At 42.1% G+C, this 243,793-nt stretch overlaps 4 protein-coding genes and 1 long non-coding RNA gene across 5 annotated transcripts; 4 read left to right on the top strand and 1 right to left on the bottom strand.

Moving 5' to 3' along the window:
- The first annotated feature begins 300 nt into the window (after positions 1-300).
- mtmr9 (myotubularin related protein 9) lies at positions 301-48,793 on the top strand. The gene is made up of 10 exons (XM_078399443.1): positions 301-526; positions 9,036-9,144; positions 24,851-24,976; positions 26,610-26,783; positions 34,988-35,205; positions 37,729-37,890; positions 39,049-39,190; positions 40,879-41,099; positions 45,013-45,164; positions 46,047-48,793. Exons 1-10 carry the CDS (start codon positions 345-347, stop codon positions 46,208-46,210), a joined length of 1,650 nt encoding a protein of 549 aa, XP_078255569.1. The 5' UTR covers positions 301-344; the 3' UTR covers positions 46,211-48,793.
- A 2,798-nt stretch (positions 48,794-51,591) lies between these two features.
- On the bottom strand, positions 51,592-96,265 carry LOC144593993 (uncharacterized). The gene is made up of 3 exons (XR_013547314.1): positions 96,242-96,265; positions 53,063-53,193; positions 51,592-52,210 (listed from the first exon to the last, which is right to left on the bottom strand). It is a non-coding gene; the product is annotated as an uncharacterized LOC144593993 (long non-coding RNA).
- On the top strand, positions 57,311-75,448 carry tdh (L-threonine dehydrogenase). The gene is made up of 9 exons (XM_078400136.1): positions 57,311-57,427; positions 60,538-60,730; positions 62,448-62,490; positions 62,852-62,922; positions 63,010-63,159; positions 65,636-65,808; positions 68,956-69,046; positions 73,145-73,414; positions 74,096-75,448. Exons 2-9 carry the CDS (start codon positions 60,547-60,549, stop codon positions 74,233-74,235), a joined length of 1,122 nt encoding a protein of 373 aa, XP_078256262.1. The 5' UTR covers positions 57,311-57,427; positions 60,538-60,546; the 3' UTR covers positions 74,236-75,448.
- Positions 96,266-96,331: 66 nt separating the features above from the next.
- On the top strand, positions 96,332-157,647 carry pinx1 (PIN2 (TERF1) interacting telomerase inhibitor 1). Its single transcript, XM_078399442.1, has 7 exons — positions 96,332-96,521; positions 107,722-107,831; positions 108,880-108,972; positions 115,139-115,211; positions 126,378-126,470; positions 131,761-131,861; positions 155,426-157,647. The coding sequence occupies exons 1-7, from the start codon at positions 96,503-96,505 to the stop codon at positions 155,711-155,713; spliced, it is 777 nt and encodes a 258-aa protein (XP_078255568.1). The 5' UTR covers positions 96,332-96,502; the 3' UTR covers positions 155,714-157,647.
- Positions 157,648-168,831: 11,184 nt separating this feature from the next.
- Positions 168,832-181,906, top strand: LOC144593991 (transcription factor Sox-7-like). The gene is made up of 2 exons (XM_078400134.1): positions 168,832-169,144; positions 180,798-181,906. Exons 1-2 carry the CDS (start codon positions 168,919-168,921, stop codon positions 181,649-181,651), a joined length of 1,080 nt encoding a protein of 359 aa, XP_078256260.1. The 5' UTR covers positions 168,832-168,918; the 3' UTR covers positions 181,652-181,906.
- Positions 181,907-243,793: the final 61,887 nt, after the last annotated feature.

Raw genomic sequence — 243,793 nt, 5'->3', positions numbered from 1 at the left:
TTCTGACATCGAAACGTAGACCATCATCAACCTCGAGGGATTGCCACGACAATTGCTGTGCTGAACTTTGGAGGCTGAATTATGGAGACAGGGGAGAGTGACCCGTTCTGCATCGTTGTGTCGTCCTGTGCTCTCTATATTGCTGGCAACGTCCCCGCCGTTCGTGATCGCCGTCAGTGGTTGTCAGCAGCGCTCTGTGACATCAGCGGGGACCGGGCGGAACGATTTATCGCGGACCTCGCCATCGGGGGAGCCACTGGGCGCGTTGCACAGGTCGCCATTTCTGCAGCCCGAGTGGTGCGCTACTTGTTTTGGTCCGGCCTGGTTACTGGCGACGGACGGAGATGGAGTTTGCGGAGCTGATTAAGACTCCGCGGGTCGATGGTGCCATCCTTCACCGACCCTTCCTGCCGAAGGTGGAGGGCACGTTGTGCCTGACCGGCCACCACCTGATCCTCTCGTCCCGCCAGGACAACAGCGAGGAGCTCTGGCTGCTGCACAGCAACATCGACGCCATCGAGAAGAGGTTTGTCCTTGGTCTCAGTCTCCGTGCCCGGCACGGCCCAGCCCGCCGCAGATTTGTAATGTACCGGCCGGGTTTCCCTGCACAATCCCTTGCCTTTCAAGAGGGAAGGTAGAAACACAACTCCACACGGAGGGTAGTAGAACTGCGAATTCTTCCTCAAGAAGGCTAGCTAGTGTTCAATGGAGACACAAGGAACCGCAGATGCTGAGATCTTGAGCGAAAGAAAGCGCTGGAGGATCTCAGTGGGCCAGGCAGCATCTGTGGAATGGATGGACACACGAGTCTGGTCGGGATCCTTCTTCGAGAAACAACCCGAAACGCCATCTATTCCTTTCTCTTCATGGATGCTGCCTGACAAGCTCCTCTTGTAGCTTTTTTTGCCTAGTTATTTTATATCGTCGGTAAAAAATAAATTAAAGGCGACCTGCAGTTGGGTTCCTCATCAACGTTGATCCTTTATGAATGGCCGAACAGGGTCAAGGGATTAATTTGTTCTTTCCTTTTTCCTTTGTTGCTGATACCAAATCTCTGTCAAAAGTAATTAATCCCTTGAGTAAAATAAATGATGCATTCCTGTTATAAATATTTTAATTTTTGTAAGTTTTAGGTCAAGTTTATTGCCATAAAAGTGCAAGCACAATGAAAATCCTGCTACTGCTATTGGGGAAAACAATATTTGCAGGTGACTCGCCTCCTGAAGTTGCCATAGTTATTTCCCTCTTCTTTAAGGAACAATTCAGAAATATAAAGAGTGCAATTTAAACAGTTCAGAACTTGCAATAAGACAGTTATTTGTGAATGGGCACACCTCTGCCACTGAACAACAATATGGTGTAGATCATCTATAAAATGCATTAGAGCAATTCACCACTGTCTTTGCCTGCAACTCATTAGCCCATGATGTTCACCACTTGGAATCTCAGGAGTGACGCACATGTGAAGAAAATCACTTGTGTCTCTTTCCAGCCATGCTGATTTGGAAGTGTTGGCTGTGTCTTTGTATCTATTTTATTGTCTTTGACTGTTTGAATACTTTCACTACATACAGTGAAATTAAAGGTTCAAAAAGGTGGCATTCCACTACTTGGAAGATGGCCAGTAAATGCTGGTATTGCTGGAAGCTTCTGTGTCCTGGCAGGCAAAGGGACATTGGTAGATTGTTTTAATGCATTTTATAGATGATGTACACCCTATAAGAAGTCCTCTGCTGTTTGCCTAATTTTATTTTGTTGCATGAACAACATTTTGATTGTTTCTGAGGCATCCTGTTAAGTTGCCTAAATATATAAGGAACAAAATTAAGTCTAGTATTTTCACCTGTCGGACAATGTTGGCAAATCTTTGTACCTTTGTCTCTCACCCACTGGCTTTGTTCAATATGCCCTATTTACTCTTGCACATATACCTAAACAATGGAGTGTGTCTTTTTAAGAATCCTTGAAAATGTTGTAATGGCAACTTTCTGACTTTTCCAAAAATTGCTTTTCCAATTGCCATTACCACACAGGGAGTAGGAGTGATCTTATGCAGACCCAACAGAACAGACCCTCCAGTCGTTATTTCCAGTTTAATTAGTTGTTTATTGAAGTAGTTGTACAAACAAGGAGATGAACATACCAGGCTACTTATTTCGCATACAAGTCATAGCCGGCTGCTCCGTCCCTGGTCTGGTCCCAGGTCTCGGGTCTGGCCAGTCGTTGGTCTGGCCAGGTCTGGTGAGAACTATATGCTCTCCCTCCCTGTGTCTGGCACTCCTTGTCCCTTATGCGCATGTATATAAACATAGCACAAAAAGTAAGGAAATTTGTGTTTGGTAGATTATTTCTTTGTTGTAACAATGCTTCTTGGCAATAAATCTTATACCGTTGGAAAGCCTGTTTATTTCCCTTTTAAATGGTGCCACATTTGTAAGGAACATGCATTTGTGGGATGAGCAGCAGAGCTGAGTATATGGGTTGCGCCCATGAAAAATCTGCCAAATCTTCGCTGCCAATGCCAAACAGCTTATTCTGCTGTTGCTATTGACTCTTGTTTTGAGCTTCTGGTACCCCCAGGTGCTGACGATCAGGTGCCTGATTGGCACCTGATTGGCAGCATCTGTGAGCATGGGCCCTGCTACAGTGGTCAGTAGGTGTCTGCTCCAAGAATCGGCATGCCATGTTTGACTGATCTGGATAGGGCCCGTGCGATAGGGCAACTTCAAGCTGGTGTTCCGCAAAACCAAGTTGCGGCATTATTTGGAGTGAGCCCTAGTACCATCTCCAAAGTGAAGGCCAAGTTCCATATAACGGGGATGTCAGAGACAGGCCGCGAAGTGGGTGTCCCAAGAAGACGACACCCGAAGAAGACCGTTTCCTCACCCTGTCAGCACTTAGGAACCGTAGGCTGTCTTCTACAGATTTGCAGTCAAGGTTTGCAGGACGATATGGCCGACGGCTCTCTGCCCAGACAATTCGGAACAGACTGCACGCAGCCGGTCTCATAGGGCTGCCAGGAGGCCTGCCATGACTGCCCTTCACCATCAGGCCCGTTTGCGCTGGTGTCGGCAACACGTGCACTGGAACCTGAACATGTGGAGCAACGTTATGTTCAGCGATAAGTCCAGATTCTGCCTACGGCAGTTGGATCATAGGGTCAAAGTGTGGAGAAGACGCGGAGAACGCTATGCTGATTGCTGCACCGATAGAGTAACATCTTTCGGTGGTGGCAGTGTGATGGTGTGGGGCGGCATCTCCCTCACTGGAAAAACGAGGCTTGTCATCATTGGAGGCAATCTCAATGCAGAGAGATATCGAGATGAGATTCTGCAACCAGTGGCAATCCCATATCTCCACAGTCTGGGACCGAACTCTATCCTCCAAGATGACAATGCTCGCCCCCACAGAGCAGGGTTTCTCAGAGACTACCTCCAGAATTTGGGAGTGGAGAGGATGGAATGGCCTGCCAGCAGTCCTGACCTCAACCCCATTGAACACTTGTGGGATCAGCTTGGGCGTGCTGTTCGTGCCAGAGTGACCAACACAACCACGTTGGCTGACTTGCGACAAATGCTGGTTGAAGAATGGGATGCCATCCCACAACAGTGTGTGACCAGGCTGGTGACCAGCATGAGGAGGAGGTGCCAGGCTGTTGTGGCTGTATATGGTTCTTCCACACGCTACTGAGGCTCCTGTTTATTAAATGAATAAATTGTTAAATTGCCAATATGTCTTGTTTCTTCAGACTTCAATCATCCAATCCACCAAACAACACCGAACAAGAGTCAATGGCAGAATAAGCTGTTTGGCATTGGCAGAGAAGATTTGGCAGATTTTTCATGGGCGCAACCCACATACTCAGCTCTGCTGCTCATCCCACAAATGCATGTTCCTTACAAATGTGGCACCATTTAAAAGGGAAATAAACAGGCTTTCCAACGGTATAAGATTTATTGCCAAGAAGCATTGTTACAACAAAGAAATAATCTACCATACACAGATTTCCTTACTTTTTGTGCTGTGTTTATATACCACCCTGCATCTAATGACTGCCCCTCAAGTGTCCAAAATAATACAGCAAGATATAATGGCCTCCTCCTGGACCTATCTTCTATGTTTCTATGTTAATTGCCGATAAACATAAAAAGGAGCTATAAAAACGTTACACGTAATCAAAAAAAATGTATGTACTATGTGTTGGCATTTAAACTACTTTAGTGATTTTTCAATCTTCAGGGCCACCAGTCTTTGCTGCACAGGTCTCAGCTTCTTGGAGCAGACATATCTTTGTTATCGGTCTTTTCAAGATGTTGCTCATAGTCTGAAGTCGAACTGTGCGCACAAGACCTTGTGCATCTGGTATGGTCTCCAATATTCTGCCCATTAGCCAGGAGCCTTTTCAAATCTACTCACAGTAGTCTGAATCTCCTTTCTCTTTCGAGGCAACTGCAAGAGTGTTGCCCTTACTTTAAGAAGCCAAGCTACAGCAGTCTTCAGATTCCTCTATGATGAGAAATAGGTGATCGCAGAGCTTCTGAACTTGAACACATATGGTTCAACGCACCAGCGCAATCCCAGTGCTCTTTCCCTTGGCAGATTATCTTTGTCCAAGTCCAACTCCTTAATCTCTTTGGTTCTGTTTTCTTATGGCATGGATGCCAATACAGCACGGCTGTTGCTGATCCATTTAGACAGCATGAATCCTCCATTTGCCAGATTGCAGTCAGGTCTCTTACCATTGGAACTGCTTCCTGTTCCGAAGGCATGGATTTTAAACAATTATCTACGTAGAAATTGTTCTTTACTGTATTTGTCACCTCTGCTGGAAAGTAAGCTTTGTTGTTCTCAGCAGTTTTCCTTACTGCAAAGTTTGCACAACTTGGTGACGACACGGCTCCAAAAAGATGTACCTTCATCCGGTATTCAGCAAGATCTTGCTGCACATCATCATCGGACCACCATAGAAATCGCAGATAGTCAATATGCTTTTCTGATACCTTGACCTGATGACACATTGTTTTGATGTCAGCCATCAAAGCATCCGGTTCTTGTCTGAATCTGCTTCTGCAGGTATTACAGTTGTTGCAAAACTGTTTCCTCTTAGTTGCTGCCTTAACAAAAGTAGAGCTTTTGACAGTTGCAACTGGCTTAGCATCCTGGATGTTTCCAAAAAGTAGATCTGATAGTATCTTCACTTGTTTCTCCGTGAAGTCTACCAGGTCAGACAATCTAGCTCGATATCCAGGCTGCCCCTGTAGCTCACATGCCTTATTCCCCCACTTGTCTCTGAGCTTGTAAGGCAGTTTTAGAATGATAGACTTCATATTGGAAGCAACATTCATTTCCTCCATATAGGTGAGATGTTCCATAGCATTGCAACGACCTCTAAGGAACAGTGAAAACGCCTGCAATGCCTTCACATCCTCTGATCTGATCACTGACCAGGCAAATGCGTTGACCATATATGCAGTGGCAATCTTATGTTCATTACCAAAATATTCTTTAAGCAGATCTTTTGCTCTTTGATAGCCCTGGGCTGGAGGCAAGTGTTGGCAGCTGTGGACTAAGTCTTTTGGATGCCCTCTTGTGTATTGCTCTGGAAAATGTAAGCAGTCACTGTCATCATTAGTCTTTCTTTCCACTCCTCTCTCAAATGCCGTGATGAAAACTTCACACTGCAAAGGATCACCATCATCAACAAGAATGTCTTGGTGGTAAAGTAGAAGAGAGATTTTATTGAGCCAGAAGAACAGTGATGTCATTTTGCTTCTTAGTTATGTTACAGATTTCAACTTGGTATCCACCATTCGGTACAGGGGGAGTAGTGCGAACATGCCCCTGCACACCCTTTCGATTATGAGTCTTTACATTTTGCCTTTGAAGAGAGTGTTGAGTTAGATGGGTCCTATCATGAACTCTAGCAGATGGTCCCTGAGTTGTTAGTTTTGTTCTAACAACCTGTTGCTGGGAGGAAGATTCAGTTCCCATCCACACATTCTGTCTTTGTTGCACTTGATAAGGCAAGTATTCAGCTGCATGTGGATCTAATTTAGCTGATGTTTTCTTTTGAGCAGTTTTTCCTCAAATAAGAGTTCATCCCATCAGATACTCTAGAGCTGCTTCTTGATCTCATGGCCTCAAGTACATTGATTCTTGCATTGAGTGCTGCCAGTTCAGCATCTAGTTCCAGGTGTTCTTTCTTCTTAGTTCTTCTTTCGTTTTCAATTGTCCTCTCAATTGTTCTTCCTTCAAGTTCAATTGTCCTCTCAATTGTTCTTCCTCTCTTTTCAGTTGTTCTTGTGCCTCAATCTCATGCTTGTCTTTCAGGGCGGCAACCCGTTCCATGAGAGCAGTCTTTTCTGCTTGAGCTTTCATGCGAGCAGAGAGCCTTGAAGTTGCACATGATGAAGAACTAGATTTGTGTCTTAATTTAGGTTTTAAGATATTTGAAACACTGTCATCAGGTCCAATGTCATCTGAGTTTACAACACTGTTGTATGGTACTTCCAGCAATGGAGTGTGTAGTTTGCTGACCAACATCAGGTAACCACACCTTTACATCTTGTATAAAACCGATAAAAGCTTCCATTGTTTGTTGAACCCACTGATTTTGCTTTTCGAGTTCATCTTCAGGCAGTGGTAGTTTCACCAATGACTCATAATTTTCTTTGACTTCATCACAGAGCTTCATTAATTTAACCAGGTTAGATTGTACTTCATTTACATTTTCATTTGATCTCATGAACTCTTTCAGCATTTTCATTAACTTGATAGCTTGTTTACATCTCGTGTTTTTTCTCTTCTGGTGTTATACAATGAGCTATTCCAAGCCCTTGGCAGTGTGTTAACCCTTTTTTCCTTTTCAGAATCCTTTCCAACATTGCCATCTTGTTACTGAGCATCAGATCTAACCACAGACATACTTGTAGACTATCCCTTTAAGACTCGTTGTCGTGAATGCCGTAGCAGCACAAATATTTTAAACAACTGATATCGTTGCGATTCTCAAGGTCACTTCTTTGTTCTCAATTTTCCATTGCAGTAGCCGTTTTCCAATACAGCCTATCACGTATAGCTTCTCCAATAAAGCTTAATGCTGTAAGTACTCACTTTCCCTGCGCATTGGCTTTCGGGGTTTCCAATCTCCGTTAGTCAGATTAGTGCAGACGGGGACATTGTCCAGTTGATTGGGAATAGCGGCATCAGGCTTGTGAAATAAAACAATCCTTGTTCCGTCCAGTTGATTCACAAGCTCCAGTCTCACTCATAGAGCTAGTTCCCACTTAAGATGTAATGGCAACTTTCCGACTTTTCCAAAAACTTATTTTCCAATTGCCATTACTACACAGGGAGTTGGAGTGATCTTACGCAGACCCAACAGAACAGATCTTCCAGTCGTTATTTCCAGTTTAAATTAGTTGTTTATTGAAGTACCTATACAAACAAGGAGATGAACATACCAGGCTTTACTTATTTCGCATACAAGTTGTAGCCGGCTGCTCTGTCCCTGGTCTGGTCTCAGGTCTGTCCAGTCATTGGTCTGTCCAGGTCTGGTGAGAACTGTATGCTCTCCCTCCCTGTGTCTGGCACTCCCTATCCCTTATGCGCATATATATACACCACCCTGTGCATCTCATGACTGTCCCCAAGTGTCCAAAATAATATCGCAAGATATATCTCAACAAAATAATATAATATGCTAACAGTAGCTAGTCTAAACATAAATGGCCCCTACAATTTATTTATGACATGTACAGTTTTTCTTCCATTGAATGTTACCTTTTCAAACAATTCGTCCAGTTTCACTTGCCTTCAAGGTTTAGGTGTTGTGTTGAATGGCGGTGCAGGCTCGAAGGGCCGAATGGCCTACTCCTGCACCTATTTTCTATTTTTCTATGTGTTTATAATTCACACTTATAAATGTTCTCTATTGAACATTAAATGATAGATTGAAGACAAGGGGCCAACTAAGAAATCAAGGAAATTAGAGGTGTGCAGTTTGCTTATTCTTTGAGTTAAAAGTTATCATTGTAGAAATTCACAATCTTCAAAAACTGATTACAATCATGGTCATAAATCATGAACATTTTCTCCAGCAGTGAATGGTGCGTCAAGTTGTCAATGACATTTGTCTTGCTACTTTTCACAACTATTTCCTTTGCACCATCGAATTTTATTTTGTGTCCTAGTTGCCCTGACCTGAAATCGCTATCATCTGCCACATTTTCCTGTTTTTTTTCCAAATTATGTGCAGTTCAAGTCACATTGAGGATAATTGAGCAAATAATGTTGCTACCTAGCGGTATTGACATTCTTCAATTCCGGAGGAGCAGAGACTTATTGCTTGTGCGACCTTTTAGTCAATAGTATATTAATTAAGAAGGCCACATTTTCCTGGGATCAGCCAATCTTCCCTGTCCCGCCTGCAACTGGTCCAAAACGCCGCAGCGAGACTCCTGACGGGTACCCGTAAAAGGGACCACATCACGCCGATTCTGGCCTCTCTCCACTGGCTCCCTGTACGGTACAGAATCAACTTCAAGCTCCTCCTATTCACATATAAAGCCCTAAATGGACATTCCCCCCCCCCACATCAAAAATCTTCTAACCCACCTCTCTAACTCCAGGTCCCTCAGGTCGGCCCGACTTGGGGCTACTCACTATCCCGCGGTCTAGGCTTAAGCTCAGGGGTGACCGCGCTTTTGCGGTTGCAGCTCCTAGACTGGAACAGCATCCCTCTCCCCATCAGAACTGCCCCCTCCATCGACTCCTTTAAGTCCAGGCTCAAAACCTATTTCTACTCCCTAGCGTTTGAGGCTCATTGAGGAGGCGCTGTGAACTGTTTTGTATGTGGTGTTATGTTTGCGTGCTACTGTATGTTTCATTTTATCCTTAGTACCTAATCAGATGTATAGCACTTTGGTCAACGTGGGTTGTTTTTAAATGTGCTATACAAATAAAATTGACTTGACTTGACTTGACTTTTAACAAAAATAATTTTTTTAATGTGAATGTGTTTGTTTAAACTTTAGGTTTGTTGGAACATTGGGTACAATCACAATTAAATGTAAAGATCTGCGTATTATCCAGCTGGACATTCCTGGCATGGAAGAATGTTTAAACATTGCCAGTTCTATTGAGGTGAGATTTATTTTTATTGCTACGTTCCAATTATTATGAAAACAGTACTTCTTTAATGAACCTTTGCACAAAGGATCACTTTAGTGGTTGATTGATTCTAGCATAGATTTGAAAGGCAAATACTTCTTTGTTCTGGTACAAAGTTTACCTTGAATTGGACTTCAGGCCACCCTTATTGCATTATGGTGAACCTTTCAAGTTTTTCTAATAGCATTGTCAAGTTTTTTTGAGAAATAGCTTCAAAACTATGTATAGATTGAGTTAAAGTTTGAATATACCATGGTGTATTAGAAAAGCTGAAAGATTTTCATTTAGGATGTATGGCCTAGATATGTTGATTTTTGTAGAGTTTAGATTTTAAGTTCCACACAATATTGTGTTTCATTGGAGTGATAACGTCAATAACAATTGAGATGAGAGTTCAGTATTTGAACGTGTTTGAAAATTATAATACCTAATAATTAGAGCCAGGATTTTGCCATAAGTGCCTTTTCATGCCTTTTTTGATGATTTCAGCAAGATAATGCCCTTTTCACAATCGAGTGCCTAAATCAACCTTTTTTTGCCCTGTTAACATAACTTACAAGAAAATTTCCACCACCAGGGCGAAACCGGGGGCGCCACCGTCAGTCGTTCATTCGTGGGTAGTGGACGAGGCCCCAGTCTTTTACAGTCAGGCTGTAAGTGGGTATTAAGTGGTGATTGGAGAGGGGTGGGTGGGGAAGGGTTCAGTTTTTGCAAACCAGTCGGGATGTGAGTAGGTGTGAAGTGTTGGTTGGGGAGGGGGGGGAGGGACTACCAGGGTTAAGTTTCTGTTTCTCGAACCTGCAATAGAACTCGTTCAGGTCGTTGGACAGCTGACGATTGTCCAAGGAGCTCTTGTGGCTTGTGATTTCTTTCAAGGCCTTCCAAACTGAAGAAGAGTCATTAGCTGAGAACTTGGTCCACACCTTCTCGGAGTACCTTTCATTGGCAGCTCTGATTCCCCTTCTCAGCTTGTACTTGGCCTACCTGTAGAGGTCTGCATCCCCACTCCTGTAGGATCTACCCCTGCAAGCGTCAAAATGTCTAAAGTTAATGTAAAAAACTGAAAGATTTGGTGAGAGTGTAAGGGAGTGATGTATTCTCTACAGACAACTGTGTGCTGTTTTGCAAAGCATGTGAGAAAGCAGTGAATCATGAGAAGAAATATTTCGTCTCCCAGCAGGTACAGACAGCTAAACACATTTTTAACCATATTTTGGTGGTGGAAATATATGCCTTTTTATGCCTTTTTTTGGTCAATAAATGCCTTTTTCGTGCCTTTTTACAACATTTATTATGCCTATTTGCCTGCTTATTTCAGAGATTTTTAGCGCCTAAACATTCTGGCTCTACTAATAATTGTTGAATTTTAAAATTCAGGATATTTTTATTTTATTTTATATTTTCTTTGAATAAATAAAAGATTTCAAATTAGATTTCAAATTCAATGTCAAATCATCCAAGTTTAGCTTACAACATGCATTGATGATTACAGTTGAGCAACTACTCTATTATGTTGCAATGATTGTCACAATATCGCTGTACTACATAATATAATCCAGACACATGGAAATGCAGATGCTGGAATCTTGAGCAAAACACAAAGTGTCGGAATAACTCAGCGGGTCAGGCAGTATTTCAGGCTAGGTGCATTTCAGGTGGCTGTTGGGGGGGAGAAAGCTGGAAAAGAATTTGAGGTTGGACAAAATCTCGCAAGTGATGGGTGGATACAGGTGAGGGAGGTTTTGATTGGCAGATGGGTGGAAATAGTGGAAAAGTGGAGACAAATGGATGTTCAATGAAGACAAGAGGAATGAGATGTCAACCCAGAGATATAAATGGAAGTGGACTGTGGAGGGGAGAATGGGGCGGGATCATTGGAAAAATGGGTGTGCACTGGAGGGGAGGTGGCATAGTAAAGGGAGGAGGGTAATTCTTAAAATTGGAGAATTCAGTATTCATGCCATTGGGTTGGTGTTGGGTTGTAAGCTAACCAAGTGGAGAGTATGTGGTGGTGTGTTTGCGTGTGGCCTCTCTCTAGCAATGGAGGAGGCCCAGGACGGAAATGTTAGTCTGGGAAAGGGACTTAAAAAGATTAGCAGTTCATATAGGGCGATAGCTCTTTTAAATACTGATCAGAAGATATTAGCGAAAATATTAGCTCGGAGATTAAGTCTAGTTATAGATAAATTGATACACCCCGATCAATCAGGCTTTATAGCCAAACGATATTTATTTTTCAACTTGAGACGCTTGTTCAATATAATTTATTCAAATAGATTATTAAATGAAGATTTAGCAATCATCTCGCTAGATGCTGAAAAAGCATTTGATCAAGTAGAATGGCCCTATCTTTTTTCAGTGATGGAAAAATTTCAACTAGGTGAAAATTTTTGTTCATGGGTGAAACTTTTATATACATCCCCAACAGCTAGAATACTAACTAATCAAATGCTGTCATCTAAATTTCAATTATCTAGGGGTTGTAGACAAGGATGCCCACTATCACCGCTTCTATTTGCCCTTATTATAGAACCACTTGCTGAGAGTATTAGATCAAATTCAGATATTCATGGCTATAACACTAAACATACAACCAATAAAATTTCTTTATATGCGGATGATGTATTAATATATATTACAAAGCCAGAAATTAGCATTCCGAATTTATTAAATCTCATAACTCAATTTGGTTCATTTTCAGGATATAGAATTAACTGGTATAAAAGTGAAATTATGCCAATAATGGAGCATAATCCGGCCATACTTCAACAATTTCCTTTTAAAATTGCCTATGAAAAGTTTAAATATCTTGGAATTTACGTGACTAGGAAATATACTTCTTTATTTAAATTAAATTTTCCTCCCTTACTCACTAAATTACACAGAAATATCCAATTTTGGAAAACACTCCCTATATCATTAGTTGGTCGTAGTAATGCTATAAAGATGATCTTTCTTCCACAACTACTATACTTATTTCAAGCAATTCCGATCTATCTTCCAAAAAAGTTTTTTTTTTAAATTGATTCAATTGTTACTAATTTTATTTGGGACTACAAGACTCATAGAATAAATAAAAGACACCTATGTAAGTCTAAAATTAATGGAGGAATTGCTTTACCTAACTTTTTATTTTATTATTGGGCGGTTAATATTAAAAATATAACCTGCTGGTTGGATGATTCTGATCAACAACCGGATTGGTTAAAGATGGAGAAAGAGGATTGTTTACCATTCGATATTGGTGCGATCCTCTTAGCTCCAATAAATTTAAATAAAAAAACATATGGAGGTAATCCCATTATACAGTGTTATCCGTACCTGGAAACAATTAAAGCTTACGTTAAAATTGAGTAAATTATCTGTTTTCCTTCCTATTGCGAATAATCCTTCTTTTAAACCGTCTGTCTTAGATAGAGGCTTTGCTCAATGGAAAAGTTATGGAATTAAAAGGGTGGGAGATCTTTATCATAAGGGAACTTTTCTTTCTTTTCAGGATTTACAGCAGAGGTACGGATTACATGTTAATAATTATTTTAGATATTTACAACTTAGAGATTATGTAAAATCACACATGCAAGAATATAAGTTTAGAGGTCCAGAAACACTTGATGTATGCTTGAATCGACATTATAATTCAAATAAATTAATATCCTTTATTTACAATACTCTCCTTGACACTGACATTCCGTCATCAGAATCTTATAGACGAGCATGGGAGGACGAATTGAATCAACTTATAATGCAAGATATATGGGATGAAAGTTTACAACATATACATCAATGTTCATTGAATACTAGACACTCCTTAGTACAATTTAAAATAATACATAGATTACATTATTCGAAGACGAAATTAAATAGGATTTTTCCTAGTATCTCTCCTATTTGTGATAAATGTCAATTTCAAGAAGCTAATTTAACTCATATTTTCGTAACTTGTATAAAAATGCAAAACTTCTGGTTGGAGATTTTTAAAATAGTATCTAAAGTTATTAATAAAAAGTTAGATATGGACCCAAAATTAATTATATTAGGATTATCAGAACATACTACAAATTTTACAGTAAGTCAGGTACATTTTCTTGATTACAGTCTAATAACTGCGAAAAAATTAATACTTAAATTTTGGAAAAAACCAATAACCCCCACAATTAAAATGTGGACTACGGAAATGACAGAGACCCTGCATTTGGAAAAAATAAGGTTTGCCTTAATCGACAAACCTGAGCTATTTTTAAAAATATGGTCTCCATTTATTGAATTTTTAGAAAAGTAAATGTGTTTGGCACAGGACTAAAATAAAAAATTTAAATTAAAAGTTGAAAATTGAGTTAGGGGTTGGATGTACAACTGTGGTTATTGTCTCCCGGATCTACTCCCTTTAATTTTTATTGTTAGATCCGTTTTTTTTAACCCTTTTACTCACTCTCCCCAAGTTTATAGTTTTTTTTATTTTATTTTTACTTTTTCTTCTCCAAAAATTTAAAAATTGAAGCTATGTAAGAACTTTGTAACAAATGTGTTTTTTTATTTCTATTTGTACATATGCTTTTCAAAAATAAAAAATATTAAAAAAAAAAAAAAAAAAAAAAAAAAAGGATGTATGGCCTAGATATGTTGATTTTTGTAGAGTTTAGATTTTAAGTTCCACACAATATTGTGTTTCATTGGAGTGATAACGTCAATAACAATTGAGATGAGAGTTCAGTATTTGAACGTGTTTGAAAATTATAATACCTAATAATTAGAGCCAGGATTTTGCCATAAGTGCCTTTCCATGCCTTTTTTGATGATTTCAGCAAGATAATGCCCTTTTCACAATCGAGTGCCTAAATCAACCTTTTTTTGCCCTGTTAACATAACTTACAAGAAAATTTCCACCACCAGGGCGAAACCGGGGGCGCCACCGTCAGTCGTTCATTCGTGGGTAGTGGACGAGGCCCCAGTCTTTTACAGTCAGGCTGTAAGTGGGTATTAAGTGGTGATTGGAGAGGGGTGGGTGGGGAAGGGTTCAGTTTTTGCAAACCAGTCGGGATGTGAGTAGGTGTGAAGTGTTGGTTGGGGAGGGGGGGAGGGACTACCAGGGTTAAGTTTCTGTTTCTCGAACCTGCAATAGAACTCGTTCAGGTCGTTGGACAGCTGACGATTGTCCAAGGAGCTCTTGTGGCTTGTGATTTCTTTCAAGGCCTTCCAAACTGAAGAAGAGTCATTAGCTGAGAACTTGGTCCACACCTTCTCGGAGTACCTTTCATTGGCAGCTCTGATTCCCCTTCTCAGCTTGTACTTGGCCTACCTGTAGAGGTCTGCATCCCCACTCCTGTAGGATCTACCCCTGCAAGCGTCAAAATGTCTAAAGTTAATGTAAAAAACTGAAAGATTTGGTGAGAGTGTAAGGGAGTGATGTATTCTCTACAGACAACTGTGTGCTGTTTTGCAAAGCATGTGAGAAAGCAGTGAATCATGAGAAGAAATATTTCGTCTCCCAGACAGCTAAACACATTTTTAACCATATTTTGGTGGTGGAAATATATGCCTTTTTATGCCTTTTTTTGGTCAATAAATGCCTTTTTCGTGCCTTTTTACAACATTTATTATGCCTATTTGCCTGCTTATTTCAGAGATTTTTAGCGCCTAAACATTCTGGCTCTACTAATAATTGTTGAATTTTAAAATTCAGGATATTTTTATTTTATTTTATATTTTCTTTGAATAAATAAAAGATTTCAAATTAGATTTCAAATTCAATGTCAAATCATCCAAGTTTAGCTTACAACATGCATTGATGATTACAGTTGAGCAACTACTCTATTATGTTGCAATGATTGTCACAATATCGCTGTACTACATAATATAATCCAGACACATGGAAATGCAGATGCTGGAATCTTGAGCAAAACACAAAGTGTCGGAATAACTCAGCGGGTCAGGCAGTATTTCAGGCTAGGTGCATTTCAGGTGGCTGTTGGGGGGGAGAAAGCTGGAAAAGAATTTGAGGTTGGACAAAATCTCGCAAGTGATGGGTGGATACAGGTGAGGGAGGTTTTGATTGGCAGATGGGTGGAAATAGTGGAAAAGTGGAGACAAATGGATGTTCAATGAAGACAAGAGGAATGAGATGTCAACCCAGAGATATAAATGGAAGTGGACTGTGGAGGGGAGAATGGGGCGGGATCATTGGAAAAATGGGTGTGCACTGGAGGGGAGGTGGCATAGTAAAGGGAGGAGGGTAATTCTTAAAATTGGAGAATTCAGTATTCATGCCATTGGGTTGGTGTTGGGTTGTAAGCTAACCAAGTGGAGAGTATGTGGTGGTGTGTTTGCGTGTGGCCTCTCTCTAGCAATGGAGGAGGCCCAGGACGGAAATGTTAGTCTGGGAAAGGGACTTAAAAAGATTAGCAGTTGGGAGATTCAGCAGACTTTGGCAGATAGAGCACGTGTTTGGCGAAACAGTCACCAAGTCTTCTCTTGGACTCGCCGATGTAAAGGAAGCCACATCAAGAGCACCAAATGCATTAGCTGAGGCTGCTGTGGTCTAAGAATGTAATCCAACTTTCCACATGGCGCCCCATGACGATCCGGCCAAGCATCGCTGGAGGTTGTTCCGTGTGGAGACTTTACAATAGACAATAGACAATAGGTGCAGGAGTAGGCCATTCAGCCCTTCGAGCCAGCACCGCCATTCAATGCGATCATGGCTGATCACTCTCAATCAGTACCCCGATCCTGCCTTCTCCCCGTACCCCCTCACTCCGCTATCCTTAAGAGCTCTATCCAGCTCTCTCTTGAAAGCATCCAACGAACTGGCCTCCACTGCCTTCTGAGGCAGAGAATTCCACACCTTCACCACTCTCTGACTGAAAAAGGTTCTTCCTCATCTCCGTTCTAAATGGCCTACCCCTTATTCTTAAACTGTGGCCCCTTGTTCTGGACTCCCCCAACATTGGGAACATGTTTCCTGCCTCTAATGTGTCCAATCCCCTAATTATCTTATATGTTTCAATAAGATCCCCCCTCATCCTTCTAAATTCCAGTGTATACAAGCCCAATCGCTCCAGCCTTTCAACATACGACAGTCCCGCCATTCCGGGAATTAACCTAGTGAACCTACGCTGCACGCCCTCCATAGCAAGAATATCCTTCCTCAAATTTGGAGACCAAAACTGCACACAGTACTCCAGGTGCGGTCACACCAGGGCCCGGTACAACTGTAGAAGGACCTCTTTGCTCCTATACTCAACTCCTCTTGTTACGAAGGCCAACATTCCATTGGCTTTCTTCACTGCCTGCTGTACCTGCATGCTTCCTTTCATTGACTGATGCACTAGGACACCCAGATCTCGTTGAACTCCCCCTCCTCCTAACTTGACACCATTCAGATAATAATCTGCCTTTCTATTCTTACTTCCAAAGTGAATAACCTCACACTTATCTACATTAAACTGCATCTGCCATGTATCCGCCCAGTCACACAACCTGTCCAAGTCACCCTGCAGCCTTATTGCATCTTCCTCACAATTCACACTACCCCCCAGCTTAGTATCATCTGCAAATTTGCTAATGGTACTTTTAATCCCTTCGTCTAAGTCATTAATGTATATCGTAAATAGCTGGGGTCCCAGCACCGAACCTTGCGGTACCCCACTGGTCACTGCCTGCCATTCTGAAAGGGACCCATTTATCCCCACTCTTTGCTTTCTGTCTGTCAACCAATTTTCTATCCATGTCAGTACCCTACCCCCAATACCATGTGCCCTAATTTTGCCCAATAATCTCCTATGTGGGACCTTGTCGGAGGCTTTCTGAAAGTCGAGGTACACCACATCTACTGACTCTCCCCTGTCAATTTTCCTAGTTACATCCTCAAAAAATTCCAGTAGATTTGTCAAGCATGATTTCCCCTTCGTAAATCACGGAGAGCTTCAAGGTGTTGCTTGTAGGTCAGCTGCCGATCTAGTTTCACCCCAAGGTATGTAGGAAATAGGTTGTAGGGTAGGGGTGACCCATTGAGGGTGACAGTTAACTGGCGTTGAGCTTCCTTGTTGTTCAGGTGAAAGGCCGTTGTGGTGGTTTTTGCCATACTCCGTTTTAGTCTCCAGGTCTTAAGGTAGCCCGCGACAAGTTCCATATCCGCTGAGAGCACATCCTCAACATTTAGATTTCGATTTAGAGATACAGCACGGAAACAGGCCCTTCGGCCCACCGGGTCCGCGCCGCCCAGCGATCCCCGCAACTTAACACTATCCTACACACACTAGGGACAATTTTTACATTTACCCAGTCAATTAACCTACATTAATTTGACCAGCTCTTGTCCGAGTGCAGTAGGGCCAAGTCATCTGCGTATCCATTTTGGCGCGAGGTCGTACGTGGCAGATCGCTGATATAGAGATTGAAGAGCATGGGGGCCACTACCGAGCCTTGGGGGACTCCGTTTCTTATGCGTCGCAGTCGGCTAGATTGTCCGTCGCTGGTCTTGAGTACAAAACTGCGCTTGGCAAGGAACCGCACTAAATGACGGTCAGGGATGGTTCGGAGGAGCTTCAAGATCAAACCCTGGTGCCACACAATAGACAATAGGTGCAGGAGGAGGCCATTCGGCCCTTTGAGCCAGCAGCGTCATTCAATGTGATCATGGCTGATCATTCTCAATCAGAACTCCATTCCTGCCTTCTCCCCATACCCCCTGACTCCGCTATCCTTAAGAGCTCTATCTAGCTCTCTCTTGAATGCACAGTATCATAAGCGGCGGTGAGGTCCACCAGTGTGATGCCTGCCTTGTGACCCTTTTCGAAACTGTCTTCGATGTCATTGGTCAACTTGACTATTTGGTGGGTGGTGCAGTATCCACGCCGAAATCCGGCTTGTTCAGTAGGTAGTTGAGGGGCAACGATTGGATCGAGCCGGGCCAGGAGAAGCCGTTCGAGTAGCTTGTACGGGACACAGAGGAGTGAGATGGGCCGATATTTCCTTGGGTCGTCCGCAGGCTTGTTTGGTTTTGGTAGCGCAATGACGGTGGCTTTCCGCCAGATCAGAAGCAGAAATCGGTACTGTAAGGAATAAGAAAACTCATGGTTTCTGGCTTTAATTGCAAAGCGGATGGAGTCCAAAATTGGAAACTTTTTGACGCAACAATTATTTACTAATATTGGAAAATACTATTGCCAAATGATGTACATTAATTTTGCATGGTTCTTTTTTTGTAGACATCCCTAGGGAATATGGCAAAAAGTAGGTTCATCTGTTCGGATGATCTTTAATTTAAGGCCAGCGTCAGATGATTAGCACTAAATATTTTCTAAAATGAGAGGTTACCTTGCATGTAGTAATTGAAATCCCAACTGGTCGACAGCAATCAATAGACAATAGACAATAGGTGCAGGAAAGGGCATTCGGCCCTTCAAGCCAGCACCACCATTCAATGTGATCATGGCTGATCATTCTCAATCAGTACCCTGTTCCTGCCTTCTCCCCATACCCCCTGACTCTGCTATCCTTAAGAGCTCTATCTAGCTCTCCCTTGAAAGCATCCAGAGAATTGGCCTCCACTGCCTTCTGAGGCAGAGAATTCCACAGATTTACAACTCTCTGACTGAAAGTTTTTCCTCATCTCCGTTCTCAATGGTCTACCCCTTATTCTTAAACTGTGGCCCCTGGTTCTGGACTCCCCCAACATTGGGAACATGTTTCCTGCCTCTAACGTGTCCAATCCCTTAATAATCTTATATGTTTCAATAAGATCCCCTTTCATCCTAAATTCCAGTGTATACAAGCCTAGTCGCTCCAGTCTTTCAACATACAACAGTCCCACCATTCCGGGAATTAACCTAGTGAACGTACGCTGCAGTGGAAGTGGACGTGCAGTGGGAGGCATACATTCTGTCTGGAGTTCTGTGACCATTGGAGTTCTACAGGGATCTGGGCTGGAGCCTCTGCTGTTTGGAATATACATAAATTATTTGGACGTAAATGTGGATTGTTGGTGAGTTAATTTGTTGACGAACCAAAATTGGAGGAGTTGCAGACAGTGACGAATGCTCTCAGCAGATACAGCAGGATAAAGATTAGCTGCAACAGTGGGTGGAGAAATGGCAGATAGAGTTTAACCTGAGCAGTGTGAGGTGTTGCATTTTGAGACGTTGAATGCAAATATACAGTTAATGGCAAGACACTTCAAAGCAATGATGTGAGGAGGGATCTTGGAGTCCAAGTTCATAGCTCACTAAATGTGGCAGCACAAATAGTTAGGGTGGTAAAGAAGGCATATGATGTGGTTGCTCAGGGCATTCAATACAGGAGTCATGAGGCAGCTATATGGTTAGGCTACATTTGGAGGATTGCATGCTGTTCTGGTCGCCCCATTACAGGGCAGATGTGAAGGCTTCGGAGAGTCATCTAATTGAATGACTAAGCCTTCAATTCTATTTTTTATATGCATAAAAATGTGCTGTTTTTCTGGGGCACAATCCAAATAAGATTGGTCCAAGCTAAAGGAGACAAACCTGTTTTGTCATAAGATATATTCAAGTCAAGTTGAGTTTATATGCACAGGTGTGGTGAAGTACAGGTACCATAAAATTCTTGCTTGCAGCAGCATTTCTGGGACAGACTCGGACAATACAGGTTGCAGTTCAAGAACCTGATTGTTACAGGTGGTGTAGGACTCCAGATTTCTATATCTCCTGCCTGGTGGTGGGAATGAGAAGGGGGCATTGCCCAGGTGGAGGGTATCGTTGATAGCATTTGCCGCTGACGTGATAATGTCATATATAAATCCTTTCGATGGTAGGCAGTGCTATGCTGCACTGTAAGGAGTTTGTACGTTCTCCCCGTGACCTGCGTGGGTTTTCTCCGAGATCTTCGGTTTCCTCCCACACTCCAAAGACGTACAGGTATGTAGGTTAATTGGCTGGGTAAATGTAAATGTAAAAATTGTCCATAGTGGGTGTAGGATAGTGTTAATGTACGGGGATCGCTGGGCGGCACGGACTTGGTGGGCCGAAAAGGCCTGTTTCCGGCTGTATATATATGATATGATATGATATGTCTGTGACCCTGGCTGAGTGAACCACTCTTTGCTGCTGCTTGCGTTTCTGTGAATTGGACCATGACGCGACCAGTCAGGATACATGATGATACCAGGGAGAATACTTTTTACAGTGCATCTGTAGAGATTTATTTGATTTGTATTTCGTGATGTGCAGAAAATCTTTAAACATTGGAGGTGCTGGCACACCACCTTCGTCATTGCCTCTATGTGCTAGGCTCAAGACAGGTCAGCTGAGATGCTAATAATAATAATAATAATAATGCATTACATTTATATAGCGCTTTTCAAACACTCAAAGACGCTTTACAGGGATTTCTAGAACATAGAGAAGTGAATAAATAGATAAATAAGTAAACGAACAGAGAAAGGAGACAGAAGGTGAGGTGACCTTCAGTGGTTGAAGCCAGTGCTGAAGAGGTGAGACTTCAGTGATGTTTTGAATGTGGTGAGTGAGGAGGAGTCTCTGACGGTTTGGGATAGTGAGTTCCATAGGGTGGGAGCAACGATGGAGAAAGCCCTGTCCCCCCAGGATCTGAGTTTGGTCCGGATGGGGGGGGACAGGAGATTGGCAGCAGCAGAGCGGAGGGTGCAGGTGGGAGTGTGCCTGTGGAGGAGGTCAGTCAGGTAGGATGGGGCCAGGTTATGGAGGGCTTTGTAGGTCATGAGGAGGATTTTGTATTGGATTCTCTGGGGGATGGGGAGCCAGTGGAGTTTGTAAAGGACGGGGGTGATATGGTCACGGATCGGGGAGTGGGTGAGTAGACGGGCAGCGGAGTTTTGAATGTATTGAAGTTTACTGATGATTTTTGAGGGTGAGCCATAGAGGAGGCTGTTGCAGTAGTCCAGACGGGAGGTGATGAAGGCGTGGATGAGGGTTTCTGCAGCTGTGAAGGAGAGGGATGGACGGAGACAGGCAATGTTTTTGAGGTGGAAGAAGGCTGTCTTTGTGATGTGTTTGATGTGTTTGTCGAAGGAGAGGGTTTGATCAAAGATGATTGCCCAAGAATATCTCTCCATTGCTGACCTACAGTGAAAACTGGCATGTGATTTCCCAACTCATTAGTTCCTTGGTTTGTTGATATTGAACGAAAGTTTTTTTTTGGCACCACTCAACTATGTGTTCTATCTCTTGTGGCATTGGGCAAATGTGTTCTATTTCTTGTGGTATTGGATCCAGGTCTGTTGACTCATCTCTTGATAGTCAATGACTATCCTCATTGATTCTGGTCTATTGGTCAGAATTTAAGACTTTAGATATACAGCATGGAGACAGGCCCTTGGGGCTCCTGTCTAAGCCGACCTGCGATCACCCCATACAACCAGCATTATCCTTGGCACTAGGAACAATTTACAGAAGCCAACCTACAAACCTGCATGTCTTTGGAATGTGGGAGGAAACCAGAGCACTTGGTGAAAATCTATGTGGTCGCGGAAAGAATGTATAGACAGCGCCTGTAGTCGGGATTGAACCCAGGTCTTTGATGTTGTAGGGCAGCAATACACCGTTGCGCCACTGTGTTGCCCTAAATGTGGCAATATATCACATGAGTTGATATCGGGGAAGAAGGTCAGAGGTAGGCTTAAGTAGTATTTTAAAAGTGGAAAGCTAAAAAGGCAGAGGTTTAGGGAAAGGCTTCCAAAACGAATTAATTAAAAGTATGACTGTTTTTACTGGAGTAATTGAATCGCAAGACTGAACATTCAACCAGAATTTAGAAGGGTGCATTTACTTTGAGTTCAAGGATTATTGGTTTGGAGTATATTAGATATGTGGAGGAAGAAGACAAGAGATTTTCAGTGGGAGCTTCGTTTCAGTATTGGCCAATGAAAGAGATTGCCCAAGAGTTCATTGGAAATCTCAAGGGCAGAAGTATGATGTGACATGAAATTGTACTGCACAGGAACTGGCCTTTTGGCACACAATGTTTGTGTTTGTGTTGATGCCTCGTCAAACTGATCTTATCTGTACGTGATTCATATCCATCTATCTCTGCACTACTTTAGTCAGAGAGAGGTGAATCTGTGGAATTCATTGCCACAGACAGCTGTGGAGGCCAACTGTATATTTGTAAATTCCCCCAGTGTGGGACGAATAAAGGAATATATTATTATTATTAAATTATTGGATATTTTTAAAGCAGAGATTGACAGATTCTTGAGTAGTGAGGGTGTGAAAGGTATAGGGAGAAGGCAGGAGAATTGGATTGAGGGGGAAAGTAAATCGGCCATGAATAAATAACGGAGTAGACTCAATGGGCTGAAAGGCCTAATTCTGCTCCTATGGCTTATGAACCTGTGCCTGTAAGCCTCTTGAAGGCTCCTATTGTATTTGCGTCCAACATCATCCCTGGCAACGTGTTCCAGGGCCTTGCCACCCTTTATTAACAATATCTTGCACATCTCCATTTAAACTTTCCACCCCCTCACCTTCACTGCTATGCCCTCTAGTTTTGAATATTTCCACTTTGGGATGGGGGGTAAAAGGTTCTGACTGCCTACCCTATCTATGCATCTCATAATTTTATAGTCTTCTGTCATGTCTCCCTTCAACATCCGATGTTCCAAGAAAACAATCCAAGTCTGTCCAACCTCTTTCGGGCTGAAACCCTCTAATTCGGGCAGCATTCTGGTAAACCTCCTCCACACCCTCTCCGAAGCCTTCACATCTGCCCTGTAATGGGGCGACCAGAACAGCACGCAATACTCCAAATGTAGCCTAACCATATAGCTGCCTCATGACTCCTGTATTCAATGCCCTGAGCAATGAAGGCAACCACATCATATGCCTCCTTTACCACCCTAACTATTTGTGCTGCCACCTTTAGTGAGCTATGAACTTGGACTCCAAGATCCCTCCTCACATCATTGCTTTGAAGTGTCTTGTTATTAACTGTATATTTGCATTCAACGTCTCAAAATGCAACACCTCTATCTGCCATTTCTCCACCCGCTGTTGCAGCTAATCTTTATCCTGCTGTATCTGCTGAGAGCATTCATCACTGTCTGCAACTCCTCCAATTTTGGTTCGTCAACAAATTAACTCGCCAACAATCTACATTTACGTCCAAATAATTTATGTATATCCCAAACAGCAGAGGTTCCAGCCCAGATCCCTGCAGAACTCCACTGGTCACAGAACTCGAGACAGAACATATGCACTTCCACTGCAGCGTAGGTTCACTAGGTTAATTCCCGGAATGGTGGGACTGTCGTATGTTAAAAGACTGGAGCGACTAGGCTTGTATACACTGGAATTTAGGATGAAAGGGGATCTTATTGAAACATAAGATTATTAAGGGATTGGACGCGTTAGAGGCAGGAAACATGTTCCCGATGTTGGGGGAGTCCAGAACCAGGGGCCACTGTTTAAGAATAAGGAGTAGGTCATTGAGATGAGGAAAAACTTTCAGCCAGAGAATTGTAAATCTGTGGAATTCTCTGCCTCAGAAGGCAGTGGAGGCCAATTCTCTGGATGCTTTCAAGAGAGAGTTAGATAGAGCTCTTAAGGATAGCGGAGTCAGGGGGTATGGGGAGAAGGCAGGAATGGGGTACTGATTACGAATGATCAGCCATGATCACATTGAATGGTGGTGCTGGCTTGAAGGGCCGAATGGCCTACTCCTGCACAGATCTATTGATCAGCTGGCCTTTAAATGACTTTCACATGGCATTTGTATGTGACGTGTAAGTCAGTGGACTTGCCCAATAACAACTACTCCCAATTTACCCTCCTTAACTCCTGCATAATGATGTAATGTGCCCTGCCTCAATTAAGTACCTTCTCCAGCATCTGGGCATATCCCTGTTCAATACAATCTTAAAACACAGAATTGTGATCACTATCTTCTTCCAAATTCCTCTTCCACTGCAACACCAGTCACCTGGTCAGACTCATTTCCCATACAAGGTCCAGTATGGTCCCTTCTCCAGTTGAATATCCACAAACTGTTTAAGGAAACCTTCTTGGATACACCTAATAAATTCTGCCCATCTAATTCTCTTGCCCTGATTAAGACCCAGTCCATATTGGGGAAGTTAAACTCGCCATATGGATTTGCATCCTTCCATTATCTGTCCACATATCTGATGTCATTATCCTATTAGAATAATTCCTCCTTTCTTATTTTTTAGTTCAACCCAAAATGCTCCAGTGTATCCACTCCCTTTACAACCATGGGAAGATGGTGGAAAGGGTTTCTGCAAGTGATAATTTGAGGCGTATGCACAGTCAGATATTGTTATACAATTGGAAATTAATGTAAATAAATATTCCAAAACTTAATCCTGTGAGACAACTCCAAGGGATATATGATTAATTCTTCAGTTCTTAGTTTGTGCTTGCTAACAAATGGAACTAAGTTATTTGGTGTTGGAATACTGCAATTGGCCTGGAAGGCTAGTCTGCTGGGCCTTTGTTCATGTTCATCTTTAGTGACATCTGCAGTAATATATATGGGGTTTTAGTGTACTGCAATTTGATTTAAACAAAAAAATACAGCCTGCACACAAAAGCATTAACAATTGTAGACTTATTTACACATCTGCTGAATGCAAGTGTTGCAAAAGCATGATGGTATTGTCTTGCAAATTGAATTTGTAAATTTTATTTCCTTGTTTTCCTTTATTAAGGCTTTGTCCACTTTGGATTCCACTACGTTAATGTATCCTTTCTTTTATCGACCTATGTTTGAAGTCTTAGAAGATGGATGGCACTCCTTCCTTCCAGAGCACGAGTACACTTTGCTGTCTGCTATGGTGAGTCCGCGCTTTCAAAAATAAAGTAGGTTACATATTCAATACATGCATTTATTATAGCATTTGATGTGTTTTGAGTTTTCTACCATTTTTGATTGCAAAATGCAAGATTGTTGAACTATTTGAAATGACTGGAATTGCTGTTAGATTCTTGGGAACAGAAATGGCCCATTCAATCACATGTGATGTTACCATATAAATTTCTGAAGGTGGCTATTGACAGATGTTCTTGATTATTCTTTGCTTGGGCCTTCATGTAACTATGTCAAGTAAAAATAAAATCTGTTTATGAAATATTTATTTATCACTAATGAAATATCCAGGAAGTTGTTGGGTGGAACCCATTTCCAGGCCTTAGTACTGGAACAAAGAAAATCAATTGTTTTCAATGTCACTTCAACATTTGGGCACCAGGACCTGCAGATGCTGGTTTACAAACAAACAACACAAATTGTAGGCTTGTCCCATCACTTCAACATTTCTCGGGGGAGTCGTGCGCATGGCAAGAGTTGCGGCCTGTAGATAGCGGATCCACGTGGAAGGTCCAGCACGCCTGCGGAGACCAGATGACTCGACCACTGCGAACAGAGGACCCACGCGCCTGGTAGGCTCGACCCACCCGCCGGGGACTGTCTGGTAGGCCCGACCTGCCCGCTGCAGATGGTGGACCCGCATCAAAGACCGAAACCTGCCCAATAGGCCCATTCTGACCGCCGTAGATCGAGGACCCACCTGGAGACCCGGCTGTGGACTGGGAACCCACCTGGAGACCCGGCTCGCCTGCTGTGGATCGAGGACCACTGCAAGAGGACAAACACGTGGACTGGACAGGGCCTACAGTGTGGAGCTGCGGCGGAGGACACCATAGCTACGCTTGGCCAGGCTGACGCCGCAACACATCCTTCATGGTCGGTGGAAGCCCCCTGCACTTCGCACAACTGGGACTTGAATATGGCACCAAACTGGCAACTCTTGTACAGTGCTTATGTATAGTGATACTTGTACTGCACTGTGTACAAAAGCAAATTTTCACATGTGACAAATATGTACCATACCATACATTTACCTAGTTTAAGCAAAGCGGTTGTTCCAAAAATGGCTGAATTGCACATGGTAATGGTGCTGTGATATAAAATGTTTGCTGTCAAATATGGGAAGAAAATATTTCTACCCAGCTGTTCTATTTGCCTTAAACAGATCAAGCTTTATTGTTAATTGAAAGCATGTAGCATTATAATACTGTTTTGCTTGCCACAAGCATGCTGTTATAAAGAGTTGGTCAAGATTTTTTTAAATAAATATTATTTTGTAACTTAAGCATAATCATGGGAATAGGACAGGAGTATCTTTTGGTTGGATGACCCAAGTTTGCTTTGACTCTTTATCCCCAGAAAGATTATTTCTGAGAAATTTGGGTTGAGGAAAAACCTTTTTACCATTTGAAGCTATAAAGAATGTTAATTTTTCGGCATATATGCACAGTTGTTTCTTTGCAGACATTACTTCTCCAAAAAATCGCTGGTGTAAAATGTAAAACCTTTCAGAAACCTGAAATAGTTTGTTAATGTTGCAATTCTTTAATTTGAAAGGGGGCATTTTAAATTTAAAATAACATTGTCATTCCTTCCATCAGACAGATGAATGGCGTCTCAGTTATGTTAACAAAGATTTCACTGTCTGCCTGTCCTATCCTCCCATTCTCATGGTGCCAAAATCAATTGATGATGAAATTCTGAAAAAAGTTGCTACATTTCGTCAAGGTGGTCGCTTCCCTGTCCTCAGCTACTATCATAAAAAGAATGGAATGGTGAGCATCAAAGATTTTTATACCTTTTGTATTGTAACGTGAACTTGAAAAGCACATTAATGACTGTCATTTCCAACCTTACCTGTACATTTCTTGTATCGATTCGCATACTTGGGCTATACAACATTTTGTAAATTAGGATGTTTTTAAAATCTGATTTTGTATTGCTTTCATTGTGACATTTTGAGACACTATGTCGAGATTAAAAATGGAGAAAATGAGTATACAAATTTTCTCGACCTGCAAGCTTTACTACTGTATTTATCGTAGTCCAACCTGAGTTGTTGGACCATTTAACAAATTAGCAAATTATTTAAATATATTCATCCAGTCTTCTATTTATGGAGTCTAGATCAAAAGTGGATGTTTAAACCAATTTTAACTAATTATTTGACTTTGCTAATGATATTTGCAGTTAGTAACTTCCTTAAATTAATTGAGTACTTTGCAAAATCTTGGCTATTAAATCAAAATTTCAATATCTGTTACTTTAAGTGAAGTGTAACTCTCCTCTTCAAATATGTTTTTCATGACCATACACCACTTTGAGATTGAATATCTTCTAAGGAAATCATCATTTATGTAAAATGGGATGTGTAATTTCAACCTTTATGTGCAGTGTTAAGCATGATGGTTACTCATAGTCCTAGGAATCAAAAACACCTTGATTTTCAGGATTTCAAACTTTATTTGGGAGCAGCTGATAAAGAAAACTCCTGACACAGGAATCATTTGCCTTATGGAAACTGGGTGTATCCAGCTTTTAAAAGATCTTCAACAGAAATTGTTGCAGTTATGAAGTTCCAGAAATGTTTCATCTGACCTGAGTTTAAGTATTTGACAGTTACTGACAATGTTTTGTAAAATTTAGATTAGGGTTTTTAGAATTTTATGAAATGCTTGTAATCCAGTAATCCAGTAATTCTAATTATTGCTAAAATTTGAAGTAAGCTCTGACTTTGTCGAACCATCTGCAGTTCCAAGATTTGGAATTGCCTCCCTGAACTTCCCTGTCTTTGTTCTCCTTTTAATCTTGTTGTAAGCCGACCAAACTGTTGGTCTGCATTCTTTTATTGCTTTTATTGTTGGACTGTGGGTGACTAAATTTCGTCCAAAAAACTTGTTTTTTGGATGACAAATAAAGATATCTTGAATCTTGAATCTTAAATATCTCGTACAATAAAAGAAAAATGCGGAAATACAAAGCAGGTCAGGCAATATTCCTAGAGCGAGAAACTGGGATTGTTTAAATTCAGCCTATCATCAAACCAGGAATAATTGGAAGTCAAATATTTTAGGCTACTGAGGATGGTGAAGGTTGGAGGAAACAAAGCTTGTGTATGAGGACTAATTGTTTAATAATTCAGCAATTTGCCATTATGTCATTGATTTTCAGATTTGGATTTTATTAAGAATTTTGAAATATATATTTAACCAAAATTGTTTACATTTCATGTGATTTAAAACATCTAACCAGATTCCTTTTGATTTCAGCAGATTAAAGAAATGAGATGATTATCATGCTGTCATTATCCTTAAAATGCATTTAAGAAAACAAAATACAGTTTGCATCGCAATGAAGAAAATAATGTTGCTTAAATGTCAGGATATAAAAAATACTGTTTAATGCTATACTGAATATTTTCATTTTAATTAAACACACTACATATCTACATAATTACATGTTAAGCTTTTTAGCTCAGGACCCAAATCCACTTTGGTATGCTGAAATTGGCAGGAATTGATAGATGGGTGTAAATGCAGGAAATTTGAAAATAGCATCGCATTCGCAGCAAAGCAATGTTGGACTGTAATTACTAGTGCAAGCATTACAGAATAATTAGCTACATTAAAATTATAGTTAGAATATAATATTTTAAAAGTCTATTTCTTGAAGGCACTTTTGTGAAATTTCTTTACCAGCATGACTGGTTTATTGTGACATGTTTGATTACAGTGAGGATTGCATCAGTTTGACAGTATGACAATTGTTGGAATGTGTAGGAAGGAACTGCAAATGCTGGTTTAAACCAAATAGCTGAGTCACTCAGCGGGCGGGACAGGCAGTATCTCTGGAGATGAAGGAATGGATGACGTTTCGGGTCGAGAAGAAGGGTCACGGCTTTTTGTCAAGTCAAGTCAAGTCAATTTTATTTGTATAGCACATTTAAAAACAACCCACGTTGACCAAAGTGCTGCACATCTGATTAGGAAAAAAAAAAAGAAACATACAGTGGCAGGCAGCCAAACACAACGGCGCGGCCATCTTGAACAAAATGTTTAACTAAAGCAGAATGGTGTCCCGCGGCCGCGCCGAACCGGGCGATGGAAGGCCCCGCGGCCGAGCCGCACCGGGCGCTGTTCAGTCCCGCGGCCGAGCCGCGCCGGGCGATGGAAGGCCCCGCGGAAGAGACCTAAATTTTTTTTTAAAAAAAGATTTCCCCCACCCCCCCCCCCCCCCCACATACCCACCCACCCTCACCACCCCCCCCCCCCCCCCCCCACATACACAACCAAAACAAAACACCCCACCACCAACACACAAACAATAAGGACAAAGGACAAACAGCGCTCTAGGGGCTAGTGGAATCAAGGGGTATGGGGAGAAGGCAGGCACGGGTTACCGATTGTGGACGGTCAGCCGCGATCACAGTGAATGGCGGTGCATGCAGGCTCGAAGGGCCGAATCGCCTCCTCCTGCACCTATTTTCTATCTATATAACCTCTCAGGTCCTGGCAACATCCTCAAAAATCTTGTGTGTGTGCTTTTTCCAGTTTAACAACATTCTTCACACAACACAAGACAACAAAAACTGAACACAAGACCACAATGCTGCCTGACCTGCTGAGTCACTCAGCATTTTGTGAAGAAATACCTTCGATTTGTACCTGCATCTGCATTTATTTTCCCTCAATGTCCCAGATGTGGCCTCACCAACGTCTTATACAACTGCAACATGACCTCCCGACATCTACACTCAATACATAGACACAGAGCGCTGGAGTAACTCAGCGGGTCGGGCAGCATCTTTGTGGTCGTATAGAGAGTCTGGGTCTGACCTGCTGAGTTACTCCAGCATTTTGTGAATAAAACGGCTTTTTGTGTCTCTTTGATAATTCATGGAAGTATCTGATAATGTTTATCTGCCTTTTGTCTCCTTGGAAGCTTAATTTTCAAGTGGATGTTTACATCTGCCAAATTTCCAATATTAAATTCTCGGCTAAAAATAAATAGTACATGGTGAAAGATGAAACAGCTAGACATATTTAAGCCGAGAACAGCCAAGATTCTGCATCGCAATCAAGCTGTACATGAGAGAAATCTTGAAATGTTGTCTTTACTATTCAGCTGTTTGGAACTTTTTCAGTTTGATGTTCAAATTTAGTTGTCTGTGAAATTTTAATTTCAATGGTTTTGTAATACATGTTTGAGTAATTGTACATTTTATGGGATTAAGGGTCAATCCTCCAGGGTTAGAAACAGGGATTTATGAGTCATCTAATTTTGAAAGTGAAATGATTTTTTAAAATTTGAGATTCTTATTGCTCCAGTAATGGAAAGCTACAACAGGAGTAACAATTACAGAAAATAGCAAATTCATTTTCAAAAGTCAAGAGTTTTATTGTCATATAAGTCCCAGATAGAACAATGATATTCTTACCTGCAGCAGCACAACAAAATATGTAAACACAGCACACTGTAAACAATATAATTAATGAGAAAGACACACATACCCCTCCCATTCCTCTGTTTGTGCCACTTCTGGGGGTTCCCCCCCTCCATCATAGATGAGGCCCTACGAGTATCCTTGGTACCCCGCAGATCCACCTTTGCTCTCCCTCCCCAGTCGCAACAGGGATAGAGTCCCCCTAGTCCTTGCCTTTCACCCCATCAGCCGTCGCATACAACACATCCTCCAACATTTTCGCCACATCCAACGGGATCCCACCACTAATTCTATCTTCCCATTTCCACCCCTTTCCGCCTTCCGCAGAGACCTTTCCCTCTGCAACTCCCTGATTAATTCATCCTTTCCCACCCCATCCCAAGTACCACCTTCTGCAACCGCAGGAGATGCAACACCTGTCCCTATACCTTCTCCCTCGACTCTATCCAGGGACCCCCACAGTCCTTTCAGTTAAGGCAGAGGTTTACTTGCACCTCCTCCAACCTCATCTACTGTATCTGATGTTCAAGATTTGTACTCTTGTACATAATCGAGACGAAACGTAGACTGGGCGATTGTTTCCCTGAACACCTTCGCTCAGTCCGCCTGGACCTACTAATCTCTCGGTTGCTAAACACTTTAATTCCCCTTCCCATTCCCACACTGACCTTTCTGTCCTCGGCCTCCTCCATTGTCGGAGTGAGGCCACATGCGAATTGGAGGAAGAGCATCTCGTATTTCGCTTGGGCAGCTTACAACCAGGGGTATGAATATTGATTTCTCTAACTTCAAGTATCCCCTGCATTCTTTCTCTCTCCATCCCTTCTCCCACCCAAGTCACACCAGCTTTTCATTCTCACCTAGCAAACAGCTAACAATGGCCTGTTTCCTTTATCATTGTTGCTTTTTTGCATATCTTCCATTTATTTGTTCTATATTTCTTTAGATCATCATCTACATCTCTTGCTTCCCTTTCCCATGATTTTCAGACTGAAGTAGGGTCTCGACCTTCTCTCCAGAGATGCTGCCTATCCCACTGAGTTGCTCCAGCATTTTGTCATATCATATCATATCATATATCTACAGCCGGAAACAGGCCTTTTCGGCCCTCCAAGTCCGTGCCGCCCAGTGATCCCCGTACATTAACACTATCCTACACCCACTAGGGACAATTTTTACATTTACCCAGCCAATTAACCTACATACCTGTACGTCTTTGGAGTGTGGGAGGAAACCGAAGATCTCGGAGAAAACCCACGCAGGTCACGGGGAGAACGTACAAACTCCTTACAGTGCAGCACCCGTAGTCAGGATCGAACCTGTGTCTCCGGCGCTGCATTCGCTGTAAAGCAGCAACTCTACCGCTGCGCTACCGTGCCGCTGCGCTACCGTGCCGCTGCGCTATCTTCGGCTGTTGGGAAAATGCTGTTCCTGAACCTGGATGTTACAGTTTCAGGCTCATGTTCCTTCTTCCTGATGGCAGGGGTGAAATGAATGTGTAGCCAGGGTAGTGTGGGTCTCTGATGATGCTGGCTGCTTCTTTGAAACAGCGACTCCTGTAAATCCCTTAGATGGTGGAGAGGTCAGAACCCGTGGTGGACTGGGCTGTTTTACTAGAAATGGGTGAAAACAAGTTATGGTGAATTGTGAGGTTACTTACCATGAGGTTACCATGATGGTGTTCATCTTGAAATAGTTATGTGGAAGAAGGAACTGCAGATGCTGGTTTAAACCGAAGGTAGACACAAAAAGCTGGAGTAACTCAGCGGGGCAGGCAGCATCTCTGGAGAGTAGGAATAGATGACATTTTGGGCCAAGGCCCTTCTTCAAGCAGAATCTCTGGAGAGAAGGAATGAGTGACTTTTCGGGTTGAGACGCTTCTTCAGTCTGAAGAAGGGTCTCGACCTGAAACGTCACCCACTCCTCTCGAGAGATGCTGCCTGTTCCGCTGAATTATTCCAGCTTTTTGTGTCTATCTTTGGAAATAGTTATGCAGCTTTCAGTGGAATGAGTATAAGAATAGCATTGCAGTTAATTGTGCAAGTCCTTACTTTGAGTGCTGAGCTAACTGGATATGGGTATGCAGATATAATTTACTCCCCATTTTAAAGTTACACACTGTCATTTTAATATTTCCCCACCATGGATGGGAGGTGTTTTGTGGGAGAGGAGATGGACTGAGAGCAATGGGAGCTGAGGGTAAAAATGTGAATGGGGAAAGGAGATGCAAAAATCGAAGGGCAGGGAAAAAGTAAACTGGTAGCTAAATCAGCGAAGATAGGAATGGACTATCTGGATATGGTGATGGTCGTCTCTGCCGCAATAGCTGATTATCTTTTGTGAATGAGGGAATAATGTGTTTATGTAGTTTTGAATGAATAATACTTTGTCACATGTACTTTGGTACAGTGAAATGCTTTGTTTTGCACACAACCTATGCTGTACCCAAGTGTTGCAAAGTGTTGGTGCTGACAAAGTTACAAAAGTACTGAACAGTTCTATCTACTGCCAGCTGCCACATGTGGCAGAAGGCCTCCCCCACCCTGCCAGTTTCCCCCACCCCCACTCCCCCATTGCTCTCGCCAGCCCACCTGTCTCTCGGTCCCTCCTCGTACTCAGTGCCGCTTTAGTTTTCTTACAAATGTGATTTAGAGTTTGGTGAAACTCGTGTTTGAGATCTAGTATTGAAAGTTGATTTGATTTTTCAGGTGGAAAGTGGTCGTTTGTGTTATGTGTAACAAAAAAAGACCAGTTTGAATTTTTCAGTTGATAGGCCTGAACAAATTGCATCCAAATGATATCTGTTGTATTCGCTTGAGTGGGAGATTGTCCTGGAGCTAAATCCATTGGGTATTTTGAGCAACAGTTGACATGGGCATTCCTGGGTCATGTGCAGCAATTTGTTCTGCTTCAACAGGATCGGGTCAGTTACACTCAAAGTACAGAGTTGATTAATATTCAGCTGTGTTTGAGGAATGTCAAACAAAGGAGGGTTGTTTACTAATCCAGATTTCCAAGCACAGCTAAATTGGATCTGTTATCCTAAAGACTTACCTTTGCAAGGGTATGAGTCAGAAGATTGCTTTATAGCCTCTTCAAACTGCTGATTCAAAAAAAATTGATTGGACATTCATTTATAATGAAATTTCTGGGAATATAATAGCTTTTAAGAAAATAAGTTTTAAGACTTGATTGCTTAGCTTTTAGCTGCATGTTTTTTGCTAAATATTCAAAATCCAACCACCAAGAAAAGATGCCTGAATATAGGGCTTATATTCAGTTCAGGCAAGGAGCAGCCTAGCACAAGCAGACTGATATGTTCTGAGCCCAGCCATGTGACAAGCTGCGACCTGAGCATCAGTGGTTGGCAAGGTGCTGGAGCAGTGGCCAACGGAAAGGACAATCATCACAGTGTGGATGACAGTTATTTAAACACTGAGTAACAGGGGGTCAAAATTTTGGGGTGGGGTGTCCATTAGTGGACAGAGAACTTTGCTAATTTCTGAGAGGTGATCTGATTTGGCCAAAGAGACCAATCTGCCGACGTTTTCTTCAGATATTTGTACAAACACAGAATAGAAGCAAGAGGGAAAATAACACATCTGTTCAGTTAATTTGCCAGATGATCTTGCAAGCACACTACTTGAAAATGTGTTGCCTTTGTTGATATTCCCTCTTGTTTACTATGGGTGCTTTTTCTGGATATCTAAACCTCTTATTTGGAAGCATATTCTGTGGGGAAAAAGAGCCATCATACTTAAATTGATTGCTGATAGGAAATTGGGCAGAAAGCCGCGGGGGGAGGTTGCTGAGCTGGTCCCGCACGGTCAAATTCAAGACCAGGGTGGACCTCAGCCTGCAGGGGGTAGTTGCCGAGCTGGTTTCCCATGGCTGAATGCAAAACCTGGTGGACTGCCAGCTTGCCTATTCATCGGACCCAGCGGACAGCGACCTGGAAGAGAAAGCATGCCAAGCCTGCCCTCTGCTCGTCCTCCGAAGACCAGAGAATGGAGCCGGTAGGAGAGGGACCGATATGAGGCCTACCACACCCTCTAGGTCTACAGTGGGAGGCGCCCCGGGGAACAAAGGTGGATGGGCGAGGAGACAACGCCGGTTCGCTGATCGATCTGGATGGGCCCCCGACAGCCTGAGTATTGCCTGGAACCATCACCGCTCTTAACAACTAGAGCGTGGACTGGACCTTAACTGGTGCCAAAACATGGCGACTCTTGCATCTGAGCGCAGTAGACTATTTTGGAACAATTTGCTAATTATGGAATTACTCCAGTGATTGGCAATGCAGTCAACACAGCAGATTCCACTCACTGGGCAGTTTTAATCGAGGTCAACAGCGAGCTTCAATGACATCGACTATAAAATCTTGTCATTATGTCATTTAATGCATAAGCAGGCAAAACTAAACGTCAGCAATTGAATCAAATTCACAACGTTACTTTTGATTAATGGTCTTAAAATATTATTTATGTAACCATAACCATTTTTTCAATTTACTATTTAATGATGAACCATTTTTAGGTAATGATGTATAGTGCACAACCACTGACTGGAACCAATGGAAGAAGGTGTAAGGAAGATGAAAGGTTGATTAATGCCACTCTACGGCCTGGGAAACGTGGTTATATCATTGACACCAGATCGATTACTGCTGCTCAGCAAGCCAGAGCCAAAGGAGGTGGCTTTGAGCAGGAAGCACACTATCCTCAGTGGAGACGAATTCACAGGTCCATTGAGAGGTCAGTAAAAAGCACAACTATTCAATTCATATTGATTTTTACAAGCATTTGTTCTTGCTCAATGATATGCAGAAGGATATTCTTTTTTTGGAGACCTTGTGGCTAACACACTTAAAATTGCAAGCTTGCAATCAAAATCAAATGTTTAATTATATCAATTCCTTTGGTTAGAGTTCTCTGTAAAGAATCACAAAATAAAACATTGCTTCCTGAGCTCCACAAACCAGGATCCACTTGTGAACTTTAATTAAAGAAAAAGTAGTAATCAAAAGAAAACAACAACCTGCTTCATTCCATGTAATATGTAGAGTAACATATAACATAGAGTAGCATAAACAGTACTTTGGGCCACTATGTGAGTTTTTTAATGTCCACACTATTTGTGAGAATAACAAGATGTCACACAGTAATTGGCCTCTAATAAAGTAGTTTTCTCCTTTCTCATCTACTTTCATATGTACTCTGGAAACAATAAGAAAGCTATTGAATATTGTACTCAAAGTGACACGTGACGGGTAGGAGATTGCCAGATCAAAGAAGGAGGTAATGGACAACCCTTGGGTGAATGGCAAGCTAAAAGAGGATTGCCTTCTCTTGTGGGAGGATTCATCTTTGAGAATGCGCTGGTGCAGTGCCTAGGTGATTTTGTTAAAAAAAAAATTTCCTCAAAGGGATGAGCAAATGTCTGATAACAGTTCTACTCACTATCATACAAATGAACCCAGTAACTAGTACTTATTGTACAACCCTTGGAGCTGCAGGTGAAGCCAGGAAGGAGATAAACCAATCCTTCTGGGTAACAAATGCCAGGGTCAGAAAGGGTGCAAACCTCTGCAATGATGAGATTGACAAGGAAGGTGTATGGCGAGCTAGCTCCAATGAAGACCTCTTATTGATTAAATACTTGGTACATAACCTTGTCATAACCATGACACTGTTTCATCTATACCTTGGAGCACAGGTGGATGAGAGATGATCTTAGAGGTGTTCAAAATCATGAGAGGAATAGATCGGGTAGATGCACAGAGTCTCTTGCCCAGTGTAGGGGAATCGAGAACCATAGGACATAGGTTCAAGGTGAAGGGGAAAATATTTAATAGGAATCTGAGGGGTAACCTTTTCTCGCAAAGGATGGTGGGTGTATGGAATAAGCTGCCAGAGGAGGCAGAGACTATTGCAACGTTTAAGAAACAATTAGACAGGTATATGGCTAGGACAGATTTAGAGGGCAGGCAGGTGGGACTAGTGTAGATGGGACAAGATTGGTCAGTGTGCGCAAGTTGGATCGAATGGCCTGTTTCCACACTGTATGAATCTATGACTCTATCTGTGACATGTACAAGATTCGTGGCAGTTTTGAAGAGATTAGGTAAGCTACAGCCGGGGGTGACATGAAGAACAGTGTAACTCGGATAATCTGGTACTTTTGGGTCTTTGGTGCTAGACGGACAAATTTTTCCAAATTATTTGATATTATTCCTATTAATACATCAATGCTCTCTGAATTCACACTTTTCCTGGTATGCAAAATGAGTTTAAAAGAAGTCCAAAATCACAGCATTTAAGAAACGTTTAGACAGGTACATGGATAGGATAGGTTTAGAGGGATATGGGCCAAATGCAGGCAAATTAAACTAGTGTAGATGGGGCATTTTGGTTGGCATGGGACATAGGTCGAGGGGCCTGTTTCCATGCTGAATGACTGTTGAGTATGGAATAACAAACCCTAATATTTAAAAGAAACAAGAAAACAAGGCCTTGGTATGTTTGGAATGTATGGGAAGAGAACCTCAATGAGGCAGATGCTGAACAATTGGGCATTCTGAATAATGTACTTGCATGTTATCAGAGTTATACTGTAGTACATGTAACCTTTCTATTGTCCACTGGGCATTTTTGGTCATTTTGACTTTATAACTACTTATCACTGTAATGCATTCTTCTGTTAAAGATGACAAAATTGTCAAAAATCATAAGAACTGGAAAGGTACAATTATCTCAATGGTGGAATTGTAACTTCCCAATATAATTTCTTAAAAGGGTATGTCTCTTCATACCCTTACGCTGGATGCATTTTTAAAGGCTCAAATTTACATGTGTAGCTAGTGTTATGGCTATTTGAGCCACTGGCAAAACTGTACTGCATATGTCTGTCAGAGGATGGTGATGGTTAGAAATAAAAAAATATATACAAAGATAAAAGGTAGATACAAAATGTTGGTGTATCTCAGCGGGACAGGCAGCATCTCTGGAGAGAAGGAATGGTAACGTTTCAGGTCGAGACCATTCAGTCTGAAAGGTGGAAATTTTAATGTCTACAAATTGATATTTTAACTGCTTAGTGGTAAATATTACATTATGGTCTTGCACAAAAAATGAGACTAGTGTAGTTAATTAATTTAGTGATGTTGATTGCTTTCAGATTGTTGTACAAAAATACTTTGTTACACAGATCCATCAGTATTGTTATATATCCTAAGTGTAAGAAATTTGCATGTTGTATGTTTTATTTATTTTAATCAGGTACCACATTCTTCAGGAAAGTTTAATCAAACTGGTTGAAGCTTCTAATGACCAATCTCACAATATGGATAGGTGGCTGAGCAAATTGGAGGCTTCCAGCTGGTTGAGCCACATAAAAGAAATATTAACCACTGCTTGCCTAGCTGCACAGTGTGTTGACAGGTAAGAACTTGTTTCACACTGCATATCATGCTGGGAACTACTCTTGGGCAAACCTATCAAGTTATTTGATTTTGTATTTACAGACATTAATTAATATCCTTGAATCCATTTCCATAACCTTTTCAAATAATGCATTTTTAATAGCAACTACTCAGTGGATATTTAGAAAAAAAGTTCCTTCAATTATTTTTGTTCATTTGGCTTTGTCATTTATTTCCTCTCCCCCTGTATTAATGGACCACTTGATAGACACAGAATGCTGTAGTAACTCAGCGGCTCAGGCAGCATCTCTGGAGAAAAGGAATTGGTGACATTTCAGACCCTTCTTCAGACTGCTAATTCATTTTTTTTCCTCTATATTCCTAATAAAACATACTGCCTCTGTGCTATTTTTTTTTGTTATGCATCTGCCTTTTCAGTAATGCTCTTGTCTATGATTTTTTTTGTAATTTTCAAAGTTTTTAGTTATGCACTCTGTATCTTCCTTTTACTAACTGTGTACTGTTTGTATATTAATAACAAGACCTCATATTCCATCTCAGTATGTTGCAGCTTTCCAGACTTAATATTACGTTCTCTACATATGATCCATTTCTGCCTGGCATCCTTTTCCTTTTTCCTCATTTACAATCTAGTCTGTCTCTTCAGCAACTAATTACACAGCCATAGTAATGACCTTATTCCACCTGCCTTCACTGTTTCTTGGTTTCACCCATTTTGCTGCTATCTAAATAAATGTATTTTTCTTTCTCAGGCCCGAGCATCCATCCCCACCTTCCCTCCTACTAAAATGAATGTGCATCTCTATTTTCTAGTTCTGTGAAAGTCAGAGATGCAAAATATTAAAATACATGTTAATACCAAATTTGTTGATCATTTCATAAACTCTGTAGGCCACACAATATTTAATGACATTATGATTTGAGTTTATAAAATACAACGTTGAAACTCAATTTTGTATGGGATTAGTACTATTAGTATTATAGTACTAGTATCATAGAATTTAACCACAGAAACTTACTTAATTTGTAACTGCAAGAAGCTTTATACCAACAATAGTTAATAATTCAGTGCTTTTTAGGATCAATAAATGTAGATCCATGGTATTCAACATTATGCTTTTCTTTCCAAATATTTATTAAGTTCCTCTCGTTTTAGGGAAGGTGCATCTGTATTGGTTCATGGCAGTGAAGGGATTGACTCCACTTTGCAAGTTACCTCTCTTGCTCGCATTATCCTAGATCCACAATCAAGAACAATTAATGGATTTGAGGCGTTAATTGAGCGTGAGTGGTTGCAGGTATAATGGATCTAATTTGGCTGCTTTTGCTAATGGAATTGTATCATTTTAAAAGATGTTTCTGCAAGATTAAATTTAATTAACATTTTTGTCATTGAGTGGGGTCACAGAAAAGAAGTAAGAAAAAATAATTGTCCACATTGAGGAAAAGATTTTCAAGTATGAAATATGTCTATAATCTGATTGGAGAAAACTTGATATGTGTTTGTAGATAACATTCATCCATGCATTTCTTTGAATTTGGAGACAATGGTGGCATATTCATTCAGGTCTGCTGATGAAACCTTGAACGTGGTCTGATTCAAAACAGTCCCGTAAATGCTCCTCTGCCAGTTCTTTGTGATCCTTTTCATCAGTGCCTCACATTTCAGTCTCTACACAGGAAACAGCAGCCCGGCCAGGTGGTCAGAAGTGAGGGCGGGGATGAAGCATTTGCCATTCAGGATGATAGCATTGCAGAGGTTGATTATGTTGGGTGCTGTTGATGGTAGTTAGACAGATACTTCAGCCTCGCTTGGTTGAAGACCTCAGCGATTATGTTTTGTGCTTGTTGATTGCGCAACATAACTCGTCACGTGTTAGCTTGATGTCTGCCTGAGGTGGGATGTAAACTGCAGTCATCGAAGAACTGTCAGTAGGAGGAACTGTTGGCACTTCACTGCCAGTTGTTTCAGGTCAGGAGGGCTGGCATGGGACAAGACCTTGCAACCTCCAAGTACCACAGAGTTCATCATGAACCAGGAACTTCCTTTTCCTTTTTCTGACGTTGGTGAGTGGATAAGTCCTCAGGCTGGAGCACTATATGTAGACAGGGAAGTGAGCCACCTCTGTGAAACAGAGTACACAGCAGTTCCTCATCCCCTCTGATCCACCTGTCTTGCTCTTGATCTACCTTGTTCACTGGTGGTTGTACATTGGCCTGAAGGATGCTAGGGAGATTAGGGATTGGGTTGTCACGTTCCCTAGCACTTTAGGCTTGCCCGAAGGCCTCCCTGTTGATCACATTTTCTAGCACAATGGAGCTCTTACCATTGCTTCAACTTGTCCCTAATGCAGAAGGGTTAGATCTGTCGGGTCACTAAAGTATTTAAACGGCTTAAAAGCTAATTTCCTACTGCTGTCGGTCTGGCTGCAGATAAAGCCTGCTTATGTACTGTCTACAAAGAGACTCATGGCATCATCCCCAGTAACATATCTCAGTTTATTCAATCCAATACCCAGAAATTTACAAGATAGTCCTCGGGTCACTTCATTTATACTAGAGTTAGAGCAAACAAAATAGCTACCTGCAGTCACTAGATCCATGGACTATCCTAGAGTGGAACATCCTTCCCGACACCAGCAGATGTGCACCAACCTTGTCACTCTTCAAGTCACAGTGCGAAACTAGGACATGGATTATCTCACCAAACTTGCCCACATAAATACCCAAATTAACATTTTTGTGCCCAGTACCCATGCGAGCGAAACCTGCACGAGATAGCCCAGCTGTTGGTGGTTGTGCAGTAGAAACAGAAACACATTTCAGGTTTGAAAGATCAAAATTCGAGTATAGAAGTGTTCTCCTGCATGCTGCCTGCAAAATGTCATCTTCCCTCTGACTGTCTTGTCATTATCACCTTTTGTATTGTATGGACCATTTCTTTAACTTTTGAAAAAATTGTGTTGAACTTGCTTATGTATTGTAGGCTGGCCATCCATTCCAGCAGCGCTGTGCTCAGTCAGCCTATTCTAATTCCAAGCAGAAAAATGAAGCACCTACATTTCTTCTCTTTTTGGATTGCTGCTGGCAGATCCAGCGCCAATTTCCATGTTCATTTGAGTTTAATGAACAGTTTCTAATCGTGTTGTTTGAACATGCTTATGCCTCTCAATTTGGGACCTTCTTGGGAAATAATGAAAATGAAAGGTGAGTGATATTTGAGAGAGAGATATTTTGTTGTATTTAGGTTTCCTCAAGTAATAGGATGAGTAGTTTTACTCTCAACCTTAAATCATCTCCTGTCTTCAATTTTCTCTGTCAACCTTCTCTGTTGTTTTTGAATGATGATCAATATATTTCAGTAGATTGAGTTTAGCTCTTGCAATTTTCATTTCCCCTTTGTGATTCTTTCTTTTTTTTGTCTGTGGGTTAAAATCACTTGAATATTGCATTTATTATCTATTCTTAACTTTACTTTGGTTGTGCTTGACATCCTCTGGACCTCTCCCAAGATGTATTGAAAGTGACGTCAGAATACCATTCCAGTTTAACATTCAGTCTTATAATGTAACTAGACCAAGTGGACCCATTGGGCCCATTCCTCGTAGAGGGGGGACAGGGAAGGGGAGAGGGTGCCACTCACCTCAGCCCCATGGCACCAGCGCTACAGCCAGAGCGAGCAGTGGACTCAAAGCCTCTCTATTGGTCTAGCACCCTCCTCCCCCCACTCCACCCCCCCCCCCCCACCCCACTCCCCTCCCACTCCCTCCCTCCATACCCCTTCCCCCACTCCCCCTCTCCTCACACTCTCCCATCCCTCTCAACCCCCCTCCACTCCCCCTATAGTGCCCACCCCACCGCAATCCCCCCACCCCATCCCAACCCTCCCTACTAGGCCAAGTGGACCCGTTGGGCCCAAACGTCTCCTGCATTGGCGCAGCAACCTCTCCTCCCTCCCGCTCCTCCTCCTTCACTCCCCCTCCAGTGCTCCCCAATCCCCCACCCCCCAATGGACCAAGTGGACCCATTGGGCCCAAACCTCTCCTGCATTGGTGGAGCATCCTCTGCCTCCCCCTCCCGGCTCAGCTGCGGGTGGCTGGGTCAGCCATCTTGTTGGACCCTATGCCGCCGCCTCGGCCACGCGCTGTATCGTGGTAGGAAGGTCAGGCACGGGGCATGCCGGGACGGGTGCCGGTCCTCCCGCTGGTCCTCCTGGGGGGTGAGCGCATTTATTAAAGTTTATGAGGCATTTATCATTGTTTTTAAAAAGTAACAAAAGTGGGTCTACACCATGCACGGGGGAATGGTGAATAAGGTGGGTGTAAAATTGTGGCGCTATCGTGTACCGTTTTGGCTGAAGTTCAATCACAAACAAGATAACAAACGAGAGTTTTAGCAATAGACTATACTTTTAGATATAGACAATAACTTAAGTTACTAAAGTATTACTAAAGTACAGCTGAAGGGTTAAAAATGTAGAATCTTTGGCAAATCGACAGATAGAATGTCATGGTTATGAGGAGTTATCAGATAGCATAATGTAAATTTTCTAAGTTATGCCGATGACACTCAGTTATACATCTCCGTCGAACCCACTGATGCAAATGCCTTAAGTTTTTTCACCTCCTGCCTATTTTCCATTAAAAAATGGATGAATGCTAATTTTCTTAAACTCAACGATGACAAGATAGAAATGTTATTACTTGGATCAAAACCCAAGAGAGAGATGTTACTTGGTAAACTGGGAAATTTGACTGCCTATGTCAAACAATAAGTCACAAGCCTGGGAGTAAAAATTGACAGTGATCTTAATTTTAAATCTCACATAAATAAGATAACAAAATATGCTTTCTATCACCACATAAATATTACTAAAGTACAGCCTTTCTTAACTCAACATGACTGTAAACAACTTTTATATATGCTGTCATATCAAGCAGACTTGATTACTGTAATGCCTTATTTACCGGTCTGCATTCAAAATCCACCAACAAGTTACAGCTCATTTGAAATGCCGCAGCCCGGCTTTTCACAAATACCAAGAAAAGGGAACATATCACCCCAGTATTATACTCCCTTCATCGGCTTCCTGTGAGATCCAGGATAGACTATAAAGTTCTCCTTGTCTATACAGCCCTAAATGGCTTAGGAGCAGCATATTTTAGAGTCCCTTCTTCCCTATGCCCCTATTCGAGCGCTCGGGTCTTCTGATGCCAGCCTGTTAGTCTCTCAATGCTGCAGCAATAAGAAAATTGGTGAAGCAGCCTTTTTCAATTACGCCCCCAAGCTGTGGAATACCATACCTAGGGCTATGAGAGACGCCCATTCAGTTAACATTTTTAAATAGCAGTTAAAAACATATTTTCAATCAAGCTTTAAAATGACTTTACTTCTTCTGATGACATTGTAAAAAATAACTTTATTCTCTTATATTTATCTTGTTTCACTGTTACCATCAGGAAGAAGCTACCATGTTCAAGAATAGCCTCCTCCCAACAACCATCAGTCTCTTGAACCACCTTAACCACAACTTTGCCTCAGCATTCCAGCAACCTGCCAAAAGAAACATTAGTTAGCTTTCATGTTAGTATCATTGGGCAAAGCTCTGAATTTTATGGTGCAAATGTGCTGGATTTTGTGATCAGCAGTGAAGCAACAGCACCAGTTTCTGATCTCAAACAGAAACCCACTGTAATCTTACACTGTGTGGTATGGACATCCCTATCTCTCGTGTTATTAGTTTTCAAGCCTCAACTGGAAGAAGTCCCTGACCTGCAACAATGGCTATGTCATCAAATTAGCTTATCATGTAATCACATTGAAGAATTCTCTTGCGTAACTAGCAGAGGAGAGAGAAGGGATATCAATATGATAAAATAAATTTAAGGTAGAAGCTTTTTAATTTTCATTTTAAATGTCTCAATCAACAGTTCCCTGGTCTGATATCTTATCATTTCTAGGTAGGTTTGGTGCCGATCTTTGGTGCCAATCTTTCAGCACTCTCCAATGAACCAGGGTTGATCTCCTGCCTTGCTAAATATTGTAGAGTGAAGGATATGATGGGCCTTGAGTAAACAGGTTATGATGGTATACATTCCTGTAATGGTTATGATGGTATACATTGATAGTTGACAATGTCTCTTGGATACCCAGTTTTCAGCCACCAAGTTTCTCTTGGTACATTTGAGTGGAACACAATGGAAGATGTTTTCAGTTTGAGGCAGAGACTTTGTGTCATAGAGCCAGGCACTTTGGCCCACTTGTCCATGTTGACCAAGTTGGCATTTTGGGCTAGATCCATTTGCCTGCACTTGGCCCATATCCCTCTAAACCCTCCCTATCCATGTGTCTGTCCAAATGACTTTTAAAATTATAATTGTATCCGCTTCTGCAGCTTCTTCTGGCAGCTTATTCCAGATATGGATAACCCTCTGAGTGAAAAAGTTGTCCCCAAGGCTTCTATATTTCTCCCCTCTCGCCTGAAACCTATGACCAATGAAGGCAAGTGTGCCAAACGCCACCTTCACCATTCTCTGCACATGACTCGCCACTGTTAGATCACCATGTACCTATACTTCCAGGTCTCTCTGTTCTGCAAAACTGTCCAGGACTGATCAATGGTGATGATGACAAGTCATTCTTGATGGAAGACATTGAGTGTCTCCTACATTTGCTATTTTCAATGCCTCTTTTATATGTTGTTCAACATGGAGCACTGACTCATTAGTTGAGGAGGACAGAATTCGCAATCAGAAGGTAACTTTGCTCATATTTGATCTGATGCCGTGAGACAACATGAGGTCTCAAATCAAATTGGAAGTCTACTCCTTTTCACCTGTGTGCCAGAGGGGTGTTGCCTCTGGTGTGTCTGTATGGTTCATTTGTTCAAGCCGCTGAATTACGTGTAACTTAAATGCTGCATCACCAGCAAAAGAGGTTCAGGAGAGAGCAGTTTCAAATGTATGATATGAAGTGTGATGTACAAGAGTGGGAATTTCTTGGAGCACCTACATTTGTTGTGTGTGGCCTGATTAAAGCGAAACTCTGGTAAAATGAATTTGTATAATTTGAATACCGACAAAGAAAGAGTAATTAAACATTATTTTCTTTGTTGTTCCAGACGAAAACTAAAGCTTCAGCAGAAGACTGTCTCACTGTGGTCTTGGGTGAATAGACCAAAAGAGTTAGAAAAGTACTTTAACCCTCTCTATGAAGCGAATAGCCTAGTCATCTGGCCTTCAGTGGCACCACAAAGTTTACAGCTTTGGGAAGGTGATTTTGTTCAACTTGAAATTGAGACTTTTTTGTCAATTTTTATTTTCCAAGGATTGCCTGGAAACATTCAGTGGATGTTCTTTTGATTCATTTATTCATATAATGCAATTATTTTATTTTTTGAGATGGGGTTGTGTAGGTAAAACATGGTAATTTACTACATCTTGAAGCCAGTGCTTTCACTTGTTTTGAAGTTAGTATTATGACATTGTGTTTATTTTGGATATATGGGGGTATGAGATTCACTCACTTTCAATTTCCTGCCAGGTTCAATGCTCATTAGGGATTGGTGGTGGTAGTGCTTAATTGCTGATCGAGTAAACCAGAATATCAATCCAGTGACACAATTTCAATTCCCACATGGACTTTACATTTTGGTTTTTAAACTGATGGGCAATTAATGAAATAAAGATGGAGATGCTTGCAATAGAAATTTACAAACCCCCCCAGAAAATAGCAGAAACATGCAGCAGGTCCAACAGTGTCTGTGGGAAGTGGAAGAGAGTTAACTTGCAGGCGCGGTCTGATCTAAGAGGTTCCACAATTTTCTATATAACTTTTTTCCTGTTTAAATACCCAACTGGTTTATTAATGCTCTTCCAGGAATGAAATCTACCACTCTTATCGGATCTAAATGTAACTTTAGCCCCCCCCCCTTCTTGAATGTGCATATCTTGAATGTGCATTAAACAGAAAAGCAGGATAGATATTCAATTTCTTCAAGGGCAGGAGATTGTGTATCCTGGTTAAATTAATTTTGCACTTTTAAGTCAATTATAGTGGGCACTTTCCTGATTTATAGTTGCTGTGGGCAATTAAGCCAAAGGTTGTAAAGATTGGAGATATTCTGATGGTAATTTATTCCATTTTTAATTTTAGGTGTATTTCTCCGATGGAATCGTTCTTCAAAATACCTGGATGAGGCCTGGGATGAAATTATTCATATTATTGAATACAATAAGGATTTACAAGCAAAAGTAAACGCTCTTCGACGCCAGCTAGCTGAACTACAAACAGAAGATGGAGAACTTGAAAGTCCTTAAACTACTGCAAATTTATTAATTATTGCATTTACTCTATTGAAAACTAACACTTTGTATATGATGCTGTGCATGGGTTAATTCTTAAACACATTTGAACATCAGATTATCTGCAGTTAGATTAAATTTAGCTTTTAGTTACATGGTAATAATTCAGGTGCCCTAAAACAGTTTTTGAGGAGGAATATTTTTCAGTATGGTTTTAACGTGAAACCTGCAGATTGAGCTGCGAACCATTCAATTTCAGGACAGATGAATCAATCAAATACTGTACAAATATTGAACGGCAATTCCTTATCTTGCCTGTGCTTCTCATTATTTTATTGTACGGTCACTTCTTCTGGCCTCATCCTTGTATAAAGTGTGAACAAATTACTGAATGTGGGAATAGTTAAATAATCAAATTATTGAATCTGAAGGATCACTTGAGTTATTGAAGTATTTATTGAATTGCTTAATACTTTGGGAATTTGTCCGTCTAATTCTAGTTTAATTTGCCTTCAATTATTGCACCTCAGTGTATCTGTACTTTGGAACAAAATGGGTTTCCTTGGAAATTATGGTTCAACCAGTAGCTACTGAAATTTGCTCATGTAGAAACATTGCACCTATTACATATCACAAATAATGATTTCTGCTAACACTGCCAATTTGCTATTAACAGATGTGCAGACCTATTTGTTATCATTTGAAACCTTAGAAACACATCCTAATGCTTATACTAAAATGTGGAAGAAATCGGAGGCATTGAAGAGCATGATTCTACTGAATGGAAAGTAATATTTTTAGGTTTAAGTGAATTGTGTAAATGATTATCATTCCTTGATTACTATTATCATCAATAATGAAAACATGAATTGATCATCATATTTTAGTTTGATATGGAAGAGGACCAAACTAGCCGCTAGTGGAAAGTTGTTGAATGCTCAACAAAGACGACAATAATATTATAAAAGGCACCTCTTGATAATATCAAGAACTTCAGATGGGCAGAAACATCTACATCGATGTAATTAATTTCTGAATTGAGATACCGTTGTTTGCACTTTATGAAGAATATACTTTAGTTATATCATTGTCTGGTGGTAACTCTGCTCTTTGGTAGAAATCTGTTTAGACCCCCTGACTTGCACAATTCAACAATGTCATTTTGATGAAGGGACTGCAGTTAACTGAATTTGAAAATACATTATATGCCCACTTCTGACAAACAATCATTTCCAGTCTTTATTTGTATTAGCACTTTAACCTTTTAACAGAGGGATATAAATTGAAGATTTAACTTGCATATGCAGCTTCTATTCTGTTGGCATTGTTCCTATATAAATATTTGAAAGGATTTTGAAGTAGTAGTTGATGATGAAGCAGTGAAATTAGTATAGGACATTAATCAGACAACACATCCATATCTGTGCATGTGCTTATACATAGCACAATATTTATGCCTTAATTACACTACATTATTACAATTGGGTATTTTGGAAGGTAATGCTATGTATTTAGAATTGTCTGGAGGTTTTTTTAATTGTTTCCCAGTATACCAACGATACACTAATTTTTATAAAGTATGAATTGGATAATTGAATATATGTTTGAGCAGTTCAAGAAAAATTGAATCAATGCTTTAAAAGTGTGGTCTCATCAATAGAATTGAGATATTAATGATATTCTTCAACCTCTCATTTGTAAAGTTTTTTTCATTCACCCCCCCCCCCCCCACTCGACTGATCGTACCACATCACCCAAGGGGATAAACGGAGACCTCTTCCTTTCAGGAGTGAGTTCAATTAAATCTTGGGGGTTACAAATTGTCTACAACCGGGTAACTTGAAGTTAGTGTGACTGTTGCTGATACAATTTTGGGAAGAGACTTGTTAATACTTTTACGAAATAATATACAGTTCCCCATTTATATTTGATTAAAGATGAGTGTGTTCAAGTACTGATGAGTGTAGATTTTGCTCATGACAACATGCTTTTCAAACATGATGTGAATTGTTCTTTTTAGATTGTTTTGGAAGCTACCACTTGCTTTTCTGATAGTTGTCCCTCTTGCTTTCTTTTGTTATTGGAGCTTGCTTATCAGTGTTAATGGGGAATTTTAAAAAGGATGCAATTTATTCTCAATAATTAATCTCTAATGAACTGGAATAGTTAACATTAAAAGGCTGTGTCAATATTTGTAAAACATTCTATGTTAAGTTCTGAAATCCTATCAAATCATTCTGTCGTACTGTATGGCCAATGTAGTGCATATGTTTGAAAACTATTGACTTCAATCTGTCTGATTATGTGAACCAGATGATTGGAGGCGATGCAATATTTAAAGATAATTTTAGTTGTCTTTGTGCAAATTCAACCAATTGTTTACTTCACTTATGTGTTTTTTAAAAATCAGGTGTTGAAATATGTTCAAAAACAAGCTATGCTCTGTGAACTGTTATTGATGGTTGTGCTGACTAAATTATGCAATGCATGCATTGGCTGGAAATGGTCATTTTTGACATTAAATATTTTACGTACGTGACCCCCCATCAGCTTTGTTCATTCACATTTATGTTGCACAAAATCATCTTTGCATTATTTTAATTTGTCCTTTTAAAATAAAAGTTAAAAATGCTGTTCATAAGTTGCATTTTTTTAATTGAAATCTTATTTAGAATTAGTTGAAAATATTATGAATGATTCCTCAGTGTAATTAAATCAGCTCAATGCATACCATGTTATCCACAGAGTATGTTCTGGACCTCATGATTCCCCAGCGCTAGCAGTATCTATATACTAAAACTCTTGTTTGTTTGTTCCTGAACTACAGCCAAACAGTACACGATAGCGCAACAATTTTAGGCCCACCTTACTCGTCCCTTTGGTGCTAATGGAAGAAGTTTCATTGAAATCGGTGTTATATTTTTCAAGTTAATCACATTTTACAGTTTAAATCTATCTCCTAGGGGGAAGGGAGGATAAGGGGGGTTGAGGCGGATGGAGTGGGGGGAGGGGAGGGGGAGGGGACGAGGGGAGAGGAGAGGGGGAGGAGGGAGAGGGGGAGGAGGGAGAGGGGGGGTGGGGAGACGGTGCTGCACCAATGCAGGAGAGGTTTGGGTCCACATGGTCTAGTAGATCTTAAAGCCATGTTTTCAGAAATATTTTAATTATGCTCGTGTTCTGGCTATTATCTATATATTGCAGGTAATTGCATCCATTGTCAGATTACTGCATTTAGAAGATCTGTACAGATTTGTAAATCTGATTATGTAATTTCATCTTTGTGCTGCTAAGGTTTTATGATGACCTACAAAAGCAAAGTTTAGACATCTGATTCAGTTTGTTCTTCTTTAAGTCAATGAACCAAAATTGCACCTTTTATTAAGCATTATTTGTTTAGAAGAACTCTTTTCCTTTAGGAGAAGCTAAATGTGATGGAAATGTTTGTACTGTAAAGCATTTTCCGAGATTGTAATGGGATTTTTTGGAGCGTATACAAGTTGTTTTCCAACTGAAGTGAAGTTTTTTTTTTGAGGTTGATGACTGAATAATATGGTAGGTCATTTTACAAAATAATTTAAATGAGATTTTTATTTGAATATATAAAATTTGTGCCATTCAATCAGTCTTGTTATACTGAAGCCACTTTATACACGATTTGAAGAAATGGAACAACAAAATAAGCTATCTTCCTCTTTAGTTGTCCTGCAGATTCAAGGAGGAATTATTCCACTGTGGTTTGGGTGTTTCCGAGAAGCCTGGTGAGCCTAATGTGTGAGCCATAGACTCTTCCACTGATGGGGCAGGTGGTTAATTTGAGAGGGGGGGGGGGGTCTGCTGCTGCTTCTACGATATACAAGGGGTCGCTGTGTCCTTATGATACATGGTTTAAAAAAATAATAATCTTGTCCCCAATGCTGCTCAACTTTGATTCATTGGCCATAGATTCCCAGGAGTCAGTGTGGATGTGGCTTTTTTTGAGGGAGTTTTGAGCATATCCTTGAATCTTTTCATTTGTGTGCTTAGTAATACCTGCCAATGATAGGGCTCAGCTTAGGCACTATAATGCTTGTTATTAACCCACTTTGCCCAATACAACCAAAACAACAATAGGAACATTTTGATGTACCTGCAGGCCCTATTGTAAAACCAAATACCTCAAGATTTGGGCAATGCAGGAACTTAACTGAAAGCTTTGTAACTTTTATACATTGAATTAACATTTTTCCAATAAATCACTTTTTTGGGGGTATTAGTACTTTTGGTATTCTGCTTACGTTAGTTATATTTATTCAATAAGGCCCCTCCTAAATTGCATTTCGTAAAGTGAACCATATCATATCATATCATATATATACAGCCGGAAACAGGCCTTTTCGGCCCACCAAGTCCGTGCCGCCCAGCGATCCCCGTACATTAACACTATCCTACACCCACTAAGGACAATTTTTACATTTTACCCAGCCAATTAACCTACATACCTGTACGTCTTTGGAGTGTGGGAGGAAACCGAAGATTTCGGAGAAAACCCACGCAGGTCACGGGGAGAACGTACAAACTCCTTACAGTGCAGCACCCGTAGTCAGGATCAAACCTGAGTCTTCGGCGCTGCATTCGCTGTAAAGCAGCAACTCTACCGCTGCGCTACCAACTGAACTCTGTTCCAACCTCTGTGTCATGAAAGAAGAGAGAAATGGCATTGAGACAGCATTGGAGGCACAAAGGAAATGTGCATATTTCAATGTGTGAATCTGGTTACAGGTAGACAATTGTCATCGTATGAGGAAAGTGATGGACTTTGTATGGATATATCTGGGTTAGCCTATCCATCTACTGAGGCGCAGTCAGCATTTGGGTGGAACCTGCTCCCAGGAGCACATTAGGTTAAGTGTTGGGGTTAGAGGGAGGTCACCTTCCCAGCCGAGTTGTGTGATGGAGTGAATCAGTGCCTGACCTTGTCGAAGACAGAGGGCTGACGTCAGAGGAAGGACTGCAGCTGGTACCTAACGGAAACCACAAGATGTGTATAACTTTCCACTGAAACAACTGCAGACTTATTTTGCAAAATTAGTTATTTTGATATTCACCATTTTTTACTTGTTATCTGTCACATCCACAATGAAATCACTTGATGGAATCAATTTACAGCATTCTCTAGATGAATTTGAATAAAAGTACACGGTGTACCATTTTTATAACTTGTACTTAACTTGGTATTTTTATGAAACTATTAAAATGAAGCACTATATAATAACTATCTGTAATAAATTGTGTTCAGTATTGTACCTATTAAGTGAATGTTAAAAAGCACTTTGTAATCCATGATTTCTTTCCTCCAAACAATTTATTTGGATGATTCATCTTAATTTCCTGAAAAAATCCTGGAGTGTTGGCAACATAATAACAATGTAAGATACAGGCTTGGATTTCCATGCATCTGTAGGACCGGCAGTAATAACTCATTTAAAAACAAATGATCACTAGTTCTCAATCTATTGTTAATATCAACTTTCAGATGATCAACTTGTGAAGATAATAACTTTACAAGTAATTTTGTAGAGGCAGTAATAAACTAATTTTAGTCCTTGTTGAGATTCAATAGACAACATGAAACTGCATTAAGTGAAACACTGAGCGCATTAATAAAAATCAAACCTTCAAACTTTTTTACTGCTGGTGACTATGTTGATTGGAAATGTTACCTCTGTAGTTGCTGTCAGACTTGTGTTTCCAATCTTTTTTTTTTTAAATCTGCAATATTTGTTGTTTGGGAATGACTGGTTTGTTTTTTTAAAACGTGGTTATAAGCTAGTAATCAGTTTTGATAGCTTCCACAATCACAATTATGCACAAAAGTTATCTATCAGCGCAGGAGATAACAGCCGGTGTGGATGTGGTGGATGCAGGTTGGGGTATTGCCATCTGCTGAAGGTCCTACAGCAGCCAGGTGAGTGAGCAGATACGGAACACCCTGTCCGAACTTGACTCCATCGATCCGGTGCCACATGCATACCAGACCTTAAAGTGAGAAAATAAGAAATTATATCTTGGGTCGAGATCAGACTTTTTAGAGTCATAGAGAGATACAGCATGCAAACAGGCCCTTCGGCCCAACTTGCCCAGACCGGCCAACATGTCCCAGCTGCACGAGTCCCACCTGCCTGCATTTGGTCCTTATCTGTCCTATCCATGTACCTGAATAATTGTTTCTTAAATGTTGGGATAGTCCTAGCCTCCACTATCTCCTCTGGCAGCTTGTTCCATAAACCCACCACCCTTTGTGTGAAAAGAGATTTGGGACCTGGAAGTTGCAAGATGGGAACTCAGCGTGCTATTCCAGAAGAAGATCTACTTACAATTGTTTCACTCTTTTAATTGTACATGATTCTACTTAAACTTGTCGTATGATTTTAATGGATGTCACTGTATCATGTATACGTGACAATAATAAACTTTAACTCAATTTAGAGATGACCACATTGGGCATGACATTATATTCGGAACCCTTCTTCAGCTGCTGTAAGTGAAAGATACAAAACTGTTGATACACATTTTTCTTTCCAGATTTGTTGGGTTCTTGAAGTGATTTATGTGACTTTTTTATTTTGGATGCCCTGTGCCAAAGCCCTTTTCTCCTTTATTCATGTGTCATTGTCATGTAGTATTTTGAGTTTTCTTTCCCAATCCTACCACACCTAAATACTCCCCTTCATCGTGTTAACTCTGCTACCATTTGAATTTCCCGTAGATTATCTCTCAGCTCTACTGATCTAGCTTTTTCTGGATTTCATTGGGTCTGGGTTATGTCTAGTTTAAAGTAATTAATTGCAATGTTCAAATGATGACGTTCAAATTATTTAAAGTTCTGACCTCGTCTTGTGTAATGTCACTTTTCTTGCCACTTGACATTCAACCAACATCTCGTTTGTGCTTTAGAGTGCAAACCAGAATTTTGTCCCTTGTGCATATCTCTTGCTGGAGGAACAGCATTCAGGCACCATCTGTGGAGGGAAATAGGCAGATCACGTTTCGGCTTGGGACCCTAGCATTTTTTTTCCTCAAGATTCCAGCAGCTGCAGTCTCTTGTGTCTAACCTGCTGCCCACACTCACTCCCCACTCTAAGCTTATGTGGTTATTCGTTATTGGATCTATCGTCGTATTGATATTACTCTTGCTGGTGATAGACACAAAGTGCTGGATAAAACCCAGTGGGTCAGGCAGCATTTCTGGAAAAAAAAGGATAGGCCTTAAGAACCTCACTTTCTTCCTCAAAGGCCCAATCAATTTCCCTCAACTAACACTTTCCTCTGCCTCGTGGACAAATGACAACACAAACATAGTTAACAATTAAGAATAAAGCATAAACACATCAAAACAATAAGGATAAAACATCACGGTCTAAACATGTGGGTGAAAATGAACCAGAGCAAAAAAGAGACTACAGTCTTTGGTTATTGAGTAGAACTATTACTCATGGAAAAAAAAGCTGTTTTTATGTCTGGCTGTGGCTGCTTTGACAGTCCGGAGTCGACTTTCAGAGGGAAGTGCTTCAAAGAATTTGTGGCCAGGGTGAGTGGGGTCAGAGATGATCTTCCTGCTCCCTTCCTGGCCCTTGCAGTGTACAGTTTGTCAACGGGGGGAAGGTTGCAGCCAACAACCTTCTCAGCTGATCGAACGATCCGTTGCAGCCTCCGCATGTCGTGCTTGGTGGCTGAGCCAAACCAGACCATGATGGAGAAGGTGAGGACGGACTCAATATAGCAGTATAGAATTGGACCATCATTGCCGCAGGAAGTACATCCTCTGTTGGGCCTTTTTGACTGATGCTGCCTCCACCCCCCTCCCCCACCCCCATTTAAGGTTAATAGACAATATGTGCTGGAGTAGGCCATTTGGCACTTCGAGCCAGCACCACCATTCAATGTGATCATGGCTGATCATTCTCAATCAGTACCCCGTTCCTGCCTGCTCCCCATGCCCCCTGAATCTGCTATCCTTAAGAGCTCCATCTAGCTCTCTCTTGAATGCATTCAGAGAACTGGCCTCCACTGCCTTCTGAGACAGAGAATTCCACAGATTTACAACTCTCTGACTGAAAACGTTTTTCCTCATCTCCGTTTTAAATGGCCTACTCCTTATTCTTAACTGTGGTCCCTGGTTCTGGACTCCCCCAACATTGGGAACATGTTTCCTGCCTCTAACATGTCCAACCCCTCAATCTTCAGGGAACTTGGGTTCCCTCACATATGTCTGACAAGTTCTGATCTCGCTCCCCCTCCCCCCAAATTGTTTGTTTCCACACTTTACTTTTCCTGATGCCTGGCTGAAAGATGAGCCTTTCGAACTTTTCAAGCTTCTGTTGAGTTTTATTGGTACAGCGCAGAAGGGAGAATTGAGATATTGACTACGTGAAGATCGAGATCACCATTGTCGAATGGTTTGAGGTCGTTTGCAAGGACGCAGTTCCACCAGTTTCTTGGGTGTTGAGGAAGCCATGTTGGTGAAATTCCTTACATTTTTATTAGGTATGAATTTGTTTAACTTGCTTTATCAGTGAGTTAGCAATGCTCATTTGCACAATTTGACAGAAAAACTAAACACACACTGTAATTATCGAAAGAAAATGTGAGTCAGGAGTTCACTAAGGAAGACACAATCTACCAGAAATACTAGGGGACCAAGGATCTAGTGGGAGAGAGGAACTGAATGGAATCCACATTAGTCAGGAAATGGTGTTAGGTAAACTGTTGGGTCTCAAGGCAGATAAATCCCCACGGCCTGATGGTCTGCATCCTTGAGAGTACTCAAGCAGGTGGCCCTAGAAATCGTGGATGCATTGGTGATCATTTTCTAATGTTCGCTCGACTGTGGCTACCCTCCAGTCCACAGGAACTGATCCAATGTAACTCCACTTTTTAAGGGAGGAGGGAGAGAGAAAACGGGGAATTACAGACCAGTTAGCCTTACATCGGTAGTGGGGAAGATGCTTGAGTCAATTATTAAAGATGTTATAGCAGCGCATTTGGAAAGCAGTAACAGGATTGGTCAAAGTCAGCATAGATTTATGATGGGGAAATCATGCTTGACTAATCTTCTGGAATTTTTTGAGGATCTAACAAGTAGAATGGATAAGGGAGAGCCAGTGGATATGGTGTATTGACTTTCAAAACGCCTTTGACAAAGTCCCACACAACAAATTAGTGTGCAAAATTAGAGCACATGGTATTAGGGGTAGGATATTGACATGGACAGAGAACTGGTTGGCAGACAGGAAGCAAAGAGTAGGAATTAATGGGTCCTTTTCAGAACGGCAGGCAATGACTAATGGGGTGCCACAAGGCTCAGTGCTGGGACCCCAGTTATTTACAATATATATTAATGATTTAGACAAGGGAATTAAATGTGACATCTCCAAGTTTGCGGATGACAAAACTGGGTGGCAGTGTGAGCTGCGATGAGGATACTATGAGGCTGTAGGGTGACTTGGATAGGTTGGGTGAGTGGGCAGATGCATGGCAGATGCAGTATAATATGGATAAATGTGAGGTTATCCACTGTGGTGGCAAGAACAACAAGGCAAATTATTATCTGATGTCAGATTAGGAAAAGGGGAGATGCAACGGGACCTGGGTGTGCTTGTACATCAGTCACTGAAAGTAAGCATACAGGTTCAGCAGGCATTGAAGAAAGCTAATGGCATGTTGGCCTTCATTGCAAGAGGATTCGAGTTTAGGAGCAAGGAGGTCCTACTGCAATTGTACAGGGGCTTGGTGAGACCGCACCTAGAGTATTGGGTGCAATTTTGGTCTCCTAATTTGAGGAAGGACATTATTGCTATTGAGGGAGTGCAGCGTAGGTTCACCAGGTTAATTCCCGGGGTGGCGGGACTGACATATGATGGAAGAATGGGTCGACTGAGCTTGTATTCGCTGGAATTTAGGATGAGAGGGGATCTGATAGAAACAAAATTCTTAAAGGATTGGACAGTCTAGATGCAGGGAAAATGTTCCCGATGTTGGGGAAGTCCAGAACCAGGGGTCACAGTTTAAGAATAAGGGGTAGGCCATTTAGGACTGAGATGAGGAAACATTTTTTTACCCAGAGTTATGAATCTGTGGAATTCTCTGCCTCAGTAGACAGTGGAGGCCAATACACTGGATGTTTTCAAGAGGGAGTTAGATTTAGCTCTTTGGGGCTAAAGGGATTAAGGGATATGGGGGAAAAGCAGGAGCGTAGAACTAACTATAGATGATCAGCCATGATCATTGTGAATGGCGGTGCTGGCTCGAAGGGATGAATGGTCTACTCCTGCACCTATCTTTCTATGCTCCCTCATGTTGCGCAAAAGCGAAATAACTCACTAATAAAAGAGGAAGCTCGGACGCCTCGCGCCATCTATATATTAAGACTCTTGTTTGTTTGTTTGTTCGTTCCTGAACTACAGCCAAAACGGTACACAGAGTGTGACAATTTTAGGCCCACCTTACTCCCTTTGGTGCTAATGGAAGAAGTTTCATTGAAATCAGTTATATTTTTAACGTTTTTCACGTTTAAATCTATCTGCGAGGGAGGGAGAGGGGAAGGGGGGAGGGGATGGGAAGGGGAGGGGAAGAGGAAGGGGGGAAGAGGAAGGGGGAAGAGGAAGTGGGGAAGAGGAAGGGGGAAGAGGGGAGGGGAAGGGGAGGAGAGGAGGGGAAGGGGAGAGGGGGAAGGGGCAGGGGGTCATGGAAGAGGGCAGGGGAAAGGGGGGAGGGGGAAGTGGGAAGGCGAGGGGAATGGGAAATGGGGAAGGGATGAGGGGAAGGGGAGTGAAAGGCGGGTTGGGGGGCAGGGAGGATTGGGAGGGGAAGGAGCGGGAGGGGTAGGAGGGAGGGGAAGGGTAGGAGGGAGGGGAGGGGGGTGCTGCACGAATGCAGGAGAGGTTTGTGTCCAACGGGTCCACTAGGTCTAGTTACCATTAATTGTATCCGCACGAAATCTAGTGCCATCTGACACCGGCAAACTGCGCCACGTGGGGACCTGCCCCCGGTTGCTAGGAGACCGCGGGCAGAGTGAAGTCGCTGGGAGACGGCCAAGGGATCGAACCAATGAGCGTCGAGGCGTTGCCAACGGTTGCCAATCACAGTGCGGGCAGACGCTGGGTGCGGCGGGATAAAAGCCTCGCGAGGGCAGCTGATGCAATCTGAATCGCAGCTCGTGCAAGGCGGTTGAGCGGCGGCTGGGCGGCGGCACAGGTAAGTGGCGGCCCGGCACACCCGGGAACACAACACCACTCGACTCCGAACGGGATCAGGGTGAAATGTGTAGGAACAAACTGCTGATGCAGTTTAAACCGAAGATAGACACAAAATGCCGGAGTAACTCAGCGGGACAAGCAGCTCAGCTTCTGAATAGAAGGAATGTGTGACGTTCAGACTGGTCTGAAGAAGAGTCTTGACCCGAATCTTCACCCATTCCTTCTCTCCAGAGAATGCTGCCTGTCCCGCTGAGTTCCTCCAGCATTTTGTGTCTATCTCCGGGATTACGGTGACATCCATTGCGGATAACGAAGTCCTTCCCCCTTGGATCTGGTCGTCCGCTGAGGATGGAAAAGCAATAAGTAAACGCAGAGATAGACACAAAACGCTGGAGTAACTCAGCGGGACAGGCAGCAATCTAATGCCTTCTCTCTAGAGATGCTGCCTGTCCGGTGTAAACCACCATTTGCAGTTCCTTCCTGCACAAGTAAACGCAGAGGCTGAAAGTCTGACAGAAAGGAGGAGAAAGCTGGAGGTGGCCAGTAGATCGTAGAGCATCTGCGGAAAGTGGAAGAGATTTAACATCTCGGGTCGATGAGCTTTCTTCATAACATGCGCTGTCTGTTGGGCGACTTGGTGTTCTTACCCTTCCATATCTCTAGCCTCCCTCTCCCCTGACTCTCAGTCTGAAAGGTTTCGACCCAAAACATCACCCATTACTTTTCTCCAGAGGTGCTGCCTGTCTCGCTGAGTTGTGTTTATCTTCGGTGTGTGCCGAGTCCCGCAAGGGATGACAAGGACACATCGCTTCGTGGCAGGTTCGGGGAGAGTGGGTCCCGGGGCGGCTAAAAACTACTTTCCCGATGGCGCCGTAAGGAGTGGGCTCCCTGCTGATATCTATTGGTCACCGTGCTCTCTGCTGGCCCTCTAGGTATACGTTATTTCGTTCCGATTTGAGTGACCGGCTATTTTGATAGTTTATTATTGGGAAATTGAACTTGACGTGCACAGTTAAAGTCAAGCTGGGGTAGGGAATCTCCACAGTAACTTCATACCTTGTATTAAACGAGTTCCATCATAACTAAACTTAGAAAACAGAATGAAGATCACGAGAAGGGTACAAATGTGTGACGCAGCCGTGCAATTTGATACTAGATAGCAGTCGCCCTTTCCCCGCCCCCATGCTATCGCCTTTTGGAATAAAACCAAGAAATACCCGACAGGGCAGCAGCGTCCGCGAAGAGAAGCACAACTAAACGTTTCCGATGAAAACTCATGGCCTTGAAACTCAGTTTATCTAATCGCCGTTGGTGTCAAACCTATACTTTCCAGCATTTTCGGTTTACATTCGGGTTTACAGTTCCGCATTTTTGCGATTTCCATTTCCGTTTGTATAAGTTTGCTCAATTAACTGAAAGTAATAGGTATTTGGAGAAGAGGCTTCATTCCGCGGAATTGCCTCGAGTTGATACCTATCCTGCCAGGTGCATTCTTGCTGATACTTTACAAAAGATTTTCGGGTCGCAAAAGATTTTGTGGTGTTTCATTTGCAGATCTTTAAGTCTGAGTACATTGTGCCGCTGTAAGTAGAAGATTAAAATGGACATATTGACTTGAATTATGCATTTCCAATGGTTTTAGTTTAGAGATACAGCATGGAAACAGGCCCTTCACTGAGTCCACGCCACCCAGCGATCCCCGCACATTAACACTACCCTCCACGCATACAATGGATAATTTACATTTATACCAAGCCATTTAACCTTGTACGTCTTTGGAGTGTCTCGGAGAAAACACCCGCGTTCACGGGGAGAACGTACAAATTCCTTACAGACAGCACCCGTAGTCTCTGGCGTTGCAAGTGCTGTAAGGCAGCAACTCTACCGCTGCGCCATCGCGCCGCCCTTTGTATTGTCCCATTTACTATGGTTATGTCAGAAATAGGTGTCAACAAATTGTTCCCCATCATTTCCAATTTTATCCAACTTTTTATATTTTGGCTCAGAAAAACTTTGGGAAAAATCAGTCGATCACATTGCATATGGTTGTGTTGGCTGTTTTAAGTATAAAGGGCTGCAGTTTTTTTAACTTGTGCTTATCATGGTTTGGTTTAGTTTATCCTTATCCTTGTCCGACCGGGGTGCAGTGAAAAGCTTTTCTTTGCGTGCTATCCAGTCAAAATGGCTCTACATGCTTACAATCATGCCGTCCACAATGCACTGATAAAGGATCAAGAAGGGTACAACATTTAGTGCAAAATAGTCCGGTTAAAGATAACTTAAAGGTCCCACGAAGTAGCTGGGAGGTCAGCACCGCACTCTAGCTGATGAGAGGACCGTTGAGTTGTCTGATAACTGCTGGGAAGAAACTGGGAAGTTGACCATACAAAAATTTCAAGTGAGTGTCAACTGTGTTATCAGTTGGAAGTGAAGTTTGATCGAAACTGTTTTATCATAAGTCATTCATTGACTTGTTCTCACTTTGAATTCCTATTTGTACGTACATTACGCACTGTGATTTTTATCGTTCATATTTTTCAGACCATTAAATGTTTTTTTGTCATCCTGATTAACAATGTGCTTGTATACCATTTTACATCTTGATGAAACCTGTGCTTTTGTGATCATCTCAAAAATTGGGTAAAATGGAGGGTTATGCGTACAGCTGAGATGAGCAAGCGAAGGAATAATTGTTTTTTAAAGTGAAGCAAAATGTCTTGGATAATATTAATGTCAACTACGAGTAAAATTTGGATTTAAAAGCATAGTCCAAAGGGAAAACATTTTTAGTTAGTACTTGGAATATAGAACATACTTGGAAGATAGAACATACGAGGAGTATTTTAGGTGAGTAGTAATAGATGTTTCTGAGCAGGAACCAGATAAATATTTGTTGGGGAGTATATGATAAGGGATGAAGGGGAGTGGGAGAAGGTTTCTGTGGAGTAGAAACACTTGACATAAACCCATGGGCTTGAAAAACGTGTTTATCTGCTTATGGACTCAAATATAATTGTGCAAATGAAGATTGTTGCAGAATCGAATAAGTATATTTGGAATATAGTACCTAATTAGCCATAACAAATTTTTCCATGATTTCTTGCTTAGGTGTGGATTATGCCATTTTTTAGGAATTTGACCAAGATTGCCAAACAGGCTCTGTTGAGCAATGGTTGTAGTTGCCAGATTCCTGCCGTGACTTTCAGGCTTATGAGCTGGAGCCCCAGACAACTAAATGCAGATGCTAGCTTTCACTCAACATCTTTTGCTGAATCTGATCACCCCTGTGTTCTTATAACAGGTATGTATCTTCAATCTTTTTGATAATCTTATTGGATGTTTTTGTAAAATGTCTCCATGTAAATTAGGCACTAGTTCATTGGAATGATGACCAACATAACTTTGTAGGGAAATAAATTCCCAAAACGTCCATTTTAAATAACGTGAATGTAAGAACATGGGACTAATTGTGCCCAAGGTTTTAATTATGGTTCATTTTGTTCATTTCTGTCCATTTTTACTTTCTTCTACAGAAGATATTTACTCATATTCCCTACATACTTTTGGTTTTACACTATCATGGATTGGTTTAGTTAGCGTAATTGATAATTTATTGTATATTTATTTTTGTTCCATTTAATGTGCTTGCAAAGCCACAGCAAGTAAGAATTTCATTGTTTTGGTTCATATTCAATACATATGACAAGTAAGGACTTAAATATCTTAAAATGATAGCCAGCACCCTCTGAACATGTGATCAAATATTAATTGTAGCTATGAATGCTACGAGAATATTTGATTAATGTGCCATATCTCTGTGGGCATTTCTGGCATGAGGCACTGAATAAGTGAGGACAAAGCTCCTCTAATACTTTAAGCCATTCCCAATGATGCTTTAGGCCAATTAGATAAAATCTCCTGTCAACCCACACAAAAGGTGGCTAAAATAGTATGGACTTAATTCTAATTGTTCTTGTATATTTGTGCTGACAGTAATATTTGTAACTTTATTTACAATACTGACCCGTAGAATACTGCTACCAACATATCAAAAAATAGTTATTTTTGAAAATATATTTAAATATCAACTATAATCATATTGAATAGCAGGACAGGCTTGAGAGAGCTTGTCTTATTTTGTGTTCTTGTGCAATGCATATTTTAAATTAAAATGCAACAGTTCATGAAGTGTAGCACAAATCATTGTGTACAATAACAATTGTAGTTCACTTGCTTTGGATTACATTACAATGATATGTTCAGTGTGTATTTTTTGGTCTAAACAATCCAGATTTCCATTTGACTAAATTAAAACAAATTGAATAAAACTTTGTCGTTACCTCCTGAGCAAAGAGGTTGTATTGAGTGGAAAACAAAATGCTGGAGCATTCGGCTGGTCAGGCAGCTTCTCTGAAGGACATGGTTTGCGATGTTTTGGGTCAGGATCCTTCTGCAGACACATATCAGACGTCTGACGAAGGGTCCCGACCTGAAATACCGCCTCTCCAAGTACCCAGTGTTGCAGCCTGACTGCTGAGTTACTCCAGCATTTTGTATTCTATGCAAGATTCCAGCATCTGCAGTTCCTTGTTTCTCAAAGACATTGGATTTGTTTACAATAGTCCAGTGTTTGTCATTGTGTAATAATGCTCACAGCATGACTCGGTTATTATTTGCTTCTGATGTTCAAATAGTTGTGTACTTGACTGGGTGCTCTGTTGTACAACAGCCCGTAAAATGTTTGGCAAAATTCTGATATTGCGTGCTGGCTTTGTTGCATTATCTGCATGCTTGGGTGAAAAGGTGTTTTAATATCTTTCATATTTTGCTTACTGGTCTATAAGTCATTTGACTTATACATGTACTCATTCGTATCACCTGGTGCTGTCTTGCTCGGAAGTATTTCGCTATTTAAACTTCACTTAATCTTGACCAGGCTGGATTTGTGGTAGTTGTCTTCCACCACTGGCATCAGTGCAACATTTCAGTATGATGCTCATAATATGTCTGTTTTGCAGGTGGATTAGGCCAGCTTGGCGTAGGGCTTGCTAAATTGTTAAGGTATGTAACTGTCATTACATTTGAATGATCAGAAGCCAAATGATGAATGTGTCAAAACCACAGTGGGTTCACTTCATTATGTTTCAAGTTACAAATAAAGTGACTAAAGTTTTGAAAGGGCCATACAGGTTTCTTGTGTAAACAAAGTGTTTTCGTGATGTGTACTGTACAACTACTTGTTTCACAAAGTACAGCTAGAGCTTATAAACATTTTTTTTGTAATTCAAACAAGTATAATCTTGTAGATGATAAACTGTTTTTAGTCAAGATTATTTTAGTGTAGGTAGAGGGAAGTATTTTTTTAATTTATTAAGTTGAAGTTTGTTTCTGCCGCATTTATCAGAATGTTTTTTTCTTCCAGGAAACATTTTGGTAAGAACAATGTAATACTCTCTGACATCAGAAAACCCACAGATGATGTGTTTCACAGTGGTAAGCACTAAACAATTGATACATTGCTTGCCTCTCAGCATAGAAAAGATAATGTAGACTGACAAATTTTCTGTCTTCCTCATTCAGGGCCATTTATATATTCTGATATTTTGGACTACAAAAATCTACGTGAAATTGTTGTCAATAATCGGATTACATGGCTGATTCACTACAGTGCCTTGCTGAGTGCTGTAGGAGAAGCAAATGTACCTTTGGCACGCAGTGTCAATATAACAGGTGAGAATAACCTGATAATTGTGGTTTCTGCAAAGCATCTGCATCTATAGTTGAAATAATTGAATTTAAGTATTAGCATTCCTTCTCTCCTGAGATGCTGCCTCACCTGCTGAGTTACTCCAGCATTTTGTGTTAACCTTCAGCATTAAACAAGTGCTTTTATTCAACTGAAAAGTGTCACTAAAATCAAAAGTAATGTGTTTGTATACATGCTTATCTTTGCAATTCTGGGCTTCACATAGACAATAGACAATAGGTGCAGGAGTAGGCCATTCAGCCCTTCGAGCCAGCACCGCCATTCAATGCGATCATGGCTGATCACTCTCAATCAGTACCCCGTTCCTGCCTTCTCCCCATACCCCCTCACTCCGCTATCCTTAAGAGCTCTATCCAGCTCTCTCTTGAAAGCATCCAACGAACTGGCCTCCACTGCCTTCTGAGGCAGAGAATTCCACACCTTCACCACCCTCTGACTGAAAAAGTTCTTCCTCATCTCCGTTCTAAATGGCCTACCCCTTATTCTTAAACTGTGGCCCCTTGTTCTGGACTCCCCCAACACTGGGAACATGTTATCTGCCTCTAATGTGTCCAATCCCCTAATTATCTTATATGTTTCAATAAGATCCCCCCTCATCCTTCTAAATTCCAGTGTATACAAGCCCAATCGCTCCAGCCTTTCAACATACGACAGTCCCGCCATTCCGGGAATTAACCTAGTGAACCTACGCTGCACGCCCTCCATAGCAAGAATATCCTTCCTCAAATTTGGAGACCAAAACTGCACACAGTACTCCAGGTGCGGTCTCACCAGGGCCCGGTACAACTGTAGAAGGACCTCTTTGCTCCTATACTCAACTCCTCTTGTTACGAAGGCCAACATTCCATTGGCTTTCTTCACTGCCTGCTGTACCTGCATGCTTCCTTTATTGACTGATGCACTAGGACACCCAGATCTCGTTGAACTCCCCCTCCTCCTAACTTGACACCATTCAGATAATAATCTGCCTTTCTATTCTTACTTCCAAAGTGAATAACCTCACACTTATCTACATTAAACTGCATCTGCCATGTATCCGCCCACTCACACAACCTGTCCAAGTCACCCTGCAGCCTTATTGCATCTTCCTCACAATTCACACTACCCCCCAACTTAGTATCATCTGCAAACTTGCTAATGGTTCTTTTAATCCCTTCGTCTAAGTCATTAATGTATATCGTAAATAGCTGGGGTCCCAGCACCGAACCTTGCGGTACCCCACTGGTCACTGCCTGCCATTCCGAAAGGGACCCATTTATCCCCACTCTTTGCTTTCTGTCTGTCAACCAATTTTCTATCCATGTCAGTACCCTACCCCCAATACCATGTGCCCTAATTTTGCCCACTAATCTCGTATGTGGGACCTTGTCGAAGGCTTTCTGAAAGTCAAGGTACACCACATCCACTGACTCTCCCTTGTCAATTTTCCTAGTTACATCCTCAAAAAATTCCAGTAGATTTGTCAAGCATGATTTCCCCTTCGTAAATCCATGCTGACTCGGAATGATCCCGTTACTGCTATCCAAATGCTCAGCAATTTTGTCTTTTATAATTGACTCCAGCATCTTCCCCACCACTGATGTCAGACTAACTGGTCTATAATTACCCGTTTTCTCTCTCCCTCCTTTCTTAAAAAGTGGGATAACATTTGCTATCCTCCAATCCACAGGAACTGATCCTGAATCTATAGAACATTGAAAAATGATCTCCAATGCTTCCACTATTTCTAGAGCCACCTCCTTAAGTACTCTGGGATGCAGACCATCAGGCCCTGGGGATTTATCAGCCTTCAGTCCCATCAGTCTACCCAAAACCATTTCCTGCCTAATGTGGATTTCCTTCAGTTCCTCCATCACCCTAGGTTCTCCGGCCCCTAGAACATTTGGGAGATTGTGTGTATCTTCCTCAGTGAAGACAGATCCAAAGTAACGGTTTAACTCGTCTGCCATTTCTTTGTTCCCCATAATAAATTCCCCTGCTTCTGTCTTCAAGGGACCCACATTTGCCTTGACTATTTTTTTCCTCTTCACGTACCTAAAAAAACTTTTGCTATCCTCCTTTATATTATTGGCTAGTTTACCCTCGTACCTCATCTTTTCTCCCCGTATTGCCTTTTTAGTTAACTTTTGTTGCTCTTTAAAAGAGTCCCAATCCTCTGTCTTCCCACTCTTCTTTGCTATGTTATACTTCCTCTCCTTAATTTTTATGCTGTCCCTGACTTCCCTTGTCAGCCACAGGTGTCTCTTACTCCCCTTAGAGTCTTTCCACCTCTTTGGAATAAATTGATCCTGCAACCTCTGCATTATTCCCAGGAATACCTGCCATTGCTGTTCTACCGTCTTCCCTGCTAGGGCCTCCTTCCAGTCAATTTAGACCTAACAAAAATACTTGTATCAATGGTGCTTTTCAGACTTTAAATACTAATACCTTCGTTTGCAGGTCTGCACAATATCTTGGATATTGCAGCTGAACATAACCTTCGCTTGTTTGTTCCAAGCACAATTGGTGCATTTGGACCAACTTCTCCCAGAAATCCAACTCCTGATCTCTGTGTACAGCGACCAAGGACTATCTATGGGGTCTCTAAGGTTCATGCAGAGTTAATGGGTGAGGTATGTGGAATTGCAAAAAAAAATCTATTAATGGAATGAAACAGGTTATTCACACCTGTTATATTGACACTGCATGCCAAAGGTACATTCGTTTAGTTTTAAAATTTGTTTAGTTTTAAAAAAGAATAATTTTATACTTTTTTAACTTTCTGCTAATTAGGACTAACAAAGTCTAAATTGACTCGGTCTTTTAATGTATCTCCCATTATTATCTGAGAAAGGGTCTCGACCCAATAGACAATAGGTGCTGGAGTAGGCCCTTCGAGCCAGCACCACCATTCAATGTGATCATGGTTGATCATTCTCAATCAGGACCCCGTTCCTGCCTTCTCCCCATACCCCCTGACTCCGCTATCCTTAAGAGCTCTATCTAGCTCTCTCTTGAATGCATTCAGAGAATTGGCCTCCACTGCCGTCTGAGGTAGTGAATTCCACAGATTTACAACTCTCTGACTGAAAAAGTTTTTCCCCATCTCCGTTCTAAATGGCCTACCCCTTATTCTTAAACTGTGGCCCCTGGTTCTGGACTCCCACAACATTGGGAACATGTTTCCTGCCTCTAACGTGTCCAACCCCTTAATAATCTTATATGTTTCGATAAGATCCCCTCTCATCCTTCTAAATTCCAGTGTATACAAACCTAGAGGCTCCAGTCTTTCAACATATGGCAGTCCCGCCATTCCGGGAATTAACCTAGTAAACCTACGCTGCACGCCATCAATAGCAAGAATATCCTTCCTCAAATTTGGAGATCGAAACTGCACATAGTACTCCAGGTGCGGTCTCACTAGGACCCTGTACAACTGCAGAATGACCTCTTTGCCCCTATACTCAACTCCTCCTGTTATGAAGGCCAACATTCCATTGGCTTTTTTCACTGCCTGCTGTACCTGCATGCTTCCTTTCAGTGACTGATGCACTAGGACACCTAGATCTCGTTGTACGTCCCCTTTTCCTAACTTGATACCATTCAGATAATAATCTGCCTTCTTCTTACCACCAAAGTGGATAACCTCACACATATCCACATTAAACTGCATCTGCCATGCATCCGCCCACTCACACAACCTGTCCAAGTCACCCTGCAACCTCGTAGCATCTTCCTCACAGCTCACACTACCACCCAGCTTTGTATCATCTGCAAATTTGCTAATGGTACTTTTAATCCCTTCATCTAAGTCATTAATGTATATTGTAAATAGCTGCGCTCCCAGCACCGAGCCTTGCGGTACCCCACTAGTCACTGCCTGCCATTCTGAAAGGGACCCATTTATCCCCACTCTTTGCTTTCTGTCTGTCAACCAATTTTCTATCCATGTCAATACCCTACCCCCAATACCATGTGCTCTAATTTTGCCCACTAATCTCCTATGTGGGACCTTGTCGAAGGCTTTCTGAAAGTCGAGGTACACCACATCCACCGGCTCTCCCCTGTCAATTCTCCTAGTTACATCCTCAAAAAATTCCAGAAGATTAGTCAAGCATAATTTCCCCTTCGTAAATCCATGCTGACTCGGAACGATCCTGTCACTGCTATCCAAATACTCCGCAATTTTGTCTTTTATAATTGACTCCAGCAGCTTCCCCACCACTGATGTCAGACTAACTGGTCTATAATTTCCCATTTTTTCTCCCCCTCCTTTCTTAAAAAGTGGGATAACATTAGCTACCCTCCAATCCACAGGAACTGATCCTGAATCTATAGAACATTGGAAAATGATCACCAATGCGTCCATAATTTCTAGAGCCACCTCCTTAAGTACCCTGGGATGCAGACCATCAGACCTGACACTTTTCCCATTCCTTCTCTCCAGAGATACTGCCTGTCCCGCTGAGTTACTCCAGCATTTAGTGTCTACCTTCGATTTAAACCAGTATCTGCAGTTCTTTCCTACCATTATTATCCTCTTTTCTTTAAATGCATGAGCTTTCTGTCAGGATATTGTTCACAGCTATACACACACCTTTTTCTGTTATGTTATAATATATTAAATTTTATTCCATTTGATTCGAAAAGGCTTATTTTTGAAGCAGAGAGTATCCAATGGTGTTACTTAATATCAAGAAGGATGTTGATAGTAGATTGAAAGAAATGGTTTCTAGTGGTGGAAAGATCAAGACAAGTGGACAAACAATGAAGGAGATTGACAAAAGTAGCATTTTTTTATGCAGAACAGTGTGCATCTGGAAAGAACTGGAGGAGTTAGAGTAGTGGAGGCAAATTAATTTGTTATTTTCAAAAACGATAACTATGCAAGGAACTGGATACATATGCAGGGCTTTGGGGAGAGGGCAGAGCAATATACCTGGCTAGTTGGTTCTTGTTTGGAGTTGACATGGAAATAATGGGGTGGGTGGCCTCCCTCCGTGCTCTGGTATTGTTGATATGTGGTTGTTAGTTCCGACGGTTGTGCCAAATTATAGTTATATGTGACGTGGATATTTTTTCTTCTATTTTCTGTACTGTTGCTTATCTGAAATTTGTAAGTGATTTTTGGAAGTGCAGAATAGATACTTGAAAATCAGTATGTTTTGGAATTCCTTGCCGCTATTTAGCGATCTCTGCTAATTCACAATTTGCGAGTAATTAACAATGCAAATTGTAGGGAAGGAATGTGGAGGGTTTACAAGAATCTGTATTACATGTAGACTAGTTGATTTGTTTTGATAAAAAAACTATGCAAAAGGAATTGTATGCTTTATCGAACATGTGATCTAATGTTACAAAAATGGCATTTTTAGTGGTAGTTAAATAGAAATTCTGAAAGTTTGCTTGTTTTTGTACAGGAGAAGGGACTTGGTAGGATTGTACAAAATCCAATTGAAATCTGTACAATCTTGAGGTAACAGCCCAATGGTCATATTTTTCCCCATTCCAAACTCCATGTTCAATCCCTTGATTCTCCCAATTATCCTTTTCATCTAATATATTTACCTTTCTTATATTTACTAATGGCTAAAATCACTTACATATTGTCTGAAAATACAGACATTTTACTATGTTTTAAGAAGGTTTGGTCAAATGGAACAAAATTCTGGACACTTAACCAATTACGCTTTAAGTGAAATAGTTTTGATGTTAGTTTAACAATTTTCCTTTGTACTTGAGTATAAACTGATTGTATGTGTTGTATATTTGGTCATTAGTACTACCACCACAAGTATGGCATGGACTTCAGATGTCTGAGGTACCCTGGCATAATTTCGGCAGACACCCAGCCTGGTGGGGGTACAACAGGTTTGTTAATTTTGTTATTTACAGTGTACTAAAATGTAAAGTGTAATGCCGAAGCCATGCACCAGAAGTTAAAATTGGCTTAAGTGAGGTGAAATTTTAGAACAAAATGCTGGATATACTTGAACTGCTTCTCTCGTCACAACTACTACTGACTTGCTAAGTATTTCCATAATTTTCTGTTTTATTGTGGATTTGTATAATCAACAGTGTTTTAGACACAAAAAGCTGGAGTAACTGGAGAAAAGGTGACGTTCGGGTCGAGACCCTTCTTCAGAATAAAAGTCAGGGGAAAAGGGAAACGAGAGATATAGGCGGTGATATAGAACAAATTAATGAAAGATATGCAAAAAAATAACGATGATAAAGGAAATGGGCATTATTAGCTGTGGGCTAGGTGAAAATGAGTTATAGACAAAGACTCAAGACGACTGAACATCATACTGCGAGAGGTGAGGAATGGATGGAGAGAGAGGGGATACTTGAAGTTAGAGAAATCAATATACATACCGCTGGGTTGTAAGCTGCCCAAGTGAAATATGAGGTGCTGTTCCTCCAATTTGCATTTGACCTTACTCTGACAATGGAGGAGGCCCAGAACAGAAAGGTCAGTGTGGGAATGGGAAGGGGAATTAGTGTTTGGCCACCGGGAGATCAGGTAAACACAGGTGGACTGAGTAAAGGTTCTGCGAACCAATCATCCAGTCATCTACAGTGTTTTGTTGCTTGATTAATGGAAATTGGGCAACATCATTACAGTAAGAAGAACTGACTCACGAGTTTGGGTTCACTCATATTTCAGAGCATCAGTAGGTTTAGTTAAATCAGTTACTGGAAATTTGGAACTGAGTGATCTGGGAAAAGCCAAATTGAGACTTGATGTGCAGGTTATGGTCAGTCAGTGCCATTTGATATCACTGTTAGTAACCCTTTTATTGCTTTGTTACTGCTTTGAAAATAGAATAGCAGTTATTAATCAGATTGGATTAGTACTAATTTTTGTAGACAGGGTATATCCTGGCAATTTTCCATGTTGTTTGGATGCCAGTTGCTTTCGGAGTGCGAGTCATCAGCACCACAGCCACCATGTTGCTGTTTCTGTATCCAATGTTCTCGTATGTTTAGAAGAACAAATTTAATTTGCTTACTAGTTAGAAGTGAGGACCTTGGGACGAAGCTGGGCTAGATTGCCCATTTGACATTTTTGGCAAATTGTTACAAATATCCCGGTCTTGTCTTTGGTAGCCACTTGGTGGGTTGTACTTTTGAGGATGGACATGTTAATCCTCCCATCTAGCTATTACAGTTATATCATCACCATTTATAACTGATTACAAAGCATGGATATGATCTGTTGATTGCTTGGCGGTGTCCAGCAACTGCTGCTTTTGTTGTATGATACATATTCACTCCGTTGCAAATTTTAGGCATCCCTAATGTGTTCCCGTTTGAGTTCTATATTAACCAGTATTGGGAGAGTTACTGGATATAACTACCATTTTCTTCTTTATAAAGGTATCCTGATACCATTACTATGCTTGTTCGTATACTTTGATGGTGTCGAGATGCAACAGTACTTTAAAGTGTACATCAGTGAATTGCTTCAAACATTGCACAGAATTTCTACCAATGGCCAGTGAACTAACAGCAATAGCAATGGTTTCTGTTTCAGGATTCCAAGAATCTCTCCTGGGTCAGATTTTGTTATGTACAATTTTTTTCCCCACAATTATCCACAGCACAGTAATCAACAAACACAAACCAAGGACAAGTATTACCTTTGCTAATGTATTCCTGAATAGAAAGCTTTATGTTCATCTTTAGATACAAAAGATTTATTTTCAGCCACCTCTCTGTACAGACTGAAGCAGACTTGAAGCATCTTTGACAATATTGTTAAAAGCTGTTTACTTCGTCATCCAATCCCATTGCCTCTATTAGCTTGCCTATTGTTAAGAGCCATGCTATTGTCATCTCCAGTTTGGTTCTTTTTAACATGAGGATATTCTGTTCTATGACTCTATCCTTAACTCCTGGCTGACTGGAATATTAACTTTAAGATATATACTGTCTTCTCACTCATCTTCGTTTGTATTTCCAGATCTAGTTCTGTTTCCTTTCTCTAAAATTCCTTTTACTACAGGTTGCTGTGCAAACTGTGCCACTTAGTGATAAACCTCAGACTAGCTTATTTTGCTTTCTGTGACTTCCACTGTCTTTGCCTCCAAACTCTTCATTGTTTCTTGTTGTTCTGTGCCTTTGCCATTGGGCATCTGCTGTTGGTAAATTAACGGAGTAAGTTCTTGGTCTAAAGGAAAGGAAGTCCATGATTGGAGACCAGGCTTTGCTGCGTAGTCTTTGCCCACATATATGTGGGTACACCCTTTGCATTCTGATCATGCACAAATGTGGTTCTTGCCTACACCCTCATCTCACAATCCCATTCAATTCTAATTGATATCAGCAGCTTCTGATAGGAAAACATTCCTCTCCACTTCTGCAGCATTTTCGTATAAAATCATGATCACATTCAAGGAGGAGAGGAGCTTCACTGATGCAGGCATCTTCTTGTTTTTATTTTCCCCTTTTAGTTTCCTCTTAATCAATTTTTAAAAGAGGTACATTAAAATCATTTTTTCAACAACACTGCTTCGATTCTCTTAACTAATTTCTTGACTTATTTATTTGCCCCGATCTATAAAGTTCCAAGGTACTGACAAACTATAAATATTTCTATTTCAATAAATATTGGGCAACTTTATTTAGTAAAATGCTGCAAAACAGACTAGATTTAGAATTCGGTCTTGGGATTTTAGAAGTAGGGATCTTATGGAGTTCAATATTAAAATAATTGCATACATTTAAGGTAAAAATAACTAGTTGCTTTGTAAACAAACGAGATGATATTAAATGGATGGCAGTAAGCTATTTTTGAATATTGAACACGCAGCACATCTAAAATTACCACGTAATTTTTAGTTCACTAAAGTTCCCAAGAAGACAGTATGGATTGGTTATTTTGGAAACCTGTTGCAAAACATTATTTTTGTAAAAACGTCATCTGTTGTGCCTCGTGATTCTTTGTGTAGTTTGACAGCAGTGAAGTTTGGTCGTGTTCTGGGATTCCCCAAAAGATTATACAATATGTGAAATTATTTTGAGTTTTAAATCATTTTAATAAAACCACTTGCTTTCAGCTTAATTTTTACTTTTAATTCTATTTTACACCAATTATAGAATCCAATTATACTATTGGGTTTTGTTTTGCGGCAGTATCCAGGACTCTTCCGAGTTGCATTTCTGAGGAAAAATTTAATAAATTTGGTGCATTAAGTACTTGCGATTCAAAAAGAAATTGTCAAGTGGACATCACTGTGTAAATGAGTACTGATGAGAACGGAAACAAAATAATTGTTTTTGGAAGCCTTTGAGGAAAAAAGCGTGTCACAGCTATTTCCCTGGAGGCAGGTATCTGGAAATTGTCATAATTTGGGGGGAAAAAATTCAGTTTAAAATCAACTCTATTCTAAGGATCCTAGAATGTAGTAACAAAGGTGGATAATGTGATCACATTTAAAAAAAATAGGAAAGATACTTGCCTTCATTTTCCAGGGCTTCAAATATAAAGGAAGGTAGTTGTAATACCATTTTATAAAACATTGGTGAAGGAGTGAGAGTTTGAGGGTATATATATGAGGAAGTTTACTTTTAAAGCAGAGAGTGGTCAGAATTTGGGTCAGGTAGGTACTCCCACAATTCTTTAGTATCTAAAGAAGCATTTGATTGAATCACCAAGGCATTAGAAAGCTACTGAAAACTGGGATTTGTATAGATGGATACTTGATATCAGTATGGACATGATGCACCAAAGGCCCTATACCTGAGCTGTAAAACTCTAGTTCAACCGTAGAGCTATTTTGAAAGTAGGATTTATCTTCATCAAAAAGTTGTTGAAAATTTTAGCCTGAGCATTTGTAATCACCAATTTGCGAAGATCAAATCCGATAATAATAGGATACAAGTGTAAATGTTTTGCAGATTAACTGGTATGAAAGCTTGCTGGCTTTGTTCAACTATTAGATGTTTGTTTGTTTGTTTCAGACTATGCAGTTCAAATTTTCCACGATGCTGTAAAAACAGGGAAATTTGAGTGTTATCTGAAGCCTGACACAAAGCTCCCCATGATGTACATTGATGACTGTCTGCGTGCAACGCTGGAAATCTTGGAAGCACCAGCAGAGCAGCTTAAAATGAGAACCTATAATATAAGTGCTATGAGTTTTACTCCTGAAGAGCTGGTGACTGAAGTCCAAAAGCACCTGTCTGACCTTAAGGTTACTTACAAAGTTGATAAAGTACGTCAGGAAATTGGTAAGTCTATCGGCAGGACCATTATAGCATAGGTAAGACAATGCAGGACAGGCAGCATCTCTGGAGAGAAGGAATGGGTGATCTTTCGGGTCGAGACCCTTCTTCAGACTGATTAGAGCATAGACTGGTGTTGCAAGATAGCCTTACATTCAACTATGCTTTTACCCATGATGGAAGTTGCACTTAATTTACCCCATAGTAAATGTTTTTGGCAACATTTTTAATTTAAAATCTGGGTCAATATTTACTTTTACCATTTGTTATGGTTCAATAACCTGCACCAAATTGTTTGTCTTTTTATGTTTGCACCAACTCAGTTCTGTATAGATTACTCCTAGTCTTCTTTCATGTCCATCATCTATGTTTCAAATGTTACATCACTGTCATCGTCCACCCTGAAAAGGGCGCAAGCTTCTGGCCGCAATCAGTGGGAGCCATCACCTGTACAATAAATAGATGATGGTGGTAGCAGAATTGCTTCTGCTATGGGGCCTACTACTAGTTATAAGTAGTGTGCGATTATACAAGTTCAGGCAAATTTCTTGTCCTTTAGGGATTTAGTATCTTTAATGGTAGCTAAAAATATTTTAATTATTTGCATTTGCCTAAAAGACAAATGACATTTTAATTGGTTTTACAATAAAGAGTATTAGAAATATTAAAATGTGTTTCTCCTCTTAGCTGATAGCTGGCCAATGGAATTTGATGACCATAATGCTCGGCAAGATTGGGGATGGAAGCATGAATATGATCTTCCTGAGCTGGTGTTCACAATGTTAAATTTCTGCACAACTAGCAGACAGCTGATGCAAGCAAATTAGTAAAGGAGGAGAGAAAATTTTGAAGGGCCAGAATCTTCAAGGGGATCCAATGTACATACAACTTACTGCAATCGTTAATTTGCAAAACCTTTTGTGTAAATAGTCCTTTACCTGTACTTGAACTGACCTGACAGCTAAATTTGATATGTATTTTGTGGAAAGAAGATTCATGTAATAATTAGTGTTAATAAACTGGATTAAGACTTCTTTAAAATTCATGAATGCTGTTGATTACACTGTGGAAAGTGTCTGATCTGCAGAAATGCTGTTACTAAAACTCTTGTTAACATTTCGGACAAAATCTTTTATTTCAAGCTTTGTGTCTAGGCTTTCAGATTTATGTTTTACTCTGGGTAAAGAATGTATTGAAGGATGTGGTACTAAGGGAAAGTGAAGTGTTGCTCAATCTTCAAAAGGTATAATTAGGATGTTTAGTTTTACTGTCACAAAGAAGAATCTATACTTCATGAATTGATCTTGAGCCTCAATCTTTTAAAGCATGTAGGAAAGAACTGCAGATGCTGGTTTAAATTGAAGATTGCCCAAAATTGGCACAGCAGTTTGAATCTTTTAAAGCAGTTGAGTCTCATGGTTACATTGGGTGCAGTTTATTTATTTCATTCTGCTGAAGATATTATGAATTGCAGTTTCCAAGAAATGTATAACATTTTAATATCCAAAATGAATATTGATATGCAGATTAGTATCTCATTAAAATGTAACATTTTGTAGAATACTTAGTCTTGATTGTTGCTTAATTATAGTATTATGCACTTCTGTGATGAATGATCATCAATGTAGAAATATAACAGAAACTGCACACATTTCTAATATATTTTGTCTTAGTTGTGATTTTTAGTGTGCCATTGCATTTCATATCCTACTGACCAGTGGCTTTTGAGATGTCTTGGCATGAAATGTGCTTGAGTTTTGCTTCATTCCAAAATAGGTATAGATAAACCATGATAAAAATGAACATCTGATACTCTACTGTGGATTCCATTTCCTAACTTTGAAGGCCATGCACAAGTTACAGAATCTTTGACAGCTTCATTGTAACATAAAACCCAGGCTTCATTTATTCATTTTTACAAAATGGCATTTGCATTAAATTTCCAATATGGCATTTCAGTTTAAGAATATATTTGTTTTGCTATTTTGTGAACAATTCTATTTCTGCATAATAATCATCCAGAAAATAAAATTGATTTAAATCTACATGTAAAATTTGTCTGCAAAATACTGGCGACTTGAACAAATGGGCTAGAGAACAGTAAGAGAAAACAATTAGGATAACATGATTGCATTGTCAAGGATCGAATCAAGGGCAATTCATTATTTCATGTTATGAGAAAGTAGAGTTAAGGGAAAACCGTTGAACATGGTTATTGGAGGAGGAAGGTATAGAAGAACACTTTATGAACTTTGGATAACCAAAGGAAGAGCTGATCTGTGGACAGATGAGAATAGTTGCAAAGGATAACCTTTGTCAAAAACAGCACTATGTTCTCTGCTGTGTGCGATTTATTAATAACTTGAATGTCAATGTAGGAGGTATGATGTAAGTTTGCAGCTGACACAAAAGTGGGTTCTGGTGTGGACATGGAGGAAGACGCTCTAATAGGTTAGAGCGGGATAAGAATCAGATGATGAAGCGGGGGGAATTTAATCCTGCCAAATGTGAGGTGATGCACTTTAGGAAGTTAACAATAGTAGAGCATAACAGTAGGGCACTAAAGAATGATGAGCAGAGAGTTTTAGGAGTCGATGGTTTCCCAAATCTGGCAACACGGATATGATGGTGTAGACATATCGCATGCTTTCCTTCAGAGGTCTCGGCATAAAATATAAGAGGTGAGACATTGTCTCAAAACGAGTTCAATCGCACTTGGAATATGTGTGTTCTGGTTGCTGTACTTGTAGGAAGGATATGATTGTGCTGAAAAGAATAGAGAAGATTTGTCAGGTTGTGGGGAGAGAGTGATAGGCTGAGCTTGTCTTCCTTCGAGTGAAGGAGTTGAGTGTACAAAGGTGGGGAAAACGATGCCTAGTGTGGTGGTGGAAAAATGAGTGAGAATGGGGTGGTGACAGGAGAGAGGTGCTGTTATTTGAAATTGGTGAATTCAATGTAGAGCATACCATTGGATTGTAAGGTACCCAAGTGAAATGAGGTATAGTTTTTTCCAGTTTGCATTTGACCTCTGGCAAATGAAGCCAAAGACAGAAAGTTTAGTATGGGAAGAGAAGTGAAAATAGTTAGCAGTTGGGCGATCCAGCAGTTGTCAAACAGAATGGGAGCCCCTGTCTCACTTGGAAAGACTGCTTGGGTCCCTGGATGGAAGTGAGAGAGGATGTGTAACTGCAGATGTTACATCTCCTGTGGTTGGAAGGGAAAATGCCATGTGCAGGGATTGGGTGGAAAGGAATGAATGAGGCAAGGAGTTGTGAAGGGCGTGGTCTCTATGGGAAGGGGGAGGGACAGGATAATGTGATTAGTGGCGGGCTTTTAACATGATCCCAAACCCACCTCTTTTCCAGCTTTCCCTCTACCAGTCAGATTGAAGAAGGGTCTCGATCCAAATGTCCTTCATGCATATTCCTCCACGGATACTGCCTGGCCCGCTGAGTTTCTCCAGCACTTTAATTTTTGCTGAAGATTCCAAGATCTGTAGTTCTTTGTCTCCTCTTAAATAGGCATGGCATAAGAAAATTGACTTAATGCAGGCAAATAGTATTAATATAAATGGACAAGAAGGTAGGCCAAAAGGGCTTGTTCTATGGTGTACAAATCTATACCACTCAGAATTCAATACAATTAGACAGGCAGGGGTACAAAGCCCCTTTTTCAATAAAGCAATAGGCCTGCAGAAATCATACTAAAGCATGTTTCAACTAGTGGGAGAGTCTAGGACTAGAGGTCATAGCCTCAGAATTAAAGGATGTTCTTTTAGGAAGGAGATGAGAAATATCTTTTGTCAGAGGGTGGTGAATCTGTGGAATTCTTTGCCATAGAAGGCATAGAGGCCAAGTCAGTGGATATGTTAAAGGCAGAGATAGATTCTTGATTACTACTCGTGTCAGAAGGCAGAATAGGGTTAGGAGGGAGAGATAGATCAGCCATGATTGAATGACAGAGTAGACTTGATGTGCCGAATGCCCTAATTCTACTCCTTTTCCTTATGACCTAAGCCTATCCTGCTCTCTGTCCTCTATTCATATTCCCAGTTTTCTGAGATTTTTGTGTACCAGTCTGAATTGTGTTAAAGCTTCAACTGCAGCAATATTTCAGTCCCATCCCTGTAGACCTCTGCAATTAGAAACGACTACAGAAATTACCAAACTTGTGGGATCGCAGCAATAGCCAAAATAAATCTTAGAACAGCTGATCTGCACGTGTATCCTTACAGTGGAGCTGGTGGGAACAACTGTCCAGCATGTTTAACAAAGAGCACTCGTTTTAGGATTGAGACTTGGAAATCAGAATTCAGATCCTTAAAGCTTTAAAGAGAAATTTGAATTAAATCTCTACAATTACTTGTTACAATTTATGAGGAATAATGATTCATGTTCTCAGAGCGGTATAATGTTGGATATTTTTGCTTCATTCACTCAGTGTGCACTATCGCTGGTTGACTCGGTTTATATTACTTACACTACATGTGAGCTAATATGAAAGAGGGCAGGTCTGTATTCTCAACTTGCCATTGCACAGCCGTAGGGGTGGGGCAGTTTTGCTATTGCAGGGTGGCCAAAACATTCTGCTTATTTTAGAATGATCATGTTTCATACTATAAATATTATTTGTTCAGATAAAGGATTAATATTTACAAACACATTTTATTTGTCTATTTTGATAGATAAGTTACTTTTATCTAGTAAAGATCAATAAAAAAGAGCTATTGCTATTTTGTTTTGAGCCTTATGAAAGATTTCCATAATAGATTTGTGTGCTCTCATGTCACATTGAAAACAGATTCAATAGCAAAAGGTCAGAGGCAGCGTGCATATAACTCAGTACAGTACTGCAGTTCAGCAACATCAGTGAACCATCCCATCTTTCCTGACAAATCCAGAACATTGTTTACCTCAACAAAATAGCCTGCTGTGGCTACATAATTGCCAAGTAGTTCACTGAAGTCATAATCTATCTATCTATAATCTATCTATCTATATATTATATTATATTGTCGCGGGTGCGTGAGAAAGCCCAGAATGAAGGCGAGCAGCCAGGCAAATTCTGTAGAGGCTTTAATGAGCACAGCACACTACTCTCCGCTTCAGTGAGAGACTGAAGACTGGACGCGCGCCAAAATCTTGCTACTTATCTGTGTAGCTGGGAGCCAGCCGCCCCTGGATTATCTCTGCAGCTGGGAGCCGCCCCCGGACCTGTCCAACCAGTCCGAGTCGGTGAGCCGCACCTTCAGTGCGGCCTTGAGTTGCTGGTGGAACCTCTCCACCAGGCCATTTGCCTGCGGGTGATAGGCCGTGGTGTGGTGAAGCTGCACGCCCAACAGGTGAGCCATGGCTGACCACAGCTTGGAGGTAAACTGGGGCCCCGCGGTCTGATGAGATGTCCACCGGCACCCCGAAGTGGGCAATCCAGTGTGCAGACAGGGCACGAGCACATGTCACTGCAGAAATGTCAGCCAGCGGAATGGCCTCCGGCCACCGCGTGAACCGGTCCACCACCATGAGGAGGTGGGTGACGCCGCGGGACGGGGGAAGTGGGCCCACGATGTACATGTGGATGTGGTCAAACCGCCGGCGCAGTACCCCGAACTCCTGGAGGGGCGCTCGGACGTGGCGTTGGATCTTGGCTGTCTTGCATGGTATGCAGGACCGGGCCCAGTGACCAAACTGCTTGCGCAGGCCGTGCCACATGAAACGGGCGGCCACCAAAGCTGTCGTGACCCGGATGGAAGGGTGCGCTAGCCCGTGGATGACGCTGAAAACTCTTCGGCGCCAGGCGGCAGGGACGATGGGCCGTGGCTGACCAGATGAGACGTCGCACAGTAACGTTGCCCCCACTGGACCAAACGGCACATCCTCGAGCCGCAGGCCAGAGATGGCAGTCCGGTAGGCGGACATCTCGCTGTCTTCCAGCTGAGCCACTGCCAGGGTGGAGTAATCGATGCCCGGGGCCACTTCCAGGACGGCATTGATGGTGGGGCGGGACAGAGCATCGGCGACCCGGTTCTCCTTCCCCTCAATGTAGGATGGAGGTGGTGAACGCCGACACAAATGCCAATTGGCACTGCTGCCGAGCGGACGACGGGTCGGACACCTTGGCAAAGGCAAATGTGAGGGGCTTGTGGTCGGTGTACGCGGTAAATGGTCGACCCTCCAGGAAGTAACGGAAGTGTTGTACCGCCAGGTATAAGGCAAGGAGTTCCCGGTCGAACGCGCTGTAATTTCTTTGGGTGTTGTTGAGATGCTTGCTGAAAAAAGCCAGGGGCCGCCAACACCCGTCCATGAACTCAGTGCGGTCGGGGCCTCCTGCGGGTGGACCAGCATCGTCGCCCGTGCGAGGGCCCCCTTCGCACCATCGAAAGCGGCCATGGCCTCATCGTGCCACTGTACGGCCATCCACCTACCCGCCAGGAGTTGAAACAATGGCCACATTATTCGGGCCGCATCGGGCACAAACCGTTGGTAGAATGCGACCATCCCCACAAACTCCTGCAGACCACGCACAGTAGGCCGTGGGAACTGGCGGATGGCATCGACCTTTTCCGGGAGTGGGACTGCACCATGTGGGGTCACACGATGTCCGAGGAAGTCGATGGACGCGAGGCCAAACCGGCACTTCTCCAGGTTGATGGCCAGGCTGTGGTCGTTGAGCCGCTGATAGAGCTGCCGGAGATGTGCAACGTGCTCCTGTCGAGAGCGGCTAGCCACAAGGATGTCATCCAGGTACACAAACACGAACCCGAGGCCGCGGCACACCCAGTCCATGAGGCACTGAAAGGCATCCGAAGAAATTCGAAAAGGCCAAATGGAGTGATTATTGCCGTCTTGGGCACGTCATCCGGGTGGACCGGGATCTGATGGTATCCCCGCACCAGGTCCACCTTAGAGAAGAATTTGGCCCCTGCTAGGTGCGTGCTAAAGTCCTTTTGTGGGGGATGGGATACCGGTCCGCGGTCGTCGTGTCGTTGACCCGCCGATAATCCTCACAAGGCCACCAGCCTCCGCTCGCCTTAGGGACCATGTGGAGCGACGGACACTTCCCATGGCTTCTATGGTGCAAAACTCTTCCCGGGCGATGCAGAGTTTGTCTGGTGGAAGTCGGCACGCACGGCATGGAGCGGCGGGCCGGAAGTCTGGATGCTGTGCCTCACACCGTGCCTGAGGCTCGTGGAGTGGAACTGGGGAGTCAGAATATCGGGGAAGTCAGCCAGTACCTGCGCATATATGTTGTCCACTGACGACACCGGGTCATGAGGCCGTGCTGCAGGTGCGACAAAACGCAAGAACATCGGTTCAAGCGTCGCAGAGTGGACCAGGCGTCGCTGTTTGACATCCACCAGGAGGGAGTGAGCCTGGAGGACGTCTGCGCCTAACAACGGTTGGGAGACGTCGGCAACCGTGAAGGGCCAGGTGAAGTGGCAGGCCCCGAAGATAAGCGAGACCGTGCGAACCCCATAGGTTGTGCTAGGGCTGCCATTCACCGCAGTGAATGTGGGTCCCCACTTGCTGGAGCGGATGTCCATTGTTGAAGGGGGCAGGACACTCAACTCTGCCCCGTTGTCGACCAGGAAGCGACTCCTGGAACGCCGATCCCAGGAGAAGAGGCGGTGAATCTGGCCGGCCGCCACAGCAACTACTGGTGACCAGCCTCGGCGTTTCCCGGGTACGTGCAGGGCTGGCGGCACTGACGGGCTGCAGCGCCCTAGCGCTGGTGGAAAAAGCACCAGCTGCCAGGGTCGCCCAGAGCTTGCTGGGGCAGGACTGCAGAGGACGAATGCGCGGTAGCCGCTAAGGGCGGTCGCACAAGCCTTCGGGACGAGGTCACAACTGCATCCACGGCTCCACCGCCCTGTTGAAGGAACTTGGACACTGCAGGGCTACCGGCCAGCACATTCACGTCCCTCTGTCACGCCATCCACAGCGTCGGCGCGCCTGCCGAGTGCTTGGGGGTCGGCGAAGGAGGCCTCGGCGAGCTGCAGGCGGATGTCGTCCGGCAGCTGCTGCAGGTAAGCATATTCAAATAGAATGCACGGGGCAGGGTGTAGGGGAGGGGTGGAGGGGAGGGAGGAATGGGGGGGAGAGGGGAGTGGGGAACGGGAGGGGGAGTGGGGAACGGGAGGGGGGAGTGGGTGTGGTGTAGGGGGGGATGGAGTGGGGGAAGGAGGTGGGAATAGGGGATTGAGTGGGTGAGTGGGGGGGTGGGGTGAGGGTGCGAGACCAATACAGTAGAGGCTTTGGGTCCACGGTTTGCTCTGGCTGCAGCGCTGGTACCACGGGGCCTAGGTGATTGCCACCCTCTCCCCTTCCCTGTCCCTCTTCTACGAGGAATAGGCCCAACGGGTCCACTTGGTCTAGTCTTTACTATAAATGAATGAAAATAGAATAGAATTGTACAGTATATGTGCCTATTACAGCATTATGGATTAACTCACAGAGATAACATAAATATTATTGTTCGTTACTTTGGCACCCAAGCTCCAAATAATAACATCAGTACTAATTCAGGAATTAATTGCTTGAATAGAAATTGAGGAGGTGGAAAGGCTATTCAGGAGGCAGAAAAGCTGGAAATCGCCAGGACCAGACAATGTTTCCCCCTCTACCCTCTAGCTCTGTGCCGAACAACTGGCACCAGTCTACACAAATATTGTCAACCAGTCCCTGCAAACCTGCACTGTCCCTGCCTGCTTCAAAGTCTCCACTATTGTCCTTGTACCCCAAAAGACAAGGATCACTGGTCTTAATGACTACAGGCCTGTCGCACTGACCTCTGTAAGCATGAAGACCATTGAAAGACGTGCTGGCCCAGCTGAAAAATATCACAAACCCCCTGCTGGACCCTCTGCAGTTTGCATACCGGGCCAATAGATCGGTGGATGATGCAGTCAACCTAGGCCTGCACTTCATCCTCCAGCACCTAGACCGCCAGGGGACCTATGCAAGGATCTTGTTTGTGGAAAAACACAAAAGTTTGTGGACTTTAGCTCTGCATTTAACACCATTGTGCCAGAGCTACTACACTCCAAACTCTCCCAGTTGACTGTGCCTGAACCCCTCTGTCAGTGGATCATCAACTTCCTGACAGGAAGCAGCATGTGAGGCTGGAAAAGCACATCTCGGACCTGCAGACCCTCAGCATAGGAGCACCGCAAGGCTGCGTACTTTTCCCTCTACTTTACTCTCTCTACACCAACCTCCATAGACTCCTCTGTCAAGCTTCTCAAGTTTGTGGATGACACAACCCTGATTGGACTGATCAAGGATGGGGAGGAATCTGCCTACAGACAGGAAGTGACACAGCTGGCATCCTGGTGCCTGTGTATCAAACCTGGATCTCAATGCTCTTAAGCTGATTGTAGACTTTAGGAGAGCTCCCCCTCCCCTCCCCCCACTCACCATCAATCACACCAGTCACATCTGTGGAGTCATTTAAGTTCCTTAGAACCATCATCTCCAGGGCCCTTAAATGGGGGGCCACTATCAATTCCAGTCAAAAAGGCCCAACAGAGGATGTACTTCCTGTAGCAGCTGAGTAAACACAATCTGTCACAGGCAACGATGGTCCAATTCTATACATCGTAGAGTCTGTCCTCACCTTCTCCATCATGGTCTGGTTTGGCTCAGCCAACATCACGACATCCGGAGGCTGCAACAAATCATTTGATCAGCTGTGAAGGTAGTTGGCTGCAACCTTCCCTCCATTGACGAATTGTACACTGCAAGGGCCAGGAAGCAAGCGGGCAAGATCATCTCTGACCTCTCACCCTGGCCACAAACTCTTTGAAGCACTTCCCTCTGGTAGGCGACTCCGGACTATCAAAGCCGTCACAACCAGCCATAAAAACAGCTTTTTTCCGCGAGTAGTAGCTGCACTCAATAACCAAAAGTCTGTAGTCTATTTTTGTTCTGGTTTATTTCACTCACATGTTTAAACTGTAATGTTGTATTCTTAATGTTTTAATGTTTTATGCTTTATTCTTAATTGTTTACTGTATGTTCGTGTTTTCACTTGCGAGCGGAGCACCAAGGCACATTCCTTGTATGTGTACATACTTGGCCAATAAACTTAAACTCAATTTAACTTGATATTTGACACCTTGATAATTTACATTTTCTGTTGCTCTTGCCTGGGAGCTGTTGTTTACCTACACACCATATTGTACAACAAAATGGACAGTCCTTCAGCACTCAGGACTGCTGTAAATAAAATATTGGCACGATAAAACAATCAGTTCTGCTGCAGTTTGACATATTGGATTTTCTCTTGAATGGGAATTTGTTTTCAACATGCATTAAGCAACCACTTATCAATTAATTGATTTCATCTTTTATTTCATATTGTTAGGATTCATTACTGCAGCCTTTTGAATTGCTTTTCAGTGCATCAGAAAAGCAGATGGAACAACAGCAGTCTCAATCCAGAGTAAATTAAGCACATTATACAAGAATGAAATGAATTCTCCCCATTTCATTGGTAAATATGAGAACTTCACCCTGGAGTTGCAAGCAGCTGACTAGTATCCAGATGTCAGAAAGAATAGCACCTGCTTGGAATAAAACAAGTTAGGTTTTTCCCCCAAGTTTGAATGTGCAAGGTTCCAACATTTGTCCATGCGCTCCAGAAGTAGTCCCAGCTTTGCATCAAGGGTGATGGCCCAGTTGGGAAAGTGTGAGTGCATGAGTGTGTTTGCATTTTGGTGGAGCTTGGAAAATGAAACATACAACCAGAGGGAGAGATGATGGGTGGAAGGGATTGTGGGAGGAAGAATGATGGGTGACCTGGTGTAGGGATGGAGGAGGTAGAGGGGAAAGGAACTGGGTGGAAGGGGCAAGGGAAGTGGTAAGAAAGTTGTGCGTGAATGGGGAGGGGGTGGGGAAAGCTAGGTAGATAAGGAGATGGGGGGGGGAGGTGTATGGACATTACATTTTCCAATTTCCCCCTGCTTCCATCATTTGCACCCTTATCACCTCCATCCTTGGTTACTATCTCAATTTCTCTCTCCCTACCTGACTCATCTGCCAATCTGCCCCTCCTTACTTGGATCTATCTATCAGCTGCCTGCATTTGCCCCACCCTTTCCTCTCACTAGGTTAATTCCCGGAATATGATAATATGTTGAAAGACTGGAGCGACTAGGCTTGTATACACTGGAATTTAGAAGGATGAGACGAGATCTTATCGAAACGTATAAGATTATTAAGGGGTTGTACACGTTAGAGGCAGGAAACATGTTCCCAATGTTGGGGGAGTCCAGAACAAGGGGCCACAGTTTAAGAATAAGGGGTAGGCCATTTAGAACAGATGAGGAAAAACTTTTTCAGTCAGAGAGTTGTGAATCTGTGGAATTCTCTGCCTCAGAAGGCAGTGGAGGCCAATTCTCTGAATGCATTTAAGAGAGAGCTGGATAGAGCTCTTAAGGATAGCGGAGTCAGGGGGTATGGGGAGAAGGGAGGAACGGGGTACTGATTGAGAATGATCAGCCATGATCACATTGAATGGCGGTGCTGGCTCAAAGGGCCGAATGGCCTCCTCCTGCACCTATTGTCTATTGTCACCTCTCTCTACCAATTATCTGCCCTCTACTTCAGTGTGAAGAAGGGTCCCAACTCAAAATATCATTAGTCTGAGGGGGGCCATGCTCAAAATGTCATCAGTCCATTTCCCTCCACAGATCCTGCCTTATCCATCGAGTTCTTCCAGCCTTTTGTTTTTTGGTCAATGGAAAGCAGAAAGTAACAAGGTACAAAGAATTTCAAATCTTTCCCATACAGTGTGTTCTATCTGAAGTTTTGTGTTTCATTACTGAGGTGACAGGAGTAGACTGCATTAAAATAGGTTTATAAAGATCAAGTGAGTGTGAGAAGTGCACACACAAGAAAACTGGAGAAAGGAAGCAGTTACAAAAGCGATTAGTCAATAGATGTAGATAAAGCAAAATAGGCACGACAAGAAGTAGAAATTGGTAACAACCAATGCACAAAGGATAACACAAAACAGAAAAACAACCGCCAGCTGAATATGCATCTTCTAACTTGCCATATTCAAAAACAAAATCTTGCAGATACTGGAAATACGAAATGATAAGGACATGTAGCAAGTTAGTCAACATCTGCAGAGAGAAGGAAACAGCTAAAGTTTCAGGATGAAAATCTTTCATCAGAAAATCTCTCTCCACAGATTTTGCCAGGCCTGGTGTGTATCTCCAGCATTTCCATTATTAATTCTGATTTATTGTGTTTTGATATACAAGGTCAACTAACAAAGATATATCTTAATTTTGGTCTGTATTTAATAACTAGCAGTTAGCATGGTTTCAGGAAGGGAGAATTCTATCAAACCAGCCATCAAGTAAGTGGTAGTCTGATTGGATTGCAGAAAACTCCATTAGTGCAGCTCAATTTACAAAAGGCATACGAGAAATAATTTCCATGATGGAAAATATCCATTGTGGCTGTTGACACAATACTTCTGCATTCACTGACCTGCAAATTAAGCAACAAATCAATTTTAAAATCTTTAAATAAAACAAAGTGCTGAAAATAAGATTCTTATCCTTATTTTCATATCACTCTGGCCTTGCTTGTTTATTGATATTGGTAATGGTTTATTTTTATCACGTGCCAAGATACAGTGAAAAACTTAGTTTGCATGATGTCAAGTCAAATCACTTTATACATGCGTTTACAATCAAGCCATACATAAGTACAGTCTGAAGAAGGGTCTTGACCCGAAACGTCACCCATTCCTTCTCTCTAAAGATGCTGCCTGTCCCGCTGAGTTACTCCAGCATTTTGTGCCTAACTTCGATTTAAACCAGCATTTGCAGTTCTTTCCTACACATAAGTACAAACAACATGTGCAAATAAAAAAATACTAGAATGCAGAATATAGTGTTATGGAGTTACAGTTACACAGAAACTGCAGATTTAAAAAAAAGAGCAAGGGCAGTAATAAGGTAGGTTGGGAGATCGTGACTGCACCCTTACACATGAGAGGTCCACTCAGTCGTCTGATGACAACAGGGAAGATGCTGTTCCTGAATCTGGTGGTATGTTTTAAGCTTTTGTTCTTTCTGCCCAACAAGAGAGGGAGGGGGGGGGGGGGGGGGGAAAGGTGTAAAGGTACCTTAATTATGTTGGTTAATTTTCCAAGACAACGAGAAGTGTAGATAGAGTTGATGGGAGGGAGTGGGGGTGGGGAGTTTGGTTTGTGTGATTCAGCTATGTCCACAACTCTGCAATTTCTTATGGTCTTGGGAACATATGTTGCCAATCCAAGCTGTGATGCATGCCAAAAGGACGCCTTCCACCTTGCACTGTAGTGGCTGATACGAGTTGATGGAGACATGTCGAACCTCCTTAGTCTTCTGTGGAACTAGAGGCATTGGTGTGCTTTCTTAGCGGTAGCTTCAATGATGTTAGTCCAGGGCAAATTGTTCTTGATATTTACACCTGAGAAACTGAAGCCATCAACTATCTCCACTTTGGCACAATTGATGCCGACTGAGCACGTACACCACCTCATTTCTTTAAGTCGATATCTATTTTCTTCATCTTGCTGATATTGAGCAATAGGTTGTTGTCCTGGCACCGTGTTACTAAGCTCTCTATCTCCTTCCTATACTGCATCTTGTCACTATTTGAGATCTGGTCCTCTATGGTGGTGTCATCTGCAAAGTTGTAAGATGGAGCGAGAGCGTAATTTGGCTACGCTGTCATGAATTTATAGGCAGTGCAGTAAGGGGTTGAGAATGCATCCTTGCAGGGCATGTTGAGAGTTACCCTGAAGAATGCTTTGTTGCCTATCCTCCCTGATTGTAGTCCATGGGTCAGATGTCAAGGATCCAATTGCAGGGGGTTCTAATAACTTATCAGATTATAAGATATAGAAACATAGAAACATAGAAAATAGGTTCAGGAGGAGGCCATTCGGAGCTTCGAGCCAGCACCGCCATTCATTGTGATCATGGCTGATCGTCCCCAATCAATAACCCGTGCCTGCCTTCTCCCCATATCCTTTGATTTCACTAGCCCCTAGAGCTCTATCTAACTCTCTCTTAAATCCATCCAGTGATTTGGCTTCCACTGCCCTCTGTGGCAAAGAATTCCACAAATTCACAACTCTCTGGCCTCCCCTTTATTTTAAGACTGTGGCCCTTGGTTCTGGACTCACCCAACATTGGGAACATTTTTCCTGCATCTAGCTTGTCCAGTCCTTTTATAATTTTATATGTTTCTATAAGATTCCCTCTCATCCTTCTAAACTCCAGTGAATACAAGCCTAGTCTTTTCAATCTTTTCTCATATGACAGTCCCGCCATCCCAGGGATCAATCCCGTGAACCTAACTGCCTCAATTAGAAGGATGTCCTTCCTCAAATTAGGAGACCAAAACTGTACACAATTCTCCAGATGTGGTCTTACCAGGGCCCTATACAACTGCAGAAGAACCTCTTTACTCCTATACTGAAATCCTCTTGTTATGAAGGCCAACATTCCATTAGCTTTCTTCACTGCCTGCTGTACCTGCACGCCAACTTTCAGTGACTGGTGTACAAGGACACCCAGGTCTCGCTGCACCTCCCCCTTACCGAACCTAACACCATTGAGATAATAATCTGCCTCCTTGTTTTTGCCACCAAAGTGGATAACCTCACATTTATCTATATTATACTGCATCTGCCATGCATCTGCCTACTCACTCAACTTGTCCAGGTTACCCAGCAACCTCCTAACATCCACTTCACAGTTTACACTGCCACCCAGCTTTGTGTCATCTGCAAATTTGCCAGTGTTGCTTCTAATTCCCTCTTCCAAATCATTAATATATATGGTAAACAGTTGCGGTCCCTTTAGAGTTATAGATTTACCTGCAAATAGATGCTACAGCTCTAACTGTGGCATGCCAGGTCCCATTTTATATTAATATTGGCCTTCCTTTTCAGGGCCTTAATTTCCATGCCACTCTTACCCCTTTACAATAACTACCTGGAAACTTGCACTGAGTTGCATCTCATTACCCTGAAGGCCACCTTAGGGTTATCATCACTAAAATGCTCACTCAGAAACACTTTTGTTTTCTTTTACCATTGTGTTTTGCCCTAATGTTTGGTGTTTTGTTTTGCATAGTTTTCATTCTAAAATAAATTGAGTAATTTATGTATAGTTCATGTCTAATTTTCTTTTGTGTGTTTGTCTGTGTAGCTCTGATGCTGTTGCAAGCAAGATTATTTTCATTGTGCCTATACCTCACCCTAGTTGTGCACATGACAATGAACTCAATTTAATGTTTCAGATCACCTCTCTCCCTTTTCTGAATCTCTCTGTCCCATCTCAGGAGAAAAGCTATCTACTGTCATTTAGTATAGATGACTTGACTACATCTACTATAAACCCACTGACCCGCACAGCTATCTGGGCTACACTTCTTCCCACCCTGTCTCCTGCAAAAAGTCTATCCCCTATTCCCAATTCCTCCGTCTACGCCGCATCTGTGCCCGGGATGAGTTGTTTCACACTAGGGCATCAGAGATGTCCTCATTCTTCAGGAATCGGGGCTTCCCCTCTTCCATTATGGATGAGGCTCTCACTAGGGTCTCTTCTACATCCCGCAGCTCCGCTCTTGCTTCCCCCTCCCCCCATTTGTAACAAGGACAGAATCCCCCTCGTTCTCACCTTCCACCCCACCAGCCAGCGTATCCAACAATTCATCCGCTAACATTTCCGTCACCTACAACCGGACCCCACCACTGGCCACATCTTCCCATACCCTCCCCTTTCTGCGTTCCGCAGAATCCGCTCCCTCCATAACTCCCTGGTCCACTCATCCCTTCCTACCCAAACCACCCCATCCCCGGGCACTTTCCCCTGCAACCGCAGGAGATGCAACACCTGTCCCTTTACCTCCCCCCTCAATTCCATCCAAGGACCTAAACAGTCTTTCCAGGTGAGACAGAGGTTCACCTGCACCTCCTCCAACCTCATCCGCTGCTCTAGATGTCAACTTCTTTACATCGGCGAAACCAAACGCAGGCTCGGCGATCGTTTCGCTCAACACCTTCGCTCAGTCCGCCTTAACCAACCTGATCTCCCGGTGGCTGAGCACTTCAACTCCCCCTCCCAGTCTGACCTTTCTGTCATGGGCCTCTTCCAGTGCCATAGTGAGGCCCACCGGAAATTGGAGGAACAGTACCTATTTTGCTTGGGCAGCTTGCAGCCCAGCAGTATGAACATTGACTTCTCCAACTTTAGATAGTTCCTCTGCCCCTCTCTTCCCCATCCCCTTCCCAGTTCTCCCTCTATCTTTCTGCCCCACCTATACCCTTCCTTTGTCCCGCCCCCCTGACATCGGTCTGAAGAAGGGTCTCGACCTGAAACGTCACCCGTTCCTTCTCTCCTGAGATGCTGCCTGACCTGCTGAGTTACTCCAGCATTTTGTGAATAAATCTCCTCACCCTGTCTCTTGTAAGGACACCATCCTTTTCTCTCAGTTTCTCTGTCTCCTCCGCATTTATTTGAGATGAGACTTTCTATTCCAGATTCTGAAATGTCTACCTTTTTCAGGAAGTGTGGCTTCCTCTGCTCTGCTTAGACGGAGCACTCTCTTGCATTTCCTCCATCTCCTCGACTTCTGTCTTATCCCTCCTCCTCCCCCCAGACAGAAGCGCAATGGTGTTCCATGGTCCTTATCTCTCACCCCACCAGCCTTCGCATTCAGCATACCATTCTTCAGCATGTCCACCAGCTGCAACAGGATCCCACCACCAGTCATATCTTTCCCTCGTCAACCCCTTCCACTTTGAGCAGGGACCACTCTCCCCATGACTTCCTGGTTTGCTCAACACTTCTCATCCACCCCTCTGTCCCTTGGTACTTACTCCTGCATCCTTAAGAGGTTAAACATTTGTCCCTAAACCTTCTACAACCACCATCAAGGAATCTAAATAGGTCAAGTGAAGATTCACAAGCTCGTCTATTACAATTGGTGTTTTTGATGCAACCTCCTTTACATCCACAAGACTGGTTATAAACTAGGCAACTTTTTGTTCAACTGTGCATTGTCCACAGTTGCCACCCTGAGCTTATGGTTGCATGTTATTTCATCTCCCCTTACCATTTGCACATGGTAATACCCTTGGCATTCTCCACTCCCAGGGTGAGGCCCAACATAAACTGGAAGAACAGCACCTCATATTCTGCCTGTATAGTTTACAGCTAGTAGAAAACAGAAGATGGTATGAACATCTACATTTGCAATTTCAGGTAACCCGCACTCACTTCTATTTACATCTTAGCAACTCATTTTCTCCCCTCACCCAGCAGATTCCATATGTCTTTCACCCATGCACAATACCTACTGGGTCTCCTATATTCCACCCCACCCCAACCCCCCAAAGGGTTTAATGCATCCATCATCCTTTCCTTATCTGGATCCACATATCATTATCAGATTCCAGGATCTCCAGCCTTTTGTGTCTTCACTTACCACCTTCCAGTTTCTGCCTTCATCTCCACCATCCTCTTCCTCCACCTGTTCCTTCCGCCAGCTTACCTTTTCCTACCTATTGACCAATTCTCACTGTGCCCCAATACTACCCCTCTCCCTCCACCTCCTCCACCTGACTACATTTGCCCCACACCTGTCTATTCCATCAATTGCCTGCCAGCCTCCGCTTCACCCCATTATCTCATCTCTTTATTTGGCTATGTTCTTTCTACTCTCCCAGTCTTGAAGCAGGGTCTCTGTCTGAATGGTAGACTATTCCTTTGCTTCTACAAATATTGCTTGACCAGTGAATTCCACCAGCAATTAAACATTTGCTCCAGATTTCAACATCTGCAGTCTATTATGTCTCCAACTAAAAGCAGTGTCTGATGGAACTCAAAGTCACACCACACAGAACACCCAATTCTTAATACCACACTTTAAAACATTTGAAGATCTTGAAGGTCAAATATGCATCCATTGGTGTAAAACTGTTCTGAACATAGCTGTCCAGGGCAACTCTCAGAACAGGTTTTTGAATAGCACAGCTGAGGAATTTACAAGGGGTTTTCAAAGACAGGTTACAGCCTAGCACTAGGAAACTAACTTAGAAAGGTCCACTTGAATTATTACTTACCTGTTTTCCTTGCAACCTCCACCCCCCCCCCCCCCCCCCCCCCGGGTCCATCCATTGACCTTCATTCCTCCTTCCAAGCTCTCGACCCTGAGTGACTCCCACAGGTGCCAGTTACATCAGAGTGAGATAGAATATCTGGTTGAGTGGTGCTGCAACTACTTGCACAATGTTAACAAAACCAACAAACTAATCATTGGCTTCAAAAAGGGGAAGTCCAGAGACAACTTGCCAGTTTTCATTAATGGGTCGGCAGTGTAGAGTTAGTGCCTTCGAATTCCTGGTTGTCAACATCTTGGATGATTTATACTGGGTCCAGCACATAGATGTCATCACAAAGAAGGTGCATCAACACCTCTACTTTCTCAGCAGTTTCAAGAGATTTGTCATGTCGCCAAATACTCTAACTTCCTTAGAAAGTATCCTGACTAGATGCATTATGGTCTGGTACAGCAATTCCAACACAGGTGAACCTGACTAAAGGGATCCCACTGCTCGCCACATCTTCCCATCTCCACCCCTTTCTGCTTTCCGCAGAGACCGTTCCCTCCGAAACTCCCTGGTCAACTCGTCCCGTCCCACCCAAACCACCCCCTCCCCAGGTACTTTCCCCTGCAACCGCAGGAGATGCAACACCTGTCCCTTTGCCTCCCTCCTCGATTCCATCCAAGGACCCAAACAGTCTTTCCAGGTGAGGCAGAGGTTCACCTGCACTCCTCCAACCTCTTCTACTGTCTCCGCTGTTCCAGGTGTCAACTTCTTTACATCGGCGAAACCAAGTGCAGGCTCGGTGATGGTTTTGCTGAACAGCTCCGCTCAGTCCGTCTTAACCAACCTGATCTCCCGGTGGCTCAGCACTTCAACTCCCCCCCCCCCATTCCCAATCTGACCTTTCTGTCCTGGGCTTCCATTGTCAGAGTGAGGCCCAGCGCAAATTGGAGGAACAGCACCTCATATTTCGCTTGGGTAGTTTACACCCCATTGACCTCTAACTTCAGATAGTCCCTGCTTTCCCTCTTTATCCCCTCCCCTTCCCAGTTCTTCCACTAGTCTTCCTATCTCCGACTACATTCTACTTTGTCCTGCCCCCTCTCCTGACATCAGTCTGAGGAAGGGTCTCAAACCGAAATGTCACCCATTCCTTCTCTCCCAAGATGCTGCCTGACCCACTGAGTTACTCCAGCATTTTGTGTCTACTTTCACCTATGATTTGGCAGGTTTTGTCCTGGCCTCCTCTCTTCTAACTTTGTTCTCCCCCCCCCCCCCTTCTTCCCTCTCCGTTAGCCTGAAGAAAGATCCCAACCTGAAATGTCACCTATCCATGTTCTCCAGAGATGCTGCCTGACCTGATGAGTTGCTGGTTGATAGGTTGCTCTGCAGCAACATCTACTGGCCAGAGATGGACCTGCATAAATGCTCATTGGTGCTTTCAACCTTATGATCTCAGTCAGTACAGAAAGTCCCTGGGTTACAACTGGGTTCCGATCCTGAGAACTGCTCGTAACCTAAACTGTTTGTAGGTCATAAATAAACAGAAATAGCTACGAGAGAAGAACAAGAGGCGCGAGAAGAGCAGCAGTCATACTAACTCAGAGAGTAAACAAATGACAACTATCTCTGCTTTGCTTGACTCAGTCCTGATTGTTGGGGCTCAAGGCAGTGAGGAGAGAGGAGGAGTATCACGGAGGTCTTGGACGACAGCAAGCAGGAGAGTCTGGACCAACCACTGACCCTGGAGGAGCTAAATGGCTCCATCCGTTCCTTTGATTCGAATAAAACTCCCGGAAGCGATGGCTTACCGGCAAGGTTGTATTCGGCTCTGTGGGACTGGGTGGGGCCGGACCTGCTAGAAGTGTACAATGTCATGCTTCTAGCCAGCAGCATGTCAGACTATGAGGAAAAGCAGCATCACCCGAATCTATAAGCAAAAGGGGGAGATGAATGATATAAGGAATTGGAGACCTATCACATTGTTGAATGTAGATCACAAGATCCTGTCTAAGGCCATCGCCAACCGGGTCAAGTCTGCTCTGGGACAGCTGTTCCACCCGGACCAAACCTGTGCTGTACCTGGCAGGAAAATCTCAGACAGCCTGACGCTGCTAAGAGATACCATTGCCTATGTGCAGGACAGACGGGTGGATGCCTGCCTGGTCAGCTTGGATCAGGAGAAGGCCTTTGACAGGATATCGCACACGTACATGAGGGACGTGCTCTCCAAAATGGGCTTTGGGGAGGGAATCAGGAATTGGATCCAACTGCTCTACACTGACATCTGCAGTGCAGTCCAAATCAATGGGTGTGAATCAGACAGCTTCCCCGTCAGGTCTGGAGTCAGGCAGGGTTGCCCTCTCTCCCCTGTCTTGTTTGTCTGTTGAATTGAACCCTTTGCCGAGTCCATCAGGAAGGATGCGACCATAAGAGGAGTGACATTGCCAGGCAGTGGAGGCACTCAGGTCAAAACCTCCCTGTACATCAAGCCTGACTTCTTGAAGGTGTTGGGGATCTGGTTCCGGGGGGGGGGGGGGGGGGGGGGGGGGGGGGGGGGGGCGCTGAGGCGTGTGGCGTGTGACAAGAATTGGCTGGAGTGGATAGCCAAGGTGGGGAAGAAGCTGGAGCTGTGGAAGCAGCGCTCCCTCTCTATCACAGGAAAAAATCTGCTCATCAGGTGTGAGGTGCTCTCGGGACTGCTGTACTTGGCGCAAGTGTGACCTGTCACTCCCTCCTACGCCACGGGGATCACCCGGGCCGTCTTCCGCTTCATCTGGGGGTCGAGGATGGACTGGGTAAGACGGGCCACAATGCACGTCGGCAGACAACGGGGGTAAAAGCGTGCCCAACGCAGCCCTCATCCTGATGGCCACCTTCGTGTGTGGCTGCATCAGGCGGAGCATAGAGCCAAGGCACGAGGGCATCAAGTGTCACTACCTGCTGAGGTTCTACCTGTTCCCGGTGTTGCGAAGGATGGGCCTGGCCCAGATGCCACACAATGTGCCAGTCAGCTGAACATTGCCGCACCATCTGTCGTTCGTGGAAAGGTTCTTCCGGACCAACACCTTTGACCACAAGTCCATCGGGCAGTGGTCAGCAAGGAACGTCCTGCAGGCAAATGACTACATGGATCCTGTGGCGTGGTTCCCAGAGCAGACTGCCCAGCTTGTCTGGCGAAATACCTCATCATCAGAACTCACCAACAAGCACCAAGGCCTGGCTTGGCTGGCGGTGAGGGAAGTCCTCCCAGTCAGATTCTTCCTGCACCGCCGGAACCTCACCACCAGTGCACACTGCCCTCGGGATGGCTGCTATGGAGAGGGGATGGTTGCCCACCTCTTCACAGAGTGTGGATTTGCCAAGAGAGTCTGGAGAGGTTTGCAAGGGTCCCTGTCACGATTTATTCTGAGCAGCTCCATCACAGAGGACTCTGTGATCTACGGACTGTTCCCAGGGACGCATTCGGAGACTGACATCGAGTGCTGCTGGGTCATTAACTCGGTGAAAGACGCTCTTTGGTCTGCCCAGGCTTTGTTGACCTCCCAGCGGAGCGAGCTGTTCGTTGGGGAATGTTGCCGACTGGCCCGCTGCAGACTGCAGGAGTACGTGCTGAAGGACGCACTGAAGCTCGGGTGCAGCCAAAGCTAAGGCTCTGTGGGGGAGGACCACAGTCTAGGGTCCTTCCACTGCTGGACATGGGGGGCAGGGTGTGGTGGAGGCGCCCCTCAAAATAAGGGAAGGGATTCTGTATAATTTTGTATAAATTTGGCAATGAATATCTGTATTGAATGTATAACCTCTGGGAATGTTGGATAGAGTTTTTAAAGGAACATGTTTTTTATATATTTATTTCTTGAATAAAGTATTTTTTTATATTAAAAAAAAAGGCACGAGTAACTGCCCAGTTCCCAAACAGCAGAAGATACATGCAGCCATAGGCAAATATATCCCCATCCAGTCTCCCACACGCTTGTTCATATGTATGGACGGACTGTCCATAGGATGGTTGATCGTAACCTGTGAAGAGTCTGCAATTTGCATTGTTTAGTTGTTATTTATCTTTGGATATTTCTTGTCAAATTGATATCTAGAGACATGAGAGGTGTCACATGTAAAGATTGCCAACTAGACGATCCCCAAAGACTTGTTGCAATAAAATTAATAAAATTAAAGTGACCAACGTCACATAAAAGGAAATCATATTCAAGTTGCGTACAAATCATTTTAAAGGGGTAATTTTAAACCCTTAATTAATAACTCTCTGTAGCAACAAATAATAGAAAAAGCAGGTATTTACACAATAGAGGAACCAGCATCTGTGGAGACCACTTTCTGATAAAAGAACATTGACCCGATACAAAACTCTGCTTCCCGCTATATTGACACTACCTAATCTGCTCAGCATTTCCAGCATTTTCTGCTTGTATCTCGGCACATTATATTCTCAGACCTTTCCTGCTCTGCGGCCGTAATAAAACCTGGCTTCTAAATATTCAGCTTCTCATGGAGAGGCTGCACATTCTGTCCACACGGTGAGCAAAAAAGAAGTGGCCCTGGACACAGGACCCAAGTAGTTCTTGAGTCATCAGATGGCATTGTTTTAAAAAAAATTATGAATTGGAGCATAATTACACTCCAACATAGCATCTCCCCAAGTGAGATGCCGATGGCTTGCCGCCGAATTTGCATCGAGTCACCTTTTCTTACCTACTCAACCTTCAGAAACCACTTCTCTGCCCAGCAAACCTCACGCATGCGCGCTCAGTGCCTCACCCGTCCCGCGCGTGCGCAGTTGGTTGTTCCTGCCGGTTGGAAGCCAGACCTGGGATTTGGAGGCCCGGGAATTGTGGATCAAACTTTAATTTAACAACAACCGGCGGACCCCCACGTCGTTCCTCGACTTCAGTTCTGAAGGTTGAAAAGCAGATACTCCTTTAGAGGGACTCGAGGAGCGCGGGCGCTTTCGGGATGGCGATGTTGGCGGAGCGTGAGTACGGGGAGGCACGTGCGTGAGCGCGGAAGATGCCGGGCGGAGGGATCGCGGGGAGGGAGGGAGCAACGGTCTGGGCGCTGGACCAACGGTCGGAGAGAGGGAGCAACGGTCGGGGCGCGGGACCAACGGTCGGAGAGAGGGAGTAACGGTCGGGGCGCGGGACCAACGGCCGGAGGGAGGGAGCAACGGTCGGGGCGCGGGTGCCTGTCGGCCCTCCGTGCCTGTCGGCCCCCTCGCAGCATTTCTGCCTGTATTTCGGCTGCCGGTATCTGCAGTTGTGTGTGTTTCCGTCACGGAATGAAGCCAAGGTGCCACTGTGAATCACGGTCCAGTGTGTGGAGCAGTCCTTTAAGGCCTTTAATGATTCTGACATCCCGGTATACAAACAACGCCAAAGTCACCCCGGTCCCCGCCATGTGTTACAGTGTTGGTCGTGTTGGCAGGACTTGAACTAATGACACAACACAGCGTTCTCCCTTGGCTACTGTTTTGAGACAACATTTCAGTGATAGGGGAGTTTTGTACTTGCAATTTATCCATTCGCATTATTTCCATTTTATTCCATCTCTGTAAACAAAATAAATCTTCCACTGTTTTAGACGAGCAATATCAAACACAGCTTGGTAAGGAGTATAAGAAAATAACTGCAGATGCTGGTACAAATCGATTTATTGATTTTTATTACAAATCGATTTATTGATTTTTATTACAAATCGACAAATCTGACCTTCAGTCTGAAGAAGGGTCTCGACCCGAAACGTCACCCATTCCTTCTCTCCCGAGATGCTGCCTGACCCGCTGAGTTACTCCAGCATTTTGTGAATAAAACAGCTTGGTAAGGAGTTACGTGCAGCAAATGGCTAAATATGAGTGATCATTGTTATATTCCGGACGGCAGAATGAAGAACTAAACTCGCACATTAGTTGCCGGTATCACGCACGTTTTAATACCCAGCATTTCTTGCTTATACTAAACACCAACTCATTAACATAAACATGAATATGTATGAATACGTTGCACTACTCTTTTTTAAAGTATTAAATCTAAGTACTCGGCTACAATTTTGTTGTTGTGATACTTGATTTTAACCAGTATTGTTTATCTTGTATTTATGAAATTTTAAATGATAAACATAATATATTTACTTTGCATATCTACACATTTTCGTTTTACTTGTGCAGTGAGTTATCTAACTTACAAATCTAACTTCACTAATGGTTTACGGATCCTACCTGATCGTCTAATAGTAATAGGTTTAGGTGTTGACTCAACTGTAGGCTTGTTTGGCTCTGTTTTAGTACACTGACTTTGACCAGAGGAATCGGTTCCTTTGTCTGTATGAAATGAATTTTGTGTTTCAACCACAGTGGTCTTTTCCAACTCACTTTTGGATAAATACTCAGGGATTAGGAAATCATGTTCAGTTTTTGGTTCAACTTTGGCTGGAATCATTTGATCAACATGAACACTTTTGATCTTATCTCCAATTTCAACTAAATATCTTTTTGTTCCACACACTTCCACTATTTTCCCAACATCCCATTTGGCTCGACTGGACTTGTTGGGAGGACTAAGAACACAAACTTGCTCATCTGACTTGAAGTTCCTCTCCTTTTGGTGGGAGTCAAAGTGGCATTTTTGACTTAACCTTTTTTGCTCAACTCTCAAGGCCAAATTGGGTTGAACTAGACTTGGGCGTATTCTTAGCCTTCTCTTCATCAACAGTTCTGCAGGTGTGTAACCTGTTGGTGGTCCTGTACGTCAGCAAGAAACTAGCCAAACGATGTTTCATGCTGAGCTTTGAACTACCCTGCAAAACCTGTTTCTTGAGAGCATCTTTGACAACGCTAACAGACCTTTCCGCCGCCCCATTGGAGGCTGGATGGTATGGGGGAACAAGTGTGCGTTTTACACCGTTCCGCTGCATGAACTATTTGAACTGTTCTAAACGAAACTGAGGCCTGTTATTTGAAACAAGTTTTTCCGGTAAACCATGGCATGCAAAAATTGATCTCAACTCATTTATGGTACACTCAGCAGTAGTGCTTGACCCCATATGCTTAACCTCAATCCATTTGGAATTACTATCTACTAGTACCAGAAAGTGATCATTACCCTTTTCACAAAAATCTACATGAACTCTCTGAAAAGGTCTACTTGGCCATGACCAGGGTTGCAGTGGTGCTTTTGGCAGTTTACTCTGACAGTTTTGGCACACTCTACATTTGCTCACCAGTGACTCAATGTCACTGTCAATACCAGGCCAATACACAAAACTTCTGGCAATTGACTTCATGCTTACTATGCCAGGATGTTCGGCATGAAGTTCATCTATAATCTTGTTTCTCAAAGACTGGTACAGCCACTCAGTAACCCCACTCAATGCATCCCTGCTCACATGATAATTCATGGCATCGATTATGGAAAGGCTTCAGTTCTGAGTTCAGAACTGAGTTCAATCCCTTATCAATTTCAGTCCAACTGTTCAATGTCTGTTCATAGACACTCTGCAGCACAGAGTCTTTCTCTGTTTCTGCTGCAATTTCTGTTGCAGTCACTGGAAAGTCTTCATCTACAACTTGCAGTGTGTAGATTGAGTTCTCACTTCCCACGTCAGAGTTCTCATGGGGCAACCAGGACAACGCATCTGCAATTGTGTTGCACTTGGAGCTTCTGTACTCAACCTTGTAGTCCTACTGGGACAGCAGAATTGCCTAGCACTGCATCCTTGATGCTGCCGTGGAAGGTATAGCTGACTTGGGACCAAGTATCACTAGTAGTGGCTTGTGATCAGTCAGTAGGGTGAATGGTCTGCCGAGAAGAAACTGGTGTAATTTCTTGATTCCGAACACGAGTGCTTCCTTTTCTATCTGTGCATAATTGCGCTCATTCGGTGATAGGGTGCGGGATGCAAAAACAATAGGCTTTTCCTGTTCGTCATCCATTACGTGGCAGATCACTGCACCTTCACCATAACTTGAAGCATCACAAGCAAGTTTCAACTCGCGTGTCGTGTCATGGTGAACAAGAAGTTTGTCACGTCAAGTTTTTCTTGCAGATGTCATATGCACATTGCTGTTCCTTTCCCCACATCCATTTCCCATCTTTTTGTAGCAGATGTTGTAGTGGCTTTAGCACGGTTGCTAAATTTGGAAGGAATCGTGCATAGAACTGCACCATCCAAAGGAATGATTGTAGCTCTGACACATTGTTGGGCTTTGGAGCATTCACTAATGCTTCAACCTTCGCCTTCACAGTGCGAAGCCCATTGGCGCCTACTTTGAGTCCAAGGTAGACCACCTCTGATTGCGCAAATGCACATTTACTTTGTTGCAGTTTGACGTTGCGGCAGTTCAGTCGTGTGAGAACTTGCTCGAGGATTTCCAGATGTACTTCCATGCCCTCTGTGATTATCAGTAGGACATCCTGGCTGCACACGCAGTGCGGAATGCCTTGCAACATTTTGTCCATGACAGACAGGAAGATTTTCGGGGAGGATTTCACGCCATAGGACAGCTTTGTATATGAATACAAGCCCTTATGTGTGTTGATAGTCAAGTACCGCTGACTTTCCTTGTCGACATTAAGTTGGGCGTCAGCGTGAGACAAATCAGTTTCGTGAAGACTCTTGCTCCGCTAAGTTTTGCGTACAGATCTTGAGAGGTTGGCAACGGATATTGTTCGTCGTCAACGGCTTAGTTGATTATGACTTTGTAGTTACCGCATAGTTGAACAGTTTTGTTGACCTTGGGTACAGCCACAATTGGCGTTGCCCAGTTGCTCTGGTCTGTCTTCACGAGTATTCCATTCCGCTCCAACCTGTCGAGTTCCGGTTGCTTTAACGCATATGGTACAGGTCTTGGTCCTCAATACACAGGTCTCACATTTTGCTTAAGTCAATAGACGATAGACAATAGGTGCAGGAGTAGGCCATTTGGCCCTTCGAGCCACCACCACCATTCAATGTGATCATGGCTGATCATTCTCAATCAGGACCCCGTTCCTGCCTTCTCCCCATACCCCCTGACTCTGCTATCCTTAAGAGCTCTATCTAGCTCTCTCTTGAATACATTTGGAGAATTGGCCTCCACTGCCTTTTGAGGCAGAGAATTCCACAGATTTACAACTCTCTGACTGAAAAGGTTTTTCCTCATCTCCGTTCTAAATGGCCTACCTGTGGGCCCTGGTTCTGGACTCCCCCAACATTAGAAACATGTTTCCTGCCTCTAACGTGTCCTACCCCTTAATAATCTTGTATGTTTCAATAATAATTACCCTTAATAATCTTATATGCTTCAGCCATGATCACATTGAATTGAAGGGACAAATGGCCTCCTCCTGCACCTATTGTCCATAAGATCCCCTCTCATCTAAATTCCAGTGTATACAAGTCTAGTCGCTCCAGTCTTTCAACATATGACAGTCCCGCCATTCCGGGAATTAACCTAGTAAACCAATGCTGCACGCCCTCAATAGGAATAATATCCTTCCTCAAATTTGGAGACCACAACTGCGCACAGTACCTCGGGTGCTGTCTCACTAGGGCCCTGTACAACTGCAGAAGGACCTCTTTGCTCCTATATTCAACTCCTCTTGTTATGAAGGCCAACATTCCATTGGCTTTCTTCACTGCCTGCTGTACCTGCATGCTTCCTTTCAGTGACTGATGCACTAGGACACCCAGATCTTGTTGTATGTCCCCTTTTCCTAACTTGACACCATAAAGATAATAATCTGCCTTCCTATTCTTACCACCAAAGTGGATAACCTCACACTTATCCACATTAAACTGCATCTGCCATGCATCCGCCCACTCACACAACCTGTTCATGTCACCCTGCAACCTCATAGCATCTTCCTCATAGTTCACAATGCCACCCAGCTTTGTATCATCTGAAAATTTAATGTTAATGTTACTTTTAATCCCTTCATCCAAGTCATTAATGTATATTGTAAATAGCTGCTGTCCCAGCACCGAGCCTTGCGGTACCCCACTAGTCACTGCCTGCCATTCTGAAAGGGACCCATTTATCCCCACTCTTTGCTTTCTGTCTGCCAACCAATTTTCTATCCATGTCAGTACCCTACCCCCAATACCATGTGCTCTAATTTTGCACACTAATCTCCTATGTGTGACCTTGTCGATGGCTTTCTGAAAGTCAAGGTACACTACATCCACCGGCTCTCCCCTGTCAATTTTCCTAATTACATCCTCAAAAAATTCCAGAAGATTAGTCAAGTATGATTTCCTCTCCGTAAATCCATGCTGACTCGGAACGATCCTGTGTGCAGAGTACCCCGTTATTCCCGTGTAACTGCCGGCAAATATTTCTGCATGTTTGCTTATGACGTTTTCAAGACGTGATTTGGACAAATCGACGCTGAAAATGTTCTTCCAGTCTAACTTTATTCTACTCAGCCAATCCTTTCCAAGGAGGGTTGGCTTATTTCTGTAGCTGGCTACTATGATGGGCAGTGTTACTGACTGACCATTATGCTTAGTTTTACAGTTCATTTGTCCACATGTCTCCAAAACTTCGCCAGAGTAGGTTCTCAGCTTGACCTTACTCGCAGACAATAGTGTCTGTGGGAACTTTGTTTCGTACAGGAATTTGCTCATGACCGAACAACCTGCTGCCATGTCAATACACATATCGATTAACTGTTCATTAATCATTAGTTTAGTTCAAAAGTCCTTGCCTTGGCTGGTTGTAGGCTTATCGATGTCGATTGCATAAATGGTGTACAACCCAAGTTCATTTCCATCTGGGTTCATCTCCAAGTTTCTCCTTTCTGGTGTCGCTTGTTTCCCGCAGGTTGTTTGTTTCTTGCTTTAAGCTTGGCCTGACATGCTGAGGCGACATGGCCTTTCTTTTGGCAGTTATAGCACTTGGCATTTGCGTCCTGGCTCTCTGTTCTGGGCGGCCCCTCTGTTGTCACTGGCGCAAGTGTGGGTGTCTCAAGCCAATGGTATTTGGCACTGAGTATGCCTGCTGCGATGGGAAAGGTGTTGCGTGCCGATAAAATGGCATCAGTGGGGGGTCTCATCTGTGACTGTGACTGCAACACAGAAACATATCGAGAATAAGTGAAAGGCAAATAAATAATAATAAAGAATGTCAAGTCCAATTCACAAAAAGCATTATAAAATTAAATACCTGGCGAGCCTGCTGCTGTGGTGGTCCCATCGTAGCCTGTCTGAGCTGTTGCTGTCCCACTTTTCCCATCTGCAGCAGATTGTGCAAAACACATGAAATAATTGCAAATATTTCATACATCAATATAAAAATTAAGGGCAAATATTGAAGTCAAATATCCTCAAAACCACACAAGATTCACTGAAGATATTTACCTGGAAGGAGAAGTCATGGGCCATCGTCAAGGCAGCCATGGTGTATGAAAACCACACCTGTGGAATTTTGAGAATCTGGGTTCTTAGAAATCCAAAGGAAAAGTGTCCACAGCCATCTCCTGTGTTTGCGGCTGTACCATGGCCTGCATGACATTTCGGAATTCTTCCACCTGTTGCATGAGCTGAAACATAAATGAGTAAGATACAGGCAATTATTTTTTTGTCAAAAAGAAAGATGGATGGATGAGAAGAGAATTCTTCGTTCGTGCTTACATCCTTGATCTGCTCCTGCAGACCTGCCTCTCTTTCCTCCGCTGTGGTGGAGCATGCACTGGAGCTGCCAGTGGTCTTGCTCCGTTTACTGTGCGGATGACTGGTGGATCCAGAGGGTCCCTCGAGGATCACATTCGTCCTCACTCGAGGTCCTGGAATGTGGTACACCCCTGTCAAACTGGAAGGAGATAAATGTGAATTTACAGACTTTCAAGACCATCAGGACATGGCAAGCAAGATGAAAATCTAATAATAAGTTTCACAATGACTATGTTATGATAATTACTGTATTCTGGCTTTGTCGGGCCTCCACACGCACAATGTGTGACCTCAGAAAGGAACACTTCTGCAGGATCCACTCCTGCCTCTGCGTGAGGCTCTTGCCACCAGACCCGGACTTATTCACCCTCTGGGACAGCTTCCCAAATCTTGTCCTCTGACTTAAAAAAAATAGTTGTTCATCTGTATAAATAAAAAGATAAATGTCAGTGTGGATCGCCTGCTTGCAAAAGAATGGAGACCACAGCTACCACACAATATGAAGTTGGTACTTACAGGTGCAATCAGGGAACTCCTTGGCCTTGGCTTCAAGGAGAGCTGTCTTCCCGGCCTTGTTGCGGTACTGTCGGTGGTTTTTATCGTACATCTGAAGGTGCGATTGGTACCACTCAACTAGCTCACTTTCTTGTTCGTCACTGAATATATATATATACCCTCTTGGAGTCCTCATCAGGGCTGGAGTGGTGGTGGGGACAAGGGCCATCTCCCAGTTCTCCTGGACCTCCTCCACCTGGGCCTCCTCCTCCTGGGTCACCTCAGTCTCCAACTGCCTGGTGGGTGAGTGTGGAGGTTGGACTGTGCCCTTGGGCTGTCCCTTCTCCTCGGTGCCATGTTTTAAAGCTGAAGTTGAAGTTTTTAAAGTTGAAGTAAAAGATGAGATGTGATCAGATCAGTCGCCAAATGCAGAATGACCAGTCCTCAAGGAGACGCCCAAAGTCCCGTGACCATGGGCATTCGCCAGGGAGGCGCCAGTGACGTAGTAGTAGGTATGGCCGTACCTTGCTGTCGGTATGGTCAGATTGCCACCCTCATCGTGGCTGGCTGTTGCAGCTGGACTTCTGTGGATGGGTTTTCCCGGTGCCTGTCGCAACTTGACTTCTCCTGATGCCGGTACCTGTCACCGGTTGATGTAGGTAGTCGCCAATGGAATTCATCCGTCGTCAGCTCCGGCGACAACCTACGTCACCTGGTGACAACCTGGCGACAACCTATGACAGCGCCCACGTCAGACGACAAGCTACGATCATTGGCGTCAAGCCAGCAGTCGCCGAATATTTTCATGCCTTGACAAACTTCTGCGATGACAAGAAAAACGCTACGACTTTTTGGAGACTACTCACAACCATGCCTGCGATACACCGGCGACCATGTGGCGACAGCCTAGTCGCCTGTAGTCGTCTTAAAAATCGCCGAACTGGGACAGGCCCTTTACTGCAAGTTAAAGTTCACCAGAACTGCAGTAAGAAAAACATGGTATCTGAAACCCATGTAAACAGGGAAGTCATTGTAAAATTAGCCAAAAATGAGGAGAAAATGCACTTTAGAGTGGGGCATTCAATTGTAACACAGATTATAAGAAATAAAGACTGCCCCACTATATTTGATTGCACAAAAATGTTACTTGCAATCATTAACTAGTTGGGTACAACAGGCATCAATGCTGAGGTCACACCTATTAATAATATATATTGATGACTGGATTGAAAGTTCCAAATATACTGTAGCCATATTTTCTCATGATACAAATATTGTATTCTGGTGGCAACCCCAGGGCACAGCGAACTATCAGCTCTAGGGGGCGGTGTCTTGGTGTGGGAGGCGCCAGCCACGGGGGCGGTACCGGTGTTGGTATTTAAGGCCGGGCAACGCCCGAGACTGGGGGAGTAGTAGGGAGCTGTACTGGAGAGAATAAACACATCTAGTGCACGCAACTCGTGTCCGATTAGTTTTTGGCTGGACTCCATCGCGTTCCTGCTACATTGGTGACCCCGACGCCCAGGAAGGATAATCCTGGAGGGGAGTTTTGAAAATAAAATGCATTCTGCCGCTGCTGCCCACAGGGCCGACGAGGCCGAACTCAACGCGGTATCGCTGAAGCTCCCTACATTTTGGAACTTGCAGCCGGGGGTTTGGTTTCGACAGGCTGAATCCCAATTTTACATCCGCGGCGTTACAACCGAGGAGACCCGCTATCACTATGTGGTAAGCGCCCTGGACCAGCAGACGGCCGGTCGGGTCGCTCCTTACCTGGATAATCCGCCTGCGGCGAATAAATACACAGGCCTCAAGACGCTGCTGCTCCAGATCTACGGGCCGAGCCGGATGCAGCGCGCCTGTCAGGTCCTTAACATGGGTGGGCTCGGCGACCGGATGCCCTCGGCCCTCATGAGTGAGATGCTCACGCTCATGGGCGACCACCAGCCCTGCCCGCTCTTTGAATTTACCTACCTGCAGCAGTTGCCGCGAGACATCCGCCAGCAACCCCGTAGCGACGGTGGATAATGTCTACGCCCAGGTACTGGCTGAGTTTCCGGACATTGTCACCCCCAAGTTCGGCTCGGCCAGCCTGAGGCACGGTGTCATGCACCATATATTGACATCGGGCCCACCGCTCCACGCCCGCGCCCGCAGGCTCGCTCCTGACAAGCTCCTCATAGCAAAGACGGAGTTTCAGAGTATGGAGGCCATGGGCATCATTCGACGCTCCAACAGCCCAAGGGCCTCCCCGCTGCACATGGTGCCGAAGGTGTCCGGCGGCTGGAGGCCTTAAGGGGACTACCGCCGCCTTAACGAGGCCACGACTGCCGACCGTTACCCTATCCCCCACATACAGGACTTTTCAGCCCATCTCGCTGGGGCTAGGTTCTTCTCCAAGATCGACCTAGTCCGGGGATATCACCAGATCCCCGTGCGACCGGAGGATGTCCCCAAGATGGCAATCGTCACCCCATTTGGGTTGTTCGAGTTTCTTCGGATGCCCTTCGGCCTCAAGATCGCCGCGCAGGCCTTTCAGCGCCTGATGGACACCGTGGTGCGTGGGCTCGACTTCCTGTTTGTCTACTTGGACGGCATCCTGGTGGCAAGTTGCTCGCGAGAGGAACACTGCGCCCACCTGCTTCTGCTATTCCAGCGCCTCAGTGACCATGGCCTCGTAATTAACCCTGGCAAGTGCCAATTCGGCCTTCGGGCCATCAACTTCCTGGGGCATCGGGTGGCACGGCTGGACTCCATCGCGTTCCTGCTACAGTATTGTAATTGATGAATGAAACTGTAAAGAGGATAGAAAGAGCCCACAAAGGGATTTCGATAGGTGTAAAGACTGGGCAAGAAGTTGGTAGATGGAGTGCAATGTGGGGGAAAAGAGGTTATCCACCTTGGATTGAAGAATAGAAAAGCAAGTTATTATTTGCAAGAAACTAGACTACAAAATATGGTAATACCGAGGGAAATAGATGTCCTGTAGGAAAATAACTGCAGATGCTGGTACAAATCGAAGGTATCACAAACTGCTGGAGTAACTCAGCAGGTCAGGCAGCATCTTGGAGGGAGGAAATGGGTGACGTTTCGGGTCGAGACCCTTCTTCAGACTGAAGTTAGAGCATGCAGATGGATAATGGATAATTGAGTGCAGGGGTATGGAGAAAATAAGTAGGGGAATTTTGATGCATACAGTTTTAGTCTCGGTATATACGGATGTGCTTGCATTGAAGGCACACAGAAATATTGATTCCTGGGACGAAGGGGTTGATGTGTGTAGAATGTTTTACAATTGGGGCAGTACTTGTTAGAGTTGAGAAGAAGGAAATGTATTAGTCAATCATATAATGCCGAGGGATGTTTCCCCTTTACTTCGGGGTGTCTAGAATAGAGGGGGTTGTTTCAGAGTTGGGGAGAAATTCGTGTGAGATAGAAATTAGGAGGAATTTCTCCTTTCAGAAGGTTGTGAATTTTTGGAATTCTACAACCCAGAGGGCTGTTGGGGCAGAGTCATTGAATATATTTGAGGCAGAGAACAACGGACATTTAAGTAATGAAATACGAGTCCAGGGCTTTGCAGGTAACATATTAGTAAATGGGGTATAATTCTTTTCTGGAAATTGCTGTTTCGGTACCCATCTAGTGGGAATTAAGGCATTAAAGGGCTTGGTGTTGCACATCCTGCAGTTGGATGGGAATGTGCCATGGGTAGAGCAGGTATTTGTGAAGATTCATTCCTTTCACCGCTATTGCACTGGGGCTGCAGTGTGCACTCATAAGTGACTTCCCTGTGAGCCCGTTTAAACTCGCAGCCCCTGTTGCCTGGGATGACATTATCTCAATTCACACACCATCCTAACTTGGAAATGTGTAACTTATTTTATCATCATTGGTCAAAATCTTTAAACTCCATCCCCACCTTTAGGACTGTCGGCTCACATGAACTCGGGTACACTTCAAGGGCTTTGCTTGTGACTGAATAAACAAATGTACACATTTTCTTATTAATTTTGCTAATTGTTTTATTTTAGCCCGTAGAAAGCAGAAGTTGTCTGTGGATCCAAGGAACAACAACTGGAAGAATGATGAATCCAGATTTGGGTTGAAGCTGATGGAAAAAATGGGGTGGTCTAAAGGAAAGGTGATTATTATATATTAAAAGAAGGGTGACATGTGTAAATTATATGTGAGCAATTGTCTACATATAATTAGCACAGGTTTAAAAGTCATATTTTTCTCATAGTGGCCAGGAATACATCTCCATCTAAACTCCACTGTTATTGCCATTATATCTTAATCTAATTTTACTATTTACCTTGGAGCTCATTAACCTTACTTAAAGCACTTTGTTAATTTACACCACTCAATCCTGGGCCATCCTACAATGGTACAGAGCAAGATTCAGCGTGCAGTTGTCTCCTGATTGTGTACAGTTGCCGGACAATGTAGATTCTGCTTTTTTTGGGGGGGGAGAGTGATGAGGGGACGAAATGTGGGCAGGATTTATGGAAAGAAAACAACAATGTTTCAAGTTGATGCTTTGGGAAGATGTTTACTTAACTAAACTATGTATCCTATGCAGGGTACGCAGCACACTGCCAAGTATTGCACCCATTTATAACCCCATTTATCTACATTAGATCTATGGCCTTCCATGCCATGACAATGCAAAAGCTTGTCTAGATGCTGCTTAATTGTTGCCAGATTTTGATTTCCTATGTTCTATCTGCCTCCACCACCGCTTCAAGAACTGCATTACAGATTCGAACGACACAGTGTGAAAAAATACCCCCTTGAATTCCCTTTAAACTTCCAACCTCTCACCTTAAACTTAGACCCTCTTGTCGTAGACACCCTCACATGGCAAATAAAATCCTTGATATTAACTGTAGCTATCCTCATAATTTTGGTGCCTCGATTTGATCATAGCGAGAGGAATTGAGTATTGTAGCAAGGAGGTCCTACTGCAGTTGAAGAGTGCCCTGGTGAGACCGCACCTGGAGTATCGTGTGCAGTTTTGGAGTGCCAGAGACCGCGTTTGATCCTGTCCTAAATATTATTCATACTTGTATAACAATTAATATCACAAATATTGCTTGTGTTTCTAAGGTAACCAATGCAGACAATTAAAGTTAGATGTGGGCTATTGATAAATTTGTTCAAAAATGGATTTTGTTTTTCTTTTCTAGGGACTTGGAGCTAATGAACAGGGGGCAACTGAAAACATTAAAGTCAAAGTCAAGAACAACACAGTGGGTCTAGGAGCAACCAAGAATCATGAAGTGAGCTTTGTGATATTACACGTATTGAGTCCAACCTTTGAATACATAATGTTCTGGTTGTCATTAATGTAGGATTAGGTGATATTTAAGTGTATACATTCATGGATTTGTTCATTTGTGTGCAATTTTGCTTCTAAACTGAAATGTAATAGATAAATTACTACCCTTGTTTTATCAACTGATTCTGTTAACAGATACTGTAACACCACATTTCACTTTTGATTACTAACCTAGAGTGCAACTAGTTTCAAGTGTTTCACTTAAGAACTTAGATTTTAATGTGATTGCTGTCACTTGCATCAATCTTTACGTGATCGGTTATTTTGACTAGTGTCATATTAATGATAACAAGGTTTACACACAGCATTAAGAAAGCAAATTGAAAACTCATGGAATTTTGAATTGATATTAACATATAAATCGAACTAAAATATTGTCATCAAGAGGAGATGCATTTGATCAACGAGCATTGACCATTGTTATGCATCTAAATTAATATCGTTGACGCAATAATATTTTATTTTATTAATATCTTCCAGAGAGAAAAACTAAAAATAAATCTTAACATTATGTTTAGATTTAGGTTTGTTATTGTCACACATATCCAGGTAAAGTGAAAAGCTTTGTTTTGCATGCTTCAGTTTCAGATTAGTTTATTGTCACGTGTACCAAGGTACAGTGATAAGCTTTTGTTGCGTGCAAACCAGTCATCAGAAAGACAAAACATGATTACAATCGAGACATTTACAGTATATAGATACATGATAAGGAAATAATGTTTAGTGCAAGGTAAAGCCAGCAAAGTCCGATCAAGGGTAGTCCATGGATCACCAATGAGGTAGTTAGTAGTTCAGCACTGCTCTCTGGTTGTGGTAGGATGATTCCGTTGCCTGATAACAGCTGGGAAGAAACTGTCCCTGAATCTGGAAGTGTGCATTTTCACACTTCAATAACTTTTGCCAGAGGGGAGAAGAGGGAATGGCCAGGGTGCAACTCGTCCTTGATTATGCTGCTGGCCTTGCCGAGGCATCGTGAGGTATAAATGGAGTAAATAGAAGGGAGGTTGGTTTCTTTGATGGTCCACAATTTGCTGCAATTTCGAGCGGTCTTTGATGGAGCTATTCCCAAACATCCAGATAAAATGCTTTCCATGGTACATCTGCAGAAGTTGGTGAGAGTTGTAGGGGACATGCCAAACTCCCTAAGCCTTCTAAGAAAGTAGTGCTTTCAAATCAGATAATTTTATACATATAGTCGAGCCAAACTCGAGTACAATAGGTGGAGCAAAGGGAAAGATACAGAGTGCTAAATATAGTTATTCGCATTGTAGCGTAACAGTTTCAGAGACAAAGTCCAATGCCCACGATGAGTAGGTTGGAAATTCGGACTGCACCCTAGCTTCTGGAAGGACCATTTAGAAGACTGATAACAAAATGGAAGAAGCTGCTTCTGAGTCTACCAGCGTGTACTTTCAAGCCTCTGTATTTTCTACCTGACGAGAGCGGGGAGAAGAAAGAATGACCAGTGTCAGAAAGGTCCTTGATTATGTTTTCACTTTTTCGAGGCATTGTGAAGTATAGATGGAGTCAATGATGGGGAGTCTGGGCTGTATGATGGACAAGGCTACATCTACCACTCTGCAATTTCTTGCGGTCTTAGGAAGAATTGTGAGAATGAGACTGACCCCCCCCCCCCCCCCTCCACCACCTTAATCTTTGCACATCCCCAAAGCCTTACCACTTGTCACTTTGTTTTCATGTTTCATGTATTTTGTGTTTTTTATGACTGTTGGCAAATTAAATTAATTTCCCTCCTGGGATAAATAAAGTTCTATCATATTGTATCGTAAATGTTCTGAGGTGCAGTGAGAATATTATGAACACCAAATAGTTATGATCTGGAATACAGCAATGCATTGTAAGTGCAGAATCATTTGAGGCTTTTGTATGAAGTTGTGTAAATAACGACAAGTGGTTAAACTTCATTATGTGCTTTATTGACCACGAGGCTGTGGAACCAAGACCAAGCCTGTGCATTCCATTTGAACACTCCCCAGAGTTTGGCTGAGCCTCCCTAGCACGCATGCGCTAGATAAGACATTCCAGTAATAGTCCGAGGGAACACCCGATATGGATCAGGAATATAGTGACTGATCATCATCCCTCTTCTTAAGCTAGTGCCCCATGAAATAAAAACAAGCAGCATATACTAAACTATGGCAAAGCTTATACAAAATAAATAAAATGGCAAAATGAATAAAATGGCAAACTATACAATAACCGCAGCAAAGTAAAGCAAAACAACAACAATCAATGACTGCCATGAAGAAAACAATCAGTCTTTGTATTTAGGATTGGGTTTACAGACACATCCTGCGCATGTCCCGTAAAATCCTTCCGCGGCATCCTTCACAGGTGATTTCCTGGATAGCCTCCCCGCTGTATCCTTCACTGGTGACTTGACCACAGGCACCTGAACCCGAGGCTGCTCGGAATCCATTGTTAGTTGTCCATCACCCATGAGAACATCCTCGTCCTCTGACTGCATTCTGGGACAATGTAAGATCTGGGCTCTTGGCATGCCTCCTTTATTATGGCCATACGATTGTAGCCGTACGGGATCTGTAACCGGACAACCTGTCCTACCAACGGCTAGAGTGGTCGACTGTATTGATCATAGCACGCCTTCTGTGCCAACCATTTATTAAGAAGTTGAGCCTGCACCTCTTGAGGCTTACACGTGTGTGGTTCCAGCAGTTTCTTTGATACTGGAAGGGTAGTGCGCGTTTGTCTCGACATCAGTCTCTGCGCTGGAGATCCAAATGTTGCGTCACTTGGCACATTTCAGAGATTAAGAAGATCAAGAAAGACATCCGACCCGTCCCTGTAAGATTTCTCCATGACTGTCCCACTGTTGAGTGAAGTCTTTGAATCGCTGGCTAGTAAACTGCCTAGCATTGTCTGACAAGAATATGTGGTGCTCCATGGACCGAAAAGTGTCTCTTTAGCTTTGTGATAACTGCTGTTGAAGTAGTGGTACTGTTGACTGTGCCACTCAAAGATATTAGTTGCCACCATGGACCAGGGCAACTCCGGAACTGGATGCAGCAGAAGCGGTTTCTTCTGTTGGTGTGGTTTAGTACTATTACACACCGCACATGACTGTACCTCCTGAATGACAAATTCCATCATTGCAGGCCAGAAGATCACGTCCCTTGTTCGTCTTACAGTGGCTTCTGTCCCGGGATGCCCCCTGTGCATAATGCCGACATACTCTTTCCGTAGTGAGATCGGGATAATCGCCTTGTGGCCCTTCATTACGACCCCATCTTCAATGGTCAATTCATCCCTGAAAGGGTAATAAAGCTGAATAGCATGCAGGAGCATGCGTTGTTTGCTGGGCCATCCATGTTTAATGATGATGATAAGCGTGTAAAGTCACGTCCTCTGCCATATGCATCCTCAATTCCTCCAGGTGAGACGAAGAAATGTGATTGACCACCATAACATCGAAGTTGTCCTTCTCTTCTGCAAGCTGGGCTGTACATTTGCTGGGAGCCCGAGACAAAGTGTCTGCCAAATACATGAATTTTCCGCATTTGTAAGCCAGCGTGATGCTGTACTTCTGAAGTCGCAGCATCATCGGTTGAAGTCTTGCCAGAGCCGCATGAATGGGCTTGTTCAGAATGATGACCAATGGCTGGTGGTCCGTTTCTATGGTCACCGGCTTGCCATAGATGTAGTCGTTGAACTTGGCACCCGCAAAATCCACTGCCAATAAATCTTTCTCAATTTGAGCATACCCAGTCTCAGTGTCCGTCATAGTCCGTGAAGCATACGCAACAGGCCTTCCGTCCTGCAGACATGATGCACCAAGGCCATGCTGTGAGGCATCACAGGTGAGTGTGACTGCCTTATTGACATCATAGTAAGATAAGATAGGACAGGTGGGCAAGACATATGCTGTTTCAGTGTGTCAAAGACACGTTGCTCATGCCACGTCCAGGCAGTATCTTTATGGATGAGCTGTCGTAGGGGAACCGATAGCTGGCTGAAATTGGGAATAAATTTACCAAGGTAGTTGACCATTCCCAGAGACATTTGCAAAGCAAGGACATCTGCCGACGCCGTCATTTTACCGATAGCCGCCGTTTTGGAAGGGTCAGCATTAAGGCCCTCGCTCGTAAAGATGTGCCCGACATAACTAACCTGATTCACTCGGAACTTGCATTCGAGAGGATTAAGCTTCAAATGCACCTCTGGCACGTTCAAGTACCAGCCTCAAATTTGCATTGTGTTCCGCGGTGTTTCTACCCGCAATAATGATATCGTCAACAATGACCACACGGGGGTACCCATTGAAAATCTGTTCGATGGTACGTTGGAACACCTCACTGGCAGAGTTGAGCCCGAACGGCATCCGTAAAAATCTAGCGGCCAAAAGGAGTGCTGAAAGTGGTTAGCGAAATCTGCCAGAAAGAGCTCTTGGCATCCAACACAGAAAATATTGTTGCGTTTGCCATGTGTGTAACCACGTCTTCCAACGTGCGCAAGGGGTGGTGTGGCCTTTTCAGCGCAGCATTCAGGTCCCTTGGATTGATGCATATATGGATTTCTTGGTTATTCTTTTTGTTGGCCGCAACCACAGAGGACACCCAATCGGTCGTCTCCGTCACCGACGTGATGACACTCAATGCCTGCATTCTACCCAGTTCGGCTTTGACCCGGTCCCACATGGTCACAGGAATTGAATAGGTCACTGGCAGCTTTCCAAGCTCGTCGGTAAAGAGATTGCTAAACTCTGTTAGAATTTGGTGTGGAGTCTCATCTTGAACCGGGGTCAGCTGGTGTGCATCCTTGATGAACAAGACCAGCCCCATTTCCTGGCATACACCAAGTCCTAACAGCGGCACAGCACCTTCCTGAACAACATAAAATGGAAGTGTGTATAACTGTCCCTCCAGGTGGCACTGCAACTGCACCATTCCAACCGGTTTGATTTTGGTGCCGCCACACGCAACTAGGGTGGTGGCTTTACTGCATGATTTTAATTATTCACCATCCCGCAGACGCATAAAGGACTTATTCGACATCACATTGCATTTAGCACCAGTGTTTACCTTTACTTCTATCGAAACACCATTAACTTGCATGGTGACCATAGCTTTGTTGTTTCTTGCCCTCTGTCCCCTGCACCAGTTCCTCAGCCACACATTCAGGTCGTGTATCTCCCTGTTCCTGCTCTCGCCAGCAAGAGGAACTGGAAGCAAACCGGAGATAACCACCCTGGAGGTCCTACTTTTCAGCATTTTTCCGAGCTCTCTAAAGTCACGCTGCAGAATATTCATCCCCTTCTTTCTGACATTGTTTGTGCCGACATGCACTACCACTTCCGGCTATTCACCTTCGCCCTTGAGGATTTTCTGCACTCTGTCTGACATCCTGGATCCTGGCACCAGTGAGGCAGCACACCATCCTTGAATCCCGCCTGTTGCCGCAGAAACCCCTGTCCGTACCTCTCACGATGGAGTCCCCGACTACCATTGCGTTGCCTGACGTCGGCCTCTTTGGTTTTGTCTCATCAGCCAAACAGTTGTAGGTTTGACAGAAAAAATATTGTAGGATTGCAGAATTATTGAAATTTCCAGCACATAAAAGGGCCCATTCAGCTTATTGTGCTCTTGTTACCCAGAAGTAAACTTTAATTAATTCAGATTCTCAGCCCATGGCCCATGGCCTTGTTTGTTATGGCTCAATGCACTTGTTAATGTGGTGAAAATGTTTGCCTCCATCACCCTTTCAGGCAGTGGGTTCTAGACTCCTACTACTCAATGTTCATCGATTATTGTCCTGTCTGCTAGTGTCAATAGGTCAAACAGACTCACAGTTCTAAAAAAAACAGTGGAGTAGCACTGATTAGTTTGTTCTATAACAGATCAGCACAGATTCTGTAGGCCAAATTATCTTTTTTTTGTGCTGTAATGATTCTTTGATACTATGAATGGTGAGGATTTTGTTTTTAGGTTCAGGTATTGATAAAATTGATGAAATGATATTTATCATCGCTTCCCGTTTTGTATATTGATTAAACTGCTTTCTGCTGTTTATGTGCATTTAACTAATATATTAAACTTTTTTTTAACTGGTGACCTTTTACATTTGGTTAGGACAACTGGATTGCGCACCAAGATGAGTTTAATCAGCTCTTATCTAAACTGAATGACTGCCACGGACAGAATGGTAAGTGCAGAGTGATAGTGCAATGTTTACTTTCTGTTTAATCCCTTAAATCATTGGGTAATATCATTGGAATGGAATGGAATACTTTATTGTCACATGTGACTACACACAGTGAAATTCTTTGCTTGCATACCCAATGTATACAAATAGCAGCCACCTACGGTGTTCACAAAGTTACAAAGCACGCCGGCTCCTCCTTTTTGTTCTCTCCCCCCCCTCCCCCAAAACGGATCCCCCACACCGGGTCCCCATTGTTCTTTGTTCTCCTACCCTCCCCAATTGTCCATTGTTCTTTGGGAAGCCTTTGGGCCGCGTGGCCTGTCGGGAAGCCATCTGGCCACGTGGCGCTGAAGTGAAGTACTATTCTTTATTCATGAGTAATACTTGCTAATATTTGCATATTTGGTTATACTCAGAAACATTTGATTGGAACTATTGATGAAATTGCATAGGTTGTATTCTGCCTTTGTTACTGTTGAAAGTGAAAAGATTTTTGTATGCTACATTGGACTTTGAAAATCCAACATGTACTCAATAAATGTGTGCATATTCTCAAATTCTCTTGCATAGATAGACACAAAATGCTGGAGTAACTCAGCGGATCAGGCAGCATCTCTCCAGGAAAAGGATAGGATAAGGATATCTTTTTCTCCAGAGATACTGCCTGACCCGCTGAGTTATTCCAGGACTTTGTGTCTATCTTTGGTATAAACCAGCATCCGCAGTTCTTTGTGTCTACAATTCTCTCACATATCTGTCTGTGACTCGTGCCATTTCAATAGTCAATAGTCAATAGTCGTTTATTTGTTACATACACATAAATGTGTAGTAAAATGAAACATTACCCGCAGTTGAACAATAAGACCAATAAGATTAATCAATAAAAATGCAATAACACATACAATCACAACTAACACCAAACAAAAAGAAACATCCATCACAGTGAGTCTCCTCCAGTCCCTTCTCACTGTGATGGAAGGCCAGAATGTCTTTTTCTCTTCCCTGCCATCTTGTCCCGCGGTCAGGCTGTTGGAGTTGCCACGTCGGGGCAGTCGAGGCTCCCGATATTGAAGCCCCCGCTGGGCGGTGAAAGGTCCGTGGCGGGCCGACCCAAGCCCCGCGATTTGGGGCGGGCGAACACGTTGCCTCTGCCGCTGCCGGAGCTCCCGATGTCGGCCCCCAACCAGGGGCCTGTGGGCTTCCGACGTCCACACGGCCCGCGCCGGAGCCTCCGGAGACGAGTCGCAGCCGTTCCCGCAGCATTCACAGGCAGCCAGCGCCGCAGGTGGTGAGTCCGGGCCGTGGGCTCTGCGAACCAGAGCCCCAGGTGGTCCCAGGTGAATGGCCGGTGGTAGGCCGCAGCAGGAACGGAGACACGACACAGAACAAAGGTCGCGTCTCCGTTCTGGAGAGAGAATTTTACAGTTCCCGTTCCCTCCCACCCCCCCCCCCCCCCCCAAAACATAACATACAACACTACTTCATATTAAAACTACAATTCAGACAAAAACAACAAAAAACACAAAAGACAGACGGACTGCAGGCAAGCCGCAGCTGCGACGGCAGCGCTGGCTCCTCCTCAGTGCTAATCCTAATTATTCTGGCTCCTTTGATCTTCCCTTTCCAAAGCTACGTTGTACAATGTACTTCAGTTTCTATTCGCCTGCAAAAATGAATAATTTCATTGACTTCCTACTCTTTATGGTTGTTTTGTTTGATGCTGTGTGAGACTCTGATTTCACGCCAAATGAACGTTATATTTGAAACAAAGTGGTTTGTCCAATTTAATTCATCTGCCATAAAGAATAATTCATGATGGTTGACGATTAGGGCCACCACTACCTTTGATGCGCTGGATACAAGAAATTGTAGTAAATGCTGGTCTTGCCAATCAAGCCATATTCCTGTGAATGAATAGAAAAAGAATTAACAACATAGTTTGTTGATCAGTTAATAATAACACCTGCAAGTGTGTGTAGTTAATTACAGAATTTGTGCTAATGAATTCCGATAACTCACCTACAATATTCTGATAAAATTATAATTCAGTTTACTTTATAAATGATATTGCTACTTTGTTATATTGTATTTAAATGTTTACTTCCATGGAATATATATTTAGTCAGGTATCTTGTCTTTTCTGCTTCAACTGTTCTGCAATTGTGTACAATTTCACCTTGAATTATATCTGTAATGGTACATCAGATAGTTAATGAATACAGTTTTACAGAAAAGCAGTTGATTTGTAATCTTGCAGAGAAATCATCTTTTATGATGAAATTGTTGGAATTTGTTGTGATATATGTTATAATTCTCGTGTCCTTGTATTCAGCATTGATACAGTCCTTCTACCTTCCATTCGTATTCTTTTATTGGAGGACAAATACTCTGGACACTATTTTTCAACCAGGATATCTTTTCTGCTTCAGCATAGTACAATTTCGGAAGGCCATTTCATGGTGATGTGAAATAATTTAATGTTCACACAATGGGCGGCACTGTGGCACACTTACAATGCCAGAGACCCGGGTTCAATCCTGACTGCTGGTGCTCTCTGTATGGAGTTTGTACATTCTCCAGTGACTGTGTGGGTATTCTCCGGATTCCTCCCACATTTCAAAGACATGCATGTTTGTAGGTTAATTGGCTTCTGTAAATTGTTCCTAGTTTGTAGAATAGAGTTAGCATGTGGGGTGATTGTTGGTTGGTACGGATAGGCTGGGCCAAAGGGCCTGTTACCACGTGGTATCTCTAAAACTAAAATTGGTGAAAAGAAAGCACAAAGCTTTGATTACTTTTTCTTCAGATAAATGTATGTGGTTGTGACAACCATGTTGGAATATGGTATTTGTCACTAGAGGGTACTGTTGTCTAAATTTTAATGCTTTCAACGATTAAAAGTTTGAGTAAGGAGAATGCAGGATTGTGAGAGAAACGTTGGTGCATACAGTCCTTGTATTGAAACTTTACTTCTGGGTGCAATTGGATGCCATTTGTACACTCTTTGTTGCTGTATTTCATCCTGCTGTGCAAACTTGAATTAGATATATTTTTAGCGTGTTTTAATTTGGATTTCTTTGCCTTCATTAAGGTACTTTGCCTTCATTAAGGTACTTACCAAAAATATTATTCTCCAAAAATGAGTTTTGTTTCCTCACTGCCTGCTCTCCTAAAGGTTAATATATCGCAATGCTACCGTGGTAATTTTAATACATCTTGCTTCTGGAGAAAAAATTGTATATGATGAAAGTTGAACAAATTGTACACATTCTTCAAATAAAATGATGCAAAAAACTATTATTCCACATTAAGGAGAACTTTAATTCCTCTAAATGGTCCAAATTTTAGAGTTTAGTGTTTCATATACTAAACAAAATTATTCCAACATTTTTCCTCTTCCATCTATCTGTTCGATGAAGAAAATTTCATGCTCAACTCTTTATACCATTATTTAGTATGTATTATCAGATCAGTAGCAATTGCTCAATCTTGTTGCAGCAACAACAATTGAACAAATACAGATGTGGTCAATATGAATTTCATACGAGGTTATAGAGATTCAATTTGTTAGATGGTGTGTGCACTGGTACCGCACTTAGCTCTGATCTGTAGAGCATTGATTTGTTATGGCACTCTTGATCCTGGAGTCTGAGCAATCCCGGGTATGTATTCTCAACCCCATCTTTAATTTCAAAAAAAGACATCTGTCAGGACTGCACGTTGCCTTAGTGGGAATCTTGTGAACCTCTGCTCTCTGTTGGTGGTCGCACAACACTGAAATAATCTCATCATAGCATGATCTGGCATGCAGCAAACCATCGAGGCTACATGTAGAGCCTGTCTGAGAGGGCTGCTGTCGACAGGCAGGAATGATTTGTGCTCAGTGTTGAGGTGTGAGGCTCACCTGACCAGCATGGTGAGCGTGAGCCTCTACTAGGGACTGGTAGCAGCTGCTCCATCTTTTGACAGACTGCCCAGGTTCGACAGTCTTACTCATCACCATCTTGTTGTGAAGGGAGCTGTTGGTTCCTGCTGTCCTGAGCCAAACACCTGTGGGTTAATCCAGTTTGAGAATAGTAACTTGTAATTTCTATAAATAAATGGTAATTTGTAATTTCTATAATTTCTCTTACAGAAAGATGATCGAGGAAAACTAGGCACTGTTGAATTATTGTTGTTTGTTTTTGAAAAAAATGGAAAATCATTAAAGACTAAGTAATGATGAATCTTTAACATTTCAACTAATTGAGGAAAGCCAACATAGATTGGAAATGTTAGCCCATGTCAGACGAATCTGGTTGAATTTCGGAAAGATTTCACTCGAGTGATATCAAATTGTTACTAATGTGGATTTCCCGAAAGCTTTTAGTTATATACCCTTCAGAAACTTCATTGAAACAGTTGAAATTCATGGAATTGAAGGCAATTTTTTGGCTAGTCGGAAAGGTGGTAGAGCAACTAGAAATAGAGAGTGGAAGAATGGTCTCGACCCGAAACGTCACCCATTCCTTCTCTCCAGAGATGCTGTCTGTCCCGCTGAATTACTCCAGCTTTTTGTGTCTATCTTTGAGTGGAAGATTGGTTAGCCACCCAGATTTGCAGGACTTGATTAGATATGTCCCATAAGGATTAATGTTGGGCTGAATATGGATGATAGGAAAGTAGGTCACTTATACAAGTTTTCCAGTGACACAAACATTGCAAGCAGTCTTTTGTCAGATAGAGTCATAGAGTGATACCGTGTGGAAACAGGCCCTTCGGCCCAACTTGCACACACTAGGCAATATGTCCCAGCTACACTAGTCCCACCTGCCTGGGCTTGGCCCATATTCCTCCAAACCTGTCCTATCCATAAACCTGTCTAACTGTTTCTTAAATGTTGGGATAGTCTCAGCCTCAACTACCTCCTCTGGCAGCTTGTTCCATACACCCATCACCCTTTGTGTGGAAAAGATTACCCCTCAGATTCCTATTAAATCTTTTCCCCTTCACCTTGAACCTATGTCCTCTGATCCTCGATTCCCTTACTCTGGGCAAGAGATTCTGTGCATATACCCGATCTATTCCTCTCATGATTTTATACACCTCTATAAGATCACCCCTCATCCACCTGCGCTCCAAGGAATAGAAAGCTAGCCTAATCAACCTCTCTCTATTAGCTCAGACTCTCTAGTCATGGCAACATCTTCGTAAAGATGGCGTATGTATCCTCAGAAGGCTCTTCAAACTGAAATAATCAGGGATAGTAGAAGTTGTAGTAGAAATAAAGAACTGCAGTTGCTAATTTACAAAATAGACAAAGTGCTGGAGTAACTCAGTGGGTCAGGCAGCATATCTGGAGAGCATGGAGAGGTGATGTTTTGGCTTGGGACCCTTCCTCAGACTGATTGTGGTGGGGTGGGATGAAGAGAGCTGGGAGATAGGAGGGGCAGGACAAAGCCTGGCCAGTGACCGCTAGATACAGGTGTGGGGGAAGTTGCTGGTTGGATAAAGGCTAGCGATGAAAAGACAGTGTGAAATAAGGATAGTTGCTAATTGTGAAGCCAGAAGAAGGAATGTAGGTGGAGGAGGAGGGGTGAAATGGGTGTGAGTCCATATGAGTCACAGGGAAGAATGGGGAGGGGTGGGGTAGTTGATGTTAACAAAGAAATAGCAGAAAATATGGAGTTAATCATGGGTCAGCAGTTGAAAAGAGTGAAAGGGCTAAATAGACTGCTGTTGCTCCCCCTGTTGAAGGTTCATTAGTCACACTGAAACCATATTATTTGTTATATAAACTAACACTGAAAACAGAGTGCAAAGAATTAAATATTGTTAGTTTCTAGCATGATGTGAAAAGAATGTTAGACCTTTATATACAGGACTTTCTGATGAATAAAAGAGATTATTGAAGATTTTAGGTGGTTTTAAAAACAGGCTTTCGTACCTCATTTTGGAGTTGAATTAGCTGAGGTTTGGGGGATAAAGTAGATTGCGACATCTCCAAAGATTTGCAAACTAAAGAAAAGCAGATGATCCGAGTAAATATTGGAAATACAGTAAACCTTCGTTATAACAGACCATAGGCGAGGGGAAATGAAGTCCATTATTGCCATTGTCTGCTATAACCAAGTAAAGTATTATCATTGTATGTAATTGAAATAAAGAACAGCAGATGATGGTTAATACACAAAAGGACACAAAGTTCTAGAGTAACTGAGTGCGTCAGCACCATTGCTGGAGAACATGAATAGGTGATGTCAGGACCCTTCTTCGACTGATTCAGTCTTCTGTGTTACTCCAGCACTTTGTGCCGTTTCACCTTCAAACTAGGCACTGATGCCGCCTTTGTGCACCAGCAAACCCTTCTTCACCAGTTGAAGCATCTGTTGCGGCTTACGTTGTAACCTCTGGGCACAGCTCTTTCTTCAGGCCGCCGCCATCGTCAGGATAGACTCGGTCACTGTGGAGCTTCCTCTCTTGCCCGTCGCTTTGTCAACTTCCCAGCCGCCTTCTCCTTTGCAGTCGCCAATATCTTTCAAGGAGGAGTATGTTGGCAACTCCAGGAAGGAAGGAGGAGGCGGTGGTGGAGGGGGAGAGGCTGGGTGGACAGAGCGACAGGAGGAGGAAAAGACGGAGGTGAGGAACCAGTGAAGTAGACAAAGCAAACGAAGAAGCGGCAGCTGGTGAATGGGGTGCGAGCCCCAAGGTGACAGATCATGTCTTGTTGGTGGCCGAGTCCTGAATAAAGCGCTGTCCCCAGGGGCTACAACGTGAGCTGCACCAATGGCCACGTTCAACCAGATCGTACGATGGGTGAAGAGCTCGCTGGTGCATTTTGAAAGGCAGGAATGTAAGCGGATAAGACGTGATGCGAGCCAGGGGGGGCATTGGCAGGTCCATCCATTATAACCGAAATCTGTTATAAAGGGGTCTGTTAAAATGAGGGTTTATTGTACTCTGTCATTAATCCAGATATCATCACAGCCTGGCCCAAAACATGGACCAAAAAGCTGGATTCCACAGGAAAGATGAAACCAACTGTGCTCGACCTTATGATTGCGTTTGACATCAAGGTGTCCTGGTATACCAAAGTGATCATCTCCATCAAAAAAGTGTCTTATGACCTGCCCTTGACATTCAATGGAATTATCGTTACCAAGTTCCTCAGCATCAATATCCAAGAGTAACCATTAACCAGAAATCAACAGGACCAGTCACATAAATAATGAGGCTGGAAGAGCAAGACAGGATCTAGGTATCCTCTACACCTTAAATCCATTTTAACATTTATAATGTATAAGTCAATGGTGTGGTGGAATATTCTCCACTTGCTTTGACAATTCCAGCTCTGACATTGCCAAAGAAGTTCTATATCAGCCATGCAAAGCTGTCCAATTAGTGCCTCGTTGACCACCCTAAATCCCTCATCTGATACATTGTGGCTGCTGTGTGTGCCATCTACAAATTGCAGGAAAAAAATACGTATCAAGGTTATTCCAATGGCAACTTCGAAACCTGTAGCCTTTACTGCCATGTGGATAAGGCTTCGAGCACAGTTCCAAAGTAACTGAAATGCAATGTTCTGAGGAAATCTATGATATTCGCATGGGAAAGTGAAAATTGAGAAAACTGAATTGCTTCCTGCTGATTTCATGTTCTGGACAACACAATAATTTCTTTTGAATGGAATAGATTTGAGGAAATAATTGTTTATTTGATATTGTGCACTTTTTGTGAGATGCTGGTCAGTGAAGTTGGTAGTACATGGCATAATTTGTGAAATGATAGGGTGGCGGCGCCTAACGGCAGCGGCTGACTAGCAGTCTGTCCGGTTTTTTTTTTCCCTTTTTTTGTTGTGTGTCGGTGTTGGGATGGTTTTTATATATATTTTTTTGGTTGTGTATGTGTGGGAGGGGGTGGTGGTGTGGGTGGTGGTGTGGGTGGGTGGGTGTGGGGTGGGGGGGGGGAACTTTTCTCTTCCTCACGGCGCGGGGTGCGGCTCGGCTGCGGGGCCTAACATCGCCCGCTGCGGCTCGGCCGCTGGACTTTACATCCCGGTGCGGCTTGGCCGCTGGACTTTACATCCCGGTGCGGCTTGGCCGCTGGACTTTACATCCCGGTGCGGCTTGGCCGCTGGACTTAACAGTGCCCGGTGCAGCTCGGCTGCGGGGCTTAACATCGCCCGGTGCAGCTCGGCTGCAGGACTTTTCACCGCTGGTGCAGCTCGGCTGCGGGGCTTAACATCGCCCGGTGCGGCTCGGCCGCGGGGCTTAACATCGCTGGTGCGGCTCGGCTGCGGGGCTTTTCATCGCTGGTGCGGCTCGACCACGGGACTTTACATCGCCCGGTGCGGCTCGACCACGGGACTTAGCTGCGCAAGGCTTGGTCGCGGGCCTTTCATCGCCCGGTTCGGCCGCGAGACGTTTCAGCGCCCGGTGCGGGGACTGTGCGGGTCGGTCGAGGACGAGCTGTCTGTCCGTGGGCGTGGGGAAGAGAGTGGAAGTTTTGTTGCCTCCATCACAGTGAGGGGGTGTTTGGAGTCACTGTGATGGACGTTTGTGTTGGGGTTATGTGTCTTGTGTTCTTTTTTTTTTTCTTTTTTTTTTTTTTTTTCTATGACTGCTATGTAGTTTCGTTCGGTACTTCGGTACCGAACGACAAATAAAGCTCTGTTATACCTGTTATACCTGTTATATTGTCAATGGAGTTTATAATGTATTGAATAGCCAGTATGTGATCATATCTATCATCTGATGTTTGAATTGCAACCTCCCCTTTGCATATGGCTTTTACTCCCCCTTTCAGTCTAGGCTAATTCATGATGCATTTTGGGTCAATGTGACATTATTTCTCTGGACTGAACTTAGCTACATCATGTTCTGACAAGTGGTGTGACATCAACTAAAGTGGATACTCCCATAATACTTGGGCATTACACCAATTACTTTTCTAACCACAGCCAGTGGAAAACATTTGCAAACTGTTGAAAGGTGGCTTTCACATTATCTTTACTGATTATCTGGCATGTGGGCAGTTTATTAAAATTGGTACTGTGTAGAAAATCAATACTTCATTATTCACTATTGTGGGAGGACTTCAAAATACATTTCTAAATCACTGGGGATTTTCTAAAGTTACGAAATAGATTGGTACTGGTGCTATAAATATTTTGCATAGTGGACAAATAGACTGATTTTTCAATAATTAATGTAGGCATGATGTGCTTCCTTGTTTATGGGATCAAATGTAATCTGCTTGAAGTAAGCCACTAATTTCATCATAAAATCATAATTATGCTAATCGCTACTGTGCTGGCAAGAGCAATGCCTTAAATTTTACTGGCAAGGGTAATGCCTTTAATTCTACAAAGATTTTGTTGCTATGAAAGACAACAGATTCATACCATTTATGGTGTTTCTCATCAAAGGTCGGTCAGGGTGACAAAGTGGCATAGTTAGTCGAGCCAGTCTCACATGTCCAAGTTCTGTCCAAATGAAGTTTGAACATTCTCCCCATAACCATGTAGGCTTCTTCCCACTTCCTAAAGATATGCAGGTTGGCAGTTCCCTGCCTCGTCCTCGCTGCCCTTCTGAAATAATGAATGAATGAATAAGTTTATTGGCCAAGTATGTGCATATAATGGTACAATATGAGGCACTTTCCAGTCTTCTAGAACATTATTTGTGATTACAAAATGATGTACTTGCAGCTAAAGATTGATTACAGAGTGGAAGCAAAATTAATATTAATTACATCTTCTGAACTTTTCAGAAAGTGGTATATTGTTACAAAATTGATTTATTTAGTGATTGATCAAGAACTTGATTAAGAAATAGAAACAGGGAACTGCAGTTGCTGATTTACAAAAGTACCTGAGTAACTCAGTGGGTCAGGCAGCATCTCTGGAGAACAAGGAAGAAGGCTCCCAAACCGAAATGCACCTATTCTTATTCTCCAGAAACGTTGCCTGAACCACTGAGTTACTTCAGCATATTGTGTCTTAAGGACGATTAAAATATTGGGTCACCAGTACCCATCCCAATCACTGAGTCAATCCAATAACAAGGCTGGATAGAGTCGGAGTCATATAGCAGGAACACACCCTTCAGCCCAACTTGACTCCTGTCCCCTGGGAAAAAGACAACATACATTCCCCATATCTAGTTTAGTTTATGTACCTCTCTGTACCCCTCAGCTTCATGCACTCCCAAGGAATAAAGTCCTAGGCTGCTCAATATACCCTATAGTTCTGGCCCTTGAGTCCTGGGAACATCCTCGTAAATCTTCTCTGCACTCTTTCCAGCTTGGTGACATCCTTCTTTTGTAAGGTAACCAAAAGTGAATGCAATACTTCAAATACATCAATGTCTTGTACACTGTAATGTAATAGACCAACTTCAATACTCAGTACCCTGACTGATGAAGGCCAATCTACCAAAAGCCACCTTTACCACCCTTTCTACCTGCGGTGCCAGTTTCAGGGAATGATGTTCTAGTAGTTCCCAATCACTCTGCTCTACACCATTCTCCAGGTCCTTGCCATTCACAGCAAGGATCTTGTCCTGGTTTGACTTCTCAAAATGCAACACATCGCACTTGCATGAATTAAATTCCATTAGCAATTCCATGGCCCACTTGTCCAACTGACCAAGATCCTGCTGTAATTCTTGATAACCATCTTCACTGTCTCATCTCCAGTCCAAAAAAAACCCGTCCATGATACCTTCTGCTTCTTGCCATGAAGCCAATTCTGTATTTGGTTAGCTGTCTCTCCCTGAATCCCCATGCAAACTATCCTTCCAGAGCAGCTTACCATGTGGACCTTTTTCAAAGGCCTAGCTGAAGTCTATATAGACTACATCAACTGCCCTGTCCTCATCAACCTTCTTAGTTAAAAAAAACTCAATTAATTTGTGAGACTATCTTCTACACACAAAACTACATGGTGTTCCTAATCAACCTCTGTCTTTCCAAATGCATCTGTATATTTTATCCCTCAGAATCCTCCCCAGTAATTTTCCTACCACAAATAATGGTATAAATTTTCAAAATCTATTCACAATTTATAAATTTCAAAATTAGAAATCTATGAGCTTTCGCTTTATATTACAACAGTTTTTGTTTCAATTAAATCCAGCGATGGTCTAATTCCAAACTAAACGTTATGCGCTTCTGTTTTCACAGAATCAACAATAACTGGGGATAAGGCATTATTCAGCCTTGAAGAGAAATCAAAGTCATCCAAGAAACGAGTCCACTATCAGAAATACACCAAAGGTGAGAGTGTAGCACTTTGTATGCGGTATCCTGTTATTCCTATTAATTATCCTATTAATACTTAATTTTCAACATTTGCTATTTAAACTTTGAAATCTAATTAAATAATTTTCTAGCCGATGGGTATTTTACATGTATCTTGGAGCATCACCTGTGATTTCAAAGAAGTAACAAGTTCAAATTTATTGTCATGTGCACGATTGTAGTGAGGTACAGGTACTATAAAATACCTTGCTTGCAGCAGCAGAACTTTTCATCTCCAACTGCCAGTGTGACATTAATCACCTCAAATTCTCCACTCCCCTGACTAACTCTAACCTCTCCCCTCCTGAACGTGCAGCCCTCCACTCACTCTGCAACAACCCTGACTTAGTCATCAAACCCGCTGACAAGGGAGGTGCTGTGGTAGTCTGGCGAGCTGACCTCTACCGGACCGAGGCCAGACGACAACTGTCAGACACCTCTTCCTACTTATCCTTGGACCATGACCCCACCGATAAACACCAGACCTTAATCATCAGCACCATCACGGACCTCACCATTTCCGGTGATCTACCCTCTAATGCCTCCAAACTTATCGTTCCCCAGCCCCGCACAGCCTGATTTTACCTCCTACCTAAAATCCATAAACAGAACTGTCCCGGCAGACCCATTGTTTCTGTCTGCTCATGTCCCACCGAACTTATTTCCACCTACCTCGACTCCATCCTATCCCCCCTGGTCAAATCCCTCCCCACCTACGTTAAAGACACCTCACATGCTCTCCATTTCCTCGATAACTTCCGGTTTCAAGGCCCCCACTCCCTCATCTTCACCATGGATGTCCAGTCACTCCACACTTCCATCCCCCACAAGGATGGTCTTGAAGCCCTCCGTTTCTTCCTCGACCGTAGAACCAGCCAATCCCCATCTACTAACACTCTCCTCCGCCTAGCAGAGCTAGTTCTTACCCTTAACAACTTCTCCTTTGACTCCTCCCACTTCCTCCAAACCAGAGGCGTAGCTATGGGCCCTAGCTATGCCTGCCTCTTTGTCGGGTAGGTCGAACAATCCCTGTTCCGGACGTACACTGGCCCCATCCTCGAACTCTACCTCCGCAACATCGACGACTGCATTGGTGCTACGTCTTGTACCCATGCAGAACTCACTGACTTCATACACTTCACTTCCAATTTCCATCCTGCCCTTAAATATACTTGGACTATCTCCGAAATCTCCCTCCCGTTTCTGGACCTCACCATCTCCATCACAGGAGACAGACTAGTGATTGACATCTACTATAAACCCACTGACTCGCACAGCTATCTGGACTACACTTCTTCCCACCCTGTCTCCTGCAAAAAGTCTATCCCCTACTCCCAATTCCTCCGTCTACGCCGCATCTGCGCCCGGGATGAGGTGTTTCACACTAGGGCATCAGAGATGTCCTCATTCTTCAGGAAACGGGGCTTCTCCTCTTCCATTATAGATGAGGCTCTCACTAGGGTCTCTTCTACATCACGCAGCTCTGCTCTTGCTCCCCCTCCCCCCATTCATAACAAGGACAGAATCCCCCTCGTTCTCACCTTCCACCCCATCAGCCAGCGTATCCAACAAATAATCCTCCAACATTTCCGTCACCTACAAAGGGACCCCACTACTGGCCACATCTTCCCATCCCCTCCCCTTTCTGCGTTCTGCCTCTAATTTCCTCTCTCTCTAACTTCCTGTCTCCACCCATATCCTTCCTTTATCCCGCCCCCCCTGACATCAGTCTGAAGAAGGGTCTCGACCCGAAACGTCACCCATTCCTTCTCTCCTGAGATGCTGCCTGGCCTGCTGAGTTACTCCAGCATTTTGTGAATAAATACCTTCGATTTGTACCAGCATCTGCAGTTATTTTCTTACACTTTCTTAAACACACAAATTGTACGTAAATTGCCCTATTAAGATGAGTTGTAGTCTTGTGGAGTTTTCCCTGGAAATATAGAGCACTGCAAGCACTTCTGCTAAAGATATGTTTTCTCAAACAATTAATTTTTCTTGATCGTTTTTAGTTTGTTTAATTTGCAGAAAGAAGATAGACATGTGTATCCACACAGTGTATTTCATAAATACATAGTTTGACATGAGAACAGTGATATATTCTCAAAAGAAACTGCTACTCCACTTTTGAGAGAGATAAATCATTTGACACTATCTGTGGTCTGGGTTGCTATTTTGTGCTTAGCTGTAATCTCAACGAGGAAAATCAAATAATTCATTCAATCCAACTAATAAGTCAAAGCTCCATAGCACTGATGTGCCGATGGGGATCCATATTTCCAATTTCCCCTCAAGGGAATCTCCTCAACAATGTTAAGAAATATTAACTTTAAGCTAGAGGTTGTCTATGGTTTGTTAGGAAATTATAGGTAGATTGATGTGTCATTAGTTTCCCTCAGTTTTACACCAGTTGGATTAAGACGAAAACATTGCTGCAGCCTGTTCAATCTCATTGTTCTGCAAGTTACTCTTGATCGTGTTATTAGAGTGTGTAGGCATTTCTTTAATGGGTCCAATGCTAGCTCTAATTAAAGCTTATGGTGCCCATTGTGCATTTTTACAATTGGTCTGAATGAAGACCACAATTCATTTTTAGTTTCAAGTCTTTTGAATTGTGGTCATGGGTGAAATCAGTTTAGTTTACCAGCCCCCATTGTTCTATAATTTGAAAGGGCTGTCTCATTTGACCAGTGGTGTCCAAACTTTTTTCAAAGAGGGCCAGATTTGATAATGTGAAAATACCCAAGGGCCAATGGAAATGCATTAGGTAACTTATCATGGGAAATTAGATGTTGTCTGTTAACCCCCCCGGACCTTTAACTAATGCGCTCCCCCCACCCCCCCCCCCCCTCCACCTCGAGTCTGACATTCCTCAGGCCGGGCAGCGCTGACCGCCGGGAGGTGTAGTCGCCGTCGCCTCTCCCGTTTGGGGGGGATGCGGCACCCGCCCGACTGACGGGAGCGCCTGCCAATGTGCGTGCGGGGTGGCGAGAGCTCTGCTGCTGCTCTCCCGTCCCCCCCACCCCGCATGCCCTCAACCCCGCCGCCGGGAAATGTAGTCGTCGTCGCCTCTCCCGCTCGGGGCGGGGGGGGGGGGGGGGGGTCGGGCAGCGCTGACCGCCGGGAGGTGTAGTTGCCCTCTCCCCTCCCCTCTCCCTACCTTCATTCTGTTAGACAGTGCTGGCAGGCCATAAATAATGAATTTTAAGACGGAAGCTGCGGGCCGTATAAAATCTGACTTCGGGCTACGATTGGCCCCCGGGCCGGACTTTGGACATGTCTGCATTAGACTGTTCAAATTGGCTATGCTTTTTATCTCTCTGTTTTGTCAAAAGATGATTTTGGAAGTGCATCCTGATTGGAAGGAAGCAATTGCTTAGTTTTATTGTCATGTTTATTTTAGAGATACAGCGCGGAAACAGGCCATTCAGAACCAGCGATCCCTGCGCACTATCCTACACATACCAGAGACATTTAGAATTATACCAAACCGTTTAGCCTACAAACCTGTACGTCTTTGGAGTGTAGGAGGAAACCGGAGATCCTGGAGAAAACCCACGCAGGTCAAGGGGAGAATGTACAAACTCTGTACAGACAAGCACTCGTATTCAGGATTGAACCCGAGTCTCTGGCGCTGTAAGACAGCAACTCTACCGCTGCGTCAACCTTCAGTCTTAGCTATCTTTGTTTCTTTCCTTATCATTGAGGAAATCACTAGAGTGGCATATATCCTTTTTTAATTAGTTTTTTTTAATTGATTCATAATGGTTTTAAAATATTTTTCAATTCAATCCTTCTTGACAGTCCTACATGATAAGAATTATGGATAAATTACTAACAGCGACTCCTAGTTCTGTTTGATACATATTACATATGAAGAGTTCAGGATAGTTCTTATGTTGAACTAAAACCCTGAAGGCGTGTAAGAAGGAACTGTAGATGTTGGTTTAAACTGAAGATAGACACAAAAAGCTGTAGTAACTCAGCGGGACAGGCAGCATCTCTGGAGAGAAGGAATGGGTGACATTTCAGGTAAATACCCTTCTTCAGTCATGAGTTCATGTTTCACTCTACCAAGTTATGACTTGTATATTAAGAAATCTATTTGTGAATTGGCAGCAAGGAAAAAGAGATTAGAACATGCATTTTTGTTTTTAACTAAAATAGCTGGTTCACTAATCTGTTGGGAAGGAAATTTGTATTTTCTATGATAATTATTTGACTCTTAATGCCTTTGAATTATATTAACTGAAAGAGAAGGTTAGCATCACCTCCTCAAAACAAGAATTGACATTAAATGTGGCGTAATCCATGTTGCTCATGTCCTAAGCAAATAATGCAAATATATTTTTCAGAGGGCAAAATTCAGCCAATGATGTTGTTGCCTCTTTGCAAAATGTTACAGCTTTTAATCCTCGCCACCACATAGGCTGTATGTAATTGCAGTGTATTAGTGGCAAGGATCGATCTATGGTGAAACAATGCTATTTCAAAAACACTGAGCTGCTTACTCCCATGTGACAGTGTTTCCTATAAAGATAATACTTCCAGTGGACGATTAAATCTTAGGAAGTGTGAATTCCAAACCCATTTTGAACCTTTGTAGAAAATGCTCAAAGGATTCAATTTATTCCTTTGTGTTCAAGTCCCTACGTTTTGTACATTGTTTGAGGTTAAAGCAGCTTCCCAGCTTTGGTCTGGGAACAAAAGGGAATGTTAGGTTTTGTTAAATTTCCCAAGACACCATTGGGCTTCTTTTGTTTCACATAGGTTGAGAAAAACATTTTAGGTGACCATCATGTGTAATAGTATTGGAAGGTCAACAATACAATTGTAACTTTTTTTTTGCGTTGTTGCTTATTTCATCCTTTTTTGATGTCTCGATGAGCTCCTTAAGTTGTAAATCTTTGGATTTGTAGTACACCTTTGCCACGATACAAATATCTCTTGACCATTAACAAACAAACAAACTGCAGGAAGAATTTGAAGGGTTAGGCAACATCTGTGCATGCAAAAGGATAGATGATGTTTTGCATAGAGAACCTGGATCAGGACACTTCCAAATGTTTAATTTGTAGAAATGATTATTTTTGCAGCTCGAAATGTTGCTGCCAGGTGCAACCCACATATTATATTAATCTATGATTGTGGTCAAATAAGGTGATTTTGGCCTTTTTGATTTGGTGGATGTCTAGTTAATTCAATTGAGTTTGAACAATTTTTGTATAATTTCTAATTACCACTTTTGTTTGCAATGGAATGATAGCAAAGGACCTCTCTTCTCGAAGTGCGACTGATCTTGCCTGTGTGTTTGGAAAACGTATCAAACAAGTTAAAGTATCCAATGATGATGAAAAAGAGATAGAGGTAAGGAATTTATGTATATTTATTGATTCTACCATTTTACTAAAATATAAAATGGTAGAATTGTTTATTTCCATTTTCCATCACTTTTTTTTGAAAAATAAGTTGCAGTCACATGAGATACCAAGAGTTCATTCCTGGCTTAAAATGCATATTGTGGGGTAAAATCAGTTATGGTATGCAATTGGTTGTAAGAGAGGGAGTGAAGATTATAATGAGTAAAAAGAATAGTTAAAAAGAAACTTGGAAGATAAATTATTTATCATTGAACATAGTTAAGATGCAGAATTCTGTTACAAATATATTAAAGCATTTTCTCTGAATTCTATTAGAGAACATGATTGTTTGAGCGCATAATATTAAAATGTATGGGAAGCAAAAAAGTGTGTGACCAGATGCTTTATATAAAGGAAAAATACTTGTGCAGATTGGCTTGGCTAAATGACCAGTATCTCTGCACTGCAGTTTGATTCAATGGGTTACTTCCCCCTTGAAGAATAGCTGATCATATAGAAGTCATTTTGGTGTGTTATGATATTGAATGTATCTCTTCTAGAGTCCTAAGCACGTTTTAAATGAAGCACGTTTAATTCTGAGAAGTAATTTCTCCAGAGGTTATAATTTACAAAAGATTTCCAAAACACAGGTACAATAAGAGAAAAAACTTACCAATGAGTTGCAGACGAATAAGTCGTCTGCCGATTACAGAAGCTGAGGAATGCATTCTGCGACTTTTCTCCACAAATCTTAATCCATCCTCACTGCCTTCTAACATTTATAATGTTTTTCTACGAGTGGATAACACCTGAATGTAATGATTACATTGAGCAAGCCAAGTGCCTTGATTATGTCAATGTGAACCTTATTTTTCTTATACTAACACCACAATCCTTTTAGGGTTAATGTAGAGGTGGATTTTTTTTAAATCAGTCCATGGAGTCTTGCTCTTAAGGACATTGGGAAACCCGTTGTTTCCCAATGTTCCTCTTGATAATGTTATGATGATGATGGAAAAAGTGTACTTGCCAGAGGCTTATCTGAAATAATGATAAGAATCTTGAACCTAGGTCAGCTTCTGCTGCTGTGTTAGAAAACTAAGGTCAGCATTAAGCCTTTTGGGCCTGGATAGTCAATATTCATGACAGGTGCTCATCTAAGCAACCTTATTTTCATTTGTGTTAAAGACAAATGGGACCTTTGACTTTTAAATATGTTTTGTAAACTAACACAGATTCTGGAAACCTACAATTTTCTGAAAGTTGATAATGTTTGAAAATACTGAAGTGAAATTACAGTTGCACCTCCTGAGATGCATAACGCCTGGATCTGTGTATATTTCCATGTTTTTTTTAACTTTCTTGTGGCTCGCATGTTTGTGTAAAACGAGAAAATACCAAGTACAGCTTCCATTGCTTTCTATCAAACTGAACATCCTGAAGACCATAGGTTTTTTCCCGTTTACTTCAGACGCCATTTCCTTCCTGTTACAGCTGTGTTTCCTGATGTAGCCTTATTGCTGGAGATAATAATATAGGATAGACAGGAGCTTGGCAAAGACCAGTCATAAGCTTTACAGCTGAACAATATGTTCCTGAAACAGGATCAAGTCTGGGAATGGCTTCACTTCTCAGATTTAGGTGCACTGAGTTCATTTAATTCAAACTGTTCGCCTGTGATGTCCAGTGCATCTTATCGCTCTGAACCATATGACATTTTGGAAGAATACAATTGACGTTGAACTATCAGCTGAGACAGGTTGTTTTTAGAAATAAAAACAAGTAAACTACTGCAATAATTCCTTCATTGTCTGCTCCACTTAATTTTGCTGGCATGGCAAGTTTGTTGTTGAAATGAAACACTGTCAGGAGTGCAATCTAACAATCTCAAGCACTTAAATCCAGCTGTATAGTGTATACAGTATGTTAGCTCTGATCAGCTGAATGAATTAAAAAAATATATATACGAGGATTGCATTGAAATCTGTTGATGCTTTTCCTGACACTAACCAAGTAAAATCACGTTATTGCAGAGGAGCTCCTACAGCAGTAAAGAACATTGAAACTGGTTTTATGTTTTTGTTCATCTATTATGTAATTCTATTTAATTTTGTTCTCCACAGTATTTATTTATGTTCATTGTCATAGGTGCAGAATTAGGCCATACAGCCCATTGGGTCAACTCCGCCATTCAATCATGGCTGATCATCTTTCTCGCTCAACCCCATTTTCCTCCCTTCTCCCCATAACCTTTGACACCCTTACTAATCAAGAACCTTTATAAATCTGTAATAATGAAAAGGAGATTTAACACGCATTCAAATTTTGTTTACATAAGATATAAATAAAACATGAGTTTAGTTTGGAGATACAGCGTGGAAACTGGCCCTACGGCCCACCAAGTCCGCACTGACCAGCGATCCCACCCACTAACACTATCCTACACGCACTAGGACAATTTACATTTATACCAAATCAATTAACCTATATGTCTTTGGGTAGAAACCGAAGATCTGCAAGAAAACCCACAAGATGGTGGGGAAAACATACAACCTCTGTACAGACAAACACCTGTAGTCAAGATCAAACCCATGTCTCTGGCACTGTAAGGCAGAGGCTCTATCACTACACCATTGGGTCTCCCTTAATGTGTGTTAACACTTTTGATTTGGGTGTTTCTTCCTTTAATGTGACATTGTGGAAGTACAGTTTGATAGGTAGTAATGAAAATATTATAGGTGCTCAAGCTTTGACCCATGAGCATCTCATCTTTCATGAGTCTGGAAAAAGGCACGCTGTTCATTTGCGAAGGCAATATAGCTTAGTGCAAATGTGTCCATGTTCTGCTGGTGTCCTGTTGCCATTGCAACAACCTGGAGCTCAATGCTCAGATAGTGGAAGTGCAAAACTTGTACTTCCAATGTAGGTTTATTTTAAAACTAGAGTATGGTGGACCCGTTGGGTCCAAATCTCTCCTGCGGGCCTCTCCTGGGGCAACCCTCCCCGAACTGATGATCCTGCAGGCCTTGCAACCCTCTCCAACTGACGGGTGCCACCTCGGCCCCGTGCCGCCAGCGCTGCAGCCAGAGCGAGGCGTGGACCCAAAGAGTCTCCTGTATTGGTCTAGCACCCTCCCCTCCCTCACTCCCCCCCCACTCACCCACTCCATCCCCCCTCAACCCCCCATATCCCCCCCACAAACTTTAAAATGTGAATACCTTTAAAAATATAACACCGATTTCAATGAGACTTCTTCCATTAGCACGAAAGGGATGGCGGTGAGTAAGGTGGGCCTAAAATTGTTGCGCTATCGTGTACCATTTTGCCTGTAATTCAGGAACAAACAAACAAGAGATTTAGTATATAGATATAGATGTTTGGATACAAAATTAATGGCATATTATTCTCTTAGTCGACAAATATTGCCAATATACGAATTTTATGACAATCTCCTCAATGGGATAAATTAAGTTTCTGTGAGCAGAGTATAGATTCATAACCTGATGGCTGAGACAAAAAAAAAGTTTAAAAATCTAGCATGTGGGAAAATAACGTCATTGTGTAACAGAAGGTGAAATTCACCTAAGTTTTCCAGATACCCAGTTTTATTTTGTAGAAGCATCAATAGCAGATGCTTTGCTCTTCCAAGATTTCAAATAATCTAATTGATATAGAATAAATGATAATAACATTCATTTGTTGAATATAAACAACTATAAATAAAATATAAATACATTAGATAATTGCAGTTTAAAAAATAGTAGCTTAGGTTTTGGATGTCTGTTACTGGAGAAATCAAAAGAAAAACTGATGTACTATGATTTTCTGTTTTATTTACAAGACTTCTCATTAAGAGCAGCATCCAGACACATTTATGCCACTTGGTCAAGATTTACAAATGGTAAAATTAAATGAGACGTTGCCTTGAAACATCTCAGATTTCCCACGATTAAAACAAATGAACCCTGCAACATAGAAGGTCAATCAACCAGTTGTGTGCGCACCTCTTTGAAAGAGCTATCCAAATTAGTCATCCTAGTCTTACAATATTCAATTCCCTTGAATGCTTGTGAAAACAGATTATGCCACCCTTTGAAAAAGTATCATTTTAATTTTATGGTCTCCATATACACTTTTACATGATAAGTGTTTTTTTCCATCTTACTCCATCAATAACGAACTGAATTTGAATATCTATTATCTCTCTCCTTAGTCTTTTTTATTCTAAGACCAGATCATCTCAACTTCACCAATCTTGCCCCATAACTGAAAAACTTCCATGGTAGTATTTGAATACATGGTAGTATTAAACTATTCCAAGGCTTTTTGATGAAGACTGATACCCAGAAATTGTACACGGTTCTCTATCTGCTTAATTAGTGATTTGCAAAGGTTCAGCCTGGTTCCCGTTTTTGGCATTTGCTACTCTTACTTACAAGGCATTCCACATGCTTTCTGAACTACCAATGTTACCTTCAAGGATTTATGGATGTGTGTTTGAGATTTCCCTTCTGTTGTATCCCCATCTTAAAATTAGTACTATTTATCTTTTACTGCCGCTTCATGTTGTTTCCCTTTTGAAGTCCATTAGTTTAGTTTAGAGATACAGTGTGGAACAGGCCCACTGAGTTAACGCCGACCAGCGATCACCCATACACTACTTTTATCCTACACACTAGGGACAATTTACAGAAGCCAATTAACCTGCAAACCTAATAGATTCACAAAAAGCTGAATAAGGGTCTCGACCTGAAACGTCACACATTCCTTCTCTCCAGAGATGCTGCCTATCCTGCTGAGTTACTCCGGCTTTTTGTCCCTATCTTTGGTTTAAACCAGCATCTGCAGTTCTTTCTTACACATCCTATAAACCTACACGTCTTTGGAATGTGAGAGGAAACCGGAGCACCTGGAGAAAACCCTCCGTGGTCACAGGGAGGATGTACAAATTTCACACAGAAGCACCTGTGGTCAAGATCGAATCGAGGTTTGTGGCGCTGTAAAGCAGTAACTCTACCACTGCGCCACTGTGCTGCCATGAGTTCTTCATATTAGTTCTAATTGAGTTGCATTCTTCATGCATCTGCTCATTTTACAAAACTGCTATTATCCTTTCGCTATTTCGTATCATCCACAAAGTTCAGAATCATACGATTTATACTCAAATCAAGGGTAGTTTTAAAAAGAAAGAATTGTCCTAATACTAATCCTTGGGAGATCCATTTGCTTGCTTCTCTCCCATAACAAAAACACATGCATCTTTATTGTCTTGCCCCTCAGACAGTTCAAGGCACGATAACTCTTTAATACTTATTTTCCAAATCTTTGCTTTGTGGGACTATATCAAATGACTTTTCAAACATTATGTAGACTGTCTAATACTGTACTTCTGTCAACACTTAAATTCTATAAAATAACCCATTGGTTACTTGGATACACTTTGCTGTCAGCAAATCTGCATTGGCTGTACCATATTAAGCACAGGAAAATAAACATTGATTTCTTGTGGTCAGAAATGTACAATTGTTTAATCTTTCAGTTTTCGTATCCATATACTACAATGTGGTGCTGACCACTACTGCTAATTGACAAAGTTTGCATCTGAGTCAGTTAGCCTTCAGCCTAATGGGCTTAGCTTGACAAGTATTCTTGTTTAAATGGAGTTTTTTCTCTCTTCTCTAATCAGGAGCATGTAGGGTATTTTGACCCTTATACTTTTGCCTGTATAGCTGAAAGTCAAGCAATTGAATAAAAAGTATCTTCTATTGCTCAATTAAGCAAAAAAATAATAATTTTGGTTTATGTGACTCTTTTCATTTTGATTGTGCAGTCAATGTGAAATGATGTTGAAAATTTACAGTAAGGTGTTTAAGCATGGGACTGCAGGAAATATCCACTTTGGCCATTATTGTTATTAAAGCAAATTGCAAATATTTGTTGAATAAATCTACCCATTTTAAAAATAGACATCCCCTTTAAATTGTATGTGAAATCCTTGGAGGGATTTGCAAATTCAATAATACATCTAACTGAAACAAAAGGAAAGAAGGAAGCATTAAGTTGTGATTATGAAGTGTTATGTTTTTATTTATAATTTCTATACAAGACCAAATGTGTGGAATTCAGCTGTGCATTCTTATTAGTCATGCTAGCTTCCTATTTATTGTATGAGAAATTATTATCCTGGACAGTGATTTATAGTCTCTTTGGGGAAATGGAAAATCAATGGAATACAATAAGTAAAATATCAGAACATTCTGCGTAATAAAAAGCCATCTGAATTTGACTTCTCTAATGCACAAATACAACAGCCTTGATAATTGCCTTTTTTAATCTTTTTTCCCATTAATTTGACATCTATTGTAACTGACTGATTATTAACTGCCTTAATTTTTAAGAAATGAAGATTTATCGTCCTCTGCTAATCACTCTCCCTGCTCTGCCCTCAACTTTATGGAGCAATAGCCATTTTTCGTCTAGTTGTCTACAGGAGCTGCACTCCAGAAATATAAAAAGAGTGCTATTTAATGTTTCCAGGCCTTTACCATTCTGTAAAAACAAAATTTACACCACACATCTCCAGTAAACCTTCCCCCTCTCACCTTATAGCAGTGCTCTCTAATGTTCATCATTTTCACTCTGGGAAAAAATATTCTGACTATCTACCCTATCCATGCCTCTCATAATTTTACATACCTCAATCGTCTCCCCTCAACCTCCGATGTTCCAAAAAATAAAATCCAAGTCTATCCAACCTCTCCCTGTTGCTGAAACCCTCTAATCCAGGCAGCATTCTGGTCAACCTCTGCACCCTCTCAAAAGTCTCCACATCTTTCCTGTAATGGGACTACCAGAACTGCATGCAATACTTCAGATGTGGCCTAACCAAAGTCCTGTAGAGTTGCATTATAACTTCTTGACTCTTATGTTCATTGATTGATTTGGAGCAACCCATGTATAAGGCAACCACAGTGCTAAAATCTTTTTATCTTCATAATGAGAAATAGCAGATGTAATCACATTGGTAATCACATTTATTACAACAGTACCCACATTTTTTAATTGCAAAGTTAATCAGATTTATTAGAAGTAGAATTAGAATTAGAACTATTAAAAACAGATGTGATGCAATAGAAATCAGCATGTGTGTTTCCTAGATTACAATCTGCATAGATAGAGTCATCGAGTCATGGAGTGATACAGTGTGGAAACAGGCCTTTCGGCCCAACTTGCCCACACCAGCCAACATGTCCCAGCTACACTAGTCCCACCTGCCTGCGCTTGGTCCATATCCCTCCAAACCTGTCCTATCCATGTACCTGTTTAACTGTTTCTTAAACATTGGGATAGTCCCAGCCTCAACTACCTCCTGTGGCAGCTTGTTCCACACTCCCACCACCCTCTGTGTGAAAAAGGTACCCCTCAGATTCCTATTAAATCTTTTCCCCTTCACCTTGAACTTACGTCCTCAGGTCCTCGATTTCCCCTACTCTGGGCAAGAGTCTCTGTGCATCTACCCGATCTATTCCTCTTGTGATTTTATGCACCTCGATAAGATCAGCCCTCATACTCCTGCACTCCAAGGAATAGAGACCCAACCTACTCAACCTCTCCCTATAGCTCACGCCCTCTAGTCCTGGCAACATCCTCGTAAATCTTCTCTGAACCCTTTCAAGCTTGACAATATCTTTCCTATAACATGGTACCCAGAACTGAACACAATATTCTAAGTGCAGTCTCACCAACGCAACAGCGTTTCTAATACAGTTCTAATACAACTGCAACATGACCTCCTAACATCTATACTCAATACTATGACTGAAGAAGGCCAATGTGCCAAAAGCCTTTTGACCACCTTATCTACCTGCAACTCGACTTTCAAGGAACCATGCACCTGCACTCCTCGATCCCTCTGCTCGATAACACTTCCCAGAGGCCTACCATTCACTGTGTAGGTCCCGTCCTTGTTAGACCTCGCAAAATGCAACACCTCACACTTCTCTGTATTAAACTCCATTATTATTCCACTATAGATGCATTATTAATTTTAGATTAATGCTTCTTAATGGAATTGAATACACCCGAGAATGTGTTCCTTCATTATGGAACTGCCATACAGAGCAAAAATAATAAATTACATTCATTGAGTATTTTGGAAGCCCCTTGAGTGTGACATTTGATTCCAGCATTGTTCTAGCTTAATCAACAAAAAAAAGTAACTATCAGGTGATAACTCCAAAAGGATTGTTTGGCTATGTCGGTAGCTAGTTTTATTTGATGAATTAATAGGTTTGAGTCATAGGCATATCAGCCCTTCTATTTGCTAAACATTAGTTGAGGAAAATATAAGAATGGATTGCGACTGAATTTAGTATTTTAGTCTTTTTGTACATAGAAGGGCATGGGTTTAAAGTAAGAGGGGAAAGATTTAATCGGAACTTGAGGGGCAAATATTTCCACATAGATTGTGGTGTGTATATGGAACAAACAGCCAGAAAAACTAGTTGAGGCAGACATAAAGAAATGCAGACGCTGGTTTACAAAAAAAAAGTCGCAAAGTGGTGGAGTAACTGAGTGGGTCACGCAGCATCTACTAAGAACATGAATGGGTGACGTTGCAGGTTGGATCCTCCCCTTATGGTGGGGGGGGGGGGTGGGAGAAAGCTGGAAGAGAGGTGGGGGCGGTGTTAAGTCTGGCAAGTGATAGATGAATACAGGATACAATAACAACATTTTAAAGTCATTTGGATTGATGGATACATGGTACATGGATAGGAACAGTTGAGGGATATGGCCCAAGTATGGGCAAATGAGACTAGCTTAGATAGGGCAACTTGGTTGGCATGAACATGTTGGGCCAAAGGGTCTCTCGGGGCTGTATGATTCTCTGGCTCTGCAAAGATGATTTGGTGGATTGGTTTTGTAGCTAGTTTTGCATATTGACTTGTGAGCAGTAGAGGGAGCCATTTACTCAATCCTGGAGTTTTACAAACAGATTAAAGATGATTGTGGTGTTTGTTAATTTAAAAGTACCAAATTTATTTGTTCTTTTATAGCATTTCTTTATTAATCTGTCAGGAATGTAGGTTGGCCTTCTTAATTGCATCCGTTCTATATTAGTTAAACCAATAGTGCTTCAAGGTGTTGACAGTAACAATAGACAATAGACAATAGACAATAGGTGCAGGAGTAGGCCATTCAGCCCTTCGAGCCGGCACTGCCATTCAATGCGATCATGGCTGATCACTCTCAATCAGTACCCCGTTCCTGCCTTCTCCCCATACCCCCTCACTCCGCTATCCTTAAGAGCTCTATCCAGCTCTCTCTTGAAAGCATCCAACGAACTGGCCTCCACTGCCTTCTGAGGCAGAGAATTCCACACCTTCACCACTCTCTGACTGAAAAAGTTCTTCCTCATCTCCGTTCTAAATGGCCTACCCCTTATTCTTAAACTGTGGCCCCTTGTTCTGGACTCCCCCAACATTGGGAACATGTTTCCTGCCTCTAATGTGTCCAATCCCCTAATTATCTTATATGTTTCAATAAGATCCCCCCTCATCCTTCTAAATTCCAGTGTATACAAGCCTAATTGCTCCAGCCTTTCAACATACGACAGTCCCGCCATTCCGGGAATCAACCTAGTGAACCTACGCTGCACGCCCTCAATAGCAAGAATATCCTTCCTCAAATTTGGAGACCAAAACTGCACACAGTACTCCAGGTGCGGTCTCACCAGGGCCCGGTACAACTGTAGAAGGACCTCTCTGCTCCTATACTCAACTCCTCTTGTTACGAAGGCCAACATTCCATTGGCTTTCTTCACTGCCTGCTGTACCTGCATGCTTCCTTTCAGTGACTGATGCACTAGGACACCCAGATCTCGTTGAACATCCCCTCTTCCTAACTTGACACCATTCAGATAATAATCTGCCTTTCTATTCTTACTTCCAAAGTGAATAACCTCACACTTATCTACATTAAACTGCATCTGCCATGTATCCGCCCACAGCAACAAATTAAGGCTACATGCCATGCCTCTACTTGTAAAAAAATAAAGCATACTTGCATATAACTGAGTTTTGATTTGGAATATTTCATTTATTAAACAATTTATTCAATAATTACAGCATTAAAAAATCACTTATCTGATAGCCTGACAAATGGAGGATATCTTTCATTAAAAGAGAATATGCTGAGCATGTACAATAGCCTTGCCATTTGCGACAAGTAGAGTGTATGGGGCGGCACATTGGCGCAGCTGTAGAGTTACAGTCCCAGAATTCGATCCTGACTATGGATACTCTCTGCACAGAGTTTTAGGCTCTTCCTGTGACCGCATAGGTTTTCATCTGGATGCTCTGATTTCCTCCCACATTTCAAACATTGCAGGTTTGCAGGTTAATTGGCTTCTGTAAACTGTCCCCTGTGTCTAGGATGGAAATAGTGCAAGGGTGAGTTGGTCGGTGCTGATTTGATAGGTCGACGGGCCTGTATCTAAACTAAACTAAAACAAACAAAAAAGTTTAATCACATTTTAAGTGCCCCCTAACGGTCACATTAATTCATCCAGTCTCACCCTATCAGGCTATTCCTTTTGTTCCTGTGAAGTTAGCTGTGCAGAAGTGAATAAACTGATATTGATCAGAGAGTTTATGAAAAGCATTATCGAGGGATAATTAAAAATGTTATAGCAAAGTAAGTTGTAGTGGTGTGATTAAATGTCATTTGTAATTTGTTTTTGTAATATATCTGGTTTACATTTGCAATAAACACAGGTAGATGAGACTAGCATCGATGGGGCATCTTGGTCTGCCTGCTTCCACGCTGTACAACTGACTCTAAACAGAAACAAAAAAGAGCGGCAGGTGCAACAGCGATAGAGTTGCTGCCTTGCAGCGCCAGAGACCCAGGTTCGATCCTGACTACGGATGCTTGTCTGTACAGAGTTTCTACGTTCTCCCCGTGACCTACGCGGGTTTTCTCCGCGATCTCTGCTTGCCTCCCACACTCCGAAAGCGTACAAGTTTGTAGGCTAATTGACTTGGTACAATTGTAAATTGTCCCTAGTGTGTAGGATAGTGTTAGTGTGGGGGGGTCGCTGGTCGGCGAGGATTTTAAACAAAAATCTAAAATAAACAATGAAGCAGCCTGGTCATATAATTTGCGTAAATAATTACCTACTGGAGTCCTCTTACATTGTGATTCTTCCTACACGAGCGGTTTCGAGTTTAAGAAATTCTGAATGTATTTTAATTATTCTTTCAGTCAACGTTTAATAATTTACATTTCAGTTGATGTTAAATTTGCATTAAATTTTTCTGACTATGGTGAAGAGCTGAATTATTTCGCTATATATTTCTGGAGTCTCGAGATGAGCTTAAAAATCAAAGATTAAGCTGGATGTAGTGTGGGCATCCTATAAAAACCTCAGGAGCAGTAATCGGTAACAAGCTTTCTAGTGAGACAGCAACGTGGCAAATGCTCGAAGCTCCCAAAGATATCTACTGACATTCTTCACTTAAACAACAAAAACATAGTTCCCCTTGTTTTCCCATCAGGTAAACAATGTTTCTGGGTGTATCTTTTCTGAACCTTTCACTTTTATTGGGCTTTGCTTATGCACAGGGAATATTTCCTTCCATAACTGCCTCATTGAGGCAGTGATATTAACCACCCTCACATTTTGCTGCAATGGTCAGCAGCATTTTTCTCAACAATGCGACATTGGCAAAAATTGAAATGCTTTACCCCCTTTCTGTTCATTGCGAGAGGAGCCATATCTGGATTTTTTCTTGGTTTCTACTCTTTATAGTAACAATTATTCACAGTAGATGACTGATCTACATCTGAAAGCCGAGGAAAAACCACTTTTAATCGGACAGTTGTGGCAGTTTCTTGGCGGAGACTTGCCCCAGCTACCTGTTCCTTGGGGCTTTGTTAAGCTCCACTGCAGAGCCGAAGGGAGAGGCTTTGATTTATCGGCAGCCCTTTGTTCCTTCAGTTTATCCGACCAGAAAGCAGAGTTAGCTGTAACGTGTCACCATTAGAGACTGAACATTAGCTGAAATAAACCATCCTGCTCCCTGTGAAAAATGTCCTGTGATTGGTTAATTAATCAGTCAAAGGGGAATGACATGGCGCTTGGCTTGAGGGACCAGGCTGAAGAGGTAAACCAGCCTATTGATAAATGGATTGTTCCCGAATTCATATATCACAAATACTTAATAATTTTTTTACTTGAGTTTACGTGAAGGCAGATTGCAGATGATGCTTTCTCCTTTCTGCTGCAGGTATTAAATCGTTGCTACATTGAACTTTTTCAGGTACAGGAAGAAAACTGATGCCACAATACTTCTACTGAACTTGTGCTCCAACTTTATATAACTTGTAGTTAACTGGCAAAAACATTTATCGATAACATGTTGGTATCTTAACTGAGATAGCTTTAAATTATTAATAGTTACAATTTTCGAGGGCTGTTCTATTCTATCTAGGATATTCAAAAGTTCTCTGCAAGTTTTAGATGTGTTATCTTCTGCGCCAGTCAAATAAATGTGACATCTGTAAATTTTAAAGCATCGGTTTAATGCAAATCCTATTAAGCAGCTTGAGAGATTTGTCAGTCATTTTCCCATTGCACATCAATTTTATCTGTTCATTTTGTTGTTTTCAGCTGTACCTGGTAGAAAATAATTGAGGCATTTCATAATTTTTCACCCTAAAATGGATATTTAAAAAAATATTGTGATATATCTTGACATTGGTTTTTATCCTACAAACAGTGCCAAATTTTTCAAATTAGACATTTAGTTGAATAATTATTTTTAATGGAACAACTTGCATTTTAAGTAGCTATACTGCAGAATAATGCCTGTCAAATACACAAAATGTTGTTTGGAGGGGAATGTTGCGAGAAGATGGATTTATCTTTTAGTCTTGCAGTAAAAATGTTATATTATAGGTTATGAATCCAAAATAGCTAAAATTGATCATATGTCTAAATATGGGAATTTGAAATGGGTTGATGAATATGTTGAAGGATTGGACTGAATTTGTGATCCTAAACTAACTTAAAATATGTTTCTAGCCAAGACAATAATGATGCCCTTGATACATTTCTATCTTGGAAACTTATTATATTTTTGATTTAGAACATTGGCACAATGTTTTTCAGCTGATTTTTTTTGTGCGGCCTCGATAAACAGTTTCTTTGTATGACAGTGTGGAGAGTGAAATAAACAAAAACTGAAGAGCTGGTTTTCAAAATGATTTAAAGAAAATTAGTTGCCAGTGGATTGCTGTTTTAATTGCACTGTTAACAATGATAAATAATCAATTACTGATGTTTATCATTAAACGAATCAGCCAATGGAGGTGTTTTACCTATATAATTTCTGGATTTTCTCTTCCTGGTTCTGTAACCTCTTCTGGTTGTACATCCTGGAGATAAAATCAAAGTGCTAAAGATACTTGGCAAGTCAGGCAATATTTAAGGAGAAAAGGGTTCATGGACCTTTTTGCAGAAAAATAATTATTTGGTAATATTGATGAAAGGTTAAGTCCTGAAATGTTAAGTCTACAACTCTTTCCAAAAATACTGAGTATTTCATGTTTCTGAAATCTGTGGTGTTTTGCTTTTCTACAATCCAGGCTGGAGAATGGGGTTGAAAGGGAAAAATAAATCAGCCATGATTGAATGGTGGAGTAGACTCGATGGGTCGAACGGCCCAATTCTGCTCCTGTGACTTATGAACATGAGCCCTTGTATATTTATTTAATTCTGCCCTCTGCCGCATCCTTGATTTCCTTTGGCCTATCATGTTGACCATTATGAAATAGATTAGTTATACCAACAGCAAATCTAATTTAATAAAATAGTTTATTGTGATTAGATGGAGAAAAACGAGATAGGAGCAAGAAGCCTTGCTGCTTGTGACTTGCTCTAATTCAGTTTGGTAACACATCTATCCCTACTCCCTCAGCAAGTACGCAGTATCTAATCCAGTATAATATTAATTCATCCCTTAACACCTTGTTGAGAGAGTGATACGTGGTCTGGATCGGTTTGATATGACCCTTATCTCCATTCCCTCATTTGTTGCAAATGTTGGTGAATGAACAAGTCTCAAATGAATTAAATCAGTTTTAGGACAACTTGAACAGTGAGTCAATACTGATGAGATTTAGATCCAGGAAGATCTCTCTGCGGACTCCGAGAGAGAGCAGCTCCCAACAGTTTGGGATGCTGGGGAACCAGTGCAGCTCTGTGGTCAAAGGTTGAGGAGCAGCTGGCAAATCAAATCCATCACCAGCATTCAGCAAAGGAGCCGAATCCAGGTGCCAGAGGACAAATGTAAGTTTAGCAGTGGTCAGGCCATTGCCATGTCCTCTTTCCCCTGAATCTCGCACACGTTTTCTGCCTCTGCCCCACAACCTTTCTCCCCACCTCCCTTGCTTTCCCATTTGCTCCAGCCCCTTCCTCCTGCTTATTCTCCCATGAATCTGTACTGGGTTAACACTGCAGCAGGCAAAAGTTAAACATTTTAAAATTTATATTTTCTAGGATTAACGTGGGACTACAATGTTTAATTTTTTTGTTTGTGTTAAATATGTGCATTAAAGGAGATTAATAATGGCCTCCATTACAAAATGGTTTAAACATTCTGGAACAGACATTTCCAACATGTTAACTGAACATTAAAGACATTTTCGGTAATTCTGTATACTATAACGCAAAACAATAATTGTACCAGTAACATTGAATATATTGTAGCTAGGACATACTGACATTACTCTAATGATTTTTAGCTTTGCTTTCATAAGTGAAATAGTGAAACTTAGTGATGCAAAATTGTGCTGTAGCATATCTCACCTTATGTTAAATGGTACTTAGGAATTCCCCTGCCATGTACTTAACAGTTATTTTAAACTAGACAGGTTAACTAATCATTGCAGAGTATTTTTGCATTATTCAGAAATATATGTTATCGTAAGTGTCCATCTTGTTGGCGATATCTGGGACACACCGAATAGTATTCCAGTTTACTGACCCTAATCGTTTCATTTTTACTCCGGATGTTCCTTCCCTCTCCAAATTCATCACTGACGAGAACAGCCCAAGGCCTTCTGCCTTTTAGAACAGAGATTAAATTAATCCTCATCTGACACTCTCTTCTGTTTGTCCTATTGTTTTTGCATAAACAAATTCTCTTTTAACTCTATTCACTTCCTCCAAATGAAACCTATTACTACGGGAATCTATATGGACCCTCACTATAATTGCTTCTTCATATGAAATGTGAAATATTTCTTATTTCCGCCCCAGGCCCCAGACTTATGTCCACATTTTTCACAATCCCACCCTCCACATTCATTAGTTCCTTCTCCCAGTTTGGTAACAATTTTAAACTGATTTTACCCCGTTTCAGTATTCCCAAAATATGTTTCCTCCCCAAAACCTGGTTCGCTATTCAATTGTTATCAATCTGTCACAAACATCTCTTCAAGTACAGTGATGGAGAACAACTTTGCCATATCCCTTCATACTGTCTTGGTTTCAGTTATCTGGAACATGTTTGAATTGGAAAAAAAAAAAAGCGGCGGAGGATCTTTACTTGTCAGGCAGCATTTGTGGAGGGAAATGGACAGACAACATTTGAAGGTGGGAACCTTCTTTAGACTGATGGAATAGGGAGGAGAATGCTGGAAAAGAGAGGTACAGGGACATCACCTGGCAAGTGACAGGTGGATAGAGGTGATGGGGTAGATTGGCAGATGGGTGGAGATCTTGTGCCGCTATTCTACATGTTGTAGGCGAAGCAGACTGGTGTCTGTGGTAAATTAAATGTGGAATATGGGAATGCTTTCTAAAGCATCTTTGTTCAGCACATAGGCATGATCCTGGGGATCGAATCACAATTCATGTTCACTCTGAACTCTGGTGAATCTCAGTGTGAGTTCAAGGGACTGCTCTTCATTTTTGGGATAGTCACACTTCAGACTCCATTTGAATTCAGTAATTTCATTCAATAATATCCTATTACCATTTAAATGCCCTTCAGATGCATCATTTATGTTTTTTTGCCTGATCTGCTATCTTTCATCCTATTTCTTTTGTGGAGAACCTTTTTCTCCACCACCATTTTTTTTCTTCAAAACTTCTATAGTTTTCCAATTTTGATATGACCAGAAAGATGAACTGCATGTGGTATCCCTTTTACTTTTCTTCGTAATGGGATCTGTTTTGCCTTTAAGAATCAGGTAACCGAGGTCACAACGACTAACCCTGCAGCAACAATGAATATTCTTTGGCTCAGTCCGATATAGAACCAATGTGCTCTTCTTATCAGTGGACATAGCTTTAACTCCAACCTTGAAACAATCCTGCTTCATGTCAAGAGAGTCAAGAGTGTTTTATTGTCATATGTCCTATGAACAATGAAATCCTTACTTGCAGCAGCATAACAGAATATGTAAACATAGTACACTGTAAACAATATAATAACGAGAGAGAGAAAAAGTTCAGCGGGTGTATATATACACATACTCACAAATACACATCTGTATACATCATATATATACATACACACACACAAACGTACACGCAAAAAAACCAATAATAGTGCAATAATAACAATAATAGTCTATGTAATTCAGAGTTTATTTGAGGTTGCAGTGTTTAATAGCCGAATGGCTTTTGGGAAGAAGCTGTTCCTGAACCTGGATGTTACAATTCTCAGGCTCCTGTACCTTCTTCCCGATGGCAGGGGTGAAATGAGTGTGTGGCCAGGGTGGTGTGGGTCTCTGATTATGCTCGCTGGCTTTTTGAGGCAGCGACTCCGGTAAATCCTTTCGATGGTGGGGATGTCAGAGCCGGTGATGGACTTTTTGCAGTCTTCTTCACTCCTGGGCATTCAAGTTGCCGAACCAGGCCTTGATGCAACCAGTCAATATGCTCTCTACTGCACACCTGTAGAAGTTCAAGCGAATGCTCTCTGACATACCAAATCTCCGTAATTTTCTTAGAAAGTAGAGGCATTGATGTGCTTTCTTTATAATTGCATCAGAGGGCTGGGTCCAGGAAAGATCTTCGGAAATATGCACGCCTAAGAATTTGACGTTTTTGACTCCACCATCGTCCCATTGATATAAACAGGATTGTGGGTCTTCATCCTTCCTCTTCCAAAGTCCACTATCAGTTCATTGGTCTTACTGATATTGAGGGCCAGGTTATTGTGCTGACACCATTTGGTCAATCGGACGATCTCACTTCTATACTCTGACTCATCACCATCTGTATTTCGTCCAACAATGGTGGTGTCATTGGATAGACTGGGACTTTTTTCTTTGGAGTGTAGGATGCTGAGTGATGACCTTATTGAGGGATCATGAGGGAAATGGATAAACGGTCAGTCTTTTTCCCAGGGTAGAGGGTTCGAAAGCTAGAGACCATAGGCTTAGATAAGAGAGAAAAAATTTAAGGGGGACCTCGGGGGCAACTTTTTCACTTAAATGGTAGTCCGATTGGAAAGGTTCATAGGGCTATGAGCCGAATGTAGGCAAATGGGACTACATTTTTGGCAGCAATTCTGATTGGAAGTCTTGACTGTTTCAGTTCATTGCATCAGTTGAGTCCAAGATAAAGCCTGTTCTTGTGGAGTTGGTGGAGAATCATATCTCTGATCTCTGCACAGACACAACAAAAATGATTAGTCAAGTTCAATTTTTAAGGAAGGCATGTTGTAAATCCTGATACCTTGAACATACCCGTAAGTTAATAATCTTCACGATTACTAAAAAGATCCTAAAACAACAATTATGCAAATGTTCCATTTGCACATTTACAATTATGCTTTTGGTTCGTAGATATCTATATACTAAAACTCTTGTTTGTTTATTTCTGAACTACAGCCAAAATGGTACACGATAGCGTGACAATTTTAGGCCCACCTTACTCACCCTCCCTTTGGTGCTAATGGAAGAAGTTTAATTGAAATCAGTTATATTTTTATAGTTGTTCACATTTTAAAATTTAAATCTATCTCTCAGGGAGGGAGGGAGGAGGGGAGGTGGGATAAGGGGGGTTGAGGGGGATGGAGTGGGGGGGGGGGGGGAGAAGAGGGGGGGGGGGGGGCTGGAGGGAGGGGAGGAGACGGTGCTGCCACAATGCAGGAGAGGTTTGGGTCCAAAGGGTCCACTTGGTCTAGTATCTTTCAAATCTTCTAGTTTCCCAGCTGGTCACTGATCGCTTTAAATATCCCACATTCATCAGTCAGAAATTTGTTCAACAGGAGGGAAGCATGGAGCTACCTGTCTCCATGCCCCAGTGGTTGTGTGTCCAGTAGAGCATGAGTTCCAATATTCCCATAAATTTAGGTAAATACTACTGGAGTTACTGTATCAGAGATCAAAACGACTACTGTTGTGTAACTAATGCCAAAGAGCTTTTTTGGCTTTCATTCTATTTCTGTTTCTCTGCTAACTTTTTGGACTGTTGTATACAAATCACTGGTAATGGATTGTTTGAATTTCTTGCTGTTATGCCTGAACTTAACTTTTTAATTCAAATTTATATGTCGCAAAGTTTTTCTAATTTAAGGTCGTAAAAATTATTCAAGTTTATAGCATCTCTATACTCGTGGTTTGGTGTATTATGAGCACATTAAAACAAATTGGTCATTTATTTATAAACTTCAAGTACTAACTTAATAATCATATTCATGATAGAATTCTGTTGTTTAGTCAGAAAAATATCTGATTTGTAGTGAAGCATTCACAATGAAGCTCTTAAATTTAGTTGCAAAGTTGTTGAATTCTGTATTCAACACAACTTCCAAATGATCTAATTTTAAAGTAAAAAAAGATTCTAAATGCTATTGTTGGATTTCTAAAACCAGCTTGCTGGAAAAGTAATGATATGTATATAATTTGATTTACATGCATGGATGATTAGATTTGTATAGGTTGAACAATTTGCTTTTAGGCACGACAGGATGAAGGATATGCTTTTACAGGTGAAACTCGAGAATCTGGTCAATGATTTATGGATTCTTTGACCATTTCTGATATTTAGGTCCAAACGCAGGTGTTTGAATTAATATTCACTAATACAAAAATAGAAATAATTCCTTGAATCAAAACGTTGTGGAAACAATCATTTAACGATATACATGAACTGCTTGGATTGGATTTCAACAACTGCAGGCGCTTTTTGTCCCTCTAAGTCAGGCCAGTGCAATGCACCTGTCATCAACTGACTTCAGTTTTACCAGGGCCCCCTGCTGTCAAAAGAAGTCACCCTCTCCTCACCAATGGAGACCAGCTTTTTTGTTGATGTTCAGGCCAAAGTTGTAACAAGCTCAGGAAATGGATGATGTTGCTGATGATTGGGAGAGGGGCATTGAATAAAAGATGAGTGACAGTAGGAATATATAAATCCAAAATAATTGCAGAAAATCTCCCTCTCTGGTGGAAAATAGGAGAGAGAGGGGAAGTTTTTTGTATCTTTGTGTCCTGGAAAATAATAAGTCAAAGTTATGTTGAGATTTTTCCTCCACTATTCTCTTTTAACTCCTCTTATCGAGTAAAGCTGAGAATTATTGTTGCCCACTAACAGGAGAAAGAACTTGGACTATATCTTCCCTGGATAACATGTGGCCTGACATTTGCAGGAGTGAGAACAAAAACCGATCAAACCTGACCATCTGATATTTAACAGCCTTGTCTCTACCTCCTGCTGCTGGGCAGGGGAGAAAAATTGGTCTGGGGGTGAATTCTGAGTCTGGGCTCCTTTGATCTATAGCCAGGACTGTTTGAATTACAAGTTCAACCACTGCCTTTGCAGCAGAAAGACCCCTCCTCTCTCTCTTCCCTCATTTTTTTCTCCATCATACTTAGACCTTACCCAAGCCCATGAGCCCCATCAATCTTTCATGTCATCATAAAAATGTATTTTGAAAATCTAACTATTACTACATCTACTGATGCTTGATATATACTCAAAAATCTTAAGCATCATTTCCCTGAATGAAATTATACATTCACTCATTGATTCCTAATCATTCTAATATTTTCTATGTTAGCATGTCAATACAGTAGGAATGGAGGCCAGAATTATTTGGACAATTCTCACAAGAAAACTGGTTTGCTGTTCTCCTGTTTTTTTCCTCTAATTGTGTTGGTGTACATAGAACTTAACCAGAATTTATGAATTATTGTAACACCACCACTAAATGCATCCACTTTATTTTGTAGCGATCCAAGATTCCAGCATGTGAGGCGTCAGGTACTCTTGTCAGCTCTTAATCCCATTAATTTTTTGCCATCATTTTTAGTTTCTCACTCTTACTACACATTTGGTTCATATAATTTCAAGTATTATTGCCTTCTGCTGTGAAAATCAACCCAAAATGTTTAACATCTTAGGCATTTTCCTATTTCCTAATATAGCTTCTCCTGCTAAACAGACATACACATTTTTCACATGACTAAGAAGTTCTTAGTCTTTTAAAAATATTAGTTAGTAGTATTTTCTCTGAGTTCTTCCTGATATGAAGACCATGCAATTTGTGAATAACACATGCTTCAGCTCCCCCTCGCTCCTGTTTGATACCTTTTTATCTTTGTTCTTTTGTTATGTATGCTGACTTTGGCACAGTTACAGTAAATGGTGAAAACCGAATGAATGAAAAGTAGAGGTTTGGCTCATAATTTAAACCTTCTACTAATCCCATCCAAAACCTTGTTTACTCAGGATATCTCTGTCTTATTAAGGTAGATCAGTCTTTGAAACTACTGAGTCCTGCAGTAGGTCAACAACAGCAAAAATCTCCCATCAGATTTACCCATTTATTGTTTTCAACCTGATGTGGGCAATTAGCATTTTAAACATGCATCATGCAGTGCCCTATGCCCTTCTGAGATACTCATCTTTGAAAAACATTGGTAATTGGCATTATGTGCTAGTACATCTAAAGAAGGTAAATGCGAGCATGTTTTTTCATTATGTTATCTGCTGTTTTCAATGTTATATTTTAGTATAATTCTTTGTTTATGTTTGCATTTGTGACTTTGTTTTCAAACTTGATTTGCATGTTTTATTTATTCCTAAAGAATCAAACGGGTGCAAGGATAAAATCAAAAACTTATATACAATATTGCAATATTTAATGTCAGCCACTTGGCAACTTTAGCAACATCCTGGGACTGAACAGGAAAGAATTAGCATTGAAATTTTCATTCATTGTAGAGTTAGTGTAATAACCCAGCTCGAGAAAATGGATCAATACTTATCTTATAAGCAATTTGTTTTTAGTTACTAAACTAAGTTGCACGAACCTCACCAGAAAAAGGTTAGTCTAAATATCCTTGTAACAACAAGTTTAATCTTAAATACTTACGAGTGGTAAAAACTCTTTACAAGAATGATCCTAGAGATGATTGGGTTAACCTGTGATGAGCATTTTCCAGCTAACAGGTTTATGATGCCTTTTTTTAATCTCTCCTTCCTTCCTGTATTGTGCAATTATCTTTTCTACTTTCCAATTCACTGGATTATTCCAGAGTCTTGGGAACTTTGGAAGATCTTCAATAATCTCCACCTTCTGTGGTTCATACTTTTGTAAATGTGCGAATTTTCCCTTTTCCATTCTTGCTCTCTGAGTACAAGTAAAGTGAATCTGCCACTTTTTCACTTAAAGAGTTATAACTATCCCAAAGTGGCATTGTTTCCTATGTCAGTTGGATTGTGAACAATGTTTGTCTAGAAATTTATATCAAACAATGCATTCATGGAGGACCCAATGGACATTCTATTCAAGGATTGGCATCTGCAGGTTAGTCATTGGTCCCTGTTTGTCAGTCCTAGGATTAACCTGGTAGATGCTAGTTTAGGAGCAGAGGAAAGCTGTTAACCGACATTAAATAATACCTATATGAATTGAATTCCCAATACTAACACGTGATATTTGTAGTTCACACTGAAGCAAATTTCAGAAAAATTGTGAAACTTATACATGGTGGAAGGGCTCCTGTAAAGTGTAGCCATGCACACACAAAATGAAAATTATGAACACTAGATGTCCCTGCTCATGTCTGCAGTCGTATACATGTGTAGTGAAATTAGATAACCTACAACAGGAAGTGCAGAATTCACAAATCTTGCCCACAATCCCCAATGTAATCACATTTGACCTTTTCATTGTAATTGGACTGTGTGGGGAGGAAAACCTGCACCATGCAATCTAGCATCAGTGCCATTTATAGCTCATCGCGCTAGAGATACACTGGGGAAGCCAGCACAAATAGTTTGCTGAACACAACCATCCTGTCTGATGATCACCTTTTGACAAGCTCTAGCTTCCCTGTTGCTCTTCCACCCACTCCGCCCAAAACTTTTAACTTGTACTTGTATATGTGCTTAAAAGCTCTTCCATGATTCTTCCAGTGCAGATGAAAAGCCTATTAATTTTAAATGTTTTTTTCTCTCCCACAATATTAGCTAACCTGATGAATGCTTCCACTATTCAAAATCTATTATTTTTCCAATAATAATTTATTGCTCATACACAAGTAAATCAATAATGCAATTTAAGCATAAATAATAGGGCAGGACCTACACAGTGAATGGTAGGCCTCTGGAGAGTGTTGCAGAGCAGGGGGATCTAGGAGTGCAGGTGCATGGTTCCTTGAAGGTTGAGTTGCAGGTAGATAAGGTGGCCAAAAAGGCTTTTGGCACATTGGCCTTCATCAGAGTATTGAGTATATAAGTTGGGAGGTCATGTTGCAGTTGTATAAGACGTTGATGAGACCGCATTTAGAGTATTGTGTTCAGTTCTGGGCACCATGTTATAGGAAAGATATTGTCGAGCTTGAAAGGGTTCAGAGAAGATTTACGAGGATGTTGCCAGGACTAGAGGGTCTGAGCTATAGGGTGAGGTTGAGTAGGCTGGGTCTCTCTCTATTCCTTAGAGCGCAAGAGAATCAGGGGTGATCTTATTTAGGTGTATAAAATCATGAGAGGAATAGATCGGGTAGATGCACAGAATCTCTTGCCCAGAGTGGGGAAATCGAGGACCAGAGGACATAGGTTCAAGGTAAAGGGGAAAAGATTTAATAGGAATCTGAGGGGTAACTTTTTCACACAAAGGGTGATGGATGTATGGAACGAACTGCCATAGGAGGTAGTTGAGGCTGGGACTATCCCAACGTTTAAGAAACAGTCAGACAGGTACATGGATAGGACAAGTTTGGAGGGATATGGACTAAACACCGGCAGGTGGGGCTCGTGTAGCTGGGACTCGTGTACCTGGGACATGTTGGCCAGTGTGGACAAGTTGGGCAGAAGGGCCTGTTTCCACACTTTATCACTCTATGACTATGATAAATGAGCATTGGAACCAATTATTTTTTACATGTTCCACTCATGCAACTGTCAATAACCTAGATGTTCCTATAAATGCATTCAATGGTGTAGGTGTCAAACTACATTCATAGTAATCTATTTGTGGATATTTTGATAAGATAAGAAATGCAGCATGTATGTATTTTATGATGTATGGTTATATTTTTCAGGACAATGACAACTTACCTACTATTGAGAACCCAAAAGCCTCGGAACCTAACGTTGAAATTAATACTGTGACCAGTCCCCTGACAGTGCAGGAATATTTTGCCAGTAGGATGGCACAGCTCACAAACCGTAAAGCAGTGCAAGAGATTCAGCAAGCCACTGCTGCCCAGGAATTTATAGGAAATGAAATGCAGTCCTCTGAAGTGAAAATTAAAACCAAAAAGAAAAAGCAGAACAGAATCATTGAGGAGAGTTGTGACTTTATTGAACCACCCATATTCAGAAAATGAGTAAAAAATGAAAGAGACAAAAATAATGTATTGGCAGAGGACAATCAAATTAAGGAAAATTATCAGTGTAAAAAGTCAAGAAAGAAAGCAAAATGAAACATCCAATGTTGCCACATGTATTGCAGCTGAATTGTAGGAGGTTCGGGTTGTTTAGCACACATCAGTAAATACGTTAGGGAAACAAAATGAGCAGAAGTTGCAAATTGACGATGATTAATATAATGGCAAATTGATGAGTGAATGAGAGGTTTCACAGACCCTGCAATTAGAAATAAACAAAATTTGAAATCTGCAGGAACACATTTTACAGTAAAAGCCATCTGTGTTTTTTTATAATTGCAAAGAAAATTAATAAATGCTGAGAAACTATTTAAGAGTTTAGTCATGTTAATAAACATGTTTCTCTGAATTGAGTATTTACGATGTTTAATATATTTTGTTTTTATTTAAATGCCTTGTATTGACCAGCAAATGCATCACTGTACATCACTGCTAAACATACACTAAATAAATATTGACATGCTTTGGTAATGCAGAACTACATAATCTTTCCCCCTAGTTTATTGTGTTTAGAATCAAATTATTTTTGCAATGGAAGAAAATTTGGTTCAAATACCACTCCCTTTTCACCACCCAAATCGCTGCAGCCTCATTTACATAAAAAATAAATCCCGCTTAATTCTCAGCTGGGTCCTCCAAGTACTAAATATTTAATGTTACTGTTTGGCCTGCTATAACACAATAGCTGTGTTTCTAAGAAACCACGTGTCCTAAAAATTGTTAGAAAACAATTGCCAATGGGGGAAAAGAGAAGGCTCAAGAATTTTTTGAATCACAATAACTAAGTTTTCGGTCCTTTTAATAACTACAGGTTTATTTATTTAAAAAATTTACAAAGTGCTGGTGTAACTCAGCAGGTCAGGCAGATCATTGGAGAACATAGATAGGTGACGTTTCAGGTCAGAACCCTTCTTCATACTCCTGCAGAAGTTTTTTTTTGATATTGCGAGCAAAAATCTGTACATTACATTCTTTAATAGGGTATCATTGCACAAGTATCAATAGAAGTGATTCTTGCCAATTTCAATGGCCAAGTGCAGTGAAACTGACAGACAGTGTTCATAAAAGACAATGTGTCTGATTACTGTTGGAGGTTGTGGAATACTCTGGACTGTTTTCCAAGATAGCTATTTTGTTACTTGTCAATTTCCAAAGATACTTTAAAGTGGCCTTCTGGTTCCTGATAGAAATCACATTATAACCAATTTGGCCTGCATAATAATAGGGCAATCATGTTACAGCAGAACACCATGCACTTGCCGTTGACTTTCAGGCAGAGATTATTGGTTAGTTAAAAGATAATTAATATGTTCTGATGCACTGCATTCACAAATTTATTGATTACTTCTAAAGGAAATTTAAATTTCATGTATCTATTCCTGACAGTTATGAGTACAAAAGGTGAGTCTGTTCTCACCTTCTTCATCATGGTTTGGTTTGGCTCAGCCACCAAGCATAACATCCGGAGGCTGCAGCACCTGATTCGATCAGCCGAGAAGGATGTTGGCTGCAACCTGCCCCCCATTGACAAACTGTACACTGCAAGGGCCAGGAAGAGAGTGGGTAAGATCCTCTCTGACCTCTCTCACCCTGGTCACAAACTCTTTGAAGCACTTCCCTCTGGAAAGCGATTCTGGACTGTTAAGCCACCACAGCCAGACATAAAAACAGCTTTTTTTCCCACGAGCAATAGCTCTACTCAACAGACAAAAAAGTCTGTAGACTCCTTGTGCTCTGGTATTTTGTTTCATTCTTCACGTGTTTAAATTATAATGTTTTATTTCTAATTGTTTACTGTATATCGTGTTGTTACTTGCGGGCAAAGCACCAAGGCAAATTTGTTGTATATATACATACTAGGCTAATAAAATATTCAATTTAATTCAATTCAAAATTGGAAGATGATACTCTATTCATTGTAGTGATCTCAATCAAGTAGACTACTGCATTGGAGAAAGCATTGGTGATTGTAGGTGCTCTGCAGAGCAATTAGTCTGCAGAAGTGACCCTAAGATTCCAGTTGTTGGCCACTTTAATTCTTCATCCTCTCCAACTCATGTCAGTAGCCTACACTGCTACAATTAGGCCTTATGTAAGCTTTGGGCACCTGACATCATTTTCCATCTGGGCATTCTGCACAGCCTTCTGGACTCTTAACAAATTCCAATTTAACAACTTTATGAAACTCACTTTCTTTATGTAGTTGTGTTATAACCCAAGAGTGTACTTTGAAGAAACGTTGTTTTCGAAAATTGCTTTATAAAAATAATTATGTGCAAGGGGGAAAAGGGTTCTAAGGCTAGAGTGTTTCAGACTTGTCGTAACAAAGTTATTTTTTCCTATAGGATTTTCAAAATAAAGCCAAAATAAAAGCGATAAGTTTATTTATAGAACTAAACATACTAAAGGCTCTGTTACATTGTTTAATAATCTATTAAGTGTCAATTTCAATAACCGACCCCAATTGAAATAGCAGCTGCTTTGCTAAAAGAGACAATGGTGGCTGGTTACTGCAGGAAGTCACGTGGAAACACCACTTAACTTTTTTTACCCCAAAGAAGTTTTCCCCGCTTGTCAATTTCCAAAGTAACTTTAAAGCGGTTCTCAAGTTCCCAATAAAAATTATGTTATAACCAATTAGGCGTACAATATGCAAATAGTGTTCCCTAATTCATCAATCATGTTATATCCAATCGATGAAAACATGCTTTGTAGCAGAACCACTTGTATGTTAATATCGGACATTTCTGCAAGTCATCCATCTATAATTTAAGCTAATTTTTCCTCCCATTTTCTTCTAGTACATTCTAGCCTGCTGGGCATATTCCACAACTTTGCAACGAGCAGCACAGAGAAAAATGTAAAATATGAGTTTAAGCCACATTAACACGTTTGGTCACAGCCAATCAGAGATGCTCTTTTTTCTATCCAACCCTCCACCACTTCTGTTACCGCAAGCTAGTTTGTTTTCTATCCCAGTTCTGATCTGTTTGATCTGAAATATCCACTGCTTTTTTTTCCCCAATGTAACTTGCTGAGTATTTACAGCATTTTATGTTATTTCAGATCTCCAACATCTGCCGTTTTATTGGACTCCCATTCATGGAAATTTAAAATAAGCAAAGAATGCTAAATAATACCCAGCAGGTCTGGCCACCTCTATAGGAGGAAAAACTGTTAACGTCCCAGGTTAAAGTTCCTTTGCAGAACTGGATATTAAAGCCTACAGAATTCAATGTTGCAACAAACGAAAGTAACTGTAAAGCATGGATGAGGCCATCCCCAAGCTCTGATGGACAATTATGCATGTTGATAGACCAGGTTACGAAACAAAGCCAACTGCTATTCACAATGCAAAGGGCAGTGCATTGGTGGAGCTGCCAGATAGCTTGGGCACAATGCCAATGGTCATATCCTGCATTAACCTGGCAACAGACTGTATGTATTACTTTGAACCCATCCTTTCCAGCACGGAACGTTCAAATGCAGTGTGTTAAACTGCAGAAAGGGGGTATGTCTCTGATAGTGGAAATCAGGGTGATTGTGGAGTCCCATTCATTACCTTATTTCCAACTTAAATAATGGCTTAAATAATGCGTCAGTATTTTCTTTAAATCCAGCATTCCAACAGGTCTGGAGATACTAAATGCATTGCTTTTTTTGCTGGAGGCATTTGATCCAAGTCATTTGTGAAATGCTCTTGCCTTTATGTTTCTATGTTAAATCTCTCCAAATCTTCTTCCAATGCAAAATTTTGAATGTAACACATAGGTGAAATTTATAACTCTCATCTCTAGTACAATCATTTTAGGATTATAATCTGCCTTAAGAAAACAAATGATCAAGGAACAAGCAACAGCCTTGAAAAGCTGTGCCACATGATATGAGATATTCCTTTTTGCCAATTGGGAATTAAATGCCACAGACTATTAAAAAAATCTTGGAGACACAAGAGACTGCTTATTGCACAAGATTCTAGCGTCTACACTGCTGGAGGAACGCAGCAGGTCAGGCAGCATCTGTAGAAGGAAATGGACAGATGACATTTAGGCTTGGGGCTCTTCTTCGGTCTGTAGAAGCGTCCTGACGTAAAAGTAATCTATTCATTTCTCCCCATCAGATACTGCCTGATGCACTGCGTTCCTCCAGTTGTTTTGTTTTTGCTCAAAAATACACAATGGATGCTGAACAAATGTGAGAATATTGGACATTAAAACCTACAGTGTTCCATGTTGGCAAGGGTGTTTTCAACAAAAGTATGGAGAAAAAGGAACTGCAGATTTATATGAAAGATGTATAGCAAGGAACGGCTGGTTTAAACTGAAGATAGACACAAAAAGCTGGAGTAACTCAGCGGGACAGGCAGCATCTCTGGAGAGAAATGGGTGACATTTCAGGTTGAGACCCTTCTTCAGACCAGTCTGAAGAAGGGTCTCGACCCGAAACGTCACCCATTCCTTCTGTCCCACTGAGTTTCAACAAAAGGAACCGTTTATGAGGCATGGAAGTGTCCCTATCCAAGCTCCGTTGCAGAGGACTACTGTGCATATCGATGGGACAGGTTATGAAACAAAGGCAACTGCTGTGTAAAATGCAAAGAGCAGTGCATTTGGTAGAGCTGCCAGATAGCCTGAGCACAATGCCAAGGGTCATAGAGGAATCCTACACCAACTTGGCATCAAACTATACATATTGCTTTCCAGCACATACAGTACCCTCCATAATGTTTCGAACAAAGACCCATCATTTATTTATTTGTCTCTGTACTCCACAATTTGAGATTTGTAATAGAAAAAAAATCACATGTGGTTAAAGTGCAAATTGTCAGATTTTATTAAAGGGTATTTTTATACATTTTGGTTTCACCATGTAGAAATTACAGCTGTGTTTATACATAGTCCCCCCCATTTCAGGGCACCATACTGTTTGGGACACATGGCTTCAGGTGTTTGTAATTGCTCAGGTGTGTCTAATTGCCTCCTTAATGCAGGTATAAGAGAGCTCTCAGCACCTAGTCTTTCCTCCAGTCTTCCCATCACCTTTTACAAACTTTTATTGCTGTTTATCAACATGAGGACCAAAGTTGTGCCAATGAAAGTCAAAGAAGCCATTATGAGACTGAGAAACAAGAATAAAACTGCTAGAGACATCAGCCAAACCTTAGGCTTACCAAAGTCAACTGTTTGGAACATCATTAAGAAGAAAGAGAGCACTGGTGAGCTTACTAATCACAAAGAGACTGGCAGGCCAAGGAAGACCTCCACACCTGATGACAAGAATTCTCTCCATAATAAAGAAAAATCCCTAAACACCTGTCCGACCGATCAGAAACACTCTTGACGAATCAGGTGTGGATTTGTCAAAGACCACTGTCCGCAGAAGACTTCATGAACAGAAATACAGAGGCTACACTGCAAGATGCAAACCACTGGTTAGCCGCAAAAATAGGATGGCCAGGTTACAGTTTGCCAAGAAGTACTTAAAAGAGCAACCACAATTCTGGAAAAAGGTCTTGTGGACAGATGATACGAAGATTAACTTATATCAGAGTGATGGCAAGAGCAAATTATGGAGGAGAGAAGGAACTGCTCAAGATCCAAAGCATACCACCTCATCTGTGAAACAATGGTGGGGGTGTTATGGCCTGGGCATATATGGCTGCTGAAGGTACTGGCTCCATTGATGATACAACTGCCGATGGTAGTAGCATAATGAATTCTGAAGTGTATAGACACATCCTATCTGCTCAAGCTCAAACAAATGCCTCAAAACTCATTGGCCGGCGGTTCATTCTACAGCAAGACAATGAGCCCAAACATACTGCTAAAGCAACAAAGGAGTTTTTCAAAGCTACAAAATGGTCAATTCTTGAGTGGCTGTTAATCACCCGATCTGAACCCAATTGAGCATGCCTTTTATATGCTGGAGAAAATTGAAGGGGACTAGCCCCCAAAACGAGCATAAGCTAAAGATGGCTGAAATACAGGCCTGGCAGAGCATTACCAGAGAAGACACCCAGCAACTGGTGATGTCCATGAATCGCAGACTTCAAGCAGTCATTGCATGCAAAGGATATGCAACAAAATACTAAACATAACTACTTTCATTTACATGACATTGCTGTGTCCCAAACATTATGATCCCCTGAAATGGGGGCACTGTATAAACACTGCTGTAATTTCTACATGGTGAAACCAAAATGTATAAAATTGGCCTTTATTAAAATCTGACAATGTGCACTTTAACCACATGTGATTTCTTTCTATTACAAATCTCAAATTGTGGAGTACAGAGGCAAATAAATAAATATTGAGTCTGTCCCAAACATTATGGAGGGCATTGTAACTTCCATCAGCTTACCATATAGGCTGACACCTCAGCTTTTTTTCCAACACAGGCAGCACCAAAATTCTGATAAATGTTGTGCAAGCTTGGATTATCGCCACACAAGGTAAGATTGTTTACTAAGATTGTTGAAGTGTTGCAATGGAGACTGGCAGTAGCGCTGGATCGTAAAACCTCGGCTTTTAGAAGAACAGCATTTATCCTCTGCCAATGTGCCAGATGGAACGTTACTCCCTGTACAAAGGTAGATTTGCCTGCCTTCTAGACTCAGTGCTGCTCAAGGTCACTCCCAAGATTGTACAAAGTCCACTACTGACCGAGCTGAGCCTTTAGCCAAAATGTTCCAGTACAATTGTAACGCTGGTATCTGCTGACAGTGTTAAAATTGACAAAAACCAAGCTCAAGATTTCTCAACAGCCTTGGTCCAAACTTGGAACCACAAACTAAATTCTAGGGATAAAATTAGGTGACTTTATATAAAGACAGCATTTGACCAAAGCAGCCATGGTAAAACCACAGTCAATGGGTATCGAGAAGAGCTTTTTAAGGATTGGAATTACACCCATAAAAAGGAAGATGGTTGTGGTTGTTGAAAGTCAATTAGCGCAGGCTCAAGGCATGAGTCCCTTAAGATAATTTATGAAACTTGCTAACCTTCAGCTGCTTCATCAATAAGCTTCTTCATTAGCTCAGAATGAAGCTTCTTCATTAGCTAGTTCTTGACTATAGTTCAATTCCATTTAAAACTCCTCGGAAAATGAAGCAGCCCATAAGTGCATGCAGCAAAATCCTGACATCATTGAGGCTTGGATTGAAAATTAACCAGCAATATGCACATCCCACAAGTCCCAGGCAATGATCATCTCACCCACCATTTAATATCTGGAGTTGCCATTAACTCACAATTCAACTGGATCAGCTATTTTAACACAATGGTTGTAAGAGCAGAGGCTATGTAACTCACCATCTGAAATTTTAAAATCTTTCTGCATAACACGTTATGGGGATAGAATACTCTCTATTTGACTACAACTAGATTAGATTACTCAGCTTCTTGGTGATTCAGTTACCTGACTTAACTCTCATTTAAATGTCTCAATACTTCAATTAGACCTCATCCCAGTACTCAGCAGGTCAGGCAGCATCTCTGGACAACATGGATAAGTGACGTCTTGTGTCAGGATCTTTTTTCAGGAGAATCTGAAGAAGGGACCCGGCTCAAAATGTCACCTATTGATGCCCTCCAGAGATGCTGCCTGGCCCTTATTCAAGCACTTAGTGTCTTTTTTTGTAAACCAGCATCTGCAGTTCTTTTTGTCTATACATTACAATCTTCTTTATGTTTAAGACCAGTATTTGTGCTTTGTCCTCTAAATTTAACTTGTTTAACTCCAGTAATATTTTGAATTGGTGCTGTGCACTGCAACCCTACCCTCCTGCCCAACAACTTGCCGGTCAGAAAAGCACAATAATCCAAGTGTAAATAGGATCAAATCAAATTTTAATTTCATCATAAACCCTACAATTACTCCCTGGTTCTCTGCACCTTGCCACCTCCTTTATCTTGCTTTAACTACACTACTGGTTGCTAACCTTAATACTGAACAACTTTACTTTTCCCTCATTATGGTCATTCAATATTTTGGCAAGATGGTTTATCTCAAATGTCAAGTGCAGGTGACAAATACGTAATATGGCTTTTCCGAAAAAAATATTGGACTCGATAAGATTGTTAATTTTTCCAGTTTATTTGTTTATTAATGCCTTTAATGGGGGAAGTTCTGAGTCTTAGCCCTAGACCTTCCTCATTAGGATGCCCTTCTCAGGAGCTCCGCATTTTTACTTGCCCCACTCTGTCCATTTTAATCTCAATGTAGTCTCCTAACGTGTTTTTTCCATTAAGAGAGCAAGGGGATGAAAAGTTACCAAGGATAGGCAGGAATACAGAGTTTAGGTTACAGTCAGATCAGTTATGATCTCATTGAATTGCAGAGCAGGCTTGAGCAGATGAGTGGCCTACTTCAATTTGTATGTGTCTACGTGGGAGCAGCATGCCATATTATTGTTACCCTATTGATGATGTATTATTATCACAGCATCCCGCTCATTACTGGAGAAAAACAGTAAGAAAATCTGGAGAGTTAAACAACACAACAACCTGCAAAGTTTGAAACTGGAGTCCTGGCAACACCTCGTAAATCTTCTCTACACTCTCTCTAGTTTAATGACATCCTTCCTATGGCAGGATGACCAAAACTGAACATAAAACTCCAATTGCCGGCTCACCAACCTCTTGTACAATTGTAACAAACATTCCAACTTCTATACTCAATACATTGACTGATGAAGGCCAGTGTACCAAAAGCCTTCTTGACCTCCCTGTCACTTTCTGGGAACTATATACCTGCACTCCTAAATCACTGCTCTACAACAACCCCCAGGACCTATGGGTCCTGCCCTTGGTTCTGCCCTTGTTTGACTTCCCAAAATGCAACACCTCACACTTACAGAATAAGCAACTTCATGGCTAATGGAGTTTAAGTAGCCATTATCCTAATGGCTAATTAGTTTAATGGCTAATTAAACTCCGTTAGCGATTCCTCAGCCCACATGCCCAACTGATCAAGATCCATCTGTAATTTTTCATAACCAATGTCATCTGCAAACTTACATTTTCATCCAAATCATTGATTTTAACCACAAATAGCAATAGGCACAGCACGGACAACTGAAGCACACTAACCCAAAAAACTTCCTTCTGTTATCACTCCGTACTTTCTTCCATGAAGTAAATTCCCTATCCAGTCAGCTTGATCTCTCTGGAGCCCGTATGATCTCACCTTCCAGAGCAGCCTACCATGCAGAATCGGCCTTGTTCAAGTCAAATAGAAAACAGCTACGGCTTTGCCCGTATCAAACTTTTTGGTTACTACAAAAAACTCAATCATCTTCGTAAGACACGATCTCGCACATACAAAACAATACTGACCAACCTTAATCAGTCTATCTAAATGCATCTATATCATATCCCTAAAAAAAATCCCCCTATTCTCTCTCATTTAGTGTCTTCCCTTAATATACATAAAATCTCTCTGGATTCTTCTTAAATTTTATCTGTCAGAGCTGACACCGTCCCCACCCCCCCACTTTTTGCCATCCTGATTTCCTTCTTGTATCCTCCCCAGTCCCCTAAACTCCAGGGACATATTTCATCCTAGCTACCTATTCCTGGTCTCATTTTTCAGGATCAATGCTTCAATTTCTCATCATTCAGGTTTCCTTAGACCCATCTTCCTTCACTCTTAACAGGAACATACAATGCATAGAACTCTCACCATCACTCTTTTACAAGCATCCCACTTTCCAGACTTCGCTTTGCCCTACTCCAATCAATTTTGGCAAGTTCCTGTCTAATACCATCAAAGTTGGCTTTGCCCCATTTCAGCACTTTAACATATGGGCGTGCCCTGTCCTTATCCATAACTATTTTAAAGCTAACAAAACTATGGTCACTGGTCCCAAAAGGCTCTCCCAATGACAGTTAGATAGAGCTGTTAATGATAGCGGAGTCAAGGGATATGGGGGGAAGGCAGGAACGGGGTATTGATTGTGCATGATCAGCCATGGTCACGGTGAATCAGTCATGATCACGCTGGCTTGAAGGGCCGAATGGCCTACTCCTGCACCTCTTGTCTATTATCAGTCACTTGCCCTTCCAGTTTCCCAAGCATGAGTAGATCAAGCTTTACCCTGAACACATTTGACAAATTCCACCCTGTCTAAGCCCTTGGCACTATGGTAGTCTGAATCTATATTGGGAAACTTAAAATCCCCTACTATGACAATCCTATTAATCTTGCAGCTGCCTGCAATCTCGCCACATATTTGTTTTTCTAATTCCGGTTGACTTTCTGGGGGTCTAGTACACTCCCATCAAGGTGATCATCTTTTTATTTCTCAGCTCAAAGGATGATCCATTAGTAATGTTATCTCGGACTACAGCCATGGCGTTCTCCTTAATCAATAAAGCAACTCCTTATCCTTTTTTACCCTCAGCTATCTCGCTTGTAGCACCTGTACTCTGGAACATTAAGCTGCCAGTCCTGTCCCTCCCTTAGCCAGGTTTCCATATTGGCTACAATGTCTACAATTTGGGCACAGTGGAACAACGATAGAGTTGCTGTCTTACAGCGCCAGAGACCCAGGTTGGATCCTGACTATGGGTGTTGACTGTACGTAGTTTGTACGTTCTCCCTGCGGCCTCATGGGTTTTCTCTGAGTGCTTCGGGTTCCTTCCACACTCCAAAGATGTACAGGTTTGTAGGTTAATTAGCTTCGGTAAGTTGTAAAATTGTCCCAAGTGGTGTGTAGGTTAGTGTACAGGATGATCGCTGGTCGGCGCGAACTCGAAGGACCTGTTTCTGCGCTGTATGTCTAAAGTTTAAAGTCCAGTCGCATGTGCCAATCCAGATTTTGAGTTCATCTGCATTACCCGTTAGGCCTCTGGCATTAAAATAAATGCAATTCAATCCACAGTGCTGGTTCACTTCCTGCCTATCCAGTCCATTGAACTTGCTTTCATCGCCTACTGTACCAACATCCAGCCTGTCATCTACCTCGCTTCTGCACTGGATCTCATCCCGTTGCCAATCTAGTTTAAACCGTCCTGAGTAGCACTGACAAACCTGTCCACCAGGATATTAATTCCTCTGCAGTTCAGGTGCAACCCATCCCTCTTCTCCAAGGACTGCTGGCTAACCTGCTGGCAAACCATTTTAATCTCTTCCCATTCCTGCCCTGGGTCTCCTCCATTGCCAGAGTAAGACCACACACTAACTGGAGGAACAACACCTCATATTCTGCTTGGGTAGCTTACAACCCAATGGTATGAACACTGAATTCTCCAATTTGAGATAACTACATAACCTTTCGCCTCTCCTGCCATATAACCCCACCCCTCCTTCTCTCCCCCCACCCCCCCCCCCCCCCCGCCTCCCATCACCTGGACGCACCTACTTTTCCCCTCCTCCTCCCCTTCCACCTACATTCCTTCCTCCAGATTCACGATTTGCAACTCTTCAATCCTTGTATCTCACATCATCTGTCTTTTCATCTCTGGCCTTTGTCCGACCACCTGCCAATAAAAAACCCTCCTCACTTATATCAACCTATAACCTGCCAGGCTTTTTGCCTGTCCCTCTTCTCTTCCAGCTTTCTTCCCCCCCCCCCTTCAATCAGTCTGAACAAGGGTGCCGACACAAAACATTACCTATCCGTGATCTCCAGAGATGCTGTCTAACCCACTGAGTTATTCCAGCAGTTTACTCTTCTTTTGTAAATGCATTTCCTTGTTTCTGTCATGCTGATAAACCTCCTCTGCGCCCCTTCCAAAACCTCCATATCACTCACGTAATGGGGGTGACCAAACTGCACACAATACTCCAAATGTGCTGACTCAAAGTTCTTTAAAGCTGCATCATAATTTCCTGACTCTTATACCGCAACCAGAGAATATACACCGATCAGCCAAAACATTATGACCTGATGAGCCAAAACATTATGACCACCTGCCTAATATGCTGTTGGTCCTCCGTGTACAGCCCCATACGCAGCCGGGTGCGATGCACTGTGTATTATGACACATTCCTCCCGTGACCACCATTAAATTTTTCTGTGACTTGTGCCACAGTAGACCTTCTGTCGGTTCGGATCAGACGGGACAGCCTTCGTTGCCCTTGCGCATCGATGAACCTTGGGCGCCCAACACCCTGTCACCGGTTTTTGGGTAGTCCTTCCTTGGACCACTGTCGGTAGGTGCTCACCACTGCTGACCTGGAGCACCCCACAAGCCTTGCCGTTTCAGAGATGCTATGACCCAGTCGTCTGGCCATAACAATTTGGCCCTTGTCAAAGTCGCTCAGGTCTTTACTCCTGCCCATTTCTCCTGCATCCAACACATCAACTTCAAGAACTGACTGTTCACTTGCTGCCTAATATATCCCACCCCTTGACTGGTGCCATTGTAACAAGATAATCAATGTTATTCACTTCGCCTGTCAGTGGTCATAATGTTTTGGCTGATTGGTGCATGTATAAATAATGGGTGGATGATTTAGAGGGGATTTGACTCAGAAGGTGATTGAATTCTGGCACACTCTGCCTGAGGATTAGTGGAGGCATTTACTCACACAACATTTAACATATGGATTGACAACCACCTGAAATAGCATGTTTGGAAGGCCGTGGGCTGAGTTCTAATGAATGGGATTAGTATAGATATGCCCTTCACCCACCATGTTTGTACTGGGCATCACGCATTGGTTTCCATACTATATGATATGAAAACGTGTTTAGTTTGACAGTATTTCTTAATAAATACTATAACACAAGTAAATGTGAAATATAATTATTGTAAAATAAATCGACAATATCCTACATGTAATCCATTGCATAGTTCAATGAGCTTCTTGGAGTCTAAATTAATTTGTACAAGTGCCAAGAGGTTCAGAAAGTACACTCCCTTTACAGGTTTGTAGTTATAGGTTTGTTGCTACAAGTCTGAACTGCAGAACCAGTTAAAAGGAGGAGCTACTGTTAAAAACAGGCTTGTGGCCATTGGTTAAAGTTGCCTTCAACTGACACAGGGATAAATGAATCCGGGACTCTCTCTTCCTGATATGGGACTTGATCTCACCAGCTTTAGGCATCAGCACAACTGTGATTTAAACCCACTTGCTTTTACACAAGTTTCAAAAAGTTGTACAGATCTTTTTTAATCAAAGTGACCTAATCCATAGTGATGGCTACAATAATCCCATACTCATGGACAGAGGGATTGGAATCTCCTGCTGGGGAAGGAAAGCCCAGGGCTGGACTCACAGCTCACGAATCTCCAGCCAGAAGCAAAACTGAGCCACGAATCCGGAGACCCATGAATGCTTTCATGGTCTGGGCAAAGGACGAGAGGAAAAAACTAGCCATCCAAAATCCCGATCTGCACAATGCAGAGCTAAGCAAAATGCTAGGTAAGTGTGCAAAACAATTTTTTATTTTTTTTAGCAAACCTTGATTTTAACTGAGCCTATGCAGAATTTACACAACTGCATACCAGCGCAATTGAAAAAAACTCGTAATTTCTTTTTCAAATATTTAAAGTTATTTAAAAGATATAATATTATCTTATTTTCACATTTCTGGACAGATACAGGTAAACATCTTTTGAAAGTGGATTATACAAATTATCATTATAAGATTTCTGGAATAAAAATTATATGTAATGGAAATTAATTTAATAGTCATAACATGTGAAACATGGTTTATCTCAGAAAACGTTACTCATGTTTGGACACTGAATAATTTGACACTGAAACTTGCAATAATTTGATTATCACATTTTACCTTTTGTTATTGAAATATGTAGAGCAAGATGAATAAAAAAGTGAGCAACATAAAAAAGCTCCTTTATTCTTTCCACCACCAAAATGCGGCCCATTAAGCAAGTGTGTATCTAAATTACTGGACTGTATATTTGCTCATTTATAGACTGCATGATTATTAGAAAAACTTGACAAAAAGTGACTTTAAAAACTGCATTTGTGGCCAATGATAAGAACTAAATTAGGATCATTATTATGAATTCCTAAAATGTTGGTGTTATGTTTTCTGCCACTTTGGTATAGCAATGTTGAAGCTTATATCTATAAATATTTTTGAAAATGAGTGGACAAAAAATAGCTGTATTCAATTTTTGTGTCAAACAAATGAAGAGCTTACTCAAGAAAACTTGACATTTTTAATCTGAGAGAGTTGAACTTTACTATTGCCTTATTCCTAAATCCTTCTGCAGTATAGATGCTATTCAAATTCTGTTGTACAGAATTCAATTTGATACTTCAAATTGGCCTTCCTATTTGAGTGAAAATGTAAAGTTATTTCTTGTAGGTTGTCCTCAACAAACATTGCTTAGTAGTTGAGAGATATGCCATTGCTTTTTATTAGGCTACATTATTTTTCTGTTGGCTTGTCATAGCTCTCAGTTTATGCTTTCCTTCAATATTAAAATCATATTATTAAATAGTCTACCCTCTAAAATTAATTTCAAAAACGGGATAGCAATGAAGGTGATAATGTCTTAAAACTATAAGGTTTAGGTTTGCATTAAAAATAATTCCAATTCCAAATTTATTTCTAAATCACTCATATTGTACTACTTCCTGCTTTTGAGCCCGGGTTGTATTTGAAATGGATCTAAACATTTGGTTATGTCGGCATTTAAATGTGGCATGCTATATCTCAAAGGAATAGGACATTACAATTCAAAATAATAACATTTGAAATAATTTGCACCAAAATGTTCCAGAGTAAACAACTTTCTAGTTTATCAAATATTTTTGAATTCATTGTTTAGGTTGTCAAAAGTTTTAATTTCAAATCCGGCATTAGCCCTTTATATTTCCAATCAAAGTGAACAAAAATGCCCACTAGATGGCACCTAAATACCATCTTCTATAATAGAAGGAAATATAAGGGAGCAGGATTTGGTGGGAAGTTTGATAATTAGCTGAGGAATTACAGAGTTAGAGAGACACACACCATGGAAGCAGACCCACCATGCCAATAATCAAGCAAAATTTTCTCCCCACATTACCATCAATTCTACCAGATTATACTACTCATCCACACACAAAGGGCAATTTTACAGAGACTGCTTAACCGACCAAACCGTGCATTTTTGAGATGTGGGCGGAAACCAGACAAATGAGATAAAACCCATAATCAAAGGAAGAACTTGCAGACTCCACTTAGGCGATCTTTTTGGCGACTGCCGGCGACTTTAAAAGTCGTAGCAGATCGCCAAACTTTTCTTTTACCCGACAACAATGACCACGACAATGCCGAGTCAGGTCGCGATTTCAGCGTCTTCTGAAACATCGCAAAAATTCCCAGGCTGTCAATGCTTCTCCGGCATCCTGGTTTTCGCTGAAATCACTGACAAGTCAGTAAGTACTTGAAAGATTTGAACTATAACACCTTGTATGGGTTACTTAAAAACCAAGCTTCACTGTAACAAGGAATAAACTGGATTTACTTCCAGTTTACTAATAGCTGTATTAAAAAAATAATTTAAAAAGTGGTTAAGTGGATTTTTGTGAAAAGTGTGTGGACATTCTTTGAAGATGTAAGGGAGATGCATATCTGGTTTCTGGGTTGCATATCTAGGTTTGGAGCTCACTTTAAATGTAATGGCTGATGGCCATAAACATGGCGAAAATCCCCACGTTTACCTGAGCGTCAAACTATCGCCTCCAATCTACCTGTCAAATGCCCTGACGGTAAATAAATTGGTTAAACACAAGGTATTTATTTATGGTATTTTGAAATGACTTTACTTATTTTAATATTATGTGCTTCTAAATGCATCTTAAGAGAACCTATCAAACCTGGGGACAGCATGCGACAGCGACCGCAATAAGCTACGATGACAAGCCAGCTGTCGCCGAGAGATTTCAAACCGTTTGATTTCTCGGCGACGCGCCAAGATCCGCTACGATCCACTACGATTCTTTGGAAGACTCCTCACGATCATGCCAGCGACACCCCGGCGAACTGTCGGCGACAGCCTAGTCGTCAGCAATCGCCTTAAAATCGCCTAATTGGGACATGCCCTTAAGAGAGCCCCCTTCAGATATGAGTTACTCCAGGATAGTCCAAAGGAAAAAATACAACGAAACCTAAGTGACATAATTATTTTTTCTATAATTAATGGGGTTGTCCAAGATAATTGACCACTTACAATTCATATCTTATAGATTATACTAAATTTGGATAAGACAATAAAATTAAGTAACCAGCATCTAGACATTCATGAACCTGTGGCAGTTTAAATTCTGTGCAGATAGTTTGTAAGATACGTTGAGGAAAAAAAGCATTGTGTCAAATATTCCATCAATGAACAGTGAAGAAATCTAGGTCTTGACATTTAACTGCCCAGATTTTTCCCATTGGTGTTGCTATTTTAACCGCTTGACCCACTTATTTTAAACAGGTTATCGCCAGTGTAAAAATAAGTGTGATCAGAAAATCTAGGCTAACAATCGCAGCCCTTATGAATCAGCAGACAACGAAGCACATGGAAAACTGAACTGCACTGAAGTATTTGAGGATGTTGTGAAGCATATCCATCTTCACCCCCAAAACTGTTTTGGCTATTCCTTACTAAAAGAGATGAAACATCCAAGGAATAAAAGGAATAAAAAGCCATTTGAAAGATTAATTCCTTGAGTCAAGGACTTCATCTACTGTGGAAAGAGCAGAGAAAATTAGGTCTAGCAAAGAAACATAGAAGAAATTAAATAGAACAGGATAGAAAGGGAAGAATTTAAAGCATTGGTTCAAGCACAATTGTGACAAGGAAGCATGAGTTTAAAGAGCAGCAGAAGGCAGTAGAGGCCAATTCTCTGAATGCATTCAAGAGAGAGCTAGAAAGAGCTCTTAAGGATAGCAGAGTCAGGGGGTATGGGGAGAAGGCAGGAACGGGGTACTGATTGAGAATGATCAGCCATGATCACATAGAATGGCGGTGCTGGCTCGAAGGGCCGAATGGCCTCCTCCTGCACCTATTGTCTATTGTCTATAACATCAACAACAGTAATGAATTTCAATCCACATTGGGCATTAAAACTTGGAGTCAGTTGAGAAACTATTGCTTCTTTTTTGAACTGCAGGTTGTCCTCAAATGTACTTGGCCTTACTCAAATACACTTGACCTCAAATGTAATTGTCTTGTTACTGTCTTCTAATATTAAAATAATAATGGATGATATATCAGAGAAAAGATTCAAAAATCACAATGAACAACAAATTCAAACAATTAACACCTGCCTTAGTGGTTTGATAAAACCCAGCTGCAGTGAATAGATTTGTTTCTTTCCTTAACATTTTTCTAATATGAATCAACATAATCCTTCAGAATATATGAATTGTTCATTCTTCTCTGAGATTCTCTCTTGGCAGGGACATTAAGTGTCCTGGTCTTACCACCAAAGCCATACTCCCGTAAACAAATACAAAAAACACACGAGGTAGCAAATCTACCATTTGTCTTGAAATATTTCCAAATAAAATAAATATCAAGGCCAATATAGCCTAAATGACTTCATACACTTGTAGAAAGAAGTAGACAACTGTACAAAATGGATGGAATAAAATATGAAGAATCAGAATTACATTATGAATGTATCCACTGCCTTTCTTAATATAAATTACAAAAGTTGATTCAAGCGTTAACCAGTTGACCTATAAGCCACATTCTAATTATGTTACAAATACAACTTTCAATCCCTCTCAAATGCATTGCATCTCTTCCAGTAATTTTATCCAGGTTCTTATATGTCTGAGAGTTTTTTATGAAGAGCAATAGTAATTCAATGATACTTAGGTTTTTTTAAGGCAGAGAAAAGCATATATCTTCATTGTTCCATTTTACATCGGAGTCTCTTGCTGAAACAACTGATTTAAAAAGATATATCAAAGGGTTTGCTGGACGCCCATATAGGAACAGGACGTTCGTCTGTGGAAAATTATTTTTAGACATGGCTAATCCTCCTTTCTACTATCTGAAGAAGGGTCTCGACCTGAAACGTCACACATTCCTTCTCTCCAGAGATGCTGCCTGTCCCACTGAGTTACTCCAGCTTTTTGTGTCTATCTTCAGTTTAAACCAGCATCTGCAGTTCCTTCCTACTCCTTTCCAATGTTGTTTGAATTTAGGAATCATTAACTGCAACTTATTTCACCTGATTCACTGTTCAAAATATGTGCAAATGTTGCTATATCTTTGAGGGATTAATTATTTTTAATGTTATTTTGCTCTCCGTAAATTTAAGGAAATGGTATTACTTCCAACAAAACGGTTGAGTGATTTATCATGATCAGCATTTAATGGCGAATACTGTATTGAGAAATACTAAAACTCAGGAATGATTACATTCCAAATGTATCCCTTCAATTAACTTAATTTAAATATAACTTAATACACCATTATGGCGAGTCCGAAACTTGTTGGTTGTAGACGAAGTTTATTGCAGCCGCAATACACGAATACAGAGTTAAACAACAAGGTACAGGACAACCAATACAAACTTACTGTCTTCCTTGAAGACTTCGCCGAACTGACTAAATCGGGCGCCAAACGCGCACATGACATCGCTGGCCAATCAGCGATGTCGTTCCCTGGACCAATCCCCATGGTCGCGTTCCCACGTGACCTCGCTGGCCAATCCGAGGGTTCGACGACCTGGACCATTCTCTATGGTCGCTACATGACCCCCCCCAGAACCCGAGGTGCGGAACCTAGCTGGGAGCCGGATTTCGCGACCATAACGAGTAGGGAGAGGGACAGCCTGAACCACAGGAGCCGGAGGTTCCGGACTTGGTGGAACAGCCGGAACGAGAGGTTCTGGAGGAACTACCGGCACGGGGGGTCCTGGAGGAACTGCCGAAACGGGGGGTCCTGGAGGAACTGTCGGAACGGGGGTTTCTGGACTGGGCGGAACTAACGGAGGTCGGCCTCTCCTAGGGGTTTGACCGACCAGGACTGGTTGATCCGGGTCCAAATGGGCAGGTTTGAGCCGGGACACCGAGACGAGTTCACTCTTGCCGCCCATGTCTAAGGTGAAAGTAGCCGTTCCCTTACGTAAAACCCGGAACGGCCCTTGATAGACCCTCTGCAACGGGGCGCGATGGGCATCTTTACGCAGAAAAACAAACTCACAGTCCTTCAGGGAAGACGGTTCATGTACCATGGGACACCCATGACGTGAAGTCGGCACTGGAGCCAGGGAGCCCACCCGTTCCCGGAGAGATGCTAACGCTGATGGGACTGTAGGGAGCAGGGCTGAAGGGTCCGGAAACAGATCTCCGGGTACTCGAAGTGTCGAGCCATATACTAGCTCTGCGGACGACGCACCGAGATCTGGCTTAGGAGCAGTCCGGATGCCCAAAAGAACCCAAGGGAGTTGGTCTACCCAGTCCGGGCCTTCAAGCCTTGCACTGAGGGACGCCTTAAGTTGGCAGTGGAACCTTTCTACGAGTCCATTTGCCTGGGGGTGATATGCAGTTGTGGGTTGTAACTTGGCCCGTACAGTTCCGCCAGCGCGGCCCAGAGGGACGAAGTGAACTGTGGCCCTCTGTCAGTTGTAATAACTGCCGGGACCCCGAAACGAGCTACCCAATGAAGGGCCAAAGTCCTAGCACAAGACGCTGACGAGATATCAAACAATGGGAAAGCCTCTGGCCACCGGGTGAACCGATCCAACACCGTGAGGAGGTGGGTGTAGCCCCGGGAGGAAGGCAAAGGCCCGACCAAATCCACGTGGATGTGGAAAAAACGAAAAGCCGGGACCTCGAAATCCTGTACGGGGGGCTGGACGTGGCGCTGGACTTTAGCGGTCTGACAGGGCACGCAGGAACGTGCCCACCCCGCTACCTGTTTCCGCAGGCCATGCCAGACAAACCTCGCTGCTACCAAGGCAGAGGTGGAGCGGATGGACGGGTGCGCCAGCCCATGAATGGCATCGAAAACCCGGCGCTGAAGGGAGGGCGGTACTACCGGCCTGGGACGAGGAAGAGAAACATCGCACCAGACTTTCGTGCCCTCCGACCCACAAGCTACCTGGGCCAACTTCAATCCCGAAGTGGTGGACTGGTAAGCCGAAACGGTATCCGCTAGGAGCTGTGCCTCCGCGAGCTCCTGGGGATCCACTTCGCAGTCCACCGCCGAAATAGGGGGAAAAGCAGGTCTAGACAGGGCGTCAGCAACGGCATTAAGCTTACCCGCGATATGACAGACATCTGTGGTAAATTCGGAGATAGCAGTCAGGTGCCGCTGCTGGCGGGCCGACCATGGGTCAGACAATTTCAAAAAAGCAAATGTTAATGGCTTGTGGTCCGTAAATGCCACGAATGGGCGGCCCTCGAGGAAATACCTGAAATGACGGACAGCTAAATAGAGAGCTAGAAGCTCTCGGTCAAATGCGCTATATTTCAGCTCGGCCGAATTTAGTTGCCGGCTGAAAAACGCTAAAGGCTGCCAACGGCCACCGACCTGCTGCTCCAGAACCCCACCCACCGCCACGTCAGAGGCGTCAACCGTCAGGGCCGTGGGGGCGGAGGGGCTCGGATGGACCAACATGGTGGCGTCTGCCAAGGCTGCCTTAGCTGCCGTAAAAGCCGACTCTGCGGTCGGGGACCACAACAACTCTACCGGATTCCCTGCAAGGCATCGGAAAAGCGGGCGCAGGACTCGCGCCGCTGCCGGAACGAATCTATGGTAGAAATTAACCATGCCTACGAACTCCTGCAGCCCTTTTACTGTGGTGGGCCTGGGAAAAGCCCGGATAGCTTCCACCTTCTCGGGCAAAGGGGCGGCGCCGGCAGGAGTAATTCTGTGCCCTAGAAAATCGAGGGCAGGCAGGCCGAATTGACATTTGGAGGGTTGGATAATGAGCCCGTGGTCTTGGAGCCGCTGGAACACGGTCCGCAAATGGGCCTGGTGTTCCTGCACTGAGGGGCTGGCTACCAGGATGTCGTCTAAATAAATAAACAAAAAGGGTAAACCCCGGCCCACGCGGTCCATCAGTCGCTGGAAAGCCTGTGCCGCGTTCTTTAAACCGAAAGGCATACGCAACCATTCAAACAACCCGAACGGAGTAATAGTTGCAGTTTTTTGTATGTCCTACGGTCGCACCGGAATCTGATGGTATCCTCGCACCAAATCGATTTTGGAAAACACCACCGCTCCTTCCAGCCCAGATGAAAAGTCCTGTAGGTGCGGTATGGGGTAGCGATCAGCCGTGGTGACAGCATTGAGACGCCGATAATCGCCACATGGCCTCCACCCCCCAGATGCCTTGGAGACCATGTGTAACGGCGAGGCCCACGGGCTGTCAGACTGACGGACAATTCCCATTTCCTCCATCATCCTGAACTCCGCCCTTGCCACCACCAGTTTGTCTGGCGGTAGTCTCCTGGCCCGAGCGAAAACGGGAGGGCCTTCGGTGCGGATGTGATGGACCACACCGTGCTTAGCCGAAGGTGCGTCAAAACGTTGGACGAGCAGCTCTGGGAACTCTGCCAGAATCGCAGCATACGAGTCGGGGGCCACGACGACGGCCTGGACAGTAGGGCTGGGCGAGGAGGCGATTGTCGGAGCGACGTGCTCATCTTCGGCGGAGGGTCGGAGGTCGTTACCGCGGACATCAGGAACCAGTGAAAAAGCCCAGAGAAAATCTGCGCCCAGGATCGCTTGTTTGACGTCGGCTATGATGAATGGCCATTCGTACGTGCGGAGGCCTAACACAAGGGACATCTTCCGTGTACCGAAAGTGCGAATTGGGCTGCCATTAACCGCGATGAGGGTGGGACCTGTCTTACCCGATCTGGTTTCGAGGTCGGTCGGCGGCACTATGCTGACGATGGCTCCCGTGTCTACCAAAAATTCTGTGTCCGTGAATCGATCATGGACATAGAGGCGCCGGTTCTGGCCAATCGTAACTGCCCCTATGTACGATCGGCCGAGGCATTTCCCGCGAAGGTACAAGGCAAACGACAGTTGCGGGATTCGTTACCCCATCGTAGGTGATAATAGCACCAGCCGCGCTTGTGCGGATCTTTTTGGCGGGCTTTCGGAGAATTGGCGGGAGACGTGGCGCCATCTTGCCGTCGCTGTGGCGTGGTCACCGATGTCGAGACTTTGTTGATTGAACCACTTGCCTTGTTTTTTGCCGCTATGAGCGCGTCCGCTTTCGCTGCATATGCTTCGGGGTCCTTAAAAGAACAATCCGTAAGCAGCAGTCGGACATCCTCGGGAAGTTTCTCGCCGAATGCCTGTTCAAACATCGGGCAGTCCGTATGCTCACCGGCTAGCATCATCATTTCGGCCATGAGGACGGAAGGCAGTTGGTCTCCAAGATCCGGTAGGTGCAGAAGTTTTGCCGCACCACCATGCTTATTCAACCCGAAGGTTCGCAGTAATACCTTCTTCATGGCCTCGTACTTGTCTTCCGCAGGTGAATTTACGATGAACCGCATCACGCGCTTGGTTGTGTTCGGCGATAGAGCGCTGACGAGGTAGAAGTACTTCGTGGATTCGTCCGACACCTTCTTTATATGGAATTGAGCCTCGGCGTGGATAAACCAAGCTTGCGGTGCGTACGTCCAAAATAACGGAAGATGAACGCCTGCCGCGCTTGACTCCGGTGTGCCCTGCTCGGTCATCGTCAACGAGGCGTCGGGTTCCTGCTCAGTCGGTGATCGTCCAGATCACGTCGGGGTCACCAATATGGCGAGTCCGAAACTTGTTGGTTGTAGACGAAGTTTATTGCAGCCGCAATACACGAATACAGAGTTAAACAACAAGGTACAGGACAACCAATACAAACTTACTGTCTTCCTTGAAGACTTCGCCGAACTGACTAAATCGGGCGCCAAACGCGCACATGACATCGCTGGCCAATCAGCGATGTCGTTCCCTGGACCAATCCCCATGGTCGCGTTCCCACGTGACCTCGCTGGCCAATCCGAGGGTTCGACGACCTGGACCATTCTCTATGGTCGCTACACCATATCAATAAATAAAGTTTAGAGGATAATCAGCAGAATAAATAGTACAAACTTGAAAATAATATTTTGCAAGCAACGGAGGTTCACCCTTATAAATGTATATTTCCTTTTTCATTCACCTTGGAACCAAGTAATAAACTAGGTACTACTGTCATTTTACCTGTTTAGATGCACAAGATGGATGCAAACTAGATACAAACACTTACATTAAATTCATGTTCTCTGACTTTAAGGTAGCATTTAGCTTGAGTGGACCGATATTCCATACTCAGAAGTGATAAAGAATAGCCTAACTGAAAACTCATTTGAGCTATGCTGCACATTAATGTTGCATAACAAACACATTTTTGGTATAAAAGGCTAAAATCGAATTAATTACAGGTTTAAAAATATAAGGTTTTGATCAACAAACACAGAATTTAAGTTTCATATGTGAAGGCAGAGAAAAGCAGATTTTCTAAAATAAATTAGATTTTCTAAAATAATTTCTGAACTTAATATCAAATATTACAGCAGAAAAATGCACTTTCAGACTGCGCTTTGTGTTTGTTCTTCTTCTAATTTGCCATATATTTCTACCATTGGTTACTTTCTAACCCACTCATTTTATATACAGCACACGTACAGTATATAGTAATTGGAATTGTCCCAATACATACTCCCAAATCTTGTCAATTCTTTTTAGTCATACTCTTTCCTTTCTTCCCTCCAATATCTTCTTATCCATGTTGTCACAAATAGTATTTAAAATAAAATAACGATTAATAAATGTAAAATGATGGTACTCATATTATACTACCAAATTTAAAGTATAAAAGATATGTTATTGCTAGATTACTGAGAGCTTTATACATACAACATTTGAAGCAAGTAATGCAGAAATGAGTAAAGGATTAATGATTTTGCATCAAGAATCAAATTAAAATTGATATAAATGAAAATCGTTGAACAAAACCCTACGGGTCTGATCAGTAGGGCTATCACAAGAAACGGCTAAGATGCTGGCAAAAGATTTATGATGCTATTTATCTAATAATTCATCACTGCCATATCGTACAACTACTTAGCCAAGACATCTCTGATCAAATGTTCATCAACAGTTTGAAAACATTTATTCCTATTTCCTGTGAAAGACTCAGTCGGTATATTCTGGTGTGCTAAAGAAATTCATTTTATGAACCATAATGGCAAGATTTTCAAAATGAAAGTTGTACTTTGCCCAACTAAACTAAATTCAGTATTTTTTGAATATGCTTAGGTATTTAAAGTCTTTGTGAATGTAGATTCTTATCAACTTGTTTTTTTCCTCCAAATAATTTAACTTTCAATAAAAGCAGCCTTTCAAAAAATAAATCTAGCAATTGCTGAGGTCTCAGCCAGGGTGAACATATAAAAGATACATGTGGCCAATGCATTCGTGTGGACATACGGTAAGGTACGAATGGGATCAGCTGATGCCGTCTGCCAACACCTACCTTTCAATAACATTGTTTTAGGCCCTTTACCTGGGCACTGTACCTAGGTACACGTGATAACAAACTAAGCTTCAACTTCACAAGATGCCAAAGGAACTGCATCTAGGTGGTACATTTAGGAGTGCAGGGGTAACAAGAGGGTACATTATAGGTGGCACAGCAATAAAATTGTGGGGAGGGGTTTGAAGAATGATTGTTCTCAATTTCTGCGTAAAATGAAAATGAAGTTAGATGGAGCCAAAGTCATCCACAAGTGCTACTCCACTCAGTGTTCCGATGCAATATTCCTTTTGGAAGATTTAATAATCTAATGTATATCCAAATAATAAACATATTGACAATACTAAATATGTAATGGTCTATTTTTTAATTATATTTTTATTTTCATAATACTTACAAGGCAGTTAAACCTCATGTCATATAGCAGGAGATAATTTATAGGGTAATAGGGATAATAGAAAATCATATTTATTACATGAACTTAGTTATGGTTAACAAAACTATGTTAGAAAGATTTAAATTTGGCTATGAATTATAAATGATGATTTGCTACTTGTGATTTAAACCATGCAATATGTTTTAGGCAAATCATGGAAGGCGCTTACTCCTCCACAGAAGAGACCTTTTGTAGAAGAAGCAGAAAGATTGCGAGTCCAGCACATGCAAGATCATCCCAATTACAAATACAGGCCTCGGAGGAAAAAACAGATCAAACGTCTGTGCAAACGTGTGGACCCCAGCTTCCTGCTCAACAACTTCCCCCACGACCAGACTCCTGTTCACAGTGGAAGAATCTGTAGGGGGCCACTGGAGGAAGAAGAGGATAAAGGCTATCTGCCAGCCTCGAGACTTCCTGCAATCAGCAGATTCAGGGATACACAGAACACAAATGGTAGTTTCGACAACTATGGGCTCCCCACACCTGAGATGTCCCCTCTAGACATAGTGGACGCTGATCACAGTTTCTTTTCACCTCCATGTACAGAAGATTCTCCTTCTCAGATGAATGGAATGATGTATCATTCAGAATACAGTCAAAGTCCCATTCGATGTGGAAATCTGAATCAGATCTCAATCCATCAAAATGGATCTCCTATGATGCACCCTTCTGCCAACCATCCTGCAGCACCTCTTTATTATAACCGAATTCTAACTGCATTCCAGTCCATGAATTCAGGCACATCAGTCCACCTTTCTCCTCCACGTGACCACCATCATCTGGACAACCTTGAGCACATCAGCCAGGCTGAACTTTTGGGGGAAATGGATCGTAATGAGTTTGATCAGTATTTGAACACCTCCAGTCAACTGAATCAAGCAGGAATGGTAATGAACTCACATTTATCTGATGTTAGCCCGTCAAGAGGCTCAAGTTCGGAGAGGAGCCTAATTTCAGTCTTAGCTGATGCTACTGCAGCATATTATAATGGCTCCTAGACCATATATTAAATGACTAGAACTTTACTAGCTAACAACAGTATTATTTACAACGATTTCTGAACTGGAAATATCCTCAGGGTTTTAAAATAAAACTAATGATTTTCATAAATGAAGAACAAAATATATGTTGATTGGAAGTGATTTTTGTACGGTAAAATATAAAACTGCATCGTACTTCAGACACAGTACTTGCTTTCTAAACTTTAGTCTGATATGTTTGTGTTTGTAAAGAGCTTGCAAGATGTATTTAAATATCCAGTGACCGCTTCATTCTTTTAAAGTTGGTTATTGTAAGCTTTGTGATTTCAAATGTTTTACTGGATTTAGAAAATTGATTTGAACCAAGTGATCTATTACCAAATAAATCACAAATTATGCTTCCAATAAATGTTTTATGGAATTTTAATTGCAATTTCTTCATCAATGTTTATCAATTTAAAAAGTTGAATCATAGGTCATCGTAACAAAGAAACATAGAAATATAAAAAATAGGTGCAGGAGTAGGCTATTTGGCCCTTCAAGCAAGCACCGCAATTCAATATGATCATGGCTGATCAGCCAAAATCAGTACCTCGTTCTTGCTTTCTCCCCATATCCCTTGATTCCATTAACCCTAAGAGCTAAATCTCTCTTGAAAACATCAAGTGAATTGGCCTCCCCTGCCTTCTTTGGCAGAGAATTCCACAGATTCACAACTCTCTGGGTGAAAATGTTTTTCCTCATCTCAGTCCTAAATGGCCTATCCCTTATTCTTAAACTGTGGACCCTGGTTCTGGACTCCACCAACAACAGGAACATTTTCCCTGCATCTGGCCTGTCTATTCCCTTTATAATTTTAGATGTTTCCATAAGATTCCCTCTAATCCTAAATTCCAGTGAATACAAACCTAGTCGACCCATTCCTTCATTATATGTCAGTCCCGCCATCCCAGGCATTAACCTGCTGAACCTGCGCTGCACTCCCTCAATAGCAATAATGTCCTTCATCAAATTAGGAGACCAAAACTGCATACAATACTCGAGGTGCGGTCTCAGCAGGGCCCTGTACAACTGTGGTAGGACCTCCTTGCTCCTAAACTCAAATCCTCTCGCAATGAAGGCCAACATGCCATTAGCTTTCTTCATTGCCTGTTGTACCTGCATGCTTACTTTCAGTGATCGATGTACAAGGATACCCAGGTCTCGTTGCACCTCCACTTTTCCGAATCTGACATTATTCAGATAATAATCTGCCTTCTTGTTCTTGCCACCAAAGTGAATAACCTCACATTTATCCACATTATACTGCATTTGCCATACATCTGCCCACTCACCCAACCTATCCAAGTCATCCTGCAGCCTCATAGCATCCTCCTCGCAGCTCACACTGCCACCCAGCTTTGTGGTGACCATTCAGCCCAAAGCTGTACCAACTCCTGGTATAACAATCCATCGCAGTCTCGCTGCCTCGGCAAGGCCACCAGCATAATCAAGGACTCACCCTTTCTCCTCCCTCTCCAACAGGGAAGAGATTCAGATGTGTGAAAATATATTCCACTAGATTCATGGATAGTTTCTACCCAGCTGTTATCAGGCAACTGAACCCTCCTATCAACAACTTGAATGAGTTTTTCATGCTGTGTCATTTTAGTACATTTTTATATCCCAATGTTTCTACAGCAATAAAATAAGCTGAAAATCAAGTCCTCCACCTCTTACTCATCTGCATTAACTCTATCAGAATTTATAATAGACAGAAGTGTTGCATGGGACAAAAGGATAGACCTGGTTACATTTCATGAAATTGCTACTCAACATTACAGTGCAAAGAGTCAAACCGAATGATTGATTTTCAATTCCTTGTTGAGCTCCACTTACTCCCATCTGGAAAACAGAAAGCCCAATCTCAGTCTCCACAAAAAAAATGCTGCAAATATTCAAACAAATTCTTGGCAAAGTGAGTCCTATCCCAATTCCATTCTTTGCCCAACCTCTTCACTTCTACTTCTTGCGTTTGAGGCAGCAGAAGTTATGAAGCTGCTTCTGCTTCCTGTTTGTTGACGTTCGCCTGACTGAGGTCAGTTGACAGGGTTCACCACGGGGAGGTCGACAACGTGAGCCCCAAACTCTTCACTAAAGCTGTGTCAGTGATCGGTTTACAAGTTTCTCATGGAAATCTCAGAAATGACAGGTAGGCGGTTGAACTTATTCTCTGATGTATTCCTGCAATTCTGCTAGATTTTCATTGGTGTCTGACTGAATCCTTAATGCCAAAATAAACAGATCCATGTTTCTGCCCTCATCGCAAGCAAAAAATACGCAGAAAATACTAAAGTTGCATATACATTCGTAATAAAATGCTTATAGAATTATATTTTCTGGTTCAAATATGTAAATCCTTTCCTCATTTCAGTTGAACACCAACTTTACTGATGTGCAACATTTAAATCTTGACAGTTTTGTAATTTAATTATAAATGTGAATTAATCCACTAATAAATATAAATTCAGAAAATTCTCTCTTCCTGAATTAGTACAGTCTAATGCAAGCTAATGTCAGTTCACAGAACCCGACCATACAGAGTTTTGTTTCACTGATTTTTTAACATGAAGGAATAAGATCAACTAACCATGGCCAAAATTTGTTTTCCCAAGTTTTGGAATTTGGTTTTAAAGCTGACGGAAATGGATAGAGTTCTGTTTCCTGCCTGATAACACAGCCTCGACCCTCCAATACCTCACTATCAGGATGTTTGTAGTTATTTTACTACAGTCACCAGACTGAGGAACAGACATTTGTTGATGTCACTCTGGGGAAAAACTCACTGATTAACAACTTGGAAGATTTTGTTTCTTAACAAAGTTAAAGTCCAAATGATGCTAAAGACTAGCCAGAAAAGATAACTGTTTTTCATGCAAGCTACAGAACTGAAATGGTAATATGATTACTTTTATTTCCCACCAATCAGCATCATCTTAAGTTGATGTTCTGCCTAAAACACCCTTAAACACAAACAAATTGTATATCGCGAGGATGCGCAGACAGATATGCTTTAAGATCTGGCTTAAAGAAAAGAAATCTGGAGTGGCAGATAGGTTTAGGGAGAGAATTTCAGATATTCAGAGCCTCAACTGCTGTGGTACATCCCTCCACATGCATATGTGTGCGTGTGCACATGACAGGTACATTGAACATAAAACAATACAAGCACATGAATAGGCTCTTCGGCCATGATATCTGTGCCCAACATGATGCCATTAAACAAATCTTGCCTGCATGTGATCCATATCTCCATTCCCTGCATATATCCATGTGCCTATCCAAAATCCACATCACATTTCAGACATCAGTTACTCTCTGGATAAAATAAACTTGCCCCGCACATTGCCTTTAAACTTTCCCCATCTGACCTTAAAGTTTTGCCCTCTCGTTTTTCACATTTCCATCCTTGGGAAAAGAGTTCTTACATACCACTCATAATTTTATACTATTTTACATCAGGTCTACCATTAGATACTCCGGAGAAAACAATCCAAGTTGGAATAGCAGCGCATTTGGAAAGCAGTGACAGGAACAGTCAAAGTAAGCATGGATTTATGAAGGGGAAATCATGCTGCCTTCTCCCCATATCCCTTGATTCCACTAGCCCCTAGAGCTCTATCTAACTCTCTTTTAAATTCATCCAGTGAATCCACTAGCCCTCTGTGGCAACGAAGTCCACAAATTCACAACTCTCTGGGTGAAAAAGTTTGTTTTCACCTCAGTTATAAATGGCCTCCCCTTTATTCTTGGACTGTGGCCCCTGGTTCTGGACTCCCCCAACATTGGGAACGTTTTTCCTGCATCTAACTTTTCCAGTCCTTTTTATACATCTCTATAAGATCCCCTCTCATCCTTCCAAACTCTAGTGAACACAAGCCCAGTCTTTCCAATCTTTCCACTTAGACAGTCCTGCCATCCCAGGGATTACCCTCATGAACCTACACTGCACTGTCTCAATAGCAAAAATGTCCTTCCTCAAATTAGGAGACCAAAACTGCACACAATATTCCAGATGTAGTCTCACCGGGGCCCTATACAACTGCAGAAGGACCTCTGCTCCTATACTCAAATCCTCTTGTTATGAAGGCCAACAAGCCGTTAGCTTTCTTCACTGCCTGCTGTACCTGCACACTTACTTTCAGTGACTGGTGTACAAGGACACCCAGATCTCGTTGCACTTCCCCTTTACCTAATCTGTCACCATTGAGATAATAATCTGCCTCTTTGTTTTTGCCGCCAAAGTGGATAATCTCACATTTTCGACATTATACTGCATCTGCCATGCATCTGCCCACTCACTCAACCTGTCCAAGTCACCCTGCAACCTCCTAACATCCTCTTCGCAATTCACACTGGCACCCAGCTTTGTGTCATCTGCAAACTTGCTAGTATTACTTCTAATTCCATCATCTAAATCATTAATATATATTGTAAATAGTTGCGGCCCCAGCACCGAGCCTTGCGGCACTCCACTCGCCATTGCCTGCCATTTTGAAAAGGACCCATTAATTCCTACTCTTTGCTTCCTGTCTGCCAACCAATTCTCTATCCATGTCAACAACCTACCCCCAATACCATGTGCTCTAATTTTGCTCACAAATCTCCCGTGTGGGACCTTATCAAAGGCTTTCTGAAAGTCTAGATACTCTACATCCACTGGCTCTCCTTCATTCATTTTACTTGTCACATCCTCAAAAAATTCCAGAAGATTAGTCAAGCAGAATTTCCCCTTCATAAATCCATGCTGACTTGGACCAATCCTTTTACTGCTATCCAAATGCGCCATTCTTACCTCTAATAATTGACTCCAGCAACTTCCCCACCACCGATGTCAGGCTAACTGGTCTATAATTCCCCGTTTTCTCTCTCGCTCCTTTCTTGAAAAGTGGGATAACATTAGCTACCCTCCAATCCACAGGAACTGATCTTGAATCTACTGAACATTGGAAAATGATCACAAACGCGTTCACGATTTCTAGAGCCACCTCCTTCAGTACCCTGGGATGCAGACCATCAAGCCCTGGGGATTTATCAGTGTTCAGTCCCATCAGTCTACCCAATACTATTTCTCTCCTAATGCAAATTTCTTTCAGTTCCTCTGTCTCACTCGATCCTCCATCCTCTAGTACATCTGGGAGATTGTTTGTGTCTTCCTTAGTGAAGACAGATCCAAAGTACCTATTCAACTCTTCTGTTATTTCATTATTACCCATAATAATTTCACCCGTTTCTGCCTTCAAGGGACCCACATTTGTCTTTAATCTTTTTCTCTTAACATACCTAAAGAAGCTTTTACTTCCTTCTTTATATTCTTGGCTAGCTTTCCCTCGTACTTCATCTTTTCAGCCCGTATTGCCCGTTTTGTTATCTTCTGTTGTCCTTTGAAAGTTGCCCAATCCTCTCGCTTCCCGCTACTCTTTGCTGTGTTATACATCTTTTCTTTTAGTTTTATTCCATCCCTAACTTCCTTTGTCAGCTATGGTTGCCTCTTACTCCTCTTAGAATCTTTCTTCCTCTTTGGAATGAAATGATCCTGCATCTTCTGGATTATGCCCAGAAATTCCTGCCTTTGCTGTTCCACCGTCATTCCTGCTAGGATCCTTTTCCAGTCGACCTTGGCCAGCTCCTCTCTCATGCCTTCATAGTCCCCTTTGTTCAACTGCAACACTGACACATCTGATTTAACCTTCTCCCTCTCAAATTGCAGATTAAAACTAATCATATTATGGTCACTACCACCAAGTGGTTCCTTTACCTTGAGTTCCCTTATTAAATCTGGTTCATTGAACAACACTAAATCCCAGAATTGCCTTCTCTCTGGTAGGCTCCAGTACAAGCTGCTCTAAGAATCCATCTCAGAGACGCTCTACAAACTCCCTTTCTTGTGGTCCAGAACCAACCTGATTTTCCCAGTCTACCTGCATATTGAAATCTCCCAAAACCACAGGGGCATTACCTTTGTTACATGCCAATTTTAACTCCTGCTGCAACTTAAACCCGATATCCAGGCTACTGTTTGGGGGCCTGTGGATAACTCCTATTAGTGTCTTCTTACCTTTACAATTCCTCAACTCTATCCACAGTAACTCTACATCATCAGTCCTAATGTCACCCCTCGCAAGGGATTGAATTTCATCCCTCACCAACAGAGCTACCCCACCTCCTCTGCCCACCTGCCTGTCCTTTCTATAGGACGTATAACCCTGAATATTCAGTTCCCAGTCCCAATCCTCGCAGCCACGTCTCATTTAATCCCCACAATGTCATATTTACCAATCTGTAACTGAGCTTCAAGCTCATCCACTTTATTTCTTATACTTTGCGCATTCATATATAATACTTTTAATCCATTACTCATCTCACCTTTCACATCGATTCCTATTACACTTGGCCATACTCTTCTATTCCTTCGTGAGCTTTCTGTCCCGTTAATTATGGGGTCTTTCTTAACTTTTCCTATACTCTCTTTCCCTTTAACTCCATCCTTGTCTATCCCATTTGATACACCCCTTCCCCCCCCCTCCCCCCGCACTATTTAGTTTAAAACCACCCGTGTAGCAGCGGCAAACCTGCCTGCCAGAATGCTGGTCCCCCACCTGCTGAGGTACAACCCATTCCTTTTGTACAATTCACCCTTACCCCAAAACAGATCCCAGTGGTCTAAGAATCTAAATCCCTGCCCCCTGCACCAGCTCCTCAGCCACACATTCAGATCCCGTATCTCCCTGTTCCTGCCCTCACCAGCACAAGGAACTGGAAGCAAACCACCCTGGAAGCAAACCAAACTGGAAGATAACCACCCTGGAGGTCCTGCTTTTCAGCATTCTTCCGAGCTCTCTAAAATCACGCTGCAGAATATCTTTCCTCTTCTTCCCGACGTCGTTTGTGCCGACATGCACTACCACTTCCGGCTGCTCACCTTCACACTTGATACTTTGCACTCGATCTGTGACGTCCTGGATCCTGGCACCAGGGCGGCAACACACCATCCTTGAATCCTGCCTGTTGCCGCAGGATCCCCTGTCTGTACCTCTCACGATGGAGTCCCCTACTACCACGGCTCTGCCTGATGTCGGTCTCTTCGGCTTTGCCACAGCGCCATGTTTGACCTCGCAGACTTGTCTGCCGCTCAGACTGGCAGCGTCTTCTGTCCCAACACCTTCCTTATGCTAAAACTATGCTGTGGGGAAATGTTTGTTACTATCTGCCCTATCTATCTATGCCCTACGTAATTTTGCATACTCAAGCAAACCACCCCTCAATCTCCTCCACTCCAAGAAACCAAACCATGAATTCCCAAATATATCTGTTTAATTCTCTATCCAAAGTATAATCATGATTTTATCCAAAAATATGACTCGTATTTACTGACACTGAAATTCACGTTTTGCCTGTTCCGCCACCTTGTTAAGCTTTTCTGCAATTTCCTTTGATCTTTGAAATTATGTACCACATCTGGTATTTAAATATTGCAGTCAAAAACACGAATGCAGTCCTCTGCAGCCTTATTCCCAAACCACTAATGAATAAAGAGCCAAAAATCCATAACTAAGCTCAGAGAGGAATCACTATTCATTTCTAATTCAGACATTATGAGTAAGACCAGAAGAAATGCTCACAATTTCTGCCAGACTAATCACCAGAATTTCATTAAGGAGACTGAACAGGAAATAAAGCAATCAGGATATTCATGGGAGTAATCCAAAAAAATAGCTCTAATTTCAAGTGGGGAGATGTGTGGTAGTGTTTGCACCTCAGCCTTTTCAATTAAGTACTAAAGGAAAGCGAACACAAAGAGTTTAATGATCTCACTAGCACAGACCAGGTAAAGTTCTTGATCACAATATAAAGAAATGCAGGCTGTCCCTAGATTGTGCATGGGTTCCATTCCTAAGAACTGACCGATTGTTGACCTCTCTGTATGTCAGAAATGTCAGTATCATCATGTGTTGCTCTGCATATACTTTTTATATTTTTTTCATTTCATGTATCCGAACATTAATGAATACCACAAAGCATTTTACTGTAATTACCATCGTGAAAAATTCTTCAAAAAAGTCTGGGAGAATTTGCATAAAGTCAGATGTCAATTAGTCACGCTACCAGTAAACTGGGGAACCCCTGCGTTATGAAGTTTCAATGTTGAAATATTTTGCACTATAATTTATGAAGCATGCACAAATCCAGAATAAAAAAGTGATTAAAACCTGTTATTTGTCCATGACATCATGTATCACAACAGTTCACATGGAATAACCCTATTTTAAGTTCCAGAGGAAATCTATTTCTCAGAAACATAGCAGACAAATCCTATCCTCAAAATATTCTGTCATAAAAATGTAATAAAAACAGTAATTGTGTGCATGGAGTAACCATGTTTCCAATGTTGCATCCATTACAAACTAAATTGCATAGCTGCAAATGCTTACAATCTTCATCTAAATTAATCAATGAATATAACATCAAAATGGTTTGATGATTAGTTTGGTGTGTGTATCTTCTACATCGCAGTGAAAACAATTCAAACATCTTTTAGCAGGTTTGCCAAGTTTGTACTTACGAGGGAACATATTATTAAATTAACTACAGACATCAAAGCACACCTTGAGCATTGTTGACCTGTAATTACAGTATACAGAGTGTAGCTAGGGAGGATGGCCTATTACTACTATATACAACTTTAAAGCAAGTCTGACAGATAATAATTCAAGCAAGATTCATTCACTTTGCTTGATAGCAATGTTACTATCCCTAAGGGACTGAGAATCAAGAGTTGATAACAATGTTGATTCATCAGTGCGGCATCTCAGAAAAGACCAGTTTTAAGCTTGATTTGAGTTTGGCATTTAAAAGTATGCCATTTGTTTGTTCAACACAGAAAACCAAAGCAAATTTAGCTTTTGGAAATTAATGACTTTAAAGAAAACAAGAAGGGTGCAATTGTAACATAATAGCTACATTGTAGACCATCTCTTCCCAAGATTTCAACATGCTGGAAAAAAATGACGTGAGCATGTAAAATCTGGAACAATCTGGTAATAAAAAGGAACTGCAGATGCTGGATTATATCAAAGCTAGACACAACTCAGCAGGTCAGGCAGCATCTCTAGAGAAAATGGATAGATGACATTTTGGGTCAGGACCCTTCTTCAGACTGATTGTAGAGGATGGGGGACTGAAAACAAAAAACGACCAGGACCAATCAGGACCTGGAACAGACAACCTCAGGCAGGGAGGTTCCCTGATAGGTTGATAGTTGGGTAGGGACAGTGATACATCATTGCGAACTGTGGAACAGGTTAACTGACTTTTGGTGGAGTGTTTTGAGAAGTAATCTAAAATTAAAGAATTCAATATTCATACTGCTGGGTTGTAAGCTACCCAAGCAAAATATGAGGTGCTGTTCCTCCAATTTGCGTGTGGCCTCACTCTGGCAATGGAGGAGACCTAGGACGAAGGTCAGTGTGGGAATTGGAAACAGTTAGCAACCAGGAGATCCAGTAGGCTTTGGCCGACCAAGTGCAAGTGACCCCGAGCACCAAACCCTGCGAAACTCCACTAGTCACTGGCAGCCAACGAGAAAAATCCCCCTTTATTCCCACTCTTTGTCTTCTGCCATTCAGCCAGCCTTCTATCCATGCTTCTCACCTTCTTCAGCAACCTCACGTGTGGCATCTTATCAAATGCCTTCTGAAAATCCAGGTAAACAACATCCATTGACTTTCTTTTGCCTTTCCTGCTGTTAACTTCCTTAAAGAATACCAACAGATTTGTCAGACAATTGTTGGAATTATTGGTACCATTGTGATCCTTGTGGATAAAATGCCCTAAATTTGGATCTTTCAATCAGACTCAACTTTGTCATAAATTAGTCACATCATTCTCAAGGCCAGGTACCTATGTTCAGAGGAAGAAAAATAATTAGAGCAGGAACAAGTGCAAGCAGCTGTAAATCTCTGCCATCTCAATCACCACTCCATTACATTTCAACTGAGTACAGAATAATTAAAATTGTACATGATTTAGTCAGCAGGTGGCCATGGCCAACATGCAGCATGAGCCACGCGAATCAATCTTTGTGAAGCAACTGCAATATGGAGACAAACGATCTTCATAGCCAAGAATTTAAATTTAGCATTATTTAGCACATTCTATTCAATTGTTTATGTCCATATCAAAAGTCATGAGATCAAATTAAATCTGCGGACCTCCATTTATAACTTAAAAATCAGCTGTTCACAAATATAGTTCGTCAAAACCATGTGGTTGGCTCCTAACGTTTTTGTAGTTTCAGTAATTCAGAAGTTGTCCAATGTAATTATCTGGGCAGCATAGTGGTGCACCTGGTAGAATTGCTGCTTCACAATTCCATTGACCTGTCTGTGTGAAGCTTGCACATCTACCCTATGATTCTGACGGTTTCCCCCTATGCTCCGGTTTCTTCCCACATGCCCACAATTTCTATGTCAGTGGGTTAATTGGCCACTGAAAAACCATACATGAATACAAGAAGTAGTGCAAAGATAAGGGAAACTGAGTTACAGGTACAGAGAAAGCGCAAATATAAAAATGTGCAACATTTGCAGTAAGGTTGTTTGGGAGGGTAGGGAATACATCCCTTAGCTTGTGAGACGTCAGTTCAAGAGTCTGATAACAGAGCAGAAGAAGCTCAATTCTGGTGGGAAAATGCTTTCAAGCTTCTGTATCTTCTCCCAAATGGGAGGGGGAAACATAACACAGTACAGCACAGTAACAGGCTCGGTCTCACAATGTCCGTGCCAGACATGGTGCCAAGTTAAACTGATCTCCTCTGATTGCATGTGATCTATATCTTTCCATATCCACATGCCCATCCAAACGCCTCAAATGCCACTATCGCATCTGCCTCCACGGCCACCCTGGCAGTATGCTCCAGGCACTCACCACTCTGAGAAAAATACTTGTCCTGCACATCTCCTTTACATTTTACCCATCTTATCTTAAAGATATGCCCTCTAGTCTTTGACATTTCTACCCTGGGGAAACGGTTCCAAAGGAATAACCCTAACGTCCATGATTACGTTAGCTGCTCTCCTGAGGCAGTGTGGTGTAGCCAAAGGGAGGATTGAGGAGTGGGGGAGGGGGAGGGGGCGGAGGGGAGGAGAGGAGACTAGGCTGCATTCACAACTCTGCAACTTCTTGCAGTCTAGGGCAAAAAGTTGCCAAACCATGCTGTGGGGCTTCCTAATATCTTGTTTTCTATGTTGCATCTACAGAAATTGCCAATTCATTTCAGACATGCCAAATTTCCTCAGTCTTCTGAGGAAGTAGAGAAGTTGGTGTACTTAGCCATGGCTTCAATATGGTTCGACAACAACAATGAATTAGTGATAGAAGTCTGAAGAAGGATCTTGACCCGAAACGTCACCCATTCCTTCTCTCCTGAGATGCTGCCAGACCTGCTGAGTTACTCCAGCATTTTGTGAATGAATTAGTGATATTTACGCCTTGGGATTTGAAACTTTCAACCATCTCCACTTCAGCATCATCGATGTTCACGAAGCCAGGTACTCCCCCCCACTTCCTGAAGTCGATGAATAGCTCCTTCATTTTGAGGGAGAGGTGGCTGTCTTGACACCATGTTATTAAGCTCTCGATCTCTTTCCTGTACTTCATCTCATTATTGTTCACAATCCGTCCTACTACGGTGGTGTCATCTGCAAATTTGTAGCTGGAGTTGGAGCAGAATTTGGCTGCATAGTTGTGTGTGTACTGGAAGTATAATAAGGGATTGAGAACCCAGCCTTGTGGGTGGCCAGTGTTGAGAATTACTAATTGTTGTCTATCTTACTCATTGTGGTCTATGTGTCAGGGAGTCAAGGATCCAATGGAGAAAGGGATGCTGTGTCCAACAAGAAGCACAATTGTCACGAGGTTCCATCAAAGACTTGATTTAAACTCTGCCTTCTGGTCCAAAATGTCCGTGTGAATGATTAGAATAATGGGATGTTCTTTTTAACATTCCCATTTAACCTTCATGCCATAGATGGGCTTCAGAGCAAAATCTGTCAGTAGTAGCTGCAGTTTATTTTACCCTGCTTAAAGCACACCTCAGATGCTGGATATCGCACTTGGCAGATAGGTGGATTATTTAATGATCAACATGATCGAAGGAATGCCTGAGAATTAAATTGAAGTTAAGTTATGATTAATTGGTGCTGCACTGATGACTTCAATAGTGTTCTCATCTGTCTAACTTATGTGGTGAATTAACATCAAGGCTTAAATATCACTAATAATTTTTACAATAAGCAAAAGTAATATTTTAAAAACTGGATCATGTATACATAACATTAATGTCTTTGAAATGAAGTTTGATATGCCCAACATTGCCTACCATATTTGGACACTCATTTTATGAATAGACGCTTGCAAGACACTAATGTTCATATTTTAGTTATTAAATGAGCCATCCACCTTGCATGTGCTTCCAGCTACGAGTCTTGTGCTGCAATACTTGTGCTCCCTTATTTTCTGATTATAACCAAAAATGATACCAATCTGATTGCAAAACCTTTCCATTCAATTTCACCTAATCTTCCACTTGGCAATTATTTAACATTGAATATTCCCTCCTCACTAAAATCTAAAAATGATATCCGAATGTAGCAACAATACATCACATGGTGTTCAGTGAACAATCTTGTCCTGAACTCCTCCAAAACAAAGGAACTTATAATAGACTACAGGAAAACCAGTGCAGAACACGACCCACTCTACATCAATGGGGTCTGTGTGGAAAGGGTACCCGCTTTCAGGTTCCTAGGTACGCACATCGCAGAGGATCTTACCTGGTCTACCAACACCATTACCACAGTGAAGAAGGCACAGCAGAGACTCCACTTCCTGAGGATCCTCAGGAAAACCAACCTGCAGGAGAAGCTCATGCTGTCCTTCTATCGCTGCTCCATCGCGAGTGTGCTGGCATACTGTATAACCACATGGTATGCCAGCTGCTCAGAAAAGGACAGGAAGGCCCTTCAGAGGGTCATCACGACAGCCCAGAAGATCATCGGCTGCTCACTGCCCTCCCTGGAGCACCTGTTCAGCCTGCGCTGCCTCAGTAGAGCAGGCAAAATAATAAAAGACCCATCCCACCCCGGCCACCGTCTGTTTGTTCTTCTGCCCTCTGGTCGACGTTTCAGGTCGATCAAATCCCGAACAAACAGACTCAAGAACAGTTTTTACCCCAGGGCCATACGAGAACTGAACACTACTTTCTGCAATAGGTCACACTGTTAAAACTTTCGTATTTAATATATTGGTATTTATTTGTTTTGCATTTATTGCATATATGTTTTTTACGCACCGTCAGGATTGCTATTTTTAAATTTCGTTGCACTTGTTGCAACGACAATAAATGAATATTATTATTATTATTATTATTATTACATTGGATCGTAAGGCAATCTAAGATCTAATTATAAAAACAGTTCTGTGATTCAAGTTTCATACCCACCAGACACAGAACCTGGGCATTCTCCATTGGGAAGGAGAAAAATCATTGGATAAATTATTTGGAGAATATTTCCTGTTGCTCAAGGAGGACTTTCACAAGTCAAAAGGGTGAAAATTGTTTATGATAATGGGAAATCACTTGGTTGTGCCGATATTCATGATGCAGTTTATGATTGCTCACATACACACAAATAATATTAATGTATGACAATGTCGAACTACTGCAAATAAGGCTTTGTTTTATGTTCAATGACGATATGTAGGCTGCAGAATCTGTGGTATTTAAACAAGCTTCACAATTTTAATTGCCTCTGCACTTGCTAAACTAAAAATGGAAGCAGCTACGGATTGCTGGGAAAGCCGATGAAAAGATCAAAAACATTAAATTGAAATTACAATAATGCCTCCAGAGACACATGACTCCTGGATCCACATGCAACTTGCCATGATTATATTCTCTCATTCTTTCTGAATATACAAGCTACAGCAAGCAAAAAAAAAAGTACAGCTTCCATCAATTCCTATCGAGCTGAACTTCCTGAAGCCCTTGGATTCCTTTTCACTTGGTCTGAACACCATTTCCTTCCTCCCTCAGCTGCATTTCCTGATGTGGTCTTATCGCTGGAGAAAATGATGCAGGATGGGCAGCAGTTGGGTATCGACCAGTCCAAATATGCGTCTGTTGCTTCACAGATTGAAAAGGAATAGAGGCTAAACAGGGATTTCTTTCTGTTAATTTAAGCAACCAGCACTTAGAATTTTTTGCTTCATAATTTGGAACTATACATAGACTAGTATCATGTCCAATAGTACAAAATTGACTAATACCCACGGCATCATTTTCAGTCTTCTTTGTTAGTACTAGAACTACCAGTCTCTGTGCTAGTGCTAGTCTATAACAGGGCATAACTCGATGAGCATGACGACAACATTTTCCCTTTATAGCAGAGCCTCCAGAGGGATACCCTGAGATTAATGCTGGTCAAATATAGGATGACATTGATTTCTTTTTGAACTTAGGTTTTAATAAAATCAGTTTGCAAAGGGTCAAGTTTGAGCAGCTTTCATCTGACAGCATTGCAACCAGTGCCATATTCGAGATGACCTACCTTTGGAGGAACAAGTCACCTACCTAGTTCTGCTGATTGGGGCATTTAAGATGGAAATCAAGACATGGTAAATAGAAAAGTGTAATGTAAACAAACCAAGTTAACCTGACTAATGACAGGTTCATTATGTATGACAAATTATTAGGATTATTTGTCACAAGCAGAGTCGACCTGTAGACGTAGTGAATTTAGGCTTCTAGAAAGTATTTCATAGGAAGCCATATCAAAGTTTGGTAAATAACATAAACCTCGTAGTACTGCAGAGAATACACTGATAACTGGTTATTACAAAGAAGAGAGTATTTGAAAATGTAACCGGTGGAGTGCCCCAAGGATCAGATAAGTTCTTGGCATTCAGTTATTGACTAGTTGCTTTATCAACCTGGGGAAGGGGATGAGCGCAAGGTATTCAAATTTGCTGATGACACCAAAATCGTTCGGAAGTCAGGTTGTGAAAAAGGTATTTGGACTGAGATAGATACAGTGAGTGGGGGAAAAACTTAGTGAATGGAATTTGATGTGGGAAAGTGAGAGGGAAAACACCACAAGGAATAAAAATGCAGATCAAAATGAAAAAAGATTGCAAATGAGTGATCATTGCATCATGCAGCAAGGAAACAGGTCCTTAAGCCCAGCGAGTCTGCACCAACTATCAAGTACCAATTTTTTAATCACTCCGGACTCCTCAATTCACCTACACAGTAAGGGCAACCTGCAATAACTAATTAACCCAAAAATCTGCAAGTCTTTGGGATGTGAAGGAGACTGAAGCACCTGGAGGAAACCCATGCATCACAGGGAGAATGTGTAAACTCCACATGGACAGCATCAGATCAGGATTGAAGCTGGATCACTGGAGCTGTGAGGAAGCAGTTATACCAAATGCACCATTTGTAACAGAGGGATTTAGGTGTATGTGTGCATGATTCTTAAAAAGTCAGCAGTTAGCAACAATTTGGAAGGCAAATGTGCATTGGCTTTTATTGCAAGGGAGTTGGAGTTTAGAAATAGGGAAGTATTGTTACAATTGTACAGAATGTTGGTGAGGGCATACCTTTAGTTTTATACACAGTTTGTCACTTTATTTTATGAAATATACACTGATGAGCCAAAACATTATGACCCGATGAGCCAAAACATTATGACCACTTGCCTAATATGCTGTTGGTCCTCCGTGTGCAACCCCATGCGCAGTAGGGTGCGATGCACTTTCTATTGTGACACATTCCTCCTGTGACCACCATTAAAATTTTCTGTGACTTGTGCCACAGTAGACCTTCTGTCAGTTCAGACCAGACGTTATAGCCTACGTTGCCCTCGTGCATAGATGAGCCTTGGGCGCCCAACACCCTGTCACCGGTTTGTGGGCTGTCCCTTCCCGGACCACTGCGGTAGGTACTCACCACTGCTGACTATTCAATAGCATTGTAGGATTACCTTCACCACATGCTCTGAAGCAGTTTCAGGCAGCTCATCCACACTGTCTCAATGGGAGTAAGATGTGCACAATAACTGCTGGGACTACCAGCGAGTGCAGATCCCAAATACATAAAAATAGTTCAAGTAGGAAATCCAACAGTGCTGGAATAGTTGTGCTGATAATTTCCACTCATGATCATCCTGCTGTTACCAGAAATAACAGCTCATGAAGTGGAGACGCTAGAATTGCAGACAACCCCGCCCCCCCCCCCCCCCCCCTCCCCCCTCCCAGACTGGAAATCAGCATGAAGGAGTGGTGACCATGAATGGGAACTCTACCATCCCACGGAGGAATGCAACACGTTGAGACAATTCAGGCAAGTTGGACATGAGCCCTACAAAATCAGCACAAAAGAGCCTAGGCCACAGCTTCAATACTGATGTGGCTTCAATTTGATAGTGAGATAACAATTTGTGTAATTTTTAAATGGTATACATTTTGTCTGCTGCTGTTATTTAACCTTGACAGCATATTTTCTGAATCTATGAGCTCTATGGGAGAGATTCAAAGGATCAAAAATACTTCCCAAAAAGGAAACTCTTATCAAGGGGAGATTGAGAAACATGTGAGCATGCCACAGGGGATATCTTGAATGGGAGATGCAAGAAGAGAGATCAGAAGAGGTAGAACCAGAATCAAAGTGGAATTACCTGGAATGCACAAAGCATGCTGTGTAGCGTAGAATCGATCCCAAAATAGTATTCCATATCACTTTGAATAGTTATAGCAGCACAAACAAGTCTTTAAAATTTGACGAGTTGTTCTTCCAACTTTTGTGCCACACAAAACCACTTTTGGGATTTCCTACTGGCAGGGCCATTCTGCTTAAATATGGACAACCTTATTACTCCTTATTGGAGAAAATGTATGTCATTAAACATACATTTGTTTGCAGAATTATGTGATAGGCTCAACCACAGTCTCAATATGTCTCAGTTGCCTAAAGGACAGTGAGGACATCTGCATAGTGCAATCGTTGCAATCACTCAAATCAGACAAGGCTCGCAGATTGATCGATGTGGCAGAAGCTGACCTTTGGATAGATGCAGTGACCATGAAAGTGGCACAATAAGCAATGAGCCACATTAAAGCAAGTCTTGGTTCTGGGGGAGGTCAGCAGGTCCCCCTGATGGATTGACTGGGGCTTCTATGCAGAAATGCAGTCTTATTGTGAGGAATGTGTTCAAGAAAGATTATCCAGGTCAATATTTTCCAGTAGCATGGTATGTGTAGGAGGGCACTGTCTTTATATGAGCAGCTCCACAGCATTTTTGCTGTTCCACCTCCTTTTCCTTTACCAACACCAAACTCATTGAGAAAACTGAACTACAATCGTATAGTATAAAGTAGAGACAAGGTCTTCATTTATTTTTTTGTCTGTTGGTTTGTCTTGGATTTTGTGCCTTTTAAAAAATTTTTAAATCACATGGTATGCTTTAAAGAAATTCCCCGACCAAATACCAGCTTCAAATCAGAATCCTAAAGTGAGCTTGGAGCGTGGAAGAAAAAAAGCCCACTAAGGTTAAACAAATCTCCTTTGTCAGTAATTTCCGGAAGGACTTTTCTGATCTTTGATCACATGAAAATCCAAAAGGAATTGGCATAAATGCTCATTCACACTGGGAAGATTTAGTGACAACTTTAGTGAGTGATTAGAGAAATGGATTTTCAAGTTTCTTACACGTTGCCATTTTTACTTCGCCAGTTTTCGAAATGGTCTGTGCTGTGTTTCAAAATGTTATATCAAAATCAAACATTGTTTTTCTGGAAAAAAAAGATAAAGCCTCAGTTGTGGCAATAAGCCAATTTTCTGTTTAAATGTATCCTAGTAACAGTTGGTGTTAGGGAATCACAATAGCCATCAGATAAAATCATTTAATTGCTCTGTCTTTCCTTAAATTAAATTAAATAACAGCATTATCTCATTACTCCTGCATATGCCAGTTGGGTGTTGTAGTTTCCTCTTTTCGAAAGCAAGGGGAATGACTTTCTTGTTGGCAGCAATGAATATGTAAGCTTAGATAAATGGTTAGGTGAGGCTGACCCTTTCATAGCTTACAATTTATCATACAAACCATGTTTCTAAAATTCAAAATAATAAAAGCCTATTGAGAATACAATTAATGATTCACAAAATCTTCCTTCAATAAGCAAATGCACCCCTGTACTCCCACGAAACATCAGACATTTGATTCAATAACAGCTGTTTAAATCTCACCTAAAGGTTGTGCGAATAAATGCAGCTGATTATCGACTCTGTTTCTTTTACAATAAGACATTTGGAGCATAGTTTCCAAAGCAGATTAGAATTGTGATCAAAACACAGATTGTTATATATATTGTACAGAAGGTGACCATTTGGTCCATCAACTCTGCACCAGGTCTAACAAAAAGCAAACCAGTTAGTCCCACTTCACAGATACTGCTGTGCGATTGTACTACAATAACAGTATAAACATTGAGCAGGGTTCAGACTATAATTTCCATCAACAAAGTTCCCATTTTCATCCCCATTCCCTTTATCATGATTTTTTTTCTCCCATGTTCATCGAATTCTTTTTTGAAGGCTTCAATTAAATATTTATTTGTACCAATCCCCTCAAATTTCTGCGGGCAGTTCTTGACCATTCGTCCCAGAAAATAGTTTCTCTGTTTACCTCTATCCAAATTCTTCAGGATTTTAAATATCTCTGTCAACTTTGCTCTTTATCTTCTCTGGTCAAAGATGAATGATCTCAGTCTCTCTAATCTGTCCCGATGCTGAAAAGATTCTTGTTTATTTCTTCTGCGCACTATAAAGTCATACCCAAATTTGGAAATAGTTCTCCAGCTGTAGCCAAATTGATATGTAGTAATAGTTTAGCACAATTTTCTTGCTTCTATATGCCTTTTTATATAAATCTCTGATCCCAAATGCTTTCATGACTAGTTTAATAACAGTCCTGCCACCTTTGAAGCAAAGCACATGTAATTTCTCACAAAATAACCTCATTTTACATTTGCTCTGCTGAAGTCAGAATATTGCATAAATGTCTATACATGCTGAATTCCACATGGACAAACTCCCGTTCCTTCCATAGATTATGTCTTACTGCAGGAATCAACCGTTTGGATGCGTTCTCAATGGACTATTTCTGTACACTTTGTTAATTGGGGGATTGTGCTGAAGTATGGCAATACTTTACTGGAATGTATGTAAGAAAATAATTTTACGGTGTGTTTGCACATGACAACAACACACCATTGATTGACCAAAAGCCCAAATATGTGCTGGAAATTGTGGGCTTGTTTTCCTTTCAATCTATTGACCGACAGGTGCCATCACATCCTGGCACACCAGCTAAAATATTAAAAGCAAAAAGGGAAATACTGGCAAGCTCTAGGTACTACTTTTTAAAATTCGGTATATTTAATAAGACATATCAGACAAGATTTATAACATTGCCATTTTCAAAAATAGACATGGGAACAATAAATGCCTACAAGCAAGTCATTACAAATACTCTTACTTGAACCTTTACTGAAACAGCTGCTTGTTCAGCAGTGGGAGCACTCCTAGAATTCTATGTAGCTTCAGACCATCATGAAAATCACAACGTGTTTTTTTTTTGTCAGGAGGTAGATCTAGGAGAAATGTCAAAGTGACCTCAGAAACTGTATATAATCTTCATCAATCTATCCATGGGTTCTGTCGATCTTATGGTTCTGTGGAAAATCACACCTATGTTTTGCTGCATAAACAAATTTAACCCACAGGAAATAGTGACCACTAAATGATAGATGCAAGTTGAATGTGAACACCACAAACAAACAAGTTAAATAATGGTAATAACGATGGTATGAAAGTGGAAGAATATAGAAACAATGAACCGCAGATGCTAGTTTATACAAAAAAAGACGGTGCTGGAGTAACTCAGTGGGTGAGACAGCCTCTTAGGTGAACATGAACAGGTGACATTTTGGGCCAGGACACTTCTTCAGACTAATTGTGGTGATAGGGGGAGGAAAGCTGGAAGAGAGGAGCGGCAGGACAAAGCATGTCAAGTGATAGAGAGAATGTGTATGAAGGAACTGCAGGAGATGGTTTACACCAAAGATAGACACAAAATTCTGGAGTAACTCAGCGAGACTGGTAGCATCTCTGGAGAGAAGGAATGGGTGACATTTCGGTTCGAGACTCTTCTTCAGATTGGTAGTCCGAAGAAGGGACTCGACCCGAAACGTCACCCATTCCTTCTCTCCAGAGATGCTGTCTGTCCTGCTGAGTTACTCCAGATTTTGTTTCTCTCTTAGGTGACAGGGGGATCGAGGTAAGGGTTTTTTTGATAGGCAGATGTTTGGTCAAAGGTCAGAGATGAAAAGACAAAAGGTGTGAGATAAGAATAGAAAAGTCATGAATTGTGAAGCCAGTGGAAGGAACGTAGGTGGAAAGGGAGCGGGAGGGAAGAAATAGGTGCAAATCCAGCTGCGGCATGAGGGAAGGAACAGGGTGGGTGTCAGTGTGAGGTAAAAGAAAGGGGAGAGGGGTGGTTAGTTACTTGAAATAGGAAAATTGGTATAAAAATGGAGATGCCCAAGATTAAGTGGCAAAATAAGCCAAGGGACAGGTCAGTAGATGAACAGTGGCAGATATTCAAACAGTTGGTCCATAACACTCAGCAGGAATTTATCCCGATTGAAAAGAGGGATTCCATGAGAAATAGGCACAATCAGTGGTTAACAAAGGAAGTCAAGGAAAATGTTAACTTGAAACGTAGGGCATACATGTGGCAGGCCAGAGGATTGGGAAGTTTTTAGGATCCAGAAACAATAGACTAAAAAGTTCATAAGCAGGGATAAAGTTCATTTTGAAAGAAACAAGAGTAATATCAAAATAAAAAGCAAGTTTCTTTAGATATAGAAACAGGAAACAGGCATCTAATGTGGAACCTCAGAAGAATAAGGCTATGAATTAATAACAGGAAACAAATAAATGGCAAAATGTTTTAATCAAGTTGTTTCATCAGTCTTCACTGTGGGGAAAACTGCAAAAATCCCTAAATTAACAGATGAGTTGATTTCAAATAACAGGGAAGAGCTTGTAAAGACCCAGGTTCGATCCTGACTATGGGTGCTGTCTGTATGGAGTTTATACGTTCTTCCTATGACCTACAGACGTTCTTCCTGTAACCTACGTACAGGTTTGTATGTCTTTGGCTTGGTATAAATGTAAATTTTCCCCAGTGTGTGTAAGATAGTGTTAGTGTGCGGGGATCGCTGGTCGGCATGGACTTGGTGGGCCGAAGGTCCGGTTTCTGCACTGTATCTCTAAACTAAACTAAACATCCAACGTGACTCCCTTGTTCATAAAGGGAAGACAGCGGAAAATTATAGGTCAGTTAGTTGTTGGCATCTATTGTTGGCAAGATACTAAAGTCAATAATCAAAGAGGAATTAAGAAAACATTTGGGAAAGCTGAATATAATAACATGGTTAAATCAGGTTTGTCAAATTTCCTTTAATTCTTTGAGGAAGAGTTATTAGAAGGGAATTGATAGAAGTAGTGTATTTTGATTTCCAAAGACATTTGATACGGTACCATAAAATAAGCTGGTGCATAAATTAAGAGTGTAAAGGATTGGAGGAAGAATGGTTACACGGATTGAAAATGGTTGCCACACAGAAAACAGAGTTGCATTCAAGAGATAGATAGATAGAGCTCTTAAGGATAGCGGAGTCAGGGGGTATGGGGAGAGGGCAGGAACGGAGTACTGATTGAGAATGATCAGCCATGATCACATTGAATGGTGGTGCTGGCTCGAAGGGCCGAATGGCCTACTCCTGCACCTATTGTCTATTGTCTATAAAATGATGTTGTGCCAATAAGATTTTTCCATTTGAAAGTCTGGATTTTGCTCACAATTTTAGGATTCGCTAGCCTTGAGGGTGTTGAAAACCACTAAAATGGATCCACTCAAGAGCTAATTAAAAGAAAATTTCCTGGATAGGAACTCAATGTCACATTTCCATCAAAACTGTGGATTATCCTGGCTACCAGTACACTGAGTGTTTTAAGAAGGGATTAAAGGAGAGGATTCACTGGTTTGCAGATGTACGGTTAGATTGGATAAGTGATATCCTGTGTTCACAATGGAAGGAAGAAACATGGCAGCAGGAAACATTGACAAGTTGGTCAGAGTCACATGGAGCATTAGAGTCATAGTGTCATGCAGCACAGAACAGGCCCTTTGGCCCAACTTGTCATGCTGACCAAGATGCCCCATATAAGCTAGTCCTATTTGCCCGTGTTTGCCCATTTTCCTTTTAAACATTTCCTATCCGTGTACCTGTCAAAGTGTCTTAAATGCTGTTATGCTACCTGCCTCAACTACCTCCCCTAGCAGTTCCATATACATACCAGAACTGAACACAATATTCACATTGTGTGTGAAAATTTAACCCGAAAGTTCCCGTTAAATCTTGCCCCTCTCACTGTAAACCTATGTCCACTGGTTCTTGATTCCCCTAGCTGGGAACCCAAACCACTCTCACTCAATCACTTGTTCCACCTGGCCTTGTTTCTAATACCTCCTCAAGGGATCATCATTTTTTCTCCAGATAAAGTTGGGCTAGAAATGCATTTCCATTCAAGAAGTGACTTGGCCATTTGTTCTGATCAATTTCCAAATAATTGACGGCAAAGAGCCAACAATAAAAAGGAGGTGTTGACTGCTGTACAAATTTTTAGATACAATCTTCCTGATTGGAATCACCTAACAGGAAAGACAACGTTGATTGTTGAGTAAATAAACATGCATGCATTTGCCTGCATCACTTTCTGAAGTCTTTCATATTGATATTTCAGAAACAATGACCAAGTACAGAGTATAATGAAGGCGGCATCAGAAAACATATTATTAAAAGTGCAACTATCTCAAAAACTATGAATCACAAAATTCTGAAATTATATAAACAGCACCAATATCATTGAGAATACCAAGATGTGAACCACAATATTTTGAGACTGTTACGCTTTTTCCGATCCCCATACTAGTCATAGAGTGATACGGTGTGGAAACAGGCCCTTCGACCCAACTCGCCCACACTGGCCAACAATGTCCCAGCTACACTAGCCCCACTTGCCTGCGCGTGGTCCATATCCCTCCAAACCTGTCCTTTCTACGTACATGTCTAACAATGGGATAGTCCCAGCCTCAACTACCTCCCCTGGCAGCTTGTTCCACACACCCACTACCCTTTGTGTGATAAAGATACCCCTCGGATTCCTAATTAATCTTTTTCCCTTCACCTTGAACTTATGTCCTCTGGTTGTCGATTCCCCTACACTGGGCTAAAGACTCTGTGCATCTACCCTATCTATTCCTCATAATTTTATATACCTCTGTAAGATCTCCCCTCATCCTCCTGCACTCCATGGAATAGCAACCCAGCCTACTCAACCTCTCCCTATAGCTCACATCCTCTAGTCCTGGCAACATCCTCGTAAATCGTTTCTGAACGCTTTCAAACTTGACAATATCTTTCCTATAACATGGTCCCAGAACTGAACACAATATTCTAAATGCGGTTTCACCAATGTCTTATACAAACGCAACATGACCTCCCAACTTCTATATTCAATTGACTGATGAAGGCCAAAGTGCCAAAAGCCTTTTTGACGACCTGATCTACCTGCGACTCGACCTTCAAGGAACCATGCACCTGTCTCCTAGATCTCTCTGCTCTACAACACTACCCAGAGGCCTACCATTTACTGTGTAGAACCTGCCCTTGTTCGATGTCCCAAAATGCCACACCTCACACTTCTCTGTATTAAATTCCATCAACCATTCCTCCGCCCTCCTGGCCAATCGATCCAGATCCTGCTGCAATTGTTCACAACCATCTTCACTATCTGCAAATCCACTATCATCAGCAAACTTGCCCTGTATGTTCTCATCCAAATCATTGATGTAGATGACAAAAAGTAACAGAGCCAGCACCGAACCCGGAGTACACCACTAGTCACAGGTATCCAGTCTGAGAAGCAGCCTTCCACCATTACCCTCTGCTTCCTTCCATGGAGCCAATTTGCTGTTCCATTCAACTATCTCTCCTTGGATCCCATGCGATCTAACCTTCCAGAGCAGCCTACCATGTGGAACCTTGTCAAACGCCTTACTGAAGTCCATGTACACAACATCTACAGCTCTGCCCTCATCAACTTTTTTGGTCACGTCTTCAAAAAAATCAATCAGTTTTGTGAGACACAACCCACGTACAAGACCATGCTGACTATCCCTAATCAGCCCTTGCCCATCCAAATGCTTGTATATCCTTTCCCTCAGAATACTCTCCAGTAACTTACCAACTACAGATGTTAAGCTCACCGGCCTATAGTTCCTAACATTTTCCCTGGAGCCCTTCTTGAAAAGAGGTACAACATTTGCCACCCTCCAGTCTTCCGGCACTTCTCCTGTATTTAAGGACGACTCGTAAATTTCAACTAGGGCTCCCGCAATTTCCTCTCTAGTTTCCCACAATGTCCTTGAATATATCAGATCAAGCCCTGGAGATTTGTCTACCTTCAAACACGACAATACCTTCAGTACTTCTTCGATAGTAATCCTGACTACTCTCAAGGAAGATTTATAAAATCTTTTGGGATTGTCTTTAATTCTCCAGAAAGCACACTGATAATTTTCAGAAGCAGTGCCAGCAGTTAGAGTGATGCTTTCGAAGCTCCACTGTTAATGACAGAAATCATACTGCCTGACTTGTTTTATGATCATGCTTTTGTTTTAGGGTACTGTAAAGCAAGTTCTTTAACCATTGTGCTGTAGTGAGTCCAGACGAGTGGTATTATCTAAATCCTTTATTAGTATAAAACCCGTAACAAACGCGACAGACTTCTTTCTGGACAAACACTAACTTCACTCACTAATCTAATCTCTAATCTAACGTTTGGCGCCAAGCATTTAAATACCCCGCGCTTCCTCACCCCGTGACCGTAACCCAATCCGAGGATTCTATTACCTGGCCAATCCCTATGTCCCTACATGACCCCCCCCAGAACCCTCGAAACCATACCTCACGGGCGGCCAAACCTCCCGCCCAGAACGTGTACGGATGGGGGAAACCGATACCCCCAGCGTGACAAGAGGCGGGGGGGACGCCGCCGCTGGAGGCGATGGGGGGTCCACTGGAGCGGAGGGTGCAGGTGACGTGGGGCACTTGATGAACAACGGCAGCACGGGACCAACCATAGGCGGCGGAGGCCCAAGAGGTGGTAAACTGGGCGCCGCTGACGGGACCAGTCGAGCAGCCACAGGCCGGCCCCGGCGCGGCGGCTGAGCCACCGACACGGGGAGGTCCTGGTCTAAATGCTGAAAAACGCAAGAGGCTGCCATTCACCGTCAACCTGCTGCTCCAAAACCCCACCCACCGCCACGTCTGAGGCGTCCACCGTCAGAGCTGTGGGGGCGGAGGAGCGCGGGTGCACCAGCATGGTGGCATTGGCGAGGGCCTGTTTGACCGCAACAAAAGCCGTCTCCGCAGCTACGGACCATACCAACTCCGCGGGGTTACCTGCGAGACATTGAAAAAGGGGACGCATAACCCGAGCTGCTGCAGGCATGAACCGATGATAAAAATTGACCATGCCCACAAATTCCTGCAAGCCCTTGATGGTAGTCGGGCGGGGGAAAGAGCGGACCGCGTCCACCTTAGCTGGTAAGGGAGTGGCACCGGCCGGAGTAACCCGGTGACCCAAAAAATCCACCGCGGACAGGCCGAATTGGCACTTGTCCGGATGGAGAATCAGGCAATGGTCTTGCAGCCTCTGGAACACCGTGCGGAGGTGGACCAAGTGCTCCTGGACCGAACGGCTGGCAATCAAAATATCGTCTAGATAAATAAAGACAAACGGCAACCCTCGACCCACCCGGTCCATCAGACGCTGGAATGCCTGAGCTGCATTTTTAAGGCCGAAAGGCATACGCAACCACTCAAACAGTCCGAACGGGGTGATGGTCGCTGTTTTCGGAATATCCGGCGGGTGGACCGGGATCTGATGGTATCCCCGCACCAAATCAATTTTTGAAAATATTGTCGCCCCCTCCAGGCTAGCTGAAAAGTCCTGAATGTGTGGAATCGGGTAGCGGTCCGGCCGTGTTGCCGCGTTGAGTCGACGGAAGTCACCACATGGTCTCCACCCCCCAGATGCTTTGGAAACCATGTGCAAGGGGGAGGCCCACGGACTACTCGAAGGCCGAATAATTCCCAACCTCTCCAAGTTTAGGAACTCCTCTCGCGCCCTGGCCAGCTTGTCGGGTGGGAGGCGCCGTGCCCGGGCAAAAACCGGCGGCCCTTCGGTTGGAATGAAATGGACGACCCCATGCTTCTCCGAAGGTGAATCAAAACGCTGGACGAGGAGCTGCGGGAAGTCGGCCAGGACCGCATCGAACTGACCGGGAGCCGTGGTAATGGACTGGATGACTAGGCTGGGTGGGGCGGCGCTTGTAGAAGCCTCTGGCCCAGTATCCCGAGGCCGTACATCAGCCGAGGGTTGTAGGCCCCTCGCTCGGACGTCTGCGACCAAGGAAAACGCCCATAGGAAATCTGCCCCCAATATGGCCTGGCCCACATCCGCAACGATGAATTCCCAACGGTAAGTCCTGGACTCGAAGGACAGGGACATGGTCCTTTTACCGTATGTACGGATGGTGCTACCATTCACTGCAATTAGGGGCGGGCCCTTTTCCCCCACTCGAACTTCACAATCATAGGGGGGCACAATACTTACGACCGCTCCCGTATCCACTAGGAAAACGATCCCGGTACTCTGATCCGTAGCGTAGAGGCGGTGGTTACGGCCAACCGAGACTGCCTCTACAGTCGATCGGCCCAGGCGTTTCCCGGAAACGAACACGGGGATCTACAGCTTCGGGCCTCGCTGCCCCACCGCCGATGGAAAGAGCACCAGCCACGCCTATCCGGCTCTGTTGGTCGAGCCCGCTGCCAATGAACAGGCGCCGCCGCCCTCTCTTGGCGGGCCGGCTGCGCAATAGCGGCCGATGCGTCGCTCTCCCGGCCGCACCCCCGACTGCCGCTGGGCCTCGAGACCCGGTTAACGGAGCCGTCTCGGGCGTTGCGTTCCCTCACGAGCGTGTCTGCCTTCTCGGCGAACGCTACCGGGTCTTCAAAAGGGACGTCTGCCAACACCAACCTGACATCCCCAGGTAGCTTCTCCCGGAAGGCCGCTTCGAATATCATGCACGGCTGATGGTCGCCCGCCAAAGCCAGCATCTCGGACATCAGCTCCGACGGCAGCCGCTGCCCCAGGTCTGGCAAATGGAGGAGCTTCAGAGCCCGCTGGCTCTGGGCCCAGCCGAAGGTCCGCAGCAGGAGCTTCTTGAGCCCCACGTACTGGTTCGTTTGGGGTGGACTGGTCAGGTATCGGCTGACCCGCGCAGCCACCTCCGCCTGCAGACAGCTCACCACGTGGTGGTACTTCTCCTGGTCTTCCTCCACCTTTTTGAGATGGAACTGTGATTCTGCCTGCACAAACCACAGGTGCGGCTGATGGGCCCAGAACGGCGGTAGATGGATTTCGCCCGCGCTCGCTCCCGCCTGCGACATGCTGCTGCTTTCTTCCTACGTTCGAGGTCACCAATGTAGTGAGTCCAGACGAGTGGTATTATCTAAATCCTTTATTAGTATAAAACCCGTAACAAACGCGACAGACTTCTTTCTGGACAAACACTAACTTCACTCACTAATCTAATCTCTAATCTAACGTTTGGCGCCAAGCATTTAAATACCCCGCGCTTCCTCACCCCGTGACCGTAACCCAATCCGAGGGTTCTATTACCTGGCCAATCCCTATGTCCCTACAGTGCAATTATTTCCAAAATCAAAAAGTAACAATGCTTGGGAAATGAAAGTAAACTGAAAGATAAATGTACTAATGCAGAAATGAGAGTGCTGCCAAATATTTAACATGAGAAAAAAGAGGTGCCACACTTAATGTTGCTCAAACTTCTAATCAACCTGCAATATTAATTGTGATCCACAAACTTTAATTCTACATCTTCAAATTGCCATCCTATAAAAAAAATACATGCAAACCCCAGATGATTTATAAGTGATTGTTACTTTTCATAACTATTCAATATAATGTGATCCACAGGCATTAATAAAACTAAAGCAATCTTCACCATGCTTGTCTCCTATGAACTAATAACACAAACTGTGATTCAGCATTGAGGAGTCATTATGTTCCCCTGGTATTTAGGAACCTGTAAAAGTAGGCGTTGCATCATAAAATTCTTCACGCTCAACATCAGTTTCAGGTGATATTAAACTACATTTAGCTGGATTTCCGATTGTTGTTGCTATTCAATAAAGTTATGCATTGTTGGTCTTTATCCAAACAAAATCCAATTTCAATTTTACAAGGATTTTTTGAATTATCTCAATTTCATTTTTAAGTGATACCGGACACCAAACTATTCATTAAACATAAATTGTGAATTGATGGAACCTAATATATCTCAAGCCAAAATACTGCATTTAAAGAGTGTTTTCCAGGTGGGAAAATGGGGGATTTTTAACCCAACTGTACCAACTGACCGTCTAGCAGTACCTTTTCTGAACTTTTCACTTTTACTGGCCTTTGGTGTTGCTTGTGTATTAGGAACATATTCTTCCTGTATCTGTCTTTTTGAGGCAGTGACATTAACCACCCTCACATTTTGCTGCAATGGTCGGCAGCATTTCTCTCAACAATGCGACTTTGGCAAACATTGAAATGCTTCACTCCCTTTCTGTTCATGATGAGTGGGGCCATATCTGGATTTTTTCTTGGTTTCTACTCTTTATAGTAACAATTATTCACAGTGGATGACTGATCTACATCTGAAAGCCGAGGAAAAACCACGTTTAATCGGACAGTTGTGGCAGTTTCTTGGCGGAGACTTGCCCCAGGTACCTGCTCCTTGGGGCTTTGTTAAGCTCCACTGCAGAGCTGAAGGGAGAGGCTTTGATTTATCGGCAGCCCTTTGTTCCTTCAGTTTATCCGACCAGAAAGCAGAGTTGGCTGTAACGTGTCGCCATTAGAGACTGAACATTAGCTGAAATAAACCATCCTGCTCCCTGTGAAAAATGTCCTGTGATTGGTTAATTAATCAGTCAAAGGGGAATGACATGGCGCTTGGCTTGAGGGACCAGGCTGAAGAGGTAAACCAGCCTATTGATAAATGGATTGTTCCCGAATTCATATATCAGAAATACTTAGTAATTTTTTACCTGAGATTGCATGATGGCATATTGCAGATGATGCTTTCTCTTTTTTGTTGCAGTTATTAAACTGCTTCTACGTTGAACCGTAGGTACAGCAGGCACGGAAGCCACTATACTTACACTCAACCAGTGTGTAAATCTTGTTTGACAAGACCATGGTGCCTAATTTTTGGTTAGGATAATAATGATGCTCTCTCCTTTGGCCACTTCATTATATTCCTTTATGAATGACATGCAGGACTGATTGTGCAAGTATGTGGAGAGCTAACATCATTTGAAATGACAACTTCCATGCTCTAAATCTATTAGTGCTGGATGAAGTTGTCATCGAGGCAAACCTCAAATATTTAACTGAGAGTTCCAAATAGTCAAAAGTTCAAATGTAACTTGGGAAATGAGACTTGGTGTTATTATTCCTTGGACCTGCACATGACATAATTGCTCCTATAACTGGGACAAATGTAATTTGGACAAATGGTTATCCTTAGTTTCTGAGCCAGGAGAAATAATTTTTGCTCATGTGATTTTGAATTTTCCATTGATAATGAATTTATATATTTTTAAACTTCATAACTTAAGCTTGTGTGTTAGACATATAGGTGCAGCATGCATAACCATTAAAGGTACAGCTTTTAATAGAAAGAAAAAGATATTGCAATTGACAACTGATGTTCAGATGTGAGGTTAATTTTAACCTAATTTGTTCCCACAGAATTATGTAGGTGCTTTGTTATCACAAATCAATATTATTCTTCATTAATTTAAAATAAAATGAGGAAATGAGTTTAAAAAAAATTGATGTTGAATCCAAACTTGTCAATTATCCAACAAACAGATTGGGCGTTACGATCGCTTCAATTAATGTTAGCTTAGTGGAATCAGCTTTTGATGGACTAAAGAGAAATTCATTCATTCCAGTCAGAAGCAATGAACAGTTGCACATTCAAGTCAGTCTGTTGTGATCTGCCTTTGAAATTCTTTGCATTTTAGAGGCAGAGTACAAAATGCAGAGATGACTATGCAACCCATTTAGCAAACAAACCTGGCAAAATTCTAGGCGTGGGGTGTTCAATTAAACACAAATGATTAAGAATGGACTGACTGAATAGGAATATCATGGAAACACCAAGATTATTTTGCTCTGATGAAAACCAATGTATGGATGAGGTGGGTAGGCCTTAGCTTAATATTGCATATTTGCCTCCTGCCTGAATTCATTGAGAATACATCAAGGATGTAGAGACGTAGGAATAGCTTACCTTTCACGTGCAGAGCCATGGGAATAGTTTACAGCACAAAGTTAATGCTGAAGGGTTGGAGAAGAGAGCAGCAAGAGGAAAAGTGAAGTAGGGAAATTCAGTCTCAGCCACTTATTGTCAAAGAGCAACACGGTACGTGTAGTGGATTGTATTTCTGGTCTGCCCATAACATTTACATTTCAATTTTCCAGGAGCTTTGACCAACTTTTTGATGGTGATGAAAACAAACCAATCTTGGACTGGATAAGATGCCATGCCGACTTTTTTGTCCCTCCCACATACCATTCCAATTAATTATTTGGGAAGGAGTTTACCAGTTCAACATGGCAATTAGGGAAGGGCAATACATAGTTGGCATTGATAGCAACACCCACATTCCACAAATAAATAAGATAATTGAGCTTTTTACTTTGTGGTTTGTTGTTTGAGAATTAATCAGTGATTGGCTGTTGAGCCAGATGATAATATCAATGTTGCTTGGGCAAGATATCTCCTCTGGCTAACTAAAAAAGTGTTATCCTAAAAGCCGAAATTCATGTTGCAAAGATCACAAGATATTTGGGGCAGCCTTCCATAAGGTCAGTAGCAAGTATTGTTACTTTACCACTGATAATAAAATCTAACTCAATGTAATAATAGTTTGAAGGGTATAGTTATGCTGCATTGCATCATGATGAAATGTCACTTTATGGTGAAACCTCTAAATCTTTTCAATTTAATTTTACAATACCCACCCAATAAAAATAATTGAGTCATAGATTTTTTTTCTTAAAAAATTGCTGTGGTATACCAAAATCATTTTTCCTACCTGAAGGGTTATATTTCAACCCATTGGTTATATGTCAAATCTCTTTCTGTTTGTACCTTCCATAAGAATTAGATTCATTATTCTGGAAATAGTGATGACAAAGCATTTGTCTATTTATACACTCTATTACTGAATGATGATATTGTTGAAGCTATGTAAGGACAGTACAAATATCACTTAATATTTCTAAACGCATGTTTTTAAAAAGATGGAGGTAGCCTTAACCAACAATCAAATTGGATTTTGGAAGAAAAAATAAGATGAGATTGCCATGACCATCACAAAGCAAACATCGGGAAATGTAGCAGGTTTGAAAAGAAAGTGGCTGACGGGGCAGTGTCAAGCAATTGTAAACTAAAATGCTTGAATAAAGATTTCAATTTGTTAAGCAGACATCAGGATTATTTAAACCATGCTGTGGGTTATTGGTGAATCATAAAGTGGCAGTTATTGGGCATTACTTGCCAATTTATTTCAATATTGCCTCAATACAAATTCTATATTAAAACTAATATGTGCATGTGATGTGTCAACATTAGACAAGACTAACATATTTTCTTCATCTCTCACCTCTGTCTCGGGTTCACCTTTGCTATTATGCCATTTCATGTATCAAGTTGTCACATTTGATTTATTTTACCATATTTTAAAAAAACTGGAACAGGTGGAAACCACCTTCTGGCAGCCACATTCTTCCATAATAATGGTTCCTGCGCATTAACATATGCTTATATCTATTTCCCACAACATTTTATCAAAGAAAAAAGAGAGAGCAGGTTGCAGGATTATGCACATTTCAGGGCACTGAAACAGGCCACAGTTAGTGTGATCTTTGCAGTTTTGCAGGAAAACCTGAAACTATCACACCAAATTAATTCGTGTGACAGATGTAGTAATCTTCTCTGCTGTTTGTGTATACTGGTATTTTGCAAAAAAGGTTCCCTCTGCTCACAAAAGTGAATGAGAAAATCAACCATTCTGTAAAGACAAAGTGTTAAGGCCAGCCTATTTATTGCCAGATCTAACAAGTGCCTGGGATGCTTTGCGTTCCTCTAGAATGAGAGCAAGTAAATATCAAATCACGCAGCATCTTCCTGTGTTGCTTGCAGGGTTAGTCCACATTCACAACACACCAACCATGATTTGTATAAGATTAGTTGAAAATGGGAATTGCTCACTAACAATTTACAGGTCAACTATTACAGTAATCTTTCTCTTTTCATTCGTGTCATCATAGGACACAAACAGCACATTGTTGGTAAAGTTGGTAAAAATCCAAAATAAGCCATTTTGGATCGTCAGGGTTACCACTGAGGAGGTCCACACGTCGTGTAAACACTCTGTTTAATTATTGAACGAATACAATTCCGTTGCTCACCCGCACGTGCCCGAGTTCAAATTCCAATCGCCAAATCCTTTGTTCTCCTGGCGCACGAATGCCCGCCCCCCTGGCCGCGTGATCGATCGTCCCAGATCACGCCCGGTCCACATGAGAGTTCAAGCCCGACAAACGACGGTTCGATACAAAAGTGGCCTGGCCCACCACAGGCAAATACTTGCTAGAAAATTGGCACATGTGGCAGAATTGTTGAACCCTTTTCCAAAACAGCTCATCTGATTTATTCATCAAGGTGCTTGTTTGTACAATTGCCAGCACAAATTCATGACTATTCCCCTCCTCTTCTTCATGCTGTTATTTTCATTTTAGTTTTGTTTTTTTTAAGTGATCCTTACACTTTTACAAAGGTTACATTATAAATTTAATTTCGTGCGTGTAGCTCTTCTCAAATCTGGAAGACTGTTTTGCCAATAATACCTGCAGCACTTTTTGCAAGAAACAGATGCTTGAACACCAGTGCCAGAATTTCCACGTGGCAAAGCTTCCCATTGGGTGTGGTGGAGTCTGCATTTCTCACACTTGCCTCATCATCATCATCTCAGAACCAGAATGGCTCATCCTATTACCAAGGGATTATCCAATAAAAAATAAGGTGCAACATAAGGATTGTATTGACTGAAGGATAAGATTTAAATTATCTACAATTCAGTGTGATAAATTATCTTCACTGACTTGTGGGTCCTTCCCTTCCTATGGCTATGTCAGAATCAGAAAAGCAAGCCAGCCCTGTGATGATAAGCCTTCCCATGTAGCTTCACTTCCACATTAAGATGGCATCAGCTAAATTCCAGAGTGCCAAAATATAAACATTGGCTTCTGAAGCATAGCATCATTATTGTTTCTCATGAGCCACTTCATAATAATGAGCTGATAGATAGCCCTCAAGATTGTCTCCATCAGACCCTCAGTATTTTTCAGCCAGGCAAAGGGACATTTTAGAATCTGAATACAACCAATAATTGTGGCAGAACTGTGCTCATGCACAAATACTTGACGTTTTATGGCAGGCAGCACAGGAGCTCATCCCAGACGGCTTCAATGCAGATGGCAACATCATATTCTTCGTAGCATCTTTCAGTTGAAAGTATTTCTTTGTGATGTCCTGTTGCAAATTTGATTAAAATAAACGCTCTAATAACAATAATTTGACTTCTAAGTTCAGGTATTTTATCAACAATAGGGCAGCACAATGGCAGAGTTGGAAGAGCCACTATCTCACAACATTGGAGACCAGGGTTCGATCCGACCACTGTGCTGTCTGTGTGGAGTTTGCACGTTCTTCCAGTAACCACATGGGTTACCTCTGGGTGTTCCGTGTTCCCTCCACATCCCAAATACATAGGAATATGAAAGTTAACTGTCTTGTAAAGACAGCTATTACAGTAATATTGGAAGTATAATATAGTGGTGTAATTTCAGGGCTAGAATGCAGGACTCTGGTTTATAATTACCCACACACTGTGAAAACAGTATATTGGAAGGGGAGAGAAACGGGAGTGATAAGATAAGGAAGTACAGATGGTAAATGGATGAAGGGAAGCGAGGTATAAATGGAAATAAAAGATTTACGAGTCAGTCATGAAAAGAGTATCACTGCCTCAACGATAAACTTAATACTGAAATATGAACCATTTTCCATTTTTCACTTCAGTGCTGCTCTTCCACTCCCAAAGCACTACTCCCAACATATTCTCCCATGTACAAGTACCTCCCAAAGTTTTGCCCATCACGAAATGCCTTTGATGGCTTCCTTCCACTTCTTCGGTATATTTAATTTCTGTCTCTCCTTCAATTTCTTTCTTACGTTTTTCCCATTCACTTCTTTCCTTTGTTAACCATGTATCTCTCCCTTCCCGTCTGGTACCACACAAGCTCTCATATAAAGTTCACCTGACTACTATTCCCTGTGATTGCTCTTCCTATAACTTGATCCTTTCATAATAAAGGAGGATATATTAAATACATTACAATCTTTGTTAGCTCCACACATAATAGGCATGCATAATTACAATAAAATGATATACGAATACCGTGAATCATTACACACTTTTGCCCAACATAAATTTAATGCTTCCTATTTGCATTTGCATCATTTAATGCCATTCTTTGTTTTTAAACAAAGAAGGTGAAAGCAAGCCATATATTATGTAATATAGCATTAAGAGGTGCAGGTATAACTTCAATCTTAGCAAATTCCTTGCATGAGATTCCAGGCATTATCTCCATTACATGCACAAATAAAAAACAGTTGGTTTCATTTAAGTACACAAGTTGAATGTATAAATTAAATGTGCAAATGGTGGCGGAGTAAACTTGTACAAATCCATCAAGATTCATCAGTTTTCAGGACCAAAGAATTTCTCTCACCTATAATGTAAAATGTAATGATGCAGTGGAATCGGAGCTACACATAGAAGGAAACGCATCAATCTAGAAGGAACATCACAGGTCCAAATACTGAGGCCTAATCATCCTGAGATCAGGAGGATGCAGATCAAAAGGTGATACAAATGCTTTTTTGTCAATTACATTCTCTAATAAAGTCAAGTTTATAATAAGCTAATATTTTTCTGCTTTATTACGATTGAGCTACAAGTATGCATTTTAAGAATTCACAATTTCATCTGTGCATAAACTATGTCAACACTGGTAATATTTCACTCAAGTGTATACGAGACTAAACTGATTTTTAGTGTAGAAATCCATAAGATATAAATGCCAACTTTAATACGATGTAATTTTTTTGAATGATTAGAATCATGCTTGAAGCCCCAGAGGAAATTATAGCCAACATTTTAATGAAATTAATATGCAGAGTGATCAGGTAAGCATGAAAAATCTTCAGTGTTAGGATTTGAATACTCATCAGCTCACTCATTTCACCCTGTAATATTTGAGATAGATGAGAATAAACCCTTTCAAAGAAATTTGAGTGGCTGATAAAACATGCGATGAATTGAAATTACTGGTTCAGAATAATAATAGTTCTTCATAATGCATTTATAAATATTTTCAACCTTATTCAAATAACTACTGACTATTCTATGGCGAAGGCAATGTTTTGAAAGTTTGTCCGACATAAAAGCAGAACTCAAACAAGTAAATGCTACTGTTCAGGAGATATAATAGCCTTAAGGAAAGTAAAAGTTAGTAAAGAAGTTTGCAAAAATATCAGATAGTAAGGAAAATGACTTTAGTTTCTTCATTTAAGTGTAAATATTAAAACGGATTCATTTTAGTTCATGAATATTACAAGATCTTTCCTCTGGTCAGATTTTTAGATTTAGATTTAGAGATACAGCGCAGAAACAGGCCCTTCGGCCCACCGGGTCCGCGCCCCCAGCGATCCCCGCACACTAACACTATCCTACACCCACTACAGACAATTTTTACATTTGCCCAGCCAATTAACCTACATACCTGTACGTCTTTGGTCAGTCTTATACTTCGCAAATTCAACCATTTTGTCAGGCAGTTACAGACTAATGCTGGTGCAGCTTTTTGATGAGCTTTTAATATTTCTTAAGCAGCCACTAAATGATTTGATAACTGTTACTTGTTTAACACATCATAATACCCAGTAATGGCGGCGCTGCGCAGCAGCTGCGACTCACCTGCAGTCCATTTGTCTTTTGTGTTTTTGTTGTTTTTTGTCTTAATTGTAGTGTTTAGATGTGATGTAGTGTTTTTTGTGGTTGTGTACTATGTATGGGGGGGGGGGTGAATTGTAAAATTGTCTCTTCCGAACGGAGATCCGACCTTTTTTTTCTGGATCGTGTCTCCGTTCCCGCTGCGGCCTACCATCGGCCAAACACCTGGAGCTGGCAGCCTCCACCTGGAACCAGAGCCCGCGGACCAGACTTACCGTCTGCGGAGCTGGCTGCCTTCTGAGGCTGTGGTGGTGCTGCGAGAGCGGCAGCGACTCGCCTTCGGAGGCTTCGGCCGCGGGCCGCGTGGATATCGGAAGCTCGCTGGCCCCTGAGTGGGGGCCGACATCGGGAGCTCCGGCAGACGCTTCACCCGCCCCGAATTGCGGGGCTTGGGTCAGCCCACTGCGGACCTTTAACTGTCCGGCGCGGCCTGAAATAGGCCGCGGGATTTTCTCCGCCCGGCGGGGGCTTCAATGTCGGGAACCCAGACCACCCCGATGTGGCAACTTCAAAAGCCTGACCACGGCAGAAGACGGCGGGGAAGAGAAAAGACATTCTGACCTTCCATCACAGTGAGGAGGTGACTGGAGGCGACTCACTGTGATGGATGTTTCTTTTTTTGTTTGTTTTGTGTTGGTTTGTGATTTGTGTGTTATTGCTTATTTTTATTGCTCTTATTGTTGGACTGTGGGTAACGGAATTTAGTCCAAAATACTTGTTTTTTTGGATGACATTAAAGGTTATTCTTGTTCTGATTCTGGTTATATGAAACCCTTAGTTTCCTGAATCGTATCATCTTTGAAGCAATTCATTACTTTGTCGAAGCAAAACAAAAGTGTTAAAGATCTGTCCATGAAACATAATTAATAGCCATCCTTTCCAAATCTATCAACACTGACTGAGAAACCCAACAACTTGCAGAAAGTGAAGAAATAATACCAATGGAAAGTTCCCAATGTGTTAAAAATCCTGCTTTGCTGTCTTTTAGAAAAAGTCAGAAATCTATGTGAATGCAAACACGACAATGGAACCCATTATATTAAATTGAGCAAAATATATTACGAAAAACTCACCATGATGTCAATGCTGATGATTCCATGGCCAACAAAAGTTAATGTAGCAATGCAGTACTCAAACCAGATGGTCCACGGTGTGGTTGAAGAAGCAACATGAAGTAAACAGAGAAGATGATGAAGAAGTTTTCTTCAGAACTGATGGTGGCAGAAATCATCCCATGAAAATTACCTGAAAGAATTAAAACAATTGATCATCAAATAAAAAAGCAAAACAGTGCTTACACCAACACAGTAAACAACATAGAATATTTTTGACAATGCTTCACTTTGCCATCATAAATATCATACCTAACTGTATTTGCTTAGGGAGCTTAAGGTAAAGGAACCACTCGGAGGGAGTGACCATAATATGATAAAATTCAACCTGTAATTTGAGAGGTAGAAGATGAAATCAGATGTGTCAGTATTACTGTTGAGCAAATGGGAGGAGGCATATGGGAGCAGCTGGCTAAAGTTGATTGGGAAGGGACTCTAGCAGAAATGATGGTGGAACAGCAATGGCAAGAATTTCGGGAAATAATTCAGAAGACACAGGATATTTTCATTCCAAAGAGGAAGATTCTAATGAGAGAATGAAGCAACCGTGGATGACAAGGGAAGTCAAAGACAGGATAAAACTACAAGAGAAGGCATATAACATTACAAAGATTAGTGGGAAGCTAGAGGATTGGGAAGCTTTAAAAAAACAACAGGTAATTAAAAAGGCAATACAGGGAGAAAAGATGAAATATAAAAGTAAAATTGCTAATAATATAAGAGGATAGCAAAAGTTTCTTCAGATATATAAAGAGTAAGAAAGAGTCAAGAGTGGACATTGGACCGCTGGAAAATGATGCTGGAGAAGTGATAATGGGGAATAAAGAAATGGCAGAGGAATTGAATACATTTGTTGCATTAGTCTTCTAAGTGGAAGATACCAGCAACATGACTGAAATTCAAGAAAGTCAGGGGTAGATGTTAGTGAAGTGGCTTTACTAACGAGAAGGTGCTTGGGAAGCTGGAAGGTCTGAAGGGATAAGTCATGGACTGCACCTCAGGGTACTGAAAGAAGTGGCTTTAAAGATTGTGAAGGTGTTAGTAGTGATCTTTAAAGAATCACGAGAGTCAGGAGTGATTTCAGACGATCGAAAAATTGTAAATATTACTCCGTTGTTCAAGAAGGGAGTGAAGAGGAAAAGAGGAAACTATAGGCCGGTTAGTTTGACTTCAGTTGTTGGGAAGATTTTAGAGTCCATTATAAAGGATGAGGATTCAGAGTACAGAGAAGCGCATAAAATAGGCCGAAGTTAGCAAGGTTTTGTGAAAGGGAGATCTTGCCTGATGAATCTGTTGGAATTTTTTGAGGAAGTAAATAGCAGAATAGACAGTGTTTTGTTGGTTACCTAGATTTTCAGAAGGCCTTTAATAAGGTGTCACACATGAGGCTGCTAAAGAAGATGCAAGCCCATGGTATCCGAGGGAAGATACTAGCATGGATAGCAGGTTAGCTGGATGGCAGAAAGTAAAGTGTGGCAATAATAAAGGCTTCTTCTGGTCGGCTGCCAGTGACCAGCAGTGTTCCGCAAGGGTAGGTGCTGGGGCTGCTACTCTTCAAGTTATTTATCAATGAATTGGATGAGGGAATTGAAGGCTGTGTGGCCAAGTTTGCAGATAATACGAAGATAGGTGGAGGGGCAGGAAGTGTAGAGGTAGAGAAAGCAGGGTCTCTGCAGAAGGACAGACAGATGGGAGAGTGGGCATAGAAGTGGCAGATAGAATACAGTGTAGCAAAGTGTTGAGTAATGCATTTTGGTAGTGGGAATAAAGGCGTAGACTATTTTCCTAATGGGAAGAGAATTTATAAATCAGAGGGGCAAAGAGTCTTGAGAGTGCTGGTACAGGATTCCAAAAACGTTAATTTGCAAGTCAAATCAGTAATAAGGAAGGCAAATACAATGCTACCATCTATTTTGAGAGGACTAGAATATAAAAAAGGGGTGTAATGCTGAGGCTTTAAGGCACTAGTCAGACTGCATTTGGAGTATTGCGAGCAGTTTTGGGCCCCATATCTGAGGATGTGCTGAAGTTGGAGATGGTCCAGAGATTTATGAGAATTATCCCAGGAATGATTGGGTTAAAATATGCTAAGTGTTTGACACTCACAAGTGCCTGTACTCGCTGGAGTTTGGAAGGATGAGGGGGGCTCTCATTGAAACTTACCGAATAGTGAAAGGCCTGGATAGAGTGGATGTGGAGAGGATGTTTTCACTTGTGGGAGAGTCTAGGACCAAAGGCCATAGCCCCAGAATAAAAGGACGTACCTTGAGAAGGGGGATGAGGAGGAATTTCTTTAGTCAGAGGGTGGTGAATCTGTGGAATCCATTGCCACAGAAGGCTGTGGAGGCCAAATCAATGGATATTTTTAAGGCAGAGATTGACAGATTCTTGATTAGTATGGATGTCAACCATTATGTGGAGAAGGCAGGAGAATGGGGTTGAAAGGGAAAGATAGATCCACCATTATTGAATGGCGGAGTAGATGTTGGGCAGAATGGCCTAATTCTGCTCCTATAACTTATGAACAGGGTGTTCAGGGCCGGGATTTGACAGATTCAAAGTAGAATTTACAAAATATTCAAGGGAAAAAATGTATTGAGGGGAAATGAGAGTTGGGTTGATTGAATAATTCTTTGTAAAGGGATGGAGCAGTGTAGATTGCTGGTGTGAATGACACTAAGCTAGCCGATCCTGCTTAGTTGCTTATGTACAGTTCAGTATCATTTTGATCTGTTATGGGTAAACATCATCAATTTACTCCTCTACACATTACTACTTTTGATATAAGGCACATTATACACCATTGACAAATCAAAACTGAAGATACTGTAAAAGTAAAATTTAGAATTCTTACAGCTTTTAATATTTTGAAAATGTGCATTCCATTCAGAGTGAGGTATTGGAAAAAGACCAGTGGTTTACGGAAATGAAGCCAGGAAATAGAAGGGGACTTAGTGAAGACACAAAGATGACATCAAAGCAATACTGAAAACTCACGTATGCCGGTAATCACAGAGCAGCTGTTTCCCAGTTTCAGTGCCAGATACGTGGATAGGTTATGGTGTAATGGAAGTGTTTCAATGACTAAGCAAACAACTTGAGTTGCTGTAATAACAGTAACACAGGATGCTAATATCTGTAGAATTATTCAACTTTAAAATCTTTACCAACAGGAACAGATCATCAGCAGTGAGCTTGGTTAAATATAGACATTACTTATTTAGTAATTAAAATCAGATTATGAATCAGTTATTTGCAAAGCATCATAAATGTGGACAATCCAGTGGCACAGGCATTCCTTGTGCAATTTTGAGTGATTACTACAAATACCCCATTAAGATATATCTAGCTGACTATAAAATTATATACAAAAATATAAATAACAAGGAAAATTACATGAGAATATTCCGTCACTCTTTGCATCTGATAATGAAGCAAATTAATAATTTCATTTTTTCATTGAGATGGTACATCTTTTGAGAGATGATCCTGTGAATGCATTGAATTCTCTGCATTACAGGTGCAACGCACACTAGATTTAACAAGCATGTTCATTTAATCTGACTCATGTTATTTCCAGCAGCATTAAATTTCTGAAGTGACCTGCTCCCACATTGTACATCTCATGTCGGACTGTGCTCCTAGTTATTGCCCCCCTGCAAGGAAAGGACATTACCCACCAGATGCAACCGTCAACTCTGGCTATTATCATTTGTCAACACACAATGTCAATGATCTCATGTTATCTATCATGCCAAAGTACATGAGCATCACCACACCCTGTGTCACATTATCCGCCCTCACTTTACAAACAAAACAAATTAAACTTTAGCTAAGTAAAGATCAATTTTATTCCATCAAAACAACATAAGCAGAGCAGAAACATCCAAAAATTGAAGGCAGGTCAATCATCACCCTACATTTGCTGCTATGCTGATTATCACTATTTTGGTTCAGTTCCTGAATAGGGTAACAACTACTTTATCAGAATGGAGGCCTCATAAAATAAGACTGCAAAGGTGCCCAGTTAAAATAGTGCTAAAAATGGGGTGTACTGCAAACATTCCATCCATGTGAATCGATGGTGAATAGAATGACTAATAGTTCATTGGAACCTACTCAAAGTAGCATCCAAATATTGTAGCCTCTCCCAATCTCTTACAACTGGTTCTGTAGGAATTAAAATTCCTTGGAGGCTTGCTCAGATGCAACTTGCTATGCAATCAAGGCAAGTGCCTCAAAATGACTTGGACGTTGTGCAATAGCAATACGTAGACAGTGGGCAGAGATAAGGCAAGCAGCAGGAATATAACAGGCTGTAGAATGACATTTAGTTAGAGCTAAAATTCAGCTCTGTGTAATGTTTATGTTTTATAATGTAACCAATATTATTTTTCAACAAATGGGTATCAATGTTTATGAAGTGAACCAAAGATAATTTAAGTATTTATTTTCTGATAAAGGTTACAGAGCTGGGGGAGGGGAGAGAGAAACAAAATTTGATAACAAGAATGAGATTTTTAATATAAGAGGGAAATACTGTGGAAGTTGGAAATTTGAAATAAAAACTAAGATACTGAGCTCAAAAGACGACGGAATTTTGGCACATGCCAAATGACTTAACATAATCAAGGTCCATTCACACCCTAATCATTCTTTCTTCTCCCTTCCCATCTTGAAAAAGATACAAAAGCTGAAAGCACATACCACCAGATATGGGAACAGCTTCTTCCCCATGGGTATCACTCTTCAATGGCCCTCACCAATGTTAAGGATATAACTTCAAAAACTAAGCTGTATTGAGCTCCAACAACACTAAACAGTATTTAGCTACTGTAAATATGTTCATTGCATGACAAAAGAATGATGACTTTAGGGAGACAACATATCTTGAGCGATTTAAACACTGCTTTTGACAGTTCTGTGTGCCAGTCACCATATTGTCAAGTGTATTATTGTCAGATGTCCCAGATAGAACAATGAAATTCTTACTTGCTGCAGCACAACGGAATATGTAATTGTGACACAAGTCTGAATATTTAAAGCACCTTCAATGTTTTGTTTGCACGACAGATACAATGGAAACCGTCAGTTACTTTAGCTTCTTGATGGGCACAAACACATTTACTTGAAGGGATGAACAGTAACTTGACAAGTGCTATGCATATCATTACTGGTTGTGGAGCTGAATTTATGCCAAACATTTGTTCATGCAGTTTGGTGACTGTTTCTATTTGATCAGAAGTCTATTTTATATCATGCATCTTCTAGACATCTGGAGCACTTTGACAGACTCTCCTCCATGCAGGCATGATTTTGAAACAGCAAGACCCAGGAGTAGGTTGAGTGCAGTTACTGGTGATAAATAGTAGGGCCAAGTGCATGAGCTGTTAAGGCGCATTTAAAAAGTTATATGCGCTTGTAAGTTAAAATAAATAACCCATGGTTACTGCTGTAGACAGCCTGTCATCAATCAGGCAGCTGGGCCTGTGAACGAAGGCTCCATACCGCCGTCCATGTCGCACATCTCAGTTGTTCCATAATTGACTTAAGGCGGCCATATCAATCACATGTCAGGCGGCATTGATATCAGGAGCAGTGGGTGACTTGACCTTGAAGAATGTGTTTACAAGCGCTGGAGGCGGTGTAGTGCGCACGCCCGTTAGTGTGACTCCAGATCACAAAATGTAGCGCATTTCAAAGGAGCTGCACCGATATGGGGGGCGGTCAGGACTGTCCCGGCGGGGTAACCGGGCAACCCGGGCCAGGCGGTCTGTCGTCAGGGGGTCGCCTCCCACGAAACCTCAGGCCCCTCCCCTCACATCTGCAGGGCTGGTGTTTGCACGCGCAAAACATTTTACTGGATTAAACTACAGTTTACTGGAGGACTATAGTGAGAATGAGATTTCAGTCACTGAAAGAAAAGCTGCCTTGGTCCTTAGAGCTGTGGAGCCCTTCTGAGTGAAGTCCTTATCGATGAAGACACAAGGAACTGCAGATGCTGGAATGTTGCAGAGAACACAAAGTGCTGCGATAACATAGAAACATAGGTGCAGGAGTAGGCGCTTCGAGCCAGCATCGCCATTCAATATGATCATGGCTGATCATCTAAAATCAGCACCCTGTTCCTGCTTTTTTCCCCCCATATCCCTTGATTCCTTTAGCCTTAAGAGCCAAATCTAACTCTCTCTTGAAAACATCCAGTAAAATGGCCACCACTGCCTTCTGTGGCAGAGGATTCCACAAATTCACAACTCTCTGGGTGAAAATGTTTTTCCTCATCTCAGTCCTAAATGGCCTACTCCTTATTCTTAAACTGGGACCCCTGGTTCTGGACTCCCCAACATCGGAATCATTTTTCCCGCATCTAGCCTGTCCAATCCCTTAAGAATGTTATATGTTTCTGTAAGATCCCCTCTCATCCTTCCAAATTCCAGTGAATACAAGCCCAGTCGACCCATTCTTTCATCATATGTCAGTCCCGCCATCCCAGTAATTAACCTGGTGAACATACGCTGCACTCCTACAATAAAATAATGTCCTTCCTCAAATTAGGAGACCAAAATTGCACACAATACTCCAAGTGCGGTCTCACCAGGGCCCTGGACAACTGCAGTAGGACCTCCTTGCTTCTAAACGCAAATCCTCTTGCAAGAAGGCCAACATGCCATTAGCTTTCTTCACTGCCTGCTGTGCCTGCATGCTTACTTTCAGTGACCGATGCACACCCAGGGCTCGTTGCACCTCCCCTTTTCCTAATCTGACATCATTCAGATAATAATCTGCCTTCCTGTTCTTACCACCAAAGTGGATAACCTCACATTTATCCACATTATACTGCACCTGCCAGGCATCTGCCCACTCACCCAACCTGTCCAAGTCACCCTGCAACTTCATAGCAACCTCATCGCAGCCCGCACTGTAATAGCGCCACATTTGGTTGGAGGATGCAAATGATTGAATGAACCACAGTACAGCTGTGCAGTCATGTTCCGGTCAGCAGTGAGTTAACTTGTTATTCTGTGTCTGAGCTCAAGATATCACAAATTGGCGACAAGATGGGATCGTCGATTCTCCAGCTGTACTTGCAAGAAAATAACTGCAGATGCTGGTACAAATCGAAGGTATTTATTTCACAAAATGCTGGAGTAACTCAGCAGGTCAGGCAGCATCTCAGGAGAGAAGGAATGGGTGACGTTTCAGGTCGAGACCCTTCTTCAGACTGATGTCGGGGGGGGGGGGGGGGGGGGGGGGGGGGGGGGGCGGGACAAAGGAAGGATATAGGTCTTTAAGAGCTCTATCCTTAAGATAACCAGTGGAAGAGTTGAACAAGCTGCAGTCCAGCAAACTAAAAATGGATAAGTCGACAAAGACGTCAGAGAATCGTTATCCATGGAAGGGTAGCAAGACGACTGCAAAGTCATGCTATCGCTGTTTGGGCTCACATCTAGCACAGTCTTGTCCGTTCTTCAAGGCAGAGTGTTACTCGTGTCACAAGATGGGACACCTAGTGAAGGCTTGTCGAAAGGCTAAGCAGAGAAAAGGTTTAACAACAAGTAAGCTGCATTCTGTGGATCAACTGCAGGTAGAGGAAGAGCTTCTCGAGATATACACCATCTGCAGCAATGAGCTAGTAAACCGGAAGACAAAGAATGTGTCTGTGCAAGTCCAGTTGAATGGAGTTCATGTTAGCATGGAAGTCGATATAGGAACATCTGTGAGCGTGATTCCAGAATTTGTGTATCGGGAGAAGCTGTCAAATTCCTTTGGAAGCAAAGCGAATCGAGCTACATGGTTACATGTACGCATCCTAACACTGGAATCTTCTCTCCAGAGAAGATTCCAGTGTTAGGATGCGTACATGTACCAGTTATGTATAAGGAGCAACAAGCGGAGTTGCCCCTCATAGTTGTAAAGGGAGATCAACCTGCGTTGCTAGGTCGGAATTGGATGCAGATCTTGACTGGAACGAGATATTCCTCGTTTGTGAAGATTTCAAGTGTCCGGAGGACGTAATCAAGCAACATCCGAAGGTGTTTAGCGACCAGGGAGAGCCAATCAAGGGGTACAAGGTGAAAGTAAAGGTGAAGCAGGATGCGACACCAGTGCATTGCAAACCACGGGTTGTGCCGTATGCTCTTAAGGACAAGGTTAAGAAAGAACTGAAAAGACTTGAAGCTGAGAACATTATCAGTAAGGTAGAAAGTAGTGAATGGGCAACACCCATTGTAGTGGTACCTAAACCTGATGGCAGTGTTAGATGTTGTGGGGATTATAAGGTGACTATAAACCAGGTACTTGAAGATAGCAGACCAGATACCCTACCAACGGCAGAGGATTTGTTTAGCACCCTCACAGGCGGCCAAGTCTTCACAAAAATGGACTTGACAAATGCCTACTTACAGTTAGGTGTAGATGACAAATCAAAATCCAAGCTAACTATTAACACGCATTTGGAATTGTTTCAGTTCAATAGGCTTCCATCTGGTAAATCATCAGCCCCAGGGATTTTTCAAGGGGTAATGACACAAATTCTAGAGGGAATTGAAGGTGTGGTGTGTTACTTGGATGACATCCTCATCTCAGCCCCTGACAGGCAGACACATGATGAAAGGTTGGAAGTGGTACTCAAACGACTTGAAACACACAGTGTAAGAGTGAAGACACAAAAGTGTGAGTTCTTTCAGAACTCGGTAGAGTACTTGGGTCATAAGATAGACAAGGATGGGCTACACCCCACCAAGGGTAAAGTTGATGCGATCAAGAATGCGCCCACTCCCAGAAACATATCTGAGATCCGATCCTTTTTAGGATTAGTGCATTATTATGGGAATGTTTGTGCCAAATCTGTCCACCTGTTTAAATCCCTTGAATGAGCTTATGAGAAAAGATGTGCCATGGAAGTGGACACGTAAATGTGATCAAGCTTTCAAGTCATGTAAAGCTCAGTTGGCAGAGAGTTCAATGCTTGTTCATTACGATGTCAATAAGCCAATGAAGTTAGCATGTGATGCTTCACCATACGGTGTTGGTGCTGTGATCTCTCATGTGTTAGAAAATGGAGAGGAAAGGCCAATAGCATTTGCGTCTAGAACACTCAATGCCAGTGAGAGAAATTATGCGCAAATAGAGCGAGAAGCTCTTGCATTGATTTTTGTCGTTAGGTTTTACAAATACTTGTATGGTAGAAGGTTTGTAATCAAGACAGATCACCAGCCGTTGACAGTGATCCTAAATCCTAAAGCACACATACCAACTCTGGCAGCAGCCAGAATGCAAAGATGGGCATTGATATTGTCTGCATACCAGTATGATATTCAGTATCGGAATGGCAGCCGAGCACAGCAATGCCGATGCCATGTCTAGATTACCTTTGGAATCGGAGGTTACCCCAAACAGAGAGGACTTGTTTTACCTCTCTCATGTAGATGAGTTACCTATCACACCAGGGGACATTCGGAAGGCTATTCGCACTGACAGATATTTGTCAAGAGTGCAGGAATATATTACAAATGGATGGCCAAACAAATTGCCGAATTCAGAGGCAGAACTGAAACCATTCTTTGTACGTAGGAACAAACTCTCAAGGTTGTGTCATGTGGGGAGTGAGAGTTGTAATACCTGAAAAATATGGAGTAAAATTGCTAGAAGATCTTCATGATCAGCATTTGGGAATGTGTCTAGATAAGGACATAGAACAAACAGTGAAAGAGTGTAGCACATGTCAAGTAGTTGGAAAGAATCCACCCACAGTACCACTACAGCCATGGAAATGGCTGGTTAGAGTGTGGCAAAGATTACACATTGACTTTGCAGAGTTAGATGGACAACAATTGTTCATTGTGATTGATAGTCACTCCAAGTGGGTTGAGGTGTTTTCGATGAAAAAAACGACATCCAGCAAAATGATAGACATTTTGCGAGGGTTCTTTGCGTCCTATGGATTTCCAGAGGTAATTGTGTCTGATAACGGACCACAATTCTGTTCACAAGAGTTTGCACAATTCATGAAAGGGAATGCTGTAAAACACATTAGAGTAGCTCCATACCATCCCGCGTCCAATGGAGCAGCAGAACGCACAGTGCAAATTGTGAAGCGTACATTAGTCATACAACTGCTGGATCCAAATCCAAAGAAAAGACAGTTGTCTTTGTTTCACAAACTGGCTAACTTTCTGATTATAGACAATAGACAATAGAAAATAGGTGCAGGAGAAGGCTATTCGGCCCTTCGAGCCAGCACCGCCATTCAATGTGATCATGGCTGATCATTCTCAATCAGTACCCCGTTCCTGCCTTCTCCCCATACCCCCCGACTCCGCTATCCTTAAGAGCTCCATCTAGCTCTCTCTTGAATGTATTCAGAGAATTGGCCTCCACTGCCCTCTGAGGCAGAGAATTCCACAGATTCACAACTCTCGGACTAAAAAGGTTTTTCCTCATCTCTGTTCTAAATGGCCTACCCCTTATTCTGAAACTGTGGCCCCTGGTTCTGGACTCCCCCAACATTGGGAACATGTTTCCTGCCTCTAACGTGTCCAACCCCTTAATAATTTTATACGTTTCGATAAGATCCCCTCTCATCCTTCTAAATTCCAGTGTATACAAACCTAGTCGCTCCAGTCTTTCAACATATGACAGTCCCGCCATTCCGGGAATTAACCTAGTAAACCTACGCTGCACGCCCTCAATAGCAAGAATATCCTTCCTCAAATTTGGAGACCAAAACTGCACACAGTACTCCAGGTGTGGTCTCACTAGGGCCCTGTACAACTGCAGAAGGACCTCTTTGCTCCTATACTCAACTCCTCTTGTTATGAAGGCCAACATTCCATTGGCTTTCTTCACTGCCTGCTGTACCTGCATGCTTCCTTTCAGTGACTGATGCACTAAGACACCCAGATCACGTTGTACATCCCCTTTTCCTAACTTGACACCATTCAGATAATAATCTGCCTTCCTATTCTCACCACCAAAGTGGATAACCTCACACTTATCTACATTAAACTGCATCTGCCATGCATCCGCCCACTCACACAACCTGTCCAAGTCACCCTGCAACCTCATAGCATCTTCCTCACAGTTCACACTGCCACCTAGCTTTGTATCATCGGCAAATTTGCTAATGGTACTTTTAATCCCTTCATCCAAGTCATTGATGTATATTGTAAATAGCTGCGGTCCCAACACCGAGCCTTGCGGTACCCCACTAGTCACTGCCTGCCATTCTGAAAGGGACCCATTTATCCCCACTCTTTGCTTTCTGTCTGTCAACCAACTTTCTATCCATGTCAGTACCCTACCTCCAATACCATGTGCATATCAAAACACACCTCACACCACTACTGGTCAAACACCAACTGAACTGTTCTTGAAAAGAAAACCCAGAACAAGGTTTTCACTGTTGAAACCAAACTTGGCTCAAACAGTAGAAGAGAAACAGGAGAAACAAAAAGCATATCATGACGGAATTAGAGTAAAGGAAAAGAGTGTTGAGTTGAATCAGAAGGTAAGGGCGAGAAACCATCATCACAAGTGGGTGAAGTGGTTACCTGGAAGAGTAGTGAGAAAATGCGGACCACGGACATACTTGGTCAAGATGTTTGGAAGTGGAAAGGTGAGAAAAGTATACATTGACCATGTCATGCCTATGCAAGCACAGACAGGGTTGAAATCAGACAAATTCGATGAGTCAGATAATTGGGATATCATTCAAGTACAGGTACCAGATGAATCAGAAATGGTACAAGAAGGTACACAAGTTAGTGAGAGTTTGAATCAGCCTGAAAATGGAGGTTCAAGTGGGGTTGACAGTCAAACAAAATTGACTGATGGACTGGAATCTATGAATGTTGGTCAAAAGGAAGGCTTGACTCGATTAAAAATGAGTCCAAGTGGTTTTAAACAGTCAGAAACTTTTGGTCAGGGAAGATATCCAGAAAGAAGGAGAAACCCAGTGGTTAGGTTCAATTTGTGAAGTTAATTCCTGAAAATGCACATATCATTGTATATGCAACATATAGGCATGATGCCCTCATTTTATTCAGGTTATATAAAAGTAAACTATCAGACAAGAGTGTAATAATTTCATACCATTGGTTATATTCAAAACAAAATGTCCACAAGGAAATATTTTTATTTATTATTAGGGTGGAAGGAGTTGTAATAGTGCCACCTTTGATTGGAGGATTGTAAATGATTGAATAAACCACAGTACAGCTGTGCAGTCATATTCCGATCAGCAGTGAGTTAACTTGTTATTCTGTGTCTGAGCTCAAGATATCACAGCACTGCCACCCAGCTTTGTGTCATCCGCAAACTTGGATATGTCACATTTAATTCCCTCGTCTAAATTGTTAATAACTTTGCAGGTCAGACAACATGTGTGGATGACATAGGTAGGTGATGATTCGGGTCGGGACACTTCTTCAGACTGAAGAGGTAGTTAGGATCCTCCGTCTTCTGCCCGAAGAAGGGTCTCGACCCAAAACGTACCTGTCAATGTCCCCCAGAGATGCTGCCTGGCCCAATGTGTTTGTGTCTTTTTTTGCTGGTCTAAGTGCTGGAGTAACTCAGTGGGTCAGGCTGCTTCTCTGGAGATCATACACAGGTGACGATTCATGTGGCAACCCTTCCTCTGCGCGACTGGGTTACTCAGCACTTTGTCTCCCAAGGCATGAATCCGAACACGGGCCCTTTCTTAATCAGGGCAGTAAAAGCTACTACAAATGTAGTTCTGCAAGGTGTTTGTGGGGCCACGAGGAAGACTTTTTCCACACAGTGGCTGGTGGGTGTCTGGAATGAGCTGCCAGAGGAGGTAGTTGAGGCAGGTAGTATCAAAATGTTTAAGAAACATTTGGACAGGTACATGGATGGGACATGTTTAGAGGGATATGGGCTAAAAGCAGGCAGGTGGGGCTAGTGTAGATGGGACATGTTGGTCAGGTTGGGTAAGTTGGGCCGAAGGGCCTGTTTCCACACTGTATGACTTTATGACTCTAAGTTCACCCCTCGGCTTCCTGCACTCCAAGAATGAAATAGATTGCTATCTCTTCACGTGGCAGCATATTTCCAAAGCTGTCCCTATACACACACACACAATGACCAAAGCAGGGATTTAAAGAGAGGCTTGAAATTGAAAATTATCTGTTCATCAGCATTCAGTTTTTTGTATTCTTGGACAATCTACATTTGTGTGAGGACTTATCCCCTCCTACCCATAATCCATATGAAAAGGATAACTATTCACGGTTTTAATGCTTGTCCAAATTTTATTAGATAGAGGTACTGATTGGAACCAGATCCAAAATGATACATTCCTGGTTCTCTTGACCTACCCCTATAAAATCTATGGGTAATGTAAAATGGTGAGAACATATTGACACCCAAATTCACACAATTTTCTATTCTCTAGAAGAGGTAAATGGACTTTGTAAATTTGCTTGTTTTAAAAAAAATATTTAACTCAACCATTTTAGTATTCTACCTAATGTTTTTCATTCTGTAAAATAATGCATGCAGCAAGACTGATTTTGGAGAGTTTAGTTAAAATGAATGCTGAGTTATATCACTTCAGGGACATTTAACCATAAATATTTTCAGACAACTTGAAGCCAATAATTAAGTAATCAAGCGCAAGTTGAGTTGACTCACTGGAGTGTTGCAATATCTACCCTAATCTGGAGTCCCTGGTTTTTTTAATTACCATCCTGTTTTTCCAGTAATCTGTTCAAGAAAGTAATCTAATTCCCTCCAACTAATTACAGGTTAATGGTAAATAACCTACTAATTAGATGTTCAAAGCAACAATTTGCCATTAATAAAACCATTTAACCAGTGACAAAGTGGCTGCCTTCACATTTAAGTAAATTGCATGGACTACCTGGATCTCTGTCTTTGCTGTGGCACCTGGAAACAAGAACTGTTTTTGACAACCAATACTTCACATGTTAATTGGGCTGTGAACTTTCTGACACACATTGATTACTGTAGACCTCCACCGCTCCACTTCTGTAAGCTGTAATCACTGTTTGATTGGCGTATCTTGGTTACAAATTCAGAAGGAATGCTCGACAACTACTGTTGCCAAGGGTCAATGCTGACGTGACTTAATTTTCTGGCCATCATGTCAGAACTACCTAATCATGCACAGGGCACATTTTAAAAAAGGCAGAGTCCACTTTATACTGGTGTATATCATTAGAATTTAGAACATAAATGATGAAAACTACATCAGGTGTATACCAAATAGTAATGAATACTGGCTCACAACATTTATGTAGCTTTACACAGCAGTCAATGCTTCTCATTGGTAAACTACAAAAATATTTGAAGGCCACCAGCAGTTCAGCTTAATTAAAATAACAGAGATCGGTAAATGAAAAACCAAGACCTGGAGAGCACTACAAGAGATTTTCCTGCCATTTTCAGTACAACTCCAAAACTTAACCCCTTACTAGCTTTTTCCCTTTCCCCTCTTTATACCAGGATAAAACATACTGATTCGGCAAACAGATGCCACAACGGATATTGCACTGGACAGATAATTATATCTACAAGGACAACATCAGATGTGAAATGATCTTGATATATTGTTGTACCAGATACTAATATTCAGTTAAGTTCTATCTTCAGTAAAAATGTTCTCTGTTGTTAGTTTAGCTGCTATTAGGTGTAACAGACAAAAACATACAAATACTGGAACTAAAAAATAGAAAATGCTGATAAAACTTAACAAGTCAGGCAGTATTTGTGGAAATAGAAATAGCTAGTATTTCAGGTCAAAGACCATTCACTAGAACAGACATTGTATTGGCAATGAGAATGGAAAGTTACTGCTTGAGGGACTAATTGGAGAAACAGGGTTTTCTTATTTTAACAGTGATGATGGAAGGCAGTGAATGTCTTTGGTACAATGGGGAAACTGAAAGATACAAGTTGCTCTGCCATTTAGCCTGAGTATGGACAAGTAGGAGTGTGAATAGATACCTGCAATGGGAACATTATAGTAGTTACGGAAACCTGGCTAAAACCTGCCAAGATAGGCTGCGGAGGCTGTCAATGGATATTTTTATGGTGGAGATTGATAGTCTTGATTAGTATGGGTGTCAGGGGTTATGGGAAGAAAGCAGGAGAATGGGGTTGAGAGGGATAGATAGATCAACCACAATTGAATGGCAGAGTAGATTTGATGGGCCGAATGGCCTAATTCTGCTCCTATAACTTATGAAGAGGGACAGGACTGGCAGCTTAATGTTTCAGGGTACCGGTGCTGCAGGCAAGATGAGGTACACAGTAAAAGAGGAGGGGAGTTGCTTTACTGATTAAGGAGAATGTCACAGAGGGAAATACAAGCAATTCCCAGATTATATAATGGTCCCATTCCTGAGAGCTATCTGAGAAGTTTCTCTGCAAGTCAGAAATATCAAACTTCTAGAACTATGCATTTTGTATCACTCTATATACACTTGCTATAATTATTTCTAATTTAACGTCATCAGTCATTAAAGGAAATCATGAAACAGTTTATTATTATTACTACTAATATGAAAAATCTATGGGAAGCTTTGCATAAAGTCAGATTTCTATAAGTCAGGTCATTCATAACCCACGGTCTCTGTATTAAATGTGATATCCTACCGGGTGGAGATGTTGGTATTGGTTTAGCACTGTCATATGCAGAAAAACTGTGAAAATTTTGTTTTGAATATGGTACAAAAAGAGAAATGAAACAGAGTGCAGAATAGAGAGTTAGAGGTACAGACAAAATGCAGATACAAAAATAAAGGGCACAAGGAGATACATTAAGAGATCGGGAATACATCCCTAGAATGAGAGTTCCATTCAACAGTCCAATAACAGCAGGGAAAAAGGCTTTCCTGAATTTGTTGGTACATGCTTTCAAGCTTTTCTATTTGTTGCTCAATGGGAGAGAGGGGAAGAGAATGACTGGATTGTGAGCATATTGATTGTATTGGCTGCTTTCCCAAGGCAGTGAAGTGCAGATTGGGTTGATGGCGAGGAAGGCCGGTTTCTGTGAGGAATGAGCTGCATCCATAACTCTCCACAGTTTCTTGCGGTCATGGGCAGAGCAGTTGCCATACCAAGCTAAGATGCATCCCGATAAGATGTTTTCTATGGTGCACCTGTGGAAATTGGCAAGATTGTTTGAAGACATGCCAAATTAGTCTTCTGAGGAAGTAGAGACACTGTGTGCTTTTGTAGTCGTACTGTCAATGTAATTGGTCAAGGTCAAAGTGTTGGTAATAGCAGGACTGTGGGTTAGCTAAAGCATTTGTATAACTATCTATCTGTATATTACTAAAACTCTCATCTTGTTTGTATCTATATTTGACCGTTTGCTCCCAAAATACAGACAAAATGGTACATGATAGCGTGACAATTTTAGGCCCACCTTACTCACCATTGTCCTGAGGTGTGTGTTGGCGAAGTTTCATTCAAATTGGTTTTATATTTTTAAAGTTATTGACATTTTAAAGTTTAAAAAATCATTTTTCCATATTTCCTGGCCATCAGCCGCGTTCAACGTCACAATGGGAGCCGCCCGAGTGACGGCCAAAAAGGGGGGGTTGGGGGCCTTGATGGCTGCCAGGGGCGTGACCCGCCTGTGTGACGGGAATGGCGGACAATGAGGCGCTACTGCTGAATAAAGTTTAACTAATGTGCTTCTCCCCCCCCCCCGCCGGGAGGACTGGCGCCCATCCCAGTGTGCCCCGCCCCTGACCTTCCTCCCGTGGTGCAGTGCGGCGGCAGAGGGTCAACCAAGATGGCCGTCACTGCCGAGCTGCGTTCCTAGGAGTCAATATCACCAGCAATTTGTCCTGGACCACTTAAGCTTAGGAAGTTAGGTATGTCCACAACAACTCTCCCCAACTTCCCCAGAAGCGCAGTATAATAGCATTTTATCGGGATGCCTGAGTGCATGGTCTGGGAACTGGTCCATAGATGACCGCAGGAAGTTGCAGAGAATTGTGGCCCAGAACATCACACAAACCAACCAAATGACTCAATTTACACATCACATTGCCTCGGCAAGGCCACCAGCATATTCAAGGACAAGACTCACCCTGGTCACTCCCTTCTTCTTCCCTCTCCCATCAGGCAAGAAATAAAGAAGTGTGAAATCGCACACCTACAGATTCAGTTTCTTCCCAGTTGTATCAGGCAATGAACCTTAAGATGGTTCAGATCTTATCAACAACTAGAGAGCAGTCCTGAGCCACTATCTACCTCATTGGAGACCCTTAGACTATCTTTAATTGAACTTCACTGGACTTTGTCTTGCACTATGTTATTCCATTTATCATGTATCTGTACACTGTGGATGGCTTGATTGTAATCATGTAATCTTTCCGCTGACTGGGTAGCACACAACAACAGCTTTTCACTAGACTTCAGTACACGTGACAATAAACTAAACTAAACATTCCTGTAAGTCTTCTCTGCCCCGTTTCCAGCTTAATGACAACAGTCCTTTTGCAGGGTGACCAAAACTGAACACAATACTCGATTTGCGGCCTCACCAACTTTGAGGTTATCCATTTTGATTCCAAAAACAGAGAAATTAATATCTGAGAAAAGGCAGGATGCAACAAGTCCTTAGTGAATTAGTATACCAATCACTGGATGCAAATATTCAGGTGGAGCACACACATCGGAAGGCAAATAGAATTGGTTTTGCACCCATGACTCTGTGGTCAAACACAGCACCAATGCCATCTATAATTTTGCCAATGATGCTACAATGATTGGTCAAAATACAGGTTGTGATGAGTCAGCATACAGGCAAAATATAGAACCCCTGGTTGAGTGGCACCACAACAAAAGCCTCTTGCTCAATGTCAACAAAACCAACAAATTAAATGTTGACTTCAGAAAGGAACATCAGAAAACCACATGCCATTTTTTTATTGTTAGCCACTTCAAATTCCACAATATTAATATCTCTGATGACCTATCCTAGCCCCAGCACATAGATGTAAACGTGAAGGTGCACGAAAAGTCTCTATTTCCTGAGAGGTTGAATAAGGTTCAGCATGTCTCCGAACACTAATAACATATACAGATATACTGTTGAACATATCCTGACAGGGTGCATCAAGGCCTGGTACAACTACTCCAAAGCACAGGAACGCAAAAAGCTGTAACATGGAGGACTCAGCTCAGTCCATCATGGGCACAGCTCTTCCCACCATTGAAAGTGTCCACATGAGACATTACATAGAAACATAGAAAATAGGTGCAGGAGGAGGCCATTTGGCCCTTCGAGCCAGCACCGCCATTCATTGTGATCATGGCTGATCATCCACAATCAGTAACCTGTGCCTGCCTTCTTCCCATATCCCTTGAATCCGCCAGCCCCGAGAGCTCTATTTAACTCTCTTTTAAATTAATCCAGTGAATTGGCCTCTACTGCCAAGTGTGGCAGAGAATTCCACAAATTCACAACTCTCTGGGTGAAAAAGTTTTTTCTCACCTCACTTTTAAATGGCGTCCCCTTTATTCTTAAAGGGGAGGCCATATTTTGTGCCCCCTGGTTCTGGATTCCCCCAATATTGGGAACATTTTTCCTGCATCTAGCTTGTCCATTCCTTTTATAATTTTATACGTTTCTATAAGATCCCCTCTCATCCTTCTAAATTTCAGTGAATACAAGCCCAGTCTTTCCAATCTTTCCTCATATGACAGTCCCACCATCCTGGAGATAAACCTTGTGAACCTACGCTGCACTGCCTCAATAGCAAGGATGTCCTTCCTCAAATTAGGAGACCAAAACTGCACATAACACTCCAGATGTGGTCTCACCAGGGCCCTGTACAACTCAAGAAGGACCATTTTACTCCTATACTCAAATCCTCTCATTATGAAGGCCAACAAGCCATTAGCTTTCTTCACTGCCTGCTGTACCTGCATGTTTACTTTCAGTGACTGGTGTACAAGGACACCCAGGACTCGTTGCACTTCCCTTTTTCCTAATCTGACATCATTGAGATAATAATCTGCCTCCTTGTTCTTGCCGCCAAAGTGGATAACCTCACATTTATCTACATTATACTGCATCTGCCATGCACCTGCCCACTCACTCAACCTGTCCAAGTCACCCTGCAACCTCCTAGCATCCTCTTCGCAGTTCACACTGCCACCCAGCTTTGTGTCATCTGCAAATTTGCTAGTGTTACTTTTAATTCCATTATCTAAATCATTTATATTGTAAATAGTTGCAACCCCAGCATTGCGGCATTCCACTCGCCACTGACAGGGACCCGTTTATTCCTACTCTTTGTTTCCTGTCTGCCAACCATTTCTCTATCCATGTCAATACCCTACCCCCAATACCATGTGCTCTAATTTTGCCCACTAATCTCCTGTGTGGGACCTTATCAAAGGCTTTCTTTGTCCAGATACACTACATCCACTGGCTCTCCTTCATCCATTTTACTTGTCACATCCTCAAAAATGTCCAGAAGATTAGTCAAGCAGGATTTTCCCATAAATCAATGCTGACTTGGACCAATCCTTTTACCACTATCCAAATGCGCCTTTATTACTTCTTTAATATTTGACTCCAGCATCTTCCCCACCACCGATGTCAGGCTAACTGGTCTATAATTCCCCGTTTTCTCTCTCGCATCTTTCTGAAAAGTGAGATTACATTAGCTACCCTCCAATCCACAGGAACTGATCCTGAATCTATAGTACATTGGAAAATGATCAGCAATGCGACCACAATGCGAACAGCAGGGGTCCCTGTCACGATTCATTCCGAGCAGCTCCGTCACAGAGGACTCTGTGATCTACGGACTGTTCCCAGGGACGCATTCCGAGACTGACATCGAGTGCTGCTGGAAGGTCATCAACTCGGTGAAAGACGCTCTTTGGTCTGCCGGAGCTTTGTTGGCCTCCCAGCGGAGCGAGATGTCCGTCAAGGAATGCTGCCGACTGGCCCGCTGCAGACTGCAGGAGTACGTGCTGAGGGACGCACTGAAGCTTGGTGCAGCCAACGCTAAGGCCCTGTGGGGGAGGAGCACAGTCTAGGGTCCTTCCAATGCTGGACATGGGGGGGCAGGGTGTGGTGGAGACGCCCCTCAAAATAAGGGATACTGGGTAAATGTATGTAAATGTCTAAATGAATGCCTGTATCGAATGTAACCTCCGGAAATGTCGGATGGGCTTGTTTAAAAATATGTTTTGTGAATTATATTTATTATTTGAATAAAGTATTTTTTGATATAAAAAACAAACAAAAAAAAAACAATGCGAACAGCACCTCCTATTTCGCTTGGGCAGCTTGCAGCCCAGCGGTATGAACATTGACTTCTCCAACTTTAGATAATTCCTCTGTCCCTCTTTTCCCCTCCCCCTTCCCAGTTCTCCCTCTATCTTCCTGTCTCCACCTATATCCTTCCTTTGTCCCGCCCCCTGACATCAGTCTGAAGAAGGGTCTCAACCTGAAACGTTACCCATTCCTTCTCTCCTGAGATGCTGCCTGACCTGCTGAGTTTCTCCAGCATTTTGTGAATAAATACCTTCGATTTGTACCAGCATCTGCAGTTATTTTCCTACACCAATGCGACCACGATTTCTAGAGCCACCTCCTTGAGTACCCTGGGATGCAGACCATCAGGCCCTGGGTATTTATCAGCCTTCATTCCCATCAGTCTACCCAATACTATTTCTCGCTTAATGCAAATTTCTTTCAGTTCCTCTGTTTCCCTAGATCCTCTGTTCTCCAGTACATCTTGGAAATAGTTTGTGTCTTCCTCAGTGAAGACAGAATCAAAGTACCTGTTCAACTCTTCTGCCATTTCCTTGTTTCCCCATAATAATTTCACCTGTTTCTGCCTTCAAGGGACCCACATTTGTCTTTACTAATTAAGAGACTAATTTGTCTCTTAACATACCTAAAGAAGATTTTACTATCCTTCTTTATATTCTACGCCAGCTTATCCCCGTCTTTTCACCCCATATTGCCCTTTTTGTTACCTTCTGCTGTCCTTTGAAAGTTCCCCAATTCTCTGACTTACACCTTTTCTTTTAGTTTTATTCCAACCCTAACTTCCCTTGTCAGCCACGGTTGCCTCTTACTCCCCTTAGAATCTTTCTTCATCTCTGGAATGAAATGAGCCTGCATCTTCTGGATTATCCCCAGAAATTCCTGCCATTGCTGTTCCACCGTCATTCCTGCTAGGATCCTTTTCCAGTCGACGTTGGCCAACTCCTCTCTCATGCCTTCATAGTCCCCTTTGTTCAACTGCAATACTATTTCTAATTTAACCTTCTCCCTCTCAAATTGCAGATTAAAACATCATATTATGGTCACTACCTCCTAGCGGTTCCTTTACCTTGAGTTCCCTTATTAAATCTGGTTCATTGAACAACACTAAATCCAGAATTACCTTCTCTTTGGTAGGCTCCAGTACAAGTTGCTCTAAGAATCCATCTCGGAGGCACTCTACAAACTCCCTTTCTTGGGATCCAGAACCAACCTGATTTTCCCAGTCAACCTGCATGTTGAAATCTCCCACAACCACAGTGGCACTACCTTTGTACATGCCAATTACTACCTTGTACATACCTTTAACTCCTGCTGCAACTTGCACCCTATATCCAGTGTTTGGGGACCATTATCTACAGATAACTCCCATTAGTGTCTTCTCACCTTTACAATTCCTCAACTCTATCCACAGTGACTCTACATCGCCAGTCCCTATGTCACCCCTCGCAAGGGACTGAATTTCATCCCTCACCAACAGAGCTACCCCACCTCCTCTGGCCACCTGCCTGTCCTTTCTATAGGATGTATAACCCTGAATATTTTGTTCCCAGTCCCGATCCTCCTGCAGCCACGTCTGTAATTCCCACAATGTCATATCTACCAATCTTTAACTGAGCCTCAAGCTCATCCACTTTATTTCTTATAGTTCGTGCATTCATATATAATACTTTAAATCCATTACTCACCTCACCTTTCACATCGATTCCTATTTCACTTGGCCACACTCTCCTATCCCTTCGTGAGCTTTCTGTCCTGTTAATTCTGGTGTCTTTCTTAGCTTTTCCTATACTCTCTTTCCCTTTAACTCCATCCTTGTCTTTCCAATTTGTCTCCCCCCCCCCTTTCAGGATGAAGAACAAAATAAATTTCTTCATCTGCTGGGAACTCTCCAAAGCTCTAACGGCCAAATAAACTACCCCTGCTCCTGGATTTGATGTTTTGATAAGATGTCCTGTTTGAACCAAAAGAAGCCAGTTATCACTGGTCTCATGTCCAATACCTAAAGCAAATGGTCTGACGATCTGATCACTCAACCATGAGTGTTGGATGGGTCATATTTTGTTTTCACCCAATTCTTTCATTTTGTACAATCTGAGCTATGAAGGACAGCCAAAACTGGACTGCTGGTTGCTAGAAAACAAAGAATATTCATTGTTGCCCGAATCGAGGCCCCATTAAGAAGCCGTGAACAAAGTTCAGATGTAAATATATGAAGCTCATTCAACCACCTGAATTGTGGTGGAACGTGCAATTAGCGTGCTCATGTAGAGATTCTGAGGTTTGGACAACAACTTCTTTTTTTGATGTGTTAATTGAAAAAATTTAAATGGAGGGAACAATTTCCTGTGGCATTTGGCAAAAGTCATAAATTAACCAAATAAATGGCAGCCAGGTCAAAGGAAGTTTCAAACTCACTGAGTAACAAATGAAACTAATGCTACATTAAAGAGGACATTCAGTTTTTATAATTACAGAGATCATATTTCTTCCCCCAAAGAGGCCATGAGATTAATCATTTGTACTGCTATGGACCGAGAGAATTAGCCCTTTTTTCAATCGCCTCACAGATAATGTTTTATATCATCCAACAGTTGTTCCAGTCATCTTACGCATTAGCTAGGGCTCCATAAGTGGACAACCTCTCGTCCCTCCCACTTACTTTCCTAACCTGTTTGTCCTCCATTATTCAGTTCTGATGCAGGGTTACATACAAATTGTTCATCTTGCTATGTTTTTCCATCATTTGTTTTGTTTCTAATTTTCAGAACTTGGTGAATGCTTTTCCTTTTTATTTGGAGTTCCTTAAAAATTATTTCAGTACATCTTGGAGACTCAGAAATTTCCCTTTTTAAAAATGACTGTATTCAAAATTGGCTTGGAGGAAGGAGTCAATTATGCAGTGTTGTTTTTCTGATAGGAGACAATGGAGTGTGGCATCCGTGGCTGTGATAATGAGCATAGGGTGGTAACTTTCTAGTGTTATAAGCTGCCTTTACTGGATGTCTTTGAAGCATACAACAGAGCAGATTGGTCCATGAATTTTGTGGCAGACTTGAGGTCTTCATTTTAGAGCAGTCTTTCATTCAGGCAGCCAAAGTCTGTCTTTCACAAAGATGTAGCTCTCACGTTATGAATAGTAATCCACCTTTGCCACAGTTTTGCTGCGAAAACACCTTGTCAAGAGGTTGTGTCCTACAGTTGGTCGTCTTATGTATGTTTATGTATGTTTAGTGTAATGCCATTCTCTCATATACCACAGTGACTGAATCAATGACCTGAAACTCGACTTCCCATTCAATCTGTAAAATTACTCCACACGAATGGGGAATTTGTTCAAGGCGAGATGTAATATTTGACAAAGAAGTTTGAGGAGGACACAGTTTATTCACTCCAGACCGCACTAGGATCAAGTGATGTTAGATTACTCTAATGTATGACAAAGCAAAAAGAACATATTTTGACAATGATAGACACAAAAGGTTGGAGTAACTCAGCGGGACAGGCAGCATCTCTGGAGAGAAAGAATGGGCGACGTTTAGAGTTGAGATACTTCTTCAAATGTCTCGACCCGAAACGTCACCCATTCCTTCTCTCCAGAGATGCTGCCTGTCCTGCTGAGTTACTCCAGCTTTTTGTGTCTATCTTCAGTTTAATCCAGCATCTGCAGTTCCTTCCTACACATATTTTGACAATGATTCCATGTCCCCAGTACACCTATACACCTGGTGCGACACTTTATAATTTGGTTCATCATTCTTTATAATCCTATATTTCCATCTAATTTCTGCAATTTTTTTTTAAATGATTGCAAAAATCACAGGAAATATTATATACTTTAGGCCAGCTAAGAAGTCCTACATTTTGTGCATTGAGAATGTCAATGCTTCCCTCACAACTATTTTCTTCTCACTCACCATTAATGATTCATTAAAATGCAGTGTTAAATACAAATTAAATTAAAAATGAATAATTTTTGTGCTGTATTATACACTTCAATGAAACCAATCATTCGACATAAAAGGAAGCCCACAGGGCACCCAAATTTGCTAAGCCAACACCAGGCCTGAGTTGTAAGCTGGTCCTCCATATGCTATCTGATGACCATATAATAATCATCTGCTTATTGTATAGATCTGATCATATAAACTAGTTTTTAGTCAATGCAGCATCAGTTTATTCAAGGAATATTTATGCTTTATTTTCCACTATGTCAGTCAGTTATCCCGC

The sequence above is a fragment of the Rhinoraja longicauda genome, chromosome 5, assembly GCF_053455715.1.
Source record: "Rhinoraja longicauda isolate Sanriku21f chromosome 5, sRhiLon1.1, whole genome shotgun sequence".
NCBI classification, from domain to species: Eukaryota; Metazoa; Chordata; class Chondrichthyes; order Rajiformes; family Arhynchobatidae; genus Rhinoraja; species Rhinoraja longicauda.
This window is presented reverse-complemented; position numbering and strand designations above follow the sequence as displayed.

Excerpts from the sequence above, each read along its gene's own strand:
- mtmr9 (XM_078399443.1), top strand. The coding sequence starts at position 345 with ATGGAGTTTGCGGAGCTGATTAAGACTCCGCGGGTCGATGGTGCCATC. Across the intron at positions 26,784-34,987 it reads ATCATAAAAAGAATGGAATG|GTAATGATGTATAGTGCACA; the intron begins GTGAGCATCAAA and ends AACCATTTTTAG. Across the intron at positions 37,891-39,048 it reads GCTGCACAGTGTGTTGACAG|GGAAGGTGCATCTGTATTGG; the intron begins GTAAGAACTTGT and ends CTCTCGTTTTAG.
- tdh (XM_078400136.1), top strand. The coding sequence starts at position 60,547 with ATGCCATTTTTTAGGAATTTGACCAAGATTGCCAAACAGGCTCTGTTG. Across the intron at positions 69,047-73,144 it reads GCCTGGTGGGGGTACAACAG|ACTATGCAGTTCAAATTTTC; the intron begins GTTTGTTAATTT and ends TGTTTGTTTCAG. Across the intron at positions 73,415-74,095 it reads TAAAGTACGTCAGGAAATTG|CTGATAGCTGGCCAATGGAA; the intron begins GTAAGTCTATCG and ends TTCTCCTCTTAG.
- pinx1 (XM_078399442.1), top strand. Across the intron at positions 115,212-126,377 it reads TGACTGCCACGGACAGAATG|AATCAACAATAACTGGGGAT; the intron begins GTAAGTGCAGAG and ends CTGTTTTCACAG. Across the intron at positions 131,862-155,425 it reads ATGATGAAAAAGAGATAGAG|GACAATGACAACTTACCTAC; the intron begins GTAAGGAATTTA and ends TATATTTTTCAG.
- LOC144593991 (XM_078400134.1), top strand. The coding sequence starts at position 168,919 with ATGGCTACAATAATCCCATACTCATGGACAGAGGGATTGGAATCTCCT. Across the intron at positions 169,145-180,797 it reads AGAGCTAAGCAAAATGCTAG|GCAAATCATGGAAGGCGCTT; the intron begins GTAAGTGTGCAA and ends AATATGTTTTAG.